Source organism: Barbus barbus (genome assembly GCF_936440315.1).
Source record: "Barbus barbus genome assembly, chromosome: 43".
NCBI lineage: Eukaryota > Metazoa > Chordata > Actinopteri > Cypriniformes > Cyprinidae > Barbus > Barbus barbus.
Window position 1 is genome coordinate 19,851,053 of NC_136721.1, and position 288,358 is coordinate 20,139,410.

The following is a 288,358-nucleotide window of genomic DNA, read 5'->3' on the forward strand; positions in this document are numbered from 1 at the left end:
TCTTTGTACCCTGTACACTAATAATATGGTATAATCAGTATTTACCAGAAGTTTTTTTAATAGATTTTTATCTCTAACTGATTTTTACTGTGGAACGTAGGAACTAGTGGTAAGAGATAAACAGGTAATAGCTGACCGAAGTACGTCAATAGTATAATAGTTTATATAATACAATTATAATAATTGTTAATATTTTGAATTTTTATTACATTTTGTCATTTAATTCTCATTTTTAAAAGTTTTTTTCCTTTTCTTTCAGTTTTAGTTTAACTTTTAGTTCGGTTAGTACTTTAATTAGTTGCAAGGCAAGTATAAGTTTTAGACTGTTTTTCAGTTAATATTCATATTTGTCTTTATTTCAGCTTTACTTCAATGATCACAATTGTTTTTAACAGTTTTTGAGTTAGTTAAGTTGGTATGCCAGTTGCAAAATATGGAAACATAAGCTACTTTATTTTTTTGACTGTGAAGATTATGGTGAAGTGTGTAATTTCTTTGCCAGTACATAAATCACCAAAAGGAAATGCAAAAGTATTATTTCCAAACACGTTTCACAAATATTTTCCCATTAGGATGTGAAATAGGCCTACTCTTCTCCACACCTGAATGGGTTACTAAAACTGAGGAATGTATTATTTAGGCTTTCATGTGACCTCCATCTATCTGTGGTTGTAACGACCCATTCTGCATCTGGTGTGCGGAGATAGTGACTCTGCGCTTCACGACCACATGACCCTCTGAGACACAAATACACCACACACACTACAAGGCCACCGGTTTGATCTAACATAGGCCAAGATATGTTTTATTACAGTAATAAATGTTGTTTTTTTTTGCCAATTATGAACTTGAGAAATGTAATTATAATTTAACATTTTACTATGGAAGATCATTTCTCTGTATAATTAATATTACATGTATGACTTACAAACTACAGAAAAACCACTGAAAGGAACCTGTATAAGTAATTTCCTCAACAAAGATAAGGAGCCGATAAGGCATGTGATAGCAGGCCCCTGGCCTTTGCCCCTGCATATGCAGGTAAATTATATTAAAAATGTTTTTAGCTTCATGAATTATTTTTTTAGAGTGCATGTGCCAATAAGGTCACAATACACTCTCCTCAAAAGGGATAGTTCACCAAAATGAAAATAGGGACCAGTGTTTGGTTACCGATATTTTCCTAAACATCTTCTTTGGTGTTCAGAAAACTGCAAGTTAGGAACAGCTTAAGGGGGAGTAGATTATGACAAAAAACATTTGGGGTGAACGATCCCTTTAAGGATAAAGTGTGTTTATGCTACTTTATCTATTTGTGTCTGTGCCAGGACTAGAACATGCTGTGGAGAAAATGTGACAATGATATCAGCTTCATATCTTTGCTTTGTGTATTTCATTAGGTCACGGAAATCGGAAGTTTTTACATTGTGTGAAGGGGGGAGAAATATTTTCTCACAGCTTCCTCAGCTTCCTGATCATCAGTCCTGGGTTTTGGCCTTGACCTGCAGCATATCCAGAAGCGGTTTATGGAGTAAAATCCAGTATAAGCCTGTTTTATCTCATTTTCCCTAGTAATTTCGATGCCGTTTGTTCAGAAGGATGCTGAACACAGCAGAAAAGGAAATCTGAGGTGCAGGCAACTTAACCGCAGGATTTTCCTGATAAACTGCCTGTAGAAAGACACAATCAGATTGCTTCTTTTCACAAACATAGGCTATCACTTTCATCAGGTTACATCATAGTAAGTGAGTCACTGAACCATTGGTTCAACTATTGACCTATGGGTAGGTCAAAACAGCTGCAATGTGAAAACCGTGTCCCACGATGTTTTTGCACAATTTTGGACACAGAAGGCCACCGAATGGGAATTAAATATTCCATGGAGGGATTTATAAAGTATTTAAATATAAATACGGTGGGTAACTCGAAGCGCGAGTTTACAAATCACAATGCAAGCGGGAGAAGTCTCATATTACGGTCGGTCATCACGATCGCGGATGACAACATGCAGGATCAACACTGTTCATGTATCGCAGCGTATGATTAAATTAATGTACATTTAACCAGTTTAATATGGAGAGGCACTGAAATGTAGACCTTCGTTTATGTGTTTTTGACCTACACTGTACAAGATGCCAGAACAGTCCGCTATTTAGGTTTGTACGTTAGCATGGTCTCACTAACTTTAACCTTAGCTAGTTTTAGCCAGAGATACCTTGCTATAGCACAAGATAACATTAACATTCTGCTTGAGCAGATGAAAATTGTGACTTAATGAGTGAATCTGTAATCAATGTTAAAATAAAAAGAAAGTCTTTGGGTATTTGGGTCACTAGTTGGTGTTTCCTTACTTGCTTTATGAATTCATATGTATAACTTTTCTAGGGGATTATGCCATTTTGGTCACATAGGCAGGTGTGTAAAAAGTACTCAAATTTTACTCAAGTGAAAGTACAGATATTAGTGAAAATTTTACTCAATTAAAAGTACAAGTATCTGGCCAAAAACATACTTGAGTAAAATTAAAAAAGTGCAGCTTTAAATTGAAGTCAAGTATTAAAAAAGTAGAAGTACTTTCTTTTCTGACAGACATTCAGAAGTTTGGTTAAAACGAAACAAACTGCAATGGCACAGTTCAAACACGTATATCTAGTCCAACAACAACAACAACAACAATTAAAATGCAGCACAGCGGAACACAGGGGAAAAAAATAAAAAAATCTCCATCCTCTTCATCTCATGCCATTCCATATGAATTTCATTTATCAGATGAACACAAACTAAGATCATGTGTATGGGACATCCAAAAATGACACTTCAAAAACTGAATATGTAACTCATGCAACCCCTGTTAATGAATCAGTGTCTTCTAAAGTGAAACGATACAAAGGATACAAATACTAATATAATGTGGGTTCTGAAGTGGTTCTGTCCCCTTGCGTTATCTGGACTAAAAATATTAGCATGTGTTCATCTTAAGAAAGAAAGTCATAAACATTTGGGATGACACTAGGGTCAGTAAATGATGAGAGAATTTTCATTTTTGGGCGAACTATCCCTTTGAAGAGCAAGATGTAATGCAGAGGCTAGAAACATATTCCAGACAGAAAACAAGAATGTGTTGAATTAATGAAGAGAGTCATAGAATTAAAACATTAACATTGTGAAAGGCCGCTTTTGTGTGTTGTCTATTCAATGTCACTTGTCTATTATTTATTTGGGGCTTTTAGAGTTTCTCAGCAAATATTAATAAATAATTATTTGTGACTAATTAGATTAATTAATGAGCAAATCATGCAATTAGGATTTTTTTTTTAATTCATTGACAGTCCTAATTCCTACTCAATGTGTCATATAATGACATAATATAAATATAACTTATCCACTACCTGGTAAGAACATCACTAAACATGAATTACAATTAATTTAACAAACAATGTTTATTTAAACACTTTTGGATATTTTTTATTAATTAAAAAAACTATTTCCACAAAAATATTAATTGTATTTAAATTCTTATCACTGATTTTATTTGCACTCAATCTTGTGCATTCAGCTGATATATTACACATCTAATGGCTCTACAGAACAAATAATGAATAAACATTTTTTGGGAAAGTGCAACTCAATATGCTTCCTCAGATTTGATGGTGAACTTTTGAAGCCAGACATTTACCTGATAAGTAAAGTTGAAATGTGTGTGCTCGATGCATGGAAACAATGATCATTGGTTCTCACATCGGGCACGCATGTTTGAGCTTCCATTTACCATATTTAGTGTGCATAAGGTAAAATAAAAATGTAATGTACTTTTAAAGATTAAATAAAATTGTAAGGAGTAAAAAGTACTGTTTTCTTCTTCAGAAATGTAATCAAGTAAAAGTACAAGTAGTCCTGGGACATGCAGAGAGTTCCTCAGGGGCAGGGGCTCAAATGTATAAAAGGGGCAATATGAGGAAAAAAAAAAAAAAATATATATATATATATATATATATATATATAGTATATAGGTCAAAAGAGTGGATACAGTACTATTTTATATTTTTGCAAGAAGTCACTTATAGTCATCAAGCCTATATTTATTTGATCAAAATTAATATACTTTATTAGTTTACTTTATTTACTTAATGCAATGTTGATTACCTGTGATACTTTTTTCAGGATTCTCAGATGAATGAAAAGTTAAATAAGAACAGTATTTAAAATATTACTTTTGTAACAAGATACATTACCGTTCAAAAGCTTGAGGTCAGTATTTTTATTTATGAAAGAAATTAGGTTTTACTCAGCAAGGATTTGTTAAATTTATAGAAACAGTGGTAGTAAAGATCGATATTACCCGATTCCAAAAAAAGTTGGGACACTGTACAAATTACGAATAAAAAAAAAAGGAATGCAATAATTTACAAATCTCATAAACTTATATTTTATTCACAATAGAATATAGATAACATATCAAATGTTGAAAGTGAGACATTTTGAAATGTCATGCCAAATATTGGCTCATTTTGGATTTCATGAGAGCTACACATTCCAAAAAAGTTGGGACAGGTAGCAATAAGAGGCCGGAAAAGTTAAAAATGTACATACAAGGAACAGCTGGAGGACCAATTTGCAACTTATTAGGTCAACTGGCAACATGATTGCGTACAAAAAGAGCCTCTCAGAATGGCAGTGTCACTCAGAAGTCAAGATGGCAAGAGGATCACCAATTCCCCCAATGCTGCGGCGAAAAATAGTGGAGCAATATCAGAAAGGAGTTTCTCAGAGAAAAATTGCAAAGAGTTTGAAGTTATCATCATCTAGAGTGCATAATATCATCCAAAGATTCAGAGAATCTGGAACAATCTCTGTGCGTAAGGGTCAAGGCCGGAAAACCATACTGGATGCCCGTGATCTTCGGGCCCTTAGACGGCACTGCATCACATACAGGAATGCTACTGTAATGGAAATCACAACATGGGCTCAGGAATACTTCCAGAAAACATTGTCGGTGAACACAATCCACCGTGCCATTCGCCGTTGCCGGCTAAAACTCTATAGGTCAAAAAAGAAGCCATATCTAAACATGATCCAGAAGTGCAGGCGTAATCTCTGGGCCAAGGCTTATTTAAAATGGACTGTGGCAAAGTGGAAAACTGTTCTGTGGTCAGACGAATAAAAATTTGAAGTTCTTTTTGGAAAATTGGGACGCCATGTCATCCAGACTAAAGAGGACAAGGACAACCCAAGTTGTTATCAGCGCTCAGTTCAGAAGCCTGCATCTCTGATGGTATGGGGTTGCATGAGTGCGTGTGGCATGGGCAGCTTACACATCTGGAAAGGCACCATCAATGCTGAAAGGTATATCCAAGTTCTAGAACAACATATGCTCCCATCCAGACGTTGTCTCTTTCAGGGAAGACCTTGCATTTACCAACATGACAATGCCAGACCACATACTGCATCAATTACAACATCGTGGCTGCATAGGAGGAGGATCCGGGTACTGAAATGGCCAGCCTGCAGTCCAGATCTTTCACCCATAGAAAACATTTGGCGCATCATAAAGAGGAAGATGCGACAAAGAAGACCTAAGAGCAACTAGAAGCCTGTATTAGACAAGAATGGGACAACATTCCTATTCCTAAACTCGAGCAACTTGTCTCCTCAGTCCCCAGACCTTTGCAGACTGTTATAAAAAGAAGAGGGGATGCCACACAGGGGTAAACATGGCCTTGTCCCAACTTTTTTGAGATGTGTTGATGCCATGAAATTTAAAATAAACTTATTTTTCCCTTAAAATGATACATTTTCTCAGTTTAAACATTTGATATGTCATCTATGTTGTATTCTGAATAAAATATTGAAATTTAAAACTTCCACATGATTGCATTCTGTTTTTATTCACAATTTGTACAGTGTCCCAACTTTTTTGGAATCGGGTTTGTATTAGAAAACATCTCTATTTTGAATAAATGCTGTTCCAATAAATCAATTAAAATAAATTAAGCAGCACAACTGTTTCCAACATTGATAATAAATCAGCATATTAGAATGATTTCTGAAGGATCGTGCACTGAAGACTGGAGTAATGATGCTGGAAATTCAGCTTTGAATCACAGAAGTAAAATTTTATTAAAATAGTATAAATGTAAATTAATAGAAAAAATATTTTAGATTGTAATAATATTTCAGAATATTAGACTACAGTTTTGTCTGCATGTTTGAGTAAATAAATGCAGGCTTGATGAGCATAAGTCACTTTCATAATGCTGCATAATTATCATAGACAGAACCATACATGGCTGGAGAGCCTCAGAATGTGGAACATCAGTCAGTCTGTGTTTACGTGAATGACGGGTGCTATGCTTTCAGTCTTTGCCCTGTGTGCGCGCGCAGTCGTGCCAGGGTCACTCGGATAATGCTTTAACACATTGTCTCTTAAGTAACCCGAGTATTTCAGCGAAGGCACGCAGACCTGATAAATGAACTGGGAGTGGAGTGACATTTATTCCCATCCGTTATGGATGGTTTCGACAGCGATCCTGGCCATAATTGTGCGCGCGCGGCGGAAAGCGGTGTGGAACCCGCGCGCTTGTGCCGTGAAGTTAAACGGGAAAACTGCGATCGTCACTGGAGCTAACACGGGTGAGAATAAAAATTTATCATATTTTAATGTATGGTGGTGAGCACATAAACGCTTACCTGGGTAGAATCACAGAAGACGAGTGAAACATATGTAGTATCCATGATGACAAATATTGTGACGAAAAGATTTCAAGTTCAAGACATGTTTCATGCATATAAATCCTAAACTTGTTTGTTGTTTACATAGTCGTCGAACCGCTCCGTCTTGCTAAAACTGGTTACAGGCTCGTGATAATCTGTTCCAGACGTTTTGCATTGGTTGTGTCAGGAGTGACTGGTTTAGGTCACGGTGTTCCAGACGAAAAATGGCATTGTTCGGTCAGTGGTTGAATGTTTAGGTAATCTGGCTCAGATGTTTCCTCGGAGAATTTTGAAAAAATAAAATAGAACAGAGAATATAGGATATTTGAATAGAAACAAATGAGAAAGGGTGAATTCAGGTGAAGTGGGACGCTTTTTGCAATTGAGGTGACTGGGGAAAATAACAAATATGAGTACAATTATTATAAAATGATTCTGTTTAGAATTGCTCAAATAATATACAGTTTTGGAGAATGCATATAAAATATGAGAGTATGCATAGGAAAGTAGGAGCTTAATTTAAGTCTGATATGATGGCAAAAGATATTATATATTTTTAAACAGTTTTGGCATGTGCTATTGTGTTGCATAAAGTCATACATAATTCTGTTAAGTCATAATTATTACCTACTTTCTTATGCTGTCATTCACCTCTTGTTATCTCCTAGGTATTGGGAAGTTCATTGCCCTGGACTTTGCTCGTCGTGGGGCGCGGGTGATCCTGGCATGCCGGAGTGAGGCTCGTGGGACTGCAGCACTGCAAGAAATCAGAGAAAGCACTGGGAACCAGAACGTACATCTGCGTCTGCTTGACACCTCGTCGCTTGACTCTGTCCGGAAGTTTGCGGGACGGATCTTGGAGGAAGAGAAGGAATTACATATCCTGGTCAATAACGCAGGGGCCTCAGGTGGATTGGCCAGCTCTCTCCCTCTCTCTCTCTCTCTCTCCCTCCCTCCATATCTCTCATATATTTATATGCCCATACATTTACCAAACTATGTACCATGGTTTGTTCACGCCTACAGGCCTGCCCAGTAAGATCACTGCAGATGGGTTGGAAATCACTTTTGCAACCAACCACGTTGGCCCATTTCTGCTCACCAGTTTGCTTTTAGGTCAGACAACATTCCCATTGCTTAACATCTTAAAAATAGTTGACCTAAAAATGAGAATTTGCTGAAAATTTACTCACCCTTAGGCCATCCAAAATGTTGCTAATTTTTTATCCAGAAATTTGCTCACCAGTGGATCCTCTGCATTGAATGAGAGTCCGAACAGTTTAAAAAAAAAAAAAAAATCACAATGATCCACAAGTAATCCACACAGCTCCAGTTCATCGATTAATCTTATAAAGTGAAAAGCTGTGAGGTTGAAAGAAACAAATTCATCAAGGCATTTAACTTTAAACCATGGCTTCTATCCAAAATCTGCGTTCTCTATGAGTAATAATTCTTTCTCTAATGAAGTTCACCACCTGTTGTTGTAATGCGTCTGGTGGTTGTAGTAAAAGGCGCTTGACGAAGGAGTAATCTTTATTAAATGGCATCAACACACACTTGACATTAAACTAACTTAAGAACGGACAAACACTGAAGGGAAACTCAGGACTTATAAAGGGACTAGAACAAAGGCACAAACGAGAAACACAGGTGATGGGGATGATAGTTAATTAACAAAACTAGGTCAGGAACTAAAACAGGAAGAACCAAATATGGGCAAAACCAAACTGAACCGTAACCGATATCGCCCCCCTCCCGGAAGGTGCATCCCGCACCGTAACAGTAACATCGGGGAGGGGGGGGGCGGGCGCCCTGGAGGCTGGAGCTGGACCAGGACAGGGAGGAGACAAGGGAAGCCTCCAGGGCGGATCAGGAGACCATGGCGGATCCGGTGACACGGGATGCCATGGCGGATCAGGGAGCTTGGACAGCCGTGGCGGGACTGGAGACTCGGGGAGCCGTGGCGGGACTGGAGACTCGGGGAGCCGTGGCGGGACTGGAGACTCGGGGAGCCGTGGCGGGACTGGAGACTCGGAAGACCATGGTGGATCATGGGGCTTGGACGGTCCTGGCGGATCAGAGGGCTTGGACGGCCCTGGCGGTATTATCTTTTTGGGAGCCCAAGGTGGATCATAGAGCTCTGTGGCCTTGGCCCTAGGTCCGGGCCAGGGGAATATAGCCCCCCCTCCCCAAATTTTTTTTGGGACGTTCCCCTCTAGGGGCCACACTGGAGGAGCGGGCTCTTGGGGGCGCTCTGGAGGAGCGGGCTCTTGGGGGCGCTCTGGAGGAGCGGGCTCTTGGGGGCGCTCTGGAGGAGCGGGCTCTTGGGGGCGCTCTGGAGGAGCGGGCTCTTGGGGGCGCGGAGCTGGACAGAACCAGCGGAGACGCAGGAGAGCTGGACGGGACCAGCGGAGACGCAGGAGAGCGCTCTTGCAGCGCGGACACTTGAGGGTGCACGGGAGGCGCGGAGCTGGACAGGACCAGCAGAGACGAGGGAGAGCTGGACGGGACCAGCAGAGACACAGGAAGGCGCTCTTGCAGCGCAGACACTTGAAGGCGCTCTTGCAGCACGTACACTTGAGGGCGCTCGGGAGGCGCGAATTCAAAGGGGCGCTCGGACAGCGCGGATTCAAAGGGATCGGGATCGGCATTCCTGGCCGGGGTCTGAGAACTGGGTTCTCGGGGTTCGGGACCGGCACTCCTGGCCGTGGCTTGAGAACTGGACTCTCGGGGTTCGGGATCGGCACTCCTGGCCGTGGCTTGAGAACTGGACTCTCGAGGTCGCACTCCTGGCCGTGACTGGAGAACTGGATTCACATGTTGCGGGCGGCGGAATCTTCATTGCCGCGAGTGGTGACTGGACTGCAGGAACCTCCTCTACAATAAAAGATGAACCCGCGAGGCGAAGTACATAATCCAGGTATTGCTGTAGGGAGCCTGGGGTAGTGGCAGGTGGCGCTCGGAGGAACAGGTAGTTATCCAGACCGCCCCAGAAGACGGTCTTTAATGTCCCATCCGTCCACGGTACATAGTGGGAGAGCCAGAGGAAATCCTCTACATAATCTTCAATGGGGCGGCCGTCCTGAGACATCTGGAGCAGTTCATCCTCGAGAGATTGGTAAATGCAGTCCATCATTCGGTGTTGGTCCGTTCTTCTGTAATGCGTCTGGTGGTTGTAATAAAAGGCGCTCGACGAAGGAGTCAACAAAAGGAGTAATCGTTATTAAATGGCATCAACACACACTTGACATTAAACTAACTTAAGAACGGACAAACACTGAAGGGAAACTCAGGACTTATAAAGGGACTAGAACAAAGGCACAAACGAGATAATTAATCAAACACAGGTGATGGGGATGATAGTTAATTAACAAAACTAGGCCAGGAACTAAAACAGGAAGAACCAAATATGGGCAAAACCAAACTGAACATAAACAGAACCGTAACAGTTGTCCTCTAACATCAAAATCCACCAAAATAGTGTTGGCTTGTAAGCAGTGCTTGATTTTGGCATATTACTCTCCTGATTCAGACGAGATATTCACTGGAGAAAGAAATATAATGGATAGAAGATAATATATAGACTCTACAATATTTTAGCCAGAAGCAATGTTTTACATTTATTCATTTAGCTGACGCTTTTATCCAAAGCGACTTACAATTGCTATATATGTCAGAGGTCACACGCCTCTGGAGCAACTAGGGGGTTAAGTGTCTTGCTCAGGGACACATTGGTGTCTTACAGTGGATTCGAACCCGGGTCTCTCACACCAAAGGCATGTGTCTTATCCACTGCGCCATCACCACCACTATATGTTTTTAAGTAAGGAATTTAATGTTAAATTCCTTAATGAGGGATTTATTTACTACAAACACACAGCTTTTCACTTCACAAGATGTTAATTGATGGACTGGAGTCATTGCTTCTGACTCAAAGTCCTCTATCCTTAATATTGTTTTCTCCAGTAAAAAAAAAGTTGCCTCATCTGAATCAGGAGAGAAATATGCACAGATCAAACCTTTTACAAGCGAAAACAATCCAAAACAGTTCTAAAGAAATCTGTCGGTGGATTTAGATGAGACGACAACAGGGGATGGACTTTTTCACTGGAAGAAGCGTTTTTATGAATTATGGACTGATATTTTGGCCAGAAGCAACAATTTAGGTAAAAACATCTTAATGGTGGATTTGTTTCTTACTCAAGATGTTAACTGTTGGACTGGGTTGTGTGGATTACTTGTGGATTATTGTGATGTTTTTATCAGCTGTTTGGACTCTCAATCTGACGGCACCCATTCACTGCAGAGGATCCATTAGTGAGCTAGTGATGTAATGCTAAATTTCTCCAAATCTGTTCTGATGAAGAAACAAATTCATTTACATCTTGGATGGCCTGGATAAACACATCTGGATTCTGAAAGAGAGACTTCTTTTTATTGTCACACAGACCTTTTGAAGAAATCAGCTCCAGCTCGCATTGTAAATGTTTCGTCTATGAATCACTGGAGGGGTGAGGTAAACTTTGATCATTTCCGTGGTCACAATCTAAATCATGTGATGGATGCTACGTATAACCACACCAAGCTGCACAACGTCATCTGGACAAATGAGTTGGCACGCAGGCTTCAGGGCACAGGTACACGTCCAAACCACCACTCGTTATACTGACTGTCTACTGCTGTCATTAAAAAAGAGCAGAAAGTCATAATTAGATTTTGGTGATTAGATTTATAAAGCAGGAATTGTGTGCACTCAGGAAAAACTAAATAAAGGTTCTCAGGTGTGTAGAACAAAAAAAAGAAAGTGTTATTTTTTTTTTCACAATGCAAAAAAAAAAAAAAAACTGACCAAAAAAAGTGAGCACTGAAGAAAGCATGGGCTGAAACGTCTACTCTCTGGTCTGTTTTTAATACATTTTGCACTTTTGTCACTTTTTCACTTTTGCATATAAAAAATTAATAATTGGATTTTTGCTAGACCTTTTTTGGTTAGTTTTTTTTTTTTTCTTTGATGATTAGAATTGACATCGCTTCATAATTCAGTAATGTGCATAATGCACATTCTTTAAACTCTCTTATAAATTAATTTGTGAGTGGGTCACACAGGAAAGAAAAATCTAAAATGAGACCATCTCAGTTATTTCTTCTTAATTAAGCTCATGTAGAGCATTCGAATGTCTCAAGTTGTGCTCAAATACCAAAATACAGTAAATGCAATTATAAGAGATTTTCTGCTTGAAATTTTCTGAAATCCTGTTTTTCTGCTTGGTTGAAGTATTTTTAGCTGTGAAAAGAGCACTTCTGACTCCACTGACATTTGAATTTCTTTGTAAACAAAAAGGAATTTTATGACTGGAAGTGATGTTGAAAAAGGAATATTAAATGTTGGAAAGATGAGAAAGTGCTTATTTTTTCCCATTCAGATCATGGTTTGTGTGTTTCAGGAGTGACAGCAAACTCTCTGCATCCAGGTGTAGTTATGACCGACGTAATGAGAAACTACAACGTCATTATCCGATTCCTCTTCAACTTGGTTGGCTTTTTCTTCTTCAAAGTGAGTCCACTATCAGTCGAATCACTGTAAACAACACTCAGCATTTCACATCAACAACTGCTTCCTGTCAACCCCTCTGGCTGCACTAGTGCACTAGTTTCCATAGTAGGTGGATAAAATGTGTTAGTGCTTTTCGTTTTGAGGTCACAAACACTCCAAAACCTCTGAAGTTCAGCTGTGCAATGGAGCTAGTCTACATCTTTATGCATCACAGATGTTTATTTGCCTTAAAGGTGCAATACCATTTATTGCTACAAAAGAAAGGAATATATAGTAGAGAGAATGAGAGTAACAATAGCGATGCTTCACTGAGAAGCAGAAATGGCCAGATTTCCAGGAAGGAGTGAAATTAAATGTCTAATCTGGCAACAGCAATTTAGATTCATTACACAACACTTGTTTAATACAATATAGGCCTATAAGAAATATTCAGCAGAATATTTTGACTATGTGCGTTTATGCATTTTTTCCACCACAGACTGCTGAAGAAGGGTGTTTCAGTCCATTGTACTGTGCAGTGTCTGAGGAAGCAGAAGGAATAAGTGGAAAATACTTCGACAGTGACTGTTCCCTGGTCTTACCAGCACCTCCTGCCAGAGATCCTGCTCTTGGAGTGAAGGAATTTGAGTTTTGTGAGAGACTGACTGCTAAACCTTAAAGGGACAGTTCAAAAAATCTATCATGATTTATTCACCCTCATCCAAATCTGTGTGGTTTATTTCTTATGTTTATTTCTTTGCGGATCTCAAAACAGACCAAACTTGCCACATAAGCTGTCCATATGACCCATGTGCTACAAGTCTTTTGAAGCTTTATGTGAGAAACCGACTGAATTGTAACTTTTGCCCAATACCAATTGTTCCATAAGCTCACTCAGAGTCAGACATTGTTGCAATGTTAATCTTTTTTACACAGCAGAAAATATTGTTCAAAACCTCTTTGAATGAAGAACATATAAAGACTCATTCTGTCATTATAGCTGTCTCTCAACAGCTTTTACAGGGAGCTGTTCTTTCAGTTGTGATACTTTTGATGTTACCTTATGCAATGTAGTTAATTCTCTCAAACTTATCCAATAAGACAAAGAATGAAGGCTGTTGAAGACAAACTCTTAAAATGCAATGTGAATTCCTGCTTTTCCTCTGTAGACACATTTAAAGGTTTCAACAGATGTTCTCTATTTGCTATAAAGAGTTACGCAATAAAATATTGGCTATAGCGTCCATAATTAAAAAAATATATCCAAATTTAGGCATGCCTCCTATAGTTTCCAACCAACATGCTGATTTCTACTCAACCTGACACTATATGGGACATATTGAAACCATTATGAACATTTTACTCACATATGCACACATGCTCTATGTCATCTTACATCATCCTATCATTCAAAAGTCTGGAGTCAGTATGATTTCTTAAAGGAATTATTTTATTTAGCAAGTATGCATTAAGCTGATAGAAAAAACAACAATCTATCCACAAGTTTCCACAATAAGAACTAGCAGGATCATGTGACACTGAAGACTAAAGTAATGGAAATTCAGATTTGGCTTAAATTGTATTGATATTTCACAATATTACTGATTTTACTGTATTTTGGATCAAATAAAAGCATCTTTGGTGAGAGATTTCTGCAGTGCACATTGCTAGGTTTTAAAGGCATTAGTGGAATAAAATGCAAAGCATGATTTTACAATAACCATTTGGTATATTAAATGACAATATTTATTAATCTAGTATTACAGGAAACAAAAGTATTTAAATTTAGAGGCAAATTAAGAGTAAAAAAAATAATAATTTAGCATGTTGTTTAACAGTTTAAATTCAGATTAAACCAGAGTTACAATATCTATAAATGACAAGAAACTGAATTTGCATGCAACTTCATTTTATTTTAATTTTATTACATTCATAGACAAAACATGGGTGCTTGCAACAAATGTTGAATCGTCAGTCTGCAATAGTAGTCAATGAATGCAGATAAAAATGCCGGTTTCATTTCACTGTCAAAACAGAGCACAAATATTAGCGTGGTCTATATATACTGTATGAAAAACAAATCAATTTTACTGTATGCTCCTTACCAGTCTCTGGCTCTTCTACGATGCTCTGCAGCATCTTACCGAAAGCAGATCCGATATGGCCCTTTTTAGCAGTCAGCTTCAGCCCTATTTCCAAAGGCTGGCCCTTCAGATGGAAACAAAGCAGTCAGAAACTCAAATACGTTGTGAAATACATTAAAAATATGCAGGGATTCCTCACCGCCGACTCTCCTCCATCTTCATCTGGAGACATCTCGTCAATCAAAACCCCCTCTGCTCTTGGATCAGCATCCTTCCTTCCCTCCTTCTCCTGTTGAAGATGAAGAAAGAAACCCAATAATCTTTGTTCTTGGTACAACTGGAGGTTATATAAACAGTCATTAGAATGCCGAAGGCCTCTTCACCCTGAGCTCTCTCATCTCTTTAGGGCTGAAGAAGGCGATGTGTCCATCTGCCTGCTCGGCCAGAAGAGCAACAACATACACCAGCATCAGACATCCTGTAACTGCTCTGCGCATCTTTGGGTGACATAAAAACACAAATCAGCAAGTACTAAACACAGCATGGCCGATTACATAGTGTAATGGTCATGCTTCACTGATAAGTGACTTCCAGAAAGAATGAGAAATGGGATCTTTTTTCATGATAAAATCTGGACAAATGAGAGTTGTACCTTTGTGCAGCATGCGGGTGGCCTCTGTGACGGGTGTTTATGTTTCTGTCAGTGGTCAGAGAGCAGTCCGCTTTATAGGAACCCTCGTATTTACTATATCTGACGTATGTTTCCATAAACTCCTCCACCTTGACCATGGAGACAAGAGACGCTACAAGGACTTGACATAACTTGGTTGTAGTCACTTTAGACTTGGTGTTTGTTACGGTATAGTTATGTTTTTTTATGTAAGAGCACAATAAGTGTAACTATTAAATACATCATTTTAAAACAATAAGAGCATAATTACAGCTTTTATTCCTAAGTATGTGTGTGTTTTGTTGTTTACGAGTACTCTGCATTCCTTGCCGATGTGGATATATAGTCATAAATTCAAATCGCTCTTTTTAAAATAAATTCAACACTGGTATTTATTGCCATGGGTGGTACATTATGGCACATTTGTCTGATAATTAGTGGGTGAATGAGTGTGCAACCAGAACGGCTTTCTGTCATAACTCTTGAAATGTTTCCTGCATCAAATATAATTTAGCAATTTGTCCCTCCTAAACACACACAGTCACATTTTAGGGGCAAATGCTTGCAGCATGAAGAATAGTGCTTAATGAGATTACAAATAGTCATATATTTAGCTTTGAGACATGTAAAATATGCTTAATCTAACATAAAATTAACAAGTTGTTCCACACTGACTGAATCAATCATGTCTTTTTGAACCGTGCCTTATACACAGAGGCACTGTCATGTTAGAATAGAAAAGGGTCCTGTCCAAACTGTTGCTATAAAACTAGAAGCACACAATTCCCTAGAATATCATAATATGCTTTAACATTAAACATTTTACTCATGGAAATTACTAAAGTAGTCAAACCTGTTCATTAGAAGGGGGTGACCCAATACTTTTGGCAATATAGTGTATATACTAATTAAAATCATAGAACAATAGTTTTGACATAATCTATTGAACTGATATTCAGTTCTTTTCATTTGAATTTATGTTGTTAATAATTAACAGTTTTATTTGATTTTATTTTTGAACTGGATTTGCCTAAAACCCCCCAAATCTTGGGACAACCACTCATTTTCTCAAAACCATTACCTGTGGTTTTAAGTAGGCCTTCTATAAATGACATATACTTCATATACATGTGTATATACACAAATTACATTTAGACCCCATTTAATGTTGGTACTTTTTGTCAATTGCAATTATTTTTTAATCAGCCATTTTATTTTATTTTATTGTGCCCTTTTTTTGCATCAAAATTTTCGATTTTTAAACATTCTCTAATGAACTGAATCCAAAGAAATTTGCCTGAAACTAACAACCCCAAATCCTGGAACAACCACAAGCTTTTTTTTTTTTTAAAGACGACCTGTGGCTTAAAATATGAATTATCCCTGATTTACACACTATTAAGTGCTGGTACTTTTTGTCAGTTATAAATATGTGTATTATTTATGCCAAATATTTTGTTTTCATTTCATCAATAATTTTTCCTGCTCTACTCTGTAATGCATTTTTTTCTGCAAACATAACGTCTAACGTGCTTGCATTTTCAAGCTTTTCCAACAGGCGGCGCACACATTCCCGCAAAATAAGCAACTTGTGAACTCTCGCGATAGGGTGCGGGACTAATTCATGTGGGTTTTCGTACTTGAGCTCATGCGGAGTTCTTTCCTCTTCAAGTGATCAGAAGGAGCGGAACTCTCCCTCGTGCGTGGCGCACGAGCTCAGTAAACATGGTAAAAATGCATTATTTTATATCTTTAGAAATGAACAGATTCAGTTTTACAATATGGTTTAAATGTCAAGGTTGTGTGGTATTTAAAACCGGACTTTTATACAAGCTGCATTTAATCAATCACAGCAATGCGGTTACACAAGGCCTCAATGTGATATTAAAGGCAACAGCAGCCATTAAATTCAATGTAACGGGCTCCTGAAGTTTCACTCACCTCTCGTCAGTGTTTTGGATCGATGTTCTGGTAATGCTTTGAGATGTTGATCAGTTTTAAAAGTGGCACTCGCTGAGTATGTGATCCGCTGGAGGAACACGTGGTGTGTCTGTGCTAACCCATGCTAATGCTAATCTCTCCAGCTTCAAGCTCTAATGCAATAAAATATAAACGGGGTAGTTTATTAACGACCGTTATCTTCTGCTTACGCAATGTTGTATAATCTTATAAAAGACGTAAATTTGAGCAGTAAGTTAGCTTTGTAACTTTACCTGGTGGCGCCAAGGCCATGTGGGCTACATGCACGTGTTGGTGTTGACCTGCAACCCCATCAGATCAGATTCCCAGTATTCTTTTATAATGTATTTGTTTGGCTATTAATGTAGGAACGACGCATTTGGGACTTTGTCTCTTTTTGATATAAGTAGTGATTTCTGGTATTAGGGCAGATCAATAACCTCGCCTTCTTTCTCTCAGGTGCTTTTACACGTGTTGTTCGAGCATGCAGCAGGATATGCGTTATTCGCTGTTAAAGAAGTGGAAGAGATCGGAATGCTTCTACCTCAGGTTTGTTTTTTGAAGAAATGCAAAGGAAAGTAAATGTGCATACCAACAACGTGGTGAAGATCTGGACTGGTAACCAGAAGCTTGTTTGTTCAAATGCCACCCATAAAAGTACCATTAAAAATAATCTGCATGACCTATGTGCTATGCTTAGATTGCACTAATTATTGGATCTTTAAAAATATTTAAAATTGACACATTAAATGCATGTTTTAGATGTTATTGTAATCAATTCATCAATGAAATTAACAGTATGGAAGAAAAGACCTATCATTGTTACATTACATGCATTTAAATTCAAGTCTTAAGTGTTTTCTAAATGACTAATTATTCTGTTTTTCACAGGTGGAGCAAAGTGTCCTAAACCTTGGCAAATTCAGTAGTGTGATCAAACTAAGTGCGTTCTTCCCCTTTAAATCCGCCCAGGGTGCACTGGAAAACATCAATGCCGTCTCAGAAGGTAAGAGAGACGAAGGTCTTAATTTAAACTGTTTCTTGGATGCGATGATGTACCTATAGTCTGTCAATCCACTGAATTACTGTGACGACAGCATTCCTACAAACTGATCATCTGAGGCTTGACATGTTGACTTACGATCTGTAACCTACAATTACTGACACCTCGTTTCTAATCTGATCCTGACAGGAGTTGTCCATGCGGATCTCAAGTTGTTCTTGGAAACCAACCTTCCGTCCGGAGGTAAAAAGAAGGCAATGTTGGGGGTGTCTGATGCTAAACTTGGGGCGGCGCTTCAAGAAGATCTCGGTCTGTCCATTCAGACTGGGGGCGTTGTAGCTGAAATCATAAGAGGTGAGCAGAGAGCATGATTATTCAAATCAGGGGTTTTCAATCTTTTAGATGCTATGAACCCCTAATGTAAACCTCCATATAAAAGCAGTTATATATTTTCATGTATGAAAGATTCCGTTTTTTACTGTAGAACACTTGTATTATGAATGTGTAAACTATTATTTGGAAAATATTTTTCTTATTCTGTTCTCTATTTCCTCGTACGCCCTTTGGAAAAGTTTTGAAATCCCCTGATTTGAGTTAATATGAACATTCATATTTCCAAATGTTATCAAAAGCCTGCTGTAATGATGTACCTACATCACCTGATTTCTGATGCTTTATACTGAAAATCTGAACAGACAGGCCAAAGAAAGCGTGGTTTTTAGGAGTCCAGCAGTGACTGTTTCTAACGCATCTGCTTGTTATTGACAGGTGTGCGTCTGCACTTCCATTCCCTGGTCAAGGGACTCACCGCTCAGGCTGCGTCCAAAGCTCAGCTTGGTTTGGGTCACAGCTACTCAAGAGCCAAAGTCAAGTTCAATGTCAACAGGGCAGACAATATGATCATCCAGTCCATCGCCCTCCTCGATCAGCTGGACAAAGACATCAACACGTTCTCCATGCGTGTGCGGTAAGATGTTTTTTCCACTGGGGGTTGTAGTTGGATCTAATACAGCAGCCTCCCAATGCTTACCACAGACAGCGCCCCCTAGTGCACTGGCTGTACAGGAAGTGGAGGGACAGTAAAGTCCTTTCTCAGGAGTGTTTGGTCCATCAGACTGGAGTGAACACAACCTGAGGGGGGAGACAGACCTTGAGTGGGAAGCCAAAGTTGTTTTGTGCCTCGCAAGCGTAACTTGGGGATGCATGATTAATTGAAATAAAACCTAAATCGTGGTTTATCGTGAAAATAATAGCTAGATGGTTTAACTTTTGAAAATTAAGAAATGAAGACGGCCATACTAAGGACTGTAGCTCTAAACGGTAAAATAACAAACTCTGAATTTTTATTTAAGTGATAGTATTTATGTAGTTGCGTTAAGATGTAATCAAACAATTTGTGCATTCTTTCCAAACATATGCAGCCTTATCAGAACTCTCATATACCTGAACTCTTTATCTATGCAGTGAATGGTACGGCTACCACTTCCCAGAACTGATAAAGATTGTGAACGATAACAGTATGTACTGTAAGATGGCCAAGCTGATCGGGAACAGGAAGGAACTGACCGAGGAGATGCTGGAAGCTATAGAGGAGATCACAATGGACAGTGGCAAAGCTCAGGCCATTCTCGATGCATCCCGCAGCTCTATGGGTAAGTCGAGCTCACTGATGTCCTTATAGCTTATTGTGAGTTTGTGCTGGATGTTATGATGCTCTTATAATCTGTCAATCCACTGATTCCATGTGATGACAGCATATCTCACTGAACTGAACAAGCGTACCTCACTTTAACTTAACCAGTGTGAGTGCTCCTGAGATTTATGGGAGAAGTTAATACATTTATTTTATTTTTTTTTCTAAAGGTATGGATATCTCTCCCATTGACTTGATCAACATTGAGAGTTTCTCCAACCGTGTAGTGTCCCTCACAGAGTACAGACAGGAATTGCAAGAGTATCTGCGGTCTAAAATGGGCCAGGTGGCGCCAAATCTTGCTGCTCTCATTGGTGATGTGGTACGTGTTGGTCATCCATTTTATTACATTAAAACTGGAAAAAAGCAATTAAGTACCCTTCCAATTTTTTAAGTGTTAATGTGACCGTGTTTGAGTAAAATGTCCTGGAAATTTCTTTGAAATTTACCTGAGCATTATTATGTGTTTTTTTTTTTTTGAGGGTTCTTTGACTTAAGTATTTGTTTGTAGTGTTGTCAAAAATATCTATTTCGATAAATATCGATACTGAAATATCTGAACGGTACCAATATTAATTTCCCGAAGTATCGATACACCGATACTAGCCGAGCTGTCACTTTCACTTCTCTCCAAAGGCGCGTGGACAAGCACCACATGTGACCGCACTGGTCTCCTTCGCTCTGGTTAAATAGCAAAAGTGAAGTGAATAGAAAGATGACTGCTCTGGTTGTTAAAGAACACAGCAGGAGCGCTATCTGTAGGGATCTATGATCTCCGCGATGCAGAGAACGCCACGGAATCCAGTCATAAAAACGGAATTGACAGTTTAACGCGGAATGTCACAGAATTTGTCAAAGTTTGGATGAATTAATCAAAAGTAGGTCATTACACTTAAATCAAATCGCGATATGGACTAGTATCTGTAAATATTAAGCTGCAAAAGTGGATTTAAATATGAATCCTGCATGTTCTGCGCGTCTCTGTGTGAATGTGCTGCACGTGCGATTGTGTTTACTAATGTGGCGCTCGCGGTGATTTCAGCGTCTGCCGTCTCAATGAGGACATAAATACATCAACAATATCTCCAGAACTGATCTGAAAGGCACTTTACGAGCATTTTACCATTTAATTTGAGTAAAACTAGCGTCATATCATACACACACAGAACTTTAAAGGTATTCACGGCAACCCGTCAAAATAAAAGTTTGGTTTAACTGAACTTAAAGACCGTGTGCCAGAAATAGGCTATATTAATATTATTTAGTAGAATGTACATAATACTACTACTGTACTTTTTTTTTTTTTTTTTAAAGAAATCAAAGTATTTTAATAGTAAATCCACTTCATTTGCCAAAAATGTAAATGTTTAATTTTCATTAATTCAAATATAAATTAATTAAAATTGTTTTATGCCTTCATCTGATATCCAGTCAAATTTAAATCCACAACACAGAATTTCTGAGGGGGAAAACACATTTCATAAGGCTACTGTAAGAATAAATAAAAATTGTTTGTATGCATTCAAATAATAGACATGCTAAAACACAGAATTTGGTAACAATAAAACAAGGTGAGAAAAAAATAAAACATTTCATACGGCCCTAAACGTGTATTTTTGTTACACTTTTAATAAATTAAATGTTAAATTGTATAATTTTCATGATTTTAATGAATTAGACATACTTTTCAGGGGAAGTTGTGGCCTAATGGTTAGAGAGTCGGACTTGTAATCCAAAGGTTGCGGGTTCGAGTCCCCGGCCGGCAGGAATTGTAGGTGGGGGGAGTGAATGTCCAGCGCTCTCTCCACCCTCAATACCACGACTGAGGTGCCCTTGAGCAAGGCACCGAACCCCCAACTGCTCCCCGGGCGCTGCAGCATAAAATGGCTGCCCACTGCTCCGGGTGCATGTTCACTGCTGTGTGTGTGCACGTTGGATGGGTTAAATGCAGAGCACGAATTCCGAGTATGGGTCACCATACTTGGCTGAATGTCACTTCACTTTTAGATTAATAGCATTTAATTTGACCATTAAAAAAAAAAAAAAAAAAGAGTCCAGAAAAATTCAAACAGAAAAAAACGGAATCCAGAAAAATTAAAATGGAAAAAATTGAATGTAGAAAAAAATAAAACGGAATTTGGGGAAAAATAAAACGGATTTCATAGGGCCCTATATCTGGAAATATTTTGGTTATGAAGCAAATGAGAATATCAACTAATAGAACTTTGGATTTTAATTAGTACATGTATTAGTAAACGTTAGTTTCAATTAACATTTAACTAAGATTAATAAAAGATAAATAAATCAACAAATGCAGTACCTCAAGACATTTCTTGTTCATGTAAAATATACAGCATGTTCTCGACTTGTTACATTTATCTTTAAATTAAAAAAATTACCCCCTTAATATTGTGGCAGTTTTTTTCTCCGTGGTATCGAAAATGGTATTGAATATCGATATTTTTCAAGGTATCGAAGTTAGAAATTCCAGTATCGTGACAACACTATTTGTTTGTAGTATGTTGTATCCCTTTCATATTTCTTTGAGACTTGAGCATATTATTATTTTTTTTTTTTTTCTTGTAATAGGTTGGTGCTCGTCTCATCTCTCACGCCGGCAGTCTGACAAACCTAGCCAAATATCCGGCCTCCACTGTGCAGATTCTGGGGGCAGAGAAGGCCCTGTTCAGGTACTGGGGCTCCCCTTCCCTGCTGGGGTTTCACACAGCTGCAGTGATGGCAGGGCCGGGGCGTAGCAGGAGCGGGTGATTTGGTGTGTCAGTGAACACATCTTAAAGTGATCTCGCTCAAACTCACGTACCCCCCAGTCTGAGCAGCTGATGAGGGTTTTGAGAGGTAGATGCATTTGAAGATGATGTTGAGAATTTTTTGTGAATTAGACCAAGTATTCAAGTATAGCCGTAAATGTTGGTAGTGATGCACCAAAAGTTCAGCAACCAGAAATATTTAGCCGAACCAAGGAATTTTTGGTTTCGGCTGAACATTTTAGAGTGCCAGTGGTGTAGATGGATTTTGTTCTGTGAATTAGGGCGCTGAAGACCAGAGGAAACACGCCAAAGTACGGTCTTATTTTCCATTCAACGTTCATCGGGCGTGCAGCTGCCAAGAACAAAGGTCGTATCTCTCGTTACCTGGCCAACAAGTGTACCATCGCATCACGCATTGACTGCTTTTCTGGTGAGCGTCCCCTCATTTCATTAGTTTCCACTACTTGGTTCTTGCTATGATGCTTATATTTTTCGTCAACAGTAACCCACCTCAGTGGTTGTTGAGACTCTAATCCTGAGCAGAACTCGGAGTCAAACACTTTGGTGTTCTTTAGTTCTCATTTGTCCTTGTCTTGACATCTTTATTCTGTTCGCACAGAGGTTCCCACCAGTGTGTTCGGTGACAAGCTGCGTGACCAGGTTGAAGAACGTCTGGCATTTTATGAGACGGGAGACGCGCCACGTAAGAACCTGGATGTCATGAAAGAAGCTGTTGCAGAGGTGAGAACTGCTCAATAGCCAGCATGCTAGCTAAAATCAAACCTTTTGGTTATGAAATGTTATAAGAACTCTACATAACTTGCCAAGTTAACATGTCTAAGATGTGTTCCAAGCACAGTTTATTCATTATGTGGCAAGTTTTGTGAAATTTAGTTAAACTGGCTGCTTTTTTGCAATCATTTTGACCTGTTAGATGAGTAAATCAACTCAATTGCATTAAAAAGTCACATGCATTCTGGGATTGACTTATGTTGCCTAAAGCTCAATGGGGCTTTTGATACTTGCTAATAATGCCTTTTTTAAAGTGCTGTTTACAAAGGGTTCTCACTAGGGATCATTGTTACTGTAGTTTCAGGAAGTGCTGTGAGTGATGACTCTTATCTCCTGACTTCTACATGGAGGCAAAAACTGATTTAATGAGTCTGACACAGCATTATAAAGTTCATCTTTTACTAGGCTCGTATAAATGCAAATACATGAACATTTTTCTGTCTCGCAGGCTAGTGAGGTAGCTGCCGAAATAAAGCGCAAGCTCGAGAAGAAAGAAAAGAAGAAAAGGAAGCGTGAGAAGAGGAAACTAGAAGCGCTTTCCACAGCTGAAGGAGATGACAAGGAAAAAGCCAACGGCGAAGCTGAGGTACATGCGAGTAACATTTCATCTGTGGTGTTTAGCACAGGGGTTTCCGGAGGAAAAGTGGTGTAAAATGTGTATAATAAACTTGTTTTAAATATTGAATTTCTAATTTGCTTTAAAGTTAAAATATTTATTTTTAATCAAATAATTTAAGACAAATTGGTTAAATAAAATATTGATTTAAATATAGTACTATGGGGAAAAAATAGACAAATTAAGTTTTACACCCTTATAAGAAAAATGTATATGTAAAAAAAAAAAAAAAAAAAAAAATCCAGTATACATTGGCTCTTTATACATGTAAATATATAGCTGCCTTTTTAATAATAAAAAAAAATGGTTATTTGTGGTATCTAGAAGATTTAAAAACCCCTGTTTTAGCACAAGTAGCATGACTATACTGGAGGCTGGACCTTCTTGTGGATCAGTCTTATATCTGACATGCTAAAGCAAAGCTCCTCCGACCATTGACGGGCCCGACTCTGTGGGTTTGATCACTGAAGTGAGCAGGACATGATCATCTCGGTATGTTAACGCTTGTTTGATATTTCATACATGGTGTTGATGGTTTCCTCTGTTCTTCAGGAAAACGGAGACGTGAAAAAGAAAAAGCAGGCGGTGGAGGACGAGGAGGTCTTGACGAATGGCGTTGAGGCCACGCCTTCAAAGAAGAAAAAGAAGAGGAAGATTGACGCTGTGGAGGCGGAGCCTGAGGAGGCTGAGAAGAAAAAGAAAAAAAAGAAAAAGGCTGAGGATGAATAAACTCATTCCTTCTCAATGAACTTTTTCATTATTGTACAGTTTTATTTTGTTTAAATTCTAAGTGTTGGACTCAAGGTCAAGATGTTTGTGAGCGGAGTGCAAGGAAAGCGATTCATTGAGCGCGGTCACGTGTTTTGTTTCTTTCATACAATCTTGCTTTATTTCCAGTAATTCTCAAAGCACCTTGCTGAAACATGGTTCATTTATGTGCCTTGCTCTAAAAAGACAGCCTTTTGACATAAATGAGAATACTGAAGCTTGTCATCTGAATTTAGCTTAATGCTTCTAATTGACAATTGTTTCACTTGATGAGTGCTAGTTTCATGGTAATGTCTAAACTGTTTGTAGTTATGCATATTTTTATACTTGTAAAGACTGAAATTAAACTTACCATGATGGTAAATGTGAACTGATAATGCATGTGTGTCCGAGTACTCTATAGATATTCTGAATCGTATTAGAAAATTAATAAACTGGCCTTTTAATAAATCCATATTCAATCCTACTTGATCTGTATTCACTTAAGATTCCGCATAACATTCTGTATTAAGTTTGCCTTTTTTTTTTTTTACATTACAATAAGGTTAGATATGAGTTCTTTGACAATTATGACGAGACAATGGTCTATTAGTCACGATTTAGGCAACAGCAAAGAAATGTATTCTGAAATATTTTTACATTTATAACCTTATTGAACGTATGTAATATTTCATGTTTAAATCTTTAAACAAATTCATTCACAATAAGCCATTGAATCCTTCATACAACTGATTGACTCGAACCGCTGATTCATTTTAAATGAGGCAGGTGAGTTGATGAATGGGTCATTTTGATCAAAGGGGATTCAAACTATTTGTTGAAGGCCGATTCACTCTAGCTACACACAGCTGTTACTTGGAAGCACAACTTGTCTACTTTAGAACTATTTTCAGATGAAAGTGCAAAAGCAGTCAAAGTTGATAATGTTGTCACTATGAAGTTAACTTGAGATATACAGCAATTCAATAAACTTGCTATTGTGTTGATACTCGAGAAAACCGCTCCTGTAATAGTGCTGAATTTTCATCAGCCATTTCTCCAGGCTTCAGTGTCCCATGATCCTTCAGACACTGTGCATGAATAATCAGACTGAAACAGTAAACTGGACAGTTTTATTTCAACAACAAGGGTAAAACTAATGTTAAAATGAAATCTGATCTAAAATGCTACCGTTTAGCCAATTTGGTGGTTTGGGGGGGCGGGACGGGGTCACAAATGAAGTGCAGAGGGAACAAAATTAAGCATTGAAATTAAATTCCCCCTCGATAGAAAAAAAGTTCACAGGTGAAGGGGTTGGGACAGGAGCAAAATACAAAAGTTAAAAAAAGGCTTCACCATCAAGTGATCAAGCTTAGCAGTAATGTACATCCATTATCAGGGTTATGTATACAAATAAAAACTCCCATGTTCGAATCATGATGCTTGCTCTGCTTCAAGTATGTTCACCCTTCTGTTATGTTCTCATCACTTCTCTGTCATCATATCCTCTTAGCTAGTTAGCAAAGAAAAAAATAAAAATAACTTCCTTCAAAAACAAAATGCAGAAAAACCACATTTCATATCCTACCAATACATATATACTGTATAAATACATACATAAATATACTTTACATACAACAGCCAAAACTTTGAAAGGGGAGATGAGAACGTGGGAGGAGGATGATGGTAGTGTGTACGGGTGTCCCTCTGCTCTGATCGGCGTGTCTTGAGGTGCGGGACGGCACCTGAACTGTGGACTGCGCTCAGTTGCCCCAGTAAGGGGAGCTGCCATAGTTGGACTTGTTGACCTGGGTCTTCTGCTGCATGGTGCTGGACTGGCTTCTCTGGCTTGGCCCACCCTACGTGAACAAAACACACCAGACAGCTGAGCTTACAAGTGTGAAATCTTGCCATTTTGGCAACTTATGTCTGCATTCATATCAACAGCATTATAGACAGTGAAGTTGTGTTCACTGCGACTGAAATAACATTAAAAGTATAAAATATTTTACATTTTCTAAGTTTGTTGCTTTTTGGTACTCAGCCTCTCTATAAAGGAATCTTTTTAGATGCATTATTTGAATTTCAACATACAGACTATGAGGTTTAAAAAATAGACAGGGACTGACCTGTCCATCTTGGGTGAGGTGATGATGGAGCAGCTGTGAATGGGGCTGCTGGTGGGCCGGCAGAATGTGAAGGAAAGGAGCAGGAGCATAACCAGGGGCAGCACCAGGGGTCAAAGGTCCTGTGCCACCCAGAGCCGAGGGGAGATTGAAAGGAGGAGGTGTGCCAGCATGGAAACCCTGCTTATCGAACGGCTGCAGGAAAAAACATACATCAGTAAAATTAACATCAATTAAACTGATCAAATGTGTAAAAAGCAACAATAGTATTCTCTATATAGACACTATATTGCCAAATGTATTGGGTCACCCAATATTTTTGGCAATATAGTGTATATTCAATATATAAATTAAATATTTTGCAATATAAGTATATATATATAAATGTAAAATACTAAAGATTTAAAACATAATTACATAAATAAATGTAGGTACCTGCGTTTTATTGTAAACAGTTCCACTGATGTCTGGCACCCCAGAATTGCTAGATGTCACAGAGACACCTGGGAAACAAAAGTAATGTCATTTATTTTAATTTAGTAGACAGAACATATTTATACATAAGAATAAAAAATCTAAATGTGAAGTGCAAGTATATTTATACCTTTCCCTGGGCCGGAGGCAGCAGATTTGGCCTGTGTTTGAGAAGAGTTACTATAACCTTTGCTGTACTCAGTTCCTGCTGGGCCTTGCGTCAGGTCATCGTACCCTTAGAATATACAAAAAACAAACAAACAAACTTTAATCCTCAAGAGCACAAAGTATGCATGAGAATTTGTATTTAATCTGTACAAACCTGAGCTAAAGGCGTGTTGACCGTAACCGCTGGGCTGCTGGAATGGCGTTGTTGGGTTGCTCAGTCCCATGCCGTGCTGCTTGGCCGAAGCAGGGGGCACGAACATGGTAGGGCCGTACTGGAACGCACTGGGCACGCCGGGGTAGTAGGGAAGGCCTGTGTAGCTGTATCCAGGGGGCAGGGCTGGGTTTAGGAAGGGTTGTTGTGCGTTATGGTGGCCTTGTGGCTGGGGCAGGTTCTGTCCTTGGCTCTGAGCCTGTGGAGGCTGTGCCGTCTGTGGGGCGTGAGCAGACAGGCTGGTAGAGGGCGCTGGTGAGGTGGATTCACCTCTGCCAAACTTTGTGAGATCACCTAAATGGAGAAAAATCCACTCAATTTAATTTCTCCTTTTTTCTATACTGATGTCATGTTCGTCATTATGAATCAAAGTTTACAGACCATTAATAAACAAATGTCGTACCTGAGTAAGGGTTGCTGGCGAGGCTCCCATCTCTGCCAGACAGCGTAGCAGTCGGCCCTGGGAATGTGATACCATAGTAATCCTGCAGGGATCAGAAAACGACTGCAGAGTGAACATTTGGCCAGACTAGGGCTGTCCTTTAACTGTCATACAAATGATTGTGCGTAACGATTCAGTTTTCTGTTCATGTTATTTACAGTAAATTTATTACACATGCACAGCCATTTATTGACAATGAACTTGAAAAATTAGGTCTGTATGATTTTCTTTAGGCTCATGAGCACAAATACAACAGGATAGATTTTGTTTTACTGAAAATTTTAATTTTAAATGCCAGTCAACTTTCCATTAAAGCTTGAATACTGTAGTAATATAATTAGTTCTATTATTATAATAATAACATATTTTCTTATAATAATATTAATGTATTATATTTTGATATTTTGATATATACACTGCATGAATTACATACACATATATAAATGCTATTAATTTTGCAACCACAAGATACTCTAAAGTCCTAAATTCTTCACTTTAAACTAGATTTTAATAATTATTTTACACAAAGGAAGAGCTTTGATTGCTGCATTTGTATTTTATTTGCTTATATTCCCTATTTTTATTTGGGTGGCCATTTTAAATTGACTGGAATCTAGAATGATCATATTGTCTCAAATGCTCATGATCAAATCAAATAACCATAATCAGGCGATTACATCATAGTAGCAACAAGCTTGGGTCAGGCCGATTAGTCTTTTGGCTTTTTGAGCTGATAACTGCACATGCTTGGCCCATTACCAGATGTTAGCTCTCCCATTCAAAATGTTTCCTACCAACAGCCTCTGTATGTGTGTGAATATCAGCAGTTACGTCTCATATATCATAGATCTATATCTGCCATTCTGCTCTCAATATCAGTCAACTAACAGTCAAGAAAAAACAAGAAGCTCAGAAGCCGTGCTAAAGAGAATTTGATGGGCTCAGACTCACCATTGGTAGTCTGGATTGGAGCATGTGGAGGTCTTCATAGCCATAAATCTGCTATACAACACAGGAGAACTTTAAGCACTTCACAGACTATAAATGTTACTGAAATCAATATGCAGTATTCACAGACTTGATGCTTATCACAAAGAAATACACATCAAATACACTCTTTACAAGTCACACACACAAAATAACACACCACTATACAAGAGTGCATAAAAGCAACACCATGAAATCACACCACCCAAAACAAACAAACACACACAAAAATCCTGAAATTCCACATACACTACAATACTTCCCAGAGGACTGAAAGCTGATCTGTTTTTGATTTAAGAGGATGAGGGTGCTTACCGGATAGGCAGGCAGCAGACCTCCGGGTCCCATGATGTACTGGTTAGGCAGCAGTGGAGGAACCCCCTGAGAGAGATTAGGAGGAGCTTTACCTGAAAACAGACAGGGAAGAGTTTTTGGAGAGTGAAGAATAACAGATTTCCCCCTCAACTCAAATGGATGCAGGAGCTAATGATAAGACTGGAAGCAAATATGAAAATTATAAACACCTTTTTTGTTGTTTATATACATGCCTGCAACGAGTCACTGTTGTATTTTTTTAAATGTATTTTTTAAATAAATGCTACTCTTTTGAACTATTTACTAAAAAACATTTCAACAAAATATTAAGCAGCAACTATTTCCAACATTAATATGAAATGTTTCTTGAGCACCCAGCTTTGCCATCACATGAATAAATATATAAAGCATTGTTTTTTTTATATATAAAAAAAACAATGTTACTGGTTTATGCAGCCCTTGTTGAGCATAAAAGACTCCTGACATTTTAATGGTAGTATATACATACACACACACACTTTTTGTGGAAATAGGCTAATTTTACAACTCCTTAGCTTAGCATAGATCATTGAATCGGATTAGATTAACACATTAGCATTTGGTCATCAAAAATGACTAAAGAGTTTCGATAATTTTCCTATTTAAAACTTGACTCTTCTGTAGTTACATCGTGCACGAAGACCGACGGAAAATGAAAAGTTGTGATTTTCTAGGCTGATATGGCTAGGAACTATACTCTCATTCTCATGAAGTGAAGCTGGAGCGCGTCTGAAATGTCTCCCGTTTGATGTGTTCATAAAAACGTTCTGCGACTGATTAAACTCACTTCTTGTCAAGAGAAAAAAAATGACAGAAACAGCAGATGTGAGTGGGGTGGCAAACTCTAACCCCGCCCCTGTGTTAATTACGTTAAATATTTTTAACGCGTTAAACTGAAAAAATTAATCGCCTGCATTAACGCGCTAATTTTGACAGCACTAATATAATATATATGTATATGTGATTTTTTGCAAGCTTTGAAGAAACAAATGAATCAGGAATTTAAAACCATAGCAGAACAGCCACAAATCAGCCCTACTATAAGGAAACGCATCTAAACGATATGAATGGTATTATGATACTACATGCTATTGTGATGCTTTGTTATGATTGTATAACTGATGTGTGCTCTCTCTCACCGCTGGAGGAAGACAGTAGCGGGGCAGTCCTGACACCGGAAGGTGTGCTACCGTTGGTGCCATGACCCAAAGCTCCAGACACGTGCAGAATATTGTTGCCACTCACTGAGCTGCTAACACTGCTGCTGGACAGAGCGGGCACAGGTGGCGAGGAAAACGGCATCGATGAGGGGGCGAGAGAGTTCACACTGTCCACACTGGTATACTGAGGACAAATACAAAAGGAGGTGCTGAAAAGAGAGTGTGCGTGTGTTTGTGTCTGTGTGTGCATCCTACAGAACTCACTGTAAGTGAAGATGTGGTGCAAAGTGCCGACACAGAGGAATGGCCACTGCTCACATGACTACAGGAAAAACAGGCAGTGTCACAAATAAAAGTATCCCACTTAGCATTGAGGAAAAGAACTGTGTAATACAAAGAAAAGGTACAAATAAGAATCCCGCTCACCTGCTGAGGGGAGGTAAGCTGGCAGAGGACAGCTCAGATGCCAGGCTGGGCAGAGCAGAGCTGTGTGGTGTAACGGAAGGGGGCAACAGTGAGGATGGGGCAGACGGGGCAACACTTTTGCTGCTGGCCAGAGAGGGAGACTCTTGTTTTGGAGTCGAGGAACTCAATGTGGCTGATGGAGAAAGCACAAATGTCATATTTTACAAAAATAAAGCAATTAAATCTTGAATGCATATGACGGAAAGAAGGGTAAAAATGAGGAGTTTGACTTACTGTCTAAAGCAGCAGAGGTCCTCGCACCATTGAAACCGTTCTGTCAGAGATGCAAACAAAGTGTATTGAATCAATATAGGCAGCATAACCTCCTTGATGTACAACAGTACTGTGCACTAAAGAAACAACATGAGAGTGCCTTCACAAAAGGCTGCATTTACTTGATCAGACATACAGTAAATACAGTAATATTGTGAACTTGTTTTACTACAATATAGAACTGATTTCCATTGTAATTTGTTCCAGGGATGGCAAATCTGAATTTTCAGAAGGCATTACTCCAGTCTTCAGTGTCACATGATCCTTCAGATATTATTCTCATATGCTGACTTGGTTCTAAAGATTTTTTTGACAATGTTGAATACAGATGTGCTGCTTAATATTATCACTTAATATTTTTGTATAAAATATGAAAAGAATATAATTTATTTGAAATTTGAACAATTTGATGTAATCTTGCTGAATAAAAGTATTCATTTATAAAAAATTTAAAAAAATCTAAAATAAAATAAAATCTCTCAGAACCCCAAACCTTTCCACAGTAGTGTAAATTATGAAACATTTCATTTTTGGTTGATGTAACAGATCTGTAGCTGTAAAACATCTAAAACTATAGTTTCTCTGTCTGTACTCACTGTCACAGGTCCAGAAGGCTCCTTGCTCTGAGAGAAGGTCAGTCTTGAGTGAGGAGACACGCTGCAGTCAAAGCTGTTACCCGCTGATGATGCGGCGGAGGAGGAAGAGGAGGATGAAGAGGACGAGGGAGCTGCGGAAGAGCTGGGGGTGGTGTGGGAGGGGGCTAGGCTGGGGAGAGGTACCAAGGGAGAGGGGTAGATGCTGTCAGAAGAGGCCAGAGGCAGCAGCAAAGGGACCGGACTGGTCAGAGATTCACTGCAGGGGAGATCATGGGAAACGTATTAGCATGCAAAATGGAGAGATTTTATAGCTAAAGAGAGAACATTGGTTTGAAGAACATGCATTGAGAGATTTATGAAAATGATTTAGCAATACATGAAGTCCACTGCTCAAAGAAAAAAAAAAGAAGAGCTTAAATTCATTTTAGACATCAGCAAGACCATTTTGTTCTCAGTACTTCCATCTCAGTACTACCACTGACTGACCTGATTGGTTTTGAGTAAAGGCTGCTCTGTGACTGAGGAACCACCGCAGCCTCCCTTATGGGTTCACTGTTGCAGTTCTCTGACTGGCCGAATTCTGGCAGGGAAGATTCTGAACTAAAGTCCAGGGCACCAAACTGCACATTTAGACCAGACACATCTGCTGAGCCGGGCATTTCTACAGCAGACGCGGGAATCTGGGTGTGTACAAATATATGCATATTAAAACAGGAAGCACATACTGAAAACAATAAAAGCCTATTTTTGTAACAATTACAGGGTTTACACACTATCATTCAAAAGTTTGGGGTTAGTACTTTTTTTATTAAAAGACCATTTAAAGATTTTGTGATAATGACTTTCAATTAATAATTAATGCCAGCAAGAAACAATATAATGGCAAAAAAGTATAAACAGATGTCAAAGCAATTCATCTGTGCATTGTCTTTGTAACTTTCTCTCGCCTCAATTCTGGTAACACCCACTTTTCACAATTCAATAAATTCCAGCTGGATAAAATCATGCCCCACCCTACACTCTTTATGCTTGAAAATTGAACCCAGAAATAAGCCAGATTATGTAAGCAAAATGGCTTTCGAAGGCCATTTCATGTATGTAAACTGTATTATGTAATAGACAGTTCACCGAGAGATCTCACAAAGCCTTCCAACTCATGCTTTTTTTTAAATCTAGAGAAAGGTATTTTTTTCTACCTCATATTACTGCCATTTAAACACCCTGGACAACTTTTTGCACATTCCTCTTATTACTATTTAAGTCAACAACATACTGACCTGCACATTTATATTTATATTTTTTCTCTTTTATTTTCTTTTCTTATTTTTTCAACTTTTCTTTTTCTTAATATCTGTATACTTTATAATTGCACTGTCCTTGGAGCGGACCTGACTTACATTTCACTGCTGGTTATACCCTGTATAATTGTGTATGCGACAAATAAAAATCTTGAATCTTGAAAATCTCTAGTTACCTTTGAAGTGGGAGGTATCCGTCGTTTTTGAGTCTTTATCTGCCGCTGCTGTGTGCTGCTGCCCAGAGATTCGGCTGCCTGTGAGGGGGCCATTGAGAGCCCGTCACGGTGCTGAGAAGGTTCTGGCGCTTTCGGAAAGGCTTCCAGTGTGCCCAGGGCGGGTGAAGGGGCACTCAGTGGGGGAGGGCTGGGCTGCCTGGCTAGAGGCCTCGTGTGGGTCAGGGAGCCCTGCTGTCGCTGGGCGAGTTGGCTTAGCACCAAAGATGGCTCTGGCTGCATCTGAAACTCCCCTACAGTGCAAAAAATTCAGAAAATGAATTCACATCAAGTCATGTGTGACTAAAAAAATGGATGCAGTGTGAAGAATATCATTGGAATTAATAGTTTCAATTGTTTTAAATGATGCTTGTATGGGTTATTTATGTGGAAACATCAGATTTTGGGGTGAACAGGTCAACAGTGTTAATGCATAGCCACGTGTTTGCAAGACTGAACAAGTCTGTGTTTCTGGTTCAGTAAAGCAATTGTAACACTCACGACTGAATTGAGAGGGGAGTGAAGCAGAACTCTGTGTTCCAGGAGGTTTGATGTCCCAGGAGGAGGAGGAGGGGACAGACATCCCCGTCCCCACCAGCCCCCCCACAGGGGTGCAGTTGGTCCCTGTGCTTGAGGGCTGGGATGTAAGCTGCCCAAGACCAGGCCCCTTCAGCTGTTCCAGTATTTGCTGCCCAGCCGTCTGCCCGAGTTTTGGACCACCAAGCTCTCCAAAACCAGAACTCAAAACAGAGGACTGGAAAAAGACACAAAGGAGGGGGAACCCATTCAGATCTCACCTCTACCAGCTCTAGTACGTTTGAAAAATATACCACAATACAACTAGTCTTAAAATAACTAACTAAAAAGTAAAACAAATGAAAATTATGTGACTCAAGAACCCTTAAATGTATGGTTCACCCAAAAATGAAAATTGTCATTAATTATTATTGTCGTTACAAACCAGTAAGACCTTCGTTCATCTTCGAAACACAAATTAAGATATTTTTGATGAATTCCAAGAGCTCTCTGACCCTACCATAGACATGTGATACTTTCATCGTATGTGATACTCCGCAAAATGGCGCCAGGGTGATGCGGAGGAGACAAATTGTTGAATAAAGTCATTATTTTTGTATCTTTGTGCACAAAAAGTATTCTCGTAGCATCGTAAAATTACGGTTGAAACCCTGATGTCACATGGATTATTTTAACCATGGCCTTACTGCATTTCTAGACCTTGATCATGTTAGGATCCTTGCTGTCTATGGGAGGGTCAGAGTGCTCTCAGAATTCATCAAATATATCTTAATTTGTGTTTCAAAGATGAGCGTAGGTCTTACAGGTTTGGAACGACATGAGGGTGAGTAATTAATGACAGAAATTTCATTTTTGGGTGAGCTATCCCTTTAACATAGGTTCACTAGTTACTGCCATTCATCCTCTAGGAAAACGGTTTTCTAAATGCTATAAATCAGGCCTGTGGATTGTCTCACCAAGGTGACGTGTGTGTAGCTGTTGGAACCAGCAGATGTGCCTCCGTTTCGAGCAGGCTGGTGGTGGGAGTTGGTGAAGACCATACTGTGGCCAAGCCCCTGAGAGGAGCCCACGGCCTTCAGACCTCCCACCTCCTCACGATCCACAGGCTTCTGCAGCAGAGTTGATAGATCCAGACTACAACATAATACACTAAACAATCAGTGAAAGAAACATAAGCCATATGCAAATGCAGTAATCGTTACAAGATTGGAATGAAATGAGAACCCCATTTCTGACTTTTTTACCTTTGGCCAGGTGTGATGTGGTTCTCAGTTGGAGGTGCACAAGAGGAAGTGAACACTTTGGTCTCAGAGAGCTTTGGAGATGAAACAGGACCAGTTAGAACTTTTATTTTTGTAGCAGTAAAATGTGAAATATTTCTTTCTGCAAATATGAGATGAGAGATATTATGAAAGACATTAAAATTATACAAGCAATATATAAATGACATAAAAATAGCAATATATAACAATAATTATATAATTATATTATACATGTATAAAAAAATATTTTAATTTACATATTAAAATATTATATATTTACATTTTCATATATGTTTTATATATATATATATATATATATATATATATATATATATATATATATTAGTTATATAAGTTAAAAAGTTACATAATTGCCATATATATTACAGAATTATAAATATATTATATAACAAAAATTATAAAAGGCAGACATATATAAATAACTTATATAAAATAATAAAATATATTTAACTAATAAAATAATTGTCTACATGATAACCTTTAACATTTCTGGACAACACGTATACCATGTCTTTTCAGGCTTATTAATTTCAAGCTCTGTAAATCCCATAATGCACATGAGGTTAATTATAGCACATGACTCACACTCACATCTTCACTCCAGTCTTCAGCTGCCCACTCGTCCAAAGTGTTCTGCCATGCTACTGAACAGAACGTGTCAAAGAGAGAAAGAGAGATGAGAGTGGGCCTAAGGATTGGGAAATAAATTCTGTGCATTAGAGGTCTCTTACCTGTCCCATCTGTAGTGTCATTGGCCCCCGTCTCCCAAACATCAGTGTGTGAATTTGATGTCCCGCTGTCTGTGGTATAGTCTGCAGGGTTAAAGGTTCTGCAGGAGGATACACAGTGTGTAAAACAGGATGTATGATAATGAGAATTATTCTAGGTTAAAATATAATTGGCCTGATACTCACCCCATCCCTTGTGCTGTAAACCTGCTGGTAACCGGAGCCCGACCTCTGCCTCTACCTCCAGACACTGAACAAAAAACAAACTCATAAACACTAGGGATGAGTCAGGATGGTCAAACATCCTAAATGTCCAACGGCTGGATTTTTAAATTCCACTTCAAAAAGGGAGATGCAACTTTTCACAGAAGGTTTTAATGCGCTGATGACAGTCTATAGCTGCTATAACTGTCAGGCCATTAGGGAGGGTAAAACCCACTGAGAAATTCATCCCCTTTAAAGCAACACTGCTACAGACATCAAAGCACTGCTTTCGAAACTTCAAATCACCTGCTATGAGTAACAATTGTATCACAGAGTTTTTAAGGACTGCGGTCATCTTGTGTAACAAAATTTATTTGATGAATGTATGCCAGTCACCCTAGTAAAGAGCTATATCTACAAATCTCTAAAAACTACATCTGATTGGAGTCTGGTGGACATAAATCTAATCACACCAGGCTTCCCTAATACAGAAAACCCAGCTTAATCGATTTTGTAAATGTAGTTTTGCACATCCGTAATAAGCATAACTGATGCAAAAGGCCGTGTGGTAAATGTTAACATTGTGTGCAGGCTCACCTCTCCCTCTTCCCCTGCGGCCACGGTCAGCACCTCTCTCAATAGGAGCAGGTTCCACACCATTCTCCTCAGTCCTCGCTATATAGATAATAAAATAAAATCACACATAAACCTTTTAAAATTTAAAACCTACTCACAAACAAACGGACCAAACTAATGTCTAAATATTGCTGCTGAACACAAACAAGACAGCTATGTAAACGCAAGGAAATCTCATCAACACACTCACCTGGCCGGTTGCGACTGGTCCCTCTGCCACGACGGCTCGCTCCTCCACGACCCTTGCTGATTTCCCTCTCTTTCTTCTCCCTGTTCTCCTTGTTTTCCTTACTCTCTGTGGAGGTGGCATCCTTTCCAAGACTTTTCTTTTTCCCCACTGTTTCCCAAGAGGTCTGCAAGATGACCGAGAGATGAATTAGTGGTATGAACAAAAAACTAAAAGAAGATAATCATACAGCAGATGCCAGATGTCAATGCAGTGCAATTTTACGTAACTGATTTTTTTTTTTGCTTATCATATTGTTGTTGAATCATTACTGCTGATGAAGGACATTTAGGAGCTTGTATTATGGCACAGAGGTGGAGGCAGAAGTCTGTTATGACACAGGATTACCTTCTGATCAACACTACAGAAGCGACCCACTTTCTATTTTAGAGTTTCATTCCCAGAAATCATTCAAACAAATCCTAGTCTATAAGCAGGGGCCTCTCAAATTTCCCCACAACAATAGTCACAGATGCTTTATGTGTGAAGTAGATTAGACTCAATCACACATTAACCTGGACATTAAGTACTGTGGTATGTTCATCATTTAGCTAAAAAAAAGAAACAAAACATGCAGAAAAATAAAAAACCCAGCTACACAAATCATTGTTCTGCCTTTAAAGGCCTGCCACAACAGCTGACAGTAGTGACATTTTCAGTAAAACCAGTTCCCATTTTTCAAAAACTCATCATGAGTTTTAGTGCCTACTAAGTAGTCTAGACCACATGTGCATCTGATAGATGGGATTTTTACCGCATCAGAAGTTCCCTCAAGCAGGAAGTTGATGGCTCTGTTGACATCCTCGTTGCAGTCGTGAAGAGCAACCATGCAATCGTCTTGGTTCTTCCCTGTAACCTCCATGAGCTGTGAGCAAATATGGACATCATTAGGGTTAAGAGAGGAGTTAAAACATAATTTTACTCTGAATGAAAGGAGCTTCTTATACCTGTTTCACTTTATCCTCAAAATCTGCATCGTTCTTGTCATAGATCATCTGGGCCAGTCGGATCTGTTCGGCTGTAGCCTGTAATTGGAAGAATAAGTTATAAACATCAGAATGAGTGACCAAGAATCAATATTAAAAAATAAAAGGGAATTGATTGAGCAGCCAGATTCATGGGCAAGACATATTGCACACAAGCTGAAGCAGTAATGGTCCACTGCGAGAGTGTTTGGCAACAAGCCTACTGCACAGTATATACTGTATACAGCCTTCCACTTTGTTAAACATAAAAGTATGCATTATGCAACAATAAATGTCTTTAAATGATACTTTGTCACATGACCTCATTACACTGCATGTTTTATTCAGCAAGTAGAGTCCAGTTATTATCTGTGAAATAAAAATGTAGACATCTCATGTAGAAAAATGTAGACCGTTACTGTAAAAATAAGGTAAATAACTTATTAATAAGCTTGTGATAAAATGTGTTAACTTTTGGTAGTGTTATCAAGCAGTAATTTACTAATCAATTAGTGAAGAAGACTCTAGTCTATTTAGGTTTTCATACATGCTTACATTTTATTTATATTTTATTTTTAATCAGAGCAACGAAAGCATGTTCTCTTGAAGCGGTGTTAAATTCTTCCTCTTTAAAGCCAAACACATTCATTTCTCTCCGTTTTTGAGCATCCTATCACAAGTATTATATTATAGGGATAACCAGTCTAATAATGCAAACTGCCATAATTTACTCCCTCTCACGTCGTTCCAAACCTGTATAACAGTTTCGAATATCACTGGCTTCCATATAAAGGACAAAAAAAAATATGGAAGTCAATGGGACCCAAAACTGTTTGGTTACCAACATTCTTGAAAATATATTTTTTTTCCACAGAAGAGAGAAATGCATACAGGACTGAAATGGCATAAGGGAGTAAATGATGACAATTACATTTTTGGGTGGACTATCCCTTTAAGATGTCACTCTAAAAACAGTTCAATTTACAATTGAGGCTTAACATCCCAGCAATCTGCTCTAGCTGCTTTTCATGCAAAAGTGTCTTATGTAAACTCCCCCTAAAGAAACTGGAAGGTCAAGTCAAGCCTACTATATTCTGGTATACAGCACCCAGCAGATTACGATTATACTGCGTACTGCAGAAAAAACATGGATATATGTTATTCTTAACATGGCGTATGCTTCCGTATGTTGTTGTTTACTCACCTGAAGCTGTTTCTGTGGTTGTGTGGTCTGTGTGGTAGTAGGCAGAGCTTTGTCCCGAGTGCCCCGGGCTCGTTCGATGCCCACCGAGGTCATCATATACAGTATATACAAAACAATGTATGTACAAAACAGAAAAATCTGGAAGAAAAACAAGGTCAAAAACAGGAAGTGGTTATTATTCAGAAACAGCTTCCATGTCCTAGTTTCTAGTCCAAATATTTGCAGACACCAGCCGAGTTTTGTTCAAGCGAGCTAGCTGACGTTTTCTGCAGATCTTCCCTTCAGTGTCCCGCGCAGCATCAGGCAAACACACAGAGGCCGTATCGGATTTCCTTTCTCCTAAACCCAGTTGGGCAAGATTGAGCAATACTCTGACTGCCAGAAACCCTTGTAGAAAAAACAATCAAGCTTATCCGAGCACTGCTGAAATGAAGACCACGCTACGAGACCACACTGGTGTCTGCCAACACTTCACAACTAGCCTGTAGTGTCCTTCTAAAATGCTCACACTCAGATCACATCACATAGCCATTCCTCATGCATACAAAACGACAACATAGTCCTCAGATACAAGAACATGGAGGAATGTTTGAATGATGATCAAAACATCTCGCTATTTCGCTGTCCAATGTTTATATCACAAATTTTCTGTTTAAGGTGGCAGACTCTGTGAGTCCTGCTGGTAAGTGACCTATTTATTACCCAAGAAAAGCACATTTACACAACAACTTGAGATATCAAAGGGATAGTTCACCTTAAAATTTAAATTCTGTCATCAATGACTCAAGTTATTTCAAAACCTGCATAATCTTCCATCTTTAAATCTTTTCCAAGCAATCATGCCATATAACCTGTCCAGTTAGAAAAAAAAAAAAAAAAAGCACCATACAAGTAGTCCATATGATTCATGCTCTATATTCCAGGTCTTTTGAAGCCATACAATAGCTCTGTGTGAGTAAACGGATAATATTCACTGTCAAATCCAGGGATCAACACTTCTTCTTAGATTATTACAAATAGATTATTTCTATTTGCCCAGTCAAAATCTGTTTCAGATTTTTACTTGCTCTGACAAAATATCCACTGGCCTCAAAAAAATAAAATAAAATAAAAAATTAATTAATTAATTAAAAATTGTTACTTTGACCCCTACAACCTTGTATTAAAACAAATAAGGTTATCATGAGACTAAACTGCAAATTGCAAAAAACTACTAGCCTAACTAATATAAAGCATCATTTGATAAAACATTTATTAAATTAAGTAGTGAGCAATTAAATAAAACATCAGACAGTTCTTATAGTTGAGCCCTGAAATCTCCATACATTCAAAAGCACAAGGTTGAAAAATTCCAAATTTCCATATGGAAATTTCCATACATTCAAAAAGGGTGGGGTGGGTTGAAAAATATCCTGTCACAATAGTCGCAATACAAAAATGCAAAAATTCATCATGGATAATCAAATCATCATGGAGCATCAAATATGAAATAGCCAGAAGGCCGTAAATTTGAGCTTAATTTTTAAATTATTATTAATAAAGTACATACAGTCATGTCCAAAAATATCTGCACCCTTGGTAAATATGATCAAAGGTGGCTGTGAAAATTAATCTGCATTGTTAATCCTTTTGTTCTTTTATTTAAAAAATCCACAAAAATCTAACCTTTCATTGGATAAGAAAATATCATAAATATCATTATGAAATAAATATTTTTCTCAAATACACATTGGACACAATTATTGGCACCCCTAGAAATTCTTATGAGTAAAATGTCTCTGTAGTATATTCCCATTCATATTCACAATTTTGAGCACTCCAGGGTGATTATGAACATTAAGTTTTCCAGCCATGGCTTCCTGTTTCACAGAAATATAAATAGGAGGGAAAACAAAGCCCAAATTCCCTTAATCACCCATCACAATGAGAAAAACCAAAGAATATATTTCTGATGTGCAGCAAAAGATAATTGAGCTTCACAAATTAGTGAAGTGGCTTGTAAGAGAAGAGATAGAGCAGTGAAAAATTTCCATTTCCACCATAAGAATTTTTATTTATACTTATATTTAACTAATTTATTTTTAATAATTAAGAATTTCCAATCAACAGAAAATGTTACGAAACTGCCTGGAAAAGGATGTGTGTCTATATCGTCCTAATGCACGGTGAGAAGGAGAATTTGAGTGTCTAAAGACTCTCCAAGGACCACAGCTCGAGAATTGCAGAAAATAGTTGAGTCTCGGGGTCAGAAAACCTTTAAAAAAAAAATGGTCAAACAGCACCTACATCACCACATGTAGAAAAATTCTCCTAGCTCATCCAAAAACAAACTCCAGCATATTCAATTATCAGACACGACTGGAACTTCAAATGGGACTGGCTTCTATGGTCAAATGAAACAAAAAAAATTAGCTTTTTAGCAGCAAACACTCAAGATGGGTTTGGTGAACACAGGGATAAAAAGTACCCCATGTATACAATGAAATATACTGCTGTATTTTTGATGTTGTGGGCCTATATTTTTGCTGGAGGTCCTGGACATCTTGTGTAGACACACGGCATCATGGATTATATCAAATACCAACAAAATGTAAAAACAAATAAAAAAATCAATAAGTGACTGACTCTGTTAGAAATCTTATAATGAGCCATGTTTGGATCTTCTAACCGGACAATAACCCAAACACAAACCACAAAAACAACACAAAAATGGGTCGCTGGGCACAAAACCAAGCTTCTGCTGGCCATTCCAGTCCTCTGACCTGAACCCTGTAGAAAATGAGTGAAGTGAACTGAAGAGAAGCACCACCAACATGGAGCTGTGAATCTAAAGGATCTGAAGAGATTCTGGATGAAGGAATGGTCTCTGATCTCTTGTCAGGTGTTCTCTAACCTCATCAGGCATTATAGGAGAAGATTTAGAGCTGTTAAACTGACAAATGGAGGTTTCAAAAAGTATTGAATAAAAGGGTGCCGTTAATTGTGGCCAATGTGTATTAGAGAAAAACATTTATTTCATAATACCCCCCCATTTTAAATTCTTATTATCCAATGAAAGGTTAGATTTTTGTGAATTTTTTAAATAAAAGATCAAAGGGATTAACAATGCAGATTCATTTTCACAGCCTTCTTTGATCATATTTACCAAGGGTGCTGATATTTTTGGCCATGACTGTATATATAAATAAATAGAGACACTAAGAACTTTTCAAATGTAGTAAGGGAGACTTGCATATGCAATTCACATAATTCTGTCATTTTTAGCTACATAATTATGAATATTTTTAATCTGATGTCACCATTGCCCTGTGCATTAGGGACCAGGTCTAAGTCCAAGCCTATTCAAGTCCATTCCTGATGTAATATCAAATTTTGCATTTTAATGAACAGTATTTTTTTGTTAACTGTTTGTCCTGTGTCAGAAGTAAGAATTTAAAAACTTACATTTTAATTCTATTTTGGCTTTGTTCAGAGTTGTGAGCATACCGTATCATGAGATCAATAGTGTTTCAATACAAATCAAACACCCCTAGATACCGATTGGGTTTAAATAAGAAAAATATTTTAACATTTGGTCTGTTTCTCACAAAAAGCATTGCAATCGTTTGGCTTTGAAAGATTTGTAACTTAGGGCATGAGCGGTATGAACTGATTTTTAATGATACTTATAAGGTCATTTTGGATCTAGACAGCCACTGTCCCATTCAATTTCATTGTAAGGAAAAGTGCAGATGTCTGCTTTTGTATTTCAAAAAGAAAAACAAATCAGTCAAAATAGGTTTAGAATGACATGGGAGTGAATAAATAACAGAATTTTCATTTTGGGGTGAACTACTCCTTTAAAAAACCTTCTTGTATGATTTTCCACCAAATTAAATCCTCATCTTGTGAAGAAACTAAACTAAGACTAAAATATCAGCAAGTGTTATTGCTCGCACAGAAGACAAGGCAACACACATAACATCTGTGATGAATACAGTGGGCTTTTCTCGGTTGTTAGAAGAGATCTTATTGTGCATGTTTAACCCTTCGACAGTCACACAGCAAACGCCCGACTAGATTCTGACGTATGGAGATCATCAGATAATATCTGTCAAAAATTCCCAGCTTGCAATATACATCATAAAGATCTTACTGGGACAAGTCTGGCTGAGCAAGCGCTGCTGGTCACAAACGATTTAATGATGACAGTAAGCAAAACAACCCTCGAAAGGGATTCAACCAGCTGACAATTGACTCGTGTGTGAACATTTCTGAGATCCTTACAAAATGGAAAAACAAAGCCTTTTCTCTTGGTCAGCAGACCACCCATAGTGTCCTTGAATTTACAGATAATGTGTGTATTAAGCACACTTAGAGATGTGGACTGAGAAATACACCCAAAAATAAATAAATAAAAATTTCAGTGAGTTTTATCATTGATTATGAACAAGGGAGCTCAATGGACTAACCAGAGAACAACTACAACACATGATTGTGAAGATGAAACAATTTACATTAAACAATTTAACTGTGCAAATTAGATGCAACAACTTATATTTTGACAGCATTTTCCAAAAATACACCAAAATGTTGAAAACAGAAAATGTGAATTACGAAATAGCAAAGTTATGAGACTTAATAAAAAAAGAGAGCAAACAACCACTTCTCAACTGAGTATAAACATCGGCCAATAATCAATGTCAATAATCTCAAAATCCCTAAATATAAGACAAATAATTGGTTTATCATTAAAACAGAAAACATGTTTTGTTTTAAAGACTAATAAAATTATAAAAATGAAAAATTGTAAACATCTACTGCAAAAAAAGTTAAGACATTCATAATGAAAACATATGTGATGGCTCCATCACATTAGAAAACTTTAAACAAACGACCATAATTAAAAACATATGCTCAAACGACTTTGTTTGCCTTTTTCACGTTTCGATAAATGTTCTCCATCCCAAATAATAAACTAGTCATAAATATAACAAAATATGTGATGGCTCAAACAAAGGGAATTTAGATCCAGGATCAGAGTCAGCATCCTCGTTTATATTTACAGATTTATTAGAGATACTTGGAAACTTTCAAGTTACATATGGTGATTTTTTTAATACCCCGTGACTGTAAAAACAGAGTTTGTGAAGAGCATAAGCGCATAGTCTCTGCTCCCCTTTGTCCATGATCTCTAATGTCATTTCCTCTCCCCGTTTGTTGTAACGTTAGCTTAGCTGGCTAACTCACGACCGCCCGGCGTTCTTGTTCATAACATTTAAATCCTCAACAGCATTTAAACACCAAGATGTATATCAATATGACCTTTTTAATGGACGAAAAACTGGTTTAATAGTGATGCGGGCTTGTTGCAAAGGGATGTTTGAGGAAAACGGCCTCACAGCAGAGCTAAAGCCGAATAAGCTAAACTGAGGCAAAACAAAGCCATACAAAAGAGAACATAACCTCGAAAAACATGCAGCGACGGATTAAAACAGATGAACGTCAAAGCAATGAAAATATTAATCACGCAACACTTGATAAATAAAGCCCTGAAAGAGAGATTTGGTTTTATTTTTTATTTATTACCTGCTAACACGCTTCACTCAGCCAGCAGCAGACTCCGTCACGTGACCGTCACCGCGCCGCTTCTCTCCATGCAGATCCACAGGCGCGCTCCCGCACATTCACAAGCGCGCGCGCACGTACACAGCAAGTCATACAAAAACATAATTTAACAACGATCAAAATGCAACTAATAAATTGGATACAATCTTAAAGGGGAATTTAGTCATAATTTACTCATTCACTTCTTTTCTGTATAAAATTTAATCATGCTTCTGGACTGTAAATGAAATGAGGATTTATTGTTGAGATTTTGTACATGTATTATTGCTCTCTACAGATGATACACCAATGTTTATAATCATAATACTATGTGCGCCTCCAGCGGTTAAATCGATCACTACAGTGCGGTGTTACTCGGGTCGGGTAATGACCAAAAAGACACATTTTGTCGCCCAGTGAACTGTCAAACTCAATCAGATCATGTTCAACATGGATTATAAATTAAAATGAAAAGCTTTAAAACGTAATGAGTATAAAGAAAGTCGTGATGCAAAGCCAGAATGGAAGAAAAATACATCAATAAACTTTTATTCATTTTCTTTTTGAAGAATGTCTCATGTCGCTGTTCTTTTGTTTTGTTATTGTACAATAGCTTTACACTTGCAATCAGTAAAAACGTTCAGGAAGTGAGTATAAAAAAGGGCACCACCAAAATAATGACAGATTATTTCACTCACACACACACACACACGCACATATATCCTCTGACATTTACATAAATTGTATTCTCCCTCTATTAGTTTCCAAATATGTATACATATACATTTATATATAAAATACATTTTAAAAGTGATGGGTAATTTCTGCTTAATATATGCCTGTTACGGTGTTCACTGTACTAGCAATTCCATCAAGATTATCATGTAAAAAGACAAAAGAAAAGAAAAAGCCTAAACAAATTCAATCTGCAACAGTCTTTCACAGAAAGACTCTGAAAAGGCAACAATGTCACACAACACTGCCCTGCCTTTAAGCAGAGAAGACAATGAGAAGCAAAAATCCTAACAAATATGATTGTACCTGAACGTCATGAGTGCTAGTGACGGCAACAATACAAAATAAATAAGACGTCTAAATGTGACCGAGGGAAAATTGCAATCTTGATGCGAGCGTATGCGTGTGTTAGTACAGAATCAGCAATAAAAAGAGGCATTCTTCAAGATCTCAAACAGCACACAAACGGTATCTGTGATTTCTTACAATTGTCTCTCCCTGCCATTATTTTGGAAAAAATAAAGGGAAAAAGAAAAACAGCGGGTGAGTCTTCATTGACCGCTATCCGACTCATGGCCGTGTTCTCTCCGTGCTCTTCATATAACTGCAGTCTTGACCTCCGTGTCCACAGTGAGGTTACAAGTTAGGCTGTCCATTCATTTCACCAAGATTCTTCTTTGAATACCAATTCTCAGGCTTTTCAGGATCTACAATGTCATATCAGTCCACTGCGAGCCAAGAAAAGGAGCTGATCGGCAGGTCTTTGAAAAACACACAGCAAATCAAACTCAAAACGCCATGTCTTTTATAAAAAAAAAAAAAAAAAAGCAAAACCAGCAAAAAAAAACAATGCCCAGATAGACTGTTAAATAATTTCATATATTTTACACTATTCCACAGTTCTCAAAGGTTCAGGAAGCCGATGCACAGAGGAAAAACCTCCTTCATCCTTTACGGACTCCTCCAGAAGATCAGGCATCAGTGTTGGTCACGCCTTTTCTTTGTCTTTTTTTCTCCACACACACACACACACACGTAAATTCAGGAGTAGAAACAGGCAAATGAAAATTGAAAGACAAAAGACCAAGCACAAAAACGGTTGAGAATCACATCTATGCTCCTGAGTCCTTTGAGAAATAGAGGATGATCTTGGATAGAAGTTAAACCGGAAGTGATAAAGAGTGAGGAGAAAAATGGAAGATGGCCTGTAAGCACATGGTACGTGAGAGCGAAACGGAGGGATGATGGAGGCTAGCGCCAGAGGCCAGCGTAGTTTCCGTGTAGGCCAGAACACAGGGGGCCGCCGGCCACGAAGAGTTTGGTGCCAGAGTCGTCGTAGCAGTGTGTGTATACCGCGTTCGGGAAGGAGTGGACGTCCGAAAAGTAGCTTCTCCATGTTTCATCGTGATTCTGTGGGAGACATGAAGATAGAGAACCAGACTGGATTTTGCATTTATTTCAGCATCAATCAAAATACAGTAAAAACAGTAATATTATGATACATTACTACAATTTCTACTGTAATCTATTTTAAATGTAATTTCTTTCTGTAATGGCAAAGCTGAATTTTCAGCATCATTACTAGTCTTCAGTGTCACATGATCCTTCAGAAATCAATCTAATATGTTGATTTGGTGGAAACATTTCTTATCAATGTTGAAACTGGTTGTACTACATAATATTTTTGTGGAAAATGTGATCAAATATATATTTTACAGGATTCTTTGATGAATGCATCTATTTGAAATCTATTCTAAATTGATTTCTATTGAAATCTAAACATTACAAATGTCTTTACTGTCAACTTTAGCATCTTCTCTGAATAAAAGTATTACTTCATTTAAAAAAAAAATCTTACTGACTCCAAACTATTGAACAGTAGTGTATAATATGTATACAATAAGTAGGATAATGTACAGTCGGCTAGACAAGAAAATCAAAACCCCAATGTGCAGAGGAGTTGTTAATTTTGCGATAATGAACAGGCTGACTGTACACTATCCCTTACATAGTTCAATTTTTTAAAGTTGTAACAAAAGGGCAGCAACCTAAGTGGGTCAATTAAGACAATCAAATAGTAGTTATACTTTCATGTGGACTCCTGATTAATGCAGCAGACAGCATTTCTGCTTAATGAACTTCCATATGGTAAGCAGAGAGTGATGCTGCAGGCAACCGACTGCTAGAGTAAGCACTTTGTAAAAGAGCTTATACATAGACTAATGCAAAAGCCTGTCCGAAGATTTCATGGCAAAAATTAGGTAGCTGGGGTGTACACAGGAAAAGAAAAACAGCAATACTACATGTCCATCAAATGAGCATAATCAATCAGATTTAGTTTAAAACAGAATTATAATTAATATAAACCACTGTTCAATTAATACTTTTATTCAGCAATGATGCATTAGTTTGATTAAAAGTGACAGAAAAGATTGTTAAAAAGATTTCACCATTGCTTTTAACTTTGAAAATAATAAAATGTTTCTTCAGCACCAAATCAGCACATTAGAATGATTTTTGAAGGATCATGTGACACTGAAAACTGGAGTAATGGCTGCTGAAATTTTAGCTTTCGATCACACAAATAAATTACACTTTACTATGCAACAGTTATTTTAAATTGTAATGATATTTTACAATTTTACTGTTTTTGAGCAAATAAACGCAGCCTTGCTGCTAGGCATAAGAGACTTCTGAATGGCTGTGTAAATAAAATATAATCATAATTAAAAAGTAAATAATTTGTATACATTTTATAAAGTGCTATAATGCTTATAAGATCAATTACATATATTACATCACATTTGTAATCATGCTGATTTTTGGAGAAAAAAAAAAACAGCACTCTTTTTGTTTAACTATATGAAATGATATAAATGTATACACAGTTTCTGACCCACTATCTTGAATTTTGTGATCATTCTAAATGTATTTAATAGACTGAATCATGCAGGGAATGAACACACTCTAAATAAGTCTAACCTACTAGACTTCATTACGTAATGCATGCATGCACAGATGTGTTTTGTTTGGTTTTTGCGATATACTTGATCATGTCAAATCACATATCATTAAAATAACAATTACAATATTATCGCAAACAATATATATCGTACAAACCTACAAGCAAGACAGAGAACCTGGGTCAAAAAAGGGTCAAAATGGACTAACTTACTAGCCATCCTCTCCCTGTGGTGAGTTTCAGGATGCCCTCTGCTGTGCAATTCCCGTACCCATCGGGAGTGCTGGATGGATCATCCAGAAAACGCTGGGCCCTGATATCGTAGAAGAGCAGGGAACCTTGGCCAGTGCCTACTGTCACTATGTGTTCATAGAAGCTCACGGAGCGAATACCTAAGAGAGAATTAAACCAGTTTGCTTTGCAAATTATAACTTTTTAACTATCTTTAAAGGGACCCCCCCCAAAAAATAACATACCACTGCCACGCTCCTTGGAGCACACAGATTTGATGTTCTGCGATGACTGCCGGGGGTCAAGGAAGGAAACGTGTGCCTGGGAGCCGACTGCATAAACAGACCAGTCCAGACCGTATGCCAGACACACATTCTCCTTACAGTAAGGGAGTTTGGTAGAAAGCTCCTACAAGGGAAAAACACCCATTAGACAATTGTAAAAATCTACAAATATTGAGCTTGACAAAATATAGGGGGAAAAAAATGCTGACAGTAGTAATTGTACCTTGCACAGGTTGTCTTCTGCCTTCCACAGATGGAAATATCCATCTAAAGAAACGGCACCCAACTCCTAATGGATGAATGAGATAAAAGCAGAGAAAGAGCTTGAATAACGCACAAAGCAATCAATTTTCAGTCACATGAGTCAAGGACAGCGGCTAACCTTATGGCTGTTGTTGAAGGCCAGTGCGCGCACTTTGCAGTTGTAGGGGTGGGTGTACTCTTTCGGGATGTCCTTGAGAGCGCGGTGAGAGATGTGGGAGTAACAAGGAACACCTTCCACATTCTGATGCTTCTCGGCCTGAGTCAGCACCTCCTCTGATATCTCCCACAGACCCATGGAACCGTCACGAGATCCTGCTCCAGTGAATAAAAGATTCCTCCTTTAACTGAACAGTATCTGATTGAACAACATCTGAATGTGTACAACACATAAGAGATAATGTATAATTAAATCGCAAAATAAACACTGAATATGTAGTCAAGGGAAATAAAAGGGTCTTGTATACCATTTAAGAGGATTATTTTGTAATAATGACTGACTGAACATCATCCTGCTAATTACACAAATTCATAAAAATAAATGAATGGACATGAAATGTTGTGATCGGAATTGATATGAGAAACAATCAATTCCTGGGGGTTGCCTGGGACAACTGTCAATCATTATAGTAGCCATTATACAAAAGTATTTGGCCACAGAATGCTGTGAAATATGGAAACAAGTATTTCAGAGAACGATGTGATGGCACAAGTATATATATATATATATTATTATATATATATTTTTTTTTTTTTTTTTTTTTTTTTTTTTGCACTGACATTCATGACAACGAAAAGAAAATCATCATTATAATAAATGTAATTCTCATTACTGTATTACACTAATGAAAACAATCATGTCCGCATTTTTTTTATTTATAGAAAATTCGAAAGTTATTCTGATTTAATGTACATGCATGCATAAAAAAAAATTATATAACAAAGTATGAGTCACTTTCACATTACTTTATTGAGAAATGGGGTCAGGGATGTGCTAAACTGTAATGAAAATAATCTCAAATATCTTTAATGTTCCTAAACAGGGCCCCATTTTCTTTAAACAAAACTTACTTTCTATTTCTCTTCTCTCTTTGCTCTTGGGGTGAAATATAACACTGGCCGTTCTTGACAGGTTTCTAGAAATGTACACTAGCACTTAATGTGTTAGCACACAGTGTAAAGTGTTGCTCAAAACTGGATCTGCCAGCTGCTCACCTGAGACTGCCATGGTATCACTGATCCACGCAATGGAGAATATCCAGTCATTGTGTCCATCCTGTCAGAAATACAGAACCAATTTGAGTCTAGAGAAATACTTTATAGGTGCATACCAGAATTGTTTTCATTGTGTTAGCCAAAGCTAGCCACTAGCCACATTTGAGCCCTAAGCAGCCCAAGGCTGAAGCCACTAAACCGCTTGACATTTATGGTACTTGCACAACTAGAAAGAAAGCAAAGGCCGGACTCACATCTCCGACGCAGACAGGGTCAAGAGTGGGAAGTCTGTACACTGCCAAGCTGTTGGGGTTGTCTCCTCCAGTGGCCAACAATGTACGAGAGGGGTTCAGCTCAATGGCGTGGATGCCACATCCCTGCTGGACATCTAGACCGCCGACTGATCCTGGACTGTGGAAGTGGAAATTGCCTCCCACTCCACTCAAACCCTGGGAAACTTCTGCCCTGCCCTCTCTGTCTTTCAGCATGGGTATCCTGGTTATCTGTCCTGAGAGGACGTCCACCACAAATAGCTAAGAAATCAAAGAAAAATAAGATTAGTAAAGTCATCTAAAAGAGAACTGCAACTAAGAGATAATAAATATAGATCTATTTCACACAGCTTCAGAAGTGTTAGAAACATACAGCGTACGCTCAGACACCTTTTATAGTACTTGTATGTTATTTTTGAGCTTCACCTTTCTTTTTCGTTATATGGAAAAACATCATTTAGATGCAGAATTTAAATTTTGGGGTGCACTATACACTTAAAGGAATAGTTATCAAGTTAGACTGTATTAACAGCATCAATGTTCAAGTCGACTTGACATTATTATAAACAGTAGCTGTTAATAGTTTTTCTAACATGGAATAAACCTTTTGTGTACTAGCGCATTATTTCAGTATAACTGAGATACTAGTATAGTTTTTATTAATATAATATTAAATTTTATTTTCAGCTTCAGTTTATTTAAGTAGGCTTCATCAAGTTACACCAAATAAACATGAAACAGACTCATTTATTTTGAAGCTCTTTCCCACTAAACAGCACTGACATAATGGAGTTTTTTTATTTTTCCATTTCATTTCAGTTAACATTTGAATTTTTTATGGTTAAATACAATAGGTTTAATTTTTTTTTCTTTTATTTTGACAAATGTCTTTTAATGAAAATGTTTTTAATGGTTATTTAACTATAATTAACTGTTCTTCCTTTAACTGTTTCTCTTCGAAAATTTGTTGTGCACCATAACCCAATCTTTAAAAATGTATTTACCCAACTCATATGCAGAATATCATGAAAGTGCCTCAGGAAAATTATGGTTTATTTGTTTATTTATTTTAAAGATAAGTAAATACAGAGAATAAAAGTAACTTGTATCCTGTTCATGTATGGGGTGAAAGCAGAAAACTGAGCAAAAAAATAATCTCAAAATAATATTCTCATCTATTTCCCAATTTACAATCAACATCGAAAGTACACTTTTAAATATTTTTAAGAAATAAATGGCACAAAGACCAGTAATATCTTGAAGATCATAAATACTGCATTAATAAAATTTCATGCTAAAGTACTAATCAGAAACCATCTCACCGTGTTGCATTTGGTTCCGCACACCACCTGCCTGTGGTTGAGCCATTGGGAAGCAAACACCTTGTTGAGGCGGCCGAGGGAGAACTCTCTCTCTTTGAGGATTCCTGGGATGCGTCCAGCAGCGAATCTGCACAGACTCCGCTGGAAGCTCCACTCATGCTGCTGCTGCGGGCGGAACTCCCTTCCTCTCACAGAGCACACCACCGACCTCCGGCTCTGCCACCAGGGCTGGGCATGACGCGCTGAGCTGGACACGCGGGCATGCTTAATCGCAGACTGACACCAGTAAAACTGACAGAGGGACAAAAAGGAGTGAGTCGACCATATAAAAAATCTAAATGAAAACAAAGTACTTTCATACAAGATTCTTTATCATACAAGATTCAATTGCATACCATTTTAAAGAAATGCAAATACTTTCAACAAAGTGTAATAGCATTTACTGTCCATACCTGATAATTATCTATCTATCTATCTTTTAGGCCATATGTGACCCTGGAGCACAAAAGCAGTCTTAAGTCGCTGGGGTATATTTGTAGCAATAGCCAACAATACATTGTATGGGTCAAAATTATTGATTTTTCTTTTATGCCAAAAATCATTAGGATATTAAGTAAAGATCATGTTCCATGAATATATTTGGTAAATTTCCTACTGTAAATATATCAAAACTTCATTTTTGATTAGTAATATGCATTGCTAAGAACGTCATTTGGACAACTTTAAAGGAGATTTTCTCAATATTTTTATTTTTTGCACCCTCGGATTCCAGATTTTCAAATAGTTGTATCTCAGCCAAATATTGTCCTATCCTAACAAACCATACATCAATGGAAGGATTATTTATTCATCTTTCAGATTATGTATAAATCGCATTACCCTTATAACTGGTTTTGTGGTCCAGGGCCATATATCAGCATCAAAGGCTATATTCATGGAAAACTTTACAGTAATATAAACTTGTCTTAAAATAATCTTAATAACTATACATCAGTGATTGTATCCAACAATTTAACAATATTAGTTTTACAAACAAATAATATAATAAATAAATAATTAAAAATAACAAATTACATACAAAATTGATATTTGATAAAAATTCCAATATTTTTTTCAGGAAAAACTTTTTTTAATGCCCATTAATGCACTTTGAGTAAAAAATGTTATACTTTGTCTAAATAACAAAACGCAAAAAAATAAAACGAATAACTTTAAATGCTACAAATAAATTAAAGCATAACAACATTATAATGCACAGCATGAAAATAGATATTAGTTTGGAAGTTTTCTAAACATTAAATGAATCCTTTCCAAACTTGAGAAAGAGTTTGTTCACTTAAACCCTAATTTTACTTCACAAAAATGTTCTTTGTTAGTGAATTTGCACATTGCACATCTCTTTCTCAAACTGATTATATAACATTTTCAAACAGAAACCCTAAATTATGAACACAATCTCACAGGACATCTGGTTTTAGGTGGCTTCCTTGCAATCCAGCACTGTGTAGGCACTTTTAAAAACAGCTTGCATTTGAAGAAAAACACCTGGTAGCATTGCAAATTCATCACCTCACCCTGCTAACAACCTTCTATACAATCAAGCAATAAATTATGGCAAAACTGCCAAACAACAAAAGTGAGGGCATCCATCTGATGTTAACGCCAGCTGGCAGACAAAACGATTCTGTGCTCCCAGCTAGCATCGACAAATCAAATATAGCCATGGCACGGTTGAGCAAAACCAGCGGCTTGAAGTATATCAGCTCCTGTGGGCCCAATAATCTGTGTGAGAGACTGAGACTCATTCATTTTAATGCTTATTCTAGCTAAACAGCACTGACATCATCATGCTTATAATCAAAACATCAACACCCATATAAACAACTCTTGCTGAAATTAAATAATCTGTCCAGAGCGAGAGTATCACACTCCTAGTCATAAACACTGATGTATCTCTGCTCTAGTAAAGCACTTCCAATCCCCCTCCAGGCCAGTAGACATCAGCCATATCTGGCTGACCCAGATCCTAACGGCCAAGTAGGTCAGGATCTTAGTCAATACACGACCACCTTCTCACACAGAGGAAAATAATGCTCAAGGGTTTTAGGAAGGATCCTGCAAGGATTAACAATAACATTCAAATGGTAAAAAAAATAAACTACAAAAAAAAACCTCATGGGAGATATAGTCTCTTTAGTCCCGCCTCCAAACTCACACCATTGGTTGACGCCGTGTTGTGCTGGGCGGGATGCTCAAATAAACATTTCAGGGGAATATACCTGCAAATGATGGTCTCTGCATATTAAGCTGTGACATGAGAAAGTACTGAAGCATGAAATCTTTAAATTATATAGACTTTATATATAAAAAATATTGCTTTAGGCTTTATAAATACACATGATGTTTACAGATTGCAAACACAGCGTTTGAGAATAACAAACAAGCTAAATATCTTTTTTTAGGGTTATAATTATTAGAATATATCTGTAATTGATGTATTAATGATTTATTTCAAAGAGCTACCTGGGAAATTTAAATAAACACAGTGAGATGATCATTTAAAGTCTAGACATACACAACCATTCCCATAGTCAGGCCTCATTATTATCACAAACATCAATTGTTGAGGCCTATGATATCAGTGCATTGTTTTTATTGATTTGCTCTTTTAAATTTGGCTGTCACACAGGGATAAGTCCAGAGCTGACCTGTGATATCCAAAATAAACCTTCAACAAAGCCAAATATGGAAAGCAAGTGATCTTCCAAAGCAGTGTGTTGCACTGAAGACCACCTTCCCCCATATAAGAACTCTCTCCTGTCCTACAAGCCCATAATAAGATATTGCTCACTGATTCTTGAGTAATGGGACAAAGAAATATCCTGCTTCTTCTATTTTCCCATAATATGTGCATTTGTACTGGCCAATCAATCACTCAATATGGAGTCAATAACGACAGTAATGTGTCAGATATTCATTATAAATATTGACATAAATACCATTTACTTCAATAAATCAATCATTTAAGACTATGTGGTGATTTCAAACTAAATTTACTGAATTGTCACCGTACTGAAACAAAAAAAATTATATGTGACCCTGGACCCCAAAACCAGTCTTAAGTGTCAATTTTTCTAAATTTAGATTTATGCATCATCTGAAAGCTGAATAAATAAGCTTTCAATTGATGTATGGTTTGTTAGGATAGGACCGAGATACAACTATTTGAAAATCTGTAATCTGAGGGTGCAAACAAATCTAAATACTGAGAAAAATCGCCTTTTAATATTGGATTTTTGGCATAAAAGAAAAGTCGATAATTTTGACCCATACAATGTCTTTTTGGCTATTGCTACAAATATACCCCAGCGACTTAAGACTGGTTTTGTGCTCCAGGGTCACATATAGTATTGACAAAATAACTTTTTTGCTTATCACACTTGTATACTCATATTGTGTTTTCCTAGTGGTAATAATAGAACCTACATAAAAATACAAGCAAAATGATAATAACATCACAATAACAGAAATTTGCCTGCACCTGTATGACCTTGTTGAACTCATAGCAGGTGAAATATAGAAAGTGGATCCTTAGGATGAAGGCGGCCTGTGATATTGCCTGATTTTATAAATGTTTTCATAAATATCTGGCAGTTTTGACAAAAAGTACAGACACAGCTGTGAGAAGTAGCTAAAATGAACCACTTCGTTATGTTAGGACATAGTGATATTTGTTTAAAGGCTACATATTTATATGACGGTATTATTTTGTTTGAAATGTTTAATTTATATAAAATCTATAAATCTGAAGAAAGGCGGTTTTTAGGATGACAATGTAATATCACTAAGAGAAAACGAAATAAACTGATACACATGTTAAGACTACTATAGTGATCATATATGAATGTTGTTTAGAACTAATGTTTTGTCTCATATCAAGAATCATTGAGCTGCAAAAGCAACATTGTGCTATTAATATTTATCATCTTAACAATGAAAAATAATGGAGAAGTGTAGCAGATCTCAGTCGTACTGGACGTCTAACCAGTTTATACTGTCTGGCTCTTGCTGGAGAATCATTATCCTGTAATCTAGTGCAGGATTAATACGTACTCAAACAAAACACAAACTTAATGTTCAAGACAACTGATAAATGATTATACATTAATAAACAAACCAGCTCACCAACGCCAGATCAATGTCAACAACTAACAACCATTATTAGCCTTTAGCCAGCAGGCTGGTGCTAACATTAATGTTAGACTGCAATCTTTTCCTGTTTGTAAACTGTCACATTTCGAGTTTGTGTTTCTGTTCCCTATGATTCATGGATGTTGTTTCATTCATATAACACGAGAGGTTAGCATATGGCTGCAAGCGGTTTTTGTTAACGTTATGTATAGAGAGATTTGTTTACCTGTTGTTCCTTGGACTCCCCTGCTTTCCTTTTCCTGCTAACTGTTTTTCTCGCCATAGCCCGACACGCACAGGTCCCTCACCCACATGGAGGGTAGCAGCGACTCTGGGAAGTGGATCATATAATGGCGATGGGGTTGATTCGGCGGCCTTTGGGCTGGTGGAGCCGCGCGACTAATTGAATCCAACCGAGTCGAGTCGGACGGCTCTGAATAACCGTCCGTTTCCGTTGCAGTGTCCGATCACCGATCCGTGTGATTTGGGTCGTTTTTAGGGCAGGCTTGTTTGTTTTTCGTCTGTGTGGAGGAGCTACAAGGGTACTGCTGCCCCTCCCCTGCACCGAGCTCACTTTTCACCTTTCTTCTTTATCTCGCTGCCCGTCGTTCTCCTGAAAAAACGAGTCATCCGACAACGTACAGCGCCGCGCGCAGCCGCAATCCAGTCAAACATCAACAAAAACAAGGTCAAACGTACGCGTGCGCGTCGCTTGCGTGCGCGCGCACGACCTCGCGATTCTTTAATGATTTGTGCTGCTGTATTCATTCGTAAAATTTGGTGTCTTTTAAAAGTCCATAAAATACGTAATGGCATTTCTAATGCACAATTTCTCCTGACTGTAATTATAATTGGCTGACTTTTTAATATTTGTAATCATTTAAATAAATATGACATAGCGTGGTCATAAAACTTAAATGCAATGTGGTAAATTTGAAAAACAAACAAATCAACATTAAGTCAATGACAATGTATACATTAACGGTAGTTGTTATTTAATCTTGGTAGAAATTAGTTTATTGGATTATAGCTATTTAGTCTGTATTGTAATATTTCTATTTTTGACCTGGATAACATACTTGCCACAAACACACAGGGCAAAATAATTTATGCATAAATTCTTAAAATAAGTTTTGAAGAGACAATTTAATAATTATTAAATAAAATTTTATATACCGGTGCGTGTGTATATATGTATATATATATATATATATATATATATATATAATACACACATCAATTTTGTAATATTTAGGAAAATTTTAGAAATTTGCTGAATGAGATGTTTTGAATTGGTTATTTCCTCCTCTCTGATTATAGTATTGGTTAATATCTGAACAAGTGAAAAAAAAAGATGACTTTTCACTAAATGAAAATGTTGCAGTTTCAACAATGCCATCTGCTGATGCACAAAGGTTTATTTTGTCTGACACACAATAAGCTGTTTAACAACCTCATTCAACATGCAGCGTGTGAATTTCCTTTAACCTGTGCTCTTTATTGCTGCTGACCTTCTATTCCACTGGAAGCTTCACCATGGTGGCGACCAGCAAGAGTCACTTCCCATTCAGGTAGATCTTTTTTGCTGCTCCCGGACAAAATCTGTGCATCATCAACATCAGTGACAGCTACACTCTTTGAAAACAAGAATAAGTTTAATCATATTCAAGTCTGAAATAATTTTAAAGATGACTAAACATTTTAAATCACATTTAAGAGCTATGGATCTCTGTGTTGTTAGGCCCGCCCATCTGCTCTACCTGTCCATCAGGTTCTCTAGCCATACATCAGGACATTTCCCCATTTACACTTAGAATAGATCTGCATTAGAGCGTTAACTCGCCTCAGGCAAAATGCTCTTTGTGATATAGCCAGCAGTGTTTGCGCTGTATTCTTTTCAGCCTTTAGTAGTATGTTCAGTCAAGACTGAGAGAAGCTGTTACGAAAAAAAAATAGATGAAGAACCCTGTACACCATCTTACTTCTTTTGAATAATTAGTACTTTACGGGATAGGACAGGTGAACCTCTTATCATCTGTCAAGAACATATGCGGGTCATATTGCATCTTGAAACCAAAAGAAAAAATTATAGATTTTTCATCAAGACAATTTTAGGACCATTCATTTTGTTGTTGGTTTTTCATTGTGACATTTTTCATGGCAATTAGGCAAACAATTTTTTTTAATGTTTTTATATAATATGAAATATATGCATATAATTATGATTTCTTTTCACCATAACAAACTGTGCTCTATATATATATATATATATTTGTTAAGATCACTTAAAATCATTTTTATGCAAATGTAATTTATTTTTTCTTTTGATTTCAGGGTGACATTGATTTCCAGACATCTACATGAGATCCACTCGCATCAACAAGGACTCATTACAGTTTAAATGAGATTATTTTGACAACACTGTTGAAATTATATTGCACATGGAAAGTGAGTTTAAGAGGCTGTTTTTGTACCTATAATGGTGAAAATTAATAAAACAAAAAATAAAGCAAAATAATAATGCACGTCTGGCTGATAAATAGTGAAACCTTTATTTATGAATGGCCAGATGAGCTACCCAGTAACCTACATGTGCTCCCTGGGACAAGGAACATCTCTGTCATATGTGATTCTTATCATTTATCCCATCTCAGAAGAAAGTGCTTAATAGGGCTTAATTAAGGTTTTTAGTATTGCATTATACCTAAAGGCCGCTGTCAAATGGGGCGTTAGAAAAAAAATATACACTTCAACCTAAAAGCATTGGTATGATGAAAACTCACCCAAAAGTTTTATTTATATATATATATATATATATATATATATATACACACACACACACACACAATAATGCCAAAAGTGTTACACCCCCTTTAGAACAGAAAAAGGCACTAACAAAACTGTGGCAAGAAAGATGGAATCATAATTCATGTATTTAAAAATTGTATTTCCATCTCTGTTGCAACAGTTTTGGACGTGTCTAAAATGACAGTACCCTTATGTACAAGTCATTGGTGTTTGGTGATGAGTTTTTGGCTCAAGGTCTGCATATAAAGTCACACCAGAGGTGTTCAGCTGGGATCAGGACTTGGCTTTCTGCAGACCAGTCAAGTTCTTCCACACTGACTCCATCAATCATGTCTTTTTGAACCGTGCCTTATACACAGAGGCACTGTCATGTTAGAATAGAAAAGGGTCCTGTCCAAACTGTTGCTATAAAATTAGAAGCACACAATTCCCTAGAATATCATTATATGCTTTAACATTAAGATTTGTACTCATAGAAATTACTAAAGTAGTCAAAACTGTTCATGAGAAGGGGGTGACCCAATACTTTTGGCATTTTTGTGTGTATATATATATATATATATATATATATATATATATAATATATGACAATGAAAATTTTTTTTGTAGTTTTTTGAGGTTGAATAGACCTGGATAATCGAAGATCAAAAGTCAGTAACAGAAAGTATGAGGTTAGACGTTGGACCTACTGAAGTTAATGTGTTATATTAATTTGTTACTTAAGTAAATTTCTTATATTGCAGAGTTCTGCTCATTTTCCTGCGTTCCTCTGAGGAGGGAGCCAGTATCTCTTGTACCAAGCAAATTGGTCAATTCCATGAGGTAATGTGGAGATATTTGAACTGACATACAGGTTTCCTCTGGTGACCAAAACTCTAAAAGACCATTCAAACAGTTTCTAATGTGCCACAAGCATTCACAGTCTCGTCTTCAGATCCTTCTATTGCACAACTATCAGGAACACTACCGTTCAAAGGTTTGGGGTTGGTACAATTTATTAATGATTTCTAAAAAGAAATCTCTTATGCTCACCAAGGTTGCATTTATTTGATCAAAAATACAGTGAAAACAGTAACATTATGAAATATTATTACAATTAATAGAACTGTTTTCAAGTTTAATATATATTAAGATGTAATTTATTTTTGTGATGGCAAAGCTGAATTTTCAGCATCATTGCTCCAGTCTTCAGTATCATATGATCCTTTAGAAATTATTCTAATCTGCTGATTTACTGCTCAAGAAACATCTTTAAGAATTATCAATCTTGAAAACAGCTGCTGTTCAATATTTTTGTGGAAACAGTGACAGATTTTTTAGGATTCTTTGACGCATTTATTTAAAATAGAAATCTTTTCTAACATTATAAAAATTTTAACTGTCACTTATTATCAATTAAAATGCATCCTTGCTGAACAGAACAAGATTTGCTAAATTTTATTTTGCCCCCAAACTTTGAGAAATCCACGCAGCTATACAGTCTTTAGCTTTTTCAACAGATTTCAGAATAAACCTCATATAAAGGTGTTAACCTCATTACTGTGTTAAGTTTCTCAATTTCTTTATTACAGATGGAAACCGACAGTGTATCTATACAGATCTTTAAATATGCTTATATTATCATCTGTGATTCAGTGTGCCTGTGCAGTATTTGCATGTCAGTTTTTGAAAATGTGGCGGCATCGTTTAAATTTTGCAGCTCCAGCCGAACTTGCCAATTTCACTTGCCAAATGTGTTCATTCCAGTGCAAAAGCCAACTGGGCAAAAGTTTACTGCAGTATTTTTTTTTTTCTGTGAACTTACATAATGATGATTAGTTCTATTAAAGCAGTTCCTAATCAAAGAGCAAAGAAACACAATCTCAAAAAAGAACAAATGAAGAAAGATAAAGTGTTTCCGCCTGTCGAACATATAAACAATGTATGAACAAACAAACAAACAGCAGAGACAGAATAGAGAGTGGGCACTTCTGTGGGGTCTCTGTTCTGCCATGGGTTGTATTTATGAGCGTTTCGGTTTCAGTTTCGAAAGCCAGTGTCCAGCAGCGGGAGACGGCAGCGTAATGGCTACGAGTGTCACTATTCTGTCAGTGGGGCTCTGCTCAGTTCTGTTTCTCCAGCACCGCCCATTCTAGCCTGTCACCATGGCAATAGAGACACTAGCCAATGCCGATTCTCAGAGGAGGATTCGGCTCCTCCCACTCATCACCATTCTAAGATCACTTAACAGACATACAGCTTAGGAGGGATGAATGCACTGTTGGGTGGTGCCGTCAATCCCTACCCCAAGAGGTATATCTTTATTAGGGTACAAAATCAGTCGTCTTGTCTTAGAGATAAGAGAATCCCATCCTTCCCCAGCCAGGATCCCTCTGAGGGCCAAAGGAGGGCTGGCTTGAGGAGGAGAGACTCTCGGGGCTCAGCTTGCAGCTGCTCGGGCCATCAGATCCTCTAGCGCCTTGTCCTGGTCGTTATTGTGCACGAGCAGTACCTCTTTAATAGTGTCCCTCTCAAAGCCCATTTCTCCAAACCGAGACATTAGCTGCAGAAACTCCAAAGCCTGAGGAGAGAGAAAGTTGCATAAGTACAAAAATTGTTTTCAAACATGTATGACTTTTAATTGCACGGAAAATGTAATGCAGAAAATAAAACAAGAATGTTTTTCCATTCAAATGCAGTACGTCAAGACAAGCATTTGCAATTCTGATATCAAGTACACATGCAACTGTATATTCTAATTAGACAGTAGATTGTAATTTAGGCTGCGTGTGTATTTGTGGCTGCTAGAATTCACCCACCTTTTCCTCTGAACCCTGGTACATCTCCAAGCACTCCTCCACAGCAGTCGCATCAAAACCTCGATCGCACAGTCGACTGTGAGTAAACAGGTATTCCAGCACCTATGAATGAGACCAATGGCATAAACAGTCTTGTTTACATAAAAGTATCACAGGCTTGCACTAAGAATACTAAGGCTAAAAACTGACCTGTTCCACATTCTGTCCTCGTCTCTGCATGGCTTTGAGAACACCCTCATATGAATAACCCATGCCCATAATCATCTCCACACACTGTCGTTCGCTGGGAGAGAGTCCGTGTAGGATCGTGGCAGCAGGTGGCTGGTTAGTCGCTGTGACCTGGTTTGACTACAAAGATGTTATGTAGAAAATCAGTTTAAATATTTTCAACCCAGGCTCAATATAAAAACATGCCTCTATCTACATTTTTGCAAATCTCCAAAAATATTCCTATACATATTCATTGCAGTTTCCAACTCAAATGACCACTAGTAGCAGTAAAACACCAACAACTTTTATTCCTTTTCACACAAATTATGATTACGGGGCAGATCACTGATTAATAAAGACTTATTTTCATGTGATTACTTGCATAACACTATGTTATGATCTTAAAACACTTCTTCCATAGTGCATAGTTTGTCATTTTTGATGTATGCGCCAAATAAACAGCTCCATATGTATGGCTTTTTTGATGTAGTAAACTTGCTCTGTAGCTCCCCTGGTACAGCATTGCAGTTGTGATGTGGAACAGATGAGTTTTTAGCCGTTTCTTGAAGATGGGTAAGGATTCGGCTGCTCGGATTGAGTTGGGCAGGTCCTTCCACCAGATGGGAACAGTTAATGACAAAGTCAGTGAAAGTGTTTTTGTGCGTCTTTGGGATGGCACAATAATGCGTCGTTCACTTGGTGATAAAGTATATATTATTTTCTAATAATTAGCATTAACCTTTTGGTGCCACTCACTGAATATTTAATTTCCAAATTGATGCAACAAAACAACCAACATCATAAAATGTTGCCAAATTCATGTTAATCTGTTTTGGAATAAAGGCTTTTAGTGCTACTCACTGACCATTTCACATTGAAACTGTCACAAAACACACGAGAAGCTACACAATATAATTTTGCAAAAAATGTCACCACAGACACATTTTTCCAAGGAGTCTGCATTACCTATTTTACATACAAACAATTAGCTCTGACAGGCAAATGTTTCCGCCCATGTTACGATACCTGCTTCTGTGTGCCATTCTGAGGGAAGACAGGTTGCTCTTGTGGGAGTGTTGTGATGGTATTTGATGCTGTTCTCTGCAGGGATGGTGGCGTGCCGTTGGATAGGCTGCGTGGTTGGGCTGCTGGGTAAACGCTAAGAGGTGGTTCTGAGGGGGAGTCTCCTGGCTCTGAAAGCTTGGGAAAAGTTAGTGACCGAATGTTACATGGGCGGTCTGCATCAATCTGTCCATAGGGGGTCCCCACAATCCCACCCCGGTCTAAGTCCAGCAGTCCAATCAGTCCATTGGGTTTATGAAAGATTCCTGCTTTGGCCTGAATTGGATGCATATTACTGAGAAAAGTGGGGGGATGTTCTGCTGGAGGAAGCGGAGGCGGCGAAACGGACGACTGCGGTTGGCTCTGCAGAATATTCCGCAACTCCTCTTTGTCGTCCAGTGTTTTAAGCTCAAGTTTGTCAAAAGGGTCCTCCTCTCGTTCAAAGTCTGCTAAGTTCAGAGTCTGTGGAGGCGGGTTGCTAGGTGCTGGTCGTGTTGGTCCAAAAGATGGGGCTGGGAGAGGCGTGAGAATTGCGTTATGCCGTAGGCCAGCTAAAACCGGGTTCAATGCTGGTGGGACAACGTCCTGATCATCAGAGGGGCGTGCTTTCTTCCCCCCAACCAATCCGACATCTGCTTCCTGAGCAGCAGCCTGCCTTTCATTTTCAGAGTCCATCCGGGCGGCTTCCGCTGCTTGAGCCTCCTCAGCTCGCGCTTTGGCGAGCTCTTCCCCCCAATGAACGCTCCGCCTCTCTAGACTAAAGTCATACTGAAGAATAAAGCAAAGCCTTAATTATTTCTGCCAAAAACATTTGTATAAGGGAAAGTTAAAGGGAATTTTGACTTACTTGCAGATCCGAAAGTATGGCATTACAATCAGACAAACAGAAGCCAATGGGAAGACCCACTTTTGAGGGACAGCGGAACTTCTCATTTAGCTTGAAAGGAACAGCATCAAGGTAGCTGACGGGTCCTTGAACATCGAGTGAAGTAAAAGAAGAACATGGGGAAAAAATATTCTATAATGAGTCATTTATTCATGCTTTAATTTTATTTTCAACAAAACAAACAGGACAAATGATTGACTCACCGTTGTTGTGGATATCTGATCCAGACTTCCTCGCAGCCATTTAGAGTAACTAAAGAAATAGACAAACAACATAAATTCATACAAACTGCAGTCAGTTATCTATTTTTTTACACTTTCCTTTACAGAAGTTACCATTTTTGAACATAGCCTAAACATTACAATCAATATCCAATACTTCAAACAAGCAAGGTTTCAGATATCTTTTTAATCTGACAAAATTGGTTGATAAATATAAGACAGAACTGTGTTTAAGATAACAACAGAATTGGTTGCTTGTCATTATGCCAAGTTATTTGTGTCGCTATTGAAATATGTTATTTAAATAAACTTCATTAACTATACATGTGTAGTAATCGAACTATTGGTCTTAATTCCATACACCAAACTGAATCTAGGTCATAACCAATGAAAACCATTACAGATATGACCAGTAATCTGTTTGACTTATATATAAACTACCAGTACAGTTCTGAAACTCTCTTTACAATTATATCACATTTCAAAAGTAATATGAGTAATATTTCATAATTCTGCAGATTTTACTGTATTTTTAATCAAATAAATACAGCAAAATCTGCAGATACTCATATTACTTTTGAAATGTGATATATTTTAATATAAAGTAATATATTTTAAAAGTGTCATTTCAGCAGCCATCACTCTACTCTAGTTGAAAAGACCATAATTTATTTGAAACAGTAATCTTTTACAACATTATACACTGTCACTTTTAAAAGATATAACACTGCTTTATGAATGTATTTAGCTTTTTTTTTTTGCATAAATTGTATGAAATGTATAGCATTACAATCATAAGAGTTAGACATGCCCAAAACAAAATGGGAAAGTAACAAATAATAATAATAATGCATTTGTCTAATGATGGTTGCCAAAAAGTTAATAAAAATGTGTATACTGGTAATCCAATACTTTCGAAAACTGATGAGAAAAACATTAGCAGATCACTAGAAAACAGCATAGGCCAGCATTAAATTACAAGCGTTTCTTGGACTTTGTGAAACAGTAAACAGATAAACTTCTACATTTACAGGAAGTTTACCACCTAAAACATACCAATAAATTAAGTACAAATTATAATCTATGTGAAGATAATTAGGGAACTAGCACAAAAGTGTATCACATGCTGACAAATAAGCTGATAAAACCGGTTTTGAGGTAATTTCCCCACCATGATCTCTTACATAAAAAGCATAGCAGCTGATCAGAAAGAAAAAAAATCATAACCAGTCTGTTAACTACATACAGCTAACAGGTTTGTTGCGTAATAAAGACAACGAGAAATTCATTCAGAAAGCAACCTAGATGAGTCCTATACCAGCTCAATTTCAACAATAAATCTTTAGATATATTGAAAAGATAGTCTTGCGACAAGTTGGTTTATTTTGAAACTGGATGATGACATATATTTCTCCCGACAGAGTTAGAACCGGTGAATTTGGTTTACAGGTTTCATAGAAAGAAAACGATATGCACCAAATGAGTCGCTGTAGAATACTTTAATGGTTGCGGTGCGCTCAACACGAGAGACAACGCAAATAAATAAAACTCCATATATTAAAGAAGAGTGGCTTGATTAAGTGCTGGAAATAGCGGAGGATGGGCAAAGAACGATAACAAAACTCTGAAACATGTACAGTCACACACAAGAGTATTGTACAAACTGTACTTCATAACCATGTTTAGACAGCTATAGAAGAATTCATATGTTCACGTTTTTTATATTTAACTTACAGATTTCAGCTTAAGTTTTGCTTAAGTTGGTATTCTATTTTATCAGTTTAAATAGTTTGTTTTGATAATATATTATGTTAGGGCTATATTAAAAACCTGATAAATAATTGACCTTGTTTTTGAGTCTTTCAGTCTCTTGCTCATCAAGGCTGCATTCATTTAAAAAATACAGAAAAAACAGTGATATAGTGAAATATTATTGCAATTTCTAATATTGGTTTCCTATTTTAATACCTATACTATAAAATAGCATTTATTCCTGAGATCAAAGCTGAATTTTCAGCATCATTACTCCAGTCTTCAGTGTCACATGATCCTTCAGAAATCTTAATAATATACTGATTTATTATCAGTGTTGAAACTGTTGTGCTGCTTAATATTTTTTTGGAACCGGTTTCTTTTTTCTTTGATTCTTTGATTAATAAAAAGTTTAAAAGAACAGCATTTATTCAAAATAGAAATATTTTCTAACAATAGAAGTCTTTACTATCAATTTTATCCATTTAACACCTCCTTGCTGAATAAAGCTTATTTAACTTTCTTTAAGTATTTTTAAAAAAGAAAGAAAAAACATTCTGACCCCAAACTTTTGAATAGATTATATTGTAACACAAAAACTAAACACTGTTCTTTTTAACTTTTAGTTTTTTTGAAATATCACCAGTCCCAAAAAGTACAGTATAAAAAATTTAATTAAATAAAAAAGCAGTACAACTGTTTCCAACATTGATTAAAAATCAGCATATTATAATGACTTCTAAAGGATCCTGTGACTCTGAAAATACTGCTTTGCTTCACGGGAATTAATTACATTTTAAAGTATATTAAAATAGAAAACATTTCTTTTAAATTGCAATAATATTTCACAATATTATTTTGTGAAATAAATATTCAGTATTTATCAAATAGATACAGCCTTGATGAGCATAAGAAACTTCTTTTAAAAAATGTATTGATCCAAACTGTATTGTACAGTAAAAATGATATCTCAGGTAACCTAAAATGTACATCATTTAGTTACATCAAGGGTAAAATCAAATATAAATAGCACATTATAAAGTTAAAAGTGACACACTTTTTTGTGTGCGTGCTGTACAGGTCTGGTATAAAGAATGCTTTTGCTCAGGTGCCCGAAATGTCTGACCGATAGAGAAAAGTTTAGCTCAGCAAGAAAACAAATTAGAGGGAACATTGCTCCCACGGGTCCTTAAATTTGATACAACTAAACTGAAGAGTTTTTAAGGCCTTATACCATTTCACTTATTTAAAACTAAGAAAAAAAAATTCAAATTGCCTTAAATAGATTTAAGAATTCTGCAGATACCTTGTAAATAGTCAAATAAAACTCTTTCCTTGATATTCGTTGATATTTGTGTCTTGAAAATGTTTTTGATTGACATTTATGGTCTTTATTTTATACCAAAATCTGAAGAGTAACTTACCTGCACGAAGGGCTAACGTTACCAGGGATTTAGAAATTTTGCGAGCCCTGTACTACGATTTTATCCTTTTCTGTCTGTCATATCAATCAAATAACTAAGATATTTATGACTTAAAACCAAAGATCTGGTACTTAAGAACTAAACAAGCACGGAAGTGAATGTGGACGTTTGGTTAAAAACAACTGTCTAGTTTTGTTTCAGTTCAGGTTAGTGAAGCGACCTAACAGGGCCCGACTTCCCCTGCCACCGCCCCTCAAACTGTCCCACCGGTGTCCTTACCAGTATCTGCTCTGTCTTCAGTCTCCAAATAGGTCTCTCACTTGTCCTTGGACATAAAAGCTCCGGTCGACGCTCTCAGATGAGGAGATTTACTAAAAACCGAGTATATTTCCTGCTTCCCGCGATGAACGCCATCTTGGTTTGACCGCCTCCTTTGGTTCCTGTGACGACATGCGTTGCCACTGAATGATGACAGGTTCGACCAATCAGAGAAGAGCTGGGGAGGAGACGTCATCTGTGTCGGCCTTTGCACATGGGTTCAGCACGGGTTTGAGTCCATCAACCTGGAAAGGAATGTTTTTATCAAGTTTAGTTTGTTGAATATTGTTTATTTGCGAACTGTAATAATAATTAAGAGATTAAATCTATCTATCTATCTATCTATCTATCTATCTATCTATCTATCTATCTATCTATCTATCTATCTATCTATCATGTTTGTGTTTCTGTCCATCTGTCTATATATCCATCCATCCATCTTTCCTTCCTTCTATCTAACCAACCATTACATTTTCAAAGTTATATATTTCCAAGTTCTAATTCTATTTTGTCTAGGCCTATTTATTTTCTTTCCTTTAAGACTTGCACTCTTCTAGTTTTCTTTAAAAAAAAAAGCCTCTAACTCTAGCTTTCTGTATTATTTTTCTATTCTAACTATTTGTTTTCTTTTTATTTATTATATAATTATAAAAAAAACCTGTTTGGCTAACTGAGACTTGTCATAGCACTTGCATATTATTGCTCTTTTGTTGATGTTGATTGCTTCCATTGTCCTCATTTAGATAAAAGCATCTGCTAAATGATTAAATGTAAATGTAAATATATAGACATAAACATAATGCAAAGCAGCTGATTTTGAAATAAAAGGATATAAGGTTACACAGGCCAACATAGTAGGACTTTTCCTTAGGGAAAATAATTTTATTTCTGCTTTCTTTTCCATTTAAATCTTTTGTATTATTGTTTATTATCTTAATTTTGCATTTTAATTCGTATTTACACTTTTTTATTTAGCTTGTTGTGGATATTCTTATTACGTGTATTATAAAGTACGTTTTTTCTAACTAAAATATTCTCATTTATATATATAACGCATATTTAAATAATTGTAATATCATATTTTCTGTATGTAATAGGTACTACCTGTGTAATAACACATATGTTGTGTGTATAGTTTTCCACGAGTGACAAGTATTTACAGTTGAGTGTCCTGCGTCATGACGTACTGGCGTACAGACGTGCACAGGCACGCACTATGATAACCGGAAGCATCAATAGAAGCGATTGAGAAACGGCGAAAGAAATCATCACCTGTCGATTGCGTTCATATATCTCTCTCCTGCGCTCCCATTAATCTCCATAGCCCACTCTCATAACACCCATACACTTTCGTTAATTCACTGTCGAGTCGGTTCTTTGCGCAAACGGGGGGTTTTGAAGATGCGTTATAGCCTCGCAGCAGAACAAATGTAAACAAGCAGCTGATCAGCCGAAGACGCGCAACGAACGGCGTGATGACAGCGACTCGCAGGGTTTGACAAACATATTCTGCATCATATAAAGCGAAATTAGAGATTTATTTGCATGCTTTAGAGTTTTTTTTAGACGTTAGAGCAGTATACGAGGACAACTCCCACCCATCGCCTTCACCTCCATTGCGGGCAGCAGCAGCAGACACAGAATAAACGGCTTGTTTATTTTTTTATTGATTAGAAGGGTGATAAATAGATTTATTTGTCTTAACATCTGCTTGAAGATTGGATAACTTCACGCCTAACAGGAAAAGCAACAGGATTCGAGAAATAACAAAGGAAAAATAAGGTTAACAGTCCCTTCTGGGCCCCAAGGAATAAATAAATATCAGAAACGTATTAATATTTACATGAAGCTGGAACTTTAAGGCAACCAAACATCACATTTCCTGGGGAGCAGCACAGGTAATAAACTGTATGAACGCTTTTATTTATCAAAATGTTGTTTAGCTTTTGCATACAAATCTAATCATACATTTGTACAACATTTTTACAGGTTTTTTCTTTCATTTTGCATTTTCCTTTACATCTCAACGGCCAAATAGCATATATATATATATATATATATATATATATATATATATATATACACACTATATTGCCAAAAGTGTACAAATCTATACAAATCTAATCATACATTTGTACATTTTTACAGGTTTTTTCTTGCAATTTCCTTTACTTCTCAACGGCCAAATAGCATATACATATATATATATATATATATATATATATATATATATACACACACACACACACTTGTACACTTGTGTACACTATTGTTATATTTGTCGTTTTGGATAAAAGTGAGTGCTAAATTAATAAATGTAATGTAACGTGTGTGTGTGTGTATGAATATATATTTATTTATATATATATATATATATATATATATATATATATATATATATATACATATACTTGTATGTATAGATAGATAGAGATAATATTTTTAATACTTTTGTGCTTTTTACTTTACTTACTTACTTTGCTTTTAGTCATTTAGCAGACGCTTTTATCCAAAGCGACTTACAAATAAGAAAAAGTAACTAAAACTAAAAGTTAAAACTCTGTAAATACTATCTACACACACATTTAAGAAAATACAGAAATTAAATAAAATTGACAAATGCATACAACAACATTTCAATAGTAAACATATAAATGAAAATAAAATAAATATAAAAAGCGATACTTATATACTTTACACTCTTTGGTCTTCACACTAAGAGGGCTTCGCACAAGGGCTGCTGCTGTATAATAACCTTTTTTATACCTATCTAACAAATCACTGCTAGAATTCAGCTGAACCCACTTTCCTATTGATCACTAAAAATGGCCAAGCAAGTGCAGACACTGACAAGATACGCGATACAGTATGAGACCAAACGCGATTTCAGCAACTCTCAACACAGTAAACAAAATAAGCCAAAGTTATTTTATAGGTCAAGGTTATATTAGAGGTAATACCAAATTTAATACTTATATACATTAATAATGAGTTGTCACAATGGGATTGTCCAAAAAAAAACACACACACACACACACGCATATATAATATTCTCTGAAAAAAATAAAATAAACTCGTTTTCATTGAATCCACAGAAAGGCTGAAGGATCAGGACTGTCATGGCACACCAGCAGATGCCGAGCTCTCAGAAGGCTCTGATGCTGGAGCTGAAATCCCTGCAGGAGGAGCCAGTGGAAGGTTTCCGCATCACTCTGGTGGAGGAGTCGGACCTCTACAACTGGGAGGTGGCCATCTTTGGCCCTCCAAACACACTTTATGAAGGGGGCTACTTTAAGGTTAGCCTTGTGTGGATTTAAATGATGTTCGTGAATGCTTACCAGTGGACTAGGTTGTTGCGAGCCGGATAAAGAAATTAAAGTCTGCATGATAATATTTAATTGTGAAGTATACCTCACATACTTGTTTTGCACTCTCAAGTTCTTCTTTCTCCGGTTGGTGTGTTGCTTATACTCTAGATCTCTATTTTTAGCCCTGACAGATATTAATGACATCTCGATATGAGAGCTAAAAAGAGAAGGACAGTGCGTTTTAATCATATTCCCTGTAGTCAATTCTTAGGGACATATAATTAACTGCAATAGTCAGTACTTTCCGTGACGCAGTCCTCAAATTTACCACAAAAAAAAAAAATTCTCATCATTCCTTCAAAGTTATATTATTGTATCATAATATGCCACAGGTCACAGTCTTTGGTGAAGTTTTGTTTATGAATTTAAGGTAACAATTTAGTATGGCTGATTCATATATAAAAATGCCATTTTTGTTATGTTAAAATTCATTCTTCATGGAAACAGATTTAGAGGAATTTACCATCACGAGTTCAGCGATGAATCATCTGCAGTGAATGAATGCCAACAAAATTAGAGTTCAAACAGCTGATAAAAACATCACAATAATCCACAAGTAATCCACATGACTCCACTTCATAAACTTACAGGTGCATCTCAATAAATTAGAATGTCGTGGAAAAGTTCATTTATTTCAGTAATTCAATTGTGAAATTCGTGTATTAAATAAATTCAATGCACACAGGCTGAAGTAGTTTAAGTCTTTGGTTCTTTTAATTGTGATGATGTATACTAACATTTAACAAAAACCCACCAATTCACTCTCTCAACAAATTAGAATCCTTCAGAAGACCAAAAAAAAAAAACATTTTTAGTGAATTGTTGGCCTTCTGGAAAGTATGTTCATTTACTGTATATGTACTCAATACTTGGTAGGGGCTCCTTTTGCTTTAATTACTGCCTCAATTTGGCGTGGCATGGAGGTGATCAGTTTGTGGCACTGCTGAGGTGTAATGGAAGCCCAGGTTGCTTTGAAAGCGGCCTTCAGGTCATCTGCATTGTTGGGTCTGGTGTCTCTCATCTTCCTCTTGACAATACCCAATAGATTCTCTATTGGGTTCAGGTCAGGCGAGTTTGCTGGCCAGTCAAGCACGGTAACACCATGGTCATTGAACCAGCTTTTGGTACCTTTGGCAATGTGGGCAGGTGCCAAGTCCTGCTGGAAAATGAAATCAGCATCTCCATAAAGCTTGCCAGCAGAAGGAAGCATGAAGTGCTCTAAAATTTCCTGGTAGGTGGCTGCGTTGACTGTGGACTTCAGAAAACACAGTGGACCAACACCAGCAGATGACATGGCAGCCCAAGTCATCACTGACTGTGGAAACTTCACACTGGACTTCTGACATTGTTTCTGTTTCAGAAGTGGCTCGGTAGCCCTTTTCCTGAAGATGTCTGAGCGTGGTGACTCTTGATGCACTGACTCCAGCTTCAGTCCACTCCTTGTGAAGCTCTCCCAAGTGTTTGAATCAGCTTTGCTTGACAGTATTCTCAAGCTTGCAGTCATCCCTGTTGCTTGTGCACCTTTTCGTACCCAAATTCTTCCTTCCAGTCAACTTTGCTTTTAATATGCATTGATACAGCACTCTGTAAACAGCCACCCCTTTCAGTAATGACCCTCTGTGACATACCCTCTTTGTGGAGGGTGTCAATGTTTGTTTTCTGGATCATTGCCAAGTCAGCAGTCTTGTCCATTATTGTGGTTTCAAATAACAAGTGATACCCGGAATTAATACTGTAGGGATGGTCATTAATTGAAACTCAAATGTAAATATTCTAATATTTTGAGATACTGATTTTTGACTTTCATCAGCTGTAACTTTTGAAATGTTTTACTTTACATGCAATGAATCTAAAATATATGAAAGTTTCACTTTTTGAAATCACTTACAAGAAAAAAAAGAACTTTTTCACAACATTCTAATTTATTGAGATGCACCTGTACATCTTGTGAAGTGAAAAGCTGCATGCTTGTAAGAAAAAAAATCCATCAAGGCATTTTAACTTCAAACAATTGCCTCTGGCTAACAAGTCCTCTTTCCAGAATATTGCTGGCTCTACATCTACATCTTAGATGTTCTGAGAGTGAGTAAATTCTAATTTAGGTGAACAATTCCTTAAATATAAGAGTAATTTATAAATTGATTCCCCCATGAGTTTTGGAGAAGGATTATATTTTGGTGCAAACAGTAAAACATTCAGTTACACAGAAATTACACTTAATTACACAAGTAATTAATAGCAAGTACCTTCATAGTACCTCATAAAGCATAACATCACTTTGTCTTTCAAAAAAACATAACTGAGCAACTAGGTCCCAACAGCATAGTCTGGCTTATATTTGTAATACAGCAGGTTTTGAGGAAGATTATGGTATCTTTCTAAACACAGGCTTGGGTTCCACCCATCAGACAAAGTATTTCAAATGTGCAGTTATCAGGCTTCAGCAAGAAATTGCATGGATATAGATATTGCATCTTTGAATAGCATTTATAATTTGTTATACGTCAAATGTAATGTGTATGTTCTTATTTTTTTATATATGCAAGTTTTCCTGTGAAAATCCCAGTTTTTAGAGCTTCAAAAAGCTGTCATTTGTTGCTATTTATTTCTAATGATCACTAATGAAGTTAGATTAGATCAGGTTTTAGCTTTCTAACACTACATGCTTTGACTGAGACTCATATCTTCATTCACGCTGTCACAGTTGCGCTGCGGTCTGACTTGAGCACTAGCTAGTTCATGTAGTCTGATACGTAATCAGCAGTCAACAGCAGTGGTGAGTAGCAGGATTTCCACTCGCAGAGAAGATACAGTCTAGAGTGGCACTGCACTCATGTTTAAAGCAAAAATGACAATTCTCTCATTATTTACTCACCCTCATGTCATTCCATACCTGTTGGACTTCTTTATATCATGAAGAATGTGACTAGAGGTTTCAGGTTTCAAAAAAAATTCAAACTACTTTTTATGGCTTATGCACTATAGAGTCATAACTTTGTGAGGAAAAGATTGAAATTTGACTGATCACCGTTATTCACTGCAAATAGTGACATCTGCCATAGCTCTGTTTGGTGTGTGAGCAATTTCTAAATGGACAAATCTTTAGAGTCGGATCCTTTCAAAGAATTAGTTCATATGGGAATGTAACAATATAAAGGTTAGTAATTAATGACAGAATTTTCATTTTCGGCTGAACTTTTCCTTTAAAACCGTACTCATGGCCATAGCCACATAACCTATAACTGCTCTCACAACCATTGCAGTTGTTATAACTAAACTCAAAGCCACAATTACTTTCAAAATCACTATTGTTATGATAACCACAATCACAACATTCAGCACAAAATAGTACTATCTGCACTGCACTGAAGAGAGTGCAGCATTTAACACAGCACTGTACTGTACTGTTTAGTTGAATTGCACTGTTGTCTCAAGCGTGTTTTTGGCACCACGTCAGAAACCTTATGAAGAGTACATGATGTTGAGATTCATGAGAATTATGTTTATATGAACCCTTTTAGTCAGGGACCGATTTATAACGGCTCGTTTACCAGCTATAATACGGCTCATATGCGAGCTAATAATGCTCAGTGTTTCACTCTGTCTCTTTCCCAGGCCCATATAAAATTTCCTATTGACTACCCATACTCTCCTCCGACCTTCCGATTCCTCACCAAGATGTGGCATCCGAACATCTATGAGGTGCAAATGCTTGTGTATGCCTGTTTAATGCATGTTTACTGCGCCTCCAAATGGATTACAACAGCTTAAAACTTACATTAGTAATCATAACAATGCTGCCATTGTTGCTTAATGTACATTTCTCTACCCCAGAATGGCGACGTGTGTATTTCCATCCTCCATCCTCCTGTGGATGACCCTCAGAGCGGAGAGCTGCCCTCAGAACGATGGAACCCCACACAGAATGTCAGGTATTCTGGTGAAAATACCCAGAATTTCACTCAAATAAATGTTGTTCTTTTGAACTTTCTATTTATTAAAGAATCTAAAAAGAAATGAATAACCATTTCCACTAAACTATAAAGCAGCACAACTGTTTTCAATATTGATAATGATAAGATTTTTGTCTTGAGCAGCAAATCGGCATATTAGAATGATTTCTGAAGGATCTTGTGGCACTGAAGACTGGAGTAATGATGCTGTTACTGTTTTGCTATCACAGGAATAAATTACATTTTAAAATATAAATAAATATATAGAATAGAAAGCATTTATTTTAAATCGTAATAATCTTTCACAATATGACTGTTTTTACTGTATTTTTTGATCAAATAAATGCCTCCTTGGTGAGCATGAGAGACTTCTTTCAAAATCATTTCAGAAATCTTGCCAACCCCAAACCTTTGAACGGTAGAGTAATGTTTGTGTTTGTCTGTAGAACAATCCTGCTGAGCGTGATCTCACTGCTGAATGAACCCAACACCTTTTCTCCTGCAAACGTGGATGCCTCGGTCATGTTTCGCAAGTGGAGAGACAGCAAAGGCAAGGACAAGGAATACGCAGAGATTATAAGGTACGACCACTTTATCATCTAGGCTAAATGACTTCCATGAAAACACATACTCTGCTTCTTCCATCAAATTACATTAAGTTTAAAGATCAATCTGCAACATTTTCTCCTGCTCTTTGACTTATTAATATTAAAAGGAATTTTCAATTTTTTTTTATTTGCTTCACCTCAAACCGTACAAAGTACAGATGCATATAATTAAATGATTAATATATTATGAATGATGCTTTCTAATGGTTTTTTAAAATCTCTAACTCTAATCTACTTTGAAGTAGTGGAGCTAAGCCATATCTAGAGATAAGAATATCATAGAGACTTGGCTGTGTGTTTCTGATTAAGGCTAGTAAGCATCCACCCTGAGCACTCATGAAATTTGCTTGTTCTTTGGGAAAAGAAGTGAAATATATTTATACACGCAGCTGTTACATTTGCAATTGTTAAAAGAAGCTGTGAAGCCTTCTTTGATCTGCAGAGATCCAGCAACATGCTAACACAAAACTCACAACTGTAGCAACTGTCAGGGTTCCTACACGGTTTGGAAAAGTATGGAAAAAAAAATATTTGCATTTCCAGAATGTTTTAACCTATTTAGTTTTTTTATAATAGAAAATTAAGAATTTAACGAAAATAAGTTTATCATACAAGAAGTGTTTTCATGGCAGCTGTTTAATGATTCTTTAGTGATTGTCAAACACGACTGGTGCACTTGGTGCAAGGTGCACTTTTTCATTTTGCAATTTGGGTTTCTAGGGCCTCTAGGACCTTTAAAGAAATATACAGATATTTATGTGCGCACAAGAAACTAATAAACTTAACATACACTGAGCCACCAATTGCGCTATTAGCCCATTTCGTGGTATGGTTACTTGGGTGCCACAGAGTATGTGTTAAAGAGACCTAAGGCCAATAGGACTTGGCAAATAGGACAATGCACACAGCCGTATTATGCCATCAGCCCATTTCGTGTCATGGTTTTTCCGCCGGAACAGAGGCTAAATTGGACATTAGGCCTTGATATTAGAGGTACAACCATTAGAGGAAAGCCAAATTTTGAGCAAGTAGATCTCTATTAATTCATGTGCATCCATCACTTTATTCATAGCAAGATGGCAATGATGCACAAAGGAAATGGGTTTATATAAAACTAGAAATTGTAATGTGTAAGCATGCAAAAAATTCCCATGCACATGTGAATAGTTTCTCGAGGGCACAAAAAACGTTTCTTGTGTGCATGCAAATGTGTGTATTTTTATTATTTTAAAAAATATATTTTAGGGGCTTTGTATGTTCACTTGTATGTTTCTATCACTTAAAGAATATCAATGAAAAAAAAAAACTTAAAAAATAAAAATATTTACAGATGACTGTAATATATACCAAATACAGTATAAAGCTGAAAATAGTTCTGTATGAACCATTTATGTTAAAAATGGGCCAGAAATCTACTAGGAGGTTTGGAAATTTGAGTCTGGAAAAGTATGGAATTTTGAAATGGAAAATGTATAGGAACACTGAACTGTATAGCAGCGTTTCAACAGCCACCCAGAACACCTAAGTAACAGCAGCAGCACCCTGGCAACCGCCCAGCAAACCCAAGCATTGTGCGCAACTTCTCTATTCTTCAGGAAATGTCAAAATTGACATTTGACAATTGACATTAACTTTGGCTGACATCTAGGTTAAACATTGACTAAGGCCAGATTTTGGCCCAACACACTTCCATTGCACCATCTCACTGAAGTTCAGGACATGCTGCTCCGAGTGTCTTTATTTCCCTTGGGCAAGTAAACATTAGTGAAAAATGTTGAACTTTTCCCTTATTGACATTCTTTTCTAACAAAAAAAAGTCTCTTAAGCTCACCAAGGCTATGTTCATTTAACCAAAATACAATAAAAACATTAATATTGAGAAATATTATTGTATTAATGAATATTTAACATTTAGAAATATATTAAAATAACTTTTCAGCAGCCATTAGTCCAGTCTTTAGTGTCACATGCTTCTTCAGAAACCATTCTAATATTTGATGCATACGAAACATTTCTTATTACCGTATGTTGAAAACATTTGTGCTGCTTAATATTTTTGTGGAAACCGTAATAATTATTTATTTTTTTGTCAGAACTTATTTGAAAAATAATTTATTTGACATAGAACATATTGGTCAAATTAAAAATGCCTGTCACTTTTGATCAAATTAATGCATCCTTGCTGAAAAAAATCTGGTAATATGTATATATATATTAGTGCTGTCAAATGATTAATCGCGATTAATCACATCAAAAATAAAAAAAATTGTTTATATAATATATGTGTGTTCACTGTGTATATTTATTATGTATATATAAATACACACACGTACAGTATATATTTTAAAATATTTACATGTATATAGTTATATTAATATAATTTATATATAAATCTATTTAATATATAAACATCAAATGATTTTCTGAAATACATGCATGTGTGTATTTATATATTCATAATAAATGTACACAGCACACACACAGATTATGTGAACAAAACCTTTTATTTAGGATGCAATTAATCGCGATTAATTGTTTGACAGCACTTATATATAGATAGATGGATAGATAGATAGGTGTTATTTTTGCTGCTGTTCCAAAAAGCCTTAACTGGTTTGCTGACTCTGTCTTTGCATTGTGCACAGGAAGCAGGTGGTGTCCACTAAGGCAGATGCAGAGCGAGATGGAGTTAAAGTACCAACGACGCTAGCTGAGTACTGCATCCAGACCAAAGTGCCTTCCCACGACAGTAGCTCTGACCTGCTCTACGACGATCTTTATGATGATGACATAGAGGAGGAGGAAGATGACGAAGATGAGGCAGAGGCCAGTGGGATTGGCAGTGAAATGGCCGGGGACTGTTTTGGCGATGAAGACGACTCTGGCAATGAGGAATCTTGACCTCCTTCCACCGTTTCCGTGACACTGACCTTTGCCCTCTCACTATTCTTTACCCTGACAGCCTCATGCTTCAAATTCTCTTTTCCTGTGCTTAAAGCTTTCGTTTTTCACTCTGTTCCAAAAAACTCATTACTTAAGATCTCTGTCCTTTTCAGCACCTCCCCATTCATAAGTAAAGTTCACTATGGGTTCACAAAACCAGTCATTTTTAGTAATGTTTCACATCCCTCCTTCTCCTGCCTCTTAACCTCAGGGCTTTTGGATAATCAGAGCTTGTCAGGCCACCTTAAACATGCTCATTTCAAAATGTTTTGTTAATTGCAACCCTTTTTTGAAGGCTAGTTCCCTTTAGAAATTACAATTCTGTTGTAATTTACTCACCCTCATGTTTCTAGAGAAATCTTGTCAAGCTGTTTTGAGGTTTCTGAGCTGATTTTTCCACAAGTAATAACTAAACAATGCCAGTGTCCAAATACACCTATTTCCCCTACTATATATTAGGCAAAAACAGTACATAAGAAGGAAAAAAAGAGAGAGAAAAAAGTCAGAAAAACTCAATTTTGAGATAAAAACTTGGAAGTAAGAGATTTTTTGGGGGGGAATTTGAAGATATAAACTCGGAATTCTGAGACGAAAAGTCTGAGTTGTGAGATTTAAATTCATAATTGACCCTTCGCAAAGAGCTTGATTGACAGGTGATTTGACCAATCATAACCCCGAAACTGCCAGCTTGGCCGACAAACAAATCAGACAGGAGAGTAGATTAACTTCGGTGGACTTAAACTTGATGTCTTGATGCTTGATGTCTTTCCGCAGTTGAAATAAAATACGTTCCGATGTTCATTCATGTTTATTTCATGCTATAACTAGTAAAGAGGAAGAGACACTTTAAAGAGCCACAAAATGGTATTTATTGTTTGAATTTCTTAAAAAAAAAAAAAGACCAATTTTGAAAGCTGAGACCTTGTTTCATACCAGAAATAGCTTGCTCTGTCTTGTCTGTTGGCGTGTTGTCAGTTTCCTCTTTTCTCCGCTATGTATTTTTCACTGCATGAGAACATGATGTGTAGTGTCAGAGCGGCATGGCTTGTCAGACATAGCAACATTAACTAAGGAGACCGAGTTTTTGCGAAAGGTCAATTGCAAGAATAAAAAATTTGTGAGATAAGAAGTTGCAATTGCCCTTTTTATTATTTATTATATGGCGGAAACAAAAGAATGACTGTGAGATGTCAGAATTGCGAAAAACTTGCAATATACAATGGCTTCAGTCCTTCCTTATATCACTAAAGCTCTCATTTATGCTCCAAGCCATTGATTCTTGTGTGTTTCATAACCAAATGCAGTGTGCCAGTTTGAATCAAGAGAGCCAGACACATTTGCAATGAAATGAGGGTGAGTAAATAAATGATAAAACTTAATTTTTTTACTAACTAACCCTTCAACCTACCCATGAGCTAGTTACGCCTGGTAAAATCACCAACAAATGAATGTTTTGTTAATTTCCAAGTTACAGTTTCTTCAGAACTGTCTTTACAGTATAGGGCTTCACCGATTCCACTATATGTACCTAAGATCCCACCTAGAAAGGTAAGCATTTAAGGGAGGAAAAATGGAGAATGAATAGACTGTTTCCTTCTCATAAAATTTAATTTCGTCATTTTGACCAGCCATCCACATCGGCAGGGTCACCTTCACAATTACATCCTCTTATGCACAGCTCCTACCCCCAAATCACCTCAGCTTTTTGAGCCATTAAATCACGGTGTCAGATTATATGGCACATGAAGGTGCTTTCAAGTGCTCAGCAACATTAAAACTACTTCCAGCACACCTTCATTTCGCTGACCCAGAAACTATGATGAGACTGTTTAAGTCACTATGATGATGTCCCACGTTCGGCCCCTAATATTCCATCCACCAATTTTGTCTGAAGGTGATTATACCGTTATGCTTTTAAATGTACACATACTCTTGGTAAGTGATCACGTATGAGTGTCCGAGCAGCTGTACCAAACCATTTCCTTTTCTCACGGATTTTGACAGAAAATCTTGGGAGTTTTTTTTTTTCAGTACGGGGTTTGAGATCAGTGACTGCTGAAGACATTTCGCTCATCGGTGTGAGCCCTCTCGTCCCTGGTCTTATGCTTTTTTTTGCGTTGGCAATGGTGCCGTCGTTTTAATGTGTTTTATATGATGCGTCAATCATCCGATGAGGCACGCGAATCCCTAAGGTCTCATTAATGGGGGTGGAAGCGTAGATGTTTATGCACATGGGGTCTCAGGTACACCTTTATTCCCACAAACCAGCCAAGGACACAGATGCTGATTCCTGGTCCTACAAAACCCCTCCGGAAGGGAGTGTGGATGTGAGGATCGTGAGGAAACGGTGCTCTCGTACTCTCCCGAGCATCATGAACTCGCTGAACTATCTAGAACTATCGTTGCCGGCTCAATCGGACTGGATTTTACACATTCAGCAAGAGACTCGGTGTATTGCACCCCTGTGCACAGCAAAACAAGTTCATTTGAAAAAGTGTTGTGACGTTAGTCTACAGTGGATTTGTCTTGAAGGATTTTATTATTTGTGTGACATGAGTGTGTTTTTAATGTTTCATTAATGATTTTTTTGTTTTTCATATGCTATTCTTTGACAGGATTTGTGGTCCTGAGTCAGATCAAAACAACAGAAGTCATTATTTGCTCTAAGTTCGATGCATTACCTTTCTCTTGGAATATTGTTAAAGGGAATATCATTCTAAATATTCACATAAGGAAGAATGGAGAACAGTAAGAATGACTCTAAATTGATAGCTTTTTCTATTCTAAACATAAGCATTTGAGTTCGGGGGGGGGGGGGGGGGGGGGGGGGTGTCCAGTATGATCATTTTAAGACTGTGCTTGTATGATCACAATACAATTCATTTTTGTTTGTGTGTATGTACAGGAGTTAATGCTCCTTAGCAATTAAACCATTAGACAAGGCATTTAGAGGTGCTTTCAGTTCATGACGGTGTTGTTATCGTTGACTAAAACTACTAAAAAAAACATTTTTGTTAATTGAAATAAAGCTAATCATTAGATGACGAATTTAAACAATATTTTTGAACATTTTAAACTGAAGTTTAAGTACTAAAATTACTGAAATACTGAAATAAAAATAAAACCAATTAGAAAATATTTGAAAAGAAACTAATAAAATGTCAAAGCACTAACTAAAATTAAAATGAAAAATATCAAAATAACAGCTCGTTCTAAAATATTAATACAAATTATAATAGAATATAAATAATACAACAATCATTGATTCTTAAACAGTGTTTCTCATTTACTGGTTTCATTTTAGTTCATAATTTAGGACAATCTGGATGATACAGGATTCATAGCAAAACAACTTGCATACAATTTATAGACTATTTTTGATAGTCTATGGGCTTCTCAAAGTGATTTTTCGGTGGGAATTAACAGTTTGCCACAGATGGCGTCATTCCAGCTTACCTCGTATTGAACCCGGAACATTCTTTGGAATGAATGGCAGCTTTGTTTTGCTAGTTGGTGGAGATTTAGAGGTTGTGCATTTGTCGTAACATTTTAACTACTTGGCAGCAACCTTTTATGAATTCAAATTAAATTCAGCATAGCAAGCAGAGACGCAAAACGAACGGAAGTCAAATGTCTATTCCCACAGTCAAATTTCATACAGCACATCAGGTCCTCCTTTAAACCTTCATTAATTCAACATCCTAAAACTATTTTATTAAGATGAGAGCAAGCATTGAACTGTCAAAACCAAGTGTAAATGTTACTGTTTGCCCTGTGTTTCTAGATACTGCTGTGCTGCTGTAAGTGTGTCCTGTAAGTCCTGTTGTTTTGCCAGCTTGCAGGCGTCCTCTAGTTTGGCCCAGCGGTAATCCTGGTGTTCGTCTGAGAGAACGACCTGTGTGTTTGGGTCACGCAGCTCAGCCAACCAATAGAGGACCTCTTTGTCCTTTCCTCGGACCCGATAGTGCAGCCTCTGCAGGAAGCCATCTACCATACACAGGTGATCTTTATCTAAACCCGCTTCCTCCTGTGTCTCTCTCAAGGCGGTGGTGAAGTCGTCCTCTCCAGGGTCAACATGACCTTATGGGGGGAGGATAATGTTATTCTTTCAGTAACGATACTAAGAAATTGAAGATTTCTTCAGACTCATTTTCTGTGTGTAGAAATAAGCATAACTTTGAAAATAGGCCATAATATTCTTTTAAATGGACAGGACTAAAGTGGTTCAAAAAGAAATTGAGAGTTAAATGAGTTGAACACAGGAAAAAGCATCAAGAGAAGCTGTGAGATGCACCTTTGGGTGGTGTCCAGTGATGTTCCCTGTCAGAGGTCTGCAGCAGCAGGAACTCTATATTATCAGGGGGAGGCTTCTGGACCAAACGTCGAAAAATGACAAATCCACATGCCCGCAATGCCATAACCTGCCAGTACACAGTCTAGTAAAGCACATGCAGCTATTATATTTTTACTGTGCTTTTCTAAAAAAAAAAAAAAAAAAAAAAGTGAATGATAAATGTGTAAAATACAAACAAATGCTTTAATCTTCATTAAACTGATACATAATTTGAGATGTTTGAAAAGATATATCATAGCTGATTTAGTTTGTACATATATAAATATAATTAAAACATCTTGTATAATTAAATATTTTATTCCCTTTTTAAAACAGATCAATCCTATTTTGTATACAATTTTAAGTTTATGTACAATTTTCACTTTTATTACTGTTTTATAGTTTAACAACAGTTTTTCAGTGTTTAAAGATGTGTTGCAATGGTATAATTTTGTACAAATTTTATATGTAATATTTATTTGGAGAATGTTTTGTTTAATAATTTTATTTAGTTTTTAATAATATAAAGCACATGCAACTGTAGAGGTTAAACTATGCTTTCTAAAAAGACATAAAATATCATATGCCATTTGCAAAATACCTGAAACTACTATTTTATACTTCTGATTTGCAGAAACCCAGCTGAGAAAAAAAAAACATGCTGGTCTTAGCAGGTCTGTCTGGTTTCAAAGTGTACTGTCATTTTAAAAAGCCACAGCCATATCACCCTGTAGCCCAAGACTGGTTGCCCACTGAAGCTAAGCTGGGTTGAGCCTGGTCAGTACCTGGATGGGAGACCTCCTGGGAAAACTAGGTTGCTGTTGGAAGAGGTGTTAGTGAGGCCAGCAGGGGGTGCTCACCCTGTGGTCTGTGTGGGTCCTAACGCCCCAGTATAGTGATGGGGACACTATACTGTCAAAAAGCACCGTCTTTCGGATGAGATGTTAAACCAAGGTCCTGACTCTCTGTGGTCATTAAAAATCCCAGGATGTCTTTCGAAAAGAGTAGGGGTGTGACCTCGGCATCCTGGCCAAATTTCCCCATTGGTCTCTGACCATCATGGCCTCCTAATCATCCCCTTACATTAATTGACTTCATCACTCTGTCTCCTCTCCACCAGTAAGCTGGTGTGTGGTGGGCGTTCTGGCGCACTATGGCTGCCGTCGCATCATCCAGGTGGATGCTGCACACTGGTGGTTGACGAGGAGACACCACCCCTCACAATGTAGAGCGCTTTGAGTGCTTAGAAATGCAGAAAAACGCTATATAAATGTAATTAATTATTATTATTATTATTTTAGCACATCGCATAATAATGGATAAAAAAACGAAAGTTTTAATTCAGGAAACAACAGGAAGTTGCAGGTTTTCAAACAGGAAATGTCAACTACAAGTCTTTTGAATGTGTTTGAAGTTGTTTAAATACAAATTGTGGATTGGAAATACTACTTAATGAAACTGGACTCGCTTATGTGTAATATGCCTGGATTTCCGATTTCTAGTCGAGATAGCAGGCTAACACCATTCATTAGCTGCTCTTAAGCTATAGCTGAAGATGAAATCATTTCACTTACGTCTAGCCGGTAATGATTCAATGTTTCTTTTTGTTTAGAACAGATGCGACATAACCTGGCAAATTAATAAATGAATGGAGAGCGTAGTATGCAGGTGTTACGGTTTAACTGGTTTCCGTGTTATCTGGTGACCAACTTCCTGGTTCAGGTCCTGAATTACGTAACAAAACAAAAAAATGTCTGTTTGGAATGGGTCTCGAACACGCCCAAAAACAGCTGCGCTGGGAGACGCCAGTAATGAATGCACCGAGCTGCATTGATTTACTCTCGGCGTAACATTATGCAGCATGGCTGAATCAAGGAAATGTGCCAGTGTTAACTTGTGACCTGTTTGCTAGCCAAAATCTAGTTTTACTGTCACAATAAGTTAACGTCATTCTCCAGCCAAAGCACTTCTAATGCTGCTGAATGATTATGATTTGATCATACAAATTTCCAAACTCTTTCAATCAATGCTCCACAAGTTCTTTCACAATCCCTTTTATTGCCAGATACAATGGGTTTACGTACAATGAATTTGTCTTTGTGTACTGGACAAAAATACAACAAATAAATGAAATTATATAAATAAATAAATGGACGTTAATGCTCTAAGCAAATCCTGCTACAAAAGACAGTGTACAGACGTGGTTCATTCCACTGGTTAATACATAAAAATACATTTTTGCCTTGCTTAGTTGGGGACACTTGACTGATTGCACACTATTGGAAGAGAGCTGAAGTGGATGACATCACTAAATCATCAATGAACTGACTTTAGCTGGAAAATGACTGTTGTTGTCCTCTATTTTCCTGTTGACACTGTAAAGCTGCTTTGACACAATCAGCATTGTATAAAGTGCTATATAAATAAAGGTGAAAAACAATTCCAATTATACCTCTATAGCACTTTTCACAGCTTTACAATACACATACTACACACAAGCAGGACAAAGGAAGTCTTCCTCAATGGTACACTTCAAGTGGTTGAATTAGATTTTAGACATGTCTAATAATTGTGAGCAATTCTAAAACAACACAGATGTTTTGTGGGACATTTTCCCCATGCAACCTCTTAGTATGAAAACTGAAATGGGTAAATAACTTAAAGAATTGAAGATTTTTAAACAATTTTATTTAAGAATTCTGTGCTACAAAAGAAAATGTAAACAAATGTGATTCATTTGACGTGATTTTATTATTACATTAGTGTCAGAACAGTTTTTTTAAAGGCAAGCACTGGCCAACACATTCCCTGTGAAACCAGTTCACAGCTGCTATAAATCTGGGAAGACTGCATGTTGCACTTTAAAGCCAATGTGCCCATGTTGATTTGTGAAATATCTTGTATCTCATCTAATTTGTTTAATAAAAAAAATATGAACATTATCAAAATTCAGCTGAAAAATCTGAACAAAAACAACAGCAAAGTTTCATGAGCTTTAATGGTTGAAATGGGAATGGCCATCTGGGTTCTTGTTTTAATCAAAACTATGATGGTCTTTGCATGTGGGTCTGTAATTATAATGTTTTGTAAATTGTGCTTAGTGTCTAGTGGATTCCTATCAGATGCATACGATCTCAACCATACAAACAGAAAAATAAGTAGCAAAGTTCTTTAAGCAAAGTAAATTACACTTTACAGAAAAGTAGTGCAACCTATTATTATTAAACATTGTTACTCAAAGAGAAATGCTGCATACATCTAATTTTGCAGTTCATTGCCAATGTTATGAAGTCTACATCACACACTAAAAAGGCCAACCACATCTCTTTCAACATCTGTAGAAATCCTGTCAGGATGTCAGAAAATGTAACTACTTTATTAAACTTTAATGACATGTTACAGTCCTAATAAAATGGCAGTTTATTTAAAAAGGCCTAGCAAACCTTGAAAAGTTGCTTAAGTTCCAGTCAGCTTTCTATAATCATAGCAGGCTAAGTGGTAATCATTAAGGAAATGTGTCCTCGTTAAAACCGTTAAGCTACCAGTTTCATTCTGTCCAAATGACAAGTCCACAGATGCTCCATATTATCAAAACAAAAATTAATCAGTCAATTGACAAGCCTATATATTTCTCTTTTTCACCCAACTTTGTGTAGCGAGTTGTGGTGATTTAGTGAGTGAACGTGGATAGTTGTGAGTTAGTGAGAGAACGTGATTGTGAGTAGATGGATCCTGTAAAAGTCAGAGAGCTGGAGAAGTTTCTTCTCCATGGAACATATCCTCCTGGATGTTCCAAACAGGATAAGTTCATCATTAAAAGAAGAGCTGAAAGCTATATAGTGAAAGGCCTTAAAATTGCCATTTTAGTGGCACAAGTACAGCAAATAATTACCTTAGCCTTTGTCTATTCTATATCAGATGGCCTGCTTCACTATATATGTCGGAGGCGTAGGCGAGGTGAACATTTGGCCAAAGTGGTCACCTCACCAGAGGAGGCAAATTATGTTTTTGTTAGCCTCCATGCCAGTGATCAGGGGGGTCATTGTGGCATGGAAAAAACTCGAGATGCCATCAGCTCCAGATTCTACTGGCCTGGCATGGAAGAGGACATCCGCAAATGGGTGAGTTTTATTCTTGCCTACTTATTTGTGGCTCATTATTTTAAAGAAAAATCACTAAATCGCTAGAATGTACTTAACACGGAACATTAAATTTTGTAGATAGCCCAGGGCCCTGAATGCCAGGCTAGAAGATTGAAGGAGAAGAAGGCCTACATCCCGATAGAGGTGAGTATATCCAATGACAGTAGTGTTCCAAAATTTGACTAAATGCATGTTGTCCTTCTATACACCATATTTTTTTTCCCAGATCACAGAGCCTCTGGAACTGGTGGGAATGGATTTGGTTGGGAAATTGACTCCAACCAAGCAGGGGAATCAATACATTTGTGTTATGATTGATTATTTTACTAAGTGGACAGTCTAAAATCAAAATTGCAAGGGAAGTGTCTGACTGCATTTTAGATTTTTTCTATAAATTTGGAGCTCCAAAAAGGATTTTGACAGACCAAGGCAAAGAGTTTGTCAATAAGGTAACATCTTTTGTCACCTAATGTGCTCTGGTTCTTTAAAAAAAAAAGGTAATTCTCATTTTCAGTATACTGTACACTTATTTTCACAGACTAATTTTGACCTTTGTCAAAGGTTGGGTATTAAAAGGAACTTGTGCTGTCCATACCACCCACAAACCAATGGCCTTGTGGAGAAAATGAATGGAAGCATCCAAAGGTATAATGCTGACCTGGATTGTTTATAGCTGCATAACCTTAACAGATACTGTATAGTAACAAGGATAAAACAAATAATTACCTTTCAGAGTTCTAAAAAAGTTGGTGGGTTCAAATGCTGAGAGCTGGGACACACACCTGAAGGTAACCTTATTTGCACTTAGGACCAAAAAGCAGCTCACTACGCAGTTCTCTCCTTACTATCTCATGTTTGGCCGGGAGGCAAGATACCCTTCAGAAGTTCCTGATAACTATGAGGTGGGTTCTTAAATATCAGATACATCTACTGAATCTTTAACTGCTGATAAAACTAATATTAGGAATCTCTGTGTTTTATCTTTCAGGTAAATTATGAAATGGTGGAGAGAACAGTGACATCGGAAGCCTTGACTACTGGCCTCCAAGATCTGCCAAAAGTGCGCAAAGTGGTCTTGGAGAATGTAGAAAAGGTTAGAGAAAAGGTGAGGAAGAGGAAGGCTCTGCAGGGGGAGGAGGACAGATTTGAAGTTGGAGACAAAGTTTTCAAAGACAAAAATGTTCGAGAAGAACAGCGAAAGGGAGGAAAAATGGGAAGTGCCATGCTAGGCCCTTTTACAATAGTTAACATTGAAGGTAAAAGTGTGGACCTAGTTTCTGAAAAAGGAAAGGACATGCTGAAGGTAAATGTGGACCACCTTACCCGCTACATCGAGCCAGAGCCAAGGTTGCCGCACAAATGGCCTAAAACTGGCGCTACCATGCTCATTTCTGTTCAGTGTCCTCCTACATTCCCTGTAGAGCCTGAAGAGACCCCACCTACATGCCCTGAGCCTCAAGAGACCCCACCAACAGGCACGTCTCTGCAGCACTCTTATGTAAGTCCAATATATGCTATGTAAAGGGTTTCCCTGAAATTCTGCACTAAATAACATTAAAGTTTTCTTCTTGTTCCACACAGTCGCCAACTGATGCCTCAGAAAGGTGTACGTTTTTTTCTTTTCTTTTAATTTTTTTTACCTTTTAAAAGCTGATTAAATAAATGGAATTGTATATATTTTTTGTAGTGGTAGAGTCTATCTGGGCTGGGAAAAAACAGGGGGTTTTGTGGAGCAAGATGGGGCCCTACAAAAAAATTTCTAGAAATTTGAGGGATCATCTTGCACCTGGGAAGGAGCTAGAAACTGAGGTAAGTTATTGTGTTTCCTTATTACCCAATGGGTTTGTGTTGCTAGAAGTATACATAAAGATGACTACTAATGTGCTACTGTTTTTAGATAATAAATGCCTACCTCACCAGTTTGGTGTAACAGTACACCACAGTCTCCAAAAGAGGCTTTGTAGTAGACTCGTATCAAATGGCCTCCATGTGGCAAGGACTTCAAAAAGGACTGGGGAAGGTAAGCACCCTATACTGCTTTATTGACCATGTGGAAAGGTCTATATCTTGACAGTCACCTGCTTTATTGTAGCTGGATCCACTGGAAGGTTGTTTATCCAAAGGAAAAACGATCCCTCTACATAGACCCATTTGGGGCAAAGTCAGTGGATAGAGAAAAATGCAGAGATGTAACCTAGGTGAGTGCAGATAAGGTGTGCTTTTTTTGTTGTTATTTTTTTTTATTAGTGAGTTCATGTAAATTAATCACTTGCATGTAATTTATAGAGCCTTCGTTAGACAGAGGGGTGTCAATGCTTCACGGTGGACATGTGCCGCTTCAGATGGATGGCACATCTTGTGGGGCTTTGGTGTGCAAAGTAAGTTTAACTGCACATTTTGTACTTTTTCTCAGCTATATCCTTTTTATATTGTGAATAACACATTTTTTCTCCTAACAGATAAGCCTGCAATGTTTGAAACTAATGATCAGGGCATAATTGCTATAAGAATGGAAATAGGCAAAAGGCTCCTTACTATGACTGGTAAGTTTTATTTAAAAAAAAATTATTTACTTTTTTGCATTTGAATGCACAGCTATTTTGTACATTAATTCAACAATTACTTTCTTACACAGATGACCTGTCTCAGCTCTGTAGGGCTTGTGGCGCTCATTCTACCCATGAGCAGTGGGTAAGTTTAACCAAAAATGAGGATGTATCCACACAAGTCCAAATATGTAGACACTTTCCCTCAATAATGTTTTCTTCACCAGATTCAATGTAGCACATGCGACCTATGGTTTCACTGGAACTGTGTTGGCCAGCCTCCCATTGAGAAAGACTTTGTCCTGCTTGTGTGTAGTGTGTGTGTGTGTGTGTGTGTGTATTGTAAAGCTGTGAAAAGTGCTATAGAGGTATAATTTTAATTGTTTTTCACCTTTATTTATATAGCGCTTTATACAATGCTGATTGTGTCAAAGCAGCTTTACAGTGTCAACAGGAAAAACACACATCTGGAGCGAAGGACCTGAACCAGGAAGTTGGTCATCAGATAACACGGAAACCAGTTAAACCGTAACACCTAATAATAGTAACTCCTAGTAATTTAAAAAATAGGAGTCTAGACACTTTATTGTTTGTTATAACCAGATATAAAGTGTTATTTGATGAGTTGGACTTTGAATGTAAAAAATGCATTTAAAAATAATTGTTTAAGAATAATATGATAATCCTGAAGGATATATGGGCAAATTACAATCATATGGAACTTTATAAAACCTCCTTTTGATATCAGAGAAATCGCAATGTATTCATGTGGCAGTTAGTGGTGTGTCATTCAGTTTTATAAATTGAACAAAGATAATGTTAAACGCAGAGAGAGGGTCCTGATCTGAGGGGCTGATAGGGCTGAAGGCAGCAGCCGGTGTGCTGGAGATAACGCCATCATTTGGAGAATACAACAAACTTAAAGCGTTCAATGACGCACGTTTCTCATGATTCACAACGACCTGGAACAGGACGAGGTAACACTGCTTAAATATTTGCTCAGCGATGTCCATTTATGTTGATATGTAAAGTTAAAAGGCTCATTTTTAAACTTTAAATGATTGAAAATATATTTTGATACAAGTGTTAAATACTGGAGCATTTTGTCTTGGTACGTGACAGAAGGCCTAGCTGATTTATCTTATAATTGACCTTTTAGTATTATATTTGTAATTCCTTTAAAATAGAAAATACTGTTTTATATACAGTTATATATTATTAAATTTTTATTCTGTATATTTGTAACTTTATTGCCTATAAATTGCTTGTTTATATAATCTTATACAAACACTGGGTAACTAGACATATGAATGATATGACTTCTGTTTGAGGTTTATGTAATTTTACAACATATATGTAAAGGGTACATGTATACATATGTATACAACCTTTTTACAGTATACCAGAAAGCATATTATATATATATATTGCATAATTAAAACTTACAAACAAAATTATTTGATATATACGTTGAACATAAAAGAAGATTATATTTCTCATGTTAACATATAAGAAGATATTATAGATATTTTGAAGAATGTGGGTAACCGAACAGTTGCTGGTTCCCATTGACTTCCATATATGGAAAAATTAAAATACTATCAATGAAGTCAATGGAGACCAGAACATGTTTGGTTACCAACATTCTTCAAAACAGCTTCTTTTGTGTTCAACAGAAGAGAGAAATGGTTTGGAACAACTCGAGAGTGAGTAAATGATGACAGAATTTTCATTTTTGGATGAACTAGCCCTTTAATTCCTTCATGGCTTACTTTCAAACACCTAAGTTTTAAGCTGAGGGACAAGAACCAAGAACAATACATTTATGTAACGTAAGCACCTTCATTTAGGTGGATGATATTCATATAACATTATATTTATATTTTCACAGAAGACTTAAACTGCACCACATCCATGGATGAAAACATGCCTTCTCGTTTGTATTTTATCGGCAAGAAAGAAGATCTCGTTCAGGCCAAGAGAATGAATGTGACACTGGATGGAAGAGACGTTCTTATTATATATCATCAAAGAAATTTCTATGCAATGGACCTGCAGTGTTACCGTGAGTAGCATGAAAAGCATCTTTACTTATTTCTCTGCACTAGAGGGAGACAAAGTTTTAGCACTGTAATATTGCTGTTGCGAATGTGTGCCAAGTCCAATTCCAAAGGCAAAAGCCCAGAATCAAAAAGGCATTTGCTCGGGTCAGCTTAGTGCATATGTTTGCTAATGGAACTTTTTTTGTTGTTTTTTTTTGTGTGTTTTTTTTACAGATGCCGGCAGTAGTTTAGAGCCTGGAGATATTGAGGTAAAGCCATTTCTGCTGAAGCAGAACTCATTCAGTGATCCATAAATGCAATTGACACACTTTGCTACCTCTCATGTGAACTCGTGTGACCCCATTTAATGTTTCATGCACAGGAAATCAACAACAAGCTCTGTATTGTGTGCCCAAAGCACAAGTATAAGATCACTCTGGCAGAAGGTGAAGGGTTATACAAGGCCACCAACCCTGCAGAAGAAATCCCTACTCCGCGGTGGTATTCCAAAGGCATAAAGCAGAGAGTGCACAAAGTGACAGAAGTAGACGAAGACATCTTTGTGACGTTGTCCCACTGCCCCGGGTGGATTGAGTCAGACTATTATCAGACTGAGAAGGGCAGGGCAGAACTGAGGGAAGCACAGGAGTCGGAGGATGGAGAAGGAGACGTGAATGCAGATGAAGACGTTTAGTCTGGCAGCAACGGTGAGACGAGAGCTTCAGGGATCCTAAGGGAACTGCATATATTAAGATTGATGATTTCAGAGTCAGTCTGCATGAATAAAACTGCGATTTGACATCATGAATCAAAATAATATCATAGCCCTTTTTTGTGACCGTGCCAGGATTTCTCTACATCTCTATGATTCACAGTGATGCCTGTCTTTCAGCAAAAATAAAATCCTAAAATCGGAAAAAAAAATCTTAAAAATGTGCATTCTCAAAAATTATGTATATATAATTAAAAAAAAGTTCACTTATTTAAAATAAATAATTAAATTATGTAATATATAATATTATTATTTAAAGTAGTCATATTTTACATTCATGTATTTGGCAGATGCTTTTATTCAAAGCGACTTATGCTGCATTCAAGGTATACGTTTTTTCAAGCATACAAGTTTCAAGCAGTGAGCTCATATTGACATGTGTCTCCAATAATGTTTACTTCTGAATACATTTCCATTAAATAGTTGATTCTTGAGCAAACATTCAACTTGGCATTCAATTATTATTTCTTAGATGCAATATTCTGAAGAGAGACAGTGACCATCAACTTCAAGCATAGCAGAAAGAGTAAATGGAAAAGTGCCAGAAATTAGACAGTTGTGGCATACATCATATTTCATTTTCAGATTGCAAATCATTTGATTTGTTCGGCTCCTGTGTGCTGAGAAATCCATCAAAATTGTGTTCATATAGGAGAGCAAAATTATTTGATGAATGGAAAGTTCAAAAGTCGCATGTATTTAAAAAAGTTAAATAATAATTGTCTTTACTGCCACATTTGATCAATTTAATGTGTTTTTGCTGAATAGGAGTATTAATTTCTTTAAAAAAAATGTACTGACCCCAAACGTTTGATTGGTATTTATTAATTTGTCATGTACTAAGGTCCTAATCGGTTGATGTGATAATGTCTGACTGCAGTGTGCGGAGTATGTGAAATTTATTAAATGATCCAGAATTATTGATTATGAATCTATTTAGCTGAGAGCAGCATCTCAAAACGGTGCATGCTTGTTTAACCCTGGTTTATCTCTTACACTTGGAACAAAGCAAGGACAAAAAAATACATTGATAGGCATCTTGACTCAATGTGTAAACCAGATAGCCAGATATCTATTTATGTCTTCCCCAACTACACTTCAGGACGGAGTCGACTAGAAAAAAAGCTCCCAAAGCAACGGTACAGTTACTGTAATGTAATATCCTCCTTAAACATGGCCTGTTGTCATTTAATGGCTTTGAATGGACTGTTATTCTCCTTCACAATGAGGTATAATGTGTGGAGTTTGCGTAAGATCAGAAGTTAGACTTCCCTATAGAGTGGTTGTGAGCTCTGGGCCAAGAGTGTACACGAGGGGCACGTGATTGTGCATTAGAGTAGAAATAAGATTCTGCATGGCAGATGACCTACAGTAACCCATCCTTCCCTGTAAAAACAAATGTTCTGAATGGTACACCAACCAAGCAGCACCTAAAATAGCATATACACCTCTCAGCAGTGCTTATAAAAAGTGCCTGTTTTATTATTTATTTCAGCCTGTTGACAAACAGAAATAGTTTATTTTAGTCTGTAGAACAAAAAGGACTGGCAGGAGAAATCCTCCAATAACACAGTCATAAATCTTGAAAAATAATTCTTCTGATTCGCAAAAAAAAAAACCTAAAATTACCTAATTTGATGATGAGTACAAAAATATCAGGATATTTTTATTATTATTTGCCACTGAATTGAAAATAAAAAAGGAAATTGAGACTTTTTATCTCACAATTTTGACAAGTTTGCAAGAACAAAAAACTCAACTAAAGAATAAAAAAATCACATTTGACTTTTTTTATTATTATTATTTAATCCTATGGCAGAAACAAGTTTCCATATAATTCTAACCTTAAAATATAACATAATGTCTTCAGAATCACTCATACATATAAAAATCACCTGAGAAATTGAACAAATAGTTGTAATGGCTCAGAAGAAGACAGGAATCATGTCTTTACTGCAGTTTTTCTGGTGAGTATAACAGGGGACAACAAGACTTCTCCTTACAAATGGTTGTCAAAAGTGAAATTCCTAACAAATGCACATCATGTTTTGTGAGAAAGTATGACGTGACAGAGCAAAACAGCCACTGTGTTTGGAATCAACACCCCAAAATTAGTAAGAAACAAGTATTGGATTCCATTCAACAAATATTACACAGGGCAGCATAATGAGTCATAGGCCTACTATATTTGAAGTATATCCCACTAGGCCAGTAATACAAAATAACAACACTTCTATACTCATATCCTAGAATTCAGTAATCTTCCTGAGTATAATGATAAAAGCTTGTCTTTACATTAGACGATGGGTGCGGTATTATTTTAGACCTGTTATATGGATAAAAAGCTTGTTATGGTAGAATTAAAATAATCCTTTCAGTATAAAATAATCAGGACAGCATGACTGACAGAAATAAGGTGGAATGCGAGCTTTGATTCGCTACGGCTCAGGAGAAATGATGCTATATTGGTGATCTCAGAGGAGGATCTGAAGGGTGCTGAGGCTTTTTGATCTCAAACAAGGCAAATTAATATACGGTATACAAAACACTTGGCTAAAAATAGAAGTGTCAGAATTACTGAAGTAATAGTATGTTTATGAATGGCATGTTAGGATAGAATTGGTTTGAGTGCAAAGAATAATACCTAATTACCTAATGACAAACAACAAAAAAGCTTTTATTTCTTGCAGATTAGGTTATTGGGTCAAATGCTATTTTTAAACAGCATTTTCAGCGTCAATACATTGCCTCAAGCAGATCGACTCTAAATTTACTACACCTTTGTACTACACCAATGGCTCACTATAGGGGGCCTCAGTTAATGAAAGATGTTTTAAAAGATTAAAAGGAAAATCATCGTTGCAAACAAACCAAATGTATTTTTTCCACTATTCAGAGATACCTACTCGTTTCTACATCTATATATAATTTCCGTTTAATTATTATTATTAATAACAATAATAATAATATAATAATTGTGTATGTATATATATATATATATATATATATATATATATATACATACACATACACACACACACACACACACACACAGAGTGTGTTTCTTTATTTTTAAAGAAAAATACTTTTATTCAGCAAGGATGTACCTATTAAATTGATCAAAAGTGGCAGTAAAGACATTCACAATTCACATTTATTTTTTCAAATAAATGCTAACTTTCTATTGATCAAAGAATCCTGAAAAAAATGTATACTGGTTTTCACAAAATTATTATGTTTTCAAAAACTGTTTTCAACATTGATAAAAAATATTTCCACCAAATCAGCATATTAGAATGATTTCTGAAGGATCATGTGACACTGAAGACTGGTAATGAAGTAATGGCTGCTGAAAATTCAGCTTTACCATCACAGGAATAAATTACATTTGAAAATATATTAAAATAGAAAACTATTATTTGAAATTCTAATAATATTTCACAATGTTACTGTTTTTTTACTGCATTTTTGATTGAATAAATGCAGCCTTGATGAGACTTTTTTTCAAAAACATTAAGTCTACATATTTTATATTAAATAATACTGTATTACCTTGGCAGACAGTCTGAATGAAAACAGCAACCTCCAGCTTAAGTAATGCACAAATAAAGTCTAATCAATGTTTATTTGTTTATATCATGTAATAACTGCCTATTATTACCACTGCAACCTTTTATTAGAGGATCAGTGCCTTGAAAGCCCGTAATATAGAGAGGTACTAGTTGTATGGGTCAGTACACGCGTCCCACGCTCGTCATGCAGTGGTGTCAGTATGCAGCATGTCTAATTAGTGGTGCTTGTGAAATAGCAAAGCATAAATATCACACCCAAGGGCCTCTGGGTGCCCCCAGGGGCCCCTGCCATGTCTTAGCGCTGGCATGGCAGTGGGCTCTTTTGACTTTGGCTAGGGTACCGATGGAGGCTCCCAGGGGCCCAAAGCTGATGTGTTTTGCATCAGCGAGCGCCATATTCTTGAGAAAATCTGTCTGTGTAGTTGGTTTTGCTGTTGATTGAGCTTGCAGTGAGACTGTATTTTTATTTGTTGGGAATAACAGTCAAAGACTCTCTTAAATCACGTATTAATGACTGAAAGTGCCTTTGGTTTGAACAGACAAGACAGCAGAGGCACAGCACTAACACGACCAGCCTGTGTGCGGTGTGGACAGCAAGTGTCCACGTCCCTCCGATCGTTTGCTGAGTCAGGAGGCACCCACTCGCGCTGCTCTTTTTTGTTTTCCTCTATGTTCTTATCTCATTGACCCATGAGCTTTGACGTTATGCTCAAGTGACGTCTGATTTCAGGGCTCAGATCGAGCCATGCGTCCCTGGAAGCGCCGGATCCCTGTTTTCGGTGGAGTATGAACTTGCTTTCTCTAGCGCAGGATCTACTGGATCGTTTCTGCCTGGATGTGTGTTTACAGTCGGATCCTTGCGCACCTGACACTCTTTCACTTTGCCAGCGAGTGTTTAATGAATGAACCGTTCGCTTTTTCGTTCTGCTGAGGGATTGTACTGTGTCCGACCTTCATTGCGGAAAACAGCCGGAGACTGATGTGAAAGCCCGCCGCTGAAGTACGTGCTCCCCGAGCCTTGATCCAGTGGACGGTTGTTGTGATCATGTAAGTCTGCATATGATTCTTGCTTTGCCATGACCAAAGCCCCAATAGCGCAAAATTTACAGTTATGCTACAGTACCATGACAAAAATATCAATGCACTAACTGTTACTGGGCATTGACACACTGACATTTGCACGCATGCAGGCTGCGTGTGCAATAGTAATAATAATAACAACAACAATATATGTATATGTGTGTGCGTATATATATATATATATATATATATATATATATATATATATATATATATATATATATATATATATAATAGACAAATGCTATGATAATATGTATACACACAAATATTGCATTATAACATGTATTGCATAAAAATGTACAATACTAGTAATTAGCACATAACTACAAAATTATATAGAGAGTTAACAGTCCAAAATGGCATAATAATGCATAGGGCTCTTAAATGCGAATGTCTTTGTATTTTGTCCTGGGCCCTGCAAAAAAAAAAAAAAAAAATTATATATATAATTTTACCATAGAAATGTATTGTCTTATTTACTATGTCCTAAATTTTAAAATTAAATAAAAAAAAAATTCATAATTTTATATATATATAATATATATATATATATAAATAATTCATATACAGTATATATATATATATATATATATATACAGTATATGGTATTCATATATAATATACTGTATAGATTTGTCTGCTGTGGTTGCTAGAAAATCACAGTAAAATACTGCCTGTATATTTTTTCAATGATAACTGTGTATTTCATTAAGTGATATAATGTTAATATACAAAACTACTTGAACTAACAAAAAACTGAATTGCGAAGATAATTCATTGTTTTTACTTACAAAAAAAGCACAAATTTGACAGTATTTTACTGTAAAATTACACATTACGCAGTGTTGAACCAGTTACAGTACTTCACTGTATATGGAATAGTAACTTACAGTTAAGCAATTAACAGGTTTTGAACTGTTGCATTTTTTAAAATGTTCTTTTTTCCATTTTTACTGTGTAGAGAGAGTTGAGGATTTTGTGTAAATGCTGTGAGCTGGGATTGCTTATATAAAGACAACTGATTGGATTGTAATTGTAAACCGCTAAAGGCTTTTCTATGTCTCACAGGTCTGTCCACATAGTGGCCCTGGGTAGCGAGTGTCCTGGAGGCGTCGGGCCTGGGGACGAGACGACCGGCCCGGGACAGATCCAAGGTGGCTTGTTGTGGAGTTACCTAGGCCACGGAGCTCGGGAATTGGATCCAAACTCGGTGACGCCATCGAGGCATCCCTTGAATCCTGCGTTTATAGAGTACCAGTCTAGAGTGTTCGGGGATGTCAGAGTGATGGTGCGGGATTGTCCCAGTTGGGTGAGTAACAGAGTGAATGAGAGATGGATGATGGGATTCTAAAGCAGGATTAGGGTTTCTGCAGACTCTGGGAAGGGAGTTGTTTCCGCCTGATTGGAGGACTAAGAGGAATTTAGCTATGGCAGTGATATCCATAAGCTGATTGGTGGAACAGATGCTGAGCTACTGAGATATACCCTCTTAAACAACACAGGTTAAAACCTTTGTTTTAATCGTAGGACCTTTTGGACAGCGACTGGGCGAGTGTGCGGAGCGTTCTGGAGCAGGCTGACATCGTGGTCATTAAGTACTCGGTCAACGACAAACTGGCATTTCAGCAGGTCCGAAACGTCTACGCCCCAAGACTTCGCCCTCTTCTTCGACACTGGGGTGTTCCTGTGATTCTGGTAGCCGTGGGGGCGAGGCTAAATGGTGAGATGCGATTGGCTGTTTCAGTTTTGCATCTGTTTAGAGTTCATTTGAGGTATTTTTCTCCATTACAAAGTTTTAAAGAAAAATAAATGACTGTCAGCCTTTTGTAGTGCAGACTTGCGAGATAATGGCCTTAATGGAAACAATTGAACTAAACCCTGGTTAAAAATTGCCTGATGGTTTTGCTTATGGAATGTGTGCTTAAGTACTGTAAGCAGAGCAAATAATGTCAAGTACTAATGATAATTAGGATTATGCATTATTTAATCTTAATTACCTCATGTCAATCAAGGCATTAGACCGTAAAATTGACTTTTAAACTTTCCTGAAATGACAAAGAGCAACATTCACGTAATTGAAATAAATTAAACATATGGAACTGTGGTGTTGAACTGGTTAACCTTAACAGATCTTCAAAAGCAACACAGCATATGAGAAGCTCCTGACTTCAAGGAAAAAGAAGTCTGATCGAGCCGAGATTTGGAGGTCTTTTGATGTGCTGATTTGCGCCGTGAGCGTTTGTTGAATATGCTCATAGGTAAACATTTATAGACTCAAAGCACTTAGACCACAGATTTGGCTCCATTCGCTATAAAAGCGGCAGCTCTGTGCTCACAGTGTGACCTTTGAGATGTATAATTTATCAAGATGTGATTCCATCCAGCTACAACGTTTATCCCTGAAGGATAATGAAGGAGAAACGAACACGATGGGTTTGTTAGAGAATGGCGAACGTGAATGTGTTTTTAAATTGCTGAAAAATTTAGCTAAATTCTTAGGGGGTATCTCAAATTAAAAATTTATGTCAAAGGGAGTCAGCTGGCAAAATACTGGGAATCCCTGCTGTATACTGTAAATCCCTGCATTCAGTCACTTGGAAATGTAATATGGCACAAACAGTGTAGAATGAGTTATTCAAAGTTTAATGGAATAGTCTACTCAAATGTAATATTCTGTCATCATTTACTCAACTTCATGTCGTTCCAAACCTGCATTACTGTCTGTAGTTACCTTTACAGTACATACATTCAAATAATTAGTTTATAATCGGACTGATGTCTCAGTTGGACTGAAAAGCCATTTCATTCAACCTGATTGAGCTAGATCTGAATTAAATTTTGATTGAAAGAGGTAAAATAATCCTGTAATAATTCTACCAACATTATGCATGTAAACGTTTGAATCTTTTCTCAAATGGATTCAAAAGTACCTCGCACAGTGCTATGACTCGCATGTTAACATCTGGTTTAACATATCAAACTTTCAGAATCTGAAATCAAAACAAAACATAAAAATACCTTGTGGAAGACAAAAGGAGATGTCATTGAAAAATACAATGAAAGTCAGTGGGCTCCAATGGATATCTTATTTTGAGTTCTACAGAAGAAAAAAAAAGACATACATATTTTAAATAACATGAGGGTGAGTAAATAATGACAGAATTTAAATTTTTGGCTGAACGACCCCTTTAGGATATACACTAAAGGGTCTGTTTATTTCTAATACTCCTAAGTATAAGCAATAGTGCTGTTCATGCTAATGAGTTTGTGTCATGAGAATTGTGCTGTATTTCCTGTTGCTTTGCCGTGGAGAGACCTGAGGCAAAATGAGAGTGTAAACATGGTCAAAACATGTTCACACATACTCATACGGTACATCTTTTTCCATTTCTCCGGGCATTTTCTTTTATTGGCTACAGTGATTCATACCTCTTCCTGCCCGTGCCCTCTTCACGGCTCTTTCTCCACTCTTCCATTCTCACTCCATATATCTCTCTCTCCATTTAGCTGTCTTTTCTTGCTATCATTTTACGTGCTCTTCTGTTCCCTGAGGCATTCGCCCTACTGGCCGGGCCAGCACCTCCTAACACACACACACACACACACACACACATTGTTTTTATCCAGCTAACCCTGCTCTCTCATTCTGTCACTGCCACTCTCTCTCTACCCGTCCACACACACACACGGACGGGTAGATGTTTAAATTTACGCTGGTATAAACTTGAGCTGGCATGCGTTGTTACGTAATAAAGGCTCAGATTTTGTTGCTCCATATGTCAGCCTGTTGACATCTCTCTGAATGTTATGAACTCTCTGTCAGTATGAGTCATGCTTTATTTGGCCCCTTGCTCTAGAAATGTCATTTGTATCTGTATCAGTAATACATTTGCATATGCATATACACTTAACAATTGGCATGTGTGGTTCCATGGAAGCTTTCCATTGCACAAAAGGTTCCTTAAAGTAGAAAAAAAGGTCTTGAAATGATTAAAATATTGTTTACACTAAGAAAAATATGGCTCTTTTAAGAACTGTTCACTGGATGGATCAATGGATCTTCTATGGTATCACTGTGAAAAATGCCTTTTTAAGAGTGCATCACATTTTTATTGTTTCCGTCTGTCATCCTCCACAGATGAAGGCCCGCCGTGCACATGTCCTCTGTGTGCATCCGACTGGAGCAGCTGTGTGCCCCACAGTGAGGGGCTCCAGCTGTCCAGGGACCTGGGGGCCACTTACCTGGAGCTGCCCTCTCTAAACAACTTTTTTGTGGGTCGTTACTTTGGCAGTGTGGTAAGTGTCTCTTTTTCTCTTAATCATTGTTAAGAAGTCTCATAAGTATGCAGAAGAACTGTACTTGTAGTTTAGCTGTTCCGGGCTGGTAACCATAAGGTTGGAGGTTCAAGTCCGGTAAGGGGTAATTTATAAACTCCACGCCTCGGGTGAAATATAAAACCCATCCATCACCACTGAGACCTTGAGCCCTGGTCGCTCCTGGGAGTGTTTAATAAGTGTACTGTAAGTCATTTTGGATAAAAGCGTCTGCTAAATGGCTAATTAGAATTTCAATTTTCATAGCGTTTAAGCTCTCTTGACAGTATCTATCACATGCAATATGGAGACTTTATTTTCTCATCCTTAAGCTGAAACACAAGCATAAAACATGTTTACAGAAATGTTCTTACATTGGAAGTCTATGGGGCAAGGCATTCTGGAAGGATCCCTTAAAGTGTTAAATTAGTGGTAGATGAATAAAATATGGGGACAAAATATCCAATATTGGTCAATATCCATATATATCAGCCGATAACCAGTATGGTTTAGGTGTACTAATGCTACTAATTAAGATGTGCACAAATTTGCTGAATTAAAATCAACACTTTTTTTACACAATGTTTTTTTAGTCTTTTTCTCATGATCTCAGCTCAATTTTCTTATGATCTTGGCATAATAAATTATATTCTTGTGATTTTGATTTCATTTTTTCATGGCCTTCACATAACAAAAAGATTGTTTTCTTGTGATCTCGACTTTGTTTTCACATGATCTTCACATTACAAAAAGTTTTTTTGGTCACACTTTACATTAGGTGGCCTTAACTGCTATGTATTTACATCAAAAAAATAAGTACAATGTACTTATTGTGGTCATATTGTATTGTAAAACACTTTTGCTGCTATTGAGGGGGGATACGGGTAAGGTTAGGGACAGGTTTGGTGGTATGGGTAGGTTTAAGGGTGGGTTAAGGTGTAATTATAAATGTAAGTAGAGAAATTAATTACAGATGTAACTACATATAGGTATTTTTTTAAATATAAGTACAATGTAAAAACATGTATATGTACACATGTATGTACACAATAAGTGCATTGTATGACATGATTAATTTAAATGTAAGTACGTAGTAGTTAAGGCCACCTAATATAAAGTGGGACCGTTTTTTTTTTTTTTTTGCCCTAAAGACACAATTTTGACACATTATTTCTAACTAGCTGCAAATATTCCGCCATGTTTGGTGTTGGTGTGATTTGTGGTGTACTCGGATGTTATTTACACGCTTGCCTTTGAATCTTCTTCACACAGCTGGAATACTTCATGATTCAGTGTCTGAAGCAGAAAGCCAAAGAACGGCCGGACAAACGGCGAGGTCACAGGTTTAACGAGCCCCGTCCTCCTCATTTGGACCAGCCAGGTTAGTGGCCGATGAGATTTTCCCTCATTATTATGTCAATGATGTGTCTAGTGTAGTAGACCTCCCAAAAATATCCTCATGCATCTTTTGACTTTTCCGCTTCCCTTCAAACCTGTCTAATTTTGGCTAATCTCACTAATAATAACTTGCAATTTGCCGGGCATCTTATCTTAATCTCTGCAAAGCAGTCGGGCTGCAAAATATGCACAAAATGGCAATATTCATCAGCAAATGAGTCAATGAACTCGTCTGCCATTTAGATAAAAGGATTGTCTGCTAAAGGCTAGAAGGATTCTGCTCAAGATGAGCGCTGCTTTGTGCATATACACAAAGACATGACACTTAGAACGAGAAGCCAAAGCTTTCTGTAGTTTGTTGGTGTGGCTCCAGCACCACTTAGGCTCTTTTTATAGAGCACAGTCCATAAAATATGAAGGGTATTGAATGCTGGAAAACCGTTGGTGTGGCCTCAAATGAATGGTTATGGAGTGCATAAAGTACAGCAGTAATACACGAGAAATATGTCTATAATACAGACATGATGAATAAACAACATTGTTTGTTGTGCTTGTTCTATTTCTTTTTAACGCCTGCCGTTAATGTGGCCTTCCCATAATCTTCCTTGTTTGGGATTTGCTTTCATGTCATTTTCTCGTTGCTCCCGTCTTATTACTGTATCCCTTACTCATCCCATCTCCTCTGCTTTGCTTGTCTCATCATTCTCTTTCTCCACCTTGTTCCCTTCACACTAAAAAATCCTTACCCACCATCCTCCTCTGCTTAGCTCACCTTGATTCTCCCTTTCTCTTACCTATTTCTTTTATCTTCCTCTTCTTCACGTCCTTTTGTGCTTCCAGAAGTTCTTTAACATTCCCTGCAGGAAACAATAATCACAGATTAGATCTTTTTAATATCACAGTTGTTTCTCCTAGACAGCATCGAAATGAAATAGAACACATGCAAGGACGCATACTTTGAAAATACTATACTATATACTAATCCCATACTATGATCTGGGATTTGAGAATATTTAAATTCTAATTGGAATGTAAGGAAGTATCACTTTCATTTATAACTAGAAATGCATAAATGTTTGAAAAAAAATAAAATTATATGGAATCCAAACAGTTAAATTAATAATTGTATTCACCAAGGATGCATTAAATTAATCAAGTGTCAATCAAAACATTAAATAAATAAATGTTATTTAAAAAAATGCTGCGCTTTTGAACTTTCATTAATTAAAGAATCCTGAAACCAATATATCTCCATTTCCACAATTATGTATTAAGAAGCACAGCTGTTTTCAACATTGATAACAAGAAATGTTTATAATGTCCATATAAATGTTTCAAAACTGATTTCTGTAGGTTCATGTGACACTGAAGACTGGAGTAATGCTTCTGAAAATTCAGTTTTGCCATCATAGGAATAAATTCCATTTTAAAATATATTCAAATAGAAAACATTTATTTTAATTTGCAATAATATTTTACATTATTACTGGTTCTTAAGTCTAAATTTTAACTCACGTTTCACTTTATTCATTTGATAGCTCTGTATTCTTACTCCATGTCAACAGTTGTCTAATTTTTTGACTATTCAAAGGTATTTTAGAAGACATCTCAGCTTTGAAGTTGATACTTGATTGAAACATAACTCCGACCCACATTTAGTCTCCTGAGCTATAAAGATCAACATCTGAGCAATAAAGCTGTCTTTTAACATCCCATCCTTGTCTTTCAGCGCGCCTTCCCCCAGTGAGAGTGGAGGAGTCCTCCTTCTCTCAGGACTTGCAGTGGCTCCTCGAACGCGGCGTTCAGTTCGCAGATGTGGCTTTCTACGCCGGGGACTCTGGGAAGGAGCTGGGCTGGGCGCACGCGTCCGTTCTGTGTGCTGTCAGCCCATACTTCAGACAGCTGCTGGTGGGACGGCAGGCCTGGGAAAGGCCCGTTTCACGCTGCACCTGCAGGGACAGAGACGGCCCCAACTCACTTTTGTCCACCTGGGATGGAGGCATAGATGATCTACCTAGAGCAGACGGACACCCTCCTGGACACCTTTCACGGCTGGTTGTGAAGGACCCGTTGCTCTGTTTATCCTTGTGGGAGACGTTAATGTTTCTTTACAGAGGTGAGAGAGAACGTGCTCTGCTTGCGATATTACGGCTGATGTTGTTCAAGGCAACTGCTTTTTGGATAAAGGGCACAATATATTGACGTTTATGGCTTTTTTTCAATAAGAAAGAAAAATCAGATGACAACTTTAGTAACTCTGTTTCTTTTAGACAAAAATTAGATTAAACAGAGAGCAAATGGAGACCTTTACTTACACAAAATAATTTATTTATTTTATTTTTTAATTGCTGAGAACCTGATTCTCGAGCTGTGAATAATTATATAATACATTTTAATATTTTAAATACATTTTAAGTATTTATTTTCTTTACTGATAACCTAATTCTCTTGAGCTATGAAAGAAGACACTACCCAATCATATAAAACATTAATATTTTAAATAAATGTTGAATATTTATTTGTATGTTATTTTATTTACTGGGAACCTAATTCTCTTGAGCTATGAAAAAACTCATAGCTCAAGAGAATTAATCATTAATCATATAACAAGTTTTAATATTATAAATACATTTAAAATATTTATTTAATATAAAAAATATTTTATAATGCTAGTAATCATATAAAACTATTCTTAATATATTTTATTTTATCTTATTTATTTAACTGAAAATCCAATTCTCCTGAGCTATGAAAGAGCACATTTCCTCTAGGTAGAGCTTCTTTTATTGCTGGTGTGCCGGCAGCATTTCTTTTTCCATGAAGAATCCTGTCACAACCATAAATATGAAGCGAGATTAGCATTATTGAAGGAAACAGTTTGAAAATGCTTCCTCAGTTCTGCTGGTTTAGGCGTCTCAATTGAGTTACGGTTGAAATTTTTCTCTCCTATTCACTGCCTTATCTCTTCAGCTCTGCAATTGTGTTTTCTTTTATGTTTGAAAAGAAGGATTTTCATAGGACGGTTTCATAATTAAAATCGCTTTAGTTTGGAGGCTGTTTGGCTGTGTCGAAGGCCTGGCTGATTTATGGTTTTCTACATGTGCATGTATGATGGTAGTCCACTCTATGGGACCCTGGAGCTGTGGAGCTGATTGCCATGCATGGAGGACAGAGAGATCTGTGTGTGTGCTTGTTTTTCTGTTTAAGAATGTGTGTGTGTGTGTGAGAGAGAGAGAGAGACTGTATATGCAAATTAGCCAACATGAGAGAAAAAACTGAATATATGATATACAATATTTGTGCCCATATAAAACTATGCCCCTATAAAATTATGGTTATGGTAAGAGCTGAATTTCACAAAACCTCTCAGTAACAAGTCATGTTATATTTTACCACAAAATCAAAAGAAAGAATTAAAGAATTATGTTTTGCTAAAATAAAAAGTAAATAAAAAAAAAAAAATCATAGTTTACCCCAAAATAAACAAATAAAAAAATAATAATTGTTTTGCTTAAATAAAATGTTGACTGTTTTTGGAACATTAAGATCTATCTATCTAGAAATTCTAGAAAAGAAATTCTCCTTATGGTATACCATAATGCAATAAATAGGTATCATTTAAATTGTAAAATATGTATATTTTATCATAGTATTTGTAACTGCCTTTATTTTATACTGATTTAAAATGAATTGTATTATAGTAATTTACAGTGCCGAATCTAAATAAAAAAAAATTAAATCCTACAGACGCCTTACAGTAATTATTGCGCTCAGTAATTTTTTGTTTATATTGCAAGCTATATGACAAACATCTCTTCTTACTATATACACATTATTGCATACAATAATACTGACACCTAGTGGTTTGAAAGCAGCATCATGCAAATTTTTCAGTTACTGATGCTGCTATTGAAATGCGGTATTCAAATCAGCCATGTTTAATTTATTCTGTACCTTATAATAAGGGGGTTACCACGATAAAGCAAGTAGTATTCAGATGGTTATGTGATCTCAACACGGTGGCCCATGTAAAATGGAACAGCATTTTATGCAAACAATACATTTCTTTAGATTTTGGGGTGAAGTGTGTCCTGAACATGCTTTTGTGACATTCACCCAAGTACACAATTGTGATTCTATGCTTGTATTAGCCCGCCACAACATTCCTCATAAACCGGGAATATTACCTCCCGTTCCCCATTCTTTGGGACCTCTGATGCAAAATGGAGGCTGGAAGGATGGACATGCATCTCAATCAGGTGTTCAGATGAGGCTTTAACAGTCCAGGAAACAGGAATGGATATTATAGACTCATTTATCAGAGTGAGGCCATGCTCAGAAGGTGAGAAGGTGAGCCCCATACTGATTAGATCATCTCACCCTGCAGCTGATATATAGTGTGATTTTTCCAGAGGCCATTTTCCTCCTGTGAACCAAGGGCAGTCGTTACATTAACGGAAATGATGCATGGAAACTCATTGTGCGTGGTTTCTTTCGGATCAAATCCTGCTCGGGTAGTGTCTAGACAGATTTACGAATGAGGCCGAGTTAATATTAAATCAGCTCAACCGTGACGGATGAACATTTTTATGTGACAGAACAGTGGAAACTATGTCTTTACTATGAAATAACACCAGTTAAATATTGGTTTTATTTTCTTAGCTGTCACCAAGAATACTTGATTTTTGTGGAAAACAGCTGTTCCACCACCTTTTTTGTGGCTTTGTATCCTGGTATAGTTAATGGAGAAGAGAAAACTGAAAAAAGGCTCACATAACTTTTTGAAGTTGTAACTGAATCCACCAGCCCTGTGCACCGGGTTCTTTATTGGAATTGATGGTTCCATGAAGAACCTTTAACATTCATGGAATCTTTCACAAAAGTTTATTTAGATTTTTAAGATGTTCTTCACATGGCTCTTTTAAAGGAATAGTTCACCCAAAAACGAAAATTCTGTCGTTTATTACTCACCCTCATGTTGTTCATTTTCAGAACCCAAATTAAGATATTCTTGATGAAATCTGCGAGCTTTCTGATCCTCCATAGACAGCAATGCAACTGACACGTTCAAGACCCAGAAAGGTAGTAAGGACATCATTAAACTAGTCCATGTGGCATCAGCGGTTCAACCTTAATTTTATTAAGCTACGAAGATACTTTTTGTGTGCAAAGAATACAAAAATAATGACTTTATTCAACTATTTCTTCTCTTCGGTGTCAGTCTCGACACGCATTGTGCATTCCTCTGCTTGTAAACAAGGTGCAGCATATTCTACGTCAGAACGCCAGCTCCTTGCGTCGTGGTACTCTCGTGAACACGCAGCGAAGACTGACATGGAAGAGAAGAAATTCTTGAATAAATTTGTTATTTTTGTTTTTTCGTTGCGCACAAAAGGTATTCATTACGGCTGAATTACTGATGTCTCATGGACTATTTTAGCAATGTCCTTACTACCTTTCTGGGCCTTGAATGTGTCAGTTGCGTTGCTGTCTATGCAGAGTCAGAATGCTCTCGGATTTCATCAAAAATATCTTAATTTGTGTTCCGAAGATGAACAAATGTCTTACGGGTTTGGAACATGAAGGCAAGTAATTAATGACAATTTTATTTTTTGGGTGAACTATCCCTTTAAGAACTGTACACCGAATGGTTCTTCTATGGCATCGATTTGAAAATTCCCTTTTGAAATCTTTATTTTTAAGAGTGTACCTCCACTGAGAGGTTGAACTGTTGGTTAAACTCCAGCAGATCTGAGCAGCCAGTGTAAAAGGTCGAGATTTATTCCGCGGTCAGCCGGACAGCCAGTTAATGCATGTGTGAGCAGGATACGTTCATGGGTCAGTGCGTGCTGGTGATGTGTATTTTTTTCACAGGGGCCTGGGAATGGGAATATCTGGAGGAAGCCATTGCTGAAAAACTGAAGAACCCTTTGGCTGTAGCCCAGCTGATGGACAGGATACGCTCATTCGTTGGGAGAGAAAAGGTATCTATCTGACAGACAGGAGGCGCTCTGATTATAGAACTGGACTGTGCATAGTTTTTTCTAATGATTTGCATGGCTGACCTGATTTCTCAATTCTAAATACTTACAGTATTAACAGTATTCATCGCCTCAGATTGTGTACTGCAGTGTTGATTTGTTCTGGTTGCAGGCCCCCAGGGACACACCCACACCCCGCTCTCAACAAGGTCCTTTGACATTGGGAAGTCTCTTCAATTCCCCTCTATACTCTGATGTCATCTTCATGGTGCAAGGCAAGAGTCAATGCTAACCCTGCATGTGCATGGACATGTACACATACATGCACACACAATGGTGCATTGATTCAGAGTGCTCAAAGGTGGAAAGTACAAGGGAGGGGCTTGTGTTTGAGTCAGAGCTCCTCTGTAATGCTTGACTCCATGGGTGTACGTGTGTTTTAAGAGGTCAGCTGTCCGTCTGCTTGCAGGAAGCGTGCTGCCAGCGCACAGAGCCGTGCTTGTGGCCCGCTGTGATGTTATGGCTGCCATGTTCAGTGGGAAATACGCAGAAGCACGAAGTCGTGTGGTGCCAATACATGGAGTCTCGTCTGATACCTTTCTAGCTTTCCTGGAGTACCTCTACACTGACACCTGCTGTCCAGGTGAGAGTGTGGTTTTCAAGGATTTTAAAGCAGTAGTGTCCAAACCTGTTCCTGGAGGGACACTATCCACCAGAGCCTAGTTTTAACCCTAATTAAACACACCTGGACCAGCTAATCAAGGTCTTCCAGCTTACTAGAAACTTCCAGGCAAGTGTATTGGAGCTGGTTGGCAGTGTTGCCAAGTCTGTGGTTTTCCCACAGAATTGGGCTACTTTAACCATGTTGCTGCAGGTTGTTTTTCATGTCCGTGGGTTTAAGCGACCACAATAACATGATATTTAGCCCATAAAATGCTGATTGGTCAATAAAGTGTTTCAGGCGTGCTAAAATAAACTATATCAGGGGTCACCAAGCTTGTTCCTGGAGGGGCCGATGTCCTGCAGAGTTTAGCACCAACCCTAATCAAACACACCTGCACCAGCTAATCAAGGTTTTTCTTGGTATGCTTGAAACTTCAAGGCAGGTGTGTTGAGGCAAGTTGGAGCTAAACTCTCCAGCCCTCCAGCACCAAGTGTGGTGACCCCTGCACTATATGATTCAGAGAATTTAACCTACCTACAATTTGAGAGAGAATTACCCAGTCTGAGTATCAAATAATGTACAGTATTTGAAAAATAATGTTTTTTGAACATTAAAACATGTCAACATATTCTGTTACACCAAATACACAAAATAATGATCTTTAAAAAAGCATCATATGACCCCTTTTAGCATATATTTGAAATAGAAATATTTTGTAACGTTGTAAATTTCTTATTTACTTTTGATCAGTATAATGTTTTCCAATAAAAAAAAATTAATAAACAAATGTGATCTTATTGACTCCAAACATTTAAATGGTAGTGTAAGTTCTTAATTATTTTATCTGATTAGGCAATAATATTAATATTTACAATATGAAGTGAGAATAAAAGGGTTCTTGTGTATGATGTGCAATGGCCTTTTATATTCACTGTATTGTGCAACATAATCCATATGTTTCAATCACAATGCCATGTAGTGATTTAGGTTGTATTTATCATTAAACAATGAAGGAAGGTTTAGTATGTCAGATTGTTTCACTTATTCTGTCAATCAATTTGATGGATGCCACCCCGCTCATATCAAGGACATTAAACAACACGGTTGAGAGAATAGACGCAAATAGAGACTGAGCTTGATTGACAGAGGGTGAGTATGAACTGAGGTTGATGGAGAGGGAAACAGGAGGTGATTGACAGTGCTGTGTGTCTGTGTGTTCAGTCAGTGTGCTGCAGGCCATGGCCGTGCTCGTCTGCGCAGAGATGTACCAGGTGAAACGGCTGCAGCACCTGTGTGAGGTGTGTGTCTGCGCGTATCTTCAGGGTATGCCCAGTCGAGAGCTAGCGTCTACGGGCATCAGTGTGATTCGCTTACTGAAGAGAGCAAAGGTGAGTCTTTACATCTCTATATCAACAGGGATGTGTTTGATAAAGGTGTCACTTCTTTGCTTTGAGTGCTTTGGACTCATAATATCACTATATTTTCACTACTAACACAGTTAACATATTTATACCGTGTATTGCCTATTTTTTAATAATAGTATTTGAACCAGTAAGCAAAGATATGTTTTAAAAATTTGAGGTTGGTAAGATCTTATGCTCATCAATGCTGAATTAATTTGATCAAATATACTGTAAAAAAAAAACAGTAATATTGTACAATATTATTAAAATACCTGTTTTCTGCTTTAATATATATTTAAAAAAAATCCTTTTGATGGCAAAGCTGAATTTTCAGCATCATTACTCCGGTCTTAAGTGTCACATGATCCTTCAGAAATCATACTATTAGCTGATTTGCTGCTTAAGAAACATTTTTCATTATTATCAATGTTAAAAACAGTTGTGCAGCTTAATATTTTTGTGGAAACCGTGACACAACCCCCCCCCCCCCCCCCCATTTTTTAATAACAAAAGTTTTGTCTAAAGATTGTCTAAGATTATTGTTATTTTAGCATTATTTATATACTATCATTGTATTTATTAATATTTTTAATTCTCTGTTATTTTTATATTTTTGTTTTAATTTGTTTCATTTTTATTAGTTTTGTAATGTAGTTTTGTCATTTTTATGTGCTTTTGATGTTTTTTCCCTATTATTTATATTTATTTACGTTTTAGTTATACTTCAGCTGAAAATAATTTCAGGTAGTTGCCAAAGTAATTTCTAATTGTCATTCAAGTTTTTCATCTATTATTTATAAATTGTTCAATAAACGAAAATTATTTTTGGATCGTTTTAGTTAACAATAACAACACTGTTTACACATTTGATCAACTGTATTACGTCATAGGGTTTTTCCATGCATACCAAAAATTTGCTAAAAAATAGTATTAGTAAAGTAGTATACTATCCCGAAATACCATCTGTGATACGTCCAACTTGTTTAATAGTCTCTAACATTCTATCTGATCTTATGTTCAATCTCTATCTCTCTCGTCAGTGTCACAATGCTGACCAGCTCTATGTCTGGCTCCTCCATTTCATTGCCAATAACTACCTGATCTTCAGCCACAAGCCTGACTTCCTGGAGCTATCAGGTGAGCCGTCCGCTTGACCACCCGTAAAGGATGTTCAAGTGCATTAGAACACATGCACATACTGTGACAAAAGCCAGATCCCAACGCTCTGAGAGCACTTCTAACAGCTGCTGCTGCACACAAACCCATGCAAATCACTACCCGCTTCTGTCAAAGCTTCATTATGAAACACTGAGAGCAGCTGTAAGGTCACTTTTGAAACAAATGAATCAACGTCACACCTAATTAGTATGTCCTGCCCTTCCACATGCACTCTTTTATGAATAAATAAAAGAGTGTCGCCTCGCAAATGGTGTATTTGTGAGTCAATGAATGGAACGAGCAAACTTTGACAGGAAAATATTTTATTTTCAGGTTTTTTAAAGATTTCTTTTTTTAAAAAACATTCAATGGGGAAACAAATAGAGACAATTACATTATTTTAATTGAAGAACAAGGTGGACGATAATTAAATGCACTGCCGTTCAGCAGGAGGGAATGTTGTAGCAATATTTTCCTGTGATGCTTTTTTTGACAGACGAGGAACGTGAGCAGGTGGAGCGACTGCGCTGGCCCTCCAGAGGTTACCTACAGGAGCTCAGCGAGTACCAGCAACGCAGACGGCAGATCCGTAAGTCTCGCTGCAGCGTCATGTGACCCCTTCTTGACGCCCTGCAGACCGGAAAGGAGGGCGAAAAACAGAGGACGCAAATTGGAGATTCATTTAAATACAGGATGAAAGAGACCTTTGTTTGACTCCTGGGTTGACGGTGGATTCTGATGTACTGTATTCACACAAACTTTGACCTCTGACCCTGTGATATAAAGCAGACAGCTGTGAATTCTCATTGGTGGATCCTATGCACCGATGCTCCTCTATGTGGATAATGCTATCGAACGATTACGCCCGATTGGTGCAATAAACTCCCGCTGCGAAGGATTAATCCCAAAGTATTAAACAGGGTAGGGTCGATCTTATACTCTCTCCAGAGATATGTTATTCTCATGGTCAGCCATGTTATGTCATGGTGAGATTTATTTGTTTTTGAATTCAGTGGTTACTCCGGCAATATGACTTGAATAAATTTCAAATATTTATTTTTTTTCCCCCATGAGATTAATTTGAATTTGATGCAAATATTTTTGTAACATGTACATCTGAGATTTTTATTTCAACTAATAACGTACAAAGTACGCATCCAGCATGTGGATCGCCTCTTAGTGCAGTTGGTATGGTCGACGTAGAGCCGATTCTGGCTGTCTTTAGTCTAGTCCAGTTATATTGACCCTCATCTCATGCTGAATAAAGACATTTTAGAAGGATGCTTGTTTGTTCTATGAGTCTGTGGCTTTAATCTTAACCATACAAAGTCATACAATGTAGCATACTATTGTTTGTAGTATTCATTATTACATAATGCCTACTGTTTAATATGTAACTGCACAGTATTTAATTAGTAAGCTAGTATTTAAATTTTTTTTTTTTAGTGGCATCATCTTGAATGTAACCAAAAATGGTTGCATATTTAGTATTTTATCTAATATAATCTAATGATATTATATTGAAAATGGGAGGTTGAGCACATTGCATCATGATGCATGTTTGCTCTAAGAGACTTAAATCTAAATCTGTGGTTCTGGTTGTGACCCAAAAAAGAGTCACATGTCTGTTCTAACAGTCACTGATGGTGGGAAAAGCAATGATACTGCAGATGAAAACTATGTAGGGTAACAGATATCATGAGCCAGACAGGGTTATAATAGTTAACTAAAATTTTACAATAAAATAAATATAAAAACACCATTTTTTATTTGAATTTAGTTGACCTTGATTAACTTAAAAACACTGAAATAAAGTCTACATAGAAATAAAAATGTAATAAAATTGACAAATAACTAAAAATAAAAAACTTATTTATACACACACAATATCAGTCATACTAAAATAACATTGCATTACATTGTCGGTCAGATATGGTTTGTGCTGACCAGAATGTGTTTTGTGGAGGGAATTACCGGCTGCTGAGAGAAAAAGCAGTTTCTTATAACATTTCATCGACATTTTAATACACAATTTTGGGATGGTGGCCACTTGATGTCTAATGTAAAATCTGAGCCCTCCCTGAGGTTAAACCAGTTTGTTTTTAATACTTTATAAAGAGGGACTGTGTGAAGTATACCTTCACTGCAGAGATCCGATTGCCTGCAACATGCCCTCCAGTTTTCCAGAACAGTCCTGTCCGTCAACATCACTTCCTCCTCCAATGCACCGCTCCCCTATGAAGACCCAAGGAACCTGCAAAGAATACATGGAAAATACATGGATGTAAATAAATTACATGGCAAACGAATAAAACATGACTAACATGCAACATATGGTCTGGGCCACAGCTGCTGGTCAAGCTATTGGTGACTCAGCACTTGTGTGAATAAGCAAGTAAAGTCATATTTGCCACCATAATAATAAACTGGTACTGAAAATTAACTAAAAATGTTGTGTTTTAAATTAATACATTTAGTTAGACACTATGTTTAGAATTGATTTAACTGTGGCCGTGTTACATAATGACTGACGGTCTGGTCTAATACAACAAAAGTGCTATAATTTAATACAGCACTATAAGTTCTCACCGTGCGCGCGCCTGTGATCTGTTGCATATTTTTGTATGCTGCATGTGTCACTGCGTCCGCTGATGTCAATCAACTCCAAGTGTCCACTTTTGAATTTATACTTTGACAAAACATCCTTAGCGAGTATTCAAAGGACAGCTAGGCTTCAGAAGCACAACTACTTTGTCACCCTTAATTTTAGCCTTAACAAATTCTGCCATTGCTCTTGAGGTAAGAAGCACAGCGGTTCACGATTCCAAAACGAAAGAGTTATTTCCGGGTTTTGTGAGTCTTCGTGTAGTTTCACACGCTTCAAAATGAGGCGGGATTAAAATGAACCACACGTCGGTAAGGTTCAAAATGGGTTGGAGGCACTACTGGTGTTTATGAACGAATTTGGGTTTTCGAACGAATCTTTTAAGGGAATAAATCGTTCTCTTTCACCTTTGTTTGCGATTGTCTCTTGTGCAACACCTTGACTTCAGAGACTGATAATGGTACAAACCAATAGGATTCGAGTGTGGACCGAGGAAGCGTATTTCATTGGTTGGGTCTATCCTTCATTCAGTGTGAACAGGCGTTTGGAACCGGAGTGGCACTGAACCAGATTTATGTAAAACATTACTCATGATTACACAATTAAGGATATTGGTGGCACTCGGAATTAATATAGGCTATTGTTTTCTTATAATTGATACCTTGATAAAAGTCAGTTGGCAAAATGCGTATTTTTCTAGAGTTGCTTGCTGGAGATTTATATTATTGTTTCGGTCAGGAACTCGGTGTTGTTAACGATTCAATAACTCAAACATTAAACACGTGTGACCATGGACCACAAAACCAGTCATAAGTGTAAATTTTTCGAAATTGGGATTTATACATCACATGAAAGCTGAATTAATAATCTTTCCATTAATGTATGGTTTGTTAGGATCGGACAATATTTGGCGGAGATACAACTATTTGAAAATGAAAAAAATCTAAATAATGAGAAAATTGCCTTTAAATTTGTCCAAATGAAGCAATGCATATTACTAATAAAAAAAATTACGTTTTAATATATTTACGGTAAGAAATTTACAAAAGATCTTCACGGAACATGATCTTTACTTAATATCCTAATGATTTTTGGCATAAGAGAAAAATTGATCATTTTGACCCATACAGTGTATTTTTGGCTATTGTTTCAAATATATGCCAGCGACTTAAGACTGCTTTTGTGGTCCAGGGTCACATCTGTTCTAATTACTTGATCAAAAAGATGGCGAGAGTTACTTAAATGGCACTTTAAATGAGGGTGAGAATGATCATTTAACATATTTCTGTTGTATGTCCTGTTAATATCACTTAGATATGATTGCAAAATCATACAAACCGATTTTTAATATAGATTTAAATTAGAGTGATGCATGTTCTAATGAACTGTATAAAAGATAAGGAGTAAAAAAAATTAAGTAATATGCACTCATAGGGGGAAAAAAAACAAACCAAGGCGCATAAATGTCAAGTTCACATTTTATTGAACTGATTTAATACATTTTTTTTTAGGTGGACAGGTCAGGAATTCTCTTACAGTCTGAAACAACCCCCATCCCACCTTTAAAACAAGAGATGACAGTGTTATCAGATTCTTGGCTTATTATCCAACATTAACATCTCTCTTTAGTGGTGTCAGAGGCACGGTCTCTTCAAAAGGGAAAGAATACAGGTGTTGGTCACACATCACCAAATACTTCCCCACCCAACCCAAATTACAACGATACCGAGTTCGATGTGTAGATGCACATTCTCCTTTCCAAGCAACACTTCTTAGTGTCATTCCAAATCTTTAAGGTTCAGTGTGGAGGCTATTTGAATGCTGAGGAAATAAGCATCTGCGAAGTAAAGTGCTGCTATAGTTCTCTGTTAAATAACCACGACTTGTATTTGGTTGTCATCAGACATTGCGTCCAGTCTATATACGGCGACTAAAAAGAACAGAAGCTCACACAACAGAGCATCTTGGGGAGTTTGATAACATGTAAGCCCTTAAAAAAAGCACGTAAGATGCCATCTGCCGTCCCAAATACTGAAAACAAACATTCGATGATGGTTATTTTGAGAATGGCTCACTCAGGTTTTTCCATTTCAATTTACAACACTGGAAAACAAAGGAAACACCTCCCAGTCTTTAACAATGGAATAATTGTGATCAGAGGAGAGAGATGATTTGTTTTCAGATCTCAAAAAGACGTCTTAAAATGTGCAAATACAATGCAGCAAGCTTCAAGAATCAACCAGCCAATCAGAATCCACCATGGAGCTATTTGAGCCAGTGAGAATTTGCATAATTGCAAGCAATGTTTTTTTTTGTTTTTTTTTCAAAGCTGCGTTCTGGACCTTTTTCCCTAAACAAGGATCAAAGAAAATAAATATATCAAGACACTATAAGTGTTCGACCACTGTCTCCTTTTAGATAAAGTGTCATGTCACTCAGAGAAACGCGTTTTATTCCAGACTAGATCAACATAGGATTGAAAGCATATTCGTTTCATTTTTATCACTTTTTTTTTTTGGCAAAACTTCCTATCACACAGGTTTTGTAAACATTGCGTTTCCCTTAATCTTTAATAAGTTTAATCACTAATGATACCGTGAAATAAAGACTTATGCATATTTAATCAGTTTCTTTTTCAATACTCAATTCCAGCAATTCTTTTTCATTCAAAATGAAAACAAAAATTATATAATTCTATTCATATTTCATAAATAACTCTGTTCTGAGACTTGTAATAATTAATGAATACATTTGAAATGGATATACAGGTCTGCTTCTGCTCGATGCATTTTATCAGAAATCAGTAGCACCTTTGTCTTCAAAGATGGTACAATCATTTTCTTAAACAGAGCAGGCCCAAATTAAGACCATGTAACACGATCCAGACCGATCCGAAGGCTCTAGCTGTTCAAAGAAAAATAAAAAATATAGCAGCTTTTTTTTTTAGATTTGTTTTTCCGTTTTTTTTCCTCTTTTATATAATTTATATCCAAACCTCCTCCCAGAGCCTCTCTCTACCTGTAGTTTCTGACCCTCAATCCTTCCCGAAAATGAACAAAACACTGACAATTTTCACTCACACGTTCTCTCACTCACACACACAAGCAAACATCGATCACACCTTCCATGAATGTGCGCTGGACCTGCGATCAGGTCATCATAATTTCTCCCCACTGCCCCGGGTGCTTGTAAGTCTCACTGACGCCACATCGATATATGTCTGTATTAATACCTTAAGGCATCATTTGCACTGTGGGTGTGAATACTGATGCTGGCCATCGGGAGAAAGGAAGTCTCAAGGCTCTTGGAAACCCCCTCTTTTATGGCCACTTTTTCACATGTACTGGCTCGATCACCCCTGTGCAAAAGGCTTCAAGAAATACGAGCTGTAAGGCCCACGGTTTTGCATTGCGAACTTTCTTTTTGCATTCAAAAACTTAAATTTTTCTTTGTTGTCCTTTTTTCTTTTGAACAGTCCTTCAAAAAGAAAGAAAAGGAAAGAATGAAAGGTATGGGAAAGGATTAATAAGGAAGAAAACATGATATAGAGTGATGAAGAAGGCCAGATACGGGAAAACAGGCGAGTGGGGAATCAGTAAATAGAATAAATAAGGAGCTGTTTAATCCCCACACTCCTCTAAAGAGCGCTCTGATTGGCTGAGGGGTTGCTTGGTCCAGTGCCCTACAGCCAGGACTGCGCCCTCCGCTGGTCGAAGTCAGCAATGAGCCGCTTGATGTGGGCCAGTTTGTTGTGCAGGTACTCACAGCGCTGTTTTTCTTCATAATAGTTAGGGCTGTGCTGCAAAGAAAACAATGTGTCAATTAACATACTATTTTTATTGTTTACTTGTGGTCTAAAGGACCCAGATGGGTAAGACATGCATAGTTACACTTACTTTTTTAATTTTTTTATATTCTTGCAGCACCTGTTCATGTACTTCCTGTTAGGAAAGACAAGACAAACACTTACTACTTGGGATACAAAAATATACATCCACATAAATACACACAGTTCTTTCTATAAAGAGCAGTATAAAAAGAACAAAAATTAAATCTTGTTCTCCTACCTGGTACTCTTTAGTTCCTGGTGCCAGTCGTCTACACTGGGTGTCCAGTTTTGTAAAACGACGAGTAACACTCTCTACGCGGGCATGAAGGATCCTATACTCATCATATTCTGCATTGAAATCATCCTTATAGTGCTGCCTCTGATCCATAGATATCACTGCAGTGTACTTTCTGCAATAAAACAATTACAAGGACAGAAATAACTAGTTACAAATAAAAAACTGGATAATTTTAATAAAAAAAATATAGAACATAAATGTATTTATAAATATACAATTAGGTAAATACATAATTTTACTTTATATTATTACTGTATGTGATGCATAGGGTTTATGCAGAATGACACACTATAAGTCAAAGTTCACTCACACTATGTAATCAGGCTTTGTTGGGACGGGAAGTTCAGTGCTGTTGACAAGCTTGTCTTTGCTAGCTGTAAAGAGACAAACCAGTCATGTACAAACATGGAAATCTCCTACATTTCACTGCTGGTTATACTCTGTATAATTGTGTATGTGACAAATAAAAACTCTTGAATCTTGATCTGCCCTCTCACAAGCACACGTAACACATGATCTTTGTGTCTTGGGAACGGACTAACCTAAATATGTTGTTGTGAATTAAAGTTCAAGGGCCAAAGGCAAATGGAACATAAATGAAGTCTATCATCAGGCCTGACAACAAGCTTAACAAATCTTTCATTCAAAATTGCTGGCATGCATCTAATAATTTATTATTATTATTTATAATAATCAATTATTCAATAATGTTAACAACACAAAATGCATAAGACATGGCAAAACAAACCTTCTCGGTCCGATTCGTGGGTGATGTTGGCAGGAATGTGTCTTTGTTCTGCCTCATTCCGTTGTTTCTTCCTGGGCTGTGCTTCCTTATCGCAGTGATCCTCCCTGTGATGCTCTCTATCCCTCTTTCGGTCCTTATCCTTATCCCTCTCTCGCTCTCCTTCTCGCTTCCTCTCTTTATCTTTGTGCTTCTTGGACTTCTTGGGCTTTTTGCTGCCATTGCCATCACGGCTGGCTGTAGGAGACGTGGCAGAAGAAATGCGGTGGCCGCTGCTGGTGGAAGTGCTGGAGGTAATGGTGGTTGTGGAGACGGTACAGGTGGAGAAGGACAAGGGGGACGTGGTGGAAACTGGCTGGCTGGGCGTGTGGCTGCGGGGGGCGTAGCTCTCTGAGGAGTTCCCACATATAGAGCTCTGGTCCAGGGGAAGATCCTGAGACCCTCGGCCCTCCGGCGTACTGGGGGAGTTTGAACTGGAGCCCGTGACAGGGGGAGGGTGAAAAGATGATCCTGGACAAGCGGCCGTGGGTGCAGTTTTTTTGTCCTCGGTCTCTGAAGAATGACGACCTGAAGATGAGGGGGGTCCTCGGTTACTGAGATGGGAGATTCTGGGCTTCTTAGACATCAGAGGGTCAATAAAGTCCGTCTCAGGTTGGCATTTCTAAAGAGCAAGAAACAAATCATAACTCTTGGGTCTGCAAATTCATTGATGTGCAATGAGTGGTTCATAAATTATATTTTAAATGCATTGATAAATTTTATATTAAAACGTATATTAATATAAAATTGTCTATAATATGTATTATTTATAATAATGTATTGATATATTTTACTTTAATACATATCGACCGTATATACATATTATATAAGGATAAAAAAAATTACAAATATTTATATATTCTTTATTTAAATGATATTTATCAAAAAAAGAAAAATATCAATATAAAACTGTCATTTATACTGTATTATGTGTCTTACCAGTGAGGAAGTTGGCTCTTTGGTTGGACTGCTGGAAGATACAGACTCTGAATTCAAGCCCAATTTGCTGTTGAAGGAGGGAAAAAAAATGAACTATTTTAAGCTTTGCCAAATACTCTTGGGATCTCAAGTACTGGCTCTCAAAAATGATTCATGTTCAATTAAAGAGTCATTCTTCTTTTAATTGCATGTGACCGGTGAGTCTTACCGTGCCAGGATCCTGTCACATTGAACCCGTTCATCCTCCGTGTAGCCTGGCCAGTCCCTCTGGACCTCACGGAAGATAAACTCCTTCAGCGAATACGAGTTATCCTTAGGGTTTAGACTGGCCACCTAAAGGAATGAAAAACATTACATTGATTGGTTTCCTTTCTCTGATTAAATGCGGGACATGGGAAGATTTATTTAAAAGGACCTCTTAATATTTAAATGGGTAAAAAATAGAGAAGAGTGGCTGTTAAAATGTGTTTTAAATTGAATTTATTTAATTTAATAAGTGGTGCTTGCTAAGGCAATCTTGAATTTGAACAAACACAAAGTATTGAACTAACACGATTTTATGTTAAATTTAATGATTAATACTGTTGTAACCATTTGCAATTTTGTAGGCTATCTAGTCATTATATTTTATTTTTTGCAACTAAACTACGTAGACACGTATGATAGGAGGTTGAAAGCACACTTTGAATACTTGTTTAAGTCGGCATACTTAAGAGTGGCAGATATACAAACACTATAAATAGTAATGCAAATGGACAGTTAGGCAAAGGGATATAATGTTACTTCTTACGTTACAACCCAGTGAGGGGACTGTTTCAGATTCTCAGTCCTTCCTGCATTTCCAAAGAAGGAGAGAAGCTTGTTTCATACTTCCTTTTTCAAAGCCTGAATTAAATTCCTTGTAGACTTCATAGAAAGGACAACAACCATGGTATTTCTTCTTTGAAACTAGCGGGGAGAATCGAAATTGCGACTTTTACCCCTTTTGATGACAAAAGCCATTTAAATATGACGACTGTCAACAGTATGACCTTATATTAACTGAAATGAAGTAAGCTGGTCTCTTCAGCATGAGCTGTTTGAGGGTGCATGCATGTGCATGCTTACTTTAATAGATTAAATTTACGGTTGCCTAATTTGCCACGTGCTATACATTCAGCTGAGGTAAATACAAGTCTTTGTGTTTGGGCTGGTTAAATGATGACTTGCATTATATGACACTGTGCTTCTTCAATAGTGCTGCAAGTCTGTAGCCTGAAGGTAGATCCCATCTGTGATTTGATGCTATCTATGCTTCAAGCCTCTGTAACTTATGAACTAATATGTATGATTATGACAGTCCTCAAGTTGCATTTACCTGTAGATTAATGCCTTCTAGTCTTTCATCTAGCTCTTTAAACATTAAACTAATATTTCAGGTTAAATACAAGTTAAATGCAATAGAGAGCATCAAACAAAAATTGAGGTTACAGTGGAGTCTTCTGTTAAAACTTGTGTTTTATTATAACATTACACATGCTATCAGTTCAGCTTAATGGTTGCTTTAATTCTACAAAGTGATTCCAATCCACAATTTCACTCTTACCTGATGTAGTGTAGAGCCCAAAGAGCTGCGGTCTTTCTGGCTGATGCCGTCTCTTTGCAGTCTGGCGAGCAGCTCTAGTTTCTTGTAAGAGCGCAGGGCCAGAAGGTGAATGACGCGGTCCCGGTATGGCCGTTGCGATACGGGGTTGTTGGTAAGGCACTTGCGGATGGTGTTGGCTGGGTTGAGGGGGGTGGTCTGCTTCCTCTCTGGAACCGGGTCGGGGGCAGACGGGGCCGGTTTTCGGTGCTGAACTTTTTTGTCTATGCCAAAACGACATTCACAGAGAGAAAGAGTGGTTACAACAGTGAAATATTTATCATTAATGCTTTTAATAGAGCATTCTCTTAATGCTTCAATTTGGTATATAATGGTCCGGTTTCACAGACCGTGCTTAGACTAAACCAGGATTAGGCCATAGTTCAATTAGAAAATTTCAGTAATTTTTATTAACTTGTCTTGGAAAAAACATTACTGGTGTGCATCTTGAGACAAACTAATGGCACTGATATTTTAAGATCAGTCAGTGCAAGTTTATTTAAATTGAAACAGCTTAGAATTACATTTTAGTCTGGGACTAGTCTTAAGCCTTGTCTGTGAAACTAGGGGAATACATAATGGACCATGTTTTCAAGGACTAATTCACATACTATCCCATTCTATACTGTGTGCAGGATTAGGATTAATGCTAAACCAAGTATCCAGATCGTGTTATCATTTCTATTGGTGTCTAATGTAGCCTACAAAACCTCATGCTTGCTTCATATTTCTCAGAAGAGAATCAACAAATGCAAAATTTAATTTTGCAAGATTAAAATTAATTACTTACTGCTTTAGTGTTTTTTTTTTTTTTAGAGTATCCAAAAATAAGCATGTGAGCATTTAAAAGCAGCCACATCAGTCAGACGTGGAGTACATTGACACCATATTGAGTCGTGTTTATTTTAGTATCAACGTGCAGTACTGTACCAATACTTTTTTCATCCCTACACCCTAAATCTAAAATTAGGATCCATACAAACAAAATTATGCATTCTCAAAACAATGCTTAAGTACATACTTCAGTTTTAAGAGTCACAGATAAGTTTCCTCGATTATGAAATTTCTCACAAGTAGTGACAAATAGTGACTCTTTAACCATCCTACTTCCTACATCTTTCTCTTATGAACTCTCCCTTGGTTTGCCCAAACATGTGCCGCTGACTGGATGACATCCAGAGGCAAACTTTCACTGTCTCACCTCCAGCAGGTCAGGCGAAACTCTTACGTCAGTGGATAATAAACTTTGGCCATCACACATGTATGTCAGACTGGGAGGAATCAAGGAAGGGAAGATCATTTCAACTCTGGGTTATATGACAAATCTGCACGATTTCCAACTTGCTTGTGTCTCTCAGATTAAACAAACAAAAGTGTGTCACATGGTTTCCTGAGAACCAGCTGCTTCAAAGCCTTACACCACAAACCCTCCTTCTTGCACTTCCTTTTGCTGTGTAAAATGCAAACGCACCACGATCACTCCTCCCCTGCGGCTTAGCGCCGAGGGATGGGGGTGAAACTGCCTTTTCCAGTTTTGTGGTGGAAGCCAGCTGTGGGCCGGAGAATGGGGGCTCCCAGAGGGGAGTGACCGCTGAACAGGTGCTGAGAGACAGGTTTTGTCTGGCAGGGGTGAAATATAATGAGCCGCATTTGAGTGTTAGTTAAAGCCACTCTAAAAACAACCCTCGAGGGGTCTCTTTTTTTTCATAAATGGTGATACCGTGTTTAAAATATGAGATAAAACAGGTCTCTGGAGTGGCAGCATCGTCTCCCCACTGCAGTTTGTAAAATGCAAAAAAATGCCGATTTCATTTAACAACCTAAGCAGGTGACAATAGCCTGAAAGATTCAGTCTGTCACTTTCCAGTTCCACACATCTCTATGTGGGGCACGTCGGTAATCTCGGAGACATGGGTTGTGCCACGACTTAGCCACATCAGATAAATAGGATGAACTTTTACTTGCTTTTTTTCTTGACCCTAATCCATACATTACTTTCCATAAAGCTCCCATTTGGTTTAACGCAGACGTTATGTGACGATTACAACTGAACTGGCTGAGAGTTACAGGTCAATGTGAAAAATATGAGGAGATCAGCATGGTCACCAAATGGCACCTTAATTAGTCTATTTCAATCTAGAAATAAGCAAATTCATGTAACGATGTACTACACACAGATCTAAATTGGGAAATGAAAACAGAAACTGAAAAGAAAAGAAAACCCCATCCTGTGTAGATAATTATCAGATGTATAGAAAATTCTTTGAAACAAACGTTTCAATTGAAACGCCAACCAGAAATTAAATGGAAATGCTGAAAATGTTAAACTATAGTTTTCACACTTGTTAACCTAGAGTAATTTTTAACTTGTATTACTGGGTATTCTCCAAATATCAGTGACCAGAAAGTGTTTGTGCGCATGTTACTGGAGATAAAATACAGTGCATTAATATCAAACCTCTGAACGGTCCTCCGGGTCTGATGAATTTGGTGTTGTTTTTGCTTTTATCCTCCTCTGCTTTGGTCACTCGCTCTTTGGTCACCTGGTAAGAGTCATTGGTGGCACATACTGTGATTTTGTCTTGAATCGTTCCCAAGGAGGACAGATGGGGGACTCCAGAGCTAACGGGCATGAAGAGCGGTTACAGATGAGTAACGACAGCAAAATGAGCACTAGTTCTGACACACAAGAAACTTGCTCAGCCCTTACCTAGATATGTACTGGTGGATAGACTCAAAGCTTCCTTGAGGATTGTCTTTGCCATAGTTGGACAGATAAAAGTCAAAGTTATGACAGCCATTGGAAGCGTCTTTCGTTGGGATTTTAATGCGCTGATAGGGCAGAGATAAAACAAAATGTAATTATTTAACTACTAATAGAGGTAATCAAAATATACTAATATCAGCTTAGCAAAACAAGTGAGCTACCTAGGCAGTAGACAGGAGTCTTTTGGTGGTTTCAACCTTTGTTTTAAAGAAATATGCTTCCTTTTAAAAATGGTTTGATTAATTGAAGTAAAGCTGAAATAAAATCTGAATATTAGATTTTAAATAAATATTTATTACAATTAATAAACAAATGAAAATGAGAAATGTTGCCTTGGCAACTAACTGGGATTAAAGAGTTGAATTTGAGGTACTAATAGAGTTCAGATACTAAAATTACTAAAACTGAAAAAATAAAAGCTAAATATATATTAATAATATTTAACAAAATAAAAATAAAATGATAAAAGCACATCACAAAAATCCTAGCTAGATGCTCATGCCAAACTCCACTGGAATCAACCGTTAACACTGGTCAAGACTTTTGCAAAGTTCTCATGAAGAGTAATATTAACGATGCCCTTGACTGACATTTAAGGGAGCTGCCGCCCATGTAGAGCGTTTCAAATGATTCACATATGATCATCCATTACTGTCGATGGATGAAGATGGCTACATATATCGCAGCTCACTAGGTTTTGAAAGACTGATTCTGTCAGCTCAGTCAAAGCTTTGTAATAACATGTCAACTGCAGCATAGACACTAGTTAAGCACACCATGTCTTTAGAAAGAGTATTCATGAGCGTAAAACCCGAACCCTTCTCTCTGACCCAGTATTTATAGTCACACAGCATCTGAAGTAAACTACAGCATGATGTGCAGGGTCAGAGGTTAAACAGGTACTTTCACAGTGGAAAAGTGAGACGCCACCCAATAAAACATCAGAAAGCTGAGGGCTCTCTATTAAGACACCAGGTTCACAATTATAGATTGCTTTGATGAGCAACACACACACTTCAGCCTTCGAAGAAACTCATTCAGATGCTGTAAAACTCATTAATGCTAAGTCAACTTACCCCTTGAAGACCCTGAAAACGTATCGTCGCCTGAGAGGACGGTGCATTCTGGAAAAGATGAAAAAAATGAAAAACTTAAGCGATTATTGCAACTATAATACAAGAATTGTATACTGTGAAAAGTTAAAGTATGTGCATTTTCTGCATGCACAGAATACCAGAAGGTCCTAAAATGTGCAGTTTACAACCAGACCAGGAACACTGTATCCCACAATGCAATACACTCAACTTCACTTTCCATTTCTACTGGAACTGGATCATTATCAGCCATGACTTTATACAGTACATAGAGTAGGAATGAATTCAGGTTAATTGGGACATTTTTTTCCCAGTCATCTCAATGGCAAAAATGTCCCATTTTACATGAATTCAAAGAGTCCAAACCCTTCACTTCCATGCAACCATACACCTTCAGTTATATTCAAATACTGCCCAAAGCCTCCTCCATCTGCAAAGGCTTGTTTAACCAGATAAGTTTCACAAGCCCCCACCCCCCCAAGCACAGACTAGATCAGATCATATTACACAGGAGTACGAAGAACTACGATTAAGCTCTCTGATGATTTAGAAACCTAAACCAGAGGTTCTCAACTCTCAAAAACGTGTTGTACAGCTGTGATGACAGGGTTACAATGCTAAATTCAAATAACAACTTTACATATAATTGTGCATAGTTAGGATAGCAACCACTAGCCGTTACATAAGTTAACAAATTTGCATGTTTTTGGGCAATGTGGTTCATTGTAATTTTAATACATTTCAACAACTTTGTGGTTGAGTCTTCACAGTGTTCAGCAACAAACCAGCATAAACCACATGTGACAAACAGCTTCCTTAGTGAATCAAACATAAGAAAAATGAATACAGACATGCTTTAGCAATTAAAGGTCTATTATCAACATTTAGAGCCATGCGGAAGATAAGGCACAGCTCCAGGATCATCGCTGAGGTTCACACATTCCCTGTCTTTGCCCCGACTGTCTTGTCCCATTGCTGAAAGATGAATAATGATTAACCACAAACTCAGCTGAGAACGGTAGCTGGGAGACAAACGGATCTGGAACATGACAACGTGCACAAGACCCTGTAAATACCATACACTGAACATTATGAACACTTCAAGAACAGCTATTATTACGCAAAAGCATAGGGAGGTATGGTATGGATGAAGTACCAAGTAATCCCTTACTACTATCCGATTAATATAGGAGGAGCTAATCCTTGGAGGATATGATCACTACATTCTTTACACCAATGTGATACTCAATACATAACACAATTGTAATGTAACCTTATGCAGTCTTTTAATATTTTGTCGCAACATTTTTCGAATGCTTCCATGTTAGATAACGTCAACTGAACGGCATGTGCTTTGAATGAAAAACAAACTATTAAAAATAGCTTTGTTTATTGAAATAAAGCTGAAAAAATAAACTGAATATACAAGACATAAAAGTTAAATAAGTTTAATTTGCGGTAGTAAAATTACAAAAACGAAAAAAGCGCTAAATACAAATATATAACAAAAACAATCTAAAGCACATAAAATGACTGAAACTTAAATTAGAAAATTTGAACATGAAAATAAAAAATAAACTATAATTGTGCTAGATAATATCAATGGAACGGCATGTGCTTTGTTCTTGAGCCCCGAGCTCAAGACTCGTTCATCTGGCCTCCCCGATGGTGTTGTAACATTTTGAGTGTCAACCAAACTGCAAGACCTAATCAACAAAGACAAACAGTGCCAGTCAAAAGCAGCCAGGAACTTGATGGATTACTAAACTAAATTTAGTCTCAAACAGGCTTCAAGGTTAAACTTAACTCTTTTAAGAGAAATTCAAAACAAAATGTGTTGACTTGAATTTTATAGGTGACCCGAATTAGACAGATGGGGTGAATGTCCAATCATCTACAACCCAAAGCAAATCTTGGGCCTACCGGGATTTGGCCTTTCGGGATCGAATGAACCCGGTGCATAGTTGTTTTTTTCCTCCTTTTTTACAACGAGCCAGCTGTAGCTTTAAGTCAAACACTGCCTCGTAAGCACTTTGAGCAGTGTAGAGCTTTAAAAAAATCCAGACAATGCAGCTCTTCATTGAAGCTGCCTGATTTCTCCTAGTAAGCCAATAGACCCTCTTTCAGCCTTTCGAAATGATAGAAATGCCCAGAAGGTTTTTTGTGTGTGTTTTATCAATTTCCTTATCTTTGTCACATATTCATAACACTTTTACAAATCTAACTCACACATTATACTACTACTCACTTGAATGATCTAAATGGAAATGATACGCAAACCCTGTGGTCTGACCTAGTTTAGAATATTTATCAAAATTACATGGTAGGAAGATGATCTGTGCACTATTAAAACTGTAAAGGGTTTCCCCACCAGTCACCATGCCACACATCAAAAATACTAATTTTGAACCAGAATTAATTCACTTCTAATGTCGTTTAAGGTAAATATGTATGCCTAGCACATGATAAACGAAGGTTATAGCATAAAACGACACCATTTTTTTTAAATAAAACACATTAAACTCCTCAGGTGTGTGTATGAGTCTTCATAGCTAACTAGCAAGCAACCATATTTAGACGTTAATTAGACAAACTTAGATGCTGTTTGGTCTTAATGTGATTCTAAACTATGTTTATTTGGACTAAGAGTCGTGAATGTTAAACAAACAGCAAAAATATCGCCACATTTATGAACTTAATCATTGTTGGAGGACTGCCAGCTAGTAACATTAGCCTTGCTATCAGCTAGCTCACCAAACTTTAATTTTCGTCAGTTCCAAAGGCTTTTTCGTATGTAACACTAAACATTTACTTTAAAGAGACTGTAAACTTAATAAAATGATCAAGTGGTCGAAATGACAGACAACTGAATCGAAGCTTTTGGCTTGTAAAGAAAGTTTTCTCTAACCGTTAGCATTGCAGCTCATCTTTCGAGGATAAAACACAATATAACATAAAGCTAACGAAATAATTTCACATTTAACCCGTTAACATAACATCTTACAATCAGTGAGATTTCATAAATGTATTTACATTTACTAAATGCGGTTTGTGGAGTTGAAATGACATGCAAAGAGTTTATAGCAGGTAATGGTGTGTTGGCATTATATTCACTCCCTAGTCTTTTTATTTCTTTATTAAAAAACATTTCCAATCAATTCTCAGCCAATTGAAAACGTTTATTAACTTTTAAGAGATGTTGTATTGTTTAGAAAGGAATAAAACATAATTTTTGATACATTTAACGCCTTTTTGGGCGAGCAAGCAGCCGCTCTCTCTTTCTCTTCATAAAACTGTAAGTTTCCCAGCACTCACCTTACAGTTTTGGTAGTTTTCTAGCGCTTTAAAGGTTGTTTCTGTCAGTTTGACATGTAAAACTGATATTCTGTCGCTCTTGCGGCCACAGTTGAGTCCATATGTACCATCCTCGCAGAGAGCTGCCATCATCTTCACCAGCCCTCCACCATAGTCCCTCTGACATACGTGCAATCTCTCTCTCTCTCTCTCTCTCTCTCTCTCTCTCTCTCTCTCTCTCTCTCTCTCTCTCTCTCTCTCTCTCTCTCTCTCTCATGCGGACAGAGGGAGGGACCTTAGCAAAGCAAGTCCCTTTCTGTTCTATACTGTTAGAAAGTTTACTAGTTGGGACTTAGATCGATCTATCTATCTATCTATCTATCTATCTATCTGACAAATTTGTTAAATATATATTTTTATATTTATTGTTTTTTCTCTATGCCTGTTATTTGATAAATATATCAAAAATATATTGAAATGTCCTAATTATTTATAGACCAATTAATCTGCTGATATTTGGGATTAATTGTGGATAATTGCAGATAACCATTATTTTTTTCTTACAGCAATTCTGTAGTAAATATCCATTTAACTTCAGCTTTTTTATATCATTGGCATTACATTGTGCTTTTTAGATACTGGAATAACATTAGTGTTTAAACAAACTATTTTTCATTAGTAAAATGAGTTTAGAGGCCTAATGGATTTGTTTGCATTTCTTCTGCACCCTTCCTGTAATTTAAAGGATTATTAAACACAAAAACAAACAAATTACACTAATTAATAGTATACCATTTTAGGAGTGTTTTCGCAACCATTTCTAAGATCAGAGTCAGATTTGGCTTGCCGGCTGTTATACTTACCGCTCCCCACAGTGCTCCTAAAAAAACACTGCAGTATAGGCGTCAAGCAAGTGTTTAGCCGGTTGGGTCCAGCCTGCAGGTGTATTATTGTACATGTCTCACTGTTTGTAAGCAGTGACAGACTGCAGTCATCAGCCAGTTGCATCAGGGTCATCCTGAGTCACAGTCGGTCCGTGGTTACATCACTCATACGGTAATCTGCAGGAACAAGTTGAACAAGGAACAACAGTTTCCAGACATGATTGATAGACTGGGTATTTTCACATGTAGGTGTAACAAACCATTGCACTTTTTGTAATCCAGCAAACAAACCAAGCCTTATCGAAAACCGGCCTTTTAACGAGTTGCATCTGATCTAAAGGTATTGATCATCTAGACTGGACTGGGCCAAAGTGTCAGCTGAGAAGGTCAACCGTTTATTCTTAAGCCTGCCTCATTGTAAAACTTGTTTGGTGACTTCTGGCTATTTTCCCCCAGCATGCACACCTGCTGTGCCTCACAGAGTCACGCTCTGGGACTGAGTGATTATGTAGAGTGTTTTGGTGTGGTGCGGTAGTTTTAGGCTGGGTGCAGGGAAACCACTGTGAATCCTTGAGATTAGGCCTGCATAAAAAGGATGCCACACCCTTGATTAAAACTAGTTTATTTAGCATTTAAAATCGGCACCGCAATGCATGCCGGTCTAGAAGGCTACACAGGCAGAGTAATGGGATTATATAAAATGTGTTTGTATAGGAACACTTTTAGTGATTTTTAGCTGAATAGTATGAGCATTAATTAAGTGGGTGTTAATTAGTTTCTCATCATGCTGATGCATCAGTCAGTTGCACAATGGCTGAGGAGTGAAAACATTCAGGCAAATTAAATTCACCGCATCTGATTACATTTCCTCTGATTTCCATGGCATTGTTGACATGCACAGCACAGGGTGTTGCCATGGCTGAATCCTGCACGACTGGGCTGCTTTTTCATAAAGCCGTTCTTCATCATGCTGTTCTGGAACACAATAAAGAAGAGACTGGATTAAAGCAATTATTTCTTCTACTCTAATAAGTCAAGCACAGAGAGTAAAAAATGAAATTTAATAATCTGAAAAATATATTTTCTGAAGACATGTCAACAGTGTTACATTGCATATATTATATATTTACATTCACATTTAGTAATTTAGCAGACACTTTTATCCGAAGCGACTTACAAATGAGGATATATATGTGTGTGTGTGTGTGTGTGTGTGTGTTATATCAATATTTACACTGTAAAAAGTTTTTTAGAAATGTACTATAAAAAAAACTGGCAGATGTGGTTGGTAGACATTTACCATAAAAAATATGGTAACAATATTTTAGGTTTAAGGATTGAACAGTAATTTTACAGTAATAAACATATATAATGTGATTAAATATTTAAATTCTTATTTAATCTCTCTCTCTCTCTCTCTCTCGCTACACTTTTTCACAATATACAGTAATTTACTTACCGTTAACCAAATAACAGGTTTTACCTTGTTTTCAACTGGTAAATTGAACTGGTTTAATTTGATTGATTTTTAAATTATTTTAAGCAATTTCTACTAAAAGACAATTCAAAAGACTTTTCATCTATCATCAAATTCTTCTGAGACTATGGGAATTGTTCCCTATATTTATATAAACATATGAGACAAAGTCAATTCTTAAATGAAACATGAAGCTTTGCCAGTGCAAACTCTGAGCAATGCATCTTCCTCTTGGAGGATTTTTTCTCTGCTTGTGTTTATCAACAGATATTTAACATTGTTCAAATGGGTGTGAGTGTGTGTGTGTGTGCAGTCACCTCAACTCTTTCCGCTTACTTTAGCTTCCTGGCATTAGATTACAGACCTAGATTGTGGATCTTTGACCTTAGTACTCCATGTGGGACCAAGACACGTGTCTGTGTCCGCAAGCAGAGACCAAAAAATGTGAGACAAATGCACCAGTCACAAAGATTAAATAAATGAATTTTACAGATTTAATAGAAAAAAAACAAAGCTCTATTTTTTCAAAAGCATAGACATAAAACAAAATGTATGTGTTAACATGACACGATAGTTTCACTACAACAAGAGTAGTGCAAAACTAAAGTAGGCTAGTGTTTACATAAAGCCAACTCCACCCACTTGCTCATCAATGGATCCTCTAGTGAATGGGTGCCGTCAGAATGAGAGTCCAAACAACTGATAGAAACAACATAATAATCCACAAGCAATTCACACGACTCCAATCGGTTTACATCTTGTGAAGTGAAAAGCTGCATGTTTGTAACAAACAAATCCCTGATTAAAGCATTTTGAACTTAAAACCATCACTTCTGCCCAAAATACTAGCCATAATAATGTTTTATCCAATGAAAAAGTCCATCCCCTGTTGTCTTGCCATAATTGTTTAGAACTGTTTTGGAATGATTTTTGCTTGTAAACAGTGCTTGATTTGTGCATATTTCTCTCTTTATTCAGACAAGCAATATTACGGATAGAGGATCTTTAGCTTGAAGCAATGATTAGAAGTTAATGATCGGATCTTCTTAATGGATTGGTTTCTTACAATCGGACATCTTTTCACTTCACAAGACATTAACTGATGGAATGGAGGATGTGGATTGCTTGTGGATTATTGTGATGTTTTTATGAGCTGTTTGGACTCTCTTTCTGACGGCACCCATTCACTGCAGGATGAAACGTTAATGAGCTCATTTGTTTTGCTATCATAGCTTTGCATATTTATTATTGTAATCTAGCGCTGTGAACCCGTTTTGAGTCACCGGTTGAGAACCACTGCTTTGATGGTTGAAAGCCTGTTAGTGATGGCTAAAACCATCAAGCCACCGTACAAATGTGCTCCTTACACTAATTCATTGCTCTGTCAACACAGCAAGTGCTATGCGAGGACACACAGAGTACTCTATGTCAGAACAGTCTGTCTCTCAGGAAGTACATGATTCGTTGTTTAGTATACAGGTGATGCTGTTGTCCCGCTGTCAATTCCTCGCTGTCATTTTTGGAATTTTAAAGGCCTAGAAACTGCAAGGCCTGTTAATGTTTGACCATCATCTGGAAATACAAGTGGCGCCAGCTGTATTGGTCCTTATCACATGGAAACAGTAATATATACGAGCCATATCTCTCAACAGACACTGATGGTGTGGCCACTCTCATGTTTCAAAACAGAGGCTGGCCTCTTTTCTATGCAAGTAGGAGTAGAAGATATTTATGAATGACTTTCAAATGCATACTCATTTTAATTTATTAATTAAGTTTGCATTTAAGGAATTCTTTGAGGCAAAAAAGCGCAGAAATTAAGAGAATATAATATTCCAAAATGCATTTTTAATGTAATAAAAGCTATAAACAAACAAGACAAGACAAGATAAAATAAAATGTCTCAAGTGGTGTTTGTATAATACTGTGGTCCCTACTTCTACAGACAAACAAATAAGTTGATAAAAACATCATCCCAAAAGGCAGTTGTACAATACTGTGGCCCTCCTTCTATAAAATAAAATAAAATACATCTGTATAATATTGTGGTCCGTCCTTCAATAAAAAAAATAAAACAAATAAAATAAAATAAAAATCTTGCGGTCCCTCCTTCAATAAAATAAAAATATCCCAAATGGTTGTTCATATAATATTTTGGCCCCTACTTTTATAAGTAAATAAATACATAAATAAAAATAATGTCCCAAAAGGCAGTTGTTCATATAATATTGTGACCCTCCTTCAATACAAAATAAAATAAAAAATAAAATAATAAAAAAATACTAATTAAAAAATAAAATAAAAGGGATCCATCTAATAATATGATTCCTCCTTCAATACATCTACACATATTTTTCACTCAATGAACTGTCCAGTCCTATTTCCACATGATTTGATCATTCATGTCTGTAGCAAAAATAGTGATCCTTTTAGCAAGCAAATTAAAAGAGAGCTCTCTCAAGCATTTTTCTAACGAAACCATTCTTGAGGTTTTGAAAAAAAAAGGTCCACAGGTTATTGAGATGTATGTATGAGAGAAATACTCATTTTAAGGCCATAAACTCCCTGGCATGTTGTTGTAGAACTGCATAATCTTGCAAATCCAGTCTCAGCACACTTTCATAACTTCCAAACACCTTTCACTTTTCATTCTGATGATTCCAGAAAAATGCAAAATACTTCCAGTGAATACAAAGAAGAAGATGAGATTTACAGTGAAATAGAGAGAGAGCGAGAGAGAGCGAGAGAGATTTCATTGGCCTCCCTCGTTCATTTCAGCCCTCATATCTCTCATCCCCAGCAAGTCTCTTTATTCGCACCTGTTCCATTAGTTTTAATATAATGTTTTCTTTTCATTTTCCCACTCTTAACTCTACTTTTCCTGTTCTTTATTTTCTGTCCTCACGGCTGGTTTTCTCACACAGTATCTCTGCTTCTTTCTCATCATCTGACTGGTGGAATCTGTTTCTCTGGCTCTCGCCCAAAGCAGCCAGATTTGGAGGTAAAGCGGGCAGAATAAACTCCAGGAGGACAGTTGATTCCAACAAAGAGCAAAAGAAAATGAGAGAAATGAAGAGAGAGTGTAATTGTAACCTGTTTCTCAGCAGAATCTTAAAAAGTAGAATATGTTAATGTAATGTAGAATTTAATTTCTCTTAGCATTTTTAGCCAATTGTGGTACAACATGTTGCTTGCAAAAAACTATTGTCAACATACAGCTTTAAAAGGCTGTTAATAGGGAAAGATGCCATAGGCTAGACTTAGACTTAGACAGATTGGCTAAACCGACCGTCTGCTAGCCGCCTCACGTCACAGAAGTCAGTTAATTCTGAGCACATAGAGACTACTTCACCTAGATATCACACTACAGAGACTGTGTCCTTTCCCCGAACTAGAAAATACTGAAAACGTCCAAATCAAATTCAGAGTAACAATTTAATTGATGTTCAACAAATATAAAATTTACAATACAGAGAAACAATTGATAAAACTTGGCTTTCTGAATATCAGGTCCCTTTCTACAAAAGCACTTTTTGTAAATGATTTGATCAATGATCACAACCTAGATTTGCTCTGTTTGACAGAAACATAGCTAAAACCAGATGAATACATTACTTTAAATGAGTCTACCCCCCAGGATTACTGCTATAAAAATGAGCCTCGTCCAAAAGGTAAAGGGGGAGGTGTTGCTACAATTTATAGCAATATTCTCAGTATTTCTCGGAGGGCAGGCATTAAGTATAACTCGTTTGAAGTTATGGTGCTGCGTATAGCATTATCTAGAGAAACACGTGTCCCCTGTGATGTTTGTACTGTGATAAATCCCCTGTGATGTTTGTACTGGCTACTGTATACAGGCCACCAGGGCACCACACAGACTTTATTAAAGAATTTGCTGATTTTCTATCCGAGTTAGTACTGGCTGCAGATAAAGTCCTAATTGTTGGCGATTTTAATATACATGTCGATAATGAAAAAGATGCATAGGATCAGCATTCATAGACATTCTCAACTCTATTGGGGTTAGACAACACATTTTAGGACCTACTCATTGTCGAAATCATACTCTAGATTTAATACTGTCACATGGAATTGATGTTAGCGGTGTTGAAATTCTGCAGCAAAGCGATGATATCTCAGATCATAATCTAGTCTTGTGTAAACTCCATATAGCTAAAACTGTAAATTCTACTCCTTGTTACAAGTATGGTAGAACCATCACTTCTACCACAAAAGACACTTTAGATACAGTTGCTCCATTACGCTTAAGGAAGATCAAAGAAAACAGTCTGACTCCGTGGTATAATGAGCACACTCGCACCCTAAAGAGAGCAACCTGGAAAATGGAGCGCAGCTGGACGAAAACAAAACTAGAGGTATTTTGTATAGCTTGGCGGGAAAGTACCCTATCCTACAGAAAAGCATTAAAAACTGCTAGATCTGATTACTTTTCGTCTCTTCTAGAAGAAAACAAACATAACCCCTGGTATTTATTCAATACAGTCACTAAATTAACGAAAGATAAAGCATCAACAGGTGTTGGCATTCCCCAAGAGCACAGTAGTAATGACTTTATGAACTACTTTACTTCCAAGATCGATACTATCAGAGATAAAATTGTAACCATGCAGCCGTCAGCTACAGTATCAGATAGTGCACTATAGATCCCCTGAGGAACAATTCTACTCATTCTCTATTATAGGAGAGGAAGAATTATATAAACTTGTTAAATCATCTAAACCAACAACATGTATGTTAGACTCTATTCCATCTAAACTACTAAAAGAGCTGCTTCCAGAAGTCATAGATCCTCTTTTGGCTATTGTTAATTCATCATTGCCATTAGGATATGTCCCCAAAACCTTCAAATTGGCTGTTATTAAGCTTCTCATTAAAAAAACACAACTTGACCCCAAAGATCTAGTTAATTACAGAACGATCTCAAATCTCTCTTTTCTGTCAAATATACTAGAAAAGGTAGAATCCTCACAATTATATTCCTTCTTAGAGAAAAATGGTATCTGTGAGGAATTCCAGTCAGGATTTAGACCGTATCTAGTACTGAGACTGCTCTCATTAGAGTTACAAATGACCTGCTTCTATGATCTGATCGTAGTTGTATCTCTTTATTAGTTCCACTGGATCTTAGCGCTGCGTTCGACACCTCCGACCACAGAATTCTTTTAAATAGACTAGAACACTTTGTTGGCATTAGTGGAAGTGTCTTAGCATGGTTCAAATCGTACTTATTTGACAGCCATCAGTTCGTAGCAGTGAATGAAGAGGTATCATATCGATCACAAGTGCAGTATGGAGTACCTCAAGGCTCAGTACTAGGGCCGTTACTTTTCACGCTTTACATGTTACACTCGGAGATATTATCAGGAGACATGGTGTTAGCTTTCACTGTGCTGATGATACTCAGCTCTATATTTCTTCACGGCCCGGTGAAACACACCAAATTGAGAAACTAACGGAATGCATAGTCGATATAAAAAAACTGGATGATGAGTAACTTCTTACTGCTAAATTCTGAAAAAACAGAGGTGTTAATTATCGGACCTAAAAACCCCACATGTAATAACCTAGAACACTATCAAACACTTGACTGCTGCTCTGTCAATTCTTCTTCATCAGTTAGGAACTGTTTGCTGTTTGATAGCAATCTTTCATTTGAAAGCCATGTTTCTAGCATCTGTAAAACTGCGTTTTTCCATCTCAAAAACATATCTAAATTGCGACCTATGCTCTCAACGTCAAATGCAGAAATGCTAATTCATGCGTTTATGACCTCAAGGTTAGACTATTGTAATGCTTTATTGGGTGGTTGTTCTGCACACTTGATCAACAAACTACAGCTGGTCCAAAATGCAGCAGCTAGAGTCCGTACTAGAACCAGGAAGTATGACCATATTAGCCCGGTTCTGTCAACACTGCACTGACTCCCTATTAAACATTGTATAGATTTTAAAATCTTGTTAATTACTTATAAAGCCCTGAATGGCTTAGCTCCGCAGTACTTGAGCAAGCTCTTATTCACACTATAGTCCTCCACGTCAGCTGCATTCTCAAAACTCTGGCCGTTTGATAATACCTAGAATATCAAAATCGACTGCGGGCGGCAGATCCTTTTCCTATTTAGCACCCAAACTCTGGAACAATCTATCTAACACTGTTCGGGAGGCAGACACACTCTGTCAGTTTAAATCTAGATTAAAGACACATTTCTTTAACCTGGTTTACACATAACACACTAATACACTTCTATTATTCAAATCCATTAGGCTGCATTAATTAGATCAACCGGAACCGGGAACACTCCTCATAACACACAATGTACTCATTACATCATAAGAAGAATGGCATCTACGCTAATATTTGTCTGTTTTTTCTTATTCTGTTTCTCAGTCCGTGTCCGGATCAGATGGTGGATCGGTGCCCGGAGATGATGTCTGCGGCCCTGATCGTCGCTGGAGGCCGGACACCTGGATGATCCCCGGGGATATATCCCCAGTGAAGACCTCGACTTAAAATACAATAAAACTAAAAATAAAACAAATAACTAAAAATATAATAAAATACCTAACTACATAATACTATTATTGTTAGAAATTGCAACAATATAAAAATAGAAATATAATACATTTAAAAATTAAAACAATAAGTAAACAATAAATAAACAATAATATCCTGGCCAGAGGAGAACTGAGCCTGGTTTCTCCCAAGGTTTTTTTCTCCATTCTGTCACAGAGGGAGTTTTGGTTCCTTGCCACTGTCACCTCTGGCTTGCTCAGTTGGAGACACTTAATTTCTAGCGATTATCGTCAATTTGATTTCACAGATACTATTTAAACTAAACTGAGCTAGACAATGACATCACTGAATTCAATAATGAAATGCCTTTAACTGAAAATTGAGTGTTTAATCTTATTTTTATACAATACTGACACTCTATCCTCCAATTTGATACTGTTAAGTGCTTTGACACAATCTGTATTGTTAAAAGCGCTATATAAATAAAGGTGACTTGACTTGACTATAGACTACATTTTTAAAAATAAATATAAATAAATAAATTATATATAAATATATGAAATATGTTTTACTTATAAATATATTTATGTATAAAACCATATACATATATAAAATGTATTTTACCCTCCAAAACAGGCAAATCATCTACTATATTATAATGAAATATCTGCAATTTATATGTTGCTAAAAAACATGTAAACATTTATATAAAATCAATTTATATTATATATTTATTTGTATATAAGTCTCTATACATATAACATAAATCTATTTTTCCATCCAAAATCAAATAATCACTCTCAAATCATCTACTATTATATTCTGTCAGCTGCTTTAAATGTCAATAAGGAAGGATGCTGTTTGCAGCCAGATGGTGTAGTTGCAACATCTACCAGCAGGGGCAAATTCAGATATGCTAACTAGCAACACCTTCACCAGATGGGTTAAATGTATGGCAAGCCGTGTTAACATTTAATCTATAAGCCGTACTAGTATCTATTTTCATGCTACTAGTACTTATTTTTTTAGATACTAGTATCTTTCCCATTAAGTACTAGTACTTATTCATTAGCTACTAGTGCTTATTCTTTAGCTACTAGTGTTTATTCTTTAGGTACTAGTATCTTTTTTAAAGTTACTAGTACTTATTCATTAGATACTAGTTCTTATTTATTAGATACTAGTACTTATTCCAATAGTGACTAGTATTTACTTATACTCTTCTCGTTAAGACAAAATAGAACTAGTTCTTATTTTTTAGTTACTAGTAACTTTTTAGACCAGAGATATCCTGAACTTAATAGATACTAGTACTTTTAAAATGAGCATTTCTGCCCAGTATGCTAATCGTATGTTGAATATTAATGAACCAGCAACATATAGGAGAGAGATTAGAGATTACACATGGCGCAGTGGATACGACACATGCCGTTGGTGTGAGAGACCCGGGTTCGAATCCACTGAGACACCAATGTGTCCCTGAGCAAGACACTTAACCCCTAGTTGCTCCAGAGGCGTGCAACCTCTGACATATATAGCAATTGTAAGTCGCTTTGGATAAAAGTGTCAGCTAAATGAGTAAATGTAAATGTAGTATCTAATGAAAACGTACCAGTATCCACTGATTAAGTACTAGTATCTAATGAATAAGTACTAGTAACTTTAAAAAAGACACTAGTACCTAAAGAATAAGCACTAGTAGTTAATGACTAAGTACTAATACTTAATGGAAAAGATACTAGTATTTAAAAAGTAAGTACCAGTAACATTAAATTAGATACTAGTGCGACTTATAGATTAAATGTTAAAACGGCTTGCCATATTAAATGTGTTTCAGCCTTGAACTTTGCCGTTTTTAGAATGCATTTTGCATCACAAGATGGCGCTATGTCTCTTTATGTCATTCCAAACACGTCAGTCTTCAGTAAAACAGACAGTGAGAATATTAAATCAAAACCTAGCCAAATTCTCACAGCATAAGTACACTGAGAAAGCAAGTACAAAAGCTTCTTCACCTATCTAAGTGTTTACGTGATTGATTTGACGTTTTAATTTGTGCAATTACTACTAGAACAGTTCAGGCTGTGACTTGTACAATTACTGTCAATTCACTGTTTTCAGTGGGTTGGGCTATTGCATGTCCTTTAGCAAGAATATTGGCCAGTTTACAGTATACTGAGGTAATATTTGGGCATGAAGTATAGCTGTTACCCAAAGCTCTCACAAGCCAGAGATGTTTGCATTATTAATGAAGTAAGCAGAAAAATAAGTATTCACTTTCTTTCTCCACACATTCTTATCCCTTTGTCAACTACCAGACGTTTAAGATCCACTGACAGGGCTCTTTTATCTGTCCCTCGCTCCCGTTTGAAAACCAAGGGTGACAGAGCCTTTTCAGTTAATGCCCCTCGTCTATGGAACCAGTTACCTCTAGAATGCCGCCTTGCACCTTCCATTACCAGTTTTAAATCAAGATTGAAAACATATCTTTTTTCCTTAGCATTTTAATTTCAATTTTATTGATGTTTTATTGGTTGTCTTGTTTGCTTCTTTTTTTGTTTTCTTTTCTCATTTTAATTTCTGTTACATTGTTAAGCACTTTGGATAGCTTTGCTATGTTTAAATGTGCTATATAAATAAAATTTACTTACTTACTTACTTACATACACTATATTGCCAAAAGTATTGGGTCACCCTTCTAATGAACAGGTTTGACTACTTTAGTAATTTCTATGAGTACAAATCTTAATGTTAAAGCATATAATGATATTCTACGGAATTGTGTGCTTCTAATTTTATAGCAACAGTTTGGACAGGACCCTTTTCTATTATAACATGACAGTGCCTCTGTGTATAAGGCACGGTTCAAAAAGACATGATTGATTCAGTCAGTGTGGAAGAACTTGACTGGTCTGCAGAAAGCCAAGTCCTGATCCCAGCTGAACACCTCTGGTGTGACTTTATATGCAGACCTTGAGCCAAAAACTCATCACCAAACACCAATGACTTGTATAGACACTGTAAGGACAAAAATGTTGGGACACCCCCTTCTTTAGAACAGAAAAGGGCACTAACAAAACTGTGGCAACAAAGATGGAATCATAATTCAAAAAATCTCTAAAATGTCTCTAAAGTGTCTAAAATGACAGTACCCTTATGTATAAGTCATTGGTGTTTGGTGCTGGCTGAGCTGGCTGAAGCCACCCTGCGTCAGGAGGCTGGGGAGAGGGCGCCGCCGTTTCCCCGGAGGGTGTTCCAGGAGCGGCGCACGCCAGAGGGGTCCCAGCGACCAGTGAGCAGGCCAGCGGTTCCCGGCCCCCAGGACGAGCCAATGCCGACCGAACCGACCCGTTCCCCTAATCGGACCTGGCTGGCCGGCTGTGCGGTGCATCAGGAGCCCCCACAGGAAGCACGACACACCCGTGTCCGAATCAATGGACGCCCGTATCAGGCCGTGGTGGATCCAGGGAGTTCCATCAGCCTGGTCTCGTCAGTAGTGGTCGCCCCATCGCCCCATTCTAAGGCCAGGGTGGCCATCCAGTGTGTGCACGGCGACACACACCACATCCCAACCCGGCGGGTTACTGTCTCAGCAAGACAGGGGACCTGGAACCTCGAAGTGGGAGTCATGAAGGACCTGCCGGTACCTGTGCTCCTGGGTCGTGACTGGCCAGGCCTGGAGCGCTTGTTTCCCTCCACCGCACAGTCGACTAGCCGCGCCGGGAACCGCCAACGGTCAGAGCCCACCCGAAAACGTCGCCAGCCAACCGTCCTCCTGACCACGGACAGCGCGCGCGATGGTGAGTCTACCCCCCAATCTTCTAACTTGTTTTTTGATACATTCCAACAGGTGAAGGGAGGGGGAGACTTCGCCAAAGAGCAACGGGAGGACGAGCGCCTTAAACATTGCTGGGCTCAAGTGAGGGTGGTCGAAGGCGAGGAGGCGCAACCACCCCCCCATCCGACCCCCCACTTCATAGTGCAAGACGGCCTGCTCTACTGTGTCGCTCAGCGGAGAGGGGAGGTAGTAAAACTGTTGGTAGTCCCTAGAGGAAAAGTGGAGACGATCCTGGAGCTCGCCCATTCCCATCCCATGGCTGGCCACCTGGGGGCGGCAAATACCAGCCAACGGATCCGGGACCGTTTCCACTGGCCAGGACTGGACGGGGATGTGAAGAGGTTCTGTCAAGCCTGCCCGGAATGCCAACGCACCTCCCCTCGGCGTCCACGCCCCTCTCCGCTCATTCCCTTACCTATTATTGGGGTCCCCTTTGAGCGAATCGGGATGGACCTGGTAGGGCCTTTGCCTAAGTCAGCCCGGGGACATGAACACATCCTGGTCATCGTCGACTATGCCACCCGGTATCCTGAGGCCATACCCCTGCGGAAAGCCACCACCAAAGCCATCGCGAAGGAGTTACTCCTGCTCTGCAGCCGGATAGGCATACCGAAGGAGATATTGACCGACCAGGGCACGCCATTCATGTCCCGGATGATGAAGGACCTCTGTCGCCTCCTCCAGGTGCAACAGATCCGCACCTCAATCTACCATCCACAGACCGATGGGCTAGTGGAAAGGTTCAACCAAACCTTAAAACAGATGCTCCGCCGAGTGGTGGCGGACGACCGGAGGGACTGGGACCAGATGATACCGTATGTGCTCTTCGGGATTCGTGAAGTCCCCCAGGCCTCCACCGGATTCACCCCATTTGAATTGCTGTTCGGGCGGCAGCCCAGGGGCTTGCTCGATGTCGCCCGAGAGGCCTGGGAGCAGCAGCCCACCGCCCATCGGTCCACGATCGAGCACGTGAGAGAGATGAGGGAGCGGATCGAGCGCGTCATGCCCCTAGTCCGGGAACAGCTGGCCAAAGCCCAAGAAGCTCAACGTCGGAACTACGATCGTGCGGCCCAGCCACGGGAGTTTCAAGTAGGAGACTATGTTTTGGCACTAGTACCATCATCAGCCTGTAAGTTCCTGGCCAAGTGGCAAGGGCCATATGTTGTGACCGAAAAGATCGGCCCCGTCACCTATAGGGTCCGCCAGCCGGGGCGAAGGAAAGAGACACAGATTTACCACATCAACCTGCTGAAACGATGGGTTGGAACAGGGCCCCAGCTGTCGGCCCTTGCCACGTCGACTCCCGTGGTTGTAGATATGAGTCCCCACCTGTCGGCCGCCCAGAAGACGGAGCTTCACCAGCTGGTCGGTCAATTCGCGGATGTGTTCTCTCCTCTCCCCGGGCGAACTCAAGTCCTCACCCACGACATCCGTACTCCCACCAGAACCGTCGTAAGGCAAAGGCCCTACCGTCTCCCGGAGGCCCGGAGACAGGCTGTCGAGGAGGAAGTTCAGGAGATGCTGAAGTTAGGAGTAATTGAGCCCTCCCGCAGTCCCTGGTGTAGTCCCATCGTCATGGTCCCCAAACCAGATGGAACCCTCCGGTTTTGCAACGACTTCCGCCGCCTGAACGAGGTCTCTGAGTTCGACAGCTATCCGATGCCACACGTCGATGAACTCCTGGATCGGCTGGGGAGAGCCCGGTATATTTCCACGCTCGACCTCACCAAAGGTTATTGGCAGGTCCCCCTGACCGACCAGGCCAGACCCAAGACAGCCTTCTCCACGCCAAGCGGCCACTGGCAATACCGGGTTCTCCCCTTCGGGCTGCACGGGGCACCCGCCACATTCCAGCGTATGATGGACATCCTGCTGAGGCCCCATCAGGAATATGCAGCCGCCTACATCGACGACGTGGTAATCTACTCAGAGACCTGGGAGGACCACCTGGAGCGGCTCCGGAGGGTGCTTGGGGAACTGCGGCGGGCTGGGCTCACCGCCAACCCCAGGAAATGTCATCTGGCCCTACCAGAAACCAGGTACCTGGGTTACGTAGTCGGCCGGGGTCTCGTTCGCCCACAAGAAGACAAGGTGGCCGCTATCCGCAACGCTTCCCGACCGTCCACGAAAAAGCAGGTACGGGCCTTTTTGGGGTTGGCGGGGTACTACAGATGTTTTATTCCTAACTTTTCCTCCTTAGCCACCCCATTGACCGATCTGACCAAGAAAGGGCGGCCGGAGATGGTGAGCTGGGGAGAAGCAGAAGACGAAGCGTTCCAGAAGATCAAGGCTGCCCTCACGTCTGAACCGATACTCCGTGCCCCCGACTTTAACCGCCCTTTCTTGTTGCAGACGGACGCCTCTGACACCGGGCTGGGAGCCGTTCTCTCGCAGGTGCAGGACGGTGAGGAACACCCGGTGGTCTACGTCAGCCGAAAGCTGTCCCCCGCTGAACAACGCTACGCAGCGGTCGAGAAGGAGGCGCTGGCAGTCAAGTGGGCAGTCCTGGAGCTAAAATACTATCTTCTAGGACGGGCCTTCACTCTGGTCACCGACCACGCTCCCCTACAATGGATGGCTCGGGCCAAGGACACGAACGCAAGGGTGACTCGGTGGTTCCTGGCGCTCCAGGACTTCCGCTTTGACGTGCGACATCGGGCCGGCGCCGCCCACGCCAACGCCGATGGACTCTCCCGCTTGGGGACAGCTTTCTCAGGTCTGTCAATGAGACTTCCTCCTCCAGCCCCATCCTCCCCCTTAGCCCGAGGGACCAGGGCGACACTTAGGGGGGGGGAGTGTGACACCTGTCCCGGGAGCCTATCAGCATCGCCCTGGCAACGAAGGAGAGTCACCTGCACCTCATCACGGCGGGCTGATCGGACCCAGCTGCCGCGGCTTAGGGGAGCTCTACAAAAGCCGCGAGAGAGCAGAAGATGAGGAGGAATGCCTCCTGCAAGTCAAGCCGCTAACGTGTGTTTCTTTTGTGACTTCCAGACAGCTCTGGCTAACCGCACAGCCCGCCACCAGCACCAGGACACTTTGCACGCCACGCTGAGTATCGAGGGACGCGAGCACCAGAGGGGAAGAGGAAACCACGCACCGACGGCACTTATTCACTTGCACTTTTCTTCATTATTAAATAAACACACCCTCCGGGGACTTCACCTCACTTTGTTCGGTTGTGTGATTCTTCAGCCCGCGACAGTATGTTACTGAAAGAAAGCTCTTCTGCACGCATGTACACACACACACACACACACACATATATATATATATATATATATATATATATGAAAACATGTTTGCTTGCAATGTTACTGTTTAGTTTATTATGATAAAAGTCATTTAATATTAATACATTAAGCTATGTATTTTGTAAACAACTTTAGACAGGTGTAAATTGGTATAAACAGTGAGCACACTGAAAAATTACAGGTTGCTTGTGGGTGTAAACGATCACGCAAAACAGTATTTAAATATACTGTACAGTTCATGGTATACCAAGACTTATAAATAATAAAATAAATAATGAAGTATATGCTGAACCATGACAAACATTTATTAAGTCATTTCTTTTTACAAACTGGTATTTCCAGCAATTTCAGATTATATATTTAAAAAATACAAACAGAACTGTGGTTTCTAATTTATGTTTTTAGTTAACTTAACATAGTTAACTTTCAAGGATAACTTATAAATAGAATAGAGCAGAAACATTCAAGCCTGTTTTACAAATGCAAATCACAGACGATCCCTTTCAGAGCATCATCACAACAGCTGGATAGAGTTTATTGGAAATAATTCCAGAGACATTCAGGTTAAAGGTACAACATCACATGAGAGACAGAATTGCGATTTAGGCTTATGAGGTAAATGGTGATATAATATATTAGGGTTCTGTATAGATATTACTTCTCTTTACTCTCATAAACTACTATGAACTCTTAGAAAAATAAAACTTTATCTTTGTTTTATGAATTTTGAATATAAAATCAGTTGATACATTTCCTGGGATGTACAATTTTTTTTAAATGAGTTCTAAAATCATAATTATGTCTATATTACTATTTAGAGATTATTTCGAAAGCATGTGTTTCTAGAGAGAGCAGGCAAGAGGTACATGGTAAAAGTTGTGCAAAAAAAGGGCAGAGAGATTAGGCTTTAAGGTGTCCCACAGGTACATGTCCTCAGTATTCTCCAGTTTAATGAATGATAATTCTCTACTGTCATCCTGAGCGTTATACAGTGATCTATAAGCACTCAGTAGAACCAGGTGTTACTGATGTTCTTTAATCTATGAACAGGGTTTCCCAGGTTTTTTTTGTCAGCTAAACCACCTAAGTTGTTTACTGGAATTACCTGAGATGTTACATAATGTTAAAATATGTATTAAGTATACTGGATATACATTTAATAACAAATTTTTCTATATATAACTGATAATTTTCCTAATTTTTAACAATTTGCCTATTTTTGGCTATTTTTGGAATAAACAAAAAATAAAGGATTTTTTTTTATAAATGTATTGTGAGCAAAACAGTGTAATTTTAGTATCATTGATATATTATTAAAGTTTTTGTGTATAATATTTAATTTTTATATGTTCAGTTTTTAGTTTAATTGGAAAGTTTTAGAAATTTTGTTTGTCATTTTTATATATATATTTTTTGAATGTCTATAGTTTTTATTCGTTTTTATTTATTAGTTTTATTTTAGTACTTCAATTTAAACTAAATGAAAAGAAGAAATGTTACCAGCTGAAATAAAAGAAAAACATTTTTTAACACTGTATTTTGTTTTATTTCATTTCAAGTAATAATGAAAATGTCTTATGGTTTTAATTTAAGTTTTAGTAAACAACTAAATCAACTTAAATACATTTTAAAAATTAAGATGAAGCAGCAGTTTTTGCTTACAGAATTTTAGACCAACACTGTTCAGCTACAATACATAATTACCTTAATTATCAAATATATTAACTATCGCAATCAATATTAACTTGGCCAATTTAGAATAAAACAGTGAGTGCACATAATGTTAAGTACAATTTAAATATTTTAAAGAAGATAAAGTAGTGTACCTTTCATTTGGTATTGGTACTTCCTGTAGTTCCATCATTAACCCCTAGGAGACCACAAACCTCAGTTAGGAAACCCTGCTCTAGAATACCACACTATTTTGTATGTGGGTGGGTCTTAAGTGAAAAGTGGGTGTTACAAACCACTGAAAATTAAGAGAAATTTGTGACATCAGTCAAAAAGGCAAGTCTTTTTAGAGGCGGAGAGCAAGTTATGTTTTGTTAAAATATTAAGACAAACATTTATTCGGAATAGCGTGCACTCACGAATCGTGCACCGTGACACCAAAAACGTGCATTGAGAAGGTCGATTGGGTCAAATTTGATTTCACATCGACTTTAAGGAATAACCCATCCAAAAATGGAAAATTAATTTACTCACTTTCATGTCATTCCAAACCTGTATGACCTTCTTTCCTCTTTTTTGGAACATGAAAGATGATATTTTGAAGAATAATGGTTTCGGTACCATTGACTTCCAAAGTACGATAAAAAATACTAATGAAAGTCAATGGGACACAAAACTGGTTAGAAATATTCTTCAAATATTTCTTACTCAAAATATCTTCTTCTGTGTTCAGCAGAAAAAAAAATGTAAACAAGTTTGTAAAAACATGAGGGTAAATAAATATTTAGTTTTTTATTTTTGGCCGAAAATTTCCCTTTAAACTGATTTGGCGAAGATTGACACTTTCACAAATCGTTACAATTTATCGTCTTTATAGTAGAATATTTTCAAAACATCCTAATGTAAACAATTTTTAGCATGCAGAAGTTGGTGGCAGTGAAGGCAACATGAGAAAAATCATCAAGAGGGCAAAGGGCACGAGACGCCATTGGTCCCGTCACTGGTTTTAAATCTTAGCAACCTGGTTCAAAACTGAGGGATATATACAGCTGGCTGTTCACCACAGATTTACAAACACTCACACTGACAGAAACAGGCCGTAGAATGCTTATAGTTGATAACTACATGTGCAGATAAAAACAAGCTTGTCTGGAAGAGAACAAAACTCATCTTATTTCATCCCCATCAACTCTAGTCCTCTCAAGTGTACCAGCTTACTTCCTTCCATGCCCCATCGCCCTGCTGAAAAGACTAGCGTAGCAGCTAGTTTTAGATGTTGTGATGCGTAACTTGCTCACCTAGACCACTTTAACAAGCTGTTTCACTACCAAAAGCTTCACAAACTAGGTTTTGCTGGTGGACCTACGCTGGTCTTTTCAGCAGGGCATCCAGCTTCTTTTACATACTCTTCCTGTCTTTCTCTCTCCCCGTCTCACTGCTGGTCGTCTCCGAGCATGTCAAACAGCGCCTGCAGCAGCCGGTCGTCTCTGTGTCTGTACGGTTGGGCTCTGTAGAAGTTGTCGCTGTAGTCACTGAACAGGCCGTTCTCGGAGCCCCTGTAGCGGTTTAGCTGGTCGAGGGCCTGGTACAGCTTCTGCGGGGGGATCCTCTGGGGCTGAACGGTCTTGGGAGGAGCCGGAGGAACTGCCAGAGCGTGCTGAGGAACTGCCGGGGTTTGCCTGTTGAAGGCCGACTGGAGGAGACGCAGCAGGGCCAGATTGGCAGTGGAGGAGCCTGGAGCTTCTGCGTTTTTTTCAGGGACGCCGATTGAAGCAGCAGACGGGAGTGAGTCTGGGACCACTGCACTTGACATTTCAGGCTTGTGAGCTGGAGTCGGAGCTTCCTGCTGGTCAGAGAGACAGGAAATTGAGATAAGAGTGGAAGAATTGCTAAATGCTTATTTCTAGCAGGTAGAAGTTGATGTTTAGCCAGAGATTGTAACTTTAACCCTCAATTTAGCATCTGCAGTCTTTAGTTACAATTAAAAGCACCAATATCTTTTTTGTTTCTCTAGAACATATGCATAGTACTTGGATCAACCTGAAACTGCATTTTTTTAATACTATATAGATATATAAAGTATGTGATTTTTTTTATTTAATCAATGACAGAAATAACTGTCAGAATTTATTCCTGATTTCAAGACTAAAAAAGGCAGTTCCCCTATATAGTTAACTCCAGAATACACTTAAAATAAGAATAAATAAATAAATAAATATGTATAATACATTTTATATATAATTATAACAATTATTAAATATGTAGATTTTTTTTATAAATATTTATTATATATTTATTTTATTATGTAATTATTTTATTTATTTACAATGTATATATTTCATTATGTTAGTATATACACATTTATTATACATATATTTAATATTATACATATACATAATAAATGTAAAATACACTATTGCTTTGAATAAATTTATATTTATTTAATATAATATAGAAAAATAGTTTATATATAAATATATACAGGTATATATACAAATTTGTTATATAAATGTAAATGTAAAACAAATTGACAGCTGAAGCTCAACAGACAATGACCTATAATTAAAAAAAGAAATTTGCTCTACAGTCACTGTATAATTTGCACATTAACATTTTCCAAAGTTTGACTCCTGTTCTGACCTTGATCATGTCTTCCATCGGTTCCACTCCTCTGCGATCGTTTTGTACAGCATTGTAGGGCGTGTAAACCCTCGCCTTCTTCATGTGCTCTGGCTTCTCAGACGTCCCATGCAAAATCAACTTCCAGCTGATAATCTGACCCTCATTCTCCATCCGTCCAGACTGTTTGCAAAAGAGAGAAGGAAATAGATTGTGATAAGCAGGCGCTTCATGTGCATTTAATATTTATTTGCAGAGATGCTTTTGTATACCGTATCTGTAATCTTCAGGGTCCAAGTGCCGGTGGGGTTTTCTCCCCAGGTGTGCACAGACATGAAGGCCCAGTTTCGGAAACCATTGGATGATGTGTCCCTCTCTCTCTCCGCCAGCAGGACTGTGGTGGTACCTAACGGGACAAACCCAAAAATCAGTATTCTCATTCATAAACATGCACATTGTAGCGTGTTTAAGTGTATTTCTGTCTCACCTGATGGAGACGTCAGCGTAATGTGTAGGTCTCCTCTACGTGTGTACTCAATGCTGACCTCCACCTGCACATGCTCCAAAGATACAACAGAATTTGCCTGTCCTGCGCAGGCCTTAGTGGGGATCTCAATAGATATCTCACCTGCAGCCTTCAATGGTCTGTAAACAAAAAAAAAAAAAAAAAAGAGTATTTATTAAAAGTCTGTGAACACAGTTAAATACATTTTTTGTGGCAAATAGTTGTTCATGAAGCTCAACAGGTGTTAGCAATGACAAGATTCACAGGAAATACACAGGCAATGTTTGGAATGGGATACTACTGTAAAGTTTGGAGTAAATGTTTTTTTTTAAGAAATTTGTATTTTTACCCAGCAAGGATGCTTTAAATTGATCAAATAACAGTAAAGTTCAAATTAATGTTTTTGCACTTTCTAATCAAAGAATCCTTTAAAAATGATTTATGGTTTCCACAAAAATATTAAGCAGCTGCTGTTTTTAACATTGATAATATTAAGAAATGTTTCTTGAGCACCAAATCAGCATATTAGAATGATGTCTGAAGGATCATGTGACACTGGAGACTGGAGTAATGATGCTGAAAATTCAGCTTTGCTGTCAAAGGAATAAATTAAATTTTAAGACTTATTCAAGTAGAAATTTTTTTTTTAAATTGTAATAATATTTCAAAATATTATTTTACTGTATTTATCAAATAAATGTAGTATTTATGAGCAATAAAAATTCTTATTTACCCCAAAATTGGGGGTTGCAGTTTTACTTCATTTTTGTGTAAAAATGTCTCAATTTGAGCGATATGAGCTGTAACCCTGCAGATTACTTTGAAAGTCACAGACTTTGCATCAATCAAGTGCCATGGTGAAAATGCACACTAAATGCTAAAACAAGTGCTCATGGATGCATGGACAGATAAAGCTGATAGCCTATTCAGTGCCCCACTCACTCATTTTACAATGCTTTCAATAAGCAACAGCAAATACCAAAAAAAAAAAAAAAGATGAAAAAATGTGCATGATTGTGTGGCATGCTATAAACAACATTACAATGTGTGTCGTGACATTTGCATTACTAGGATTATTTTAGATCCAGGGAAATGAAACATCTGTTCAGGTGCCCTTCTTCCAGCTGAGCTTAGTCTGAACACTAAAGCCGCACAATCTCTAAAAGTTTATGACGTAAATGCAGGAGGAAAAACAATTCAAGAGCTTTGGCTATTGAGTAAAAATGGATTCCAGTTCCAAATTCCCAAAATATACCTTCATTTGAATTACAAAAGCAGTCGTAAAGAACAATCAGATGGGCCTAAAAGCACGCGCACACTCACTGGATCTGTTGAAATAATGTGGCTATTAATGAATCACCATAGCGGAGCGCAGTAACAGATGGCAGGAGATCAGGGTGGCTTTGTCTTCCATGTGTGAGGTGCTACACCACAGCCTTGTTTCTGCTGTAAAAAGCCAAATTTGTGTTTTTATCCTAATATCAGGAAGCAAACTCTACCTTGGTTGAAACGTCTCATCTCTAACGATGCACTGTCTCTTCTCCGGAACGTGCTTCCAGACTTTGGGATCGGCCAGATCTACTAGGGCTTTGGCATTCAGGAGACCAAACCCAAACCGACTGTTGACCATCAAACCAGCTCCATTCCTTTTCCAGCCTGGGTTATTGGCCAGGGGATCAAACTCAGACGTCCAAACCACTAGGTGCTGAAGGTCTCGCCAGGTCAGATCAGGACTAGGGTGGAGAGCAAGAAAGTACACCCACATTTTTATTCAAATGGAAATCACTTCTTGTAAGAACTGATGTAAAACCAATGTAATCCTACAAAAAATATAACATACAAATTGCAAGATGTTTGACATACTTTTGCTCCAAAGCCAGTGCAAATATCCCAGCAGCCAATGGGGCAGATGCAGACGTGCCAGTGTGCGTCTCTGTGCATTCATTGTGCAAATCGGCACTAGTCTGCAAGACAATAAGTGAAAAGATAAAATGTCAACACAACAAAACCCAATAGAGAACAAGAAAACACACCAACCAAAAGGACTCAAAGCTGTCAGACAATCTATTTTATTGCTCTCCAAATTATATTTTATTAACAAAGTTCGGGAGGAGCACATCAGATAATTAATTAGTCTAATTAACACAAGAGGAATGCACTCAAGTTAATCGATGCAGGGATAAATACAGCTGACCTCCATTCACTTGATGGTTAATCAGCATCCCTCCACCGCCCCTTCTCCACTCAAGAGGTTACCAATAGAGTTCTCACCACACTATGGAGGGGGGTATTCTGGGTTCGGGCCATTCCCGAGCTCAGAGCCCTTCCCCAGGACAGCACGCCAACTAGAGCCCTGCACGGGCCTCAAATTTAGGCCCTAGCCCGGCCCTGGCCCGAGACGCTCAGGCCCTAGCCCGGCCCGTGTCCGACAGCTTATCAGAATTACAGACCCGAGTCCGACCCGAGCCTATCTTTTTTTTCCCTTCTCCCAAAACAGCTTATACTACTGTTTCGGCTATTAAAATAGTTCAGTTTTGTGTGTAATGGCAAAATTATTATATATTATATATTATATATATTATATATATATTTTTTTTATTAAGTTAATTTAGAAAAACGTTTGGAGTTTTTTTGTTCGTTAAATAGCCTATAAGTTTTTTTTTTTTTTTTTAAAGCAATGACCAAGCGGCCAGCTGCATGAGCTGATCATAGCCTATGTTTGATCAATTTAGCCTTCTCATATCATCATGACTTGCCTAAAATAAAATCTATAGATATACTAAAACCGTTCAAGCATATAACAATGTTTAAACGTTAAACCTGCACTATAATAATAATGTGCGCTATATCTAAGTTTGTGCGGAGAGTAGAAGCTAAAGCGCGCTCTGCAGGACATGGAGATACCAGCACAAACATTGTTTTCAGTGGAAACAAATTAAAATAGCCTACGCCGTCTTTTTTTGTTTGTTTGTTTGTTTTTTTTGATAAGGGTAAGAGTAATACATCATTCGGACCTGTAAAGGGTCTACATGTATTTGTGTGCACTCACAATACCAACAAAAGGTAGTTCTTTTATAAAACAAAGAAAACAAACATGATGTGCTTTCTGCCGTCTGGTCTTGAACAGGAGCGCTTCACAAAAATGAACCGAAGCTGAGCGAATACATGCCTCACAGACATGATAAATATATCTATAGAAAGCTTTAAATGATCACTTAACGAAATAAAAAAATTGAAAAAAAAACTCTTAATCATAATCAATAAAGATGCATTTCTCTCTAAAGGCGCGTCTAATGAGGAGACGGCGAGTCAGGATTAGCAACTTCATCCTTGCGACACAGACTCAGAAAACATTAGTTTATTAGTAAATAATTCAAATATCTCCTTACTATTTCCCGCAGACACATTCATGGTTATGTTTGCTGGGGGTTTGAAGCAAGCTTTAGCCTATTGTGTGCATTTGAACGCTGCTGCGGGACACTAAACACCATCGAGCTGCTCTCAGTTGCGGCACGGTCTCGTGTTGTTTCCACCAGCACTGCAATTTTTAATCGATGGATGTCTACAATATAAAAATAAGGAGAAACCCAAAATAGGCCCGAGGCCCGGCCTGCGTCTGAACTATGACTGGAAATTGGCCCGAAGCCCGGCCCTAGAGGCGTAAAAAAAGTTGGTGCCCATCGGGCCTGGGCCGAAATGCAGGGCTCTAACGCCAACTACGCATTACTATACTCGCCAAATACGCATTACCTTACTCGTGCTAAATATATATAAGTGTGAACTCGTGAAGGAGACATTTAGTCATTCGACACAAAGGAAACCAAAATTGAGATCATAACAGCAAGAACATGTATAACCGAAGCAAAGGAGACTTACAATTCTCTGGTCAGTGTAGTCTCCGCTGCTGTAGGCAGTGGCCAGCGTAGAGGAGCATTTCTCAGCGTACCAGGGAGACAAACCCTGTTGGGATGCACTGCTGATGGAGATGGTGTACAGACTGTCTGTATATCCATCACAATCACAGTTGTCACCCTGACGACCACCGTTACCAGACGCCCAGACGAAAATGGAGCCCTTTCCACCACGACCCTAGAATAAAACAATTATATGGAGATTATAATGGGTTTGTGTTAAGAGTTACACAGCATAAGTACAATGTATTAGCTGGGTGGCTAGGGTGTTAGGGTCCTCTGGATGGTTGTTAAATTGTTGTTAGGTTGTACTGGGTGGCTGCTAGATGGTTGCTAGTGTGTTCTTGGTTGTTGCTAGGGTGGTGATCATTGCTAGGGTCTTGCACTAGATGGTTGATAGTTAATAATGCGTATCTTGCTAATATGATCTTAATGGTTGTTAAGTGGTTGCAAGGTTGTTCTAGATGGTTGCTAGTGTATTCTGGATGATTGTTAGGTGGTTTCCATATAGCGGAACTGATTCCCACACTTCTCACCTTCTGGATACCATACTCAAAAGCTTTCTGGGCCAGACGCCCGGGCCCCTCCACAGTCTTCCCGTCATCGTTAGGGCCCCAGCTAGCACTGTAGATGTCCACGTGATCAGGGTTAAAACCAATGGAACTTGCTTCAATGGCATCTGTCACGATTCCATCCAGCATTCGTATCCCTACAGATGATAGGCACAAAAGAGGACCTTTGCTGAAACGTCAAAACAATTTTCAAGTGTTTGAATGCTGCTGATTAAATGCATCCCATAATCTGTGATGCTGCATGATGTTATGACTCACTAAAGCTTATATGTCCAAGTGGACATGGACAGATTGTGTACGTGCATGACCGGTTGTACGGGTAAATGCTGTTATATAAATCACACTACAAATAACAGTCAAACCAGAGCATTTAAGAAACAAAAAGTGAACAAACACAGCTTGACAACACACACCTCCCACTTTGGAGTTGTAGGCCACTCCGACACCACATTTGTTGTTGTCTGCTTGCATGGCAATCTCTCCAGCACATCTGGTCCCATGCCTGAGGACATACAGCGGAGAACAGGGTTACAATTCAGTTTCATTCAAATTAAATAAAGCCAGCATGTTCAAAATTCATTATATCTACATTTGTAGACCAACACTGATATGCAACAGTGGTTGCCAGGACATCAGTATGTGGTTACTAATGTCGCCTTAGTGGTTTATAGGGCATTACTACATGCTTACAAGTTCTGGTGGTTGTAAGGGTCTTACTTGCTAGGATGTAGGATGTTCGTGGTAGTTGCTAGATGTTGCTAGGGTGTTCTAGGTGGTTGCTTTGGTGATGTTAGATGGACAGGGGTTCTGGATGAACTGGGTCATTGCTAGGTGGTTGCTAGTTTGTTCTGGGCGTAGTTATGATGCTCTGAGTGGTTTCTAGATTGTTGCTTGTGTGTTCTGGAATGTTGCTATAGTGTTCTAGGTGGTTGGTATATGGTTTTTGTTGGTTGCTAGGTTCAAGATTCAAGATTTTTATTTGTCACATACACAATTATACAGGGTATAACCAGCAGTGAAATGTAGGTATTTCACTGTGATTGCTATTGTGTTCTGAATGGTTTCTGGATTGTTAGGGTGTTTATGGATGTTGCTAGGAGTGGTTGCTGGACTGTTGCTAATGTATTCTGGATGGTTGTTATATGGTTTCTAGGGTGATAGTTGCTAGGATGGTGATTGCTAGGTGTTCTGGATGGTTGCTAGGTGGCTGCTATTGTTTTCTTGGCGGTTGCTAAATGTTACTAGGATGTTTTGGGTGGTTGCTAGGGTGGTTCTAGTTGGACAGCAATTCTGAACGGACTGGGCTGTTGCTATTGCTGAATATGAGCAATAGTAATAATGTTGCTAGTCTTCTCATTCAGCGCTAATAAATGTAAAAAATATAGAGGAAAATTGTACTCAGTGACTGATGTCAAATATTAGACAAACAATGGATAACTGTTAGATAACATTACATTTAGCATGGAGTCATTTGCTAAAAATTATTATAGTTGTGCTTGATCTTGAAAACTGTTAATGATTATTTGTTTCCCTCCTTCACAATAACCATCATCTGTTGATGAATTCTACACAGTACAAACAATGATAGCAAACCACCTTAAGCACAGCTGACCAAATAATATGCTGACATGGGCGGGCGAGAGGATAAGTGAGCTTGCGTGTGTCTATTCATAAAAGTGTGTGTGCATAATTATAAGTGTTTGTTTGTGTATGTGGGTGTGTGCGCGCGTGTGTACAGAAGCACTATAGCTGGCACAGTATGAGTCATCCACTGGCATAGCCTGAGAGAGACACACAACCACACGGAGAAAGAATAATGACTGTTTCTATTTCCACGTCCACTTATTCTTCTGTTGCAAAGCTTCATTCTCACCAGGACTGTCAATTTAATGTGTTGATTTAATTATTAAATAAGGCAAAAAGAAATAAATGCAATTACGTATGCTCCCTGACCTGTATACAAATGTAAACTTCTTCTGTTTGACACATTTCCTAAGGCACTTATGACGTAAGACACTGAAAAACAACAATGCAACTGGCAAAGATGTCAATCTGCAGCCAAAAACACTGCGGATGAACTATATATATTTATATAAATAAATAAATGTTAACAATTATTATACATATTTAATTTAAAATACAGTTTTTTTATATTATTATTTTAAATTATTTCTTTATTTATTTTAATTTAAGATTTAATTAATTATTTGCTTTTCATTTTACAACCCCCCTGCAGTTCCTACACAAACCCCGGTTTGAGAAACCCCAGTGTGATCTAATGTTTAATGCATAAGTAATCCAAAAGTGGTCTGATTATATTGCCTAAAACATGGACGATTTCATTATCATTTAATTTGTAATCATTAATGGACTACAATTTGAAAGTTATCTACCTAGCACTGTATATAAACAATATAATTAAACAATATAATTATTTCATTTTTGAAATGTCTATATTATGGTTTCCTTTGGCACAATAATTTAAAATGGGATTAATCTGATTAATTAAATTTCAACAATTGCATAAAAATAATTGTAAAAAATCTGGTTATCTATGTAGGCATTTTGATTACAACTTGTAACCAATTAAACGCTCAAAGCCAGATTTGATTTCTTTCTGGACTTCTATTTGTAATTTTGAGCCACATAAACGTGGATGGGTTCTGATCCTCTTATGTAAGACAGCATGAGTGATGTGTGTACTACTGAAATGGATTACACTCGTTCCCTGATGGAGAACAGACCTTCTCAGATCAGACCTACTGACACTGTCAGCTCTTCTTTCATAGCAGCTTAAAGATGGAAAGCAATGGCAGTCTGGTCTAATTCTCTCTGAACAGATTTAGTATGATGTTAAATAAATCTGCTAATCTCTTTAAAGAGGACAGAAAAGAACTATGCCAGTCCGAAGCTTGTAACACTCTCCAGTCAGTTTCGTTATCGCTGTATGCGGTGCTTAACATAATTGAAAGGCTAAAGGCTTTGAAAAATCTGTCCTTGTGTTTTTCAAGTGTGGATCAGTGCTCTTGAGATTTTCTGTCCATTCATCTAGAGAAAGTATAGAGTATAGAGATTCATTCACTCACTTGTTTTCATTGGTGGAGTCGTATCTGGGAAAGGGATCTGGATCATTGTCATTAAAATCATAGCTAGCAGCAGGATCCTATACAGTGAGGAGAAAGAATAAATCAGGATTGCGGAAAAACTATTTCTATAGCATACACAGAATAAATAACAGTAGTATCGGTATGTGGCAATCAGATGTGTTTTTATAGGAAGGGAGAAGAATAGAATCGTTCAGAATAGGAAAGTAGCATACTACTCTTACTATTTCTTAAAAAAAAATAGACAAAAACACAATATATTATTTCCAGGGATCATAACTGGACAGTGAGCTATGCTGTGTTTACACAGAGTCAGAATTACTGTAATTGATTTCTTTTTTTTTTTACTGTCCACACCCTGGACTCATCTTTCTTTAGAAGAAATTCTTCTTTCTCATAGTATAGAAATCCAACTAAGCGCTCATTAAAAAAAAACAAAAAACAAAATCTTAATTCCATGTTTTTGCACTCTGGCTCCACTGCCCTACTTTTTCAAATGCAATCTTTTTTTTGTCTTTTGTAGTGTCTTGCACGACACTACATTTTTAAAAAGATCAAATAATTTTTTTTTTTTTTTCCTTTTTCTGCATCCAGCGCTTTTAAATGCAAAAACGTGTTGTGTGTGAATTGGCCTAAAAGCGTAACATTTTTTGGGATGAATGCTACCAAACAGAATACGGTGTCGGTTAACTTTGTAATTATGAAAATTCCAAAATGGTGTGAACGTAGCAATGTAATGAGGTCATGTGACACAGTTTGCAGCAGAATTATTATAGTTAACTAAAACTAAAACCATAAAAACCCTTTCTCTCGGTGGCCGAGAGAGCTCAATGCACTGCAACTTCAGAAAACACATGCAAATAGACAAAGCACCAGCAAATCAAGAAAACATCTTCATCAGTTTGACAGCAGGTGGTTCAAATGCTCACAACACAACCAAATAAATTTTATTTGCAGTGCGTTTCTTTTTTTGGTTGTGTTGTGAGCATTTGCAGCGTGTGTGTTGTCAAATTGAGGAAGTTGTTTTCTTTATTTGCAGGTGTTTTATCTATTTGCAGCGCGTTGAGCTCTCTCGGCCACCGTGCTTTTTGGTTACTTGTAATAAAATAAACATTAACTGTGAAAACGTTCAAATGAAAACAAAAAAAATACAGAAATAAAAACTAATGCAAAATATTAAAACTATATTTCGACTGTAATATCTATAATATCTCAATAACACTGGTTTACGGTTTCATAATGCATTCTCTTTTACAAAAAAATAAATAAAAAACAGAAAGCGTGATGCAGAAAGCTGTATTAGACTCCAAACACAGCTAGTTAATGTTTTTATGCTTAATATCTTGATAGTTTATGCTATTTTTTTTTTTTTTTATTCATTTGTTGCATTTATAATTACATGCTTTTTTCTAAAATGTTTTTTAGAAATAAAATCATGTGTTTAACACTTTTTACAATATGTTTTTTATTAAATAAACCTACATAAAAAAATGAATTTATGCTAATAAAAATTTATTATTATTAACAAGTTTTTTGTGTTTATTTCTCAGAGAAGTGTGTGCGTGCACACATGTGAGTCAACTGCAACATCATCGGCAACATCAGTCACATACGGGTCTCCACGCGATTTAAGGCTTACTTTTTGTAAGACTGCTGTTTGTAAACAAGCCAACAGCTGAGCAAAGGCTGATGCTACTCAAATGCTACCCAATGTACTCAAATGCTAATTGGAGACAGATGTTTGATGTTATCCTGTGATTTATGAGTCATCTCTATTGCAAAAAAAGGGATGCTAGGCTCATTGCAGTCTTATGTAAATGCCACACATTCAGAGTGAATTTTTAAATAGCTTTGAATGAGCGAGTGGGATTGTTTGTTTGTGACCTTCTGTACTGGAGGCCTTCATTAAATGGCTTTGCACTCCTCTAGCCTTGGTAGGTGTCACTATGGATAATCCTCTGCACGGCTGAGGGGTCGGCGTTGCTATGGTAACAACAGCGGATGGTGATCGAGTAGGCATTTCCAATGATGACACACTTACATAGTTAGGGTAAATGTCAGTGTGGTTCCACTCGAGGCCGTCATCCAGCACAGTGATGACCACTCCTTTGCCCGTAATGCCCTTCTTCCAGACCGGGATCACATGCAGATCCAGTTTGGGGAGGGATGATGACGTCCGGGTGTCTTGCTGGAGGGGAGGATGAGGAAAGACAGTTTAAGTGAATATGTGAGTAATCCAGGGTCATATACATGAGTACCGCTCAACACTCTCAGGTACTCTCAACCTCTTCATGAAGACAAGCTTTTGTATGACTCAACCACTGACCCTTCCAACAAAAGCTGTTTGTCTGAAAATGAAAGCTGGCGATGTAATCACTCATGCTGACCTTTTGGTTTGTGGAGACTATTTTCAGTCCAGACTAGAGCATGAGGGGATAATTCACACTGTTGAGTGGCTAGTTTATAAAATTCAGCTAACTTGAGTTGTGTGAAATGTATTAGCTGAGGGGTTTCCATCTAATTAGTGTAACTATTTTAATTGGATTACTAGGAATTTGTTTTATTTTGGTGAAGTGAATATTTTGACTTTGTTCAATCAAATGACTCATTCAGATTCATTCATTGATTTATTGAATTTCTGTATGTGAAGTTGGTCATAAGAAAGTTTATTTTCGAGTATTATGAGTGAGTCAGTGAATCATTCATGTAGATTTGTTAAATTTGTACTGCTCTAAGAAATGTTATGTCTATATATCTAAAAGTATTTAAGCACCACTGACAAGCAGATCTTTTTTTGTCCTCAATTTGTTCAATTTAGCATGGCAGTCCAATTCTGCCACATCAGAAAAAAAAAAAATTCATGATTTATGACATACAAATATAATTATGACGCAAAAGTCATATTTATGAAATAAAATCACAATTATGAAATGTTCAGAAATTCAGAAGTCACAATTATGAGATAATTTTTTTTAAATTAAAACATAAAACATAAGAAAAAGATTTACCAGTGCATTATTTATAACATAAAAAGTCACAATGACCTAAAAGTCATACGAGATTACAATTATTCATTATTATGAAATTTTCTGAATTTCAGAAATATGAGATAAAATGAAATTGAGATAAAAAGACGAAATAATGACATTAAAACATATATGAGGATATTATGAGTCATAATTATTATACTAAGTCCAAATTATGAGAAGTCAGAATTATCAAGCATCAAATCATGAGATGTCCAAATACTGAGAAAAAAGTTGAAATTATGACAAAGTCTTTTAAAAAACTTTTTATGTTATAATTATAACTTTGCAGCATTATGATTTACACATTACACATTATGATTTATTTAAAAAAAAATGAATGTAAATGAGATAAATGTGCTTTCATAACTTCTGCCTCATTAAATTAAAGAAAGAAAAGACAAAACAAAACAATAATAGCCTAAATAAGTCACTGTAACTTTAAGCTTCAGTCATGCCACACGTGTCCCATTATTTCTGTTTGTTCACAACACAGATATCTAGTTCAGTTTGTACAGACTTAAAACACCTACTCAATCAGAAAAGGGGCATATTCACTCGTCCTATAAAGCCTAGACTATTTTTTCCATGCTACAATTAGTCTTTGAAGGCTGGATAAAGCTATTAAAAGTGCTATTTTACAAATCAGTGGATGTAAAATAATGAAAAGTGATTTGTTCACTAAAAAGATATGTTCACATTATTGTTTACATGCAAAACACAACTAGTGTGTATGTAATTATATATAGCGTATGTAGCAATGTAACAAGGCTGCCTGGGGCATAAAAGTGGTAGGAAAAAAGGACAAAAAGAAGAAAGAGATCTGTGATCTGCTCACAAATTAAGCATAGGCGCTGCAGTAACATTACCATGAAGCATGACTCATAGCTGAGGTTTGACTCCAGAAAGGCTGGAGGGGGAGGGGGAGTAAAAGAGACGACCCACCGCACATGACGGCTATGCCACATAGCACAATCACGACCAGCGTAACCTCAAGAGGGCTGACGACACGTACACGTCACTGATCTACCACCTTCATAGCACCTCTAAGTGAGTCAAGTTTTATTGGGCATCTCAGATATCGGCAGGTGCATAAACTCTCTAACGTGATCATTGCTTCTAAGGAGATTGAGTCAAACACAGTGATACATCAAAAAATGTTCAGTGTATCCAGTACCACACAGATAAATTATTAATAAAACCACACAGCGTTCTCCATACAGAAGGAACGGAAGCATATGAGTCATCTCGTTAATTGAATTATCAGCAGTCCTCCATAAATCCATATCCTTCTTTTCTATCTACCCTTTCATCTCACAAGATTGAACGTCATTCTTTCTTTCCCTTTTTAACCACCTGCCTTCACTGCCTCATCGCTCACATTGACCAATAGAGCGCAACAGCGGCCGCCCACTTTTCAGCAGCCTTGGATAAAGTAGTTTTTCTGTTCATTTAAAAAATGTTGCAATAAAGAGTTATAAGACACAACAACCAACTCCAAGATGGAACAAAATATTACAAACTTTGATTTGAAGCAAACATAATAACAGGCGACTATGATATAAACTATGCATCCATTAAATCAATGCAAATTATATAATAGAATGCATATAAATATAATAATTAGTCAAATACAAAAATATATTTTATAAAACTGTTTTATGAAATACATTTTTTTATGAAATTTTATTTAAAAATTATGAATTTGTGTGTTTATATATATATATATATATATTTTTTTTTTTTTTTTTTTTTCACTAAAATGCAATTCATGTCATTTCTGCCAATATTCACTTTTATGTTAGTCTAATGCGTTAAATATGAACAAACGGAGACGCCGACATCATCTAATAAGCTAAATTCAGCAACACAGAGTTTAAAATAAAACCGGGCAGGAACTTCATGAGCAATTAGGTTAAGAGGTGGCGGCGCTCACACAAACATGCTCCAAACATGAATAAAGAGGTTTAGAAACAGCACACTTGCTGAAGCAAAAAGAACAAAAGGTCACTGCCGGTTCATGCCACCGCTAAATTGAATTTTAGAATAAAAAGTTTGTTCAAAAAATTAATCCCTCAGTCGGAAATGCAAATGGAAGTTTTCAATTTGATTAGAGTTACTTACTATATAAACCATGAGCTGTGTGATCCATATTAGAGGTAGCTGAATCCTTCCCATCTGTGACTGTACGGAAGCCATTCTCTGACATTAAGAGCTTGGCTTCCATAAAATAAACCCATCAATCGATTGTGTTTCAATAAATTGGTACTAATGTGTGATTGGCTCTTCTGTTGCTTGGGATTAAAATCTAATTTTTGTTTAGCCATACTATGATCTCTGAAAGCTTAAAAACAATGGGTTCAACTGCACATAGTGCCAAAGTCCAGAGAAACAACTGACCCAGTAATGAAGGCCTACAGACAGGAAATGTAATACATCATCCCAGAGAGGATTGTTGCAATGGCTTTTACAACACTTACAGGAAAATCTAAAATAAAGCCGTTGTACATATTAATGGATTTTGTCCAATGGTTTTGTTACCAGAAAATTTTACACATTAAAATTTTAAGTTTAACATACTGAGATCACTAAGGATTTTAAGCAATGATATTATATAGAAGTAAACAAATGAATATGATTTCAACTTCTGCCAGATGACTGAAGGTTGGAATACACGACATGACTTTTGCCCAAATGTATAGTCTGAACAAGTTGTTGCTAGTTGCTGAAAATCAGAGCCAGTCTGCAGATTTTATTTAAAAAAATGGCATAGTGTATGATGGTCACAGACTCTGATTTTTTAGTTTCAGACTATCACTCCATCCAATTGATGGATATCAGACATGTTCGATATTTTGAGCCGATTTTAGAACACATTGTTTTCATTTGTCACGCGTCCTCCGGCAATGAGTCACGTGTTTCTGCGTAAGTTTGTTGTGTTCGGAAAGACTAGAAGGTCTGGTAGTGTGTGATATTCAGTCTTTTAGTATATAATGCTTAGTTTTTCTCTGTAACTATTTACAAAGTCGGCAACTGTATGATGCCTGGTGTTTTCCAATCTTTTCAAGGTGTGTAGTGTATTCCAGCCTTGTGAATTTGTAAATTCACATTTTGAAAGAAAAAAAAAATTGTGACATCGATTGTGACATTCACAACGCTTAACTGGATGAGTTGTTCATCCAGTCATCCAGGTGGTAAAAATATATTTTTTGAAATTGTAAATAACATGATTATTGGAGTATGTTTTACAAGAAAATACTATTTAAGTCTTTCGGTCATTCTACAGACTTTCTTCCAAATATCATGTTTAATTCAGTGTGTCTTGCCATGTCTTTGTAATTATATGTGAAATTTGATAGCAAAATTTGCTTTCCCACACCATTTTTTTGAAGTGAAGTACATGGTCTTGCATTTGCCTTTTGACATTCAAATTATTTATCTTAGTTGGTTCAGTTGGTTTAGAACGTCTTAAAAAAAAGCTATGGGGAAAATTAATTGGAAAAAAAAAAAATTGTGAATGCCACTTTTGACAAAGTAAAGCGGTTGAGACTCACCAGATACCACTGTTGGTTCCACATAGGGTCGTCGAAGAGTTTGTCCACCAAGCAGTCCTTACATTCGGCCCCCAGCGGGGCACGTTTGGCCCTCCGTTTCTCATACTGCTGTTCAGCCCAAGAGACCTATGGAAGAAGCCACAGGTGCCCATACAGCAACATATATTTTTGAATATCTCCGTGGGGGTTTTGAATAAATGCACATTTTATTATTACGTACTGAACACAGAATGAATGGGTTAGGAAAAATCTCATACCCTGTCATCTTCCGACAGACGTTTGGTGATATGATCCGCACTTCTTTTGGTCCTGCTAGGGTGACTGTGCCGCTTGAATAAATAATGGTTTTCCAGCGCCCCAATCTGCAGACAAATGAGAGAGAACTAACTGAAGAGATCGGTTCATATTTGGAGCTAAATTAAGCCTGGTCATAATGACGCAGTTCCCATCTGTCTGGTCTAGTCGGCCTGAAGCTATTTCACAAAAAATATTTTTAACAGAATTACTAGGTCTGTCAGCTAATTTACAGTTGTTTTTCCTTAATTTTCTATTCAATGAAATAAAACATTCTCATAAGAGAACTATACGACACAACAGGTGGATGTTTACTCATATAAAAGTTGACACATATCTGATTAGCAGGTAAAAAACTGAAAAAACTGAACTGCCTTATGGAGTTTATAGAGAAAAGGTGGATTCAGATGTCAGATCAAACATAGATATATGAAAAATAATAAGTATCCTAGTTGCAAAACACATTCAACATCACTCAGCAAACATTTCACAGTATTATAGATAAGAAAATGTCCAAGGCAACTGATTAATCGCGTTTTTTCACGATCTGGCAAAGCAACAGTGTTGCTATGAATAAATGCATTACACAACCACATCAACACACAATTTAATTCACCACAGATGCAAAGCAGAGCCAGATGTGTGTGAGACAAGTGTTTTACCCTACACGGAGGAAAAACACAGTGTTGGTGTGACTTACCTGTCGGACTAATTTGTATCCGAGCTCGTCGGCGATGGATCGGGCATTGTCGTATCCTCCTGGAATCTCCACCGCCCATTCGTTCAGATACTGTCTGTCCACAGCTGAGGACACCAGCGCGCAGAACAGAGCAAGAACACTGCACAGCAACATTGGACGACATCTTTCTTCCATTTCAAATCAATTACAACCACTTAAAAATGATCTGGATGACCACGATGGATACAAAACAGTTAAATAGAAGTTAATAAATAAATACAGAAACACGTAAACACAATAAATGTCTTCCTTGCTAAACGCTATATTCTCCTGTTAATTCTGATGCAGTGTGAGCGAGTAATTGAACGCGCATGGAGAGCCACCAATGAGAGAGTCGTGGAAGGGGAAGGGATGTTTACACGTCAAATTACGAACCGCTCTGACGTCAATTTCTACCTGGGGTAGGATGCTCGGATCCCGGGGGAGTCGGGCGGGGTGAATTGCGCATGGAAGAGGAGGGCAATCTTTCTCTATAAATAGCCGACGAGCATTTTTACACTTAGAAATTGAGCAGGAATGGAAGCTTTTGTTGAAACCCTTCGAGAACTGGGTTAGATTTTATCATCTCGTTGTATATACATCTGTTCAAATCAATATCTCGTTGGCCTCATTACCCTTAGATTGGCAGATAGTTGGACTAAATAAATAAAGGAACAGCTGTTCAGAAAGAGTTAAATAGTTGGCGTAACTGTGTGCGTCATGAGGAGAAGGTTTCAGCACCGCAGCAGTGGACAGCTCCACAACACGAGCTGCATATGCAAATACGACATCCATATAAAACATATGCATTCCACTACAGAAATCTAACATGTTAAACACATGTTAGTAAATATATTTTATGTATGTATGCATCTCTATAGACAGATCAGATGTATACTGTATGTGGAACGACACACAAATACATACAAAGGGAAATAAAATATGGTTTAAAACAAAGCTACGCAAATATAATTCATGTTTAATAGATTTTTCAATAGCATTTATGCCAATAAATAAATCAATAAATAAATAGATAAATGGCAGAACACCTTACCTGTTCACGAGTTGACAAGTTAATCGTTAATAATAATCAAAAAGGACAAAAAGAAAAAGTTATATTTCTTAATAACATACTGACCTTAAGACTGTTGAGGGTCTATAGGGGTCCAATCTGTTTAAGGTTTTCTTGTCACTTGACAACACAATGACAACAAAGTGATTTCCAACTATTAATAATATTCTAAAATATATTTATGTAATACAATGTGGCATAAACGTAATAGCATCATCAAAATACTTACAAGACATCATATGACTGAGAAACGCCATTAATAAAGAGCAGGCTAAGAAATACACATTTACATTACATTTTTCATTATTCACATAACCAGTTTTTGTAAACAGGAAAATGGAAATAAATACAACTAAATATTTTAAAACAATTAATCTAAAAAATAAGAAACATTATAGAATGGACAATATGTAGCCTATAATATCAACAGGAATGTTACGATGTAAAGCATGATTTAATCATTACATAATATATTCATACATTGTAGTGAATGAATTCAGTATGAAGATTTAGATACTGTGGTCCAGACTCATTCCCGCCAGCTGGCCCTGTGTATGCATATAAAGAAGATCGTGATGAGCAGCTCATAAGCCCTCATGAATATTCACACCGGTTTATTCAGTCAGTGTCACAATGGTCCAGACAGAGCGGCCTATCGAAGCGCAATTGTCGTGCCAAAACAAGTGCTTTTATCAAAGAGAGAGGCTGGAATCGTGCACTTTGAGAACCCTGAGACAGACACCGGTCTCTTTTGATGTCAACCTCTTTTGTTTTGTGTAAGATTGGGCATGAGCCACAGGTCCATTTGTTTTAAGGGGTTTATGAAGCTGGGCAGGTCACTCGAGAGCTACACTTTTGCTTTTGTTATCTCTGAATGGACTTTGTTGTCCAGGTCCAACTTGGTGCCAGTTGAACTTAGAGCAAACAGGATAAACAGGAGAGTTGGACTCGTAATCCAAAGGTTGCGAGTTCGAGTCTCGGGCCGGTAGGAATTGTAGGTGGGGGGGAGTGAATGTCCAGCGCTTTCTCCACTCTCAATACCACGACTGAGGTGCCCTTGAGCAAGGCACCGAACCCCCAAAGGCTCCCCGGGCGCAGCAGCATGAAAATAAATCAGCAGGTCTCTTCTCAGAGTAGACCTATCAGTTTCGAGCAAACAGTCCATTTGCTGAAGCAGCTGCACTCATCCACGTCCACCTAGCAACACCTGTTTGCATTAAGCAGAACATGTTAGACTTTGCACCTGGAAATAGATGAGGAAAAGTAGCAAGGTTCATGAATGAGATGCATGTTTGTATTCTTTAAAAAGGGGTTGGAGAGTTGGCCAGAAAATATATTTTACTAAATATATACCAGCTGTCTTTACTGGATCAACTTTGGCAGGTTGCCACTGCGCAAACCAAAGGCTTGAAAGATTTTCTTAGCATCGGAAGTACTCAGTCATGCAAAACGCTCCTTTTTCCGGTAATGTACTGTGCAATTAAAAAGCCTTAAAAGGTTTCACTGATCAGACATGCACAAGCACAAACACTCTCATGCACACAAACACGTCAAATGTGGAAAAACCAGATCAGCCAATTGAGATAATCTCTCACATTGGATTACTGCCATCTCATCTAAACTGTCACCGTAACTGCTGGGGTTGTCATTAAGAGACGTGGTAACATGTAATGGTGTATGAACAATAAGTGGGGTAAAACCATGACCTGCGAAGCGGGATGCGGTGAGACAACAGGAAATGAAGGTCTGATGGAGCAATGGAGACTGAATCAAGCCAGTAGACGTCATGGAGGCCATGCTGGCTGTGTAAACAGTGCGTGTGAGTGTTTAAACTGCTGCAGACAAATTAAGTGTAAAATTTATTGACATCTAGAGCGAAAAAGCGATGGATTTTGCAATCTTGCTCGGCCTATTAATAATCATCTTTTGATAAGGTCTTATGGCAATCAGTCTCAGTAATCACAGTAGGGAAATCAGTGTTGCTCAGTATATACTACTCAAAGGTTTGAACAGGCTAGTAAAACATTTTGTATTTAAAGCTTTCTGATTCTCAGCGGACAGTGTGCTGGAATGAATGGCTCTTTGGAGCAAGAACTAAAACTGTAAAAAAAATTACTTATGTTAGGCTTCTTGAAATAAAATAAACGTCAAATGAAAAACCTGTGGTACAGACTGTACAAAACGATTATTTTGACTGGAAAGAACTGACCCAAAAGAGCATTCATTCCCTAGTCGCATACTGTCAGCTGTCTCAAAACAATCAATGCACGATTTGGGAATGGCTCTTTTGAGTCAGTTCTTTTCTTTCTGGTCTGAATCGTCATTTCGCACAGTTTGTAGTACAGAAATTAAAGATTTAAGTTTGGTGATGACAGGTATAGGCCTACATTATTCATTTTCAAAGCAAATTGGACTCACGATGGACTGAATCGATGGCGCCTCTTTGCCATATCTGTGACGATAAAATGAGCAAAAAGGTCCAATAGATTTGCAATGAATATACTAATATCCTTGAGGGTGGGCTCTTTCAATGAAATCACATAGCAACCACGTCGAACACCCTTACAACCATAGAAAAAACCCTAAAAACCAAAGCATCACAATGGCGATGACTTTTGCACAGCCAGGCTCACTCACATTTCTTCAAAAAAATTAAACTGTTTATTATTATTATTAGTTTTTATTATTAGTTTTTATCATTTTAAATGGTTAATACATTGATGTAGGGCAGGCTATCTACTAAATGGCTTATAAAATAGCAGTTCTTGCCAGCAGTCGTCTGAGTCAACGTTGTTCTGACTCAGACCAGGTATACTAATCTTCACTCTCTCTTTTCTTCCTCACATGCATGCACACATTCTTTTCTTATCGCCTACTCTTGTCCTCAAACTGTGTCATTTATCAAGGATGTGTAGTTGTCATGGAAACCTTTCTCTCCTTCGCTATCTCTCTTCCTCTATCTTGCTGTCAGTGCTCAGTGTCATAGCAGTGACACAAATATTGGAGGAAATTAATCTGATCATATAACCATGCAACAATGACCAGCGGCTGGATTTATTGCACAAGATGACAACATTGGATATAAGCTTTGTATAAAACACGAAGGAGACCAACTACAAATTTTAGGCCTATAGTCCATTCACAAGCCCCAGAATAAATGATCAACATGTCATTGCTGATATCAGTCTTTATCATCTGTACATAAGAGTACTACTGTTTTTCCCATAAAGCACAGTGAGTCAGCATCCTGAAAAACAACGCTTTGTGATACCCTCCATTGTTTATTATATCTGTAATAGCCTGGTGTGGCCTGTGCCAGTAATTAGGTTTCTGTTTAGTAGCCTGGAAGTTTCTATACAGGCAGAGCGAGAGATAGCTGACAGCTCTCAAAGGCACAGTGCTCCCTAAGGTTGAGTAGAAATGCTTGTTTCTATGACAAATAATAACCAAAGGAGCACCAAAAATTGCAAACTGACAAAATAGTGTTGAATAATCAGTTACATCTATACAGTATATATATATATATATATATATATATATATATATATATATATATATATATATATATATATATATATATATATATATATATACACACATACAGTGTGTGTGTGTGTGTGTGTGTACACTGCCCTCCAAAAGTTTGGAAACGCCCTACAAAAGTGGGGTTTTGGACAATATTAGCATGCATCCTTTGTAATTTGTGATAATTTTGCACTGATAAGGGACAACACAAACTACGAAAACATATTTTATAACATAAACAGTTTATATATAGAAAAAAACTTAAATTTTCGATTCATCAAAATATCCACCATTAGCAGCTATTACAGCTCTGCATAATCTGGGCATCCGAGCTGTCAGTTTATTCAAACATTGACTTCCATGACAGATATGATGCCAGCTGACTGTTTCCTCTCCAAATAGGATTTGCACAGCTTGGAAGTGTGCTTGGGGTCATTGATAATGGATTTATGCTGATATTGTCCAAAACCACACTTTGCCAGGGGTGTTTCCAAACTTTTGGAGGGCAGTGTATATATATATATATATATATATATATATATAGAGAGAGAGAGAGAGAGAGAGAGAGAGAGAGAGAGAGAGAGAGAGAGAGAGAGAGAGAGAGAGGGTAAAATAAGTATTGAACACGTCACCATTTTCATTCATTAAATATATTTCAAAAGGTGCTGTTGACATGAAATTTTCACCAGATCTCGGTAACAATACAAATAAGTTCAGAAATTAAGTTCTGTATAATAAAATGGAATGACCCAGGGAAAAAGTATTGAACACCCTTACTGAAATTGATTTAATACTTCGTACAAAAGCGTTTGTTGGTAATGACAGCTTCAAGAGGCCTAGTGTATGGAGAAACTAGTTGCATTGCTCAGGTGTGATTTTGGCCCATTCTTCCAACTAATCTTGAAGGTTCCATGGGCCTCTTCTATGAACTATGATCTTTAGTTCTTGCCATAAATTTTCTATTGGATTCAAGTCAGGTGATTGGCTGGGCCATTCTAGCAGTTTTCTTTCTTTCTCTGAAACCAATTAAGAGTTTCACTTGTGTGTTTGGGATCATTGTCTTGCTGAAATGTCCACCCTCATTTCATCTTCATCATCCTGGTAGATGGCAGCAGATTTTTATCAAGAATGTCTCAGTACATTTTTTCATTCATCCTTCCTCCAACTATATGAATTTTGCTAGTGCTACACCATGATGATTTGGGGTGATGTGCAGTGCCATTTGACCTCCAAACATGGAATGTATTATGGCATCCAAACAGTACAATTTTTTGTCTCATCTGACCAGACTATATTCTGCCAGTATTTCACAGCTTTGTCTAAATGTTGTGCAGCAAACTTTAAACAAGCTTCAACATGCTTTTTCTTCAGCAGTGGAGTCTTGCATGGTGAGCGTGCATACAGGCCACGGTGGTTGAGTGCATTACTTTTTCTTTTTTTTTTTTAAACAATTATATATGCTAATTCCAGGACTTTCTGAAGCTATCCACAAGTGATCCTTGGCTCTTGGACAACTCCTCTGATAATTATTTTTACTCCTCTGTCAGAAATCTTGCGAGGAGCATCTGGTCGTGGCCGGTTTATGGCGAAATGATGTTCTTTCCACTTCCGGATTATGGCCCCAACAGTACTCACTGGAACATTCAGAAGTATAGAAATCCTTCTGTAACCAATGCCATCAGTATGTTTTGCAACAATAATGTCGTGAAGGTCTTGAGAAAGCTCTTTGCTTTTACCCATCATGAAATGTTTCTTGTATGACACGTTGGTCATGTGACTCCTTTTTATAGGCCATCAGTTGAGACTGAACCAACTAATATTAATTTCCACTGACAAGGGGCAGGATTGCTTTCTAATCACTTCAGCTGGTGTCTTGGCTTTCCATGCCTTTTTGCATCTCCCTTTCTTCTTGTGTTCAATACTTTTCCCTGTGCCATTCCACTTTATTATACAGAACTTAAATTCTGAACTTATTTGTTTTGTTTTCTTTGTATGCATCGATTCCTTGGATTGTTACCGACATCTGGTGAAAAATTCATGTCAACAGCACCTTTAGAATTATATTTACTGAGAAAAATGGTGACGTGTTCAATACTTATTTTACCCACTATATATATACACACACACACACACACACACACCTATCTATCTATCTATCTATCTATAGATAGGCTAGATAGATATAGATATATAAACATAATATATTATAAAAATGTATATAATATTGCATATTTAATGACAAAAATTTAAAATATTTTTCAGATCACATGAGTCATTTTGCAGTCCAAATCAATTCAGTAGTTTATTTTTTAATTAAAACTTAATTAAATCTATATTCTTCATCTTAATTTTTTTTCATTGTATAATTTGTTAAATTTTAACATTTAAAAAAAATCGCTGCCACAATACTAGAAAATTGCCGTGCACAAAAATTTATGAAATGGACCAAAACTTTTTGAAACTGATGGAACTTTTAAGAACTGAATTGCTGTTTTTAAACTGAATTGTTAAATTGATATGCCATCTTTAAAATGTGGTCCTCATTATGCTAGAGTAACAGCAAAACATGTTGCAGTGGTCAAAACAAGCACTTCTACACTACACTAAAAATAAAGGTTCATTATTGGCATCTACGGTTCCTTGAAGAACCTCTACTTCCATCCATTCCAAAAAGGAATAAGTTCTTATAGGGAATTCTTTTTTTATTTTTATTTTTTTAGATTTTTAAAATGTTCTTTACTCTAAAAAAATGTTTTTCTTAAAAATGGTTCACTGACAGGTTCTTTGAGGAAACAAATTTGGTTCTTCTATGGAAACACTGCATAAACCCCTTTTTGCACAAACTTTATTTTTAAGAGTGTAATGAAAAAAAATACATCAGTTCTTCTGAGAATAGTGCTTTAGACTAGTTTTTCCACAATCTTTGTGAGGGTTGTTCTTATCTGCTGTGCTGACAGAAGGTCAGCTGAACATCTGAGATATCTCTATAGCTCAAACCATCACACGGATGCGTTAACCTAAAGGCTAATTGCTCCTGGAATCGAGAACAGTGACATCTGTGAGCCCATCACATCTCTCAACGTCATGCATGACCTTTCAAAACAAGAAGAGGGGAAAGTGGCACTCTTCCCGTGAGCATGACAGAATCAAATATACCATAAACTCTCCAGTAATCTATTTTGCAAACATATTTATAGTAATATAAACTGTTTGTAGCTTTGTTGGGTCTTACCTGAAAGGCAATCAAACCTTCCTTGTATAAGCACAAAAAAACTTTGGAGACCTTTAGTTTGACCTTAAACTTTTGTAATCTGTATTTCTTTTAAGTAGGAAAAGATGATTGAATGTTTTGCTTTCCTTTGTTTTCATGTTTGCTGAATGCTGTAATGACAGAGGCCCCGTTAATATTCTACAGCAAAACAAAATCAGGAAAGCTGGTTCAAATGATGGTAAAGTTTCATGAGTTATTCATGTATCCCCCATAGACTCACTTACACCATAATGACGAATCTTAACTGTAAGATCATTTGAGCTCTTCCTGACAACCTTTGTTTCTTTTGCCAAACAAAAAATAACCCCCTAAAACATGGCATTAATTATTTAATGTCCATTACACTTCAGGGTAATTGCCTTAAAATACCAGGAAAAAATCCCTACACTGTAAATAAAAAAGAAAAAAAGAGTATCAATTGTTACCTGATTTAACCAATACAAAATCTAAATAGTTCATTAAGATGTTATCATTTTCAGGTTTCCACACCCCACTGAATTTGCAGAGTTATTATAGCATAATTTATGTACTATTATATATTTATTCATATTTTTAGTTAGTTTTAATTTTTATATTTTTTCTTTGTATTTTTATATTTTTTTAGTTTTACACTGTAAAAAAAAGAGAAAAAAGTTGGGCAAACTTAAAAGTTTAAGGCAACCAGCTTCAGCAGATTGAGTTTTCTCAACTTCTTGTTTTAAGTTGATACAACAAAAAGTTGAGAAATTTCCTAAAAAATAAGTTGCGAAAACTCAAAAATCTGCTGAAGCTGGTTGCCTTAAACTTTTAAGTTGGCGCTTTTTTTTTACAGTGTAGTTTACATTTCAGTAATTTTTATTTGCCTTGTTTCATTTTATTTATTTATTCATTTCATTCTATATTTTTTCTATATGTTTTGTTTAGCTTATGTTTTTATTTCAGCTGTAGTTTTAGCAATTTTAGTCATCAAATTATATATATATTAGTATATAAATAGCAGGCCTGTATTAAAATATATATCATCTTTACATACAACACAAGTTCTTTAAGTTTTTTATTTTAGTTTAATAGTTTATTTTAAAATTATATGAATACATTAGCTTTTTTTAATTAACAAAACTTTTTTTTAATTGTAACAACAATGCACATTTTTCACTCAATTTGTCAGATAAATTAGCTCAACATTCATTGTCATGTCAATAAATTAAATAGCATAAATCACGTAATTATTTCTGGTAAGAATGAAAGACTTGTTCATTTAATTGGTTTTAGTAAATTAATACTCCCAGCCACTGGCGTGGACACAAAACAACGGCTGATTTCATGAACTACAGGCCAATAGATACTACAGTGGTGCCTTGAGGACTGAATGAATTAAGAGTCGAGCCAACAGCCCCCTTTAAATGATTGTGTCCCTTCTGTCTTATCTGAGGTGGAGGACCTTCATGCCCACACAGATAAAGACACACACTCATCCAAACGGACAGCAAAGCCTTGGCCGCTAGTGCCTTTGTGTGGTTGAATGTTATCTCTGTCACAGGGTGTCTGTAATTATCAAACGTTTAGAGGATCCTGCAAACATGAGGGCTCCACTCAGGATGTAAGCGGTATGGCAGGTTTTAGTGTGGAAGGGGCTTCACTTCTCCTCAGGGTGTTCTGGGAAGAATGAGTCACACTGCCTTCCTGGCTGCTGCCATTACTGATTACATTATAGATAGCTGGGAAATTAAAACCAATAGAGCGATGATGTAAATAAAAAGGTGGCAGGAGTGGTCATTACTTCATCATGACACGACCTGCCTCATGCACACAATATTAAATCATTAGACACATGGTTTAATGGTCTCTTTATAGAAATGAACAATATTTTGTTTACAATTATTGTACTATTTTGTTACACAAATATAATCTAAATCAGGCATAATATATAAGGAGACAACTTCTATTTTTTTATTTTGGATTAAATTTTATTTTATTATAATTTTTTATTTTATTATTTTGTTTTTTGACAAATACAATGAATAATATAAACAGTAAATTATATTAGTATCTAATTTATTACATCAATTTGCAATGTAGAAAACGAACTGAGAAATAGGGTAATCTCGCCCACCTTCTGGAATTTTATGGCAATGTGTTGTTTATTATGTGGCTTAAAACACCAACACAGAATGTATTTAACTATGGGTAGCATGTTTCTCCAATCATATTCTCAGACAATTAAACACCTATTTTATAAAGGTCCATCTGAAACAAAATTATCTAGTAGTAAATTCTTGCAAGCAATTTTTTAATTAGACATTAGCTATAGTTATTAAATGATAAAACTGTGGTTTTTGACAACCATGAAAAATGAATGAATGAATGTATGTTTTGGGGAAAAAAATGCAATGGTAACAATAATTGCAGCAACTAAATTCTGGTGGTCATTATGGTCATCATAGTGGGGTATTGTAAACAAAAAAATAAGAAAATAATACAATAAAATCAACCAGCATATTAATAGCAGGAATTTTTAAATAGGGTCAGTTAAAAAAATCTGCCAACAGATGGTAGTATTGAACAAAAATGCAGCAGTAGTCTGCATGTGAAACAAACCTATTTATTAATAAGTCAAGTCAATATTATTTGTATAGCGCTTTTAACAATGCAAATTGTGTCAAAACAGCTTTACATTGGCTTTATATAAAACTGTGTGGCTTTATATCAGCTTTACAGTATTTAGACGGGGAAATAGTTTGTCGAAATGTGTCACTCTCATTCTTCTCGTTGAGCAAGTATGGTAAAAATAAATGCATATTATAAGACAATGAAAGTCTTTTTTTTGACCTTGCATGCATGTCATCCTGTTGTTGGGGACTCCCAAACCCAAAATATGAACCTTTCATTTCCCATAATAGGGGCACTTTAACTCATAATTAAGAAAGATATTTATTCCCATTATCTTCAGTTTATCTAAATCAGGGATCATCAAACTTGATCCTGGAGGGCCGGTGTCCTGCAGAGTTTAGCTCCAACTTGCCTCGACACACCTCCCTGGAAGTTTCAAGTATACATAGTAAGACCTTGATTAGCTGCTTCAGGTGTATTTGATTAGGGTTGGAGCTAAACTCTGCAGGACACCGGCCCACCAGGACCGAACTTGTTGACCCCTGATCTAAATAGTTTCACTACACAGTTTACTGGCAGACAGCATTGAGTAACAATCTGTTTCTACACTGTCAAAACCAAAGTATATATTGGGTTTAAAGGAGTCATCGGGATGCAAAATTCACTTTACAAGTTGTTTGAACATAAATGTGTGTTGGAAGTGTGTGTACACATCCATCCTATAATGATAAAAATCCACCCAGTGTTTTTTTTTTTTTTAAATCCCTATTTTAACTTGCAAAAAAGTAATATTTATTAATTAACACAACGTTTCGGTCACACGACCTTCATCAGGAGTATACAAATGTTCAAATTCATCTCTTTTAAGATGAACACATGACCACTTAACAAAGCTCCATCTGTAAACAATTAAGCTCATTAGGAGTATAAATGAACATCACATCGTAAACAGTTACAAATTATGATAGTTACAAAAACCAACAAAGATCCCACCACAAATTCACAAGATCATCTAAAATACATAAACAACACGTTGTCCCCAAAAAGCATAAAATTATTACACCAATCAGTCAAAACTCCATAACCACTCAAACTCATTATAAATTCATAATAGAAACGGCACATCATTCAAAACAATTACACCACTATAACATTACATTAAATGGTGCTTCATCGTTCATACCCATAGGTGATAAAGTTTGAAGGGTATAAATCCAAAACAATTCACGTCTCTGTAGAAGTAATTCAATGTCTCCACCCCTAGGTGGCAAAGTTACTTTCTCAATCCCACAAAAACGTAAAGAGGTAACATCGTGATTCAAATTTAAAAAATGTGCCGCAACTGGATAATTCATATCTTTTCTTCTGATCGAACTCTTATGTTCACTAATTCTTTGTTTCAATTGACGTGACGTTTTTCCCACATAGCCTATACCACAAGGACAACGGATCAAGTACACAACATGAGTGGAAACACAAGTAATCACAGATTTGATGTTATATTTTTTACCAGTTCTAGGATGACAAAAAAATGATGTTTTAAAAGTATTATTACACTGAGCACAATTCCCACACCGATAATTGCCCTTCTGTATAGGACTAAGTAAACTCTGAGATGCACGAGAACTGGCGCTCTGAAAACGAGCATGTACCAAGCTATCTTTTAAATTCCTGGCGCGTTTATATACAATCAAAGGAGGATATCTAAAAATATCCTTCAACTCCGAATCAGAAGGCAATAAATGCCAGTGTTTTTTAAAAATTGATTTTATCATGTAAGACTTAGGTGAGTATGTTGTAATACAAGCAAAGGAGTACTTTCTTGTTTTCATTATCTTCTTTTTTAGCAATTCAGACCGTGTCTTTTTAAAAGCTGTATTATATCCATCTTCGACCCAGTCCAAAGGATAACCTCTGTTCAAAAAATTATTTTTCATGATTTTCGATTTCTCAATAAAATCGGAATCAGAATGGCAAATCCTCCTCAATCTATAGAACTGACTTTTTGGGGACAACGTGTTGTTTATGTATTTTAGATGATCTTGTGAATTTGTGGTGGGATCTTTGTTGGTTTTTGTAACTATCATAACTGTTTACGATGTGATGTTCATTTATACTCCTAATGAGCTTAATTGTTTACAGATGGAGCTTTGTTAAGTGGTCATGTGTTCATCTTAAAAGAGATGAATTTGAACATTTGTATACTCCTGATGAAGGTCGTGTGACCGAAACGTTGTGTTAATTAATAAATATTACTTTTTTGCAAGTTACGATAGTGTGCGGGAATTGCTTGTCTGTTGAGGCGATCCACCTGGTTGGTCCTTTGTCCTACGCACCTATTACTTGCAGGTGTGCGATGGAGTTTGATTACTAAATCCCTATTTTAAAATCCTCTTTCTCAAATCAGGCTCTTCTGAGAGTCCTGTCAAAATGATGTAGTTCTGCACAGGCCACTCCCACGATAGTTGATTGACAAGGCAGTCTTACTTTAGACCTGCCCTGAGTGAGCTGAGAGCTGTCTGCCTCTGGTGCAGGGGAAGACATGCCCTGCGTTCCAATGTGCATACTATCCACCCTATCTGCCCTAAATAGAATTGAAAATGACTAATATCACATAGAATTTAGGATGGATAGTATGCACATTGGGACGCAGGCAAGATGTCTCAGATTAAGCGAGTGAAGTGTTTCGTTGTTGGATGTAATAATGAATATAACAGTCGTCATTTACTCCCGACCTCTGAGCCGCTGAAGACTAAGAGGATTAACGTTCCTTTCGCTTTGAAGTGAATGCGCCGATCCCCGTCGCATCTACATAAATGCATCTATGTTCGCCCCGATTCATTCGTGATCCAACTTTATCTACAGAAGAAGTGAGTATAAGGGTTTTTATGAATCTTTGCAAATTGCCTTTCCTAATAATGTGCTAGTTAGCCAGTTTCATGGCTGAAGTTTAGTAGTATGCTCCATAGATATATATACCTATGGCTCATTATCGACTGTTTCTATGGGACGCGATACTTAAGCCATCTACCATTTTTGGAACGGTCTGCGAATCTTTGAGTGCATTGACTGTGTGCGTCTACAACAGCAAGTTACAACCTTGTATATCTTAGAATATTCATTGATTATTATGGTGGATGCGAGATGGCGGTCGCGTAAACGGTTCTGGAGCGGTCCAATAGGGAATCTACACATATCTATGGTCTGCACGTCACTCCACGGAAGAGAGGGGCGGGGTCAGCGAGCTCACTAGGATTTAAAGAAACATGGACTAGATCAGTGTGCTGAAGACAGAGCTGATTTTGACAGGGTAAAGAAGGTGTTTTTTACACTACCATTGAGAAATTTTAACCACAGTATGTTACAGACCTTTCATTAAGACCCTAAAGAATCATATCAACTTGTGTAAAATGGGAATCCGATGACCCCTTTAAGCCTACAGGCAAAGAACATTAAAATGCAGCATGAATCAATCATCTTGTCGCAGGAAGTGAACTGAGGAGATATCATTTTAAGTCAAGAACAAGAGAAAAATTGTGTCACACCTGTGTGACTCACCAGCAGCTTTCTCTGAGCGAGATCCAGGCATATAACATCTCCAGTTTGAGCTCAAGAATGCTGGCAGGAGATCTTTCAAGAGCATTTCCTGCAATAGCTGTTGCTTCTGGTGAAAACACAGAGCCTGTTTCACACAGGAGGGAATAATGGCTGGGTTTCTCTTTTTTTTTTCTAGTGTATGTCTGGTGGAAAACAATAACCAGAAAGAGACAGACATACAGAGAAAACAGTCCTTTCATTTAATTCCAAACTCATTTGAGCTAGCTTTCAGAAGATAGAGAAAACGTTTGCATCCTTTTTGAAACTTGAAAGACTTCCCATTAATTCCCATTAATTTTAAACACACGGAGTGCATTCCTTCAGAATTTCTCCTTTGTTTTCCTCGGAAGAAAATGAGACAGTGTGATGAACTATTCCTTTAAGACAGGGAGGAGAAGAAGGGAAGCGTTTGAGGGTGTGTGGCACTGATGGCTTAATCAGAAAATGCATATGCAACACATTAAAATGCTAAAATAAAATAATAAAAACATCTTGATGTGTACGTTCAAGAAAGTTAGACATTGTTTGAACATAGAACGAGCATGCACAAACAATAGCCACACACAGCATCAAAACAAACGCTGATTCATACTGACACTCTGCAAGTTGCACACACGGTTTGATTTACCTCAAACATCCATAAAGCCTCTGGCACTGATTGATTTTTCACAGTTCGCAGCAGGAGGAGCAAATACTGTGCCACAAGCCCACCTCTGGTGAAAGCAAAGCTGTGTTGTTTGTAAAGCCCGTGATCTTATTCCTCAGACATGCCGCACAGAAAGAGATGTCATGGTCGTAAGAAAAACAACAAGGAGGTATGTTTTCCCCCATGCAATTTACACCCCCTTGTTGTATTCCTTATAATATTGTAAAAGGTTAACATAGCCTATTGATTAAGGTTGGGAATTGTTATTATTCTGAACCGGATCGTTTTTTACCAATGGTGCATTCACCAACAACTGAACTTTGAGTACGTGAGAACTTTGACAGTGTTTTCTGTGAAGATACAGTGAAAACTACAGCAATCAGCAAAATCTATTCCTGAACGAATGACTCTTATGATCCGGTTCTTTTGAGGGAATCAAAGTATACAGCGCGACTAGTAATGAATGATTCTCGAAGGATTGACTCTTAGGAGCCGATTCTCTTTGGCAAATCAAATCATACAAGCGCAACCAGTGAAATTTGATTCCCAAACGAATGATTCATATGAGTCGTTTTCTGTTATCAGTGAATCAAAACGCAGGCTACAGCTTGACCATTGTACGGCCCGATTTCAGAATGAATGACTCTTATGAACAGGTTCTTTTTAGTGAATCTAAACGCATATGAATCATTCGAAACAGTTATTTAATTACGGACTTTGACACGGGTGGTGGGAAAAAATAAAAGATGTCGTGGCAACAAATTCCTTTCCACGATGTATTAATTTGTAATAGCAATAGGCTTCATAGCAATTTATTCAACATGTCTGACTCAAAATAGGCCTAGACTATAAGAGCGGTTCAGTTCGGAGTCCTAAAACATGGAAGAAACATACAAATTTTCCGCGTCTTGTGATCGGAAATGTTCATTTAAGGGTAAAATATAAGGTCTTGTTAACATTGAAAATTGCATGGTCAAATAGAGACTGATTTTAAAAAGTCGCAGGAATAACTTGATTTAGATTCTCATGAAGCTTTAAGACATGCCACTACAAATAAGTGAGACTGTCAAGGTTTCGTTGGAATTAAAGTACCTGCATAGAGAAACAGAAATATCCCGTAACCGCAGTGTTGGGCAATCTCTACAAAGGAATGCTTGGGTGGTAAAACAAGGACTCGGTCTCTCTGCATATTTTTATAGTGCGCAATGCAAATTAAGCAACTTTCACAATGCATCGAAATGCAAAAGTGTACACCACGTTTTGAAACGAAGATAAACCGCCCCAATCATTTCTTTGCTGCAATTATTAGTGTTCTGGTATCCACGCTCGCGGGAGTGGCTTTATCTGAGAACGAGACAGCAGCGCACCTCACTCGAATGAACGGAACTCAAGGAAGTTAGTCTAACAAACTTTCCAGCCTTCAAAGCATTCTTTCTCCGCCATGGCGTACGCTGCGTATTGGTCGAACATCGTAAGTAGATCCGTGCCGTGATTTGAACGACACAGAAAACTATTAACTTCCAATATAAAATAAGTCGTAGTGCTCAAAGGAGGGTCCTTTAAAACAAATGTAAACACTTCAGGATTAAGTTGATATTTCTACTTGTACACACAGGCTCAGTTATTAAAAAAACAAACAGTGTAAACCTGAAAGAATAATTTAATAAGTTATGTTCGAAAGTCAACGAGAAATGACTGAAATGTTGTTAAATATAATTTTTTTTCAAAAATACAGTATTTTCTCAAGAATGGTTCTGTTGATGTTTTTTACTCCTTTTGTAGTGTTATATTCCTCGGATAGACGGTTTAGTCATAATTTTGGGCGTAGTAACATGTTGAACCCTCAGGTTATTGTAAATTTTGACAGGGTGCTAAGTCACTTTTCTTTGTGTCTGTCTTAATTTCTTTGTAGAGAGGTGACACTTCGTTACAAAAAGCCAATGTTCCTCAGACCTCAAGGTTCCAGGTAAGGTAGAATTTACAGTTTCGTTTGAAAATAGAATTCAGAATAGAATTTAAATATGCTACACTATCAAGGAAAACAGGTACAACGCTGGCAAAATGTGCATCTTTGTACCTTGTGTATCTGTAAATGCTACATATTAGTACCAAAAGTGTAGGCTACGTGATATTATCTTTATCTTTATAAAGGGTACCACCCCAATGACAATTTTGTTCCTTTTTTTCTGAGGGTTCCCACGGTCATGGAAAACCTGGAAATATTTTAGATTTTTAAAGCTGTGCTTTCCAGACATGGGAAGTCATGCAAATGAACAAAATCAGATTCATTTCTATAGATTTTTTTAAATTTATTTTGCACTTTGCGAATGTCTTATCTGTGAAATTATTATTTTTAAATAATAATAGCAAAGTTTGGAATCCAGTTAACCACGAATGACTGGAAAATTTATGGAAATTCATTCAAATTGCTAAAACAATATGTGTTATGCCTGCATACATCTTGCACAATCCATTCAACAAGAATATGCTTGTCATGCTTTAGCTTCTCGTGGAGCATTGACACCCTCTTGTGGCCTATGAAAGTCCTTGCCAGTCACTGACCTGCAGTTTAATTGAATTATTGCCCCAATCAGTCTAGTGTCACAGACAGGGCCGTTGCTAGTGGGGTGAAAGGTGGGGACAATTCTAGGGGCCCCCACCGCCCAGGGGGCCCCACAAAATCCAGGAATTATACTATAAAGGCCCATGTTCTGTGAATAATTCTAATATTTTAGTAGTTGTATAACTAGGATATTATGAAAACCACAAAAAAAGCATGCAATTTGGTTAAAGAAATTGTCTACCCTCTACCCTCCCGAAAAATGGTTTAGTCTGATACGAAGTATTCTCAGAAGTCCCACCCCATATAGTGAACAAGACGACCAATCAGAGTTGAGACCGGTGGGCCGCTGTACAATGTGGACCGGCCCTTTGCGTAATATATATAAAAAATTGGATTGTAGTAAATGTACGTATATCCTTCCATCGGTCCAGACGAATGGCCCAGGGCATTCTAATTAATTCTAATTAATTTAGCATGCTCCAGCTCTGTGCAGCGGCTCAAAAGCGCTCGTCAATGTCAAAATGTTTGAAACAGCCAATCAAAGTGTAGAAGGCGGGATTTACTGTTCACAGATGCTGAGCTGCGCGCGACTTGAATGCCAGCTGAGGTAAGATGTAAGCCGCGAAACATGACAAGACAATTCAGCAATATTTGCCAACCGTTTAGTTAAATAACAGACATTAATTTTTAGGAATGCGAACTATTACTGGCCTTTTCAAATGTCTCATATTTTAATGCCATTATTTGAATTGTCACTATGTAGGCTATAATGCAGTTTTCAGTCGACATGAGATAAGAGTTCTTGCAAATCTGCTTTGTTCCGTGATTTTACGTGTCTAAGAAAATGTTTAAATATCTATAAAAATCATTCTCAATCTTACTCTAGAACACTGTAAATCTGAAGACTTTTGCTTTCGAGTGCTGTGCATAGGAAAGTGATTTATATTATAGGCCTAATAAAAATATAATTTGCTTAATAATTCACACTCATTAGCACACTGGTAGTTAAAAGTTTGAAATAATTAAGGTTTTTTATTTATTTATTTATTTGAAAGAATATTGAATTTATTTGATCAACAATACAGTAAAACAATAGCCAAATATATTGAATTATTACACTTAAAATAGTGGTTTTCTATTTAGGATGTTTTAAATGTATTTTATTGCTGTGATCAAAGTTGAATTTTCAGCATCACCCAGTCTTCAGTGTCCCTTCAGAAATAATTCTAATGATGCCTAATTTGCGGTTTAATTATCAGTTATTAATAATGGTTTTATTATTGGTATAATGGTTCTCAGTTAAAGAACCGCATTTATTTGAAATATAAGTACTTTGTAATAAGTGTAAATATATATTACTGTCGCTTAAATCAATTTAAATCAAAGTCCCTTTTTGTATTCTATAATCTTTGATTTAATGCAACATTGTTGAAGAAAAATATTAATTTATATTTTTAATCTTACCCAAGACTAAATGGTATCACATTTTCCACAAGTAAAGTAAAGTAAAGTAAAGAGACTTTATTGTCATTGTAGTTATACAACGAAATTTGTTTGGTAGCTCACAGAGGCCAGCAGCAGTAAAACAAGAAAGCAGCACACAGAACATAGTAAATGTAGTAAAAGTATAAAATTACTGTATAAAATAAAATAAAATAAAAGGCACTTAGTATAATAATAGACAAGATAAATTTAAGGATAGAAATGTAACAGTATTTACACAAAAATATGAAGCAGCACAATAGTTTTCAACATTGATAATAATCAGAAATGATTCTTGAGCAGTAAATCAGTATATTATAATGATTTCTGAAGATCATGTGACACTGAAGACTGGAGCAATGATGCTGAAAATTCAGCTGCAGATCACAGCAGTCAACTATATTTTACTATGCATTCGCATAGAAGACAGCTGTTTTAAATTGTAACATTATATATTTCACAGTACTGTTTACTGTATTTTTCATCATCAAAATAATTTGTATACTCTTCTCCACAATTGGAGCTCTATTACTTATAATGATAGATGTCAAGCTCCTGCAAAAGGACAAATACTGTATATGACCAATAGAAAGGCCTATTAAAACAGTCCACATTCTGCAATATTTAAGTCTTCTGGACGATACCAGAGCATTGTGTCATTTGGACTGATAATATTGGTATTTAACTTTAGTGATATTAAACTGTCCCTTGTAAAAATTCTTTAAAATTATTTACTATTTGCCATATACACCAGAAAAGACAAATTATAATGTCAAGATTATGCCACTCATTTATGGTGTGGTGTGTTGTGGACGGGGTTTGGTGGGTCGCTCTGTGCCAAAAAGTCCAGGGCCACTTTTTGGCCCCAGTCCGCCCCTGTATACATCTATATGTATTGATGTGGGGGTCAACATCAGTATTTTTTCAAGGGGCCCCCAATCCTCTAGCTACGGCCCTGGTCACAGATATGAACTGTAATTCTTCAAAGCCATGAATGTTTTATCACCCAACTCTGCCATGTTTGCACATCCAGCCCAGAAAATTTAAAACAGCATTCCTTTATGACACAATTCTCCATTTTCTTCAGAGACCCATACCCACAGAGACAGTAGTGGAATGCATTTATGAATGTGCAGTGCATTAAAATATATTTATTCTGTATGGCTAGAAATGCACTTGCTTGCTAGAAGGCCCCTGGTGTGGCTGCAATGTTTCAGTGTCCCATGACTGTGTCATGAAATGTTCTCAGGGACATTTTGTTACTATATATATATCTCTTGAAACTCCACTTCATCAGGTGCTCCAGTTACATTGACAAACACCGGGCACCGGCCTGGCAATGCCAGGGGCCGCTAAACTCAATATAATGCATAATGTTAGTATATTATAAATATAGTAAAGTTTTAAGAGGGTAAATAATAAAAAAAAAAAAGCTTGAACATCACTGAGTGTTTCTCAAGATGACACATCTGGTTTGACTTGCTCTGTGAGTTTGCAGACGAGACATTCAGGTGTGTCTCTAATTATGCATGCCTGATTATCTCATGAATTTACATGTCTGTGGATCAGAGTTTTATTTTATTTAAAAAAAATTTAAACCGCTTAAACCATTAATAATTAGTAGTCTTCTGCCTTCAGGTGTTCATATCAGTTAATGTTCATATAACATGAGTCTAAGTGCTTCTGATAGTTGCAGGAGGATATATAGGTGTGTCGAACCTTTTGTTTCACAGAATTGTGCTTGTGTGTGTGTGCACGTGTGTACATGTGTGCACAAACACAGGATGTTCTTCTGCGAGAGGTCGAGCTTCACTTTTTCCTTTATGTATTGAATTACTCAAATGTGGACATCATGGCGTTTTAGTTGTAGATTTGTTGAATTTGAATACATTTTAAGTGTCATTTATTCCTGTGACGAAAAAGCTAAATTTGCAGCAGCCATTACTTCAGTCTTAAGTGTCACATGATCTTTCACAAATCATTCTAATATGCTGATTTCCTGCTCAAGAAGCAATCACTGTTGAAAACGGTTGTCCTGCGTAATATTATTGTGATACATTCAGGAGTCTGGAAAATGGATGAATAAATTGACCTTATAATTTAGATTTGACCTTTAGGATATTTTGCCCTCTGTTTGACTCTGATTGCTGTTATCTAGTTGCAGTGTTTATGGATTTCTAAGTAGCTCTCTGGAAATAATTAGCCATGTTGTGTCATTTGTAATATCAGGTTCCTTTGGGCTTCTTTCTCAATCGACATCATGAGGATTGATGCTAAGCGTTTTAGTGTGTTGCTGTTGATTTCAAGGCTTCATATGTCGAAATGAAGCCCCCGATAATGCAAGTCACCATTTCCAGTCAGGTGGTGACTTTGAGAGTTGAGAGTTTTGATATCTCCTCAAATTAAGTCGTAAGGTAGGATGTGTTGTGCTATATTGTGAATATGCTACTTTGCAGAAGAAGAGATTTCATATTTGTGATGTTATTCTCAGACCATATAATATAGTAAAACACAGAAAATAGAAGACTGGAAATTGTTTCTTTGCTTGAGGAAACGTGCCAACCAACCTGATCTCTGTTAGCTATCCAAATGGAACCTGAAAAAAATCCCCTGCCCCGTTTCTCACAAGAATCAAGGTTTGTTGTTTTCAGTCAATTCAGTTGAAGTTATTATGTGAAAATAACACATTTTACATTTTTATGACACATTTTAACACCAACATTGTTATGGTATTATCCAGACACTTGTCAGAAACTTTTCATTTCAGAAACTTGTGCAAGTATACTTTAAGAATACTTAATGTACACTTGATTGCACAAATTTCTGAAAGTTTATTTAATTACTTTCAGGCAATGAATTTACTCCAGGTAGAGTTTGTAGGTAAGCCGATTTTTCATGGTCTAACAAAAACTGAAATGTTCGTTGACTTCTATATTGGTTGTCTTTAGTTGTCTAACATGCATAACTGCATGTCCACATCTGATGAGATGTCAGTTGAAAATTATGGATGTTCACACCCAACAAATCTCACTGTACAGGCATGCTTTGTTCTCAGCATTTGGGGTGGACACAGTGCTTCGTGTTTAGGCATTTGAGAAGTCTTTTGTGAGTGCGAGTCCCTGATTTCAGCTCTGCACATTTAAAACACCGTTTGGTGCTCTGATGAAAGAGAAACTGTTGCTAGATGCTCAATGTAAAAATATAAGGCATCCTTCTCTTGGAATGTGACTTTCTGCTGGTTACAACATGCTGATTAGGAGTGTTTATAGAGATTTCTTTGGCTTTTATGGGATAGTTCACCCAAAAATAAAAATTCTGCAATCATTTACTTTCCCTCCTGCCCATCCAACCCTGTCTGACCTTCATCTGTGCAACGCAAAAGATATTTTGAAGAATGTTGGTAGCTAAGCACTTCCGTTTCCCAATAGCTTCCATTGTATGGACAAATATATAGAAGTTAATGGGAACCAAAATAGTTTGGTTCCCAACATTGTCCAAAATATCTTCTTTTGTTGTTCACAGAAGAAAGAAAGTAGATGAAGTGAAATTCTCTCTTTGGGTCGAGTTGATAGTGTCTTTAACATAGTCTCACTTGGCAACAGATGCATAATAAAGCACAGAAAGTTAACTTTTTTCACTACAATCGCTTTTGTCACAGTCCTTGCCACTATGAATTATAAGTTACCGCACCTCTGTTTCAATTAGTTTTTGTTGGTTCAAGAATTTTAGTGTCTGTATGCACATCTTGGAAATGCACCATAAAAATAACCATAAACGTTTACCTTTGGATCATACCGTGTGGGAACATTCACATACGCCCTGGCTATCCCTGCTTTAAAAGTGTCAGACGTCTCGGTCAGGTGGTATAAATTCCACGTGCTTCCCTATTTAGCCATTCCTCCTTCCCTCCCTCCTTTTAATTCCGCCTCCAGTAAAGTGGCATAGCCCTGCCTCCTTTGCCTTGCCCACTCCCCTGGCCCGTCCCCCTGCTCCCTGTGCCTGGAACATGCTGTAGCTCAGACAGCAGACACAGCAGAGCCACAGAGACAGCGTCACACACTCAGCACCGGTAAACATGGGCCAGATCATCAGCTGGATCCGCGGAACGCTTGACCAACCGGCCCTGCAGGACGTCGCTGTAGAGCAACAGGTGTCACTTTTTCTGGATATAATCGTATTGAGGTCTCAGAGTATTATGTTTGCATGGGTTTGTTTAGTATTGTGTTTGAGGTGCAGTGACTGACTTGGCAGTGTGAGGATATAATCGTGGGCTTTTAAATGTAAGCCTGAGTTTGTGCTGGTCAGGAGGCCTTGGCTTTGGTCCCACAGCAACCGTCCGAGGGAGGAGGAGTGCTGGAATGTGTGAGGAATGCTGGGAAATGTTTTACAAAAAGTGGCACTAAAGGGACTTTTAGAACTTGCATAAAGCTGCAGCTCTACCAAGGACTGTTCAGTCTCTGTTATCTGTTTTACTGGCAATATTATGACAAATCCAGATGTTGCAATGCAATAGTTGTTTGTCGATAGCATTTCTGGGTGTGTTCCTTAAAAGAGCACTGTGATTCATTAGATTGTTAAAGATTCTACACCCTTAAAAATAAAGGTTCTCTATTTTGCACCTATGGTTCTGTTGGCATCTTTGGTTCCATAAAGAACTTTTAACGTCCATGGAAACTTTCCTTTCCACAAAAGTTTCTTTCTAGTGGAAAAGGATTCTTTAGATCTTAAAATGTTGTTGGACTTAAAAAAAAATTATTTTAAGAACTGATGACTGAAAGGTTCTATGGGGAACCAAAAATGCTTCAATGCTTTGGAAGGGGAAAAAAAAACTTTTGGAACATTCTTTGTAGTGTGTGTATTTAAGAGTGTTATTTCTTTTGCAGAATTCGCAATGATTCTGTCTTGAAAGTGATTCATAATGCCTGAGGTTTGCTTTAGTAGTTGAAAATATTGCTTGATATTGCCTTCTTTGCTTCTGATATTTTAGCCTATTGATTTTCCTACTGTCATTCGTGATGCTAATATCACCAGTTTACTTCCTGCAACCTAAAACTGGTGTTATGCAGATGTCATGGGTAGCTGTGTCCTTTTGAGCATGAGCAGAGCTCTCTGATATGTGGCTGATGTTCTTCAATGGGCTGCTATCCAAGTGCTGCACATTCCCACAGTGCAACATGCCAACCTGGTTCAGCATCAGCTACTGATGACGTTAATGGCCCGAAGGAAGACACTTTCTCACTTTCACTGTGTGCATTATTAATTTACATACAGATCTTTTAAAATATAGCAAAAATCCTAGTGACAAAAGAAGTTCTCTTGTGTGCAGTGCACACTCTTGATTGCTCAGAAGTTCGTTTTAACCTAATTTTTGTCATGATATTAATGAACTATAGTAAAACTACGTGATTTGATTGATTTTAATCATTTATGTTGCCAGAACATGTGACCCTGGACCAGAAAAGCAGTCTTAAGTCGCTGGGGTGTATTTGTAACAATAATCTTTATCAAATTTCAATTTACTTGTAGCATTTAAAATGATTGATTTATAATTTTTAATGTTTTGTCTTCAATTTAATCTGACAAAATAGTATTGAATTTGAATATTTGCAATTTGGTGGTTATTATGAATAGAAAATCTTATAATAAATAGCCATTGGGCTAAATATACAGTTGCAAGACTTTGTTGGGGTATTTTTGAGCATTAATTCTGTTGTCAAGTGATTTGAGCGTATTGTAGCAGTGTAGGGTGTATTGATCTACAGTGGTTTGTGCACTCAGTTAGTGACGCACTATTGATCTGAACAGCTAGAGGAACATGTGTTCCGACAGCCTGCAGTTCCATTAGCTCACACATTTCTATTTCTGTATGTTTGAGTCTGTATGTGTGTGTATTTGCAGGTTCAGCAGCTAATATGGGGTATTTAAAGCATGAGATGGTATTTTTGTACCCCAGGTTGTCTCAGAGAAGGACTGTTTGATTTCTCAGCTGTTGACTCAATACAGAATACTGTCTGAATGCAAGAGCTTCATATTAAATGCAAACGTGTTTGTGCTGTCTATTTTTCAGAGGTTAAACATCTGTTTGGCCCTGAGTCCATATAGAAGATTCCTATATGTTCTGAGCATGATCGGAGACTGAATCAAAAACATTACTGCGTTCATTGTGCAAGCATGATGTCATGTGCACTTGAGCAACAAGAGCTCTGTTTTTAACCTTTCACCAAAGCTCTGTTCAAAATCCTAGCGAGTTTTATTTTATGGCATTATAATTGTGTTCGACATCATTGTGCTGCCTAAAAAGATAGCTACCTAATTTTGGCCAAATTCTAAATCGGCATGTGCACTGCCGTTTGTGGAGAACGCAAACCCAAACTAAGTTCATTATGACGACTGAAAGAAATAAAATTAAAATAGCGCTTTAATTATATAATCTAATTTTGGATTTCTTTGTACATGCAGCATGCTGATTGTCAACTCAGACTCTGTGCGCTTCACGTCAGGATGCTATTGGTGTAGCAGGCAGTAGACAAAAAGGCTGCTTACTAGAGTTTGGCACAGAACTTGTTTGTGTAACTTGTTTTTTTAGGTGTTATGCTTGAATAAGCGACAAACGGCAAACTGAATTCAGATGCCTGACTCTTGGACAGAAACTCAGTCAACAAACTACATGGAGAACAAACTACTAAATATAGATATATTGCTGCACAGGACTTCAGGAGTACCTTCAGCCACTTTCAAAGTCATTAATACTTAAACTTTTTAGATTATGTATAAGTGTTAAAAGCTGAAAGAGACAGCGGTGTTGTCAGATTTGACGTTTCAAAATTGTTAAATCTCTTATTTTTTATTTTAATACAGAATTTATTTAATTTTAGTTTTTTTTTAATTATACATCGTAATGTGCTGACTCAACCAGATCACACCTGGAGATTATTTCTTCCTCAGTGTCACACCTTGTCAGATTTTTAAAGAACTGAGTCAAACATGTTTATGCATTAACATGCATGTATATACATGCATGTGTGTGATATTCTACTCGCTTTCTTGCAGTCTGTCCAAAGATATTGCTATTATGACATTAAGTTTCTTTTGTGTACTTTCTGGCCTGTGTATCTTTAGCCAGTGAAAGTTTCCAACTTTTATGGCCACCCAGATCGCAAATGGAAAGCCACGAGTGAAAGGAAATGCATTACCTGAATCTAAAAGACCACATGAAATCAAAATGGGAGTTGTGAGGCATTTAGTCCATCAGACATGGACCATTAGCTATAAAGCTTTCTATAAATTGATCTTCTAAAATAAGAGAAAATGAACTGTTAGCAGATATATGCATATCATTTCAAATTTAGAGTCATTTCCTGGTAAAATGGACCAAAATATTGATCCTATGATCAATATTAAAGACTATTGGCTATTTTTTTTTGTTGGCTAAAAAGGGAAAACCCTTTATGTCCCACACAATCTGTTTAAATAGAAAATATGTAATCACAGGACAGAAAACTGCACTTTCATGAGGTCTCTACAATAAAATCTATATTTAGTGCTTCGGGCTCTGAATGACAGGACCATTATAATGAAAATCATGTTTTAATTGCCATTGAGATGAATGGGAATGCTAACGGATAGCTTTCTCCAGCTATATTAGAAGTCAAGGACTGCTCCAACAAACAGAGCAGTGTTTTAAAAGCGACCTCCAAGTTGTGTACAGCGTTCACAGAGCCTGGTTTGTTTTCAAATGTTTTCTATTCATATTGTCAGTTCTGAGCCTGCCGAACTTGAATTTCACATACATAGACTCTCTGGCCTTCTGAGATTCATTCCTAGATTTCATCACTGCCACATCTTGACCTCTGTGTCTGGGTGGGGCTCTGATGACAGACTCATTTATTAACAGATAAGGGTTGCTATGCAACTCCCTTTTAGTCACTCACTGTTACTTGTCCTGCTGAAGCCTGCTTCATGTGCACAATTCACACACCTCGCAATACTGAAATGATCTTTTAAAAAACACAGATAATTCCTATTTCTAGAAGTAAAACGGGTTGAATTGACCGTTTGTGTTGACTTTAAACAAATGGACGGTAAAGAAATGTAATCTGGTTGTTTTGTTTGGTCTGTCAGGACAGGATACTAAACTTAAGCACTGCACTATCTGTTGCGTTTGGTCAATGGTTCTTTCCTGTTTTCCTTATTTGGTTTCATTCAAAGGTCCCCTGCCTCAGAAGCAGCTTTGTGGAATGCAACTGCATTCCAGCACTCGCATGATAACAAATACAGATTCTGGGTGTATGTTGGTGTATGATGTGTTTTGTGATAAGCACAGTGTGAACCTCAACATCCCCACCCAGCTGCACCCACTGTGATTTTATTTTGCTTTCACCGATGTGTGAGCTTTGTCACCTGGACAAAAGCTTTATGTGAGATTGTACAAGCATTTAAGTTGTGCACAATGTGGTACTGTATTACCATAAAAGTATACAGTAACACAGAAAAACCGTGGTAATAACATTTTTGGGCATGATGGTAGTTATATATGTAAAGACACAGCTGTTGTGCTCCCGAGGACACAATTTCAAGACCGTCCTTTGTCGTCAGCACCTCCCTCCAGTTTCCTGTCTAGCTCTACTTCCCCTGTATCTTATGTTTTTACTGCATTATAGCAGATAATACAATGTTATATATAATCTAATAGGCTTCACATCAAATCCATTATGTAAAAATGTATATATCGCATCCAAAATAAGTTTTTGTTTACATATTATATGCATGTGTACTGTATATTTATTACGTATGTATACATTTAAGAAAATTTTTATATTGATATATACAATTTTCATATAAATTGTATGAATGCATGTAAAAAAATACATGTAAATATTTTCCAAATATATGCTGTGTGTGTGTGTCTTTTTATATATACAAAATAAATATATACAGTAGACACACATATATTTTGTAAACAAACCTTTTATTTCGGATACGATTAATGGTTTGACAGTGCTAAAATAAATATATATATAAAATAAAATATTAGGGCTGTCAGTCGATTGATGTGACGATTAATTAATCGTGAATTAAATAAAGCCTAACATAAACTATGGAGCATTAAAGAAGATAATTTGAGAAACATCTCAGTATTTATAATAATTTATAATAATATAGACTGATAATTTCTTTGTCAGTGTGCAAACGTGCAAAATCAACAGGGGATCAAATAATTGTTTTCCCTACTATATAGTGTTAATTTTTTATATGTAAAATATAGCTAAAACGTTTTTAATGTTAAGATGCATTTTATTTTATTTTAATTTAATAATTATCAAATCATTACACATCCACATTTTTTTATTTATTTATTGTTTTATCTGGAGAAAGTTATTATTTTCATAGTAGGCCTATTCTCATTGATCAACTTCATGTTTGATTTCACCTGATGTGTACACCAGATGGCGCTCTTTTACCATAAAATTGTGCTTGGTTTTGCCCTGTTTTAGTCAAAATGGCATCCTTTCTGAACAAACAAACCAGTTAAGCCTTTTGTTTCACCAGTAGGAGTGTATATGAAGGCAGTGAGTCAAACTTTGCAGCGGCCGCTACGTAACTACATCATGTTCCTCTTACATAATTGCTGGCTCATATTCTGCAGCAAGTCCGAGCTTCCGTTTAAAGCAGGGCTTATGACTCACCCATTTGCCTTTTTTTATGTGCATTAATCTCTCTCTCTCTCTCTCTCTCTCTCGCTCTCTCTCTCTCTCTCTCTCTCTCTCTGTCTCTCTGTCTCTGTTCTTTTTCCATGCTCTGGGTGTGGCGGATTGACGCATATGTGATGCTGTTTCTCTCTTTCTCTGGACTGATGGTAGGTTGTGCACTTCAGATTCCTGAGCAGTGAGTGTACCAGACACACCCAGCCTGGCAGGCATGAACTGCGTCTTTTTCTTCACCGGCCTCTACAGAAACGTGCACAACGTCTTATCAGTCCAGACTGGCCCAGACCCCTACAAACCACTGCAGTCAGCCTATCTTTGAAACCCATAACCACCACCCCAACTCCAACTTCCTTAGTTGTATGGAAACGGTCTTGTTTATTTTTCCTGGCTTGCTGTGCAGATGGGTGGAACCCCTTCACTCTTGACCAATCAGAACACTTCCACACTTGGGGGAGGGGCATCAGCTGTTGAAGTGGTGGAGTAGGAGGAGTTTAAGGCTTCTGGCTTTACTGCTGGGCGTGTTTCTTTTAGTATAAGCTTGTATGTGTGCATAAGGGATATATTTTGTATATTTCAGGCCGAGGGAATTTGAAGTGACTCTCTTTTTAGATTGGATTACAGGCGAAAGTGAAACAGGCACCTCGGTTTTGTTACAGATGGTACGTATCTACAGCTCTTGCATTTCTGTCTGTGGTTTCCTGCCGCTGTACCTGCCTATAGCTGAAGATTGTGCCAGCTGCACTGCAGTTTGTGGAAACTATTACAGTGCTTTTAGCATGCAAGAAACGTCTTGTTTCAATGTTGTCTGAGAGACTGAAAAGGCCTCGGCTCATTTCTTACTATAATGTCTGAGCAGACTTCATCTAAACTATCAGGAAATTGTTTAAAAAGCTGATTACTAAGTTTACTGTTTTTGTTTCCTGCATTGGTTTTAGGTTTAGAAGGTTTTAAGCGATTTTATATGTCAGAATGAGAGCTGTCTGTCACTATGCTCACATTTTTTAGATGTTTGGGACCTCAGTGTGCCATTTTCATATTTTATAACCTTCCATTTTGACTTACGCTCATGGCAAGAGGTAATATTTCATGTCTGGAAGCATAGCTGGATAATTAATTCGTTTTGTAATGCAAAAAGCATGCTATACCCTATCTGATTGGTTACAGATTTTGGTTGAAGCTGACAAGAAGACAGAATCTAGCATAGACTTGCTTAGTTTACACTTGTGCCATTATGAACTGTTTTGGAAATCTGTATCTTCACTTTTACATACCTCAACTTTAAACTTTTTGCTGTGGACTCACAAAAATGCAGTTACAGCATCTCCAAAACAGGTTAAACAAACTAATTGCATTAATTTTCTTAGTTCTACTATAGTATACCATTCACGATTACATTTAGCTTATACTTTGCTGCTGGCCATTTAGTACATACTTCAAGTGCATACTTGACTGCTTGCAAGTAGCAACTTGGAAGTCATTTTCCACATTCAGGATGTTACCTCATAATAAAGTCATGTCATTTGTAATGTAAAAGCCAACATTTAAGTCATTATCATTCAGAATCCTACATAATTCATCATATTTGCGTAAATCACTTCTTTAGTCCAAGAATTGATTGCAGTCACTAACACTTAACTAGTTGGTCTTGAAATACAATCTGCCCCATTTCATGCTAATCTGTGCGCTACTGAACCTCTCATTATGCCAGTAAAACCTGTTGTCATAATACAGAAATGTTGTCGTCATAGGAGTTACCTAATAGCTGGTCTTCAACAAATGTTTTGAATTAGAAACTTGGGATGTCACTCAATGGATTAACTTTCTGTAACTACAGAGGGTTTATGAGTGTACATTTGTGGCAATTTGGGTGGAGGTGTGCATGACTTTTGTTGAGGTAAACAATGAGGCAACTAGTAACAAAAGACCTATAAACTGCAGATTTTTCCTGTTTAGTTAGTGCTGTTGAGGGAGTTTGAGTTATTGGGATGTAAGAATCAATGCTAACGTAGCTCACTTATATTTACAAATCACCAATTGTAATGCTAAAAGGGTGAGTCTACAGATTCAACGTGCGACTCCACCAAACATGCTTCTTCAGTATGGTTGAATTAGAAGAGGGCAGTGGCTCGGAGGCTAGAACAGTTTGGAGAAGACCTGTATGGTTTGTACCTAACCCGTGTTGCTATTTCCTTTGTAACATTCGCTAACGCCTGCAAACAAGTTGTGGTTTCTGGGAGGAGTTTTCAAACTTGGACTGTTCTGCTAAATGTGCACAGATGTTGTGTGAAGGATCTCTCTGTGATAGTTATATTGTCCTTCAGGAATTTTGATCATCATGATATTGAGATAACAGTGTGAGCTTGACATTTAGGCTGGTCTGAATCGTGTGCGTTTGGGTCTATTTTTAGGTGTTGACGCATAGTCTGTGTAAGTGACATCAGCAAAACCCATCCTAGAATATTTTAATCATCATATTTCATAGAAAAATTATTTAAATGGCTGATTCTGTCATTATTTGGAGGATCAACTGTTGTGGTTACATTGAGATCTGTGGATTGTTTACTTTACTATTTTAAATGCACTGAGTCAGCATCAAATTCATTTCAGTGCTTCTGCACACATTGTCCTTTTAGATGGAACCTGCCCTGTGTTTACCTACAAATTTACCCACAATGCTTAGTTTTTTTTTATTGCTGAGCAGGTGTAGTGTTTACCTGACTAAAAAGTATGTATCTAGGTGGTTTCTTGGACGCAACATTTAGCTCTACACCCATGCTCATTCAATTCATGTACTCGCAGTATCTCTCTTAAGGGTTTCCACCTTTTTCTGTTGTATTGTTGTTGAATGGGTTTGGTTATTATGGTATCAGCCAAGTATTTCCAAAATAATACTTTCAAGAGTTTTTTCTAATGCTGTTCATATGCTCAGAGCCAGTGCTTTTATTATCGTTGCTGCTCATGTATCTTTATTTAGTGACACTAAAGGCCCTTGCACAGTGTTTTTGACAGTCAAATATCAGTACAATTGCAAGGACTAGAGCTTCAAAGCTTCCTGAATGACAATTCTGTAAGCCCTTTCTTTTCGTTTAAAGATGTGGTAGAAATCATGGCATTGTGGTTAGCACATTTGCTCTGATGTGTGATCTTGAGAGTTTGGGTCCGGCTTGTTTAATTTTCCTGTCCCATTTCTCCTAATTTCTTATCATTTCCAATCCTCCTTGTCTGTCAGTGTTAAACAATAGTAACAACAACATCAACAACAACGACAATTATTATTCTAATAATTATAATGGTAATTAAAATTCTAGTAATGATTATAATACTGTGACTGTTACAAGAATAATAATAGTAATATTTAAAGTTGTTATTATTACTATTATGTAAGTATAATTATATTTTAATTTTGTTTAATAATTGTCCAATAAATCTTAAACGTTAAGATGGTATAATGTTTGATGCTTTGTTTTTATTATTATTATTATTAATGTTAATATTCAATTATATAAAATTGTTAATACATACTAATGAACTGTTGTTGTTGTCATCAATAATCAGATTTAGTTATGAATTGTAATGATAACATCTAATAAAATGAAGAACCTAAAGAAAGGAAAAGGACAAAATAGTCTTTAAAAAGAAGTGATCTTTAAAAAAAAAATTCATATATATATTCTTTTTACTTCCTCTGACCTGCCATGGCAACCATGTGCTATGCTTTCTGTGAGTCAAGTTGGTCTATCATGTAGGACAACGTGACATAAACAAAAAGATATTAAAAGTTAGAAGATATTAAATATTAGAAGTTTAATGTAGAGTTATGTGGAATTAAATTTTGGGCCAATGAGATTTCACAGTGGGTGGGGCTATTCAGTGCAACACTCTATAAATCGAAATTAAGTAGCTGGCAAAACATCCCATCACTAATCACTTGCAAAAAATTGGCCAAAAAAAAACTAAGAGCTTTTATCATATGACTTATGTACACAAAAGGAAGAGCTTTTATCATATGAATAAAATTTGAGTTATTATTTACCTGTGTCATTATCTCTGGTTCTTTGTATTTCATTATCAACAATCTACCCTCATTCAGTACATAACCTAAAACCTGCTGAGCTTGATAGAACACTTCAGGGAACATCGAAGCAGTCAATCTATATGTAGGGTGCTCCTTGATGCTATGTTCACAAACTGACTGGGTGGAAGAAAAATAGAGAAAATGTAAAGGCCAATAGAAAAATGAGCCAAGTGCTGTCACCATTTCATCCTTAAGTCATCTAGGAATGTTATTGCTTCAGTGTTTAGCGAAATATTGATTTGTATCTATTAATTATGATGCATCTGATTAGAAATCCACTTTGTGCTTTGCATTTGGTATATTTTTGCTCACATTTGAAATTATGCACACATTTAAGTGTGTTTAATGCATTCATGGGTTTCTCCCATCTCTGATTTAGCATGACCTCATGTTTCAAACTAAACTCATGATTTGCATGTGATTCTGGCTGTTTTTAATGTAGCGAGAAGGTCAGGGATAGTAATGGGTTCCATAGTTATTTATTGATGGCAGCAATAAAGTTTTCATAAAAGTGTAAATGCATTGTTTTCTCAAACACTCAACTCTTCTTTCTGTCTCTGTTTTTGCAGTCTCAGCAGGTCACACCCACCCCAGCATCTCAGGTCTCCACAGCGAAACCTGCACAATATGAGGTAAAATCCTTCATTGTTTTCAGTCGTTCTCTCATTTACTCCATTTATTCACATTATCTCATTTATTTGTCTGATGGAAAGACTCTTATTCCACAAAAAGGTTTATATTGCACTGTACAACTTTATCGACCCATCACGTCTCCACTGGATGTAGATAGTCGTCTGCTTTTTCCTTCTTGCAAGTATTCAGACCTCTATTCTCTAAAACTGTGTTTTTAAAAGGTGTGGTGTCGTAGCTGAATGGAGAACTGGGAAAAGTCTTCCGTCTATTCACATAAAGTGTTTAATGCTATTCCTTTAAGAATGTGGAAAGCTACGTTGTTGCCTGACCTCAAGTCTATATTCTATGATATGGTATGATAATGTCATGTGTATACACCTAATAATACGATTAAGCCATTTAAATTACAATATCTGCATATATTGCAGTATGTGTATTATGAATTAGCTTGAATTAATAGTATAGATAGATTTATAAATAATTTGAGGTGATTCCTCTTCTGGGAAAAAATACAGAGTTCCTCTTTCTTTCTGACATATCAAGGAATTTTAGATTATGCTCAGCTGCAAGATCTTTCATCTGAAATGTATTTATTTAGTAAGTTTTTTTTTTTTATGCTTCAGTAGTCATGGAACATCATAGAAAACCATTGGTGTAAAGATTTGGGAACCCTGAAGATAAAAAGGGAGAAAAAGAAACTTAAGACATTTTAGCAATAATATGTGAAACAACTTTTTGTGGAAAAAAACTGAAGAAAAATTAAAGGCCTCTTGCCAGTGCAAAGTCGCTGCCACAATACAAGTGTGTTGTGGGTGGTTGTCGAGACGGTTGATTTAACAACCAGCACCATTAAAATCTATGAGAGAACAGAAAAAATCACAGCAACGAGATTAAAAGACAAAGAAGTCTTTATATACTCCTCTTGCATTTGTATGGATTCTTAGAGGACTTTGTTGGTTGCTTATTCAGAATTTTGATTGTAAACACAAATGTTCTTTTCGTTTTTCTTGTGGTTATCTGTTGCCTTTGGACAGAGCCTGTTGGGATATTTGGTTGTGGCAGGACATGGTGTCTCCCATGAGGAGTGTCTGCCCTATGACTCACTTTCCTGAATTACAGCTGGAGTTTGCTTTTGATTTGCTTGCTTTTAACTGCTGTTTGTGTCCTTGTTAATGGTACCAAAACTCCCTGGTTAACAAGTTCTATACCTGATAAAAATAAAGGTCATGTTCACGTTCCTATACAAATAAAGATCTGCCCAGAGACAGTGTTCTGCAAGACTTTAGTTGATGCCCTTTTGGCACAGTTGCGTGTTGAATCTGTCATGATCCCATTGCCTTTCTCTCAACAAGAAATGCTCTAAACATGATATATGATTGCCGTTTTCACGTCTGCATTGTAGAAAGGACCTACGCAATCGTCTACGGCAGTTGTGACTGTCAAACCCGGCACCACACCTGCAGCTCCTTCAGGAGCATCTTCTGCGGGAGCTGCAGGCGGTGGAGGCTTCACCATCACTCAGAAAGGACCTTCTCAAGTCATGCCACAGGTAGACACCAGACTGGATTTTATCAGACTACGGGCTTATTTACACCTTCCTTGTGCTGGGTTTCATTGGGGCCACACTCTACACTTTTTCTTAAACTTCTTTGACTTTCTTTCCTAACTTGCTTTCATTCTTTGTTAACATTTTTGTAAACACTAACACAACACTTTTGGGCTGTTTCCATTTCCACAACATCTGGAAAACATCTGTAGGACCATTTGTTGCATATGCTTCTGTCTATTGGAGATGGTGTTTTTGGGATTTGTTCTTTGGGTCTCAACGTTAAACACATTCATGACTTTTTGCGGTGAACATCAAGTTTGTACTCTCTCCTCTGCCATTTTGAAACTAAACCCTATCTGCAAACCATCTTCGTTTGGTTTTGTCCATCCATCTCATTTCATCGCATCTTGAATTCTGGTCTTACACCTGCATGCTGATTGCAGGCCACAGTCTCTAAACCCACACCTGCACCTTCTGCTAAAGTCCCAACTTTGAGCTCTGGGACTGGACCTGCTGGAACAACAGGAGTGAAGCCCACAGACCCTCTGAAAGACAAGACCCAGGTACACCAATGCACAGCATTCAATGGCGTTTTGGCTTCTCTTGTCCATCTTCTTCTGCAAACAAGATTTCATCAACATGCCAGTTTTGTGGTGATCATCTTCTGCATGCCAGTTATTGCTGCTTTTACTTCAAGAATGATCTTTTTATGTATAGTCCCACCTCAGCAATGTCTCATTCTCTGATCACCGCACTCACGGCGTTCATCTTTCACACATTTGTGAGGAGTTGCATCATTGCACTCCTGAAAAGATAAGACCAAGGTCTCATCTTTCTATTCCTTCACTCTGTGGGTTTGCTTTGGATGCACAATTGCTCAGCTTCGTTTATAAACTTGGTGTTAACGCTCAGATATGTGGTGCATATGCTCCTGATAGCGTACAACCGTTCCTTCATCCAAACCGGGACCTGCTAAAGTGGATCCGGCTGTTGGGAAGCCCTCAGCCCCGGACGGTGCCCAAAAACAGACAAGCGCTCAAAAGGTATTTTAATGGAATGACACAGGATCATTGGGATCATCCTCACATTCTCATTCTAAAGGTGCAAATGTGAGACATTTGTGCTTAAAAAGAAAGTGTCTCTTATTATATTTTAAAAGGGCTTTTGGGGGAAATCCTTAGGTTTTTTTTTTTTTACTAACTGCTACCACCAAGTCTGAACTTAACACATTTCAAAACTGCAGGATCTAAAGCCGCTCTTGTTGGTCCATATAGCACATGTACACTGGCAAGAAACTGTTAGAAAGGCTGTGAATCATCTGGAAAATGTTGTGCTCTATTTTAAGCATTGTATTTGTACTTGCAAGCAGTTGACACATAACAACTTTTTTTAAGATTAGTTTGTGCTAATAAGAATAAGAGAATAATTTAGGTCCTCTAAGTGGTCACCATTTCCTTTTAGGTTTTCACCATTTTGAATCACTTATGTTGCCTTCAGTTGTTCATTTTATGCACACTTTTATGATTTTGTGGTGTAACATACTTTTTCCCATGTAGTCACTCAATTAATAGCTCATAAATCATCATTATGCAATAATTATGCTTTTAAATAGTAAATAAAAAGTAAAAAACAGTCATGTTTGTGGGTAGTTTCATGTCACAAAAAAAAGGTTCTTCAGCGTTTCTTTGAAGTGCTATATAGCATCTATATTCAGTGGTTCTTTGGGGTGGTTAAGGTGCTATATAGCACCATCACCATAGCACCAATGTTTATTGAGCAGCAAATCAGCATATTAGAATGATTCCTGAAGGATCATGTTACACTGGAGTAATGGCTGCAGAAAAGTCAGTTTTACATCACAGAAATAAAAGTCATTTTAAAATATAATAGAAAACTGTAATAATGAGACATTTCACAGTTTTAGTTTTGAACAATAGTTTTGAATATTTAACTGTATTTTTGGTAAATGTAAGAAGAGGCTTCTTTCAAAAACGTTTAAAAAAACCACCCGAAACTTTTGAATGGAATTGTCCTAAAAAATCCCCCCAATGAAAAATGTGTGATACCTGGGAATGATTAAGTAGGGTAATGCAGTCCAGATATGTCAGTATGGAATATAATAAAAAGTTATTTTGCTTTGTGCTGCAGGTGCAAGTGGAAGTGGGTCCTCCAGGAGCTAAAGTCAGTAAGGAGGTGAGTTTACACGCTGACTTTATCTTTGTGGATTCTGTTGTGTGATTATCAGATAATGTGTGTGTTAACAACATCCCACTGAGTGTATTTTTATGTGTGTGTAGGATGTAGATCCGTTTGATGCCCTGTCTGGCACTTTACCATCACAACCTGTGGCTCCAAAAGTCCCAGTATTCACTGGACCAGAGGTCAAAGAGGTACTGCATGAGTGTAAATAATTGAGTGATGTGTAAAACTTAAGCAGTAATGGCATGTGTTTGTGAATGTTGATTATTTAACAGCCTGTGTCTTTGCTACACGTGTGTTTTCTAATGGAGTTTATTGCATGTCTCAGCCAAATGTAAAGGCAGAGAAGGGTGTTATCTGTGGTGAGAGAGATGACACATTGCCCCCAGGATACAGACGAGCAGACCTGGTCAGTTGGAGATCATACATATTCTTAACATTTCCTTTTTTTCCATTCCTTTTATCTTAATCAGTTGTTAAATTGATAGTTCAACCAAAATATGTTGTTTCAAATCTGGATGATTTGCTTTTTTTTCCCCATGCAACATAAAATGAGGATTTTGAAGAATATGCTGATTGTTCTTTTCGATGCGGTTACAATTATTGGAGAATAAGGCATTTAAGCTTCAAAATGGACAGAAATGCACCAAAAACATGATAAAAGTAGTCAAAAGAAGGACTTGTGTGCTATTACAGTTCTTCTGAAGCCATGCTGTCTTTTTTGGGGTGAACCGTTCCTTCAGACATTTATTCCTTCTCTCTCCTCACATTTTGTTTCGCCCTTCATAATGCCTGCATGAAACCTGGCTTTTTAATTATAGCTTACTGAAGTTTTTTAGAGTCTGTTTTCATTGTTTCTATCTAATTCAAAGCATTGTTTTACGCATATTTTTTTCAGTCGCTGTTTTAGTCAGCTTTGAGTGTAAATATGAATTTGTCCATTCAGGAAAAGAAAACACCTGCTGGAGTTCCTGAGAAGCCTAAAGAAGTTCCCAAGGTAGGAGAACTGTGGAGGCCTTTTACTGTCAGTGTGTTGTTTTTAGCTCATTTGTAATCATGTGACTGGCATTCTTGTAGTTCACACACACTTTTAAAGTCTCCAGTGTTTGCTTGCCTACTTCCCAACACCACATTAGCATTCTACTTTTTTTATTACGGTCTCTTTCTCAGTACATTCTCCTTGTCTTCCTTGGCCTCATGCAGTAAAAATGCATTTATGTGCACAGACAAAGTTACATATATTTGTTCTTACCTTCAATGTAATGTTGATTTATTTGGATTATTTTAATTGAGCACACACCCAAGCCATGTTTTTATACAGGCAATTTTAGGGAATATGCATATGCCTATACAGGCTTTGTTTTATGCATGATTTATCCCACATCAATCTATAATGCATATAATATTTGTAAATGATTATTATATGGCTGCATGGTTATTCCCTTTCAAATAATATGTATATATATAGTGGTTTTTATTATTTCAAATTAACTGTATTTTTTTTCTTTATTAGGAGTATTATTATGATGTTCATTTTTATTTGTTTAAATAATATATAAAATAAACATTTTATTAAATATTTTATGTAATGTTATATATTATGTATATACAGTCGTGGTCAGAATTATTGGCACCCTTTGTAAATATGATCAAAGAAGGCTGTGAAAATTAATCTGCATTGTTAATCCTTTTGATCTTTTATTTGAAAAATTCAGAAAAATCTAACCTTTCATTGGATAATAAGAATTTAATTTGGGGGGGGGGTATTATGAAATAAATGTTTTTCTCTAATACACATTGGCCACAATTAATGGCACCCTTTTTTTCAATACTTTTTGAAACCTCCATTTGCCAGTTTAACAGCTCTAAATTTTCTCCTATAATGCCTGATGAGGTTAGAGAACACCTGACAAGAGATCAGAGACCATTCCTTCATCCAGAATCACTCCAGATTCACAGCTCCATGTTGGTGCTTCTTCTCTTCAGTTCACCTCACTCGTTTTCTACAGGGTTCAGGTCAGAGGACTGGAATGGCCAGCAGAAGCTTGGTTTTGTGCCCAGCGACCCGTTTTTGTGGTTTGTGTTTGGGTTATTGTCCGGTTAGAAGATCCAAACATGGCCCATTATAAGATTTCTAACAGAGTCAGTGACTTATTGATTTTTTTTATTTGTTGGTATTTGATAGAATCCATGATGCCGTGTGTCTAAGATGTCCAGGCCCTCCAGCAAAAATATAGGCCCACAACATCAAAAATACAGCAGGATATTTCATTGTACACATCTATCCCTGTGTTCACCAAACCCATCTTGAGTATTTGCTGCTAAAAAGCAAATTTTTTTAGTTTCGTCTGACCATAGAAGCCAGTCCCATTTGAAGTTCCAGTCATGTCTGATGCTGATGCTGGAAATTGATTTTGGATGAGCTAGGAGAATTTTTCTTGAAACCCTCCTGAACAACATGTAATGTAGGTGCTGTTTGACAAATTTTTTTTTTTAAAGGTTTTATTCTCCAGCTGTGGTCCTTGGAGAGTCTTTAGCCACTCAAACTCTCCTTCTCACCGTGCATTAGGACGATATAGACGTGTGTCCTCTTCCAGGCAGTTTCGTAACATTTTATGTTGATTGGAAATTCTTAATTATTGCCCTGATGGTGGAAATTATGGTGGAATTTTCACTGCTCTAGCTCTTTTCTTAAAGCCACTTCACTAATTTGTGAAGCTCAATTGTCTTTTGCTGCACATCAAAAATATATTCTTTGTTTTTTCTCATTGTGATGGGTGATTAAGGGAATTTGGGCTTTGTTTTCCCTCGTATTTATATTTCTGTGAAACAGGAAGCCATGGCTGGATAATGTCATGTTCATAATCACCCTGGAGTGCTCAAAATTGTGAATATGAATGAGAATATACTTTAGAAATATTTTACTCATAAGAATTTCTAGGGGTGCCAGTAATTGTCCGTGTATTTGAGAAAAACATTTATTTCATAATGACATTTTCCCCCATTTTCAATTGTTTTAGCTCAATGAAAGGTTAGATTTTTTTTTTTTTTTTTTTAAATATAAAAATTATCAAAAGGATTAATAATGCAGGTTTATTTTCAGAGCCGTCTTTGATTATATTTACCAAGGGTGCCGATAACTCTGTCCACGACTGTGTGTGTATATATACATACATGCATATATATGCATGTATGTATATGTGTGTGTGTATGTGTATATATATATATATATATATATATATATATATATATATATATATATATATATATATATATATATATATATAATGAGTGAAATATGAACTTAATATGAATTTTGAATAATTATTTCTGTTTGAAAACTTGTGCACACAATATGCATGTTTAGCGAACAAGGCCCTTTACATTTGCACTCAGTCATCACTGTCACTTATGACTTGTTTGTGTGACATTTGACATCTCACTGATATTCACTTATGTCTTGCCATTGTTCTTCATGTCTCTTTCTGTTAGTATTTTGGTGCCAAATATTTAGCTTGTTCTAAGGGTGTTGGCTAGCAAACAGAAGCAAACATGAATCCATCACTCATTCACTTTCTGCACATTGTTGCCCAATCAGCACATACAAGCACACTCATCTAACCAGTGCTGTATTCTACGCATTATGCAATACAAGTTCCGTGTAAACACCCTTCGAATATTATGATCACGGTCTCAGTATTTTGTACATTTGGTTTGCCCTGATTGTTCATAGAGGGCTCAGCTTATTCATCTGGTAGTTGTTTTATAAGTTAGCGTGTGAAAGCAGCATATTATTAATGTCTAGCTCTTGGTATGCAGAGGGTGTGTCTGTACTTTTCCTGCCAGGGCACATGCTGTTTGTTATTCCCACAAAATTGGGCTTGGGGCTCCCTCTAATGGTCTTTCCTAGAATTACATTATTAGGTTTTTTTTGTGCACAATTGTTTCATTATTTTCATTCACATATGATTGTTTAATGTTTTCTAAAAGCCTATAAGCACAGACGATGCGCTGGACTCCCTCTCAGCTGGGTTTGTGTCTTCAGCTCCACCTGCTCCAAAGAAGACCGATGTGGTGAGTATCTTGACAACAGTTTGCTATGTATTTGCATAATTCAGGGGTTTTCAAACTTTTTTATGCACAGCCCTCCAATTACAGTGATCTCTTTACAATAGAATTTTATTTAAACATATTTTTCATGTATAAAGATGACTTATTCCACCACTTATTCTTATAAAAATATTATAAAATTTAAAAATATATCAAATATATCAAATTTAAAATATTTGCTATTTCTTATAAAATTTGATATGGAAAATTTGCTATTTCTTAAATAAAATTATATATGTTTGTGTGGCATGTATGTGTTATTAAAATAATCAAATTTAAAATATTTTCTGCATACCCCTAGTAGGGTGACCAGACGTCCCGAAAAATTCGGGACAGTCCCGAAATCTAAGCTGCTGTCCCGAATCCCGAATCCCGCTCTAATTGTCCCGAAAATTATACTGAAGCAAAATCTTAAATAGTTATTGTCTGATAAAACATAAAAAACTGTCCGTGGAGCGAGGTTGAGTCATCCTGCAGCCTGGCAACCAGCCCCCGCCGGCTGCTCATTGGCTGCAGCATCTTGTTTTTTTTTTTTTTGGTTCATTAACTTCAGTTTGAAGTATAAAAATAGCCTAACGTTACTTCTATATTATATAAAATTATATGTATGTAGGCTACTTATATTAATAAAAACATGATTGGTTCAGTCACTTTCGTTTGAAATTCATTATCTTTATTATTCATTATTCATTACCAATCCCCCCCCCCCCCCCGTCCTGAATTTCAACCAATCTCATCTGGTCACCCTAACCCCTAGCACCCTTTGCCTACTTTAAACATCCCTGGCTTAAGACCTATTCGACTGTTCAGTTGTACAGTATATGCATAGTCTTGACTCCATGCAAAGTTTTTTGTTTCTTTGTATGATATTTTTTTTCACTGTTTTTCAGAAAACTGAAACAATAGGAGCAGTCGATGTTCGTTCTGCAGGCATCTCCAACTTTGCTCCCCCTCCACCCTCTCAGGTAACAGCATTTGAAAACACTACGACATTATTTAACCCTTTCCAAAAACTAAATTCCTCTGTCTTCTTGAGCAGAAACAACCAGCAACATCTCAGCCTGCTACTGTAACCAAATCGCCTGCTCCACCAGCTGACAAAAAAGCCAGGATCGAGATGCCTGCACAACCCGCTAAACCAAAGACAGATGAGGTCAGTTAAAAACTCTTTTCAACTTGATATTTTAATGAAATAATATTCATTATATATTTAAAGGATTTAATGTTTTAGATCAGTCAACATTTTTTTTAAATGATAATTTTCTCTTTCAGACGGACATGTCACTGGATGCTCTCAGCTCTTTGGCCGACACATTGGGCGCTCCAGAACCACCCAAAAAATTACCTGAACTCAAACCTGGGCAGATAGTTGATGTAATACTACTTTTAGAATCCATTATTTTATTTTAGATTTTTTTTTTTTTAAGTTGCATGTAAAAAATTAGGTGCAAGTAGCTTCATCTGCTAAATTACCAGTTTTCTATTTTTTTTTTTTTTTCTTTTAATGTTTTTGAGCAGGAGAAGAAACAGACATCAGAGAAGGGTGTTCGTGTCGGGGAGAGAGAAGACACGCTCCCACCAGATTACAGATTCTCAGAGGAAGAGCTCATGAAATATCCTCCTCCTAAGAAAGAGGTCAGACACTGAATACAGTATGCAAAAATATCAAATTAATGTCTTCTGTTAGTGTTCATCTATTGAGAATTTTGACTTAAATGGGCAAAACTGAGATGTAATAATGGTGTTTTGTGATTTGCTGCTGTCACTGGATGCTGTGTTCTGATTGGTGCATGTCTTTCTCAGCCCTCAATAAAGACAGATGATGCACTGGACTTTCTTTCTGGAGGTTTCATGGAGCCCACAGCAGCACCGGTGGTTAAGGCCCCTGTTCCTCCTTCACAGGTAATAATTTATAATAATTTTCATTAAGAAAGTAATTTTTAAATATAAAAACAATATGTACATTCAGATAGCTAAACATTAATTTGTTTAATCAGGAAAAGAAGAAGCCTGAAGCGTTTCCTGAAAAGACTAAAGATGTTCCTAAGGTAGGAAAGCTGTTTCTGTGCCGTTTAAAACCATTTGTAGTCAAACGTTGTTTAAACCACCATTCCTCATTTTGTTCCTTATTTTTGAATAACTTTCATTAACAACATCGCATTAGTACACATTCAAACAGTTGTTTGACCACTAATTGTTCAATCAGGAAATAAAGAAACCTGTTGGAGTTCCTGAGAAAACTAAAGATGTTCCCAAGGTAGGAAAGCTGTTTCTCTGCTGTTGTTTGTAACCATTTGTTGTCTTCCTGTTGTTAAAGGGATAGTTCACACAAAAATGAAATTCATCATTTATTCACCCATAAGTTGATCCAAACCTGTATGAATTTGGTTCTTTTGTTAAACACAAAAGAAGATATTTTGAAGAATGTAGGTAACCAAACAGTTGCTGGTAGCCATTGACTTTCATAGCATTTTTCTCCATACTATGGAAGTCAGTGGCTACCAATTGTTTGGTTACCTACATTCTTCAAAATATCTTCACCATACAGGTTTGGAACAACTTGAGGGTGAGTATTTTTGGTAAACTATCTCTTTAAAGCTTCTTGTTCCTTCTCAAAAGGCATATATTTAAAAGTAGCAAACTTTTGGCATTATGTAGGTTTAAGCATTTAAATAGTTTATTTTTTTTAACCACTGGTCATTTTTCAAATCAGGAAACAAAGAAACCTGCTGGGGTTCCTGAGAAAACTAAAGATGTTCCCAAGGTAGGACAGACATGGAGGCCTTTTACTGTGTATATTTTGAGATAATTATTGGCTGACTCTACATTATATCATTACTTACCAAATGAAAAACTGGATATTAAAATATTGATTTGATTTTAAATTGCTTTACGGATAAGAATGTGACTGTGGAGTGATACGTGATGCTTTGTCAATGTTTCTCTTGCACAGATTAAGATGTTTTCTGTCTTTCTAATCTACTTTTAGCCTAAAGTGGATGAATTCTCAGCACTGGCAGGTGATTTTGTGGCTCCTGCACAGTCTGTGCCTAAGGTCGGTTTATTGGTTTATTGTACTCAGTCCAGTATTTCCTGTTTTTTTTCACTCAAAAGATGATTTTTCTATTCTATTCCTGTAGGTTTCTTCGGGTGCTCCTAAAAGTGTCCCGCCAGGCCCTCCACAAAAACCACTGGCAGATGAGGTATTGATATCTTCACAGAAGTCACACAAATACATGGCACTGGTCATATTAAGCATATAAGAAGTATTTATTGTGTTTTAATATTAGAACCGATGTTCATCTTTTTGGACCCTACAGATTTTTAATAGCGCGCTCTTTTCTTCCTGTCCTGCTCTCTCATTCGTGTAGGATGCTCTCAGCGCTCTGGGTGACACACTGGGTAAACCAGAGCCACCCAAGAAAGAACCTGAACTCAAACCCAAGGACATCGTTCATGTAATAATTCTATACTACTTATGTTTTTAATTTACAAATGTATATGTGACAGATGTCATTGGTAAATTTTCTTCTTTTTTTTTAATAACTGAATGTTTTTTGAGCAGGAGAAGGATGTGACATCAAAAAAGGGAGTTCGTGTTGGAGAGAGAGACGACACACTCCCACCCGATTACAGATTCTCAGAGGAAGAGCTCAAGAAATATCCTCCTCCTGAGAAAGAGGTAATAACGCTGTTATAGTCTTCAGTATATTGTGGCACTGATTGTCTTTCAGAAAGTCTCATGGATGTGTGTGATGATTGGTCACTGTTGCTGGGTCCTGTGATTTGATTGGTGGATGTTTTATTCGCCACAGCCCTCCTTAGACACTACTGAAGCTCTGGATTTTTTGTCTGGCGGTTTTTCAACCCCTTCTGCTGCATCGGCTGCCAAAACCCCCGTTTGTCCTGCCTCCAAGTCTCCTGCTAAGGTGAGATTCATGGATGTCCACATTGCAAACAATCATCAGAAATTAAATCTGTTTAATATGTCAATTGTTTATCCAACACAGCAATGAGATTAAATGTCTGTACACTACTGGTTAAAAATTTGGAGTTAAGGTTTTTTATTTTTTATTTATTTTTTTTTTTTAAAAGAAGTCTCATTCTCACCAAGGCTGCATTTATTTGATGATAATACAGCAAAACTATAATATTGTGAAAAATTATTACAGTTTTAAATGTTTTCTGTTTTAATGTGTTTTAAACTTTTAATGTGCTCAATTGGTGCTGATGAAACATTTTTATTATTATCAGTGTTGAACAGTTGTGCTGCTTAATAGCTTTTTTGAAAACTGATTAAAAAAAAATCTGGATTTTTGATTAATATACATTTCAAAAGAACAGGATTTATTACAGGATTTATTTATTTGAAATGTAATATTATAAATGTATTTACTGTTACTTTTAGTCAATTAAATGCATCCTTGCTAAATTAAAGTATAATTTTCTTTAAAAAAAACACACATTCTTACTGACCCCAAAGTTTTGAATGGTAGCATGTATTTAATCTCAATATATTCTCCATGTTTATTTACATCTCTCTCATCTCTTTTCTCACTTTGTTCTTTAGCCTTCAGATTCTGCTTCAGATTTCGCTTTAGATGCTCTTGCAGGTGATTTTGTCGCTCCTTCTTCTGCATCTAAAGTTCAGTCTGCCGTCTCTGGCCCCCCACACGCTGGCAGACAGGTAAATGTCTAATTTATCCATATTTATACATATTATACAATTTTACACTTTCCTTATATACTGACTTTCTCTGTTTGTTGAAGTTGTCAGACGGTTCCTCATCAGCTTTGGATGCTCTCTCAGACACTTTAGCAGACATTAAAGGAACCCCTGAGCCTGCCCCTGTCCCACCTAAAGCTGTCGTTAAGGTACCACCCCTTTTAATGACCATTAGTAACCATGTTTTAACCATTAATTGAAATTAAGCTGGAAAAACACCTTAGTAATGAGTAAAATATGAGAATAACCATTGAATAATGCCATTGTGTGGTGCCTGCCACTCTGCATATCTTTCCAGAGCATACAGAAAACTGGCTAAAGTTATTTTTAATCAAGTGTCCTAATCGTTAATTTCACATGCAAATATTTACATATGTTTACGTACGCTGCTTAAAGGCACAGCAGCAAAATCAGATTAAGGTGAAACTAAATTATGTCAGTACTGTATCCTGAAGTTCTCACCATCTTTCTTCCCACCACAGGAAAAGAATATAGTGGAGGAAAGAGTGAGTAAACCAGGTGAGAGAGACGACACCCTTCCACCTGATCATCGGTTCACAGAGGAAGACCGCAAGGTGACTTTTCCTTCTCCTTCATGTTTCTGTACCAGTGGAATTTATTTAGAAATAATTACAAATAAAGATGTGACAAATTTTCCACTTATTCTTCTGTCTTCACCACAGGCATTTGAAGCAGCAAAACCAAAAGACGTCAAACCAAAGCAGGTACTTTTTAGTACAGATTTATACCATTTTATGATTTATTCATAACTTCTATGAACCAAAAACTGCATTTCTGTAATTTTTAATTATAATTAAGAATCATTGTAGACATTTGCCTCTGTCTGTTCATCTTTCAGACATCAATCGATGACACAACGGCCCTTGACATGCTGTCTAGTGATTTTTCTGCAGTACCGCCCGTGAAGCCCTCAGCACCTGACGCCCAACGCTTCATCCCTGAACCACAACCGCCAACATTTAAGGTACCACAAACAAACCTGCGAAAGTAACATCCCTCTAAATTCTTTACACAAATTCTGTTTCATTTTTTTGTCTGTCTTTGTTTACAGGCGTCAGGTAAAGTTTTCGATGAGCTGGCAGAAAAAGCGATTCCCAACCTGACTGACCCCAAAGCCAAAGACAGCAAACCAAAGGTAAAAACCACATTTGACTTTCATGTATTATTCTATTAAAATCTAACATTTGAATAAAAAGGCAAGGGAGATGATATAAAGTAGGATAAATCTGTGCATGCTGATTCTGAAAGAGCACCAGGTTTTTTCCCCAGACCCTTCATACTGGTTCAAACCGGTTTATATCAGGGTCTCTATCTGATTACAGGGAAAGGGTGCAAAACCAAAGTCTAAACCAAAGGTAGGTTGTATTTGAAAATGAAATGCATGAATCTGGTTCTTACACTGTAGCTTTAACTCATGAACAGCAGCATCCCCTTCAGTCACCATTTCATCAGCTGAATCACAAGCACATGGCTGTTTATATTCATATTCACTGAAAACCTGGCGGACCATTTGTATTGTTTAAGCACTTTGGCTGGTCTGTTACTCAAACGCTTTGCATTTACAGCATACAGAATTCATTATTACTCCTAGTGTCCACATGGTGGTGCACTGTCACAAAGCAACTTTCCTATTTCTCCACCACATGCTTGCATGAAATAATTGTATGCTTGGTCGTTAAAATTCTGATTTTGTATCCCAGAAACAGTCAGTAGAAGATTCATCAGCCACAGAGAAGCTGCCCGGTAAACTGAGCTCAGATGTGGTGTCTTCATCTTCCTCAAAGAGCGGAAACAGATAGATCGCACGTCAGTACACTTGCAAACCTCTTTGAAGTTTAATTTATATTTTTATGATATATTTATACTACCGTTCAAAGGTTTGGGATCAGTATGATTTTTTTGTTTTTTTTAAAGAAATTAATACTTTTAGCAAGGATGCAGTAAATTGATCAGCAAGACATTTACAATAAGATTTGTATTTGAAATAAATGCTGTTCTTTTGTTGTTCTTTCGCCGTTTTTTTTTTTTTTTTTTTTTTTTTTTTTTTTTTTTTCAATTAATTCGGAGTTCTGAATAAATAGTAGTATCACGGTCTCCAAAAAAATTAAGCGGCACAACTGTTTTCAACATTGATAATCAAAATCAATATTTCTTGAGCAGCAAATCAGCATATTAGAATGATTTCTGGAGAATCATGTGACACTGAAGACTGGAGTAATGATGCTGAAAATTCAGCTTTACATCACAGGAATAAATTACATTTTATAATATATTAAAATTAAAAAGTTATTTTAAATTGTAGTAATATTTCACAATATTACAGTTTTTAATAACCTTGGGAGGCGACCTTAAAAAACATTTTAAGAAATCTTACTGACTCCTAACTTTTAAAGCGTAGTGTGTGTGTGTGTGTGTGTGTGTGTGTGTGTGTGTGTATATATTATTCTATTATTTTTAAGTATGCACTTTTTTTTGTTTTTCAGATTTATGGTGCGTCTACTCATCCCTAACACAAGTAACCATTAAAGGGAGCTGCTCGGACAAGAAATATATTATATGGTGGACATGGAATGAAACTAAAAAATTATAACTGCACAGATACACTTAAATATGTATTTTAAGAGCCCCCCTTATCAAAAAAAATATAACAATCTTTGATCTCCTTGTGAATGATAGAACATGTATACACGGATAGGATGTTTACATCAAGCGCATGTATAATTGTTCTATTTTCAGTCATCTGTTTTTGGTGTTGCGTTGTGATAATTTTTCCCACAGTAAAAAATATTATGCCATATACTATTTTTTTTTTTTCTTTTCTTTTTTATCTTCACTGGGGGTCTCTCTACAGTCTTCCTGTTCACAGAGATGACAGTCTGTTTCTGTTTGAGGATCTATTGAGACACTAGTGTACAGAGATGCCATAGGTTATGAGTTCATCGTTTACAGTACAGGAATTGCAGTGGATGACCGTGATTTTGAATGTTGTTGAATGTCTGTATAATGATACCAGTCAAAAAAAAGGTTTGTATGGGAAGTGATTTTCTTTGTAGCTTGTTTCCTGAAGTGCACTTACAAGGATGCTCTCGAAAATAACTGTAAAATAATATTCCAAACACTAAATGCCCCACGTGCCCGTTTTACCACGAAAGCCTTGGAAAATAATTAGGACAGCTTCATGTTGCACTGTTAGTGTTTTCCACTTGATTTTAGAGGTGATTTTTTTTTTTTTTTTTTAAGCTTCAGTTCAAGGTTTTACATGTATTTTCAGAACCACTAGTAAGTTGACAGGTGTTGCATTAGATGCGGTGGGCAAAGTCAGAATCTTTCACTTTCATTTTAACTCACTTGTGCTAGTTTAAGGGCAACCACAACATTGCCATTTTGCTTAACATCAGGGCTCACACTTTAATGCTATAAAATGTTCAAATAGCTTTCATAGCTGATGATAGAAACCGAAATATGACCTTTAAACCCAACAGTGTCTTTCATTATTTTTTGCTCATGAAATGTTGAACAGGTCCAGATGAGGTTTCCTAGAGCGTTCTAAGATGTTGTGTACTAGTCATTGTGACAGGATGGTATTTTCAAGAAGGGATTTTTACTCTTAAAATAAAACAACTTGTTTTGTTAGTTTGGACTGTTCTGTTCTTAAAATCTTTATGCAAATAAAGATGTAATGATGATAGGGGCTCGGGTATATTATTTTATGCATGTTTACAGGGAACGATAGTTCAAAAATACTTAATGTAAATTCAGACCATTCAAACTGATTAGTCCATCTTTATGTACAGTGAGATCAAGCCAGCAAAATTAAAATATTTGTTGTAATATAAAATGATCTAAAATCAAAGTTAGAAAAAAAAAATAGAAATCCTGATGTTTTGAGCATAGTTGTTTTGAAAGATTAAAATTTAAAGCTCTGTGGAAGGAATAGTCATGAAAGGGAAACTGTTATGTATTGAGAATTGGATGAAATCCTTAACCATTACGGGACTTTCCTGTGTCTTACTGGATCTATAATGTGGTGTAAAGCTGTTCAGAATTGTCAGCAGGTGTGGTTTGAGGTCTGAAAATAAAATGAGATTGTTGAACAGAATCTGAACTGTTCCTCAAAGATTTTCATTGTCCAACAAAAACAAAAATCTTCAAAAGTGTGCTGCATGTTAAATGTGACCACAGCACAAGACTACTTACTGTTTTATGCAAGTGCAGTGACATTGACTTGTTCTCAACTCTGAGAAAAAAAAAAAAAAAAAATTTGATTCAGATTTAAATTCAGTTGAAGTGTCAGTAATGCATTTACAAAAAAATTAAAATCTGTAATTCTTTAACAACTGCAATGTTACAAAATAAGTGTTAGAATTTTGTCAGATGGTTTATATGACTGTAAATATATTATGTGTGGTGCTTGGTCAAAGACTAGACCCCTTCATCATTATATATTCTATTACATTATATTAGTTTTATAGGATTATCACATCTAAAATGCCAGCTGTAGGAGCTCTCTTCTCAAAGTAGGAGTTTCAATTATAACTTTATTAAAACAGATTTAACTCTAATATTTATGTTTACTAACATTGAAAACTATAGCTGTCATCTGCATGCACACTTGCACAGCACAGCTATTGTTTCTCACCATTGCAAATAATTTATGATTCCTGTCACAATTTTGTCATATATTCAACTGAGAGTAACTGTGTGCAATTGATTATTTGTTTAAAAATTTATATGGTCCACAATCAATTTTTTTCAAAAAATGTGCAGTTAAAAATGACCATTGTCTATTGCCGTATGAATAATTTAAAAGGTGAATGTGACTTACGGTTGCAGTACAAAATTGTGAAGATCAGCAGAATGAGGAGAACACCACAACCAGAGGCCAAACATGACAATATCCAAATGTCATAGTTGATCCTGGGCTTCGGGGCTGTGAACATATACACATCCTAATCTTTACAGCACTGTTTGATTATATACTAACACACATACACGTTTTTATATATGCTATGTATATATAGTCAAACAAACCTTGTTTTGGACATTTACACGGTGTCGTATTCACCGGTGTTGCAGATTTCGGTGGTGTTGGATCCATTTTTGGAGGTGGTGTTGCTGGATCTGTAACAAAGATATAAGCAAAAGGATTAGGAGTCAGCAGACAAATGCAGATGTGATCACTAATAATTCAATCCATCATAATGTTTAGAAAAAGCACTTTCTCACCTGGTTCTCCTTTAATTTCAATTGGCTCTCCAAAGAAGAGTTTATTGCTGTTCATGGCTGCGCAAGTGTATAAACCACTGTCTGTCTTTTTCTCGAAAGACTTAATAGACAAAACATTTTTGATCACTTCGTATTTTTCCTTATCAGCATTAAACTTTTCCACTGTGCCTTTAACAGTGAGCAAACACTTTGCACCACTTGTGTTTATTTGAAACCAGAATGTAATGGCACCATGCTGTTTGGGGTCACAATCAACTGTCACCGCCTGTCCTTCATACACGTAGTTAAGTGCAGATTCCCCTGGAAACTAAGAAAATGGTTTAGATGAACAAAAACGAGACTTTTTCATGTGTGAAACAATACCATGTAAAACTGATTTGAGTAGAAGAAAAAAGGTAAAATTTTTGAATGATCTGTCAATCCCTTACACTTTCATGTCTTAAATGTAAATGCAGTACAATACTATAAACAAGAAAATGTTACTCACCATAGACAAAATAGCACAAAATATAATACATATTTGATGCATTTTTTCAAAGGTCAGCAAAGAATCTCAGTTCTTCTACAAGAAGGGGAACAAAACTACTGAAAGGATGAAAAAAATCTCAATCACAAAATCCTTTAATGTACCACAAACCCATGCGCAAAAAACCCCTCTAATATGTAAAGCCAAACTAGTATCTAGTTTCATGCTACTTTTTTTAGATACTTGTATCTTTTCCATTAAATACTAGTACTTATTCATTAGGCCTACTAGTGCTTATGCTTTAGCTACTAGTGCTTATTCTTACTATTGTCTTTTGTAAAGTTATTAGTACTTATTCATTAGATACTTGTTCTTATTTATTAGATAGGCTACTAGTACTTATTCCAATAGTGACTAGTATTTAATTATACTCTTCTTGTTAAAAAAATAGATCTAGTACGCTGTTCTGTGTCAGCTGCGCCACACAGATATGCTGTTTATGTCATTTGCAATTTGATTTGAATGAAAACAATGTGTACAGCTGACACAGAACAGCATACGCTGTTTACGTCACTTACGGGTTAGGGGTTTGGAACGACACGAGGGTGAGTAATTACTGACAAAATTGTCATTTTTGGCTGAACTATCCCTTTAAAGAATAAGCACTAGTAGTTAATGAATAAGTACTACTACTTAATGGAAGAGATACTAGTATCTAAAAAGTAAGTAGCCTACTAGTAACGTTAAATTAGATACTAGTGCGGTTTATAGATTAAATGTTAAACCGGCTTGCCATACTCTGAAGTTGTTACACAAGTGCTGTGTTAATTTCGTTATTTGTCTGTTTTCACAGGCATCAGGTCCAGTTTTTGTCGAACTAGCGGACAAACTGATTCCTAAATCAACCAAAGGTAGGAATCACTACACGCGTTGATGGGAATTATGTGTTTTCAGGACACAGAGATCTAAAAGTATCACTACAAGACCTTTTTCAGATATTAACTTAAGCTCCTGAATGGCAGCAGAGACAAATACAAACTCAAACTACAGTAAAAATCCCATTCACTGTCTGAAACACAAGCATGTGGCTTAATATGGTCATATTTTTATTCATTTGACAGACAGTCTGCATTGTACAACATACACAATTCCATATTTTGCCCACATGGTGGTGTTCTGCTCTGCCACAAAGAAACTTTGGGTTATCTACAGTATGATAAAAATGTTAATGGTAAATATTCAAGAGCTTAATGTGAAATTCTTCACATCACTGATATGGGTGTATAATAGTACGATTACTTTATTTTTGTTTATTTGCAACTGCATTTAATTGAATGTAGAAATAGACATAAGCAGCAATGCGATTTGTTCTGTGAAGCTGATAACTCAGCACAATATGACTGGTCTGAGGTTCTTCGTTTCATTTACAGCCAACAGATGGCAGATTTCTCTTTTAAACAGATTGCAATGCATGACACTGAACATGATTTTTAAGCCTAAAATGCTTTTGTGATCATTTTTACATACTTTAAATAAGCCCCATTTAATAAGTCTACATTGAAGCAAAACAGAAGAACAGATTAAAAAAAAAAAAAAAAAACACGTAAAGAAAAACAATCTGATTATTGTCAGTGTATTAAATGTAACTGTAGCCGATACAAAGATATAATGACTATCTAAACTTACTGGAAAATAAATAGTTATGTTTTGAACATTTTCATTGTGAAAGATTAAGATTTAAGGTTGTACAGTCTGAATAATCATGATAGAAGAAACTGTTTTTAACTTTGCTTATTGAGAAGAAATGAAGTCAAAGATATCTTTAACCAGCACTGGATTTCCTGTGTCTTTATTGGAGCTAGAAGTGGTTGTTGGGCAGTTTTGCATGACCAGCAGGTCTGGGTCTGAAAATGAGACATTGAGATTGTTGATCAAAAATTGTAGGCTACCGTATTAACACTTTGTGCCACTGTGCAAGAAAAAACAAAACAACAACGCTTACTGTCTTTTGTAATGGTGGGGACATCGTCTTGTTCTTAAACCTGGAGAGGAATGAAACATTTTACAAAGAGTTTTACTAAAATGTTGAGAAACAAAAAATAAATCAGCGACATTCATACATAATTTTAAATAAATGTAATTTATTTAAAATGTAATTGACCATTATCTATTGCCGTATGAATAATTTAAAAGGTGAATGTGACTTACGGTTGCAGTACAAAATTGTGAAGATCAGCAGAATGAGGAGAACACCACAACCAGAGGCCAAACATGACAATATCCAAGTGTCACAGTTGATCCTGGGCTTCGGGGCTGTGAACATATACACATCCTAATCTTTACAGCACTGTTTGATTATATACTAACACGCATACACGTTTTATATATGCTATGTATATATAGTCAAACAAACCTTGTTTTGGACATTTACACGGTGTCGTATTCACCGGTGTTGCAGATTTCGGGGGTGTTGGATCATTTTTGGAGGTGGTGTTGCTGGATCTGTAACAAAGATATAAGCAAAAGGATTAGGAATACAACTGTGATCTCCTATATTCTTGTTTTGTTTAGTTTTTTGCATTTTCCAAACAACATTAATCATTTAATCAAACATTTTATTAATTGTTTTCAGAGAATATAACTTAAAGTTTAAACTTTGTACTCAATTAGCATTCTTTTAAACATAAACCTTACTGTTTTTCCTTTTTATTTATATTCTGTGAAATCTATACTCTCAACAAGACCAATCAATTTGCCAATAAGGTAACAAAAATGAATTTAATTCAAGACACATTCAAATGAATTTGCTTCTCAGTTAAATTTCTTGTTTTATGTATGTTTATATATATATATGCACATATACATATACATTTTTGCAGTGCTCACATTTTACATGACTTTTGAAGAGTCAGCAGACAAATGCAGATGTGATCACTAATAATTCAATCCATCATAATGTTTATAAAAAAGCATTTTCTCACCTGGTTCTCCTTTAATTTCAATTGGTTCTCCAAAGAAGAGTTTATTGCTGTTCATGGCTGCGCAAGTGTATAAACCACTGTCGGTCTTTTTCTCGAAAGACTTAATTGACAAACCAAGTTTACCACTTGGAACATTTTTGTTCACTTCGTATTTTTTCTTTTCAGCATTAAACTTTTCCTCTGTGCCTTTAACAGTGAGCAAACACTTTGCACCACTTGTGTTTATTTGAAACCAGAATGTAATGACACCATGCTGTCTGGGGTCACAATCAACTGTCACCGCCTGTCCTTCTTTGAAGGTATGTGAAAAGCACCCTAGAGACAAAACAAGTTTTAAATGTAGAAAAACAAGACTTTAATCCTTGTGTGAACCAATACCATCTGGAACAGATTTAAATAAAAAACAAAAATGATTTTATTCATAAGGTTGTATTTAAAGTCATTTGAATAACTAAATTATTCAGCATTCGGTGTTGCAAAAATAGAATGAACTTGTTTTACTATTGAATTAACTGAAACTTAGCTTTTATTACATTTAAGCAAATGTGTATCATAATTTCCATGCCATTTCTATGTTAAAACAAATTCTTAAAATTTGAATTTAAAAAAAGTATTATTTTACAGAAATAAGTCTACAATAAAATGGTAGACTGTTAATTGGCTATATAAAATAATCTGCAAATTATCACTTCCAGGCAAAATATGAGTCATTATTTTTACTCTATTCAAATGATCACAAGCGATCTGTCAATCTCATACTTTCATACCTAAAACATTTCCTATAATATAAATGCAATATTATATACAAGAGAATGTTACTTACCATCGAAGAGGGACAAAATCACACAAAATCCAATGCATATTTGATACATTTTTTCAATTCTCAGCGCAAACATTCAGCTCTTCTACAACACCAGGAACAAAACAACTAAAAGGATGAAAAAAATCTCCCTGCCTGCCCCCCCCCCCCAAACCCTCACTTTCATTTTCACGGTTTTCAACTACTTACAAATTGTACTGAAGAAATGTCAAAATGTACTGTTTGTTTTGTTGCTATTAAAATGCATAAGCTACTTTATAAATATAAAATATATAACAATTAAAGAAAATGAATGGACCAAAAATGCAGAACTAAAATGAAACATGAGTAAAAAAAAATGATGGACACACAGCATAAAAATGTAGAAATGCAAATCAAATTCTAGTGTACATAAAAGTTAAGGATAAGGTTTATTTCTCATAATTTCTCTACTTTTCTGCCTAAATTAGATCTGTTCTGTATAAATGCATAGAAAGACAGAGACAGACAGACAGACAGACAGACAGATAGATAGATAGATAGATAGATAGATAGATAGATAGATAGATAGATAGATAGATAGATAGATAGATAGATAGATAGATAGATAGATAGATAGATAGATAGATAGATAGATAGATAGATACGGTTATAGGGTAAGTTGTCAAGATGGGGTCATTAACAGCCTATTAGGTTTTAATCACAATATAAAGTTTAAAATAATTAGGCAATGAATCATAAAACAATTCAAGAAACTGTAAAATTGAAAATGTGAGCAAAAAGTAGCCATAGGTCAAATAAGCATAAAGTTAGGCTATCAACATCATCTCACTACATGATCTGGTAGAAAATTAGCTAGAATTCTGTAAGATATTATAGTATGAAAAACATCTGGATCAGTGTGAATCATTTTTAAATTTTGGTCTCTAAAACAGGTGTCTGTTGTGCTTGTTTTGTAAGTGGCTTGTCGTATTGCTGGTGCAGTGGTGCAGCACGCGTGCACCTGAAGGGGGTCTGCATGCACCAGCAGCGGCGCGCGCAGCTCTTTGATCACGCTTCAAACCGCATGTGACGCGCTCTGAGTGAGTGGGGCTGTACATGTCACTTCAGTGGGAGACTTTGGCCCTGCAACGTTCAGTCAGCTTTGACAATGTGACGTTAGGGTGTACAAAGCCTATTACATTTAGCCTATGCGTGGAATGTTTTTGTTTGTGGCGTCCACATGATTTGTTCTTTCACATTTTTAAGATCTATTTATGAACAACTATGAAGTGTGAATATTCTCACACTCACTTTCAAAGATGTTTGTTTCTTTCACTCTCATTCACTCACACACGTCTTAGGAAATCGTAGTCAGGAGGATGTACAGTACAGTTACAAATGCTGAATTAAAAATGCTAATCTACATGATTAGCTCACTTAAGTGCATGAATGCATGTAATTAAACTCACTTTTATAAGCATTTTTTATTTAATGAATTTTAATTAACTATAATAGCAGGGCCGGACTGGGATGCAATTTCAGGCTGGGAAATCTCACACTCATCCAGGCCATACAAAAAAAAAAGGGCCAAAATGGTACCTTTTGGGGTACAACAGCATGTCGCTGGAGCAGTACCCTTAAAAGGACATCTTTGTAGCTTTTTTACCCCTAATAGGTACATATTAGTAGCTTAGAGTAAGAATTCGTACCCTTAAGGTACTAATATGTAGGCCTACCTATTAGGGGTAAAAAAGGAACAAAGATGTCCTTTTAAGGGTACTGCTCCAGCGACAAGCTGTTGTACCCCAAAAGGTACAATTTTGGCCCCTTTTTTTCTGTGTATAGCCTATACATCCACAACGATTTCTGAAACCACAGATAACCCTATATTTGTATGGCCACCACATAAAAAGTTCTAAATCCTTAGTCTGGGGCCGTGGAAAATAATTGAAGGTTCTCTCTTGTACTGCACCTTCAGTTCCCTTTTAACAAACCTATATTTCATACAAATATACACTACCAGTCAAAAGTTTTTGATCAGTAAGATTTTTTTAAAGAAGACTCTTCTGCTCACCAAGCCTGCATTTATTTGATTGATTTTAAAGCACAAGAGCAGTAATATTGTGAAATATTTTTACTATTTAAAATAACTGCTTTCGATTTGAATATATTTTAAAATGAAATTTATTACTGTGATCAAAAAGCTGAATTTTCAGCATCATTACTCCAGTCCTCAGTGTCACGTAATCCTTCAGAAGTCATTCTGATATGCTCATTTGCTGTTAAAGAAACATTATTGTTACTATTATTATTAGTGGTATTTAAAACAGCTGAGTACATCACAATTCTTTGATGAATAGAAAGATCCAAAGATCAGTATTTATCTGAAATAAAACGCTTTTGTAACATTAAACACTATACCAAAATCAGTACAATTTACAATTATTTTTTTTTTACTTTCTGATTTAGCAAGGATACTTTAAATTGATCAAAAGTGATGCTAAAAACACTTATGTTACAAAATATTTCTATTTCAGATAAATGCTGCATGTCCTTCTGAACTTTCTATCCATCAAAAGAAACCTGAAAGATTTTCTAACGTTTTCTAAAGCGCCTGAATGTCAAAAATAGTACAATATAGGCTAGTTGTTGAAAAATTTGAATACTGAACACACGATTGAATTATTAGGCTGAGACTCATATTATTTTTGTTTTGCTGTCTGCTCAGGTCCCTCCCTCCCTGTACATTAAATCCGTGTGATTATTTGTCTGTGCTAATTTTTTGAATGTAACTTTACAATCGATATTGATGTCCTTTAGCACAGTATTCTGATTGATAATAATAACGGGATGCTACTGATAACAGTATAGCTATCAACTCAACTACATTAATAAAGACAAAACTATCTACAGCTGAAACTGACCTGCACTTGAAGCCCTGAACAGGTATATATATTAATAATAATCATAGCCTAACTTAAAAAAAAATATGAATTAAGTGATTAGTATGAATTAAGTTCTCCTCAAGTTCATCACATTAACTGTCGACATGTTCCTCTAACGTTTGAGAATCAGAAAGGAACACTTGTTGTCTTCATTTGAGACTGTTTGTGACCTAAAATCTTCATTTTGTATAATATTTAGCTTGAAAAGTGTGTTTGCGCTAAAACTCAGAATCACCTGACATCATGACAGGATCACAGTGTTTCCTAAGAAGAGTGGAAAGATGTAAGAAAGCTTCAGACCACCTTTGTTCTGGAGGCGTTCAGCGAGTCTCCAAATAATGTGAGAGGGGGTGAGAATGATCATGGTTATATTACATCAACAACAGCGCCACCTTCCTTCTGTGTTTCGCAACACGGCCTGACGTCATGCAGTCTATATTTACGTCGCCTGGAAATAAACGTAACATTCACATAGGTCACGTAGTTACACAGTGGAAATATGAGTTTACGATTTTAGCAACAAAAACAAATCTGTTGACGAACACGAACCTGTCAGCTATACAAATTCTGTTAAAAATAAAATTAATTTAAATAATAAATAAATAAAATAGACAATATAGTGACAAAAACATATTCATAAATTATACATTTATAAAATAATGATTTTAACTAAACAATTGTTGATTAAATTACATTAAACATTATCATATTATTTTATTTAATAATAATCAGAATAACATAACTATCATTAACTATGTAATGGTTCATAAATAACAATTATTATTATATTATAATTAAATAATAATTAATATTATTATTTACAATTAAATTCAATACAATTACATAATAAAACTGCAACACAACAATATTTTATAATAAATCATGTATTTTATTATTTTATATTTTCTTATGATTGTTATTATTATTATTATCATCATCATCATCGTTGTTGTTGTTGTTGTTTACATAGGTACAATGTGAGTTTGCAAAATTACAAAGTTTCCTTGATATTTAGATTCTATATAGGCTAAATAAATCAAAATAGACTTAATAATAATAATCATACAATTGCATTATAAAACTGCAACAAAATTTTGTTATAATAAATTAGAAATTTTATTACATTTAAATTGTGTCATTTTATGTAAATACATACATATTGGCCTACATACATAAATGCTTTAAAATATTTACCTTGCATATTATCTGAATTTTAAATGGAGTTAAAATTATTAAATTAAGTAAAAATTATGTTGTACATTATTATACAAAACAAAAATCATTAACCTTTCCTATTTATAATTCAATGTTTGTGAACAGCATGATACAGTAGGCCTATTGATGATAGAAAATCAATTTGCTAAAAACTTGAGAAATGATGAAAAGAAATATTTTTTACAACTTTTCTTTTTCATAATCAAAAACAACATTTAAAAAACCGTTGACCCATCTTTAAAAGGAGATTTTGTTTCTTTTATATCTGGCAGGTGGGTGTTCAGGAAGACCTCCAGTCAAAAGGAGAGACAGATTATGACAGGCAGTCCACCCTCAGTTTCCATGGCCCCCCATTTAGCTTTGAGTCACTTTCTCAGTTTGGGTAATTTCTCATCATTCACTGATTTCTTACCTGGGGATCCCTGTCTGACTCACCAAAAGAACCTGATCTCAGAGATGTGGGTCTCAGACCCAAAACACAGCCCAGACAGAGGTGAAGGTGAGGGGGATGGGGGTTACCTGGGGATTCCTTGGAGGAAGAGGGCCAACTCATCCTCACACGCACCACAACAGAGGAATATTACATGAAGTAAAACAGCTGCCCACTCCAGAGAGCTCAGTATAGAGAGTGATCAGTAAAATCAGACTTTCAGTCCCTGCAGCATTAGGATTCTCTTCAGTTCAGGTGATTCAAACACAGTATCCATCAATCTGAAGCACAGAGGGAGGGATCAATAGTTACAGGTCAGAGCCTCATGTAAGTAGAACTGGTTTCTTGGTAACTTTTTTATACCTTTTTGTTCAGCCGAGACTTTACTTGTGGTCTCAGTGCTATATGTGCTAAAAGATTAATAGTGGCTAATTTCTGTATTATTAACTTATTCATTTTCATTCAAATTCTTTTATATTATGAAGTAGAGTTGCACTTTTTAGAAATGTGACTGGCATGTTTTTTCTGGGCTCTTTATGAATTGTTATTAATCAGTTCTCATAAGGTGTAGACGATGTGTGCAGAATCAACCTGATACTTTAATGTTTACTTCAATGTTGTTTGTCTTGTAAAGATAAATAAGAGGTGTCCAGGTGTAAAATGTGTACGGACACGATAGGAAACAGAAAATCGAAAGCATGTAAGTTTCTGAACGCCACCTGAACTTTGTCCACTTCACAGCAATGTATTCACGATGGGATTTTTTTACATGTCTCTCATGTCTATCAGTGTTGACTTTAAATTTGAAATAAATTTTGATAAATGTTCTTGTTTTTCTAGAACATTCTACAGTTGTGTGATTATATTTTACTACTGTATTATTGCACCGGATAATGATTCTATTTCATTACAAGGAGGAAATAATGCAAGCTTGGACATAAATTATATAGAAAAAATAAATTATATAGAAAAAATAAATTATATAGAAAAAATGTTTAAAGTAGAAAAACTGAAATAGTAATTTCTTGTAAAACATACTTCAGTAATCCTTGTTTTATTTACAACTTCAATATGTCATTTTGTTTTACATTTTATGTGTGTATAATACAATTTATGAAATATATTTATATCAAAAATGACCTTTGTTTAATAATGAAATACCACATATAACATGATTTAAGTATAATCTATATATAAAGCTGTCATTTTCTTTTTAAATTGTTTACTGAAAGTTAACTTTTGGCACTGAGGGTTTAGTATATTAAATTCTATGTAGTTACCATAATTTGATCATTTATTTGCTGTAATTTTTAAAGCCGTCATAGCTGAAGGTGTTGGTCTCGTGACCCAAAATGGATATCACCCATACTTGAGGCACAGAACACAGATGAACTCGACTAAACGTTAATACAGATGGTAAATTTTGCACACAGTGTAATACTGTAAATTCAGCAATAATGTTTTTGAATCTGAGTTGGTGAAAACTTATCATGCGTTCATGCTTTCAAATTTATTTCTTGTCAGATTCTGTCATGAGTTGTGTGCAGATGATCACCAGTAAAGACGAAGATCACAAAGAAAGCCAATAAGATGCCACTAAGAAAAAATGTTGATGATTTTTTCTGAATATTTGCACATTGTAAACAAAACCCAAAGTTAGCCCTCAAGCAAGATGAGTATATTAATTTTTGCATTTGAGAATATCCACTTTATTAAGATTTTCACAGCTTATGCAAGTTGACCTACTTACTATTTGCTGTGAGTAATGTGCTATGCATTCTCTTTTTTCTTTGCTTTAAATTAGGAAGACTAAAAGAACTGTAAACAATTGTAGCAGTGTATTACTCTTATAAAACAGTTGCCAAATGTCACTGAAATACTTTAAAGTTTTGTGCACTTTCTAGTTTTGTATCAAAATAAATAATACGTATGCATATGAATGTAACTCTGCTTGCTCTGTGGAAAAGAAAAAAACATTTTTCATTGAACATTTACATCATTTTGTACAATCAATACAGAAATAAAACTGATGTTTTAGAATAAGGTTTCTTTTTCCTTGACCTTTATTGTACTCCATGCATCTGTTTATCTATTTAGTATTTATTTATTTTGAAAGCATTAGAAAATGAATGAACTAATGATAAAATGCTTTAGTACAGAGACAGAACTAAACCGTGTAATGGAGGTTTCGTGTTAAGAGTCTGTGCCTGTGACGCTCTCCATGCGGCAAGGTTTGTGGTTTCTCTGTGGTGGTTTTGTTTCAGTGTAGCGCTGAAGAGCTCAAAGTTGAACGAGCGATGCGAGAGAGATAATGCTCTGTCTTTTTGCACAGGAAGAGGTTTGTTCATTTGCCTCAAAGTATCAGGAAGAACAGCTGCACATGAATGGCAGCACAGTTACTCTCATACCCACATATTTTTTGTTTATTTAACAGACCTTTTATTTATTTAGTGATTATATTGTTGTAGATCCTTTTAATTTTAAGTGTTAAATGTATCCATATTTGCCTTGTATATGAGAAAATATAAAAATGTGCTTATTTACCAACTTTTTACTGGAGTTTTGTGATTTTTAGTGGATGTTTCAATTCATTTCTCCTCAAATTCTAACAGGTTTCGTAGCAGAGTAACTAACCACAGGTGTATTTCACCACATTAACCATACATAAATGTTCATAGGTAGTCTACTGCCCTGACTTGATCCATAAGAAATATTTCAATCTAATTAGACTTTCTGGCTGTGATCACACAATATCAAGTGATACAGTTTCATAACGAGAACACACACGCCCAGAGAGGGAAACTTGATAACACCCAAACACATGAACCAACACACCCTCAGATATGTAAGACGGGGGACACCATAAAACGCTACAAAACAAAACAAGTATCATCAGAGAAATAACCCACTCATTTCATTTAAACTTAATTAAAATAACTTTTTAATGAGCATTACATGAAAGCATAAAACAACAGCATATGAGATAAAAGAACATCAAAATTTGAAAACTGTACATTCAATAACAAATTAAGCATATACTGGCAAGAACAAAATTCAAAGCTTGATTTAGACAGCTGAGGTTAGTCCAAGTTTAGAGTGAGTTCAGTTTTATGGTGATCCTGGTGGTATGTTCTGCTCTGGTTTAATTCAGTCACGTCAGACAGTGAATCTAAGTCATTAAGTGGACTGTTGGTTGAATAACATCCGATGAAATGTAAATTTAAGCTATTATTTTTATATACACACATTTTTTACATTCTAAACCCCAATATATTTGATATTTGTGAAACCATGGCAATTTCTGGGACTTCGACAGGTCCATGCTTTGGAGAGAAAAAAGACCACCGCCTGCAGATGAGCAAAAAAATAAAGATAATTACATATAAGACAAAGACTGCATTTAAACTTTTTAAAGGTAAGTCATGTTTTAATCCAAATGTAGATGCTTACATTTGTTTTGACATGAAGAGTTTGTTCTTCCATCTCATCGCAACGGAGTCGTCCTATGGAGAAAATTACACAGTATATTTTTTAAAAGTTTAAAAATGTCTTAAAGCTCTTGATACTGTCAGAAACAGAACTATTTAAGTTTTTATCAAAGTCTAATAAGTCGAACTGCTGAAACAGAACCAATGCAAACACATATGTAAAGGGCTTTGATGCGAGACGCCAGTGTCGCAAATGAACATTAACCCACAGCCATAACCTTTCCGTTTATTTTCTAATTTTCATATTTGAAAGGCCAAAAGGTCATTTGAGACTTTTTAGTCATAAAAAAAAACACTGAAAATGTCATTATGCAGCAAAAGGTTGAAACATTTCTTGACTTACTTGGCAAATCGATGTCTACACTTCTTAGGTAGACCTGTCCCAATATACAAAACAGAAAAAACATATGAGCCAGATTTGATGTGCATATGAACATTTTATATAAAATTCCTATTCAAAATAATTAAACTTTTATTATACAGTAAACTGTTTACACTGTCACTACACTAAAAGCACTGTGAGGTAGAACTTCAGAAACCCTCACAATGGACTTCTGAACATCTGAAACTATGTATGCGAGAGTAAACATGTCACATGGCCAAACTGAAGTTTTTAAGTTCCTTCACTGACCACTGTGATACAAAGGCATGTGAAAACTCTCTGTGTGTGTGTGTGTATGTGTGTGTACTCACGACTGAAGTAGTAAAGTGTGCCAGCAAGTGTAATGGCCAAAAGCAGAAGAGTACCAATGCCCGGCCAAAGCACGGATTGTTCACAGCCTGCAACGTGACACAAAGAAACCAATTAGACTAAACAGTATAAACAGCACAAAATCAGTAACATCTAACAGCACGTCTCTGTTCGTACCTTTAGGAGAGCTGGGGGGTTTGCAATTACAGTTCCTCTTGGGTTTCTTGGTCGAGACTGTTGGCGGCTGAACTGTCGGAGGATTCACTGGAGAACAAAGAACAGAGAACATCAAGACAGAACATATATAAAACTAGAACATTTTGCACCCACGGTGTCCAGCAACTTGACAACCAAGTCAATTAACATGAATTTTCCAGACTAGAAGATCCCAGACAGGTCAAAGCTGTGTAAACTAACAGAACTCGAGGATTCTGAGGCCAAACATCTCAGCATCTTTGAACCATTCTATTTCAGTCTTACTATGTCTCCTATTGGTCTCCATTTAAGATCTTAAGATGCTCTTGAGCAAGACATTGACGTCTATATTTGGAAAAAATCTCCAACTTAACGCCAGGTAAAGATCCTCACGCTTTAGGGATGGAAAGTTCAATGCTAGAGTGATTTTACTAATATGACTCTGTAAACCAACATTAGGTGTCTCAGATTCATTGCTTTGGTCTTCTTGACTTTTCTCATCCTAAAATCTTCGTTCACTAACCATCACTAACATCATTAAAGAAAAAAGAGGGAAGGCGACCAAAACAGAAAACGAGAGCGCTGCTATACCTCCAGGCATTATGTAATATCCAACAGGCATAATATTTTTAGTTTTAAACATGCAGGAATAGAAGCCCATTTCATCCTCCTGTAGTCCTGATATACGCAGGGTGTAGACCACCTTCTGTCCGGAGGACACCGAGCCCTTGAAGCGAGTGGCGTTCAGGTTTTCTGCATGTTGCTCTCTGCCAGCGCTGTTGACATACAAGAGGAACTGAAGAGTCTTTGTCCTCTCAAGGTATCGGTACCAAAAAACCTCCTGGCAGGAGTGATCTGGACATTCACAGGACATACTTTCCGAGCTGTTGATTTTGGCGTAGACAACAGACGCCGTAGCTTGGAAGGTGGGCAGCACAGCCGCTAAAGGGAAAAACAAAGAATAAATCATAAGTTCAGCTTTGTTCATTATGCACATTTTGATTTTGGGTTTACGACATTGTTTAGCTACTTAAAATTTTTTTAGGCATCTGAATGGTACATATTCAAAGGGCATTGATATACAGTATTAAATCTGATATTTTTACAGCTTCATTTTCTATACAGAAAGTACAACAGGTGACAGGTTTAAAGTAGACTTAGAAACTGTGGAATAAAACGGAACAGAAAATGCTGCAAGTCCCTTTCACAATAGGCCATACAGAACTAGATACACATAAGGCAGTAATTTCCTTGTTATGTAAGAATGGAAACCTGAATAGACAGACAGTAAGCTTATGGGCAATTTGTGTTGTCTATATCCTCTTGCAAAATAGATTTCCTCTCTTATCAGTGCCTGGGGGGAAAAAGCACATGTTTTTGCCTTGACACTTTGAGATATGCTTATGTGGGCATAGATTCATATGAGAATAAAACATTATAGTTCATATGTCAGAGAATGGAAAATAATCCATTCACGCAAATTACAATATTCAGTTTGGTATGAAATCCAAAATAGGTTGAGCGTGTGAAAGCATAAAAGTGAGTCTTTAGTGAATCAGATTTCAGTTGCAAACCGATTTTTGTTTAACACTGACTTCGACAGAGTAGATCATTCTGGAAAACCAGCAACAAACATACTAGACAAAACAAACAAACCAGAGCGAAAATGTTTAAATAATAAAAAAAGAATAGTCAGCATTTTAAGAATATGTGTGTTAATACATATGAATATTTATTTTACATTAAAATACATTTATATGCAAATGAACAAGCTGTTATCCTACATAAACTTGAGTGTGAGAGACTCAGTTATTGGATTATCTGACTCGTAACATATTATTACACACCTTTGATAAATATCGGAAAACGTTTATATAATATCAAATGTAAAAGCATTGTGTTAGCAAAATATACAAACACTTACATCAAATCCAAACATTTTAAAATGCCAGAAATCTCGTAATTGCCTAAGGATGCAAACGTTTTTGGGCCTACAATGAAGCATCGATACCTTCACACTATGTTATTTTAAAATATTCCTTAAAAAATACCACCTTTGCAGGATGACATGTAAATTTATGACAGTATTCGAACAAAAGATATAACAACAGTCATCACACTGAGCTCATATTACTGTTTCACTTAAGTTTCAGGTCTGAGCACATTAAAAGTTTGACAGCTCTTAAAATATAACGCAAAGGAAAGTTCTTACCAGCCATCCATGCGAACAAACAAAAGCACATGCAAGAGAGGGTCATCCTCGGGCGTCCGTGTGTGAGCTGTCAACTGTGTGTCTGTGTTTTCCTTTCTGTTCTTCATGTGTGTCGCAGAAAGGAGGGCCTGCAGTGTGTGGGGCCAATGAACCAATTACTGACAGCCTATCAGAGAATGAGTCAGAGGACACACAGAAGAAATCATCAAGGAAAAATCAGGAGACTTTTCGGAAATACACAAATTTCAAGTTTCGTTACCAAGTAAATAGCAGCTATTGACTATTTTACATGCAAAAGCATTAAAAAGAAAGATTTGAACAAACCCTCTGAAGTACAAAGTCATCTTTCAGCGTGCAAAGCGACAACATTTAGGCTGATTTTCTCAATCCACTGTTGCTAATATATAAATTATGATACACTTCAGCTTTTCAAATGATGTTTTAGAGTCATATTCAAAGAGTAGAGTTGATTTAATAGACATTTTGAACGTATATTTTAATCAACACATTCTTTGTAAAAGTTAGAGGTTTAACGGCTTTAAACTGACGTAGTTAAAATGCAAGCATATATGAACTCACAAAACAGATCTAAACCATCTGAGTATCATTTTCAATAGCTAGAACTTCCCACTTTTAGAAAAACCCACTGGTCATTTCTATTATTTGTGTAGTTCTAGTGAATGTTAAAAGACTTTGTTCTTCTTTTTAATCTGAAACAAAACCCACAGGTTTACTGAACCCCAAACGTCTTTCCTTAAATGATCTTTAACCCAAATGCAGGTGTGTGACCTGAGAAACACCTGCATCTGTCCACAGAACACAACAGCTGGCACTGTATCAAATCAAACATGTAATACAAAAACACTTGTGATAAATATCAGGTAAGACTGAAATTAATCACATATTCAATTAAACACACTGCCAATGCTGACTAATGAATATCTATAAAATCACTTAATTAACCAATACCCACATTAATACTGACAAAGCTATGACGGTGGCACATAATCAACAATATTGTGCTGTGGAAAACAAAATACATTTAATTTCAAAGTGTTGATTTTTATCATGTCACGTTATGCGCTCAAAATGTGTGCCATAAGGCTCTACCAGATACCTTCTGTATAAACGCTTGACTTCACAACGTCTTAAGTTTAAAATCTGATTAAATTATTTACACCAAATACAGCCGAAACAAGTTACAACCACTTTGAATTTAATTACTGATGAAGAAATTGAAAATGCATTAAAAGTATTCACAAAAAATATTAAATTTAAATAAAGATACATAAAATAATATAAAAAATATTGTTTTAGAATATTATACACATATATATATATATATATATATATATATAAACTTGTTTGGTATTATATGTACACAATTGTATCTAGTCAATATTGGCTGAATTAATAATTAGGTCAAATTAAAGAAAAACTAAAGCACTTAAACCTTAACCCAATAAACTATAAAAAATGCATTTTGGAAAACTTTTTTTTCACACAATATAAAACCACTTAACACTGCAATCACATATCGATAGAGCAGATCATATTAAGTTAGACACATTTAGTTCATAATACTTAAATAAATTAATGTTTTTCATTAATATGCACTAAAAAATCCACCCAAGCATCACAATATTAACACCGAACAACCCTGAAGAACAAAACTGCAGGCCCGTTTTTGCACCACAAAGTCAAATTGTTGATTTTTATTCAGAAGCCCAACATTTCTTAACTCACTTAGGCAATCGAAACAAACCAACATGCTTGTTTTCCACTCCACATTCTAGATAAACTGTACTAATGAAGTTTTTGAGTGTGTGGGACTCTGGAGCCTGAAGCTCAGAGGGGCTTGTGTGGGAGGTTTCGAGCTGAAGTGTTAAAAGATCTCGTTCATTGGCCCTCGTCTCTTGAGGAGGGCTAGAGGGGCTCATGGGCCCGTGGAGGGGTCGTGAAAAGGGGAGGATGTGGGAGACGCACACGTCTTGGAGGTCGAGGGTACGACAAAGACACAGGGAGCCGAACCACACGATTCTTTGAAAACAGGAGATCTCAGGGGGCTCGAGAGAACGCTTTAGCGCGGCTGTCGACGAGCTTGTGTCTACGGAGGGCTTTCAACTCTGCGGTTACAAAACTTGGAAAAAAGTTCATATAGTTCTGAAGTACAAAAACTTTGTGAGAAGCTACAGGTGTTAGATCCACAATTTAATACAAGTGCATTTGAAGATCAAAACATGTTTAGTAGAACTACAAACATTACAATTCTTCATGCATGCAAATTAAAGCGATAGTTCACACAAAAAAATATCATAATTTACTCACCATCATGTTGTTCCACGTACACTATATTACTTAGATTTTTTAAATTAAGCAAATCAGCATATTAGAATGATTTCTGCAGGATCATGACTGAAGACTGAAGTAATGGCTGCTGAAAATTCAGCTTTGCCATCACAGAAATTAATTACTTTAAAATAGGAAAAAAAAAATAAGGAATAATTATATTAAAATAAAAAAACAGCTCTTTTAAATGGCAATAATATTTCACAATATTACAGTTTTACTGTATTTTGATCAACTTAATGCAGCTTCGGTGAACATAAAAAAATAAAACATTTGAAAAAAAGTTAATTACTCCAACCTTTTGACCGGTAGTGCATAACTTATTTTTCCTGTTGGACACAGTAGTAGAAATGTTGAATAATGTCCTAGGCTACTCTATTTTATATAGTGCATGGGAATGGGGATCCGGCATGTCTTTAAAATGACATAAAGTCACCATAAAATTATCAGAAATGTAAGTATCATAAAATTCTTATAGTCATTTATAATTCCAATTGTGCATCCACATTTTCAAATTGGCTTGAGACTGGAAATCGGAAGGTGGATAAATGGATAACATCGATTTCAAACCTCATGTTCTAAACCTATGCATCTAAAGGCACCATATTTAAATGGCCGTGGAGAGCAGAATTTTTTACTGTTTATGACAAAAAAATACATAAGGCTTGGAATAGAGAGCAAAACTTTTATGATGCTTTTTTTTTGTCATTTTGGTGTTTACCAGCCCCCATTTTTATGAGTTTGTTATGGCATTAGGGTTAGTAAATTACAAAATGGTAATTCTTGACTGAACCATCCCATTTTACATGCGTAATTAATGCATTTTCAAGTATCATTTCCTTTGAAACACATCTACCTTCTCCCACGATCAGTATGTTCCCTGAGCACTCAGAAAGTGGTCCAAAAGTTAGTTAAGGATTCTTTAATGGAGACATTGGAAATCTGCTCAGCAGCACAGTCATTTAATAAACGGCTGATTGCATAATTGTGATAACTCACAAAAAAGGAACTGCAGCTCTATGCAAGAAAGAGGTCAACAGACTAGCAGTCCTGTCCTCATTCAACTCCTGCACCTGTTAGACCTGCAAACAAACATATTCCAGCATATGCTACATCAAATGAGCCTGGCGTCACATTAGTGTTTCAAACATACACAGAAATGCAACAAAAACAAGGACTGCAGACCGAGCTCATCTGATTCAGGCAAATGTTCAGTTCATTTTATTTTCACTGTTCATTTCTGTTTTCATGTCTTTCTTGAACAGAGAGTGTAAGTCTGAAAGACGTTTTTAGCAGATCCACAGTGTAGTGTGTACGTTTGCAATCATCGCCCTCTTGAGACTAAAACTGGAAATGCTTCAATTAAGTCGGAAATAAAAGTTCATGTATAAGAGATTTTTAGAAAAAGTTCAACAATAAATACTAAATCTATGCTGATATAAACAGTGGGAGGGGTTTATTTGATCAAAGCATGAAGCAAGTTGAAGGACACATCCACATGGACATGGGTGTATGGCTCGCGTAGTGTTTTTGCATCACACATCAAAAAGTATAAAGTAAGTGATTTCTCCAAGAGAGAAGTGCAGCTCTAGAAACATCCTAAAGACTGTAGTCCTGAGCATTTTCATCATTTTCTCACCCTCATGTCATTCCAAACCTGTATGATTTCCTTTCTTCTGTGGAACACAAAAAGAGAGGTTTAGCATAATTTTTATGTTGCTCTCCACACTGAAAGTGAATGAATGTTGTCAAGCTCTAAAAGTGACAAAAGCACCTTAAAAGTAACAGTTAATTCATAAAACTTGTGCAGCATTAAGTCTTTTGAAGTCAGTTTTTAACAAACGCTGTAGTTTCTGGTATGTCACGTTTCTGCTCACAACACAGCGAACACATGAATTTGTGGAATTGCAGGCAGCAATATTTTTAACCAATATTTTCAATCAGCTTTGATCTATACCTTACCAAAAATAAAAAAAACTTCAAATATAGTGCACAAGTCAAAATGACTTCTACTTTTTTGTAATTTTTGGAGCTTCCGTACACATTCAATGCATTGGAAAAAAGCAGCATGAACATTCTTAACATCTATTTTTGTGTTCATATGGGTTTGAAATGAAATAAGTAAATCATGACAACATTTTCACTGTTGATTCCTTAAAAAGGAATTGAGATCATGAGTTTCTGTATAAAAGACAAGCCTTTAAAGTTCTTCAGAAAGCATAAATAGTGAGAAGGGTCCAGAAGATTTCAGCAAACCTCTTTTCTGGGGTCCCATGCAGTTTTATTAGAACAATACTGTCAGACCATCATCGAAAAAAATAAAGTCTAAAATACACCAAGAATCGTCTCATCCCAGAGCCTTTCCTCCTCTGTCCTGTTGTCTTCTTGATTCATCTTTTCTTTTCCTTTTTTCTTCTCTTTTCTGTGTTTGTGTTTGCCATCTTTCGTTTCTGTCCTGACCTCTACGTGTTCCTCCATCTTTCCCTGTGGTTCCTCGTGCACTTCAACTTCTTGTTTCTCCAAGAGTTCCTCTTCTTTTCGTCTCTTTGCATGCTGTCCATCCCCGTGCCTCCTACTTTTCTTGCTTGCTCTTCTTTTACTTCCGCTTCCCTCATCTTCACTAGAGCTCCTCTCTCTTTTTCTTCTCTCCTTCCATTTCTTTCTATCATCTTCTCCTTCTATACTTCCTCTCCTGTCTCCCTTCCGCCTTTTTTTCCTTTCTCCTCGTTCCGTATCAGACCCTTCCTCCTGGTCTCTTCTGCTCTTCCCTCGGTTTTTCATCTTCCTCTTCCGTTTCCTCTTCTCTCTGCTGTCGTAACTGCTGCTGCTGTCACTACTGCTGCTAGTGTAGGAGGAGGAGTCTGAGAGAGAGGAGGAGCTACATGACTCAGGGCTCCTCCCTCTTTTATACAGGTGACCTGGTGGGAAAGGAGGACGGGCATGGGGCATAAATCCGGGCCGATAGTGTGGGACAGGGCCTCTCGTGCCAAAGCCAAACTGATTGACCTGAGGCTGGAATTGTGGGTGCCATTGAGGTTGAGGGAAACCAGGAGCCGGAAAACGTGGCACCAACTGGACAGGATGAGGCATCTCTTCTGCTTTCTGTGGACCTTCTTTCACACTCTCATCCAGATCCTTGCTTGCTTGTCCTATGGTGCCCAGCCCTGCTTTGGGATCCAGTCCCCGGGCCTTCTGCACTTGTATGTAGTCAGCCAGCTCATCCTGGAAGGAGTCGTACACTTTCTTCTGAGATTTGCACAGTTCCATAACTTTCTTCTCTCTAAGGGCAAAGATTAATGACATTTCACTTATTATTGCATGCAAACTAGTGAAACAATTTTCACTCAACAACAAAAAAAGAAGAAGTGAAAATTAAAGGTCAAGTAACACATTTAAATCAGAAAACTAAACACTAAAATTGTATTTTCTTGTAAAACCTATTCTTATTTTTTTTCACAGTGTACACAAATATGTAAAATGCAGAAATAAGTGCAATATGTACAAACAAATGTACATTTTTAAAGAAAATTAACTCAAATTTCACCTAATGTCAACAGGAAATCCAAGTTACCACAATTTTTTTCTCTAATCTTACATATTTGCACAGAAAGATCATTTTAATCATATTAATATACAGGGGCGCCGCAGGGGGGGAGGTCTGGGGGTTGGACGATGGAGGGGGGACCGCCAGCCCATCAGATAAAATGATGAATGAGAGGAACGTCACTCACTTGACAAAGTGTTTGTTTCCCTGCATGTGTGCCTGGTACATCTCTATTGAGCTGAGTGACAGGCAGCAAATTGGGCAAGTCAGGGAGCTCACTGTATGTGTGCGTGAGAGTAAAAGAAAGAGGGTATAACAACAACAAAAAATGAATAAATTCAAAAAACATGAATATGCGAAAATCTTAAATGATTTTTAATATCAATAATTAATAAAATCAATATAAACATTATTGAATAAAATTTGTCATTCATTTAATTTTTTTTTAAATTGGTCAGTGTAGATATATTTTAACGCATACCATGATCTGACTGTTCCCCCATCTGATCCAGCATCTCTTGCCGGGCCTGGTTCCTCTGATGCTTCCGGCCGCTGTAGTGCTGCTGGGCGACCAGAGGGTTGTTAAAGGAAGCGCTGCACAGTGTACAGTACTTATTGGGGTCACTGAGATCAACCTCTTGATCGCCCAAGCCAGAAGTATCCTTCTGCTCCACACTGATCTGATTCTGCACAGCAGCCTCTGATGGGAGGACATCAGGAATTGTGGATTCTAGGACAGGCGCTGAAAGTTGAATATAACATAATAGTGTTTTGACAGATTTAGACCACAATGGTGAAGAGTCAAACCTAACAGTCCCCAGTTTGATTTTACTCACCTCCAGGTGGCAGAGGATTGGTTTTTCTCATGTTCTTGGCATGAACTTTGCCCTCATAGTGCGACTTGGCCACAGTTGAAGAGCTGAATACCATGTTGCACAGCTCGCAGAACTTCTCTGCAGACAGACCTCTCTGTAAAAAAAAAAAAATGAAGTATTATATATTAATACACACTTAAGAGCAATATATGCATATTCTGTATGATCTGTTACATACCAAAACGCCTCCACAATCTTGGCTTGGCTTATTTATTTTAGTGTCCTTGTTCTGCAAGTACATCCTAACTCTTTGTGCATGCTTTTTCCCCTGGCAACATAGAAACCAATGTTAGAAATATGACTGCAGCCTTTTGAGGTTGCCTGAAAAAACTTGATACAGTTGCATGGAAAACAATCTCACAAACCTCATAATGAGAAACTCTCTGGGACTCGTAAAGCAGGGTTGCTTCACAGACGTGACAGAAGTTATCTGTCAACAAGCCTTTGAGAAGACTCTGAGACACTGCAGAAAAATCAGACATTAAAAGCGAAAATAATGTAATATAATATTTATTGTATGAAATAATCTTAACATAATTTTGTGTAATGTAGCTGATGTGTTTAGTATAGACATGATCTCATTGGCTCATTTTTGTTTTTTTACAAATCTGATTTTCACACAGCATGAAATTTATGATTAGAAATAGATTTTAGACACACTGTAACGCTTTTGGTAAAACTAGTCAACAATAAACACAGTACTGTATCTCTTAATAATATCAGTAGCCAAATTGTCATTTAATGAAAGAAGCAAAATTTTGTTCATGAATTCATTCTTACATAAATCGTTGGACTGAACTAAATGTGACAATTTATACACAAATGGTTTTACAGAGAAATTCGTTCTGCTTAAATTTCATGAATGAGGCCCAATGTGTCCAAGCAAAGCGTACAAGTAATAATGCATCTGGTTGTTGAAGTGCAAAAAAGGCTATTTTAACAGAATTAAGGATACATTGACAACTATTTCATGTTATGCCTGATAACTAATAATTGACCCCTATTAGAAATTTGTTATAAAAACACAAATCCAGTTAAAGAACAAAATTTTAAATGTTACAACTGAATCTAGGCATCGGTACATCATAATGTAAAGTCTAAATTATTCCAATTGCTTTAAATGAAAAATCACTAATAATATTAGCCGAATAAATGAAATGGTCTTGATGATGTGCATACCTAAACAGACAATTTGTACATGCCGTGGATTTTTTTGACATTATTTTAATGAATGCCATGCAGAAATGTACATATACCTAAATGAAAGAGCTCATGTTATTGTAAAACGTCTCAAACTTGCTTGAATTATATTATTTGCATAAGTTTTAATTCGGTAAGGCTGTTTTTTTCTGAATGTGTTATTGTACTATCAGCTCAAATAAGCTTGTGGATACTAAAATTGCATAAAACATCACTAAATTAGCATTTATTAATGTGTACTTATTTGTACTACTGTCTAAAATAACATAAACATCGATCCTTATAAATTGTGATACTAGTTTTAAAAAAAATAAAACGTCACGAATTAGTCAGATATAAAAACAAACAATTTAAAACGCACTACAACGTTTCGAAATGTCTGAAACGAGCTGTTATTTTCCATTATAATGCAATGGAAGATTATTATGAGGCTAAAAAGCCATTCGCTACCTTGCTAGATTGTTGCTTAATCGACGAATTAAACCATTCACACGATGGTATGATTAATTAACTCCACGTTTAGTCTTAACGTGTATTTTCAGCCGATGAACGATGACAATCGACTTAAAACACATCAGATTGTTTTAAAAAGGGATTTTTGTGGTGGTTGTTTAAGATGAGTGATGGGTACTAATATTTAGCCTAGCCTAGCTTGTTTACTCGCTAAGCTTTATTAGCACCCATGAATCCATCTCAAACAACTCAAACACAAGCATTCGATGCAAATAAACTCCACATGACTGCATTTTTGAAGTTTTTGAAGGGTTTCAACTGATAGACTCACCTTCTTCAACCTGAGAAATATTGGTGTTTGTGTTTTGTACTGTTTCTGGATTGATATCGTCTGTATTTTTGATTTTGTCTGTTTCCGCACACTGCGGAGAACACGATACACTAGCTTCAAGCTCTGACATTTTTTAAACCTGGAAATAAATCAAAACTGTAGCAATTAAGCTAAAATGGCAAAGAGCTCTACATGGCAATGGCTAAGATATGAAGGGACTCAAGGGAGGTGATATGCGCATGCGCAGTAGGATCACATTTCTTTACGTGCCAGCCAATGAATGAAGTAGATGCTTACTGCCATCATCTGGTGTTTTTATGTTATTATCTTAGTAAATTAAAAAACTAAAAATAAATCTTTGTGTTATACTGTACGAAGCAAATATATCATGGTTTACCATATATTATGAAGGCCGCAGTTATATAGCCTACAATGGTAAGCAGTTTCTGATCAAAAAGAAAGTAACAGTAAGCTAACTTTAGAATCTATGGTAAAAAATAAAATAGGTTGATGTATTTTTTAAACATAGGCCTACTGTGGTTTAGTTTTGTATATGGCCTACTTTATTCAGTGACTTGCATCAAAAATGAATTCACCTTGGCAAATTATTAACATTACAGTTTTATTCCTTCAGTCTGAGAAATATTTGAAATGCTGTGAATTTCTTATTGTACATTAACTGAAGACAAATGTGAACAGGCCAAAGAAAAACTAGTGTTCTGGATCACTGATCAGAAATCATCGAAAGTCCTTATCAAAAAGACATAGCCTATATTTCCTTTAATAAAGTTGATTAGTGTATCACACAAGATAAACAAAGACAAAGAAATTTGCTGTAATCTGTTAAAACAGTAACATTGCTGAGACTGTACAACAGAACAGTGCTGGTATCAGATATAATATTATGTAGTGTTATTCATTCAGCAATTTAATTTCCTAACTAGTTTTGATGTTTTGGTAAAATTTGAACAAATTTTCTGTTAAATTTGATGCAGTATTAGCACAGACAGTACAGTATGAATGCATTATTCATGTAAACTTTAAATTTTTGTGCAGTCTGTCCAAACACATAGAACAACTGTAGACATAGCAGTGAGCTAAGAGACACCTTCATTACTCCTTTTCCTCCGATGTAACAGAAGGTGGCAGTGAGGAGGACGGTTAGGAGAATCAACAAGCCAATCCATGCTGCAGGACACAAGCCCTTCCTGATGCCCGCAGGTTCCTCTGGAAGAAGACTGCTCACACTAAGAATATAACCCAGAGCCCAGCCCACAGACGCCTCTCCTGCCTGTGACATAGTAGAGACTGAATGTGTGGTTTTGCATTTTTGTGTACTTAGTTCACATTCACACAATTTGCATTTTATTCAGAAGAAAACTGTAAAATTAATAATTTAATCAATATTACTGAAAAATCTGGATTTGACAATTTAGAAGATATCACCTTTTGTTTGAACCCACCCATTTTTCATGTGAGCAAAAGTATTGAAACATGTGACTGACAGGTGTATTTTGTTGTCCAGGTGTGTCCTATCACAATAATTATTCAAACAATAAATAGCACTGAATGTCTACACTCGGTTTCAGATGTTCAAACCGCATTTATAGTTAAGAGGTGTAACCAACATGAAAACCAGAGAGTTGTCTATGGGTGAAAAACAAGCCATTGTGAAGCTGAGAGAAGAAGGAAAATCAATCAGAAGCATTGCACACACATTGGCCATAGCCATTTCAACCATTTGGAATGTCCTGAAGAGGAAAGAAGCCACTGGTGTACTAAATAACAGACATCAAACAGGTAGACCAAGGAAAACGACTGCAGTTGATGACAGAAACATTGTGAGAGCTGTCAGGAAAGACCCTAAAACAACTGTAAGTGAGATCAGCAACAACCTCCAGAGGGGAGGAATCACAATCTACTGTTCGCAGAAGACTTCATGATCACAAGTACAGAGGCTACACCAGAAGATGCAAACCACGCATTAGCAAGAAGAATAGGAAGGCCAGGCTGGAATTTTCCAAAAAGTACAGAGATGAGCCTCAAAAATTCTGGGACAAAGTTTTATGGACTGATGAGACAAAGATTAACCTTTACCAAAGTGACAGAAAGGCTAAAGTTTGGAGAAAGAAAGGATTTGCTCATGATCCAAAACATACAAGCTCATCTGTGAAACACAGTGGAGGTAATGTCATGGCTTGGGCTTGCATGGCTTCTTCAGGGATGGGCTCATTAATCTTCATTGATGATGTAACGCATGATGGCAGCAGCAAAATTAACTCAGAAATCTACAGAAACATTTTGTCTGCCAATTTAAAGAAAGATGGGAGCTTATTGGGAGATCCTTCATCATGCAGCAAGATAATGACCCAAAACAACAAAGGAGTTCATCAGGGGCAAGAAGTGGAAGGTTTTAGACTGGCCAAGTCAATCTCCAGCCTTAAACCCTATAGCGCATGCCTTTTACCTGCTAAAGAGGAGACTGAAGGGGGTAACCCCCCAAAACAAACAACAACTGAAAGAGGCTGCGCTGAATGCCTGGAAAAGCATCACAAAAGAATGCAAAAGTTTGGTGATGTCAGTGGGTCACAGGCTTGATTGAAAGCAAAGGATTTGCAACTAAATATTAAGTCTTTTCACTTTAATCTATGTTAATTCTATCTGTTCCAATACTTTTGCTCTCATAAAAAATGGGTGGGTTCAAACAAAAGGTGATCTCTTCTAAGTTGTGTATCAGATCCAGATGTAAATACCTGTAAATAAAAGCCGGAATGTAAATCTCTAGTCTGATATTCATCTTTTGATGTCAAACCCAAATGTTTTCAGTCTACAGCAAAAATAAAGGAATTGGCCTCACTGTCCCAATACTTTTGGAGGTGTGTGTGTGTATATTGCGTGTTTAATGTTTTATTAAATTGGACCTAAAAATGTTATAAAAATTATTAAAATATTAATATTTGACTATAAAGATAATACATTTTCTTTCCAGTTATAGGCCAATTAAGATTTTAGATCAGTGTCATTATTTTCATGACAATTAAGAAAATAAAAAAGAAATGTAAAAATCTTATTTATACAAAGGGGGAAAAATTCAAATATTTAAATTGTAAAGTACATCATGTTTCATATATCCTGATAGCATTTGTTGTACTGGCTTTAATTTATTCTGAGGCAGCTAAAACATGCATTAGTATTTTACTCAAAAAAAAAAAAACACATTCACAAATTATACCTCTTTTATGGTCATATTGCACACAGCTTGGGCAGCCTCCTCTTGCTGAGCAGAGGTTCTGATGTTTATCCCTGTACTTTGCTGGAGATAACTGTGAGTGAAGAAATAGGCAGAGAAGGCCTAAAAGAAAGACAAATACATATGATTTTATTCTATTAAACTCATATGTTCCACTTTGTCCATTTTTTTGGCCTCTCACCATGAAGCCCCCCGCTGATGTTGGGCTGGAAAACTCCATTAAAAGAACACTGAGAAAAGGGGCAGAACTGGAAGGAAAATATATTAGAAGTGTTGCCAAGGCAGCTTTGGTAGTCCCCAGTGCCTTGCACCCTGATCCAGGAATGAGGGTTGTAAGGTTTTGGTTTCTTAGACGCTGTACAAGGGGAGTCAAACACTTTCTCCAGCTTGAAGACATCAGTGAAGTCAGATGGGTAGCAGGGATGATACACTTTGCTAGTATTACCCTGCGACTGAAATGAAAACATACTAGATGAATGTAAACTGTGACAGGACAAAAACAATTCACCAAGAAGTCACCAACACAAAAATAGTGTCGATACAATGAGGTATTATTGACTTGTAATAATGTCATACTTCAACCAGGATCTTGTGCAGAGCCTCTTCTTTACCATAACACAGGTAACTGAGGGAATACTCCTGCCCATAGAGACACAAGGTCATGCTGTTCAACTCGTTCTCAACTGTCTCTGGGGTCTCAAAGGTGATCTGTGTGGACGCCCCACCTAAATCCAGCGCTCCGACTGTTTTTCTGCCAGAGTTAAGCCTGCGGCCCACATAGCCATACTATATTGTGGAAATGAGCAAACAAAGACAGAAAATTGCCACTAGATGGCCCAAGCAGTTGAGAAACCAGTAAAAATACTGTACCATAAATAAATAAAATAATACTGGCTTAATGATTAGATGTTATGATGATAATAAGCAACAAAGTTTAAAGATTTATGGACAGTTTCACTGACAAGAAAAGACAGACATACTCTAACAAGAAAGCACCTTTATGAAGTTTTCAAGGAGGTAGTTGACAGTGATCCAACCGTAAACCCACTCTTCTTGACCGCTCCTCGAAAGTTGAAAGGAAAGGATCTGATTTTTTGTTTGACTTCTTGAAGAATCTGAGATGCTTTTTCAAGATTGGTAATTCTGAAAAATAAAAGAAGGAAAAAATGAAAGGTATTTGGAGGTTAATGACAAAAGCAATCAGCAAATGTCATCCTGGCAGAAAACAAAATTTTACTACATAGCTATAAAATATTTAGAGCCAAAACATAGCCTACACTGGCCCTAGAACGTTTTTGGACAATTAAGCCGCTAAATATATAAATTTGTATTAAGATGACATAAAATCAAAAAGCACCTGTAAAAGCCTTTTCTCGGAACTAATGTCTCTTTTCTAATTTAATGAACAGGTCTCAATGTAATTAAATTTTTGTAAAGATTCCCCTTAGATTTATTTATTTATTTACATTTTTATTTGTTTCAGTAATTTTAGCATTATTGTATGATATTTTAAATTTTTTTTTTTTAAATATACTTTCACTCATTTTTTTTTAATTAACTTTCACATATGCATATGTGTTATATGCCAGAAAATATATTGCAAAAAAAAATTAATGAAAAAAATCAGGTTTTACCTTTCAAATCCTATTAAAGCTTTGCATCTGAAACTTGACTGAAATATCTTGAAACTTGCATATTAGTGTTTCTGTGTTTGTGTTTATCTACATGAGAAATACCTTTACCATTACTCTGCCAGAAAAATTATACTGCTTCAACAAGATTAACCAGAAAATGAGACAGCCAGAAAGTATTTTAAAATAGGATGTGTTCTGTTATATGTGGTCTTTGTGTGCATAAAACGATTCAATACTACATGTAACAACATAGGTAGAAAAAAACACACTCACTTCAGAAGTCTCATGCCAGGAGTAGCTCCTAGATATACAGGGTGATGTCTGTCTGGGGGAATGTCCCGTATGGCCTGCTTCAAGCACGCCTCAAGGCTGCGGGCCGCTGCACCCCGTTGCCCAGCATAACTAGAGATTCCCCCTCCTGCACCAAAGAAACACAAGACGCAATAATTACATCCATTTATTAAACTAGACTGAAATATCTTATACCAGAACATGCATATTGATGCTTATTTATTTATTTACGCTTTGGATGTTTATCTACTGTATATCTCTACCATTAATCTGCCTGAAAATGTTAAATATTTCAACAAGCCATTTGACTTTGGCATGACACTCGTTGTGGGTGGCCATCATATTTCAAGTACAATTGCTTCTAAGATTTTGTACACATTGTGTGTTTCCGTGACTGTTACGCAGTTATTTATCCATGGCTCCCAGGGGTTAACATGTACCTGTTGCCTGAAGGCACACTCCTGGAGATGCAATTCCCAGAAGTATCTGACATAACAAACATCCTGAGTCTGCATCATCATGTTGTTCCATGGTTCCCAACAGGAACAAAATGACCATTGTCTATGTTTACCTTGTGAAGGCTCACCTCCCCACAGCTACAAAACTGACTAAATATACTATACCTGGTTCTAATGTAATTTTGCATACTAACGTTTACTTGTAGTTCAGGATGTGGCCTTCAGCTTTGATGTTGCTGTCTGTAACCAAATGATTAGAAATGGATTCTTAAATATCTGAGGCAGGACTGAATGTGAAAGCACATACTAACAGTGATTAATAAAACATTATTCTGTGCACAACATATTAATGTGTGCTTAAAAGATAATGTTTCTGTGATCATACATTGTTTTCAGGCTTTTTATATGTCCACAAAAGCAACACAATTCCTCTTTGTATCATATGCCAAAATCTTCCTTCCCATTAAGCAGGATACATTGTGTGAAATGCAAGTTAGCTTCCAGATGAAAAATAGAGAGCAAGAGAGAGAGAACACAAAATAAATAATTTTACATTTTAATCAGGACACAGAAGTAATAATACTTACCATGTACTGTGGTGGCTCTCTCATTTCATGTACAGAGACAGTCAGGAGTAGAATAGACACAATTCCAAACGGAAAGAGCGCCGCTGAGACAACAAACTTAAGCAGTTTATCCATCAGTAAAGCTGGGGTTTGCCTGGTGCAAATGACGGTGAAGGAACAAGGGCAACCCCTTTGCCCACCCAGTTCCTTCACAAGAGAACAGACTTCTCTTCTACAAAGAAGCCCCTCTATAGTAACAGTTAGCAACAGTAGAAACATTTCTTTAGAATAATAAGAAAAAACAGTTTTGCAAATGTATATATTTTATTGTTATAAAGACTATTTGGAAATATAGATGTAGAATAGCTGATGTTAAAATAATAATCAATATAGATTAGATTGTTAGTAGAAACACAATATGTCTTGCACTAATTACAACCTTTTTGTAGAATAAGGGAGTTAACATTCCTAAAACTTCTTCCAGCATCTGTTTAAAATGTGACTATCAAAGGTGTGTCCACTAGTGCAGCAGACTAAATCTAGTCATTCTTGTGCAGCAGGACTAATGTGATGGAGAGCAGTTTTATTTACAAGGTTTTTCTTCTTTCAATGTCCACTGCCTCTATTCAAAAGCTGACGCAGACAGCATGCTCTGAATAGGATAATTCCTGCCAAGAACAGAGGCACTTTGCATTTACAGGCCTACTTTGTATCCACAATGCGCTACTCTACGTGTTGTAAGAATTTCCTGTTTGGTGTTGAAAAGGGAGGAGAATAATGTGTGACATCATCTACATTTTGGGGAGGATTACTGTCCACTTGAATGCATGAGCAGTAATGCTTATTTTATGACAAACAGAATGACTAAATTAAGGCCACATCCTTAAATTGAATGAGGCGTCAAAAATATGGCAAAGGTTATGTTTTTGATTTACTGTTTACAATACAGTCTGTTCAATAAAAGCATGTCTTGAGTGATAATCTGATCTGTGTATGTTTGGCTTGAAAGGAGAATTAACAACATTTCTCACAAGACATTTATGTTTAAAGATTCACAAGCACACAATGCTTAAACAAACCCAGTTTTATGAAAAGTATTGAACTACATTTCAAGCTTCACTAGATAAAGATTAACAGATTTAAATAAATGGATAAATACAGTGACTTTGCCAATTTAAATAGGCATAATTTTCAGTGTAATGGCAAACTTAGGAAATCATTTAAATAAATACAAAACTAGAAGTTCACAAACCGAGTAACCTGACAGTGTGAACAATTTCCTTCTTAAATCACACATATAGTCCACTCTGGAAATTTCAGTGTAATTTCAGTTCATCAAACAAAATAAAAAACACAGCAGCATAACATATAAATGCATCCCAGATGGGTGCACCAAATATTAAAATAAAAACAACAAAATGTGTAACATCTCAGTCCTGCTTGTCCAGTTCTGGTGTGTTGTTTTGAAATTTTGGGAGAACAGACTCTTCATGTTGACACAGGTGCCAGACCATAATACAATAATAATTCAGCAGCAGGAGCAGCATCATGATTACCAAAGCCAAAATGACCAGAAGGGCCACCACAAGTCTCTTTCTGGTGCAAAATTGCTGAGATGACCAGTGGTCACTTTGGGAACCCTCCTCTAGTGAGTGTTTAGGCCTGAAGCGTGTGGACAGGCAGTGTTTAATCCACGCCCTAGCAGGAGCAACAGGTGAAAATAAGCATGCCTCTCTCTCTCCCATTGTCGCAGAAAGAAGATCAGCTTCTTGCCCACAGAGTAACTGTCACAACCACCTGCCAGCCAGTGTCTGAAAGAAGAAACATACAGTGGTCATATGGATTAAGCTGTCTAGTGCAAGTAATAATAGCAACAACAATAACAACAACAAAAATAAATAATAAAACAAAAATCTCTCTCTCTCTCTATATATATATATATATATATATATATATATATAAACACTTATTTGTCATTTTATTACCTATAGAAACCAGACTTTGAAGTCCCAAAACTCCTTAGCAACTTCATAGCGACACCATGGCAACACCTTAGCAACGTAAGCGCTTTAAGAATCTTTATGTTACGTTAAATATCTTTTTTCTTTAAAAATATAACTTTTACGACAGTGACGGCAACAGTGGCAATTTTATGGCAGAAATGTTGCTATGGCAGCAAATTTTGGCGCAAACTGTTGAATAAGGGGAACTGTAAATGTAAACAACGCTAAAAAAAACTGAACTTTTTCCAATTGGTTTCCCACAAATGTTGCTCGGTCTTTCACTTTTATGATATACGCAGGAGAAATACAACGTTTAATGAAAAAAATAAATAAAATGTTTGTTTTAGACGCGAGAATCCCTCCACCTGCATTCAGTCAGTGGAATAAACACAGATCCAGTAAGAGCAGGTAAGATATTGACGATAATGGAACCGTTTGTCGTGTCGCAGGATGATGTGACACAGTTTAGCAGCTCAAAAACAGTTCGCGATACGTTTCAGTAAATAAGCTAGCATGTAGTTTTGTGCAACAAAGTCTAAAGTAAACTCACCTATAGGAGCAAACGTCAGTGTTTGAAGAGGAACAGTGTGTCCACTGATGATGATGATACCGCCTCTTAAATACGCTGCCAGGCGTTTCCTCATACTTTAAATTTCAAGATGAGAGATTAACAAGTCACTATTTTTTGACCGCTACTCCCAGCCCATAACGTAGACGTCTGACTAATGTATGCATCTCTCCACCTCTCCAGAACTGACTGTAGCTAATATTGAACTTTCTGGGAAATGGATAGTCAAAGTGGAACGGGTGTTTATCTGCTACAGTACTTGTCTCTGTGCACGTCTTCATACATTGAGATTTTACTCGAGGAATTATCTATTTCGCTATTTGTACATAAATCACATATTTACAAATGCACGTTTATTTAGCTAACAGGGGACATTGCATATATTCATGTTGTTTTTATACACAGATAGTTATACACTTTATAACCTAACCCTATAAGGAAAAAATCTGCATTTATACAATGTGTATTACATACAATATATTATATATATATAAACAAGGTTTTGGGAGACTTTGTCAAGTTTTGCTCACTTCTGGGTACAAATTTATGCTCAAAATTTGGTACACACACATAAATATATATATATATATATATATATATTCAAGATGTACATATGTATATATATATATTCAAGATGTACATAGGAATCATGGAAATACATCAAATCTATGGATATTTTTATAGTGAATATAATACCATGATCACAAAATTGAAAAGACACTTAGTTGTGGTCTGCAACTGACATGGCACAAATTTATTGGCACACAGAAATGTTATTTGTATATATTTTGACAAAATGCATGTCAAGATGCATTGAAGAAATATCTAAAATGAACTGAAACATGATGTAGCACTTATTAAAATAAGACTTATGCTCAGGATATGTGTGTGACGTAATTTATCTGATTGTATTTGTGTGTCATATACAGTGACAGTTTCTCATAAGAACACTCCCTTTTTTCAACATTTTCATAAAATCATCTGCAATCTAGCAGTCCAGGCAACACAAACTGAATTCAGCGTTTACATGCCCTGAAATCAGATATAATACATTGTTCTTCTGAAGTACAAACCACATTCATTGACCCAACCAATGAGAAAAACATACTGTACATAGACCTGTCAGTTTGAAAAGACTAAAACCTAAAGTAGTGTAAGCTAATAGTAGTAAACAGAAGATATATGCGATATGCACTAATTTGACACAGTTTAACTCTGATATATCAGAAACAAATCTAAATCTCTTGATATATGAAAACTAGAAAAGGAGTGTTTTGTTAAATTCAAACAGCTGACAGTTACATATAACATATTTTGCATTCTCAAATGTGCATTTTCATATCAAGTATGATTATTACAATCAACATTTGGAAAATTGCATAATTTCCATATGCGTATAGCTTCCGACAGATTCACATTAAAGTGCTAGGTATGATCTCTCTTATAGGGGAGTTTCCATGGGTAATATAAATAGCATTAAGTGAACATTTACAGTAAGCAGTCCTTATTTGTGCAGCTTTTGTTGATGTTTCTCAACCCCAGAACTTGGGAATGGGCCAGTTTTGCCATCTAACTAATAGGTGTATACAAAACTACAGCACCAGCATTGAAAATAAATGGGCACACTTGGGGTTTTCTCATGTAAAAGACCTCTGAGGTCATCTGACACAGAGAGATGATTTTGCATGAGATGCCAAGTGCTAGTTGGATGAAAAAACTCGGCCCCTTGATGCACCCTTCAGACTGAAGTTGAGAACGACAGCATTTAAAGAGGAAGAACTGTTGAGTTTGAAGGAGAGTTTGCAATTAACTGGTGAGTAGTAAGCCACATTTTAAATCTGAAATTGAATACCTTTTCTGTGATGTGTGGAGGGGAGGGGGGTACTGTATATTTTTCTTGTCCATAATCCTTTAAGGACAAATTTGCATGCATATTACATGCAAAGGGATGTTAGAATATAAAAGACAATGACATTTGAAAAAGCACAGATCATGTGCTTGATTGGCTGACATTTTGCTTTATAGATTATATAGACATAGAATGAAAAACAATGAACAGAAAGCAAATAAAACAATAAAAAATGTAAAGAAGATAAATATCTTATGTAAATGATGAATATAATTAATCTCATACGTACTACAACAAGTTAATTCTCTAAATAACGGCCATAGAATCGGCCTTGCGTCATGAAATGTTTTGTTCTTTGTTCTAAATTATACTGTACAATACTTAAATCACTTAATCAACATAAGAATAAGCACTAATACTAATAAGAAATATTTCTGCATAATGATAAAGAATTGATACAGAAGAAGTACTGATGGATGGAATGATAGTGTATAGTAATTTTAGCATCAAGCTGTGTCGTGTATGTGTTTATGTGTTTTTATGGTCTGTGTGTTCGCAGTGCTCCAGTGCATTGCCATGCCATCCCTTGCAGTCCACCATCAAGTCCCAACTGGTCCCATTGGCTCTTCATAAAGGTGAAGTGGCTCAGTAATTTTCGTCCGTGATGGATCCATTGTGCAAATCCTAGAGGAGCGGTACTACAACGCTCCCCTCTAGTTCCGTCTAGTTTGTCTCTAAAGAATGAGCATGTCTTTATCTTAAACTCTCCCTCTTTCTCTGCCTCACACCACCGTGCTGACAGACGGGTCGGACAAGTTGAGTTGGCCCGTAATGTCTGTGGGTGGGAATTGCTGTAGAAAGAGAGGGAAGGTAGAAAACACACAGGATAGAGAAAATTAGTGCAACTGTTACCTTTCCTCTTCCCCAAAAGCCCAGAACGGAATTTCCTTCTTTACCCCCAAGACAGCAGGTAGCATGCAAATCAAAAACTATTACTCAACCATTGAATGTTTCAGATGTCATTGCACTAAATTTTGCCTTCAGGCCAGGACTCAGTAACATTTAAAAGGCTATGTTTTACAATTGAATGCAACACTTAAAAATTCTGTTACATACAAGGAGGTTATAAAAAATTTAAATGGTGTGGGAGAAGTGTTCTTTCAGCTATCTTGCTGCCTTAGGTGGTATTTAGAATTATATTCAAAGAAGAGGAAGCAGGTGCTCTGCTGGTCACCTAATAACCTATGTGTTATTTATATAAGCATTATTGGGTCAAAAGTTAAAATGTATTTGGACACTTGCGACACATTTAAAAATATATGACTGTCATTGCATTATATAATGAAATATAAACCAATTGGCATCTGCAAACAAGTGATGTTAAGCAATGACCTTTTTTCCAAGCTATATTTGCAGTTGCTTTTAACCCAGTTGGCTCAATGTGGTTTCTAGTGGCTATATGATATCAGATCCCCTCACGTTCACACTGGCGCCCTAGCAGAGTAAACATAGTTGTAGTTCATAACATTAACTATGGACATTATTTTTTCATCCAGAAAGTGTCCAGAAAGTATCCAGAAATACTTTCTATCTTCATTTAGAACTGCATTAAAACCTAACAACCAAAGTATTTCTCTTAAAGTTTGCTAATGGACAAAATACCAGTTGCTTTCATATTTTGTTGTCTGATGCAATGACGTTACTATATTTTTAAACTTGGCTCAAATGTTCAAATACTGTCTGGGTCACTGCATATTTATATTTGTAATATATATTTAATTCTCATTCCGTTGCAGTTCCTGTTTCCTCATCTCAAGCTTAGACGTGTTAGAAGGGCAACAAGCTGTTTTCTCACATGGGCATCTGCAGTGCCGAGTTGGCAAAACACTCAATGACATGCAGGTGCCCAGTCAGAAGGCAATTAACACAACAAAACTTTTTTTTTTTTTTTTGCTTTCAGTTTTTGTAAGCTATAAAATGTCTCTCAGTGAGGCTTGCCATGTTGCAACGGCAAGGACATTTTTATTAAAACAAAGTATTTTGATCTGACAGGATTATTACTTTATTATCATTTCATGTGCTGTTCCTTGCTGTGGCAGACTGTGAAATTGAGGCACAGAGAGCTTTTTTGGTTGAGAAGACAATCTTTTTTTTTTTTTTTTTGGTGATCTGCTAATCAAGACTGATATGTATACATTTAAAAAAAGTAAAATACATATATTGATGGAAAAACAGCAGCAATGAGTTTCAGATTGTTCTAAATTTTAAGAGTTTAGCAAAAACCAAGGACTCATGCAATGTTTGGATGTTTAGTTTCAAAATAATTTCAGAATAAAATTTCTGATAAACAATTTATACATGTTAATTATGAATTTAATATTTACCATACTAATTATAGCATGTGTCCTCTTTTATAGCTTACTGTTTTTTATTACTATGCCATTGCCAATAAATAAGCTTATAAGCTCAATATATGATGCAACAACTCTAAAAGCCAAAGCTTAAGGCAAAAGTTCTCATTGTCAAGATCATCATCATCATATTGCAGAATAAATCTATTCAGCAATACTTCTGATGACACCGTGAGGATTTTTTTTCTTCCTTGGTGTTGCATCAAGAAATCCCTTAGCAAGCCTTGAAGAGCATGAAAGAGTTCTTGTTATGTTCACTTAGAAGGCTTGCTGTTGGCACTTCCAAATCAAGCCCACAGTGCCCCCTGGTGAGAGACAGTGAATCAGCAAAAGACACAAAAAGTGTGTGTATCATCACTACCACAAAAAAATGCAACTACTTCTACTAAGGCAACCAAAACACAGTCTCTACTTCTACGACAGATATATTGCATGCTTGCAGAGGAAGAGAGAGGCTGTGTAGCATGTACATCATGTAGGGGACGTCGACAGTTATAAATCCATATACATCCACTTATATAGAAAGAGAGGCAACACTGATATCAAGAAATAAAAGGATGGTTAAACACTGTGGATGGCTACTATTGTTTTTCTCTTTTCACCTGGATTGCTGTGCCTATTCTTCACCATTCACCACCCCAACCCACTTTCCCCATTTTTTTAAACATTTTGGAAGGAAAAAAAGTAACATAATTCCTAAATAAAATGTGAGAAAATTTAACATATAGCAAATACTTCTGAAAATGGAGGGAAGGAAAAAAAACTAACAATCATGTATATACTTTTAGGTCTTATTTAATAAGTTGTGGTGCCATAGCAAATCATATTAATGTTAATCAAAATTAACAGTTATTAAATTTGAAGAATTATTCTGTTTATGTTTATACTAAATACAAGTATATATAGTTATAGAACTTTATCCATATCTGGAAAGGTTTTACTATGGCAGCACAGTGATTTTATAACATATAATAATATTAATAATTATGTAATGATTAATGATATAATAATCATTTTGCTGTTAAAGCTATATTCCAAGTCTTCCAAAGCCACACAATGTTGTTGGAGGATCAGACTAAAATTTGAGCTGTTCGCTGAAAATTAGCTCTCAAATTTAACACACATATTGCATGACAGGTTTATGCCATCGATATCAAATGTCATTTGTTCTTGCGTGTTTTATGACTTCTTTATAAGACTTTGAATATAGCACATAAATTACTATTTTTATGGTACTTTTATTATGTTTTTAGAGCTTGAGAGCCCGTGGTCACTGTCTGCTATTACTGAATGGAGAAAAGCAGTTTGGACATTCCACTATCTCCTTTAGTGTTCCATGGCAGAAAGAAGATCATACAGATTTGGTACAACATGAGGGTGAGTAAATGATGACAGAATTTTCATATTCAAATTCCCATTCCTTGAAATAAACTTTGTTAGGACCTTAAACAAAACAGTTGTACAAAAGAAAATCATTGTTAATTGATGATTCCAAAGTCTGAAAGGAAAGTTCCGCTGTTTAAAAAAAATTAGTTAGTCTGCATGGTATCGGTTGCTCCGATCAAACATCACAACACCAAAGCATGCCATCGGGGGAAACAAACATCACAAGATTTAACTGTTCATATCAATAACATCAGGCAGGTTTGGGGATGAGAAACACACAAATACACACAACAAATCCCACCAAAAAGAGGCACACATGTCCACCCGCACTAACACACACTCCACATCCAGAGTTTGCGATAGGGAGAGAAGCAGCCCAGAAACATCAGGCATTGTGCAGCGCCCCCTCCTCTTGGAACAGCTCTTAGGTTAGAACCTTTTCCCTGATCACTGGGTCCTAAAACCTTTCATCTTAACTCTTAAGGATGGCTGAGCTCTTAAGTCCTAACTGACAGATGGGGTCTGGATGGTGACTCGATGACTGACTGACAGACACGTGGCCGTGGCCGAGATGCCAGGAATGGAGGAATAACCAGAGAGAAATGCGGCTCTCTTGGTTTCAGACATGACATGTCGTTTAAGACAGAAGAAAGTAGATACAGAGAGAGGAGCGGAAGAAAAGGACGAGAGAAAGACAGACGCAGAAAGAGGAAGAGAGACCGGCCGAATAAAAAGAGATGCCATTCCTTAACCTCCTTACCGTGTCTTTGGAGGACCTACGTCTCTTGATGCTGGAGGCCAGGGTGGTACTGATGGACCTAAAAGAGGGTTTCTTTTTTGGGTCGCTGTCTGCTCTACCACTTTTCCTATCCTAAAATGAATATACGTAGAACAATTATTCATGTTCTCTGGCTAGTTTTCAACTGCCAAAACCACATCCCCTTGTTCCCCGTTGATAAGCTAATCTTAAATCTTAAACCCAACGATCTATAAATATGAATGGAAGTCAGACTTGTTTGATGCAAAGAGACTAAGAATTGGTAGTAACTGATGCAACAGATATGGTTGCATGAAGTGGCAGGACTTTCAAATTCCCAAATGATCTTCCTTGGCATCTGTTTTGTGCTGTTTCATAAATACTACTTCTTAACACTTTGTGGTTTTAGGCACAGAAGAAGATTGGGACTTTTTTGCCCCCTTCCCTCCCACTGTCCAACAAAGGTGCCCCACACGGCTACTCTCTGGCCTCTACAAATGGTACGAAGGTATAGCACAAGACTGGGTGTGTTTGTGTTAGAAAAGGTCGAATTAAGGTATTCTTACATCCTGAGTCTCTACAGAGGAAGAGGGCTGCATTGGGGAGGAAAAAAGAAAAATAAATGAATATCCACTTGCTTTAAAGATCATATGACTTTAAGATCCATAAGCAAAAGCAGAGGGCAGCAAAATGGGTTTGCTGAGGAAATAATGACATCAAAGCCAAGCAGTCTGTAATATCACAAAACAAAACAACACTCTTATAGCGAAGTAGAGCAACCAATAAAATGCCAAAAGAGCACAGGATATGAAGTAATACTGATCAATACATGAATACTTATAAGAACCCTCTTTGAGCGTTATACATTTGTAGGGTATAACGGAAATCCACACCACACATACATACAGTAAGTAATGTACTCTAGGGTGTCAGGGAGTTGGGTTAAATGTGGTGTGAATTTCATTTAAACTCATGCAGAGGGCAGTAGGAGCAAGGGTGTGAATAAAGTAAGCAAAATGTGGACGAGCATAAAGTTGACTTTGGGTGATGGAAACTCTCAGAATCATCTTCACATTTGTTGCGGTCCTTTAAAAGTTTCTGAATATCATTTGACCCCTGCTACAAATTAAAAAGTCTATCACTTTGACTTACCACAATGTTTTTGCAATCTAAGAACAACTTTGCTAAACACACTCTTGTTTTTCCTGCATCAATTTTATGCTTTTAACAAAGAAAAAAATAGTAATAAGCCCTATTTAGCATGCTGGACCCACATAGACCACCGGCACAGTGAGACACGTAACTGGCTGCAAGCTTTGACATAGTGTCTCATGAGAGCACATTTACGCTTCATTTAGTTTTGCATCATCCTTTTTTTCAGTGTTTCCATTAGTTTTTTCCTGATGGCAGTGCACTTCTGAATGGGCTCTGCTCCAAGAGACAACCATTAATCATTGTAATGTGGGCAGCTTGTTTTTGGACAAAAAAATTCAACAGCCCAGTGGACAAAATTGCAAATTGGGCAGGTTATTCAGAAGTGCAGTGTGTGTTACATGAAGTTCCCTTTATGAAGGTGCAGTACACACAAGTGCAAATGGGGTGTTTGAATATGGACATTCATATAAGTAGTCACACAAAACATTTATATTTGTACTCAAGCTCGCAAAGATACCACTATCAAAAAAGTTGTGTAAATTCCTATACAGAAAGGAAGAGCTGACAAAAAACATGAAATGCCACAGTGAATGATCCATACAAACTAATGTTTTATATTTAAATCAACCCCTCAATTTCTAGACTCCAAATTTAAAGTATTTTTGTGTTTGCTTGACCTTTCTGCATAAGAGCCTATATGCATATACATACAGAAACAATTATACATGTGAGGCAGATGACAGACATTGACAGTAAATTGACCTGCTCACAAAGACAAGCAACTTTGATCTTACCTTTCACTGCTACTGCTGTTTATTCTATTGTAGCAGTTCTGACCTTTTGTGATTTTGAATAAAGAAGCAGCTTGAGGCTCTCACAGCCTCACTGTACTTCTACCCAGCTCCCACCCCACTGGCCCACCCCTCACCAAATATCACAGTCCCACTGGGAAGACCTCCCAGGACTTCTCACTAGAAAACATCGGTCTTAAAGGACACACAGGTGAGCAAGAGTTTGTAGCAGACATTTCAGTTGGACTGTGTTAGACTATAGTATGGATGTGCTGGATAGGGCTTTTGAAACATTTACTTCTATAATATCGTCGCTGTCGGGCGGAAACCTCCTATATCCAAATTTTGTTAATTTCATATTTTTTCACAAATTAATGCTATTGGTCAGTCCCCACGTGGGTCTGTTATTTTTACAAATTATTAACCAATCTAAAATGTTGAAAATAGCTTGAGAGCATATCTCTTAAATCCATTGGACACTTCAACTGTCTGAGAAGTTCGTAACTCCATCTCTTCTTCACTCCGCGGGAGCCTCGCGGCATTATGTCTCCTTAAGATTGAAAGTCAAAACGAATCCTTGTTGAGCAACACTCAGTCTGTTTTTTAGACAATAACGAGTGAAAATAGTTAGGTTAGATACATTTGAGTAGGCCTGTTTTGTTAAAAATCGATAGCTGTAATGCTTCAGTGCAGAAGGAAGCCCGTGAGCCACGAAGGTAAGTTTGCAAGCAGATTAGGCTAATTTCCATCTATTAGACAGCCTAGTCAGCTCATCGTTTTTTGTATTGCATCACTTATAGCTCTTAAACCTTTAAAATAGAGTTCTTGTCAGCTAGTAGTACTCTTTACTAGCTTCCTGTTCTCTTTAGCATAGCTTGATGATGTATACTAGCAGTACCTTATCAACATTACCTTTTTATATCACAAACATTATTTTGGCAGCCTACATCATCTTCAGGTATTTCTATTTCAGCTAACTGTGATACACTAAGTGATTTGAAGCATTTAAGTGGTTCATGCCATGAAAGCAGCTTCATATTCTGGTGAATAACTAAGCATATCAGCTATTTTAAATATACTGATTCGCATAGCAAGGATGGTGTGGCAACAAGATCAGCTTGTTTTACATACTAAAGATGGAGTCTCAGCCGCACCCACAGCTTGACTCCCTGTGCTCTCCTTATTGTCCTGTTGGGACAGACAAGAAGAAGGAGGCTGATTGAACCAGAGCAGCCTAGACAATTTCAGGCCCTTTTAGACGCCTAAGAACAAGCAATGGAGATCGTCCACCTTTGGTCACCAAACAGTGCAACCTAAGATCTGTTTTTAGCAGAGGTATAAATGAAATTATTGGGAACTAAAGCCCTTGTACAAAAAGTGATTCTTATGTAAAAGTGTGTTGGGAGGTCATTCCCTCATGTTCACCCTTCTTTTTACCTCTTGTGTTGTAGAGAGAGCTACCTTACCTGTAGGTTCTTCCTCCAAACATTGACGGCCGCAAAGGCTAGCTGCATCTGCTTCCTGCGGGCGTCTTTATGGCGCTTGTATGCAATCTCGATGAAGATGAGGAAGATCCCAGCTGCAATGCCTCCAGCAACTAGCATGAAGACACCTGTGAATGAGAGGGATGAATGAAACTGTCAGACGATTAACGTAGACACAGTATTCTTCGAATCAACCCACTGAGGAGCAGAAGGGGGTGGAGCCTCTGTGTGATGGAATCCTACATGTGTTGCCCATATATTTGGGGCCTGCTGCTGAAAACCATGCAAAATGGATGGATGTTAAAGGTTAATGAGTTTGTTACAAATGTGAACACCAACACAGGTGAGCATAAAATGACAACTAAAAGCATTGGACAAAAAAAGGCCCCAATGCCTTACCTACTGTACCTTTTTTGTCCAATCTCTTTTAGGTTTTTCTGTACCTGAAATGGACCATACCTGCCATATTCTCAAAGGTGAGTGTGGCTGGGGCATTGCTCCTTGAGTCACACTCCTGGTATCTCACCCAGGTTTTATCTAGGTCCTCCATGAAGCCATTCTCATGGGAACTGCAATGGGTGGTGGAGAGCAGGAAGAGAATTTCAAAAGTTAATAAGTTGTTTTTGGTAGAAAGTACCGATAAATCCCACAAAGTCACCACAACCACCAGCACATAAACACAAACACATATATGATCAAGCACATAGACAACAGAGAAGGGATGAAAGAGGGGAAATACACAGAGAGAGATGAGTAAGTGTCCAATGGTGAGATTTTATACAACATAAAACTATACAGAAGCGTACGATATGCTGCTTCGGCTGGGACAGACCTGAGAATAGCCAGGGACACATTCTGTTTCCAGGGGCTGTCCTTGCGCATGCCTATGCCAAAGCCCGAACGGAAAAACAGCTCTCCCGTGGTCACCAGGTCGCACTTCTGCGAGGCTTCAAACTCCAGCACCGCAGAGTCCCAGATGAAAGCATGCAGCTTGCTGTTGGGGCAGGGGGAAGGGAGGAGGACGGGAAGGGTGGGGGTTACGGTGCAACAATACAGTGAGAAACAACACACTCGTGGCACCCGACCCCACCCACCCCTCTTGTGCGACTTGTGTTACCAGAAATCTAGACTGCCACCTCATAGGCAAATGAAATCCAATGCCGGACGAGTGGAGATTTGTCCCCCATTGGATTCCCTCAATGACGTTTTTGCTGAAAACCTGAAAAAGGTGCTCTTTAGCTCATTGTTAATATATGTTATGTGTGGCACATAGCTGGGCCTCTCCTATGTGGGGTTGTGGACCAGGGTCGCAGGTTAGTGCAGTAAGTGCTGACACTGATTTATATACCTGAGACCTGCAGGCCCAGGACCCTGAAGACTGACTGACAGATTGACTGACCATGAGGCCAGACCTGCTGGTGTCTACCCAGCAGGGACTCACTTGTCCCGAACAGCCTGGATGGCTTCAGCGGCGCTTTCGTAGTTGTGCTTCTCCATGTGGCGGTACATGGTGCTCAGCTCAACTTGTCGCCGGAAGTAAATATCCACTGAACTTTGCTTCACTGTGGCATAGATAAACTTGTCTGATGGGTTCCTTAGCTGGAAAAAAAAATGCAAACTCACTATACATCTTGAAAAGCTTTACTTTGGTAGTTCAAGTGCTTAGAGAAGCATACCCTTGGGTCATTGATGCCGGTGATGCGCTCCTCAGGCCGGTCCAACACCAGGAAGGCAGCCAGGTTAGCAGTATAGGATGCTACTATAATCATAGCAAAGCCAGCCCACACCATTCCCAAGATTCTCGCTGAAAAACTACGTGGGGCACCTGGACAACATGTATTAAGTACAGTAGTAGTCAAACATATGTCAAGTAAAATTTAATTAAACATGATCATAAAAAAAGTTTGACTTTCACATCACCTTCTCCAATTCCAGAGTTCAACAAGACGCCCCAGGAAAACCACATAGCTGAAGATAAGGTGAGGGCATCCTCCTCTTCTTCTTCACTGTTTACTTTAAACCTTCCAAATGGGCTGGGAAAACCAGGTCAAACAGTGAAAATGATCAGAAAGAGAATAGGCAAAGAACCCATATAAGTAGTCTTCAAATAAATAAGTGCTCCAGTATCCCGAGTCACTTAGCATTGGCCAGATTGCAGAGACCACAGAGAGAACTATAACAGACGTGAAGCAAGGCAAAGAGACAGAGATAGGAAAAGACAGAATGAGAGGGAAAAGAGAACAGGCTCACAGAGTACAGCCACCCAACCTCCCCCACCTCAGTGACAATGAAACGTGTTCAGCACTCTCATGTACTGTAGAAAAATCCTGAAACAAAGGTGCTACATGATCTCAATGAGAGAAACAAAATACCTAAAAGAACAAACAATATGTGCATCTCAACACAACGTCTTGTTGTACCTGAACCGGTCTAGTAGGTAAAGCATCACCGCCACCACATGCACCGATAGACCCACCAGTAGCCACAGTGTGCTCTGGAATGGCTGCATGAATGAGTCCAGTGTACTGCGAGGAATTTCCTGAAACACATTGCATTGTCACTAACATAAATTTAGCACCAGCTCTGGTAGGTACTAGCAATGCTGCTGCAGTAGCAAGTGATGATTAGCAATGCTGATCTTTTCAAAAAGGCTATACTGATGATCTGAAATGAAAGTAGAAATAGAATGTGGTAGTTTGAGCAGTGCAATCATACCTTTTTAACAAGGATAGTCAGTCCCTGGTATTTGAAAGGCTTGGAGAATTCTATGTACTGGGCTCGTTCGTTGTTGATTGTCAAGGGTGCAACAATCATATCAGCAAGGCCACCCAGGAGCTCGCCCATCATACCGTTCCATTCCTTCTTGTTACTGTTATTTACCTATATCACCAAAAGATAAGTAGAAAGCAATCTTATGACAATCATCTTTCCTGTATTTGGCACAACGTGAAAGTGTGCTTACTCTTTCTTGTGTTCCAAATTTCCCATCAGCCACCAGGTGTACTTCATAGGTGAAGTTCATGGTCATTGCTAATTTGATCAGAAGGTCAACACAAAATCCGTAGCAACACTGGGGAACAATTGGGCGTCCTGTAACCAAACCAGAAAATTGAAATTTCATTTCATCTGACAAAATTGAAAGGTCAATATTTAGACAGCCCAAAACTCTGTTCACTCACTCCAATGCTAAAATCACTCGCTCATTCAGAGATTGTGTTTCTCTTTTAGATGGTGTATGCTCTCAACTGCTAGACAGCATTGAGGTCTGATCAATTCCTTTTCTATAAATTCAGCTTCTGCTCTGCTACTCAGCCAGTCATAGATTTTATTGCAGCTGGTAATGGAATAAAATATTAACAAGCTGTGTGAATTAATTTTCAATTCATCTATGGTACTGGCTGAATTGAAGTAGCCACAACTCTTGTGGTTGGAATGCATGTATTTTTTTGATCTCAGACAGATACAACAGCCAGATAGGAGCATCAACATCTAAAAGGAGTACAATCCTTCCATATTGACTTTCACACTTTACCTGTAGATTATATAGGCTGCGACACAATGCACATATACAGCTGTCAGCTGTCACTATATGCAAAGCAGAATGCTATGACAGAAGCCCAAGTGTCACACACACAAAAAACACATGCGTACATTTTACATTAAGCAAAAATAGTCACACACAATGTAAAACACACATACCACGGACACACTTGCTACATTCATACATATATAAATACCTGCTGCATATATATGTATGTATGTATGTATGTATGTATCTCCAGACGGCGGATGTAGAAAAGCACAGTGACATAAACGTCCCTGATTTGTTACCTGGGATGGTCTCATTTGGTCCAGTGCAGATCACCTTTTTAATTAAGACTCCATTAGGTGTGTACTCTTCCTTGCAGGTCCCGTCCAGCATAGTTGGCTTTACATACACAAAGGGTTCCTGATGAATGGTCACTATCTGCAATAGATGAGTGGGAATTTGTTCAGATTTCCTATGTGGCATCAATCACTTTCAGGTAATTTCTGATTCATGACCCTAAATTATTAGCAAGCTTTTGATAGATGTAGTGAAGCCTGTACCTTTAATCGAGTAGACATCTGGAATCCTCTCGGTCTTTCGGTTTCACCTCCAGGCCAAATAATCTTCCTCTGTTTATTCATCACCACCTAATGAAGCAGATAATTATAGCAGATAATTAACAGACATATAGTAATCATCATAATCTTTGTTCAAACCTCTAATCTAAAATAATTTGTATAGATTCCAAAAGTGCCATTACAGGGTTGGTTTTGAATACAATTATGGGAATACTATGACTTAGAGTTTTTAGGTTATTTTTTGTCAAATTTATTTTTGTATGCCTCACCGGAACTAATGCAAGATTCAGGACCCAAGTCATGAAATCATAAATTAAACACTGAAATAAAAGACTAGTACTTGTGTTCCATTGTAAATGCCGACTTGAATCAGTCTGCTCTTCTGGTAGTTGAGAATGCTGTAATGAGCGTATTTTCTATCACCGTCATCATTGAACTCAACACGTCCAGTTAGGCCCTCTGGGTACTTGGAAGACATCAGTACCCTGTGGAGCACAGCCAGTACTGGCCTGTGAGTAACTTTTTGTATGTGAATGTAATGCATGAAAAATATGCATAGATGAAATATAATTTGTTGTGACAGTGCATTAGATCACAGTCTGTGGTTGTCAAAATCCATCAAAGAATGACACCGATGCCCCCTCAAGCACGATGTCATGAAAAATAATAAATCAACACAAAATCAAATTAAACAGGTCAGCTGCATGATCTTTAGTGATACTGACCTTTTAAAGAGTGGCCCGGTCTTCCAGATGTTGGTATTGCCCACGCAGCCCCTTGGAGGTTCTGTGATGTTCTCTTTCTCAAAGAGCTCTTGGATAGACTGTGCTACAACAGCAACAGCATCACTGATGTGCGCCGACTCATTCTTGCCATTGATGAGCTGGAGGCCAATCAGCCCTATGTGTTGACGTAAAAAATTAAGCAGTGAGCTGTTCGCCCTTGACATTTAGGAGCCTTTTCCAACACAAAAAAACCCATAGGGTCACCCTCTGAGCTAGCATGGGTAAATAACTCTCAAATCAGATGTCAAGTCATGTTTTGTCAGATTTTTTTCCACTGGCAGTAGTCAATCGGAATGTAAAATTGATGTTTTGTTCTTCATAGACATGTTACTTGAGGCATTTTGCCCAAAATGCAAGCTTTGACCCTTGAGGTTGGATTTACTAAACTGAACCCACTAGCGCCACCTCCGCCCAAACTGTGGTAAGTCCTGTCCAGTTGTGAGACACTAACACACACTTGATTGATGAAATATATCAGACTTAATGTATACTTCATACATAAATCCAACTTCAGCTGAGTTTTTGTTGTTATTGGAGTAGGGTTTGAAAGATCAATTTCTATAAGAGATCTCCAAAAGATTACTGTGAATACTTTTATAAGTGAGGACAAAGACAAGAAAAACACTGGCAGGGTAAAAGGTGAGCAAGTGTATTGGGAGCAACAGCAACAATAGTGTGAACTTTAAAAACTTGTGACTTGTGAAGTGGCTGGGACATAAAAGGCCATTTATAGCTTACCAATACCAGAAACACGTCAAAGGGAGGGTTGAAAAAAACACCCTTTTTAAATTCACAAAAGCCAGACTATTAATATAATAACATAATATGATAAAACCACACTCTATGAGTTAACACACATTTGTAATAAAAAACCATGTCAATGACATTTTTATGGTAACTTCTTAATTAAACCTCTAGAGGTCAATGTTAAGTTCAGAATTGTAATTAATCTTGCCAGTGAACTTGAGAACGCAACCATTATTGTGTAATCTAAAGTGACTCGTTTAAAACCTTTAAACACATGAAGTGCTTAAATGTTTAAACGGTTAATTTATACACACGCACTAACATCCACTACTCGCTTCATCAATAAAACCTCTCTAGTCTAGTTTAACAGAGAAACTGAGACAAATGGCTTCTTTTCCTCTGCCTGTCTCAGTTGTTCTAAGGTGGGTTTACGTACCGTCAGGGGCCTCGCTCAAAGCTTTACCGGACATCTCACGCTCCCCGACCAGCCATACATAGCCTGAGCCTGTCATGTTGAGGAAGCGTGCTGTTTTGTACACTGCGGCTGCATCTTCCTCGCTAAAGGCAGACAGACAGGTTTACAACCGCTGACAGAAATACGAGAAGCTTACTGAAGTATGAAATTGTTTTGTAAAGCCATTGCTTTGACTTCTCAGTATTATTTATTTCAATGTGTTCTAAGGTCTGTCCTGCTGAAAAGACCAACTGTTAGTGCTAGTTTTGTGCCGGTCGACCAGCATAGCAGGTACTGCAGAAGTTGTTGCCAAGTCTTGCTTGTTAATCTAATTATTTTCCAGGTTCAGTACAAGTTAAACTCAATCAAAAGCATTTGTGGCATGCTGATTACAAGAAAAAAGAAAACAAAATGGTTAGAGTGAATATAACCGAAAAAGTAATTGTTTATTTTATTTTAAGAAAAGGAAGAACAAGTGGAACTTATTTTTGTGGTAGTCAGCATTAAGCCACAAATGCTGTTGATTTAACCTTAATCTTATATTGAACCTAGACTATTCTTTTAAGAAACACAAGCAACCAAAACACAACATATGGTGGTCTATTCAGCAGGGTGAAACGAATAATGAATACTGACTGATTAATTTAACTTTTTCAGGTAATTATACAGTGAAGAGTGAAGTGCAAAGGTTTTGGTGCCCTGCTGAGATAACATCATGCAGTAAAGCTCTTACCTGGCAGAGAGAATGATCACTCGGGCCTCCAGCTCTTTGGCCTCCAGGAGCAGGGCAGTTAAGTTAGTCTCTTGGTTGAATTGAAGCACTTTCTCGGCCTGAGATTGGGGTACACAATCAGTCAAAGAGGCTATTTACTTCCGTAACTGCACCATGCTGCCTCATTTAGCACTTTTGGTTGGTTTGGTTGTTTCTATTTTATTTCTTTTTTTAGGGCTGAAAAGGGGGGAAATTATAGAGTTCCAGGGAAACTGCTTCAAAATGAAAAATAAAAGTATAAAAAAGCTTAAAAAAAAAACTTCGGCATTGTTGCATGCAAACTGAGGGTTATCAAGGCTTCAGAGAAGGACGTGCATGTTAGAGGTTTCGGGGAGTGAGACCGATGCAACCGGAAACTAAAACCAGGTGGAAAGGGGTGTGGCAGGTGAGAGGAAGTCATTTCCCCAAAGAAAAAAAGTCTAGAAAAAAAGAGCAACGAGGGGATGCTGCAATAGGAAGTAGAATCTGAGTGTTGTGTCCCAAACTATCGGATCTCCACAAAGAATGCGCTTGCTTTTTTTAAAAATTCTGAATCATGCATCATCCTTTATTAAAAAGGAAAAAATGGTAATGAAAGAAGCGGAGCGTTTTTCTTTTTTTCTGAAACGGAAATAATAATCGTTCAAAAGAAATCCATTCTTCATTTAAATCATAAAAAAAGGGAAAAGTAACGTCTCAACGTAACAAGAAACACGTGCTACCAAGAGAAGGGCATTTCTGGGTTGGCCGGTGATTGGTTGGGCTTGTTCTAGTAGCTACGTTTAAAGATTTTGGAGGGCGGCGTGCACTGACCATGCAAATATACCTTAGGTCCTCTCTTGTTGTCATAGGACAGTTGGTCTTGGTTTTCATAGTTCCTTTTTTTATTCTGATGAGTAATGTGCACAGAGAAAATATGCAGACACAGAAGAATATTATAAACAGTTGAAAATGGTGGGCAGTAAAGCAACCAACAAATTTTTACTTTTCTGCTCCAAATTTGAATTCCTAAGACTGGGACTTGCAAAAAACATCATAGACCATCTGGCATAAAATTGCAGACCTAAACAAAGCTAGCAAAGTGCGACAACATTTCAAACTTCAGGAACCAAGTGGTGCTTTTCCATCAATCCTGATTGGCTACCTGCAGCGGCGTGTGAGCGCTTTCTGAATTATTGATGCAACGTTACTTTAAATCCAATAAAAATGACAGACTACTGTGACCGGCTGCCAATTTAACAAATTGCTCGATAATAATGCAGATATTGTTGAGTGCTGAAGCAAACTACTAACTAAACTTTTCTCCTGCACCATCTTGACTTCTGCTGTATTTTTGAGGGCAGTGGCCTCGGGGGAAACCCTGGCTCAAACGGTGCCATTTTGCAGTGATATAAATAAACCTTCCTCTGCATAGACACACAACATTTCCCTAAAACCGAGATAGATTGGACGCACGCTCTCATGCGATTCTCGTTTCAGGCTGCTGAAATTATGCGTGACCTATATGCATGTCGTGGCATTTGCTCATTATGGCACCTCAAAGGAAATTAAAAAGGTGAATACACACTGGCCTTTCCAGAGCACCTCTTAAACCGAACTCATGCTGCCGCCATGAACCCCTGCTGTGCATTCGCTGGAAATAGCTCATTATATCTAACACTCTTGTAAACTGATAGTAGAAGGAATATGAAAATGATCCTTGGTGCATAGTGCATAAAAATAGACTCTGAGTCCGATCTGCATTAGAATATAAAATAATGTGAAATTTCAGCACTGTTATTTAGACAAGCAGCAGTTGCTGATCTTTCTTGTCTGATTTATATACATTTATAAATATACATTATTTATATATCATGTTGGACTTGCTTTCATTACTCTATAACTATTAAATATTAATATATATTTTCTCAGTCAGTGTGAACTGGCGTTGCTAAAACTACTTGATTAACATTACCCAGTAACTCATGCTGTGTTAGTAACAAAAGCACAACGACATTCAGAACAAGTTATTACATTTTCAATAAAGATTAGAAGAGTTACATTTTCAATAAAGATTATGAGAACAAGTGGGAACAAAATTGCCAAAACACCCTGAAAGCAGGAGCTACAATTTTCAAACATAAATTAGAAATGGTCAGACAAAAGATAAAATTACACTATCAGAAAAAAAAATACCTTTAGTCTGTCTCTGGGCTTAAATATACACCTTTATGCCTTTTCCCCTTAAAAGGTATGAGGTATAAAGATGTTTCTTTTAGGGTACGGTCTGAGTGACAAAGTGCTGTACCACAATTTTTGGTCATTTTTTTCTGAAAATGTGGAGAGCCTGATGTTGTGAATTCTAAAGTCGCACCTCAGATAACAAAATAGAAAGCCTGATACAAATGCATATAACACAAGCACCACAAAATGCCTGCCAGGTCTATGATTCACGAGGCAATTAAAAATTTCAATAGCAGTGCATAAAAGGCCAAATAAAGCCACCTTTACTTTCAGAAGCTTAAAAGTAAATGAAGAGTTTTATGCAAATATTTGCAATGTTTAAAAAAATCTGGAGTAATGTTTTTTTTGGAAACACTGGGTGGTTTAAACAAATTGACTCCAGTGTGTATGACCACTCTTGTGGTCACTAACTAAAGGTTGTCATTATGATGTACAAAATGTACAAAACAAAAATGTGATTTTAATTTTTAAAAAAAACTGAATTAAACTTAATTTCACATTGCAATAAATCATAAAGCTGAGGTGTTTCATGCATGATCAATAGCAATGACTCATTCGTACTTAAAACCTAGGCAAGACAAGGCAAATTTATTTATTTAGCACATCTGTGATTTACATGGGCATAATAAAGAACTAGAGAGATAAATGCAAACAAGTTTAAAGTCATTTAAGAACATGAAAGTGGCACATTTAAAAATAATACTTTAAAAATAATAATAATATATAATAAGTAGTACAATGCACAAAATACATTTAAAAATATTCTGTGGCAGAAGACACCTATTCACATGGTCACATGGTAATTCACATATTCCACATATATATACACACACACATGCATAAATGTGATTTTATCACTAGAAAAATAGATAAATTATGCATCTATGTGTCTTACATATGTGCACCTTTTCTAAGTGTATTTTCTTCTTTGGTTGTGTCTTATCTTTACAGGACTAGAGTAAGTTACGATAGCCACTGGTGACCCCTCGAAAAAATAATACTGAGAAGAAGAAAAATGAAAATAAAGCAGCTTCCAGCAGCAAAAGCATCTCTGTGAGTATATAGCTCAATTCGCACCATACCTAAATAGTTTCACTGTTAATAATCTCTCGCAGCAATGAGGGCAACAATAATTACCTCAGTGCTGAGCAGGGGGGATGTGGGCTGGTGATTTAGCTTTTATCCCCAAGGAAATTGTGCAGAACCTCTGCAAGGTCAAAATTCCCACAATGCACCACTGTATTTATGAAGCAATCACAGCTCTAAAGCACCTCATGAGACACTGATGATAGACTCGCAATTGCAAGGATCATATCTGTGGCTCAAGGCTACAAAAATACCAGTGTATAAACACAGCATAAATATGTTCAAAAAGTCACTGATGCTTTGCAACGCCCCAGGTTAAGGTTTTCATTTTGCTCCTGTTGTGGATAGACAGGAGTTTTTGACTATGGTAGAAAGCAACATGAAATGAGCAAATAACGCACGTTAAGTCAAATCAGACCACATTAGACATGGCTGACGCCTTTGGTTTTAGAATGTTAGCCAACATTTACAACATGGCATGAGAGATGTGATCACATGACAAAAAAGTAAAACAGTTACATACATAGAAGACTTTTGCGATTGATACACACACGCTTGCATACAAGCACGCACTGGGAATCCTTGAACTGGGAATAGCTTACCTTGGTCTCTCTCTCCTCCAGAAGTGTTTCTAGTCTTTTCTGTGCCGCTCTGCCTTCGTGGTCATCGCTGACAATTAGAATGATGTGATTCCAGCGGAACTCCCGCATCATGTCAAACCACACATGTGCCTGGTGGGAATAGGGTGGCACTGTGCGGAGGAATGAGAGATGGATGCTCTGGAAAAAAGAAGTAGGAGACAAAGTTTAAAATTACTGTTTTTGATAAGGTGTTTCTTCAACTACAGGTTTTTTTTTTTTTATTTATACAATTTTTTTTCTTTTGGCTACTAGTAGAAGGGTAGACAGAAAAAGAAGAAAGTTGGGACACATCGTTTAAAAATTTTTATTGAATCGCTTTATCTCACAATTCAGAATTTTTTTTGGAATTTTTAGAAAAAAATTCAGAATTGCGAGATATAAACCTAAAATCACAAGAAACTCATAATTGCGAGTTAACATCTGACAATTCTTTTTTTTACAGAATTGTGAGTTTTGCGCTAAACTCATCCAGAATTGCGAGTTTATTGTAATTCTTGTAAGTTATCACGATTCTGAAAGGAAAAATAAGTCGAAACTGGGAGATAAAAAGATGTAATCACCTTTATTATTATTATTATTATTATTTTAAATTTTGTAGCAGAAACAATCTTCCATAGTTTAAGGATTTTGTCATTATTTATTTAAATAGATTGTTCAGTTCTGTTTTATAGATTTCATTGTTTTGTATTTATAAAATTACATCATAAAAATATTACATTTAAAAAAATTAAGATAATCTGTTTCAGTAATTATTGTGTGAAAATGAATAAAAAATAAAATATAGATATTTCACAAACAAGTCAATTATTTCATTACTAAATGAATCAGCATTTCTGAACAAATTGGTAGCAAGAAGACAGTCACTTTATTTTGTTCCTTTGAATGATTTGAATGAATCATTCATGAATGATTCAATGACAACCACTAATTTTGTTCTTGAATCAATCAGTGTTTTAAACAAATCAGTTGAATTATTGATTCACTGAATCAGTCATAAAAAGATTCACCCACTAGCATAACAACTGAACTTACAGATAGAGTAACTAAAACTAATGTCAGAATATTTCTCCAATCAAGCTGCACTACTGTAATTTTTGTTAACAGACTAATTAAACTAGTCGTAGTATGGACATTTATTTAGTCTCCATACTTGAATAAACACTCATCAATACCCAAAATGTTTCATAGTGAAAGCGAATAATTAAATTTATCTCTCATTGCAGCCCACCTTGTCTGAGTAAATGGACATCCTGGTGGTAAGCCCTACTACAGGTATTCGGTAAAACCCTGCAGTGTAGGAGACCGGAGTGGGCGTCAGATGGTCATTGGACTGTGGTGGATGGCTCACCAGAATGGCGTACACCTGCAAATAAGATCCCAGAACTGGTTTAAATTCAAACTAGCAGTCAAGATTGGATCACAGTGGAGTGATCTCTATGACTCATGGATCTGGCCTCATTCTGTGAATAAATCTATCACAGTCAGACAGATTGACAATTTGATTGATTGATGATGAAGGATGTTTGGTTGGACTCAATGGAGCATAAGAGACAAAGAGGAATCTGGCTTATATAAACATGTTTTTGTTTTTCAAAAAATATGCTGTATTAAGAAGGAAAAACAACAATGGAGAAAAACATTATGTGTTTCCAGAGAGACCCTCTGACATTGGCTCCATCTGTCACAGAATGTCTTCAGAGTGGGCAGAGACATCACTGTGCCAAAGGCGCTAAGACTGAGAGATACAGCAGTTTCGCATGGAAGAATCTCACATAACCAAGAAATTAATTCAGCAATTATCCTGACATCCTGCTAACTACACAACCTTACGGCCCAAATTTGTTGAAGGTATATGCACTAGACACACACTGGGTTGACCAGGGAGGTTGGTGTGAATATTAGTGAGAGAACGAACAAAGGAGCACCATGAACAGGACGGGAGAGAGAGAGAGAGAGAGAGATTCATGTTCAACCCAGTTTTTGTTCAGTGCAGTATCCAGGCCTGAGACAGACTTCTACCTCAGCACTTTTGTAATGACATCACCGGCCCAGAGAGCACTTAAAGCGGAACCGCATAATGTGATTTTTGCGTGTGCAGGCTTTTAATGAAACAAAGCATCAGGCAGAATTACTCCCACGAGTGTGACAGTAGTTATTCAGTAGTGAAAATGTCTCTCATTTACACTTCATGCAGGGCATTGCTACTGCAGTCCATCATGGTTTCTCCTCTTACACTTCTCAGGCTATATGGCATTAAAAAAACTTAGCACTGAGTGGTGATCGTTTTAAGAGCAGATCTATCTATCAAAGTATTAAGTAACATTATTAAATTAACCTGACTACATTATTTTATACCAACAAATGTAATTTTTATGGGTAGAAAATGAAAATGTGGTTGTGCAGTTCCACTCTTTATTCTGTGTTTATAGTAAACATTAGTATTCATATGGTGTATTTATAAAGAACATTAGCTGTGTGTCTCTAGCACTTTTCAGTAGGTTCCTCTTCCAAAGACATTTTGCAGTTTGCAGATACGATGCCATGCTGACCCTTCCGCCCCATCTTTATTTTTATCAAGCACAGTAATACTTTGTGAAAATAGAAACGGCTTGCATTGAAAATCATTGATTTTTCATGCGTCACCTAGTTTGTTTTGCAGCTGCTGCCCTCGGCCAGCATCGTCATCTCACTCATTCCTGACATCAAAGCTCTGTGGGGTCAGATACAGTACATTAACCTTTCCTCCCACCGTGAGTCCATCGACCTGCTTGGATCATCATCTGACAGGCTGTCCTGTTTAGACATCTAAACGAATTAGGTAGCCTCAATCTACTGCCACAATCCAAACCAAGTTCAACTGTCCAAGTCTCCACGGGTCAGTGCTTATACTGTAAAACTGTTTTGTTGGCTAACCTAAAAAATGGGCTTCATGTTGTAACATCCAATTTAATGGAATATTATTCCAATAAAAACTATATTGAATGTGAGTGAATCAACAGTATTAGGTTATATTTTAAGGCCAGAATATGTAAAAATGGTTCCTTTTATTTTCAGCATTTTTTAAAATGACATACACCCTCACTATTTATATAGTGTTTATACTTATATAAAGAAGATACATATATATATATATATAGAGAGAGAGAGAGAGAGAGAGAGAGTTCAGATGCAAAAGCCTCTAAGTGCCGTTTGAAATTTTCTTCTAAAATGAGCATTTTTATCTGGCTTCTATGTTTAGGTTCAGTGATTTCACTTTAATGGCAATAAATAGGCTGTTTTCATTGCTATTAAAGTTAAATAACTGAACATTAACATAAAAGCCTGAGAAAAATTTCAGACTGCATTTAGAGGCTTTTGCATCTGAGCTCTTCATATACATATACTGTGTGTATACACACACACACACACACACACACACACATATATATATATATATATATATATTTGTATATAAGTTTGTCTAAAAATATTTAAAAATTGTCTAACCTATAATATGCATTTCATATAATTGCACTCAAGTCAAAAATATCTTATGACTAAATCAACTGAATACATAAAGTATCTAAACAAAAGTCATTTTTAAAGGATAAATAGGTTATTAATTGCAGTTTTACAGTGCGATAAATGTTTAGAAATGATCAGTTGGCATCAGTACATCTGTAACTCTTTCTAATGAATATATTTGCATATTTAATGAAACACTTTTCAATAACCTAAATAGTGGCACTTGTAATGGAAAATATCATGCTTCAAAAAACACTGCCTTATGAAAGCTAAATAAATTAATTCAAGCTGAGTGGTGCATATTGCATTAACATGTTTACCCCTTAAGCCATTTGATTTAATACTGGATCTCGCCACATGAAAATGCCACAGTGCAACGCTGATACTAAAAATCCCACCTGACTGGAAATGAGATCCTCACACACAGACAGCGCCATCTGAATCGCATTAGCTTTGTGAGTGACAGAGATGGCGGTCAACTTGAATTTATCCCTTCCGTAAACCTGGTTCGCCTGAGTGACCGCATCCTTGAACACCTGCTCGTATCTCTTCTGGCTCAGGACGGCCCCGATGTTCACAATCTTGGGCTCGCAGCCGCCCCGCACGCAGGAGCAGGAGAATAACGCGGCCAGCAGAAGCAGACGCATCGTGTGGAGGGTCAGAAGAGCGCACGGAGAGCCCCAGTGTCCTCCCTTTTTAGTGCTGCCGGAGGCTCTTGATTGAGCTATTCGCTTGTTAAGAATTAAAGCAATGTCCAGCGTTGCAGTTTTAGACTAAAAAAAAATCCCAGGTACGAAATTCACACACACACACACTGCGGCGATCTGTACATGGTGCCCGGTTCATTTAGGCGATGGCATCTGAGAGAAGCGGCATTCACTGCAGCCTTTCACTTAATTCCCCGTTAAGACAGGCAGAGCAGGAGAGTCGCATACTACATGAAGGCTGGCAGCAGAAATCAGTGATGCGTCTCTGCGCTTCGGCTGTTGTTCTGCGGCGGAGCGCTGTCCTTGGTGCTGACAGCTGTGCGCGCTCTTTTACGCGCGCCCCCGCACCTCCTCCAGTTTTTCGCGTTGGCGTTCCGCTAGAATTAAAACGCTCCGATGTCACAAACAATCCAAGCTTGACATTAAAAAAGAGCTAGAATTGTTTTTCATTTGGAGCGAATTGTTTTATTTATTTTTATAAACGGGTAGAAAGAAACATATGGGTTTGAAAGGTCTGGTGTCGACCATTTATCGACACATTCCAATGCTTCTAACGCATTTAATCCCACATATTCCTACCGCATTTTCTTTTGAATTTAATGGATCTTATAAGAGTTGCTGATGTACAGATAGTTCTCAACTGTAAATGAAACAGATATAATGTGAACGTTTTTACATGAACAGTTTTTCCTTGCTGAAAGATAAATTGAAGGTGAAATTTCATAATTCAAATATAGCTATTATATTTGGTGATATTTAAAAGTTCTATTAATAATGTAGTAAAATTACACAAACAAAATTGGTCCCAATGTATAGCTAAACATGCCATTGATCACATTTGTGAAAGGCCCATTTTAAATAACTGATTTATTATTTTATATTTAGTTTTATTATTAAAAAACTGTAGCTCTCAAAGTGTTACATTAAATGAGACAAAATGTAATTTTTATTGGATTATATTATGTTACTATGCAACATATAATTGAGCAATTTAGCAGTTTTGCCTCAAGTTTTCTATCTGTAGCAACTGTGTCCCATAAAAACATAATTTCATTACTTTGAATCATTACTATAATCTTTGTTCTATATCCAAAAAGTAACATTCATATGCTTATTCAAAAACTGTGGGATTAAATGGTTACAAAACATGGTCAAATTGGGATATTTCCTTATATTCTTGCCCAAGACAGTGTTTAAGCCATATAGATAAAGTGTATTGCTAGAAGACAGGCCCTGATGCACTCTTAAAAATGAAGGTTCCTCAAGGTTCAGCAAAGAAACCTCTTGGCACAAACAGTTGTTAGTTGTATTTAGATCACTGTATTGGTTTCTTTAAAGCACCAGAAGTTCTCCTTGACTCTAAAAACCCCTTTGGCTCTATTTCAAACCTTTATTTTCAGCTCACCTGCTTCTAGCATAGCCTCCCACCCAAAAAGACTGACTTAAGACAGCTAAATGTAACCACCAGCGCTCAAAGTTGTATTTTAAGGACTGATGTTCAATTATGTAAGCATCACGCCATCTACATTTCAGCATTTTCAATCATGAAATCAGTTGCTCTGTCTTTCAAACCTAGACTTTAAAAGTAATTACTTAAAATGGCAGGTCTGAGAGGTCTTCGTGGTTCTTTGAGCATCTCTTGCTTTAAGGTTTTCAAATTGCAGCTGTGCAAAACCCTTAATTTGTGCTTTATTTCAAAGATGCATGTCAAAGCTCCAGACAAGAGCGGTGCTTTGAAAAAAAAAAGTGTACTGCTCACTTGTGGGGAAGAAAGGGTAGCGCTTTCTATGCAGGTGCATGTGTTGAGCAGCATTATGCACTGGTAGGCACATAAGGACAAAAGGGGAAAAACGGTTACCAAGGAAACAAGCTTCTCTCCTGAAGTGTGAAGTTTCAAAGTATTCACATGTAGGCATTTTGTACGCGCTGGCAACGCAGGGTGTTAATGAGACGAAGTGACACTAGCACGCCTTATAAACATGCACCACAAAACACGTGAACACCTTGAATGCTTGATGTTGACATATGCATTTGGCCTCGCTTTGTGTTGTGATTTGATTTAATTTTCCTGTGTTAGAGAACCTGCAATCGAAACCCTATTAATATTTCATTATCCGTGGGAAATAATCCCTCTACATGTGAATGTCACATTCTGATATGAATAGGGGATTTGTAAATTAGGTCACAATTGCTCTAGTTATGCTATCGACTTTAAATAATGTATCACACGCCTCAGGGGGGGCATCTTTATATAGCTGCATAGTTTTATTTACTTGTATTATAAAGTCAAATTATAGTCTGTTGCACAGAAGAATCATTAGAAATACAAAGCAAGCTTATTTAATTATGGATGTTGTTATCTCAAGAATGAGTTATAAGGATTCCGTTTATGGTTTTAGATAGCGTATAAGTGTGAGTTTAGCAGGGAATGCGCTGGCAGTGGCATGTACTTCACTGTCTGAGGTGTTGTAATACTCGGATGTCTCTCGCTTGCTGGGAGCCACACAAAAGGCTGACCAAGCGACAAGGTTCTCACTGGCCTCGGTCGTGTTCAGCTCCCTCCCCCCGACTCCCACATCTCTGCACATCAATACAGCTGGGACAGCCTGCACTGCAGTCGTTATATAATGACGCTTCTGCCAACACACACACACACACACTCACTCATAGAGACAGACCATTTACCAAAGAACAGTCAGGACTAATTAAGAGATGACACACCTCTAATGTGTGTGTGTGTGTGTGGCAATAGGAGCAGAAAAAGGAAAAGATAAGGCGGTGCTTAAGGTCCAGGGGATTTTGTAAGATCTTAAATATGCTATCAGAAAAGATTATGTGTTTAAGTGTTAATAAATTTATTGTGAGATGTGCCATCTCAAGCTAAATGAACACTTTTTTATGTATGTTGGGAATGGATACATTTATCCTTCAGTAATTGCTGTACTTCATATTAAAAAATGTTAATTGAATTTTAGTTTAATTTAGGGGAGAATATGATGGTAACATTATTGGTGCGCAACCTGTGGTCCAACGCAATGCATTATTTAAAAAAATATATATTTAAACTCATTTATTTAAATTCATATATATATATATATATATATAATCAATATAAGCAAAGTTTCTGCTACTTAATATTTTTGTGGAAACCACGAATCCTTCTTTCAGGATTCTTTGATGAATAGAAAGTTCAATGAGCAGTAAATATTTAAAATATTTACTGTAAAATTAAGACTTTTTTCAAAAACAAAAAATAATGACATTAAAAATGTGATGTGTGTGTGTGTTTTCAGGCTGGTAATGGATTAAGAAGAAACGTCTCCCTGCTGTTCTGGCTTGTCCTAGATGCTAACCGAGGACTGTGCAGAACTACATGATGCGTTTCTCATGTATGTGGTATGTCAATCTATAATTGATGACTGATCTTTTCATCTCTGTCCTTTTTTTATCGCCATAAATAGTGACTTGGTCTAGCTCTGCAAACTGCATGTGCAGCCTAAATGCAAGAATGAGTCTCTTATATAAATATTATACATCAATACAGAGCGTGAGAAGATGAAAAAAAAAAAGATGAAAACATAGTAATATTGATCACCTCTGCCTACAACCTGTAAATTCTGTTTTTAGGCCAGATTGGGTAAAATAATCAAATCAAGACAACAAACATCTTTGGATAAAGTATGCACACAGAAGTACTGTGGCATTGCACCAACCTCAGAGGGTTGCTATGGTTATAAATGATGTCCAATCGCCTCTTCAGAAAACTAGGACGCAGACCAAGAGCAGAACTTTCGACCAGCCAAATGTTACACCAAAAATATGCTAAAACGAAAAAGAGGACTGTCTGTTCTTAAACTGAGGCACAATATAGCTGCTCTATTTCTGACCGTTTTAATCCACATCAAAAGACTTCTGTCAGCATCTAGACGATGATATATGTGGCTCCCTCATTGAATTTTAGACATTTTATTATTTTTAAACCATTTTCTCTATGTATGCGTGTCCTAATTATTGATGACAGCGAACAGGGAACATTTTATGGTGTTTCAAGGTTGTGCACAGTTGTTTGACAGTTTATTTATATCTTTATTTTACTCTGTAAAGGAGATAAATAATAGTATAGTATATAGTATAAGATAGATAGATAGATAGATAGATAGATAGATAGATAGATAGATAGATAGATAGATAGATAGATAGATAGATAGATAGATAGATAGATAGATAGATAGATAGATAGATAGATAGATAGATTGTGTTTAAGTATTATATGTAACAACACCCTGGCAACCACCCAGAACACCCTGGCATTTTGGCAGCAGATTTTGCATGGGCAAGCACCGCTCATATCTCTTTCAAATTTTTTTTAGTGGCATCTGTTGTCAAGTTCAATAAATTAGTTCACCGTTGGAGTTCTCAGCCTGTGGCTAGTTTGCAAAGCAAACAACAGGGTTAATGCCAGACCGGCCAGGAAAACAAGAATGAAGCTGCTCTGTTACATTGCATTATCTAGCGTTGCTGAATCTCATTCGTCAATTTACAAAACAACCACACCGTCTCTGATTAGAATTCCAAAAGTTATCTCTATGAGTCTGCCATAGAGGGGTTTTCTAGCGACATAGGAGGCATTTGACACGGCTGGAGTCTCAGCATGTTGATGAAACAGAGTTGGCACTCTTTATGGTCACAGTTCAGGAATTCCATGCTTTGCCCGCCCGTAGAGCCGTACGGTTGCAAATTGGGCAATCGGTGGAGTTGGAGCTCAGTCTGGCCATACTGTCCACACATGGTGGTCTCGAGCTATCAGAATCCTGGATCATTCTTCTATATGTCATGCTGATCGTTCCATCTGTCGGAATTGGTTTTGGCTCTGTGCACGGAATTCCCTGTGGAATCTGTTCATTAGAATGTTCAATAAAAGAAGATGGAAACTGATTAAATCAAATCACGGTTGCACCTGTGTTCAACATCACTGGAGATTCACCACAAACTCTTTTGTTTCTGAGTCAAATGTTTTCTTTTTATGCTTTATTATGAAGGTCATTTAGAGGTAATGGAATAATTTTGTCATTCTTTCAGAATACCCATCAGGACCATCTGCCTGTGTTTGGACACGAGTCAAAGGTGATATTAAAGCAGATGTTAGGTGAGTTTACCTTCAGCTTCTTTATTGCCAGATCAGCAGTCTCAAGGTTAGAAGCTGCACTCAGAGGCGCTCTAAAAAAAAACTTGTCCCACTTCTAAAGTGTATGTGATTCGAAGCAACATCACAGACACTGCCTGAAGTTAAAAACCTCTTTTAAGTTGTGCAATGCACCTGAGATATCCTCATGTGGTCTACAAAGAAACAAAAAGTGACATTGTATTACTGCTGGTCTGTTGTATGCGAAAACTCCCAGAGCCGTGCAGTCCAAAAAAAAGCTAATTAATATGTATGAAACAGATCTGAGACCCAAACAAAGTAGTCTTGTACAGTTTATTGTAAAATCTATGAATATACATCTCTAGCTAATGCAATTATAAAAATAATGTGCATAATCAGCTCTCCGGAAACACATATTATGTCTAATTTACATTTTAATGGCCTAATGCTGCATCAGTTTAACTGTGATGGCTTCTCTTTTGTAAAAAGAAACCAAATTGTCAGTTTCAATTTTGGACATGGCATTATTTTATAATACAATGTGCATTGTATTCATTCACATTCAGGAACTTCATATGCATTATTTCACATGGTCAGGCTATACCAATTAAAATGTGTTAACAATGCAATAAACAGTGTGTGTGTGTGTGTGTGTGTGTGTGTGTATTGCCATGGCAAAGTTTTCTACAGAAATCATTTTAATAAACTATATTTTATATAAATAAATAGAAATATATTAGTAAATATATTTTGTATTAGTAAAATTCAAAACTTTTCAGAGTAAAAGTTGTTATAATTCAATAATTTTTTAATATATTCTGACATTATATGGCAGTAATTAATTTGCCCTGGAACCAAACAATGGTTATTTGATTCAAGAAAAGAATTCTTCTACAATCATAGATCATTTCATTCAGAGTGCCTAGGGCTGTCACAGGGTCTGTCATAATTTTCCTCCCCTTGTTTTGCACCAGCCAGCGCAGAAAGACTCAGCAGAGGAACAGTCTGTACACCCACTGCATGCTCTTTGAACACTGACACACAAAACACACAAGACACTGCAGGCTCGACAGGAGATGAGCTGTTCAGAAGGCTTAATTAGCGAGGGCGAAACATCTGCATACCAGCATATGTTTAGGGCAATCACCCAGCATGATGATCGCTCCATCTCACTAGATGACAATCAGGATGTATTAACCGGACAAGACCTAACATATGGTGTATGTCATGTACACATCCTGTCGGCATGGTCAAACATATTCATTAATGCCACTTAGCCTTGTGAGACAGATAGTGGATGGAAACAGATGAACTGCACTGGAATTGCACTGCTCTGCCGCAGTGGCCCTTTTGAGCAGATAACCATCATTGATGGTAATTGATAGCAACATGTCCGGTAATTGCACTATACCTACTTGTTAGCTATTTGGTGGTCACTAATTTCCACAGTGTGTTTTGGTCTATTGGATAATGGCAGGCGCCTTTATTAACAAGCTTGGAGAATAAACAATCAATTAGGGTGAAACCTGAAAAAGGGCTTTCAGCCAAGCCCTGTCACAGTGCACGAATCAAAGTTACTAATTGGATCAACAAATCAAAATTTTTAATTAAATTAAATTTATTATTTAATTAAATGCATTTTTGTCTTATTGTGAGGAATATATTGTATTTTAGAATATATATGTGTGTATGTATAACATTTTTATACAAAAATAGATAAATAGAAATAGATTAAAAACACCCCCATGCTATGCAAATCAGATAAAAACAATATAAATATATAAATAGAATTGAATTTGTTCCTTAGAATAATATATAAAATTAAAATAATAAACTGTATATAAATAACGTTTTATTACAATTTTAATATAATTTTTTATTTTATATTACATTTTAATATTTTTAATTTTAAAATTTGCATTAAATTTAATAAATTTAAATGTATTTTTCTTATTGTAAAGAATATATATTGTATTTTAGAATACATATATGTGTATATATGCTATGCTATGTGAATAAGATAGTAGCTGTAATGTGTAATTCTGCAATCAGTTCAGCAGCACACTAGATAGAAATAAACAACTGTTATTTACTGACCGATGATTGTCTGAAGCACTTCAACAAGGACAGAACGTTCTGAAGGTGGAAACAAGTCACCTACTTTTAAACTACTGTTTTGCAATCAAACTAAAAACAAAAATAAAATAATAATATCCAGATTTTGACTTGTAATATCCAAATGCTAGTGCACTTTTAATTAGCATTTGCTTTATTATTGTCTTTGCATGTTGTTTGTTGAAACAATGAACTGCTCAAGAAATGCATTGTGTTTATTTTAGCATAATTAGCATATTGTGCATAATAATTTTTTTTTAAATTCCAACAAAATATCAGCTTCAGTTAAAAAAATATTGATATTGGCCTTTAAGCAACCCATACGGGCTGAAGCATAGTAGACGTTCAGAAGTCCAGAGTGTCGTGCTGGTAGCGCAGTCGTGGGCTGTTCTCACTGTAGAACTGACTAAACCAGCGTCGGTGTTTCTGAATGGCTGAGTCTTCTTTCACAAGCATAGGTTTGGAGATGTATGTCTTGTTGTTCCAGATCATCACATCTCGTTCGAACTGTAACAGCAAAACCATCAGTTAAGATCCCATAAGCATCCTTTGGTAGGTTATTGTAACTAAACAAAACAGCTTTAAAATAAACACTGATAGTATCTATATATAGTTTCTGTTCATCAAAGACATATCATATCATGGTTTTCACAACTGTTTTCAACACTGATAATAAGAAAATAATGTTTCTTGAAATCAGCATATTAGAATGATTTCTGAAGGATCATGTGACACTGGAGACTGGAGTAATGATGCTGAAAATCAGCTTTATCATCACAGGAGTAAATTACATTTTAAAATACTGTAAAATACATTCAAATAGAAAAGTTATTGTAATTACTAAAATTACAGTTTTTTACTGTATCTGTGATCAAATAAATGCAGCCTTAAAGGGTTCCTTAAGACATCCTAGGTGTATGACTTTCTTCTTTCAGACAAATCCAATCGGAGTTATATTAAAAATTGTCCAGGCTCTTCCAAGCTTTATAATGGCAGTAGGCGGGTGTTTTCAGTCAACAGTCCAACAGAAGTCCAATAAAGCGCATCCAAAACTGTATCTAATGTTTATTATGGATGCGCTTTATTGCACTTCATTTCCACCCACTGCCATTTAAAACTTGAAAGAGCCAGGACAATTTTCAAAGGGGTCATATGATGCGATTTCAAGTTTTCCTTTCTCTTTGGAGTGTTACAAGCTGTTCATGCATAGATAAGACCCCTAAAGTTGCAAAGACTAAAGTCTCTAACCCAAAGATCCGCAAAGAAAGAGGGCGTGATTTTTATTCTTCCTCAATTTTTTTTAAAGTTAAGTCAACTTATCACTTTTTACAGTGTAGTATTTTCGCTTTCACAACGAAACACAGAACATGGTGCCGGCGGCAGCAACAATACTACAGCAAGAATAAAAATCACGCCCTCTTTCTTTGCGTATCTTTGGGTTAGAGACTGGGAGAGTAGCCTACAATGCTGGCTTGCACAAAGGCTGTTTCTATAAAGTGGGACAATTCCAACTTTGCAAGGACAATCTGGCGCTTCTGATTCACAGCCTATAAGTATGTTTTCATATTTAAAGAATTTGCCACTGACTATTCAAACGTGAGTTTTGAGCAGTGTAGAGTAGTGCTTATTGTTTGTTGTTTCTCCTATCACAAATGCAGACATGGTAATGTTTACATGGCGCAATGCAACGCAACACATACAAAGACAGTATAAGTCATTATAATCAGTAATTATGTCCCCACTGGATGCAACAAATGCCTCGTTTATCATGGGCTTTATTGTTTTTGTGTCATCGTGGCGGGACACAGCATCACAATACTGTAAGGGGCTTAACATTTGCATCACACGCTTGAGGTATTCGGCCAGTCACAACGCACTGAATAGCTAGCCAATCAGAGAACACCTCGCTTCTCAAAACGATGAGCTTTGTAAAAATCGACGCGTTTCAGAAAGGCGGAGCATAGAGGAGCAATAATAATGTACAGTATGTGGAAAATAATGTGGTTTTTAAACCACATGAACACATTTCATTACACCAAATACACAAAATAATGTTATTTTTAGCAACGTCGTATGACCCCTTTAATAGAACTCCGATTGGATTCGTCCAAAAGAGGAAAGTCATATACACCTAGGATTCCCTGAGGGTGAGTAATCGTGGGTTAATTTTCATTTTTGGGTGAACTAACCCTTTAAGGAGCAGCAGTAGTGTATGGATGCAACATGTAACAAAATTGCCAATTAACCCCTTAACTGTCAATCCCCCCTTTTTGAAAACAGACTTGAAAGGGCACTATTTAAAGTTAAATTGTTATAATTCATCAGTGCTTTTTGAATACAGATAAAGTTGGTCTCTTTTTAAAGAAGACAATCAGCAGATTATTGCAGAAGTGAAATAATTTAAAAAAAAATGAAAGTAAAAAAAAAAAGTTATAAGTTTAAATTTACTATAAATAACATGTACGGTCAAATGTGTGTTACCTGAATGCATTCTGCTCGAAGAATGAATTTTGGTACCAGGGGAGGAATGGTGCTCTGGTAGAAGATGGTGTGTGATACACACTGCAGTAATGGCTCGACTGGGGTAACGCAGTGCATAATCACACCCCGACCCAGAAAACTGTGTTCAAAAAGCAGGAAAACCACACCTGGACCCACCTACAAACATAAAAGATTTCATTCATATCACCAGGGAGTAAAATCAAAGTAATTTATGCTGCATTCTACTGTGTGAGACTAAATAAAATAGATTAATTCACATAAATCATAACACAATTCAGATTCTGCCTCTCATGCCTACAGCACTTTCTACTCTCAAATATAAAGACACTTTTTAAATTCAACTTCAAGTGAAGATCCAAGCGCAGCCTTGAATTACAACTGTTTTCACACATACCGTCAGGATTATTCGCCGTCACTATGGTGACAAGGCAGTTCCTTTTCAGACAACACAAAAAGAAAAATGTTGCACAACTGACCATGAGGGAAAATTATGGCATTGAGACTTGGACTGCTACATATACACGAGGAAAAAAACAAACGAACAAAAAAAACTAATTGGCTACACTTCACTATAGGGTTAACATTAGTTAATGCACCAAATTAACAATAACAATAAAAATGTTATGTAATTTTACATGTACTAAAAATACATTTATTTATTAATACATTTTAAATATATTAAAAAGTACATTTTTAATGTTTCAGGTCAAATAAATTAGGTAATATAAACAAATATTAACAATGAAAAATAGCATATTTATATAAAATAAAATACATATAATTAAATAAATAATAAATTAATACATTTTAATTATAAATTAGATAAAAAGGCATACAAATAAAAAAAAATTGAACCTTATTTTCAAGTTTTGACATTGTTTTGCAAATTCATTAAAAAAAAAGTGAAAAGCTAAACTTTTTTTTCAGGACAGAATCTAAATAATCTACCCATAACATGTGATTCCTGAAGCAAAGAATCCGTATTTAGTGCAGCCATACTTCACTGTACAAGAAAAGCATCTCATTTGTAAATCTGACACATCCTACGGCATCCAACACACTCTCTCTCTCTCACACACACACACACACACATTTAATTTACATAACAGCATGCTCTGTATGCACTCGACTAACTGCTTAAAATACAGAGAACAACCCTTAGAACACAGAGATCAAGACACGCTGTTGTGTGCAATATCATTCATGACTTGTTTTCCATTCTGCTAATCACAGTCAGTTAGTCTCCAGGCATTTCTCTCAGTCTGCACGGCTCACTTCCGCCCTCTAGCCGACGGTCCAGTCATTACCTGTCTGGCCAGGACGTCCAAATCAAGAAGAGGCCAGTGGCGTCCGAACACAGTGAGAGCGTGTTTCACCAACATCTGTGAACAGTGCTTGTTCAGCTCAGACTCAGGCTTCCACTCCACCTGGAATCACATCAGGTCATACAGATTTGGAACAACATGAGAGTGAGTAAATAATGATAGAATTTTTGTGCTTAATTATTAATAGAATATTTTAAAAAACACTTAAGTCCACTTGGATATTTCCAGTACTGATCCACATGCAAACGTTGCCAATCATAAGTCCTGAGTCCATGATTGTGAACAGTTCAGAGTATAATAAAGTTGTCAATTACAGTAATTATGACTCAGTGTAAACATAGCATAGGAAGTCCTAAAATAACCAAAACTATGTCAACTAAAACTACTATATAGAACTAGAAAATGTCAAATAAAAAAAAATATATATAATCTATTTTAAAATATTACTAAAAACTATAATAATATGTCAGTAAGACTAAAATAACACTGATGTTGACATTTCTCCCTGGGATGAATGTCTGTGAGAGGAATCAAACCTTCCAGTCATGCCGTATAAACTCCCAGGTCTTGCTGTTAGTATAGCGCAAATCCACTCCACTGACGATACCTGGAGTGTGCAAATGAGCCAAGTGTGCAATGTCTGCTGCATTTTCTGGAATCTCCTGAGAAAACACAGTGTGAATTAAAATGACTTCCAGATACCAACATCATATTCACTGAGAAATATAAAATACATCGTTCACATATGAGCTGCGTTACAAATATGCTGCCTGACCTCAATGTGTGCATTAATGAAATGTTCGGTACGGCCGCGGTACACCCATTCCCCGCGGGTGATCTCGCTCTGTTCTGGCACTCTCCAGCTGGGCTCCAGCCCGTCACAGTGAAACCACACCAGAACCTGCCCGTTGATCTCACAACTGGGCCAACACCGCACCTTTGCAAACTCAGGCACTAAAAATATAAAAAAAAAGGTCATGTACTGTACACTACTGATTAAAGGTTTGAGGTCTTAGTGCTTCTCTGATCTCTCACCTTTTTCTGCATATGGAATCTTGACACATTTCCCATCAGCCCCACGGAACTGCCACCCGTGGAAGGGGCATTCAATGCATCCCCCTACGACTCGGCCACCCACAGCCAGGTTGGCGCCTAAGTGAGGGCAGTAAGCATCCACCACATAGGCCTTGCCTTCCTGCCCACGGAACACTGCCACCTGCTGTCCTGGAGGAAAATAAAAATAAATGTAATTTTCTCATTTTGCTTTAACAATAATATTAATATAAAAATAGCATCCTGCAATTAGTTACAATAAGCTAAAGAGGGCAGAACAGGTCTTTTGGAAAGAGAACCAAGCCCCTTAGGTTAATTGGGTAACTGCCACCGACTGTCATTCTGGATGAATTTCCTTTTAGAAAAAGCCTGGTCTTGCTTGCTTATGCCCCAAGTTCCCTCATCTACTGTTATATCACATACTCTCGCTAGTAGTGTAGTTATATGTAGTGTATAAAAAATGATTTTCAATTAATATGCAGAAATGAATTAAGAGCTGAGAATGACATTTTATGTCACATCATTGAGCATGTGTGACACTGTTTGCTATTAGGTCTCAACCTATATCATTAGCCAAATTGAAAAGTTAATAATCACTTAAAAACAGGGTCTACAGCTAGGAACAATTAAAACTCTCTTTCTGTTATGCTGACCTGAGGGGTTTTATTTGCCTGCAATGCAGAGCCCCTGAAAAAAAGCTACTAGACTCAAATGACAAAGAAAAAGGCAGTGGAATCCAACAAACATTATGCAGTGCTTCCCACACATAGACTTTACCTGGGTGGGCCGTCCAAGTATATTTGGTGACACATTTTTGTTTTTATTACTATTATTATCCCCTTACAATTTTTTTTTATCCACCTGAGATAATGAAACCATCCGCGATTGATTAACTAGTGGAAAATGCGTTTCTGCTCGTTCTGTGTGATCAAGAACTGTCGACACTCCCACAGACAATATGACAATAGCAAGCACTATCTATGAAAATACTCTGTCATTCATTCTACACAGCAAGTACAAACGACAAGAAATAGCCATGAAGTGGTCATATACAGTACATTTAAAATTATGTATAAATAGAGAAAGAGAGGAGTGTGTTTCAGCCGCATAAGCATATCAAGTATCATGTCTGTTATCTGATAATGACTACTGAGGCATCCAGCCCGATAGCCCATTTAACTAAGGTTTTATGAAGTGCACATCAATACGCTGTAGCAGTAACTGCATGCAATTAAATGATGTGCCCTTTGAGATCACTTTAGCTGTCTCACTGCTAAAAGATGCTGCGTTTTAGTCTCTGGGTTTGTGATGGAGAAGCGTGTGTCTTGTGGGTATCTAAGCCGATGTCAAACATGTGTCATCTTGTACACTTACAGTACCTTTTTTTTGGTAGTGACAGTCATTCAGCATTTATTAAAGTCAAAAGAGGTAGCAAAGGGCATTGCAGGTTCAAAAGTCTCCAGCACAACAGCGTTTCTTTGTATCCCAAAAACAAAACTACAAAGGTGTTTTGTTTGGTTTTCACTGAAAACCAAAAGGCCTTTGCAACATGATAGGGCATCCCACAGAAACTCATCTAAGCAACAGGCACTTAAACATAACACAATCCAGTAACAAAAGACAAAGACTTTGCAATGACAGGACTGCACGTACACAAATGCTTAATCCTGATCAGTGTATAGTCTGTCAGAGTGATGCACAATGAAAAAGATCGAGAATGATTATACTGGCACAGACAGTTCTTCTGAAATCAATAAGAGCCTCAAGCATGTCTCAGAAGGTTCTCAATAATTATGCTGATTTTGCATAACAAACTGATCGAAGATATTAATATATCTTGCAGCAACATACACAACGTAGTGTCTGTGAGAAATCACCCAAATGAGTTCAAGGTGGTCTCAGCGACCTGTATTTTTGTCATAAATATGTATGATATTAATTCTGTTAGCATAGATACTTATGGCATAAATTTATGGCAAAAAATGCTTACAATTACATCAGTTAATAGCCTTTTTAAATAAATGTATAAGGTACATATTTTAGGTTCTAAGCTTTCATCTTTTAAATGACTTTTTCTCTTTTTAACAACTCATTTAAATAAAACAGTCATGGGGATGCAACATGTGCGACAAAACATCTGCATTATTGATCTTCAAGCCGGGAATGTCAGGATGTAAATGACTGTTTCTGTTCTTGAAGTGACCCGAAAACGATGATTTGATCATTTGTTTTATACACAGCTTCTGTGTTATTATTTGATCAATGAGGGATCCAATGACACTTCGACTGCAGCAAAAATGAGAAATAAAACTGTAGGACATTTCCAGTGA

General features: G+C 37.0%; 18 protein-coding genes, 1 long non-coding RNA gene and 1 pseudogene across 81 annotated transcripts in view; 7 read left to right on the top strand and 13 right to left on the bottom strand.

Moving 5' to 3' along the window:
• Positions 1–6,299: 6,299 nt before the first annotated feature.
• Positions 6,300–13,889, top strand: LOC306862522 (retinol dehydrogenase 12-like). The gene is made up of 6 exons (XM_079405357.1): positions 6,300–6,630; positions 7,380–7,619; positions 7,738–7,827; positions 11,160–11,348; positions 12,156–12,265; positions 12,744–13,889. The coding sequence occupies exons 1-6, from the start codon at positions 6,468–6,470 to the stop codon at positions 12,921–12,923; spliced, it is 972 nt and encodes a 323-aa protein (XP_079261483.1). The 5' UTR covers positions 6,300–6,467; the 3' UTR covers positions 12,924–13,889.
• A 371-nt stretch (positions 13,890–14,260) lies between these two features.
• On the bottom strand, positions 14,261–17,019 carry LOC306862679 (uncharacterized protein; the record flags this gene model as incomplete). Its single annotated transcript, XM_079405601.1, has 4 exons — positions 14,712–17,019; positions 14,528–14,617; positions 14,350–14,452; positions 14,261–14,268 (listed from the first exon to the last, which is right to left on the bottom strand). Exons 1-4 carry the CDS (start codon positions 14,823–14,825, stop codon positions 14,261–14,263), a joined length of 315 nt encoding a protein of 104 aa, XP_079261727.1. The 5' UTR covers positions 14,826–17,019.
• LOC306862523 (nucleolar protein 56-like) lies at positions 16,495–25,062 on the top strand. Its single transcript, XM_079405358.1, has 12 exons — positions 16,495–16,726; positions 17,417–17,506; positions 17,849–17,963; positions 18,150–18,314; positions 18,729–18,927; positions 19,425–19,612; positions 19,824–19,975; positions 22,243–22,343; positions 22,703–22,851; positions 23,041–23,162; positions 23,662–23,799; positions 24,382–25,062. The coding sequence occupies exons 1-12, from the start codon at positions 16,724–16,726 to the stop codon at positions 24,556–24,558; spliced, it is 1,599 nt and encodes a 532-aa protein (XP_079261484.1). The 5' UTR covers positions 16,495–16,723; the 3' UTR covers positions 24,559–25,062.
• Positions 25,063–25,198: 136 nt separating this feature from the next.
• On the bottom strand, positions 25,199–44,763 carry LOC306862367 (ubiquitin-associated protein 2-like). Of its 4 annotated transcripts, none has more exons than XM_079405136.1 (27): positions 44,694–44,763; positions 39,126–39,263; positions 37,904–37,981; positions 37,711–37,821; positions 36,921–37,083; positions 36,692–36,769; positions 36,077–36,140; positions 35,894–35,991; positions 35,754–35,806; positions 35,124–35,194; positions 34,836–35,013; positions 33,844–34,096; positions 33,307–33,596; positions 32,319–32,512; positions 31,833–32,088; positions 31,198–31,237; positions 30,925–31,096; positions 30,763–30,820; positions 30,478–30,682; positions 29,300–29,391; positions 28,949–28,996; positions 27,959–28,040; positions 27,499–27,849; positions 27,307–27,411; positions 27,138–27,205; positions 26,706–26,897; positions 25,199–26,435 (listed from the first exon to the last, which is right to left on the bottom strand). In XM_079405136.1, the coding sequence occupies exons 2-27, from the start codon at positions 39,219–39,221 to the stop codon at positions 26,340–26,342; spliced, it is 3,492 nt and encodes a 1,163-aa protein (XP_079261262.1). In that variant the 5' UTR covers positions 39,222–39,263; positions 44,694–44,763; the 3' UTR covers positions 25,199–26,339. The 4 variants fall into 4 exon arrangements, with proteins under 4 accessions (XP_079261262.1, XP_079261259.1, XP_079261261.1 ...); XM_079405133.1 differs by having other exon boundaries at positions 28,949–28,999; positions 35,748–35,806; positions 44,694–44,760; XM_079405135.1 differs by having other exon boundaries at positions 28,949–28,999; positions 44,694–44,759.
• Positions 44,764–44,947: 184 nt separating this feature from the next.
• On the bottom strand, positions 44,948–56,902 carry LOC306862509 (DDB1- and CUL4-associated factor 12-like). Its single transcript, XM_079405341.1, has 9 exons — positions 56,411–56,902; positions 51,994–52,284; positions 50,654–50,932; positions 50,400–50,460; positions 49,306–49,499; positions 49,147–49,212; positions 48,885–49,047; positions 48,622–48,800; positions 44,948–46,856 (listed from the first exon to the last, which is right to left on the bottom strand). Exons 1-9 carry the CDS (start codon positions 56,465–56,467, stop codon positions 46,698–46,700), a joined length of 1,449 nt encoding a protein of 482 aa, XP_079261467.1. The 5' UTR covers positions 56,468–56,902; the 3' UTR covers positions 44,948–46,697.
• A 2,705-nt stretch (positions 56,903–59,607) lies between these two features.
• On the bottom strand, positions 59,608–67,808 carry LOC306862906 (ubiquitin-associated protein 1-like). Its single transcript, XM_079405987.1, has 7 exons — positions 67,625–67,808; positions 64,152–64,200; positions 63,910–64,034; positions 63,027–63,830; positions 61,980–62,138; positions 61,791–61,892; positions 59,608–61,552 (listed from the first exon to the last, which is right to left on the bottom strand). The coding sequence occupies exons 2-7, from the start codon at positions 64,189–64,191 to the stop codon at positions 61,412–61,414; spliced, it is 1,371 nt and encodes a 456-aa protein (XP_079262113.1). The 5' UTR covers positions 64,192–64,200; positions 67,625–67,808; the 3' UTR covers positions 59,608–61,411.
• A 1,035-nt stretch (positions 67,809–68,843) lies between these two features.
• On the top strand, positions 68,844–81,476 carry LOC306862371 (ubiquitin-conjugating enzyme E2 R2-like). Its single transcript, XM_079405146.1, has 6 exons — positions 68,844–69,561; positions 70,759–70,959; positions 74,647–74,733; positions 74,866–74,963; positions 75,431–75,565; positions 78,238–81,476. The coding sequence occupies exons 2-6, from the start codon at positions 70,783–70,785 to the stop codon at positions 78,491–78,493; spliced, it is 753 nt and encodes a 250-aa protein (XP_079261272.1). The 5' UTR covers positions 68,844–69,561; positions 70,759–70,782; the 3' UTR covers positions 78,494–81,476.
• Positions 81,131–84,571, bottom strand: LOC306862372 (bis(5'-nucleosyl)-tetraphosphatase [asymmetrical]-like). Of its 3 annotated transcripts, XM_079405148.1 has the most exons (4): positions 84,443–84,571; positions 83,654–84,110; positions 82,830–82,956; positions 81,131–82,615 (listed from the first exon to the last, which is right to left on the bottom strand). In XM_079405148.1, the coding sequence occupies exons 3-4, from the start codon at positions 82,951–82,953 to the stop codon at positions 82,296–82,298; spliced, it is 444 nt and encodes a 147-aa protein (XP_079261274.1). In that variant the 5' UTR covers positions 82,954–82,956; positions 83,654–84,110; positions 84,443–84,571; the 3' UTR covers positions 81,131–82,295. The 3 variants fall into 3 exon arrangements, with proteins under 3 accessions (XP_079261274.1, XP_079261275.1, XP_079261273.1); XM_079405149.1 differs by lacking the exon at positions 83,654–84,110 and having other exon boundaries at positions 84,443–84,568; XM_079405147.1 differs by lacking the exon at positions 83,654–84,110 and having other exon boundaries at positions 82,830–83,013; positions 84,443–84,568.
• A 4,334-nt stretch (positions 84,572–88,905) lies between these two features.
• LOC306862636 (Rieske domain-containing protein-like) lies at positions 88,906–96,777 on the top strand. 4 transcript variants are annotated; one of them, XM_079405545.1, is made up of 9 exons: positions 88,906–89,030; positions 89,103–89,208; positions 89,297–89,388; positions 89,470–89,553; positions 89,646–89,701; positions 89,784–90,533; positions 91,448–91,621; positions 91,833–91,867; positions 91,981–92,542. In XM_079405545.1, exons 6-9 carry the CDS (start codon positions 90,488–90,490, stop codon positions 92,290–92,292), a joined length of 567 nt encoding a protein of 188 aa, XP_079261671.1. In that variant the 5' UTR covers positions 88,906–89,030; positions 89,103–89,208; positions 89,297–89,388; positions 89,470–89,553; positions 89,646–89,701; positions 89,784–90,487; the 3' UTR covers positions 92,293–92,542. The 4 variants fall into 4 exon arrangements, with proteins under 4 accessions (XP_079261671.1, XP_079261670.1, XP_079261673.1 ...); XM_079405544.1 differs by having other exon boundaries at positions 88,908–89,208; XM_079405547.1 differs by lacking the exons at positions 88,906–89,030; positions 89,103–89,208; positions 89,297–89,388; positions 89,470–89,553; positions 89,646–89,701 and adding an exon at positions 96,673–96,777 and having other exon boundaries at positions 90,390–90,533; positions 91,981–92,305.
• On the top strand, positions 96,498–113,225 carry LOC306862635 (rho-related BTB domain-containing protein 3-like). The gene is made up of 12 exons (XM_079405543.1): positions 96,498–96,989; positions 98,094–98,334; positions 98,553–98,745; positions 101,164–101,321; positions 102,612–102,720; positions 104,467–104,853; positions 108,612–108,721; positions 108,891–108,993; positions 109,188–109,361; positions 110,604–110,770; positions 111,826–111,922; positions 112,440–113,225. Coding segments are annotated over exons 1-12 (1,860 nt in total). The 5' UTR covers positions 96,498–96,987; the 3' UTR covers positions 112,559–113,225.
• A 2,783-nt stretch (positions 113,226–116,008) lies between these two features.
• On the bottom strand, positions 116,009–129,386 carry LOC306862633 (RNA polymerase II elongation factor ELL2-like). Its single transcript, XM_079405541.1, has 12 exons — positions 129,196–129,386; positions 125,863–125,910; positions 124,730–124,851; positions 124,478–124,641; positions 121,984–122,243; positions 120,607–120,731; positions 120,399–120,465; positions 119,424–120,081; positions 118,986–119,049; positions 118,616–118,787; positions 118,445–118,489; positions 116,009–118,347 (listed from the first exon to the last, which is right to left on the bottom strand). The coding sequence occupies exons 1-12, from the start codon at positions 129,325–129,327 to the stop codon at positions 118,231–118,233; spliced, it is 1,974 nt and encodes a 657-aa protein (XP_079261667.1). The 5' UTR covers positions 129,328–129,386; the 3' UTR covers positions 116,009–118,230.
• An 18,246-nt stretch (positions 129,387–147,632) lies between these two features.
• On the bottom strand, positions 147,633–165,492 carry LOC306862812 (neuroendocrine convertase 1-like; the record flags this gene model as incomplete). Of its 2 annotated transcripts, none has more annotated exons than XM_079405822.1 (14): positions 165,118–165,492; positions 164,381–164,485; positions 164,124–164,249; positions 159,585–159,731; positions 157,526–157,602; positions 154,853–154,941; positions 154,404–154,576; positions 153,833–154,045; positions 151,820–151,920; positions 151,456–151,689; positions 149,939–150,096; positions 149,724–149,857; positions 149,473–149,634; positions 147,633–148,678 (listed from the first exon to the last, which is right to left on the bottom strand). In XM_079405822.1, exons 1-14 carry the CDS (start codon positions 165,289–165,291, stop codon positions 148,265–148,267), a joined length of 2,307 nt encoding a protein of 768 aa, XP_079261948.1. In that variant the 5' UTR covers positions 165,292–165,492. The 2 variants fall into 2 exon arrangements, with proteins under 2 accessions (XP_079261948.1, XP_079261947.1); XM_079405821.1 differs by having other exon boundaries at positions 148,265–148,675; positions 165,118–165,306.
• A 14,365-nt stretch (positions 165,493–179,857) lies between these two features.
• Positions 179,858–214,533, top strand: LOC306862189 (calpastatin-like). Of its 50 annotated transcripts, none has more exons than XM_079404869.1 (33): positions 179,946–180,004; positions 181,748–181,801; positions 198,232–198,294; positions 199,698–199,844; positions 200,288–200,407; positions 200,783–200,887; positions 201,993–202,037; positions 202,142–202,234; positions 202,372–202,452; positions 202,990–203,040; positions 206,034–206,117; positions 207,044–207,118; positions 207,193–207,306; positions 207,426–207,527; positions 207,672–207,788; positions 207,957–208,055; positions 208,151–208,201; positions 208,360–208,410; positions 208,867–208,917; positions 209,143–209,208; positions 209,294–209,356; positions 209,525–209,611; positions 209,719–209,835; positions 209,969–210,082; positions 210,724–210,840; positions 210,924–211,028; positions 211,362–211,454; positions 211,563–211,604; positions 211,739–211,864; positions 211,952–212,035; positions 212,223–212,255; positions 212,601–212,706; positions 213,384–214,533. In XM_079404869.1, exons 1-32 carry the CDS (start codon positions 179,957–179,959, stop codon positions 212,697–212,699), a joined length of 2,697 nt encoding a protein of 898 aa, XP_079260995.1. In that variant the 5' UTR covers positions 179,946–179,956; the 3' UTR covers positions 212,700–212,706; positions 213,384–214,533. The 50 variants fall into 50 exon arrangements, with proteins under 50 accessions (XP_079261028.1, XP_079261042.1, XP_079260995.1 ...); XM_079404880.1 differs by lacking the exon at positions 179,946–180,004 and adding an exon at positions 180,992–181,306; XM_079404902.1 differs by lacking the exon at positions 212,223–212,255 and having other exon boundaries at positions 179,858–180,004.
• A 12-nt stretch (positions 214,534–214,545) lies between these two features.
• Positions 214,546–216,739, bottom strand: LOC306862193 (uncharacterized protein). The gene is made up of 6 exons (XM_079404923.1): positions 216,614–216,739; positions 216,127–216,433; positions 215,932–216,021; positions 215,726–215,830; positions 215,098–215,137; positions 214,546–214,969 (listed from the first exon to the last, which is right to left on the bottom strand). Exons 1-6 carry the CDS (start codon positions 216,653–216,655, stop codon positions 214,918–214,920), a joined length of 636 nt encoding a protein of 211 aa, XP_079261049.1. The 5' UTR covers positions 216,656–216,739; the 3' UTR covers positions 214,546–214,917.
• An 11,125-nt stretch (positions 216,740–227,864) lies between these two features.
• LOC306862200 (uncharacterized protein) lies at positions 227,865–231,644 on the bottom strand. Of its 3 annotated transcripts, XM_079404932.1 has the most exons (8): positions 231,531–231,604; positions 230,195–230,260; positions 229,910–230,094; positions 229,301–229,387; positions 229,126–229,212; positions 228,776–228,809; positions 228,395–228,447; positions 227,865–228,292 (listed from the first exon to the last, which is right to left on the bottom strand). In XM_079404932.1, the coding sequence occupies exons 1-7, from the start codon at positions 231,539–231,541 to the stop codon at positions 228,429–228,431; spliced, it is 489 nt and encodes a 162-aa protein (XP_079261058.1). In that variant the 5' UTR covers positions 231,542–231,604; the 3' UTR covers positions 227,865–228,292; positions 228,395–228,428. The 3 variants fall into 3 exon arrangements, with proteins under 3 accessions (XP_079261058.1, XP_079261057.1, XP_079261056.1); XM_079404931.1 differs by having other exon boundaries at positions 229,910–230,260; positions 231,531–231,644; XM_079404930.1 differs by lacking the exon at positions 231,531–231,604 and having other exon boundaries at positions 229,910–230,367.
• Positions 231,645–234,794: 3,150 nt separating this feature from the next.
• On the bottom strand, positions 234,795–240,530 carry LOC306862105 (uncharacterized protein). The gene is made up of 7 exons (XM_079404741.1): positions 240,283–240,530; positions 238,664–238,761; positions 238,477–238,566; positions 238,260–238,392; positions 237,905–238,165; positions 237,611–237,701; positions 234,795–237,159 (listed from the first exon to the last, which is right to left on the bottom strand). Exons 1-7 carry the CDS (start codon positions 240,410–240,412, stop codon positions 236,205–236,207), a joined length of 1,758 nt encoding a protein of 585 aa, XP_079260867.1. The 5' UTR covers positions 240,413–240,530; the 3' UTR covers positions 234,795–236,204.
• Positions 240,531–241,279: 749 nt separating this feature from the next.
• LOC306862681 (ectonucleoside triphosphate diphosphohydrolase 2-like) lies at positions 241,280–245,988 on the bottom strand (annotated as a pseudogene). Its single transcript has 7 exons — positions 245,898–245,988; positions 245,440–245,584; positions 244,529–244,675; positions 244,109–244,318; positions 243,714–243,984; positions 243,515–243,634; positions 241,280–241,573 (listed from the first exon to the last, which is right to left on the bottom strand). The product of its transcript is annotated as an ectonucleoside triphosphate diphosphohydrolase 2-like (transcript).
• A 3,790-nt stretch (positions 245,989–249,778) lies between these two features.
• On the bottom strand, positions 249,779–274,178 carry LOC306862583 (glutamate receptor ionotropic, NMDA 1-like; the record flags this gene model as incomplete). Of its 2 annotated transcripts, XM_079405470.1 has the most annotated exons (22): positions 273,582–274,178; positions 270,908–271,042; positions 269,641–269,817; positions 266,556–266,618; positions 265,712–265,809; positions 264,961–265,082; positions 263,718–263,892; positions 263,333–263,477; positions 262,975–263,061; positions 262,717–262,852; positions 261,848–262,011; positions 261,601–261,765; positions 261,306–261,424; positions 260,806–260,918; positions 260,562–260,710; positions 260,327–260,484; positions 259,718–259,879; positions 259,345–259,454; positions 258,868–259,013; positions 256,022–256,048; positions 255,459–255,569; positions 251,684–251,752 (listed from the first exon to the last, which is right to left on the bottom strand). In XM_079405470.1, the coding sequence occupies exons 1-22, from the start codon at positions 273,828–273,830 to the stop codon at positions 251,684–251,686; spliced, it is 2,880 nt and encodes a 959-aa protein (XP_079261596.1). In that variant the 5' UTR covers positions 273,831–274,178. The 2 variants fall into 2 exon arrangements, with proteins under 2 accessions (XP_079261597.1, XP_079261596.1); XM_079405471.1 differs by lacking the exons at positions 255,459–255,569; positions 256,022–256,048 and having other exon boundaries at positions 249,779–251,752.
• Positions 250,600–256,096, top strand: LOC306862584. The gene is made up of 4 exons (XR_013783585.1): positions 250,600–250,865; positions 251,461–251,536; positions 254,566–254,689; positions 255,183–256,096. It is a non-coding gene; the product is annotated as an uncharacterized lncRNA (long non-coding RNA).
• A 7,078-nt stretch (positions 274,179–281,256) lies between the features above and the next one.
• LOC306862101 (cholesterol 7-desaturase nvd-like) overlaps positions 281,257–288,358 on the bottom strand; it is a 7,726-nt gene continuing 624 nt past the window's right edge. Inside the window, exons 2-7 of the mRNA XM_079404736.1 lie at positions 286,011–286,199; positions 285,751–285,929; positions 285,512–285,637; positions 284,958–285,077; positions 283,630–283,806; positions 281,257–281,655 (exon numbers count right to left, since the gene is read on the bottom strand). Coding sequence (XP_079260862.1) covers positions 281,494–281,655; positions 283,630–283,806; positions 284,958–285,077; positions 285,512–285,637; positions 285,751–285,929; positions 286,011–286,199 — 953 coding nt within the window. The 3' untranslated portion in view covers positions 281,257–281,493. The remainder of the gene's footprint in view (positions 281,656–283,629; positions 283,807–284,957; positions 285,078–285,511; positions 285,638–285,750; positions 285,930–286,010; positions 286,200–288,358) is intronic.

Excerpts from the sequence above, each read along its gene's own strand:
- LOC306862522 (XM_079405357.1), top strand. The coding sequence starts at position 6,468 with ATGAACTGGGAGTGGAGTGACATTTATTCCCATCCGTTATGGATGGTT. Across the intron at positions 6,631-7,379 it reads CGTCACTGGAGCTAACACGG|GTATTGGGAAGTTCATTGCC; the intron begins GTGAGAATAAAA and ends GTTATCTCCTAG. Across the intron at positions 7,620-7,737 it reads CAATAACGCAGGGGCCTCAG|GCCTGCCCAGTAAGATCACT; the intron begins GTGGATTGGCCA and ends TCACGCCTACAG.
- LOC306862523 (XM_079405358.1), top strand. Across the intron at positions 17,964-18,149 it reads CATCAATGCCGTCTCAGAAG|GAGTTGTCCATGCGGATCTC; the intron begins GTAAGAGAGACG and ends TGATCCTGACAG. Across the intron at positions 22,852-23,040 it reads ACGCATTGACTGCTTTTCTG|AGGTTCCCACCAGTGTGTTC; the intron begins GTGAGCGTCCCC and ends CTGTTCGCACAG.
- LOC306862367 (XM_079405133.1), bottom strand. The coding sequence starts at position 39,221 with ATGATGACCTCGGTGGGCATCGAACGAGCCCGGGGCACTCGGGACAAA. Across the intron at positions 30,821-30,924 it reads AGCTTACCTCCCCTCAGCAG|TCATGTGAGCAGTGGCCATT; the intron begins GTGAGCGGGATT and ends TTTTTCCTGTAG. Across the intron at positions 27,850-27,958 it reads CGCCAGCAACCCTTACTCAG|GTGATCTCACAAAGTTTGGC; the intron begins GTACGACATTTG and ends TTCTCCATTTAG.
- LOC306862509 (XM_079405341.1), bottom strand. The coding sequence starts at position 56,467 with ATGGCGAGAAAAACAGTTAGCAGGAAAAGGAAAGCAGGGGAGTCCAAG. Across the intron at positions 50,461-50,653 it reads ACCCTGTCTGCGTCGGAGAT|GATGGACACAATGACTGGAT; the intron begins GTGAGTCCGGCC and ends TATTTCTGACAG. Across the intron at positions 49,500-50,399 it reads TGATACCATGGCAGTCTCAG|GATCTCGTGACGGTTCCATG; the intron begins GTGAGCAGCTGG and ends TCACTGGAGCAG.
- LOC306862906 (XM_079405987.1), bottom strand. The coding sequence starts at position 64,191 with ATGGCTGCGAGGAAGTCTGGATCAGATATCCACAACAACG. Across the intron at positions 63,831-63,909 it reads CCATACTTTCGGATCTGCAA|TATGACTTTAGTCTAGAGAG; the intron begins GTAAGTCAAAAT and ends TTTATTCTTCAG. Across the intron at positions 61,553-61,790 it reads ACCAGGGTTCAGAGGAAAAG|GCTTTGGAGTTTCTGCAGCT; the intron begins GTGGGTGAATTC and ends CTCTCTCCTCAG.
- LOC306862371 (XM_079405146.1), top strand. The coding sequence starts at position 70,783 with ATGGCACACCAGCAGATGCCGAGCTCTCAGAAGGCTCTGATGCTGGAG. Across the intron at positions 70,960-74,646 it reads ATGAAGGGGGCTACTTTAAG|GCCCATATAAAATTTCCTAT; the intron begins GTTAGCCTTGTG and ends TCTCTTTCCCAG. Across the intron at positions 75,566-78,237 it reads GAATACGCAGAGATTATAAG|GAAGCAGGTGGTGTCCACTA; the intron begins GTACGACCACTT and ends CATTGTGCACAG.
- LOC306862372 (XM_079405148.1), bottom strand. The coding sequence starts at position 82,953 with ATGGCATTGCGGGCATGTGGATTTGTCATTTTTCGACGTTTGGTCCAG. Across the intron at positions 82,616-82,829 it reads TCACTGGACACCACCCAAAG|GTCATGTTGACCCTGGAGAG; the intron begins GTGCATCTCACA and ends TCCCCCCATAAG.
- LOC306862636 (XM_079405545.1), top strand. The coding sequence starts at position 90,488 with ATGACGCACGTTTCTCATGATTCACAACGACCTGGAACAGGACGAG. Across the intron at positions 91,622-91,832 it reads AATGGACCTGCAGTGTTACC|ATGCCGGCAGTAGTTTAGAG; the intron begins GTGAGTAGCATG and ends TTTTTTTTACAG. Across the intron at positions 91,868-91,980 it reads TAGAGCCTGGAGATATTGAG|GAAATCAACAACAAGCTCTG; the intron begins GTAAAGCCATTT and ends TTTCATGCACAG.
- LOC306862635 (XM_079405543.1), top strand. Across the intron at positions 108,722-108,890 it reads CATTCGTTGGGAGAGAAAAG|GCCCCCAGGGACACACCCAC; the intron begins GTATCTATCTGA and ends TTCTGGTTGCAG. Across the intron at positions 108,994-109,187 it reads TGTCATCTTCATGGTGCAAG|GAAGCGTGCTGCCAGCGCAC; the intron begins GCAAGAGTCAAT and ends GTCTGCTTGCAG.
- LOC306862633 (XM_079405541.1), bottom strand. The coding sequence starts at position 129,327 with ATGATGGCAGCTCTCTGCGAGGATGGTACATATGGACTCAACTGTGGC. Across the intron at positions 120,732-121,983 it reads TGGGCTCTACACTACATCAG|GTGGCCAGTCTAAACCCTAA; the intron begins GTAAGAGTGAAA and ends TCATTCCTTTAG. Across the intron at positions 119,050-119,423 it reads CCACGAATCGGACCGAGAAG|CTAGCAAAGACAAGCTTGTC; the intron begins GTTTGTTTTGCC and ends GTCTCTTTACAG.
- LOC306862189 (XM_079404869.1), top strand. The coding sequence starts at position 179,957 with ATGCCGCACAGAAAGAGATGTCATGGTCGTAAGAAAAACAACAAGGAG. Across the intron at positions 207,119-207,192 it reads CTCCCCCTCCACCCTCTCAG|AAACAACCAGCAACATCTCA; the intron begins GTAACAGCATTT and ends CTTCTTGAGCAG. Across the intron at positions 212,256-212,600 it reads AACCAAAGTCTAAACCAAAG|AAACAGTCAGTAGAAGATTC; the intron begins GTAGGTTGTATT and ends TTTGTATCCCAG.
- LOC306862193 (XM_079404923.1), bottom strand. The coding sequence starts at position 216,655 with ATGCATCAAATATGTATTATATTTTGTGCTATTTTGTCTATG. Across the intron at positions 215,831-215,931 it reads GTGTAAATGTCCAAAACAAG|CCCCGAAGCCCAGGATCAAC; the intron begins GTTTGTTTGACT and ends ATATGTTCACAG. Across the intron at positions 215,138-215,725 it reads CACAATTTTGTACTGCAACC|AGTTGAGAACAAGTCAATGT; the intron begins GTAAGTCACATT and ends TTTTTTTCTCAG.
- LOC306862200 (XM_079404930.1), bottom strand. The coding sequence starts at position 230,315 with ATGTGCATAATGAACAAAGCTGAACTTATGATTTATTCTTTGTTTTTC. Across the intron at positions 229,388-229,909 it reads ATATTACATAATGCCTGGAG|TGAATCCTCCGACAGTTCAG; the intron begins GTATAGCAGCGC and ends TTTGTTCTCCAG. Across the intron at positions 229,213-229,300 it reads ACCCCCCAGCTCTCCTAAAG|GCTGTGAACAATCCGTGCTT; the intron begins GTACGAACAGAG and ends GTCACGTTGCAG.
- LOC306862105 (XM_079404741.1), bottom strand. The coding sequence starts at position 240,412 with ATGTCAGAGCTTGAAGCTAGTGTATCGTGTTCTCCGCAGTGTGCGGAA. Across the intron at positions 238,762-240,282 it reads TATTTCTCAGGTTGAAGAAG|TGTCTCAGAGTCTTCTCAAA; the intron begins GTGAGTCTATCA and ends ATTTTTCTGCAG. Across the intron at positions 238,393-238,476 it reads AAGATTGTGGAGGCGTTTTG|AGAGGTCTGTCTGCAGAGAA; the intron begins GTATGTAACAGA and ends TTTTTTTTACAG.